The sequence below is a fragment of the Leopardus geoffroyi genome, chromosome B4, assembly GCF_018350155.1.
Source record: "Leopardus geoffroyi isolate Oge1 chromosome B4, O.geoffroyi_Oge1_pat1.0, whole genome shotgun sequence".
Lineage (NCBI taxonomy): Eukaryota > Metazoa > Chordata > Mammalia > Carnivora > Felidae > Leopardus > Leopardus geoffroyi.
The window spans coordinates 124,268,139-124,511,492 of record NC_059341.1 but is presented as its reverse complement, the minus strand read 5'-3'; the positions used below and the strand labels follow the sequence as shown (position 1 = coordinate 124,511,492).

The window sequence follows — 243,354 nt, the reverse complement described above, 5'->3', positions numbered from 1 at the left end:
AATTTATAATTGCTATCACCAAAACTTTTTTTAATGAAACATGAATAAGAAAAGATAAATTGGAAAAAATCAAAACCATAAAGTAAGTTTAATGTACCAGAGTCCATGGATTTATTTTATTTTTTTAAGTTTATTAATTTTTGAAGGAGAGAGAGATACAGCGTGAGCAGGGGAGGGGCAGAGAGAGAGAGGGAGACACAGAATCGGAAGCAGGCTCCAGGCTCTGGGCTGTCAGCACAGAGCCTAATGCGGGGCTTGAACTCACAAACTGTGAGATCATGACCTGAGCCGAAGTCGGATGCCCAACTGACTGAGCCACCCAGTTCCCCCAGAGTCCATGGATTTAATATCATATCTATATTATTCTTTTTTTTTAAATGTTTATTTATTTATTTTGAGATAGAGCTTGAGCAGGGGAAGGGCAGAGAGAGAGAGAGAGAGAGAGAGAGAGAGAGAGAATCCCACACAGGCTCTGTGCTGTCAGCACAGAGCCCAACACAAGGCTGGATCTCTTGAACTGTGAGATCATAACCTGAGCCAAAACCAAGAGTCGGAGGCTTAACTGACTGAGCCACCCAGGTGCCCATATCCTATCTACTTGAAACATTTTAATTGCCTCTCATCAGTGATTTGTTACCCATTAACTGTTAAGGATTACTTATTGGCTATTTTATCACCTAACTAAATTCTACAGAGTATACTAGGAAGCCAGATGGAAGAATGGGCTCAGCAGTGGGACTTCAGGAAAATTATTCCACTTCTCTTGACCTCAGTTTCATTATTTATAAAATGGGAGAAATCACAGCTCCTGTTTTTCAGGGTTACTGAGGGGATTGCATGAGAATGCACATAGCAAGCCTTTAATAAATAGTAGTTGTTATCTGTAAAGGTCTAACTCAGAGGCCATCTTTTTCCAAGAAGCATTTTCCGACCCCTTCAGCCAACGAGGTAAGCATAGGTGAATGCTTGGTTATTTGTCTTAAATCGTGACTTATTTCACACATGGCAGTGTGGTCTTCCAGGCAGTGTGCCAGCCTTGAGTTATTCCCTGTACTCCAACTAACACCCTGCTCAACAGTAACCACAGTAATCGAGAGCTTGGGTAGTCCTCTGAGTTCAGCGATCCTCAGCGGGGTTCTGGGTGGGCCTTTCCTGCAGCAGCCAAGTCTGATTCAGTCACACAGAAATGTCGCATCGTGGGGGTTACTGTTTGTCTTTGGTGGACCACAATGCATAGAACAGGTGCAGTCTAGCAGATGTGAGGGAAGACAGGTGCACCTGTGAACGTAAGCAGGCGCAGGAGCAGTGTGGCGGTATTCTGAGGGCCTCCCTCTCGAGGCAGGAATTTCTGGAGGGGCACTGGCCTTCTAGGCGGGGGCGGGGGAAGAGGATGACTTTCAAACAGATCAGCCCACATGTGGGGCCTTGGCCCAGTCGCCCCTCTTGGGCGGCGCTGGAAAGATCCAATCTTGGGGACCGAGGGACCGTCCAGACCCGCCCCCGCAGTCCAGCAGAGAGCCAGAATTCAGACGCTGTTAATGCCGAGAGAGGTCACGTCCTGAATCCTGGGCTAGAGGCACTTCGTCCATGCAGTCAGAGTTGGGGGGACGGCCTCAGTCGGCGAGCGGGAGGAGGAAACAGGTAGGATCTTGGAGCGACCACAGCAGGCTGGGCGCCAGGGCCAGGCCGCCCACGCCCCGCCCACGCCCCACCTCGCCCCGCCCCTTGCCCGGCAGGACGAGGCCCCGCCCAAGGCCCCACCCCTTCCCCGTCCCTTCCCCGCCTCCTGTCAGACAGGCCCAGACCCCGCCCCCGCCCCGCCCCGCCTCCTGCCCGACAGGGCCAGACCACGCCTCAGACACGCCCCTTCCCCGCCCCCTGCCGGAGAGGACCAGCCCCCCCGCCCCCGCCCAGGCCCCGCCCCGGCGGCGGCCACAGGGGCGGGCCGCGCCGCCGCCACGTGCTCCGACGCAGGGAGCCGCCCGCCGGCAGGCTGAGCGCGGGTAGAGCTCCGGTATCTGGGCGCCGCTAGCAGCAGGGCAGCGGGAAGCATGGCCACGGCGGCGGCGGCTGTGGCCCGTCGGGCCGGGGCGAGGGCGGCGGCGGCTCTGCTGAGCGCCTGCGGGACCGCGGCCCGGGGGTGGCGGCGCGCGGGCCCCGCACGGCCCTTGTGCACAGCACCTGGAACGGCCCCGGACATGAAAGGCTACCTGTGGGAGCGCTACCGGGAGGCAAAGAGGAGCACGGAAGGTGAGTGCGGCGGTTCCCGCAGAACCTCCAGTGCCTAGGGGCCCGTCTCAGGCGGTCAGCGGGTGAGCGGGCACCCTCGCACCCGCGCGGGTCCCGCTGCTGACCTCCAGGGCCCTCCAGTCGTGACCCTCGGTCTCCCCCAGTCCCAACTGCGGTGACATCTCCCCCGCAGTGCGATTCCGGGAAACGCGGAAAAATGCACCTCCAGAAACTTTACAATTTTCCTTTCTCCTGTCGGGAAAGCAGTTTTATAAATTCTGGCGATTCGTAGCCAGAAATCTACATCGGAAGCGCTTTGGGCTCCACGGACATCGCTTAGGAGGCAGTCATCCCCAGGCACTGTTAGGTATTGTTAATAACGGAGAGTAATAATAGTAGCAGCCGGAGTCCGGCAGGCGGCGAGTGCCTCTGGAGCTGAGCTGCTGGGCTGCTGTCGGTGGCCAGAAGCGATTTTCCTTTTTTTTTTTTTTTGCCGTGTTTGAAATAGGAGGGGTCCAAGTTGAGAGTGTTCTGGGTTATCTACCAACCTTAGTGAGGAGGGGATTCCAGGGAGTGACTCCTTTGTTGGCAGGTGAACATAAAATCAGCTTGGTGAGGGAAATGGGCAGAGGCGGTGGGAGGCCCAAGGAAATCCTAGTGCCAGGCACATAGATAGTCCTCCTGAATCCTTCCCATACCTCGGAGGGACGATGCCACATCCCCATCCTGTAGATGGGAAAAGTCAGACTCAAGTTTAAGGAACCTGGCCAAGGTCACACCTTGACTTGGGGTCTGTCTCAGCCCCTGACCCTCTGTCCCGTTTCCTGTGCTCGGCTACTTTTCTGTAGCAGCTGACCATTTGGGGCCTGGTATTAAAGGCCAGTGTTAAGCCATTGGTGCTGCTACTTTCAAGGAAGATTTAGAATTGAAATGTTTGTACTGACTGATGGTGGCAGTGCGGTGGGGTGGGGTAGCGTGGATAAGGAAAGTATTTGGTGGGAGAGAACTTTTGGTAGGATCCCATTTTCAATCTTTTGGCCAGAAGTCAGTTTAATGAGAGAAAGCAAGGGGCTGATTTTCACCAACTGGGATAATTTTCTGAGAGAGCTCAAAGTGGCTGGCAACGCAGAATTCTGTAAAAAAGGGCTTCTTAGTTTTCCTTTGCTCAGAGTTAAATTTTGCACTGCATTTGGAAGTGGCTGTGTGGTATGGTGAAAAGGGTGCCTTTCCAGATCCTGGACGTTGCAGATCTTAGATGAAACAATTGTAGATCATCTAGCTCTGCTTTGGGACTTGCAAGACTGTTTAAAATTGAAATTATTATATATTTACACGCTGTTGTAAAAATTGATGCCGGAGGTCTGGCATACCCTTTACTTTACCCAAGTTTCTCCCAGTGGTAACATTTTGCAAAAGAATAGTATAGTATCTCAAGCAGTGTGTCGATGCTGATACATTGTACAGATCTTAATCAGAGCCCTCTACTTTGACTTCACTTGTGTTTGTGTATTTAGTTCTATACGGTTTTATCATATGCAGGTTCAAGAATCCAGTGCTGCGGTTAATACTCTTAAGATACGGAATATCATTAGCGACATCTCTCACATTGTCTTTATAGCCATGTCCACTTCCCGCCAATGCTTTCTCCAGTCCCTGGGGCATTATCTGTTCTCCATTTCAAAAATTTTGCCATTTCAAAGATGTTATATAGAAGGAATCAAACAGTATGTGACTTTCTGGAATTGGCTTTTTTAACTGAGCGTAACTTCCTGGAGATGCGTGCAAGTGGTTGTGTGTGTTGTATCCATGTGTGTTCTCTTTTTATTGCTGAGTAGCGTCCCATGGAGTGGATGAACCACAGCTGAACCATTTTTTAACCGTGGTGAACCGCTGAACTGTACTGCACTCACTGAAAGATATCTGGGTTGCTCCCAGTTTTTGACAATTAAGAATCTGCGGTAAACATTTGCGTATATAGGTTTTTGTGTGAACATGTTTTCATTTGTCTAAATGCCATTGCTTGGTTGAATGGTAATTGCATGTTTAGTTTTATAAGAAACTACAGGCCGAATTGTTGCCATTCTTCATGAAGCCTCAGTTTCATCATCTGTAAAATGGGGATGTCAGCAGTACCGCATCCTAGGGTTTGGTGAGGAATGATTGTGTCCATCCATGGAAGGTGTTTAGAACAGTGCCTGCCGAGTGAGACAGCTAGAGTGTTGGGTGATAAAGGTCAGCATGAGGCCAGAGTTTGGGTTTTGGGGTGTGATAATCAGAGTGAAATTGTGGAGTATGAGAGCTCAGAGGAGATTTTTGAGACTTAAATACCTCTGTGGTCTTAGGTGCAAGTTACTTGTTATCTTTCCTCTCTGATCTTAGTCTCCTCACCAGTGATCTGGGGATAATGTGGGGATTTTTAGCGTGGGCTTGGCACGCAGCAGCTGTATAGTAGTTAGTAGCTAGTATTATTCATTAGTAAGTAACTTCCAGTTTTAGACACACACTTAGCGAGGGGTGGAGATGAGTTCGTTAGCTCTAGAGTCTAGGTACCCTTCAGCTTAGGGCAGTGCCAAACTAGCTGCGTGGCCTTGAACAAGCCCCTGATCGCTCTAGCTTGGATGTCTCTCTGTAGAAGGAGGCTGCTGGACTAAACAACGTGTAAGCCTTTTCAAGTGTTACAGGTCTGGAAATCATGTATTGGTGTGCCCCATCCCGCCTTCATGCCCTTGGCACATACCTAGGAGGTCCCTGTCTCACCCCTGAGAACACAGGGACTAACGTTTGACATTTCCTTTCTCCCCCTGTCTGGGGCTGCACCGTTCCTACCTGCCATTAGCCGAGGTCTGTAAGAATGTACATGTCCAGCTTGATTCACTCACCAAGAATTTATTAGGTACCCAGCAGTGGGCTTAACGGCTGTTGATTCACAGATGGGCAAGTCTGAGGGGGAGGGGCCCACTGTGGGTGAGTCCCTGCCAATGCCCAGTGTGGGACTGCTGTCACGTGGGGGGGAGACTGGTAAACAGATAAGCGACAGTCAGCTTGGGGGACATAAACAAGGGACCCCAGGGGCTTTGACACCAGAGCAGATGAACTGCTCAGGGATCCAGGGGCTGCAGAAACCCTTGCTGGGGGTGACACTTGAACTGTGTCTGTAGGAATGAGAGGTCAGAAAAAATACGGCTATTCAGACAAAAACATGTGGTTTTATTTTTATTTTTTTCAATTTATGAAAGGACAAAATAAATTTTTTTTTTTTCTCCCTTTCTGATGATTGCTTTCTGGTCATGGGATCTCTTGGCTGATGCAAACAAGCCCTTTGCAGGCTCTCCCAGAATGAAGTCTGCTTAGGGAAGAGCTGATTTTCATTACATGTTTTATTTACCCTTCCTCTCCTGCCCTTCTTTTTCCCCCCTCCATTTTTGTTTTTAAGAAGTTTTTTAGTAAACTTTAGTTTTTAGATCAGTTTTCGACTTACAGAAAAATCATGTGGTTTCTATAAACCCAACCTCACGTGACTGTGGCACATTCGTCACAATTGGTGAACCAACGTCGATGCATTGTCAGTATGTATCAGTATTAACTCAAGTCCATATTTAATTCATATTTCCCTAGTTTTTAACCCAATGTCCTTTTCTGCCCCAGGATCCCACCCGTAACAGCACACTGCATTTAGTTTCATGTCTCCCTGGGCTCCTCTTGGTGGTGACAGTTTCTCTGAGTTTTCCTCAAGGTTTTGATTACCTTGACAGCTTTGAGGAGAAGTGGTCACGTACTTTGTAGAATGTCCCTCATTTGGGCTGTCTTTTTTTTTTTTTTTTTTTTTTTTTTAAACTTGAGATTTTGGAAGTAGAATATTTATGCATCCTGTCAAACTCAGCTCAAAGGAAAGGTTCTTCATATTTTTAGGAAAAGAAATACCGGTTTATAACCTCCAGCAAAAATTCCCTGCAGAGCCGTGGGTCTCCGCCGGCGTCGGGGCCGGGTGGGGGGCACTTGGCAACGTCTGGAGAGCTGTTGGCTCGTCGCACCTGGGGGTGAGGCGCTGCCCCTGGCCTCCAGCGTGAGGAGGTCAGGGATGCCCCTAGACAATCTGTAATGCACAGGACAGCGTCCTCACAGTGAGGAATAATCCAGCCCCAGGGTGGGTAAGACCAGGCTCAAGAAACCATGTCCTAGAATGGTGAATTCTAAGAAATCATCGTGCGATTGTAATTAAAGGGATGGATGTGTTTGTGTTGTGGTCTGTGATTTCCTGTTATGCTCCCCACCCTCCCCACCGTGCGCAACTTCCTGGAACTCATCCCTGACCTGTGTCAGGTGAGGCTGCAGGTTGGGACAGAAGAGAAGCAAGGGATTCGCATGCCCAGCGGCCCCCCCCCCCCCCCCCCCCCCCCCGCCCCTTCAGGCATCTTCTCAGAGCCGGTCTCTGTAGAGTGTTTGGCTGCTTAGCTGGGGCTGTGAAGTGTATTAACTTGTGGAAAGAAGTGTGGGGATTAGTGCGAAGTGTTAGAAGCTTTTACAGGGTGTTGAAGGATTTTATTCAGAGTTCTCGGTTGAGAGCATTTCGTTCTCATTCAAAAATTAGGCATTTCGTAAGCACTGTGTGTGTAGGACAGTCGTATAAGCTTAGTGTATATAGAATAAACATAAAGTGCGAACGCTTCCCTCAAGGAACTGCAGTGGGTTAAGGAAACAGCTTCATAATAATGAGGTAATTTCGAGACGGGACTAGTGTTTCTCAGACTGTGTTCCACCATCTTCCGAGAGATGTGGTTACGGAAATGTTGAAAATACACGTCAAAAAAGCTTTGTTGCAGGTAGGCTTATCAGAGTCTTTAAAATGCATGAGTCTTCAAGGAGGAGGGTGTTGGTGTAGCACTCCCCAGATACTTTTGACTGTGGAACCCTGCTTTTGAGGTAATAGTTCAAAATAGAGGCTCTAGAGACTATACTTGGGAGGTTCAAACAATATGTTTAACAAGAATGTATAATAATGATACCCAAAGGTGCTTAATTGTACAACCTGATGCCTTTTCTATGTAACAGGCATAGACTAACAGAGTCAGGGTCCCCCTGAGGATCTGGAGAAAGCTGTGTATTCTGTCTGTAGAAAAACAGGCAGATTTGCACAGTTATTCACAGTGCAAGCACACACACAGTTTCGTCTATAGTTTCAGGAGGTTTCTGGAGCATCTCAGCCCTCTCAGGTGAACCCAGCACTTCTTGAACCCTCTGTTAGCCTGTAAGAGTGTGAAGGATTGTCATGAGCAGGTGCTTATGGAGTAGGACTCAGCAGGGGACTGAGATCCAGGAGTCTGACTGGGCTCTTGAAGACATGTGGAGGCAGACAAGTCTTCTGTATTTTAGAGTTGTTCTTTTTGGGTTTTGGCTTCCAGCGATCTGGTAGACTAGATGGGTAGTTTAAAAATCTTTTTGTATAGAATACTCACATGCTGGAAAAATTACAAAGAACATTCTTTTGCACGTATAGCTGAGCTCTGGGGAACTAAAGTGTAGTGGCAGGGCCTAAAAAAAGGAGGCTGGTGAGCAGCCCTGAAGGCGTTACTGTCTTGGGAGCACCTGTTGGGTTTTATTGGCTATGCTTGGTGGGAGGGAACACACACACACACACACACACACACACACACACTCTCTCTCTCTCTCTCTCTCTCTCTCTGTCTCTGTCTCTCTCTCTCTCTGTCTCTCTCTCTGTCTCTCTCTGTCTCTCTCTCTCTGTCTCTCTGTGTCTTTTTCTGTTTCTCTGCCTATCTCTCTGTGTCTGTCTCTGTCTGTCTCTCTGTCTCTCCCTCTCTGAATCTCATAAATCCAGGACCCACAGAGACCTGCCTTCCATGCAGGAAGACAACAGGGAAACTTGGATATCTTGGTCTCTGCTCTATGTTTTTCCCTGTGTGTGTCGGGAGGTTGTGGAAATCTCCCTGTAACCCTGGAATCAGGCTGGTCCTCACGTGGGTTTGGGTTTGAATCTAGTCTGCTTGCGTGGTCTGTTAATCAAACTGAGAAGTTAACTAAAAGTGATCCCAAGGTGATAATGTCCTGGGATTCCTGATAGATGCAAATGGAAACTCTCCCTGGATGGCTAGACCTTCAACTCAGTCCCAAATGGAAAGCAAAGGTATTGGTAGACATGTGAGTAAATCTAAATAAGTATTGACAATATAAAAATAAGTTGAAAAGAGAGTAGGAGAGAAGAGGTAAAAGAAACAGAGAAAAAGCAAGAAATATCATAAAATGTGGTAGTGGGAATAATTCCAGATATATCAGTAATCATGATCAACTCAGACTAAAGGATTGTCAGATCAGATAAAAGAAACAAATTCTAGCTGGATGCTGTTATAAGAGATTCACCAACAAAGAAAGGTTGAAATTAACAGAATGAGAAAAGAGATTTGGGGCAAATGCTATAACCAAAGAAACCCAAAAGGTGTTCATATCAGACAAATGCTACAGTGACACCGAAAGAAAATAATGTTTACTATGGGAAGAGTTGCAAACTATAGTTCATGGGCCAGATCTTGCTTGCTATTTTCATGTATTAAATTGTATTGGAACACAGTTATACCCATTCATTTCCATACTTTTGGGGGCTCGTTTTGTGCTAGGGCATTAGAGTTGAGTAGTTGCAACAGAATGTATGGTCCATGGTTGCAGCCCAAAACACTTACAGAAAATGTATGTTGTCTCCTGAATAAGACTTTTGTCTATATGCCAACATGGATGACTCTTGTAAAAACAACACCGAGTGTGTGTGTGTGTGTGTGTGTGTGTGTGTGTGTGTATGTGTATATATACATGAAAAAAACCAAACAAGTTGCAGATGTATACTAATTTTTCAAAAAAATTTTAATGTTTATTTATTTTTGAGAGAGACAGAGTGCGAACAAGGGAGGGGCAGAGAGAGGGAGGGAGACACAGAATCTGAAGCAGGCTCAGGCTCTGAGCTGTCAGCACAGAGCCCAACACGGGGCTCGAACTCACGGACCTTGAGATCATGACCTGAGCCAAAGTTGGATGCTTAACCAACTGAGCCACCCAGGCGCCCCTACATGTATACTAATTTTTAAAGGCTTGAAAACACATAAAAGATACTATAGATCACCTATAGTGATATGCATGCATGTGCTAAAAGTCAAAAATGCAGGAGAATGATGGACACCAAAGTCAGGGTAGTGGTTACCCTCTTTGGTGGGAGGAGAATGCAGGTGAAGAGTTAAGCGGTTTATTTCCTAAACTGGATGATGGGGATGTAGTATCTTTTTACCTTTCCGTGTATCTTAAAAATGGTCAGATGTACTTTTTAAATGTCTCATTCTATTTTGGTGTAAGATATTGATGATCCTGTGGCCATGGGAAGTAGTAGCACAAAGATTTCAGGGGGAAACATGCCATGTAATAATTTCCACATTTTTCAGGTAGGAATGAAATTCCTAAATTAGAAGAGAAGCAGAGACCCTTCGAGGTCATAGAATCTATCCAGCCCTTTGCTGGAAGAAGGATTCCGTTTTTCCATAGCACTTATTAGTGGCCATCTGGCATCTGCTTGAGTTTGCCATATGAGCACAAGCCTGCCAATTTTATTTTGGAGGGTTTGAGTCACACAGAGTCATTCTAATTCCTCTCCCATATGATAGCTGTTTAAATATGAAGATGGTGATCATGCATCATCGCTGCCCCTCCCCTTGACTTCATTACTTTGGAAGCTCTTTGCATTCAGTCTGGCTTGTCGATTCCTGATACCCCGTTGGAAGTGAACCATTTGGTACTGACCACAGGGAGCCGCATGTTGTCCGACTGGCTCAGAGCAAGGGCGCAGCCAGCCCTGCCCCAGGGGCATGCTGCTTCTGTTGGGACACCTAGAATCCAAGGCAGGCTTAATTCCTGTGAGGTTTCCAGTCAACGAGGTCCTGACTTTGACAAGCTCTATTTTAGATGAAGGAAAAAAAGAGAATAAAAAGCCTTTTCCCCTACAATTATTGAAAAAGCGTTTAGCAGGCTCCCCGCGTTGGGCTTTGTGCTGACAGCTCAGAGCCTGGAGCCTGCTTCGGATTCTGTGTCTCCCTCTTTCTGCCCCTCCCTCTCTCTCTCTCTGTCTCTCTCTCTGTCAATGTCTCAAAGATAAATACACATTAAAAAAAGAATGAAAAAAAAAAGCATTTAGCAGATTGAAGATCACTACCTCCCCCTAGAAGTTTTTATGTGCCTGTCGTGCATTATTAGCGGGTGCCTAGGAGAAAAAAAGGTGGTATTTTCTTTTTTCTTTTCTTTTTGAAGTTACATACTTCATGTTTTAATCAAGATGGTGCAGTGAGAAAGGTTAGCCGATTGATCAGGCTTGGTAAGACACTTTTGTACTTTAGTGGGTTGGTCCTTGACTGTGAGAAATTCCTCTTTTTCAGTTTACTAGGGTTTGGGGGAACTGTCTTGTATTAAGTGAATTTATGAGGTAATGATATATAAACCAGAATAAAATTTTAGTTTGTATTTAGAGACTTAACTCTCCAAGATGTAACTCTTGTGATTACTTTGGGCCCACCTGGAATGTTTTTGTTCTCTTTTGAGCAGGAAAACCTGCTTGAGAAACATGATTACTCTCAGTGTCAGAATGTTGTTTGAGTATCCATTTTATTTAACAAGTATTTTTTGAGTATCGTCTATGTGTGGCTTACTTTACGGTAGCGAACAAGGCAGGCATAGCTAGGGTAGCAGTTTTCAAATGTTTTGCTCACAGGACTTACACACTTAAAATTATTGAAGGTCCCCAAATTTTTCTGTTTATATAGATTACACTGATAGTGGCTATATTAGAAATTAAAAATGAGAGATTAAAAAAATAGGTATTTATCACTTCATTTGAAATAACAACAAATCTGTTACCTGCTAACATAAATGACACACTTTTTCGATGAAAAATGACTACTTTCCAAAATAAAAGAACTTTAGAAGAATGTCATAGTTTCACCTTCTTGCAGATTTCTGCAGTGTCTGGATTAGTAGGCGATGGCTGGGGTCTCTGATCGGATTCTGCATTCTGTCCCTTGAGTTGTCAGACATTGTGTGGCCTCTGGAAAGCTCCACTGTAAGTTGGTGAGAAAATAAGAGTGAAAAAGGCAAAAATTCTTACTGCTCCTTTGACAAATCACTGCAAATTTAGTGACTTAAAACTACACAAATCAGTTACAGTTCTGGAGATCACAAGTCTGAAATGGGTCTCGCCGGGCTAAATTCAGGGTGTTGGCACATGCATGTGCTAAAAGTAAAAAATGCAGGAGAATTATAAACACCAACGTCGGAGTGGTGGTTACCTCTTTGGCGGGAGGAGAATGCAGGTGAAGATTTAAGGGGTTTATTTCCTAAACTGGATGGTGGGGATGTAGAATCTCTTTACCTTTCCAGTGTCTTAAAAATCAGTGTTGGCAGTTCTCTGTTCCTTTTAGAGGCTCTAGAGAATGTTTTCTTGCCTTTCCCAGTTTCTAGAAGCTTCCTGCATTCTTTGGTTTAGGGCCCCTTTCATTTGCAAAGCCTGCAATGGTCAGTGGAGCCTTTTTCACATTCCATCACTGTGACGCTGAATCTTCTGTCCTTTCTACACTTAACCCTTGTGATTAGGGCCCACCTAGATAAACTAGCCTAGTCTCTCTCTCAAAGTCAGCTGATCAGCAGCCCGATGTAATCTACAACCTTAATTCCCCTCTGCCATGTAAAGATAGCATAGCCACAAATTCTAGGGATTAGGATGTGGATGTCCTAATCGACAGTATTCTGTCTGGCACGTTTAAGCATTATTATAAAAATAGTTTTGATCTCAGAGATCCCATGAAAGAGTCAGGGGACCTGGCTTCTGGGATTATGCTGTTTAGGAAAAATATGAGTTGAATGCATGTGTAAAGGAGATGGGAACTGACATTTATGAAGTGCCTGCTATGTGCCAAATAGTCTGCCAGGCAATTGACCGACATTTTATTGTTTGCTAAGTGTATGACCTTGGACCTTCCCAATTTAGCCTTTCTCATCTGCAAACTGGGTGTTGCAGTGTTTACCCTAGGGAGTTCTTGTGAGCATTAATCAAATAATCAATGGGAAGTGCCCAGTGGATGGTATAGAAGGCATTGATAATTATTGCCTTTCTACTGCCTCCATACTTTAATGAAAAATTCTTGATACCTTGCCTAGTATTTGATCTTTTGATATGGCTACATTTTCTTTTTCTAAGAAGTTTCCCTCAGGAAACAAATACTTTTCTTTTGAGCAGTTAAGTTTTTTTTAATTTTTTTTAATTTTTTTATTTGAGAGAAAGCACGTGTGCGCGTGCACAAGTTGGGTAGGGGAAGAGGAAGAGAGAGAGAGAGAGAGAAAGAGAGAGAGGATGAATCCCAAGCAGGTTCCATGCTCAGTGCAGATGCAGGGTTTGATCCCATGACGCTGGGATCATGACCTGAGCCAAAATCAAGAGCTAGATGTTCAACCAACTGAGCCACCCAGGCACCCCTGTTCTTTTTTTTTTTTTTTTTTTTTTTAAAGTTGGCTCCACACTGGGGGTGAGGCTTGAACTCACAACCCTGAGACAGAGTTACACACTCTACCAACTGTGCGTTTTATCAAATGACTTAAGATTAGGTTGTCATTAAACCATTATCACATGTAATTTTGTTTCAAATGTAGTCCCGTGTGGTTTTATTTTTAGAACGTTGGGAAGCATGATAGATTGTCACAGAACAGTCAAAATGGCAGATATTATTTACTGAGTAATAAAGATGTTATTTTAACTTCTGGTAGGAGTTGTGCAAATGTCATGTGCATTATTAATTATTCAGATGAGTAGTTGTAATTGTCATGGATTGCTCTTCCCTGGACGAAATATCTAAACTAATGGAAAAATGAGAGGTGCTTTTTAGAGTTGTAGATGCAGCACAAATGACTTTTGAATTGCCATCTCGTCTGAGAGGGGAACCGGGCTAAGTTCCCCTTCGCCTCGCGTGTCGGCTCGCGGGTTCTCGGCCTCCCCCACTGCCTGTGATGCTGTCGCTACAGAGCTCATGCGTCATCACTTACTCACTTAGGGTCCCCGCACTGTTCCCTGTGTGGTGGCTGGCACATAGTAGGTGTGCAGTAGTGCTTACTGAAAACGTGTCTAAGGGTTGAGTAAGTGGGAAAACCAGTGTACCAAGACACTACATACTGTGCGGCCTTCTTTGTATAAAGCTCTAGAAGATGCAAATGAATCTGATCAAAAATAGAACAGGGATGCCCCAGTGGCTCAGTGGTCAGCTCAGGTCCTGATGTCGCTGTTCGTGAGATTGAATCCCGCATCAGGCTCCGTGCTGTCAGCGCAGAGCCTGCTTGGGATTCTCTCTCTTTCTCTCTCTGTCTGTCTGTCTCTCTTTCTCTCTCTCTCTCTCTCTCTCTCTGTCTCTCTCTCTGCCCTTCCCCTGTGTGTTTCTCTCTCTTTCTCTCTCAAAAATAAAACAAATAAACCTTAAAAAGACAATAGAACAGTAGTTGTGTGGGGATGGTCTCAAGGATAAAGGGAGAATTCAAGGGGTGAGGGGAAATGTTTGGGGATGCTAGATATGCTTCTTATCTTTATTGGGATGATGGCTTCATACGTGTATACATAGGCCAGACCTTGTCAAGTTGTGATTTCTTATACATCATTTGTACCTCAATAGAACTATAAAGTAAAGACAAAGAAATAAGAGAAGGACTCTGGGCTCGCCTGGCTTGAAGCAGGTTCCTACCGCAGGAGTGGGAAGTGTGGCTCGGTGTGAGTCCGGTGCTCTAGCCTGGACTGCCAAACATGGCTGGAGGGGTGGCGCAGGATCCCAGAAGAACACAGAATTCGTGTGTTTGGAGGTGGGGAACGGTCATTTCTTATCTAAGGGTTGGGGTGCGCTGGACAGGTAACCCCATAATGTTCACCTTCGTGGTGAAAAGGATACATTGGTCACTTGGTTTTGTCTCTGCATCTATAGGACTATTGAAGAAGGAAAGGCGATTTACAATTGAATGGCCATTGGAGAAACTGGGGATACTGGAGAAAGTAGTTTCTGGCTAAAAATAGTTGTATTTGAATCTCTGAGGTCTAATAGCGCTCCTGTGAATCGTCTGTATTTCAAGTCACACTGTTTGCTCTACTCTTAGCTCCCTTACTGTAACTGCTTATTAGCAGAAAGGATAAAAGTCGTCAGAACCACATCAGATCACGTTTGTTGGCATTAAACATAACATTGTAAACATAAGCGTGACATTTGCATTACGGTCAAATTGTTCTCTAACACATCGGTTGCATTAGGACCCACTCAACAGTTTTCAGACAGGTGTCAGTAGAACCGACTGCCTTTGCCCAAGCCTTACTTGACAGGAGGAAGTTGTAACTGGTGAAGTTTGCCAAGAGAAAATCATCTCAGGTGATTGTCTTTTCCTTATCATTTCACTTGCCAGTTGCAGATGAAACATTAAAAGCTTTACAGTTTGGGTTCAGAACCTTGAGCTCACTTGGGGTAGAGACAGTGGAAGGGGGATGTGACTCCTGCTTCAACATAGACACAAAAAGTCCCTATACCTTTTTTTCATATATTTTCAATCTATATGTATCCTTAAAAAATTTTTAAAAATATTTATTTAATTTTGAGAGACAGAGTGCGAGTCAGGGAGGGGCAGAGAGAGAGGGAGACACAGAATCTGAAGCAGGCTCCAGGCTTTGGGCTGTCAGCACAGAGCCTGACACGGGGCTGGAACCCACAAACCATGACATCATGATCTGAGCTGAAGTCTGACACTCAACCAACTGAGCCACCCAGGCACCTCTCTATATGTATCCTTTAATTTTTAATTTTTTTTTTTTTTTTTACAGTTTATTTATTTTTGAGAGAGAAAGAGAGAAAGACTGTGTGAATGGGGTAGGGCAGAGAGAGAGGGGAGAGAGAATCCCCAGCAGGCTCTGCACTGTCAGGACAGAGCCGATGTGGGGCTCGAACCCACAAACCGTGAGATCACGACTTGAGCCGAAACCAAGAGTCAGACACTTAACCAACTGAGCCACCCAGGCACCCCCTATATGTATCCTTTTAAAAGAAATTTGGAATCTTGTCGTTTATAACATGCAAGGTTATTTATTTATTCATTTATTTAATTTAAAGAGTGAGTGGAGGAGAGGGGCAGAGGAAGAGAGAGAGAGAATCCCAAGCAGGCTCCATGCTCAGCACAGAATCCCACACAGGGCTTGATCCCATGACCCTGGGATCGTGACCTGAGCCAAAATCAAGAGTCAGATGCTCAATCGACTGAGCCACGCAGGTGCCCCAACATGTGAACTTTTTTTTAAAGTTTATTTATTTTTTGGGGGGGGGCAGAGAAAGAGAGAGAGAGAGAGAGAGAGAGAGAGAGAACTGCAAGCAGGCTGTGCACTGTCAGCACAGAGCCTGACATGGGGCTCGAACCCATGAACCGTGAGGTGGTGACCTGAGCTGAAACAAAGAGCTTACCTGATTTAGTCACCCAGGCTCTCCACGAACTTTTAAAAGAGAATTTGAAGCCATGTTAAAGAAGTATGAAATAATTAATAAAATATTTTGAATATTTGTGAATATTCATTAAGTGTACGAATATGATGAAATCTAACCTCAAGTAGAGATTTGGTCAATTTAGAGAAAAACAAATACTTTAAATCTGCTCTTTTGTTGATTTAGAAGCATAGATGTATATTACAAAGAAATAGGACCTTGAGCTGTTACTTTAGTTCCATCTTATTTTCCTTCTTTGTAAGGCAGGGATTATAACTATGTTAAGTGAGGTCTGTGCACCTTCATCTGGGGCCTGGAGAGAAGCAAATGCACGTGATTATTAGCCACGAGGATTCCTTGTTGGCCCATTGAGCCCTGGGAAGATTCACAGAGAGCTGAGTGGTGGTATATGGGGGAATGTAGACTTTCCCTCTGTTTTTTGTCACCTCTAAGAAAAAAAGTTGCTTCCTTCTCCTTTTGTCCCCCTTACCTTCTTTTTCTTCTTTGGGACTTCAGATCTGAATGTTCTTTTTTTTTTTTCTTCTTCTGGGAGAATAGTTTGAAGTGTAGGGCTTATACCAAAACGAAAAATCCTAATTAGTTAAAGAAAAATGGCATCTTTATGTCTTTGGATTGTGGTTTGCATTGTCCAAAAATTGAACTTCAAGAATTTTCAAGTGCATTTCAGCTTTTCTCTTTGATCCTATTCTCATTAACGTGTTTTGGTTCAAGTATTTGAGATGTATGTTTGAGCTTCCAAATGGAGCGTATTTTTCCCCGGGGTATGCTTTATTAATAGCACTGTAATGAAATCTTTGTATGTAAGTCTTTATCCACATTTCTGAACATTTCCTTAACATAGATTCCCAGAAGGAGAAATAGTAGGTCAAAGGGTATGAATGTTTTCTAGAAAGCATTTCTAGAAAGCTTTCTAGAAAGTTTGAATTGACTTACACTCCTAAATAGCCAGGAGTGAGGCTGCCCAGTGTCAGCACCAGCACCAGCTCTGCTCTGTCATTAAAGACAAAACAAGAGGGGCACCTGGGTGGTCCAGTCGGTTAAGCGTCCAACTTTGGCTCAGGTCATGATCTCGAGGTTCGTGGGTTCGAGCCTCACATTGGGCTCTGTGCTGACAGCTCAGAGCCTGGAGCCTGCTTTGGATTCTCTGTCTCCTTCTCTCTCTGCCCCTCCCCTGTTCACACTCTGTCTCTCAAAAATAAATAAACATTCAAAACAAATCCCTCAAAAAACAAGAATGGACCCCCCCCCCCCCGCCACAAACAGTTCACATACAAAATAACAAAAGCAACAAAAACATTGGTGCAATCTGATGGGAGGAAAATGGTATCTTTTATTCCTGAGCCAAGTAACACATGCTTCTTATAGAAAAAAAGTAAATGAAGTACAGTAAAACTTTCCGAGAGAGTTAACTTTTAATTTTGTTTATGATTAGAATGGTTGAACATTTACATTTATTAGCCATTTAATTTCCTCTCTTATGGAGGAAATCTCTGATGCTTTATCTTTTTTTTCTTTATTTGGAGACAGACAGTGTGAGAGAGAGAGAGAGAGAGAGAGAGAGAGAGAGAGAGAGAGAGAGAGAGAGAGAGAGAGAATGAATGAATGAATCCCAAGGAGGCTATGTGCTGTCAGCGTGGAGCTGATGGAGGGCTCCATCCCATGGAACCCTGAGATCATGACCTGAGCTGAAACCAAGAGTTGGATGCTTAACCGACTGAGCTACCCAGGTGCATCCCCTTTATCTTTTTTATTGGATTTTTTTTTTTTTCTTTTTACGTAGGCTTCATGTGGAGCCCAGTGTGGGGCTTGAACTCATGACCCTGACATCAAGACCTGAACTGATACCAAGAGTTGGAGGCTTAACCAGCTGAGCCACCCAGGCATCATGGATTTGTTTTTCAATATTTAGCATATTCATATTTTTGCTTTTTACCTTTAAATTTCTGTTTAATATAACCTTTTCCCTCAAATTATTGTTTGTGCTATTTTTGGATACACATGTTTAGATTGTAAATCTGTGGATGTTTTCCATTTGTGATTTATTGTTATTGCTTTTATATTTGGAAATATGAGGTAAATAGTAATCTAGCTTTCACACCTTTTAAACATTTAAGAGCTTTAATTCTTTGACTCACCTGGTGTTTGTTTTGCAGCACAGTATAAAGGAAAATCTTATCTGACATTCTTTTATTATAGTTAGCCAGTGTTTATGTAGTTAGAAAAAGAGAGAATATTCTAGGTGAATTTAATTCAAGTTGGTACTCAACTACAGCATATTCTGGAGAACAGAGTAATGGTAGATTACCCGTCTTGCTGAAAGTTGGGCATATGAACGAGAATTTAAGATTGCAATGATTCTTTAGAGTCTAAACGGGGAATGCATTTAATACTGAATTAAAATGTTAACATTTGTAGGCAGTAAGAATTTTGAGTGGCTGAATATGCTTGAAATGAACTTTTAGTTAGGATCTTTTTTTTTTTTAATGTTTTATTTATTTTTTAGAGAGACAGAGACAGAGCGTGAGCAGGGGAGGGGCAGAGAGTGAGGGAGACATAGAAACTGAAGCAGGTTCCAGGCTCTGAGTGGTCAGCACGGAGCCTGATGTGGGGCTTGAACCCATGAATCGTGAGATCGTGACCTGAGCTGAAGTCGGATGCTTAACCGACTGAGCTACTCAGGCGCCCCTAGTTAGGATCTTTTTGACTGCAAGCAATAAAACATCCAGCTCAAACTGATTTAGCTTAAGCTAAATCCAAACAAACCAAACAAATCCTAAAAAACCAAACAAACCATTTTTAAAGGAAATTTTATGGGTTTGTGCAATTGGAAAATCCAGAGGTAGTATTAGCTTTGTCTCTTGACCTTGCTTTCTTCCCTACTGGCTTTTTTTTTTTTCCTTTTTTTTTAAAGTAGGCCTCATGCCCAGCTCTGAGCCCAATGCAGGGCTTGAGCTCCTGACCCTGAGATCAAGATCTGAGCTGAGATCAAGAGTTGGTTGCTTAACTGACTGGGCCACCCAGGGCTCCCCTCTCCCCCACTGGCCTTTTTAAAGGTTCTTAGGGATGGCCCCACCCATCTCATTTTATATCCTTTTAGATCCAAGTTTGGAAGAAAAGAATGCCTTTTCTGTGAAATTCTCTTCTAAATCCAGAAATTTTCCTGACTGGAACTTACTGGTACACTTTGGCTATAGGGAAAGTATGATGATGATTGGCCAGAGGGGGTCCTAAGCCTTCTCCAAACGAATTCATGTTGGTGGGGAATTCAGGTGCTGTTTGGCCAGGTCTGGGTCATGTGCTCTCCTCCTGGAGTCAGGAGTGGAATCTCACTGAGGCCACACAGGCCATAACAGTTGGGGAGGGCTGATTTCCCAAAGAAATGCAGCTGAGGAGTAGTAGCTGTGTTAGGCAGCTTAGGCTGGGTTATGCTGCATGAGCCCCAGTCTGTGGCTTCCTATAGACAGCTGTAACCAAATTCCTTCTCAGTCATGCAAAGTCTAGTGGGGCCTCAGTTGCCCTCCGTGTTCTAGCCCAGGTGTCTGCCTTGGAACCAGGCTGTCATCAGAGCTTTGGACAGTGTAATAGAGCGGTCTCTCTATTTCTTTGTACTAACTGTATAGTCTTTCTGTCATCATCCATTAGGTACAAAAGGAATTCACTTTCTAAATTGGTACCCAGTCTTGTTTCTGTTTTGGGAAAGTACAGAGGTGACTAGTCAAGGGCCCTCCTTCCATTTATACTCTAGAGTCTACAGTTTAGACAGATTGTTTGTCTTTTTGTGAGTGTTTGGCATTCTTTCCTTTTGCCTTGTAATTACTTGTGTTTCTTCTCAGCACGTTTTTGAAGTGGTTTTATGGGGCGTTGAAATCCCTTTTAAGCTTCCCATGTTCCTCGTGTTTATTTTGAGTGATGACAAATTAGACATCTGAGCTTTTTGGTGATGATGTTCATGTGATTAATACACCTTGGGCTTTCCCTCCAGCGGGACACGACTGGGCAGCCTTTGGAGATGTGCTGGTAGTGACTTTCCATCCCGGCAGGGTTCCTTGATGGCTTCACGTTTTCTTCTCAGGTTGTAGAAAGGGAGAGAGACTTTATTGCCAACCCTTTCTAAACATGAACTTCTAATTGAAACAGGCTGTTAGAACTTCCCATGGAAGGATCATGTGTGATCCTTGGTCACTCTGACCGTTGGTCACTCTGTAAGTGATCCTGTGTTACTTACTGTGGATAGTGCCATGTGGTCATGGTCAGAAAATAGCATCGTCCGCAGTGGCCCATTGACGATGTAAGGCCAGAAGATCTGTGGTGTTACATGCCGAAGAGCTTGGGACTACTGGCTTCTCCCTGTCCCGGGACTAGCTCTTGTGAACGGTCTACCTTTGCGTTTGTTTTATTTTATTTTATTTTATTTTATTTTTTATTAAATTTTTTTTTTCAACGTTTTTATTTATTTTTGGGACAGAGAGAGACAGAGCATGAACGGGGGAGGGGCAGAGAGAGAGGGAGACACAGAATCGGAAACAGGCTCCAGGCTCTGAGCCATCAGCCCAGAGCCTGACGCGGGGCTCGAACTCACGGATCGCGAGGTCGTGACCTGGCTGAAGTCGGACGCTTAACCGACTGCGCCACCCAGGCGCCCCAATATGTTCTTTTTTAAATGAAACAAATCTTCTTGTGATACTGAAACAAAGGTTCCTTTTTTTTTTTTTTTAAATTTTTTTTTTTTCAACGTTTATTTATTTTTGGGACAGAGAGAGACAGTGCATGAACGGGGGAGGGGCAGAGAGAGAGGGAGACACAGAATCGGAAACAGGCTCCAGGCTCCGAGCCATCAGCCCAGAGCCTGACGCGGGGCTCGAACTCACAGACCGCGAGATCGTGACCTGGCTGAAGTCGGACGCTTAACCGACTGCGCCACCCAGGCGCCCCACAAAGGTTCCTTTTTGTATTATTTTATTTTTGAGAGAGTGTGCACCTATGCGAAAGCAGAGAGTGGGGCAGAGAGAGAGGGAAAGAATCCTAAACAGGCTCTATGCTCCTAGTGCAGAGCCTGGTGTGGGGCTTGATCTCATGACTGTGAGATCATGACCTGAGCCGAGATCAAGGGTTGGATACTCAACCGACTGAGCCACCCAGGTGCCCCCAAAGATTCTCTTTAAATAAAGTTTTATTGAGATACTATTTTTAAAGTTTATTTATTTATCTTGAGAGAGTCAGAGTCAGTGCGAGTTGGGGAGGGGCAGAGAGCGAGGGAGACAGAGGATCCCAGGCAGGCTCCCTGCTGTCAGTACAGAGTCTGATGTGGGCTTGAACTCACAAAACTGTGAGATCATGACCTGAGCCCAAACCAAGAGTCAGACGCTTAAGCGACTGGGCCACCCAGGCGCCCGAGATATTATTGACATACTGTACCATTCACCCACTTGAAGGTCTCCCATTTGGTGGCTTTCAGTTCACAACAGCCATCTGGCCATCACTCATCACCAATTGGAGAACATTTTCATCACCCCAAAAGGAGATTCTACACGCGTTAGCAGTCTCTCCGTTTGACTCGCCTATTCTAGACATTTCAGATAAATGGAATCATCCCACATGCAGTCCTTTGCGACTGGCTTCTCATGCTTGCACTTTGGTTGACTCACTGAGGAATCCTACTAACCTTTATTTATCACATGATATAATATACATTTTTTCTTTACTTCTAGACTTGGTGCCTTCAATTATGAACAACTTGTTGAATCCAGATGCCATTTTCTCAAACAATGAGATGAGCCTGTCAGACATTGAAATCTATGGCTTTGATTACGATTATACCTTGGTGTTTTACTCAAAGCACCTCCACACGCTGATATTTAATGCTGCGCGGGACCTTCTCATCAATGAACACCGGGTAAGAGCACAGGGACGTTGTGGTCTCCCTCCTCCTTCTCTTAGACGTTGGAGAGCAGCCGTGAGCGGATCTGGCCCTGTGCCTGGCACACAGACATCACTTAGTAAATTGTTGTTGAATGCATGAGTAGATTTTGTTCCCTTCCAAATGACTCTATCCAGAAGCCTGTTGGTTTTTTTTTCAAACCACTTTTTTTGAGGTATGATTGACATACAAAAAGCTGTACACACTTAATGTATATAACTTGATGAGTTTGGGCATAGTGTATGCTTGTGAAGCCATCACCACCACCAAGGTCATAAACCATCTGTCACCTCCCAAAGTTTCCTCCTGCCCCCTTCATTATTATTATTGTTATTTGCGTGCGTGTGTGCACTTAAAATAAGATCTACCCTCTCAGCAGATGTTTTAGCAATATAGTGTTGTTTGCTGTAGGTGCTGTGCTGTGTAATAGATCTCCAGAACTTGTTTATCTCCCATCACTGGAACTTTTACCGGAAAATAGTTGCTTTTTTTTTTTTTTTTTAATCTCTAGATGTCTCTTTAATGAAAGATTTTCAAGTTATGCGTTAGCAGAGATTGGACTACAGACTCCGTGCTCTCATTTCTCACCAAGTGGTGATGGAGTTTCTCCCAGAGCTGATGAACCGGCAGCCTGCTGAGCTCTGGTTAGAAGAAATCCTTCAAATAATAGGCAATATTTTAACCTCATCACTGACTGGAGTTGTTCTGTTCTGTTTTGTTTTATTTTATTTTATCTTATTTTATTTTATTTTATTTTATTTTATTTATTTTAGTTAATCAATTTATTTATTTTTGAGAGAGAGAGAACAAGCATGGGAGGGAGAGGGAGGGAGGGAGGGAGAGAGAAGAGAGAGAGAGAGAGAGAGAGAGAGAGAGAGAGAGAGAGAGAGAGAATTCCAAGCAGTCTCCACAGTCAGCTTGGAGCCCAATGTGGAGGCTCAATCCCATGAACCCTGAGATCATGACCTGAGCTGAAATCAAGAGCCGGAAGCTCAACCAGCTGAGCCACCCAGGCACTCCTGACTTGAGTTGTTCTGTTTTGTTTTATTTTGTTTTCTTTATTTTCATCAATTAATTAATTAATTTATTTTTGAGAGAGGGAGAGAGAGAACAAGCATGGGAGGGGCAGAGAGGGAGGGAGGGAGGGAGGGGGAGAGAGAGAGAGAGAGAGAGAGAGAGAGAGAGAGAGAGAGAGAATTCCAAGCAGTCTCCACAGTCAGCACGGAGCCCAATGTGGAGGTTCAATCCCATGAACCCTGAGATCATGACCTGAGCTGAAATCAAGAGCCGGAAGCTCAACCAGCTGAGCCACCCAGGCACTCCTGACTGGAGTTGTTCTTATGTAAAGAACATTTGACTGTCTTCTGGTGCATAGTGTTGTTGAGACCTTATAGTAAGGAAGGCAAAAAGAAACACTCAGAACCCAACATGCTTTTCTGTAGTCCACTTTGAGTATCTATTTCAGGAGCCTGAGTGAGAAGCATCCTCAGACGTCAGCAGGTCCTAGTGCCCTTTGAGAACCCCCAGAACGCCCCCGACAAGTGCAGCTCCGGGGTCTGTCTCAGACCAGGGTGCATTTCTGCAGGGGGCACTTCTGATTTGGCGGGTCGAACAATTCTGCCTTCAGACAGCTTTCACCATCGATCTCTTCTCTTTTATTCCTTCACACATTCCTTCAGCCCTTACTAAGAACCCCCTCTGTGCCAGGCCCTGTGGTAGAAGCAGGGGGAGTGAGGATGAGTAGCATATGGGGACCAGCACTGTAGTGGGGAGGCAGTCGTGTAAGCAGAGGAATTACGCGTCCACCTCCTGGAGGCGTCTCCATGCGTCTGAACAAAGAGCTAGGGATGTGTAGAGGATGTCGGGACAACTTTCTCTGCTTGAGGGAATTAGGAGAACAACAAAGAAGGTGATACTTCCGGGACCCCGGAAGGAGTTTGTCAGCAAAGGTGGGCTGGGGTGGGCAGACTGGTAGGTGTGCGAAATCTAGAAACCTAGATCAGGAGAACTAATGTTCTATACCTGATTGATCTGCTAGGATAGTGTTTAATCTACTGGGCTATGTGTTCTGTAGTCCTGCCATTATGCTGGCCAAGACGTCTCTTTTTCCAGGCTGGTCATTCTGAGTTTTTTCAGCCATTCCCATTTGGCTGCCTTTCTGGTCTTTTATCATCTCAGTTACCCTTCTTTGTGTGTGCTCTGGTTTATCCCCCTCACATGTGAGTCCCCAAACTGAAGATGTTCATGCAGGTGGGGTCTGACTAGTATGGAATAGAGGGAGACCATCACCTCCATGGTTCTGGATACCATACCTTTATTAATGCTGCCAAAGTTTCCATTGGTTTTGGATCCTCACCATTTGAGGCAACATATTTCCTGATCCCCTGAGCTTTTGGTTATCAGTGGACTTAATAAGCGAGTCATTTTCTCCTTATTCAAAATTCAGTAATGGCATGTGTCAAAAATAACCTTCCCTTCTGCCATTAAGCCAACAGGCAGCTTTCTTTAGTTATGGCCACTTTCCCATATGTAAACCCATCTAGCCACTTGCCATCCAGCTGCATTTGCCCATCTGTTCAGGAGACTCTCTTTTCTTCCATCTAACCTGCAGACGTTTCCCCTGACTGTGAGGATGAAAGCAGAGTGTGAACTAGCTGGTCCCGCCCTCACTGCCCTGTCTGCCAACCTGCACCACCTCTCCACGACCCCATGGGGAGGTTGAACTGAAGGGGTGTTGCATTGCTGATGGCCTTCTAGACCTAGGTCATCTGTGGCATTTGCTGTGACTTTGATTATCACTCGCAAAATAGCAGTCATTTTATTAACAGTCCCGTCTGTTGATTTTCTGCTTGGTGCTAGAAGTGCAGGTTCTGGAGCCTGACTGCTGGTGTTCAAATCCTGACCTTCACTACTTACTTCTCAGGTAGTCTCGAGAAACTCACCTAGTTTCTCTGAGCCTCAGTCTCTTCCTCTGTGAAATGGGTACAGTAACAGTACTGTCCTCACAAAGTCATTGTAATTAAATGAGTTAATATATATAAAGTGCCTGGCCCATAGAAAACACTCAATAAATGTTAGCCATTACTGCCTTTCCCTCCCTTCCTTCCTTCCTTCCTTCCTTCCTTCCTTCCTTCCTTCCTTCCTTCCTTCCCTCCCTCCCTCCCTCCCTCCGTTCTTTCTTTCTTTCTTTCTTTCTTTCTTTCTTTCTTTCTTTCTTTCTTTCTTTCTTTCTTTCAAGTTTATTTATTTTGAGAGAGAGTGCGCACACAAGAGAGAGACCCTGAATAGGCCCCTTGTTGTGTAGAGCCCAATGTGGGGCTTGAACTCAGGAACCATGAGATCATGACCTGATCTGAAATCAAGGTCAGATGCTTAACCAACTGAGCTACACAGGTGGCCCACTACTGGTATTTCTTTTTTTTTTTTTAATTAATTAATTTATTTATTTAAAAAAAATTTTTTTTTCAACGTTTATTTATTTTTGGGAAAGAGAGAGACAGAGCATGAACGGGGGAGGGGCAGAGAGAGAGGGAGACACAGAATCGGAAACAGGCTCCAGGCTCTGAGCCATCAGCCCAGAGCCCGACGCGGGGCTCGAACTCACGGACTGCGAGATCGTGACCTGGCTGAAGTCGGACGCTTAACCGACTGCGCCACCCAGGCGCCCCGCACTACTGGTATTTCTAATATGCGTGACAACCATACAAATAGATGTTGTCTCTGTTTTACAGGTGAGGAAACTGAGGCTAATGGAGATGAGCACGTAGTTCAAAGCCGTGAGATCAGTAGGAGACAGAACCAGAATTTGAACTCAGATCTGTTTCCAAGGCATAAATATTCTTTATTCCATGTTGTTCCTTGTGGGATTAATAACACCTTTCATTTCCACCCTGTTGTTCATATGGAAATAAAATATTCGTGATGATAAAAAAAATTATGAAGATAAAAAATGTGTGAAATGTGGGGGGAAAAGGGAGATGAAACAGGTGGGGAAAAAGAGGTACAATCATGATTATAAAAGCTTCTGGACTTAAGATCACTGAAGTTTCATTCCCATTATGTCTGTTTGTTGCTTGGATAAAAGAAATAAGTCATAACACTAATTATGTCAGGCATATTAATAGAGTCAATTATGCTTATGCAGATTTTTCTCTTGCTCTGATTAAACAAAATAATTCTTCCAAGAGGCATTTAATTTGGTGCCATTTTTCCTGCCAAAGACTAAATGTACTTGTAGAGATGGAAAGACATCTGCTTTTGAGATGCACAGTAATAGAACAGTAAGTTTGCAATTTAGCATCTTCCCAGAAAGCAAATGTAAAAGTTCTAGCCCCTTAATTATGCTTTTTTTTTTCAGAAAAAGAAGTTTTCATAAAAATAGAACAAAATATAGGGTAATGACTGTATTTTCTTTTCATGGGTCCACCAAGGAATAGAAGGAGAGTGATAAGAGTTCTTGACTTCATGTTCCACATCCATACCCTCATCAGTGTTCCCTGTCATTAACAGGCACTGACATTCACCCGTTTTTTTCAAATCTGGAGCCTAACATCAGCCATGACGCCTCACATTCTCCTGTGCTCCACGTCTGATCTCTCAGCAAATGCTATGGGTTCTTGCTTTCTCCTTTTTTATTAAAAAAATTTTTTTTAATGTTTATTTTTGAGAGAGAGAGAGAGAGAGAGAGATCATAAAGGGGAGGAGCACTGAGAGAAGGAGATGCAGAATCCCAAGCAGGCTCCAGACTCTGAGCTGTCAGCACACAGCCCGATGCGGGGCTTGAACTCCCGAGCCGTGAAATCGTGACCTGGGCTGAAGTTGGATGCTTAACTGACCTAGCCACCCAGGTGCCCCTTCTTCTTTTTCTCTTTTTAAAATAAACCGTTAATTTTAGGAGAGTTTTAGGTTTTTAGATAAGTTGCAGAGGTAATACCAAGAATTCCTGTGTCTACACATGCCTGGTTTCCTCTTGATCACAGTTTACTGTGGTACATTTATCGCAGCTGAAGAACCACGTTCATAATGTTATTATTAACTTAATGAAGTCCATAGTGGGTTCAGATCCTCTTAGTTTTTACCTGATGTTCTTTCCCTGTTCCAGGTCCCATCCAGGATGCCACATTACATTTAGTTGTCATGGTTCCTTAGGCTCTGCTTTGATAGTTTCTCACAGTTCCCTGGTTTGTGATGACCTTGCAGTTTTAAAGAGTACTAGTCAGGTATTTTTTAGGATGCCTTCTCTTGGGATTTGCCTGCCATTTTTTTTTTGTAATTAGACTGAGGTTGTGGGTTCTGGGGGAGGAAGACCACAGAGGTAAAGTGCCATTCTCACCATATTGTATCAAGGGTGCGTGCTGTCTGCATGACTCACCGCCATTGATGTTGGCCTTGATCACGTGGCCGAGGTGTGTTTATAGCGTCTCTGCACCGTGAAGTTACTCTTTCCCTTTCTATGCTCTGCTCTTTGGGAGGGGGTCGCTCTGTGCAGCTGTGAGCTCTCTTCTCACTCTTTCAAAAGATACTCGTTCAAAACATGTTCTAACTCCATCCCCTTCTCCCCCCTCCCCACCACCACCTTGGGCCAGGCCACCATCACCCTCTGACCATATCACTCCTGGACCCAAGGCCCCCTGAAGCCCTCCCAGCACACTTGGAATGACAGAGAAGGCCTTCCGTTGCTCCCACGCCCCCACTTCCCCCCACCTGTCCTCACACCAGAGTTCTCGTTGCTCCTTGAACTGCCAGGGCCTTTGCATCTGCTCTTCCTCTGCTTTGGACGATCCCCCCTGGCCCCAGGCAGTCTGAGGCCTTGCTCCTCAACTTCTTATTCTTTTCTTCGGCTCTCCAAGCCCTTGTAGAGCATTTGCTCTGTATTACTTCTCACCATGGGGCATTCTGCTGGGTGTTTGTGTACGTCTGCCTCCCCATGGTGGGATGTAAACTTCGGTCAGCGACTGTGCAATCTGTTCCATCCGTTCGCTCCTGCCATGTTCCCAGGCCCTGGCGTAAAGGACCCGCTCAGTAAGCACGTGACCTATTTATGGAATTACACGGTTAGGTGAGAGTGTTTTGCCTGGTGTGGAGTCACCATTCGGATGCAGGTTGTTTTGTCCTCGCTTCCCATTTTGTGAAGATTTTGGAGAGCTTTGTTTTCATGCCCTTTTGCCCTGCCACTGACTAGACGCATAATTTAGACTCCTGAAACGTTCAAAGACCTCTGAAAAACCTATATTTATAGGCATCTGGACCTCAGGAACTCAGCAGCGGTGCTGTGATGTATAGGTTGCTAGCCCTGTGGAGAGCTCTGTAATCAGCTGGAGACGTGGCCAAGCCGCAGACCTGGAGGGACAATGTACACATTTCTGGGTATGCAGAGTGGGCACTCCTGGGCATTAACTGTGCTTGAAGCTGTAAGGGACATTTCTGGAGCATCTTGCTCCACCTTTGTCCCCACGTGATAGCCTGCTCAGATTACCCTTGGAATTAGAACCAATCCAGGTGCTGAAGGAAACCAGACAGGGTTAATAAAAATCCCCAGTGCCGTTAGGTCTTTTATCTTTTTATACCCTTTGTTCTGCTTTTAGAGACACCAGTAATCTTCACGACACATTGAGTGAGTCATGTTTTCAGGCTGGTGGAAAGTTTCTCAACTCTGAAGAGTCCAGAAAATCTGGTCCTAGGCCAGTGGAGAAAAGCGTAACCCCCTGGCTGATGGGAGCAGCTCTGGCTTCCTCGATGGGACAAGCCTGTTGATGGTTATTCTCAGAGATGCCGTGAGCTCGTGTATGTGTGTGCACACAGGCCCATGCACATGCGCACGTGTGTGGGTTGGAAAGGGGCCCGCCGTGAGGACATTTCTGACTTGATTGGTTGCAGGGGAAATCACAATTCAGGGGGCACGAGTGGAGCAGAGAAATCACCCCAAGTCTGTTTCATTTTCCATATGAAGGAAGGGGTGGGGGGGTTAAATGACTTGCCTGAAGTCCTCTGGGAAGTAGCAGAGGCTAGAAGAGGGGGTCTCAAAGCCCAGGCCTCCCGATTCCTAGTCCAGCAAAGCAACTCCGTTTCACTGCAACTTGCTACGGCTACGTGCCAGAGACTGCCCCGCCGCCCCTCAGGCTTCCTTTTTTTTTTGTTTTTTGTTTTCCTAATTAAAAATAAAATTTTTAAAAGATTTTATTATTACTATACCTGATGTGGGGCTTGAACTTACAACCCCAAGATCAAGAGTTGCATGCTCTGCCGACCTAGCCAGCCAGGGGCTCCCCCCGCACGCATCCTTTGCTTTCTTCCCTCTACTTCACCTGCGGTAGGTCTCCTGGTATCCTTACTTTGGAGATGAGAAAACCGACACTTAGAGACCTTGCCAGGGTCACCCAGCTACACAGAGTAGGACTGGGATCTGACGCCTGGTCCCTCAGCACTGGGGCCTGTGTTCTTTGTGACAACAGTGTCCCGTGAGGCCCTTTCAGCCGCCTGTGACATAAAAACATGGTGTGTCTATCGGGAGTGGCTCCCCAAGAATACACCGCTCTGGGGCCCACGGGTGGGTGCGTGGCCGTGTCTCCCTGTGATGTCTGTGTCCTGCTGGGGAGTCTGGATAGACCTCGTTCAGAGAAGAGCCGCCACAGCCTCCAGGAGTCTGTGCGCAGAGAGCGTACCCTCTGTCTCTGGTTCTCGCGCCGGTGGCCAGCCCTGTGTCCCACCGTGAACCTCCTGAGCGAACCCACCGGGCGGTCGGACGCGGCAGGCTCTGCCATCACAGGATGGGCATCTCCTGCGGTGGCTCAGCGTTCATCAGAGTTGATTACAGGTGGTTGACGTGGACTCGGGTGTGACATGGGCCGGGGCTCAAGTCCGGCCCAGCCTCTGTCTATCTCTGTGAGCCTGAGCCGTTCGCTTGACTCCGCTTCTCAGATTATTCAACGAACGGACATGAGATGCTCAACCTCCTCCGTGCTCGTGCCGTGAGGAGTACGTAGAATAAAGTCACAGACGTGTCCAGAACAGCGGGTAGCACGTGGCTGGCTCAGTGAAGAAGCACCTGTCTCAGGAACGTTGAAGTATCTTCCCCGGGTCCTCCCCCTTCCTCCTCACTCCCAAGTTCAGGAGGAGACTCCAGGGATGGGCAGGATCGCGGTGCCGTGTGGTGGGTTCCGGGCATGTGTGTGTGAAGTGTGTTAGTAAAGACACGGAACCGCACACAGTGTTCAGAGGTCTTGGAAACGCCCCTGAGTGGAAATAGCGTTTGGTGATTTCTTGGCATGAGTGGCGGGCATCAGATAAATGAGCTCAGATGTGACATTTGAGTCAGCACTTTGTGCAGCTCGGACACTTGCCGCGTGTAGTTCAGCTGGTGGGAGCAGGAAGCGTCCTCACCCAAACGTGGCCCTGGTCACGACAGGTTAGTCCAGTTGTGCAAAGAGGCTCCTGTGCGTCTTGATAGCTGTCTAGGTTTTTACGTAAGCAGTTGACATCGTGATTGGGAGATCCTGGTGACACAGCCTCTCTGGGCTCAGGAGTACTCTTTTGTCCCGCAAGACTATACTCCAAGGGCAGAGGGGAGTCGGGAGAGCAGGCAAAAAGGCCCAGGCCTGACTCCCCACCCCACCGCATCCCAGCTGTTGGGCCACATTGTTTCATTCAGTGCCCTGGTGCCCCATCTGTAAAATGGGAATGGAAGGGCCCGTGTGCAGTAGCAGCAGATACCGCGCTCGGTACCTTGGTGCTCCCCTTGGGGTAGCTGGTGTTCTAATTCTGGGATTTGGGGAGGGAGAGAAGGACTTGGATGCCTAGTCCAGTAGATAAGAACGGAGCTGGGATTTTTGCAGAATCCGAAGAATGATTTAAGAATAGGAAATGCCAGGGGAACCTAGCTGCCTCTAGAAGTCAACGCGTGTTCTGAGTCACAGTGTTCGAGCAGGAACTGCGTACCACACGCTGAGGGAGGGGCCCTCTTGGCCCGAGTGGGTGGGAGACTGCACCTGATAACGGTGAGGTCTTTCCAGCCCCTGAAGGGTGAGCAGCGGCTGACAGTCCAGATGAGGAAAGCAATGAACGCTATATGGAGGGCCCCTGCCCCCCTTTGAAAAGTTTTCTGCTTGGGTTGCTTCATGAAAGCTGGTAGTGGGGCCACGCAGGGGGCTCATACACTGAGGTGCTCACATGTGAGCTGAATGGATGGTTGATAACGTGTTGGGAGAAGTTGTGCTTCCAACAGAGGGGACTATTCATCAGCAGCCTTAAATACAGTAGGAGGAAGTGAAGTCTTGGAGGTAGAAGCAGATGTGTCTCCGGGGTCTTAGGGAAATAGGAGTCCCAAGGCAGAGGGATGGGGTGGGCAGAGGGAGTTAAGACGAGAGAAGCTGGGGCAGGGGTGAGGCCTTACCTGTGTCTGGGCAGGTAGACGGGAGTGGGTGGAGGGAGGGCACTGTGGCCAAGAGGAACTTGGTCTGAGAACAGAGGGCCAAGCTGTGCTCCGTCCTGACCCCGTCTTCCCACCAAAGTACATCAGCCACCTCAGCTTTTGTACAGGGACCGGATGTGATCCGTGTCTTGAACTCAGTACGTTGTGAGCTGAAAAATGGTTCCTTTCTTTTTTTCTTAGTATCCGGCGGAAATCAGGAAGTATGAGTATGACCCAAATTTTGCCATCCGTGGACTTCACTACGATGTGCAGCGGGTAGGTTTCACCCTCACGTTCTTTTACAGTTTGATGGTGTTTGGGAAGAACGTGTACTCTTGGTGCTTTTCTTTGCTGAACACAGAACATGATTTTCAGTTATATCCTTTGGGGCTGCAGAACTGAATGATTTAAAAAATATCTTTAGATAAAGTCTTTTTCAGGAGACTGTGTGTTGGAAAAAATGAGTGAATGCATTAGCCATTTGGAAGATACTGTTTATTTCTAGAAGGAAGAGCCAGTTGTCATATTGTTTTGCAGATTTTGCAGTCATTTCCTTGGCAGGTTGCACGGTGCTTTAATCAGCATGCAAGGTCTGTGTGACATACAGGGTACTTCCTTGTCATGTCAGCCTGGTGTTGACACGATTTATAACCCACAGTCCTCATAAACATGCTGTCTGTTCTGTGCTACTCACCTGTGCATGTGTTTATGTTTTTGAAGGCGGTTTTGATGAAGATAGATGCTTTTCATTACATCCAGTTGGGAACCGTCTACAGGTAAGAGTAAGAGGAGGTAAATTTAATTCACCCAAAGTAACCAAGTGGTTTTGGGTTTCAAGACCCACTGACCGCTTAGTGATGCAGAGGGTTTCTGTGTGCGTATTTGTGATTTATTCACTCATTCCTTCAGGAACATTGATTGGCACCTACTGTCATGCCAGGTCTGGAGGGTTTGGCTTACAAGGATGCTCCAAGGAGCTGGGAGTGTAGGTTGGAAGCCACATAAATAAACCAGTGACTGCAGTCTGTAGTGACGAAGGTGATGATGGACATATGCTGAGACTATGAAGGGGCACTCTGGGGGACTCTGCGGGAGGAGGGCTCTCCAGAGGTGTCTGTCTGCCAGCTGAGTGAGGGTTCTGGGGTACGGGTTTGGGTGGGGAGGGGTGCTGGAGTTAGGCAGCGGATTCTGGTTCCCACCATGGCAGTTGAGTAGTTTGGATATTAAGACATTCCCCCCCTTCTTGCCCCCCATTTATTAGAATTATTAGAAGTACTTAGTTCAGGCTGAAATCTTTGAAACTGAACATGAAGGATTTTGCCTTTTCCAATTCTTGAATTTGGGGAGGATTTAGGAGTGTCGTTGTTGTACCTTAAACCAGAGGTGTGCATATCTTAGATTCTTCTTTCACAAACTTTTTTTTATAATTTTTCTTAATGTTCATTTATTTTTGAGACAGAGATCGAGTGAGTGAGAGCGGGGGAGGGGTAGAGAGAGAAGGAGACACAGAATCGGAAGCAGGCTCCAGGCTCCGAGCTGTCAGCACAGAGCCCGACACGGGGTTTGAACTCATGAACTGTGAGATCATGACCTGAGCCAAAGTCGGATGCTTAACCAACTGAGCCACCCAGGCGCCCCACAAACTTTATTAAAGTTAACATTTTTTTTTATCCAAGTTAAATATGTTCACAGAATCAGTGCTGGAAAGTGTTGTGGTGGGCAGCAGTCCTGTGTACCTCCTTTGCCCTCCAACCCCTTTACACTCTTGATTTTTTTTTTGTTTGCATTTTTCTTCCAGTAATGTGCTTATTTTTCATATTTCTGTTTCCTAATTTATTAATTCTGGACATCCTCTCTGCCACGGGACAGGACTTGGCGTGCACAAACACACACGGCTTCCGCAGTCTCGTTTCTAGAGCCTCGTGACGGTCCATGTCTGCCTGTTCCTCCAGTGTTGGTCATTGTTTGCGTCGTGACTCTTCAGTCTTATTCCTTCTTAACACCACGTCGTGCACCGTGACTGCTTTCTTCCTTGTACAGCGTGTGCCTTTTCTTAGATTTCATAACAACATCATTTTTTATTTGCTTCGTTTTCCGTAGAGGTGTCCCTGGTTTTTTCTTTTTTTTTTTTTTTTTTTTTTTTAAATTTTTTTTTCAACATTTATTTATTTTTTTGGGGACAGAGAGAGACAGAGCATGAACGGGGGAGGGGCAGAGAGAGAGGGAGACACAGAATCGGAAACAGGCTCCAGGCTCTGAGCCATCAGCCCAGAGCCTGACGCGGGGCTCGAACTCACAGACCGCGAGATCGTGACCTGGCTGAAGTCGGACGCTCAACCGACTGCGCCACCCAGGCGCCCCTAGGTGTCCCTGATTTTTTCTAAATGCCCCATCACAGATATCATCCGTGTGTTTATTTCCCAACAGTTCAAATGTTTTAGATAATATATCACTTACTTTTTTTTTTTTTTTTTTTTTAATTGACTACCCTTCTCTGATTGCTCACCCTGGAGCTTGCGTTGGCCTCTGTCCCCATTCCCTGGTTCCCGTCCTTTCCTCTCTCTGGTTTATTCCCTCGTTTTGCTGGAGTACATCCTCCAGGAGCTCCCCGGTGCCTCACAGGGCTGAGCCTCTCTGGGGGGGCTGTGGCGGTTATTCGGTTCCTCTCGTTGGTGTCCCTTGTGGGCCTCTGTTCTTCACTTGCTGTGTCAGGCGCTTGCTTTGTGTCTTCCGGTGAACATACTGAAATGTCTTGTCTGCTGATGTTTTTGCTCTCACTTCCCTTGACTTTTGGAGTAGTTTATTCTTTTATTCTCGTTTTAATGGTGTTTCAGAGGGGAGAAGAGATGGCGATGTTGATGAGAATAATAGTGCTGGTGATAATACACAGCCACTAGCAAACGTGGCGTCTTGCTACGGCACAGACACCGTCACAAGGGCTTTATTTCAGTTAACTCGTTTGATCCTCAGAATAACCTTGTGAGGCTTGTACTAGTATTACCACAGAGGTCTTAAGTAATTTGCCCAAGGCCGCACAGAAGTAGGATTCAGACCCAGGGCCTGTGGTCTGGGCTTGTTGTAGGCGTGGCTGGCTCCAGGGGCCAAACTGACCTCTCACAACTCTTTCCATCTTTTGGCTCTCTCCCTCTGGCTTTGCTCCAGGCAGACCCCTCTGTGTGACACACCCAGCCCCCCCCCCCCCCCCCCCCCGCCCCACCCCAGGTCAACAGGAGAAGGGGACTCTCTCTTGCCAACAGATATAGCCGGTCTTGGAGTGCGTGAGGCAGGGCACAGGGTGCATGTGTTCCTTTCCTCTGAGTTCTTTCTTGCTGCTCGCCACCTGTTCATGCTGGCCTTCTCCCACGGTACGGTTTTCCTCCCTCACTGCTTCTTGAAATCTCACCCATCCTTCCTTCAGGGCGGACTTGCGGGGAGGTCTCACCCTGCCCTCTCAGCCTGACCTGGTCTTTCCTTCCTCTTCTTGGACGATGCCGTCCTGTGGCTCCTGATTGTCTTGTTTCTTCTTCTGTAGGCAAGTCGTCCACCGTGTCAGGAAGTGTGGGGCAGAGCGAGACCCCCGCCGAGGCGTTTGGAGGAGAAGGAGTGTCCAGGTTTAGGTCCTGGGACGGTCGCTGTGGCCGCAGTGCCTAGGGGATGTGGTGGGCCGAGGGGGCTCTGGGGTCACACTTCCTGAGCGTGGACCCCAGCCCCGCTGCTCACATGTGTGTGGCCTTGAGCAAGTTCTTGGCCATCCCAAAGCCTTGGTATCCTCCTCTGTAAGATTGGCATAACTCCACTGCCTGCCTCAGGGTGACTCGTTGTGTAGACCAGAGCATGCTCAGGGCGGCAGAAGCACGCGGAATGCCCTTCCTTTTCCCTTAAAAGGGGTGAGAATGAGCCCATGGCTGGGCAGAGTGCCCCCTCCTCAGCCTCATCCGTTTCTGAGACCTGCTGCGGGTCCCCGGCTCCCACATGAGTTCGACTTTTGTGTTGTGGGCTGTGGGAGTGGATGCCACGGGGTAGAGGAGGAGGCAGACTGGCTGTCCCCACAGTCCCATTTTGTACCCATGATTTAAGTTCTTCATGGGGACCTTGTGAAAGCTGCATTTGCTCTCATCACAGGCACATTTGCCAGCACCTCTGTATACTCTTCTGTCTTCTCAGTTATGCCAGGAGGGAGGCGCTATCATTGTTCCCCATTTTGAAAATGGCAGTAAGACCCAAAGAGGTTAAATTCCTTGTCCAGGTGATAGCCCTACTAATTAAAGAAGCTGGGATTTGAACCCCGGACAGACTCGGTCAGATTTGCACTCCTAACCTTTCTATTTCTCGTAGTCATACAGGGCTGTGTAAGTAGTTTCAAATTTTTTTTTTTTTTAAAGTTCGTTTATTTTGAGAGAGGGAGTCAGAGTGAGTGGAAAAGGGGAAGAGAGAGAGGGAGACAGAATCCTAAGCAGGCTCTGCGCGGTCAGCTCAGAGCCCGATGCTGGGCTCGAACCCACAAACCGTGAGATCATGAGCTGAAATCAAGAGTCAGACTCTTTACTGACTGAGCCACCCAGGCGCCCCCCCCCCCCCCAAGTAGTTTCTATTTTGATCCTAGCGCTGGTTGAGGTTACATCTGGGTGCAGGCGGTCCCCCCAAACCCCCTCCCTCCCCACCAGCCTGTCGCGGAATTCAGCTGGCTGCAGCTGGCTTTCTCCCCGCTTTTGAGCTGACCTTTGGTTACTTGGGCCTTAAAGATGCAGCTTGTGAGGTTCTGTGCCTGTGAGTGTGTCTTAGGGTAGTGCCTAGTTTGGGGGCAGAAGGATGACTCCCCCAGCAGAGTTCTTCCACTTTTTATAGTTTCTTTCTAAGTGTTAGAGCCTTAGGCGTGTGCACGCCTGAGCGCTGATACTTTAGCAGGAGCTCTGCCCCAAGGTCATTGTCCAGACTGATCTGGTGAATGATAAAGTGCAATGTATCAAGTTAACCAAGATCGGGGGCAAAATATTAATGCATCTCCTTGGGTATTTTTGAAAGTTTTATGAGGGTGGAGAACAAAGGGAAAAGGCTGAAATTAGATTCCCATCACAGCTGCATGTCAGCCATCAATTACAGCTTGTATGTGTTGTTGGCCAGGTGATTTTATATGATAAGCAGCCTGTTCATATTAGTAACTAAGACTCTTGTTACATCGTGGATACTCCCACATGGCACCGTGGAGACTTCCCACCATTCATTCTGTGGTCTCCTCACCACTGGTGCCTGTTTCTCAAGCACCTTCCCGAGAGACGCGGCTGGGGAACAGACATTTTTCTTCACGACACGCTGGAGCAGGCAGTGCCAGGTGGGGAAATAGGAGAACGTGAAATCCCCAGTGACAGCACCTGCTCCCAGCGCCGGTGGCCGAGGCAGGGTGAAACCCAGGTCACTTGGACTCCAAAAGTCACCCTTCCCTTTGTGGAGGGCCTGGATTGGTTCACAGATTCTGCTGCGGCCCCTGGAGGCAGGCAGCTGGCAGATGTCACCCTGGCTTTTTGTAGATGAGGAAACTGGCCTTTGCTGTCACATAGCATCTGGGGTCATCCCTCTTGGAGGTGGCATCCTCCGAGATGACACAGGGCTTCCTGCCTTGTGTCATGGGGTTTTTAGTCCGCCCGAGCCTCATGCATGGCTTTTCCCTCCTCAGCACTGACCTTAGGTTAGAGCATCAGAGGTCAGGAGGATGATACAGACAAAGCTAGCCTGTCTCTCCCTAATGTAGTAAAAACATAAAAGGCAAAGGAAGGCCTTGTGCTTTGTTGAGAGAGGCAGCACGACGTAGAGGTTGAGGAGCTTGGGCCTGAGAGCCAGGAAGCCTGGGGTCTGGTCCTGACCCACCACTTCTTACTTCGGTGACCTTGGCTAAGATATGTGACCTATCGGGGCCTCAGTTGCCTCTGCTGGGAAATGGGAGGATGATAGTGCTCCCCTCCTAGGATTGCTGAGAAGTAAGTGAATGAGGGTGTGGAATTCACATCTGGCATCTAGGACGTATTATTTTTCTGTCCTTATTCCAACGGCCTGCTGTTAGTAATGGTAGCAGCTTCTCGCCTGTGATTTGTAGCGCTTACCAGCGGCACATCTCACCTCCTCGTGACCGCGGTGTCTGGCACCTCAGCTGAAAATCCCAGCAGTTGCCAGAGGTCTGAAAATCGCTGTTCTTGCTACGTGAGTCTAACTGCACTGCCCGTGATTTTTCCAGAGGCCTCAGCGTTGTCCCCGATGAAGAAGTCATTGAAATGTATGAGGGGTCCCACGTGCCTTTGGAACAGATGAGTGACTTTTATGGAAAGGTAATGGGAGATTATTCATTTAAGGCAGCCTATCTGTTTCCTTCTCGAAACACGGCCTGGTAGATTTGGGGTCTCTGTGTGCTCCTGCGGAACTGACAAGGGCATTTGGGACGTTTTGAGAGACCCTGGATTTGAGAGAGGCTCGTATGTTGGTGTTTCTCCTAGGTCCTTCAAGATTGCCCTTTCTTAGCCCTTTCCTCCCTACCTGCTAGAGGCTCTGTACACTTTCCGTGCACCCGCCCCTGTCTGTCACCCTCCCTCTTGGTGTGTCCCCACTTTCTGATGAAGTCCGTGTAGTAGAGGTCACCTGCCCTGAGATCCAAGATAACAGGTCACCCTGTGCCGCAGGGAAGCCTCTGCTTCTCTGACTTCTGTCTCTGAGCTTTTGCTCCAGTCTTGTTAGGTGGGCTTTTGTTTACATTGTCAAAATGCACTGGAAGATGCCTGGTCAGCTGGTAAACTTAGGGCTACAAATTGCAGGCACTCAGAGAAAGGCTCTTTTTCAGGCTCACATATGGCTGCACGGAGGTGCTCACATTCAGGAGAGTTATGTGGCTTTTAACGCCATTCCCCGGGCCATAATCGACTTGCTGACTTTCCTCTGGGTTTGGTGGGGTAGAGTGAGCTGGAAGTTAGACAGAGTTGTCACAGGAGCGTGGCATTGGTTAGACTTTTGGGGGGGAAATCGGCATTTCCTTGGATTTCCCAGTTACGCTTAGAGTAGGATGTCGGCTGTGGTGGGAATGAGAAGAAAAGGTGAAGACTTCTGCTTTGTTATTGTTAGAATTATCCTTTTCTTGGGGAGAGGGATCCAGATGTTGATGACCTCCCCCAGGTAAGTCTCCACTTCTGAAGTTCTCCTCCCTGCTTGCAGAGTTCTCACGGAAACACCATGAAGCAGTTCATGGACATCTTCTCCCTGCCAGAGATGTCGCTCCTGTCCTGTGTCAACGAGTACTTTCTCAAGAACAACATTGACTATGAGCCTGTCCATCTGTACAAAGACGTCAAGGTGAGAGGCGGTGATGCCACGACTCTCCAAGCATTTTAGCAAAGGGACAGAATCATTAGCCTCCTTTGGCTAGGTGTTTGAAACAGTCCTTCGTCTGGGATCTCTTTTATTTACAGTTTTACCTGGAAAATTGTTAAGAAAGATGTTACACCAGAACACTTGGAAATCAGTCTAATTTCGTGTTAAAAGAAGAGGGTACTCATACTGTTATCTGGATTTCTAATTCTTTCCGACCAAAAGCCAGGGCCCATGCATCTGGTCAGAGGGGCTGGTGGTGGCTGAGGTCCAGCCGGCCCACCTCACCCCTGCGACCCAGCTCACCCCTGCGCCTGCCTGTGGAGAGGGTGACGTCACACCAAGGCTGCAGCCCTCTTGTCCCCAGAGGTTCCATGGAGGCCTTCCCAGGCCCTGCAGAAGCTGTGCAGAAACCCAGTGGGGGAGGTTTATAGACAGCTATGAAACTTACACACATACAAATGCACATCATTTATGTAACTTCACATTTATATATTTTCATTTATATTCAGAAACGTGTGTTTATATGTATTCTTTAAGCTGTCTGAACTTTGTTCAGTACTTAAAAACATGTTCATGTATTACTTAATAATACTTATTTCAAATATATATAGTAAATATATGCATATATATTCATATATGTAATATATATTGTGTATTAAATTTTTTTTCATGTTTATCTGAGAGAGGGAGATCGAGCAGGGGAGGGGCAGAGAGAGAGGGAGAGAGAAAATCCCAAGCAGCACAGAGCCCGATGCAGGGCTGGATCTCATGAACAATGAGATCATGACCTGAGCGAAAGTCTGGAGTTGGATTCTTAATTGACTGAGCTACCCAGGTGCCCCTAAGTACTTATAGTTAAAAGATCTGTACTTATGTACTATAATGCTTTTATGCCTACATGCTTAGGACTGATTTTAAATTTTGGCTAAAATTATGGGTTTTAGGAAGATGAAGGATGAAGTCTAGCTTCTCAATGTTAGTCTGGTATTATTTGAACTAATATTAAGTATTTAGTTTCTGTTCTCCTTTTGGTGCCCTGAAATACTTTAAGAATCACTTGTGAAAAAAAAGAAGAAGAATCACTTTCAGTTATATAACCCTTTGCAGGCATGAAGAGAGATGTTTATGCACCAACAGCGAACACTTACATATATTCCAGGCACTGTTTTTCTGAGTGCTTTATGCATATTAAGTAATTAAATCCTCACAATAATGCCTGGAGGTAGGTACTATTTTTACCCTCATTCTACAGTTAAATTGAGGCACAGAGAGGTTGAGTAACTTGCCCAAAGTCACACAGCTCGTAAGTGGTAGAGCCTAGATTTCAGGCCAGGTAAGTTTGGCTCCGGCTTGCTCTTAACCCCTGCCTTCTGTTGATGTGAAGTTGAACAAGCCTGTGCTAAAAGGTGATCGGGGTTGAGTTTATAGTCCAGAGGTGCTCACTCTTGACAGAAGTCTACCGGTTTTCTAAGGCAGCCCAGTCCCCGGCCACACCCTGTAGTAAGTGTCCTTGTGCCTCCAGGCGTGCCGCCTAGGTAGCAGACCTGCTTAGTGCCCCCTGAGAGGAGGGCTGTGCTCTGATAGCTGCAGGCCATCAGGCTGCCACACCCAGGGGCACGTGGGGGCGGTGAGCAGCCTCCTCTTGATGGTGTTTACTGGCTGGCTTGCCATCTCCCTGACGATCCCCTGCCTCACTGAACTGAAGGTCCTGCCATTGGCCTCGCCCTCTTTCTCTAGATGATGGAACCTGCCCTTGGGGTCCAGGGAGGGGTGCAGAGAGGAAACAGCAAGGATTCCCTTTCTGCAGATGCCCTGGGACCGTTTCTGCGTGATCCTGCATAGACGTTGCCATGTGTCACGTGGGCTTTGTTCAGAGTTGTTCGCACAAGTTACCTCCTCCCAGGGGCCCTTTTGACAACTGCATTGGAACCTGCCACTGTCGCCATGGAAACCTAAGTTTCCCCCCGCGAGGGGCCGCCTGTGCCAGATGGACCAGAATTTCGATTTCATTTGGTGCTTGCATCACCAGGCTTCTAAAGGCGGACATCGTCCCAAATGCCGTCTCGCTTGTCCTGTTACTCAGGCGACCTCACTTATGGTTTCACTCACTAAAAACCTCTCTTTGGACAGGATTCAATTCGAGACGTGCACATCAAAGGAATCATGTACCGAGCAATCGAAGCAGATATCGGTATGTAGCCTCATTGTGAAGACAGCCTTCCCCCTGCCAGGCCACGGCGCAGGCATGTTGCCTTCATTCCCGGGGCCGAACAGGGGCTGTAGGGCCCTTCCGAGTGCAGCGTGCGGACCTGGCTTCCTCGTGGTTCAGATGTCTCCCTCCCCTTTGTCTCAGAACTTGGCATAACAGTGACTCAAAAACACGGGAGCGGGCGGCTGCAGGCACTTCGTGTTTTCACTCAGACCCAGGCAGGAGGCAGGGGCTTGGTCCCCGATGGACCCGGTACTGGTGGGGCCACCCTGCCTTAAGACTTTTCTGCCCCCGATGCCCTGGGCAGTGCCGGGCCCCTGGGCCCCTTTTGGTAACCACCTGAGTCCGCGTGTACTTTTCTCTTGCTCGCAGAAAAGTACATCTGCTACGCCGAGCAGACCCGCGCAGTGCTGGCCAAACTGGCTGATCATGGCAAGAAGATGTTTCTCATCACCAACAGCCCCAGTAGTTTTGTGTAAGTTGTTGTGGGTGACCTTGCTGGCTCCAGCTCACGCCTTGTATTCCCACTTATCTGAACAGTTGGAAATTGGAAAGAAAAAGTTGCAAAAGTGGTTAATCCCTCTCTTGTGAGACTCACCTGGCTGATGTGTCGTTCCAGGGACAAAGGGATGAGGTATATTGTCGGGAAAGACTGGAGGGACCTGTTTGATGTGGTCATCGTTCAGGCTGAGAAGCCAAACTTCTTTAACGATAAACGGAGGTGAGTGTCTTTCCGGGAGAGCTAGATTTTAGTCCTTTGCTGCCGTGAATACTTACGTAGTGCGACTTGGTAAAATCTAGTTGGAAAATCAGAAGCATCTGACATTATAGCTTTTGATTTTTAACCCTTCTAGCAAGTAATTGCATGGAGGGTGAGATTAGTGCATAGCCGACAGCTTGAGACTGTTCTCACTTCAACCTGAGTCCTACGAGCCAGGCTTTAAGAAAACTACTGAGGGGCACCTGGGTGGCTCAGTTGGTTAAGTGTCCGACTTCAGCTCAGGTCATGATCTCCCAGTTTGTGAGTTCAAGCCCTGCATCGGGATCTGTGCTGACAGCTCAGAGCCTGGAGCCTGCCTCAGATTCTGTGTCTCCCTCTCACTCTATGCCCCTCTCCTGCCTGCGCTCTGTCTCTCTGTCTCTCTCAAAAATAAAAGCATAAAAGAGAAAATTGAGAAAAAACAACAACTACTGACAGCAGTGAAAAGCCATACGTAGTGTTAACATCGTAAGTTAGACTTCTTGATGCAGGTACATTGTGAAGCGTAACAAGACCGCAGCAACAGCAAAACTGCCTGGTGGGTATTTTTCTCCGTACAGCTCTAAGTGGTGCATTTAAATTTCCAGTTGGATTCTGCAGAACTCTGCAGAAGTTCTGTGTCAAGTGGAGTACCTCTCTACCAAGGCTTACGTGGTGTGTTCCTGTCATGGGAAACAGAGGGGCGGGAAGTCGTGGGTTCTGACAGTGACTCCGGTGTGCTCTTGGCATTAATAGGTGCGGATCAGGGATCCTGAAATGCCTTTAATGTGCGGAACCGACCTCTTCACCAAGAGTCGTCCCCCCAGATATCAATAGTGTTGACAGTTACTGCACTGGGGTTATAAGAATAATCTGCACTTGGTATAAAGAAGCACTTTAACCCACATTTTTTCTGTTCCGCGATTGGTAACCAGGCAGTCTTTCCCTCTCTGCCAGGTGATTTAACGTATCATAATGCAGTGCTCCATAGTTCATGTTGAATGGATTAAATTCCTCTTGGGACACTAAATTCCCATTTTCCAAGTGTCCTAGTGATTCCTGAAGGAAGAGGCAGATCCAAGAGCCATGTGCAGAGACTGAGAATTCAAGGGAATGAAGGAAAAACTTAAGAGTGTTGATCAAAAACAGCTATACGTTGGCTGGCTGCTTTCTCACTGAGAAAACACTCTCCCGAACTTTCTTATTAGATCCCAGGGTGTGATCAGGACAAGGGCCTCATCTCCCCCTTCACCAAGGACACCCTCTCCTTGTTACACTTATACACAGTGGCAGAGTGCTGTCTTAGACTATTTCCTGGGGGGGGTGGGGGTGGGCAGCACAGCTCTCCCTGCACACCCCCCCCCCCCCGCACCCATTTATTTTGCCTTTGTTCTGCACGCCTGCAACACCTCTGTTCCTCCCATTTTATTTATAATGATGGTCAGAGACAACCTGAAGGAACATCCATAGGAGGAGATATTATACAGCCATGAGAAATGATGTGTTTGGGAAAAAAAGCAGCATGCATGTTTTATGATCATAAAATACAATGTACGAAAAATATGTAATCACATGGGAAATTGCTCACAGTATTAGAGGAGAAAAAGATACCAATCAGGATATATGGTGATCCTCATTTATATTCATAAAAAAGAGAAGGGTAACAAATGTTATCTTTATAGATTGAAAGACACCTACTGAAATGTTAGGTGTTTATAGCCGGGCACTGGGATTATAAGCCATTTTCCTCTTCCTCATCGTATTCTGCATTTTCCAGATTTTTTGCACTCAGTTTAAATGTTTTTCTAATCAGAAAAACAAGCCAAATAAATGTTACCTTAAAAAAAGGCAAACAGGGGTGCCTGGGTGGCTCAGTTGGTTGGGCGTCCGACTTCGGCTCAGATCATGTTCTCACGGTTCGTGGTTCAAGCCCTGTGTTGGGCTCTGTGCTGTCAGCTCAGAGCCTGGAGCCTGCTTCCGATTCTGCGTCTCCCTCTCTCTGGCCCTCCCCCCCCCACCTCCCCACAGTCTGTCTCACTCTCTCTCTCTCAAAAATAAACATTAAAAACAAAACAAAACAAAAAAAAGGCAAATAGACCCTGCATACATTCTTTTTTCTTTTTAACTTTAAAGATATAATTGGCTTTATTGATCGATTCATGAATCAGGCTTCATCCCATCTAAGTAGAGGGGAGCTCCCTGAAGGCTTTATTCTTATTCCCATTTTGCATCATAAAATGATATGCCTCATCCTCAGATTTGTTTTTTATGTAGAGTGGCTGAATTTCAAGTGCCAAGCTTGACACACGTACTGAGGCAGCATTTCCAGAAGCGTGTTTTTGCGAAGCAGATTTTCTGTGTGATCAAATGCATTCAGGAAATCTGGGTTAAAGAAAGTTTCTGTACTGGGTGGGCTTTTCAGAGTCATGGATGACTTGTTAAGACGGCCATAAGTAGTGCCTCGTGTTTTGCAAATTTATTTGACCCTGGAGTTCTTTCCTCTGTAAATATGTTTGGATACCGGGGTCTGCCCTGGATGAGGGCACTGAACCAGGGAGTGTGGAGGTGGAGTTTGGGTGCCCAGGCTTTTCGAGGTCTGTGCAGCCCCTTTCTGTTCCCAGTGAGTAACTGTGTCGTGTTTCATAAGCGGATTCCCACAGATCATGTTTCCTGTTTCTGTTGTTAGACCTTTCCGAAAGGTGAACGAGAAAGGTGTCTTACTCTGGGATAAGATCCACAAGTTGCAGAAAGGCCAGATTTACAAGCAGGTACCTCATGACCGATTTTTCCTTTTTGTTCCTTTGCTTTGTGGTCAGTTATAAAATGCTAACAGCCAACATTTGTTGAGTCTTACCGTGTGCCGGGTGTAGTTCTGAGAGTTCTGCTTGAATTGATGCTTTAAACTTAAAGCAAAATTTAAACTTAAGTCAATGTATTTTCAGTGTGCTGTATCCAGATTAACTCAGAATTGAGCAGTCTTTAAAAACAAAATTTAAAGCATTACTTTCATAGTCTGTACAATTTAAGATGCTAATAGTAAACCTTGGGTTTTTCACTTCAAGAAGCATTGAGTCACATGGGGTAGGACTCACCTAAATTAGTAATGGTTTCCTGATGAGCTGTGTTTTATGTAGTTTTCATATATTTTGGTATCAGTAAAGCTCTCAAATGTTTGAATAAATGATTAAATTGCTGACCCTGATTGTGTTACTGAGTTTGCTTCATCTCATCGTTTAAAACTTTTTATTTCTGTAATATTTATAAAACACATGAAATTATAGAATAGTACTACACAGTTAAAAAACCACAAACAAACCCTGATATGTTCCTGGTGGGTCTATAACACAAGGCCGGGTTTGCCGGTAAGTGTATTTTCTTGCCGTGGAAGATTTGCTTGGATACAGCCATTCCAATTCTAGGAAGTTAGACCAAGAAATTACTAACATGTAGCTAAAAATTTGCTACAAGAGTGTTTATCATGACTTACAAAATAGGTAACAAGTGTCCAACATGAGGGAATTGGTAAAAGGAATCACAGTACTTCTCAGCTACTGAAATGGTAGATTAATATTTACTGACATGGTCACGGAGTGTTCAGTGTAAAAAGATCGTTACAAAGAGGTATATACAATACGGATCATTTTTGGAACATACATTTGACTTAGAACAAAGGTCTGAGAGATTTCACACAAAGGTGTTTTTATCTTTATATTTTGATACTTTAAATAAATTATAAAAGCAAATAAAAAAAGATATTTTGGGTCACAGGTTATACAGGTGACACAGGTTTCTGTCTCACATGATATCTATGTTTTTCTTTTCTTTTTTAAAATATCTCTGTTTTTCTATTCTTGCAGGGCAATTTATATGAATTTTTGAAGCTTACTGGGTGGAGAGGATCCAAAGTGTTGTATTTTGGCGACCACATATACAGTGACCTGGCGGTGAGTCCTTTTTTTCCATTTCTTTGTTGGGGGACAGATGTGTTAGTCCCACTTACTAAGGAATTTCTCTTTTGTTTAAACCACTTTTATGCTTTCAGGTCACGTATTTTTTTTATGTCTCAGTTTTTGTAGAATAGAATGGATCATAGTTATAAAAAAGATCATTTTTTTTAAATGGTAGAGAAATTAGCAATTCACTCAGAATTTATCAGAAAAATCCACTTAAATAATGGTAAGAAATAAATGTAAGCGTTCTTTTTTTTTTTTTTTTTTATGAAATATCAGAAGCATCCATGTGCAACAGAAGAGTCTGTAAACTCAGTTGGAGCTCCTGCAATTCCAAAAACTGGCATTTCCAGGAAACAGCTATTATAAGAAAGTGAGGCTTTTCATGCCCATTGGAATGACTAGAGTGGTGTCTCAGGACTTGAATTACGATTTAATCTATAATTAGAACGAGGCTGAATCAGTCACATTTCCTTCCGTGCCCCGCTCCTGGTGCAGGGGATTTCTGTTTGTTAAGTGGGCCCGGGCTAGTTGCACCATGCATGTTTTGCAAAGTCTGAGTGATGCTCAGTGTCCACCGAGTCACCAGAGCAGGGTCGTGGCTGGCGATCAAACTCTGATTAGTATTTCTGAGCATTTTGACCCACATGACTGTGGTCTCGTGTTTGTGTCCCTCTTGCGTCTGACGCCTGTCTTCGGAGCGGTGAGCTGTAACGGGCTGCACGGTAGGCCCCCCTGGGAGGCATTTTCAGAGCACACGTGCTATCGTCCGAGGTCTATGGACTCAGACTTCAGACTGCCTGGTGGTGGAGGAGGTGCGGGGGTGGGGGTTGTGCAGAACGCCTGTGTGCAGAGACCCTCGTCCCAGGCCATTTCAGCACGCACCCTGCATAATCGAGTCTGTCCACCCAGCTGAGGTCTGGCGGAAGGAATCATGGGCTCAGAACTGCAAGACAGGTTTTCACCCCCCGCTCTGCTGTTTTTAGCTGGATGAGCTTGCACACGTCCTCCAAGCCCCCGAGTCCTTATTTGTGAGCAGAGTTAAATCAGGGACTGCATACAGAAGTGCTTATTAGCGACACAGAAATATAGAGTGCTGCTGTCAGGGTGTCCGTACTACCAGAAGGTTTGGCCGAGTGACATGGCCTCTTGAGAACCAGTGTCTTTGGGCCTTGATGAGATAACTGTGTGCTGCCGTTGAGGAGTGTGGGTGCGTGGCCCTGTGAAGGGACACACACGTACAGGTCTTAGCCTTCTGAGAGGCACTCACAAGGCAATGGTTTCCTCAGGCGTGGTCCCTGTGACATCAGCATCACATGGGAACTTGTTGGAAATGCGATTTCTCAGGCCTCACATCAGACCTACTGAGTCAGAAACTCTGGTGGGGCTCAGCTGTCTGTGTCTAGCTTTTCATGCTAAAATTTGATATCAGGGTAATGTTGACCTCAGAATAAGTTAGGATGTGTTCCTTCCTCTTCAGTTTTTAGAAGCGTTTTAGAAGGACTGGTGTTAATCCCTTTTTAAATGTTTGGTAGAATTCACCAGTGAAACTGTCTGTCTGGTCTTGGGCTTTTCATTGTTGGAAGGGTTTTGATTACGGATCAGTCTCCTTACTAGTCAAGAGGTCTTTTCAGATTTCCTATTTCTTCATGATTCAGTCTTGGTAGCTTGTTTGCTTCTGGAAATTTGTCCATTTCCACTAGGTTATTCAAGTCGTTCTATACTAAGTTTACAGCTTTTACAATTGTTCTTATTTCTCTAGAGTTGGTAGTAACTGCTTAAATTGTTGATTTTAGTAATTTGAGTCTTCTGGTTTTTGTTTGTTTTTAGTCAAGATAAGTTTGTCAATTTTGTTGATCTTTTTGAAGAACCAACTCTTGGTTTCGTTTATTTTATTTTATTTTTTTATATTGTCTTTCTATTCTTTTTCCTTTTTTTTTCCTGTTTAAAAAAAATTTTTTTTAAATGTTTATTTATTCTTGAGAGAGAGAAAGAGAGAGAGAGCGCATGCAGAGTGGGGGCAGAGAGAAAAGGAGACACAGAATCTGAAGTAGGCTCCAGGCTCTGAGCTGTCAGCACAGAGGCCGATGTGGGGCTCGAACTCATGAGTAGTGAGATCATGACCTGAGCTGAATTCAGACACTTAACCAACTGAGCCAGTCAGGCGCCCCCTTTTTCCCCCGTTTTAGTCTTTGCTATCATCTTTTTATTTCCTTGGTTCTGCTAGCTTTCAGTTCAGTTTGTTCTTTTTCTAGTTCTTATGGTGTCAAGTTTGCTTGTTAATTTGAGACCTTTCTTTTTTTCCAATGTAAATTTGTATGGCTATGAATTTCCCTCTTAGCACTGCACTTGCTGCATCACATAAGTTTTGATGTGTCGTGTGTGCATTTGCATTTACATCTGTCATAAGATATTTTCTCATTTCCCTTGTAATTTCTTCTTTGACTCATTGGTTGTTTCAGAGGGTGAACTTCTATGTTTTTCCTTCTGTTGTTGGTTTCTAGCTTCATTCTGTGTGATCAGAAAAGATGCTTTGTGTGATTTCAAAATGTATTACGACTTGTTCTAGGGTCTAACATAAGGTCTGTCCTGGAGGATGTTTCATGTGCACTATGAGAAAAATGTGCATTCTGCTTTTGTTGGGTGGCATGTTCTGCGTCTGCCTGGTAGGTCTTTTTAATCTTTTCACTTCCAACCTATGTGTGTCCTTAGGTCTAAAATGAGTCTCTCGGAGGGACGCCTGGCTGGCTTAGTGGGCTCTGCGACTCTTGATCTCAGGGTTGTAGATTTGAACCCCATGTTGCGTATGGAGATTACTTAAAAATACGATCTTTAAAAAAAAATATGGAGTGCCTGGGTGACTCAGCCAGTTAAGCATCTGACTCTTGATTTCAGTTCAGGTCTTGATCTCATGGTTTGTGGGTTCAAGCCCTGCATTGGGCTCTGTGCTGACAGAACAGAGCCTGCTTGGGATTCTGTGTCTCCCTCTCTCTCTGCCCCTTTCCCATTCGTGCTTGATCGCATGCATGCGGGCTCTCTTTCAAAATAAGTAAAGTTAAAAAATTTTTTTAAAAAATGAGTCTCTGGAGACAGCATATAGTTGGATCTCATGCCAGAGTTTGAAAACCGCTGTTATAAAGTGATGAGATCAATTCATTACCTAAAATGTCAGAAATTATGTGGGCAATGAACATTACCCTTCAAGGGAGTCACCTTGTAGAATGTAGGTACTTCTAACGTTGCTGCTGGTTTTCAAAACACATTTGGGTGCCCCTTTTGGGATAGATTTGAGAACCAGGTTGAGGCACAGAAGAAAATTAGTTTTATTATTATTAATGTATTATCATGTGCTTTAGTCTTAGGAATGTTCCAGATGACTTTTTACCTATTTTCAGAAGTAAAAGCTACCTTCAAAAGTTTGCCACCGTTGGCAATATTTAAAAGGTTGTGCCAGGGGCACCTGGGTGGCTCAGTCAGTTCAGCGCCTGACTTCGGCTCGGGTCATGATCTTGAGGTTCGTGGGTTCGAGTCCCACGTCGGGCTTTGTGCTGACAGCTCAGAGCCTGGAGGCTGCTTCAGATTCTGTGTCTCCCTCTCTCTCTCTGCCCCTCCCCCACTCATGCTCTATCTCTTTCTCTCAAAAAAAACATTAAAAAAAATTAAAAAACAAAAAACAAAGGTGCCGTAGGTTTCCATGTATTCGAGGAGAAGGAGAAACATTGAAAGGTTTAAGGAAATTCAGTAGGTGAAGAGGCTGGTCATCCTTAGGACTTACAGAGTGGGGATTCTAGCTGTAGGTGAATAGCCAGCGAACTTTTAAAATTGTAAACCTGATACCACTTTACTCCCTAAAACCTCAAAGCTTTCCTTTCTTCTTCAGAGTAAAAGCCTGATTTCCTCCTGTTTCCTACAAGGCCCTGCTTGATCTGTCCTCCAGCCTACTTCTCTGAAGGCATGACCTACCTCAGCCCTCTCTCCTACTCTGCCTTAGGCTCCCTGCCTTGCCATTCCTTAACAGTTCTACCTCTACCCCCACCCCCAGCATGTTCCTGCCCCAGGGCCTTTGCACTTGCTGTCCCCCCCCCCCCAGCTTGAATTTTTCTCCTCCCACATATTTGCATACTTTTTCTCCTTTCCTTGAGATCTCTGCTCAAAGGTCCCTTTATTGGCTTGGTATTCCTAACCACTTTGTATATATACCATGGTAACTTTCTTCCTTCTTATTCTGCTTAATTTTTGATCGTTGTCTTTATCACCACCTGCTTTTATGTATTACTTGCTAATTTTTTGTCTGTATTTCCCATGAGGGCAGGGTTTTGTCTGTTTTTGTCATTGTTTTATCCTCAGTATCTAGAATAGGGCCTAGCAGTTGTAAGGATTGGATACATATTTGCCAAATGAGGGAATGAATGACCATTTAGTATGGTTGATTGTAGATCTAAGATCTTCCAGGATATGGCTGACGTCAGATATTCTGGCTTAGTGTCAAATCATGAGATTACTGTATTTGGAATGAAAAATTTGACCACGTATGTGTGTGTTGTAGGATCATTCCGAGTCTGAGATTCTAGGATTCCTCCGAACCCACGAGGCCTGACACACAGTGGGTGATCCCCAGTGGTCTGTGGATGAATTCAACAGTCAGCATTTCGGTTGAGCCTCATTCTGCCCCTGACCTAATTGTTGTTTTACAGATCACAGTTAATGATCGGAGACCCTGTGTCTCTGCAGGGGCTGTGATTCACAGCAATTATTCCCAAAACAGAAACTTTCTTTGGGTGTAATGGTCAGAGCCTGGGGCTGACTTGGTTTTAATTAAATGTAATTCATTGAATTTGGCTTGGTTAATAACTAACCATTACAATTGAAGAGTAGTTCAGTGAACACCTGTTGCATCTGGGAAAGGTAATGAAATGGTTTAAATTCTGTTGAGATGAGTTGACTTTTTTGTGATCTTTGCGATTAGGATTTGACCCTGAAGCATGGCTGGCGAACAGGTGCGATTATCCCGGAGTTAAGATCTGAGCTCAAAATCATGAACACGGAGCAGTACATTCAAACCATGACTTGGCTGCAGACCCTGACTGGGTTATTGGAGCAGATGCAGGTTTGGGATTTTTCTTTTTTTTTTTTGTTCTCTCCTACTTTTTCCGTAAGTCTGAAGTTAGTCCATAAATCAGTTATTTCAGATATTTATTCATGGTTACATGAGGTGTAAGTCACCCTGAAGAATAACTCCTGGGTTGTTTTGCCCCTAAGAGTGTTTTGCCAGTTTCCCTAAAGAGAACTTTAAAAATGCCTTACACATTCATTTGGAGAAAGAGCTTTATGGGCCATGTAAACACAGGTGTCTCTGTAGAGTCCTCCTTCAGTGGCAATCCAAGTGTCCTCACTTCCCCACTAAAGTTCTGTTGGGAGAGGTCCCATGGGATTGTGGGATTCGAGAATTTCTGCTAGTGTTTGGGTCTAGTCCTGTTTCTGCCTTTAGCCTGCTGTGGACTTCTCAGTTCTGGGCCTCAGTTTCCCCATCTGTAACATGAAGGGTCCTGTGGAATGAATACATCAGGCTAGGCACCACAGCTGACTGGAGAGAGTCTCAAGGCAAAAGTTAAGGTCCCCGCATGCCGCCTCCATTTGGTTTTGAAGAGAATACCTACAGTTGGCTGGCTGGCTGGAGTTCAGTGGCCATTTTTTGCTTGTATTTTGCAAGCATTTGTATTTTGCGTTTTTTGCTTTTGCATGTAAGCTATATAGCCAGGTTTGGACAGTTAGTGAGGAATGTTGTTTTCGGCGGTTTTCTGACCTGCTGCTGGGGACCCACTCCCAGTCTCCTGAAACGCCTCGCTTCCCGCTTGGTTCAGCCAGCTTATCCCGCAGCCGTCTCGGCACGCGTGCTGACTCTCTTAGGACAAGGAGCGTGGGTGCCCGCTCTCCTGGCTGACGCACCTGCAGCCTCTGGCCACGGCCTGTTGCCCGCAGCCTGCCAGCCCACTGTGGAAACGGGCAGGGAACCGCCTCGCCGGCCAGCTGGCAGCCGGTGTGGCGGCAGCTGGCGGTGAGCTCAGGAGGAGCCACGAGGGCCGGTGGCTCCAGGGCGCACATAGTCCAGAGCGTGTGTCCTCGCACGTCCCGGGCCTTGTTTCCGTTGTGCTCTGGCTCCACCTGTTCTTGGCTCGTCTGTGGTGAGGACTCGTTCTGTTTCCCGTGCTATGCTTGTCCCTGAGATGCTTTTCCAAAAATAAAAGCCATCGATTCTGGGTTAATGTGGCTTCAAGTCTGTGCATAGGTCACACAGTAATAATAGTTTACGTTTCGTATGTCAGACGTCGTGCTGAGTGCTGGCTCTACACACGTTATTCATTAACACCCCCAGCTGCCCTGTGCGGGTGGGTCTGGTTTTTCCACTTTAGAGTAAGGACACTGGGTGTTTGACGGGTTAGGGCAACACATCTGAGGTCGTAAGATGGCAGAGCAAGAACTTGAACTCAGGCTTGTGTGATGCTCAAGTCCATGCCTTTGAGCACGACGTGAACGTGCTTCCCTGCTCTTTGGTTTAGAGGTCTCAGGTGTGGCAAAGACTCTTTACCGCAGGAGCAGTCCCTCTGTGATGGTGGCAGCTGGGCGGACACACAGACACAATCTGCACATGGGTAGTGTCACTACATTTTAGCTTTGAGGGCAATTGTTTTGTTTTCTGCTCTCTGACCTATATAAAAAGTTTGATGATTAAGGAATGTGTATGTAAATTTTTTAAAAATGTTTATTTATTTTTGAGAGAGAGAGAAAGAGAGAGAGAATGTGAGTAGGGGAGGGGCAGAGAGAATGGGAGACACTGAGCTGTCAGCACAGAGCCCGACATGGGGCTTGAACTCACAAACCGCAAGATCATGACCTGAGCTGAAGTCGGATGCTTAACCAACTGAGCCACGCAGGCACCCCTAAGGAATGTGTGTTTTAGAGAATGGAAGTGCTGAAAATATTCTGTGACCTTAGAAACATATAAGGTATAAGGTTGAGGGAGGAAGAAAAGGGAATTACCATTCACATTGCCGACCCCATTTTATAGGAGGGGAATTTGAGGCTGAAAGATAAGTAACTTATCCTGAATTCCAAAGTTAGTGAACAGCAGAACCAAGCTATATAGGAATGCTCTAGAAACCACGTTCTAGAACTGTGTTCTAGATACTATGCTCTAGATACCATGTTCTAGATACCACATTCTAGACAGTGTTCTAGATGCTAAGGGCTTTATGTTCGTTTCTTTCTCAAAAGCACTCTTTGAAGTAGGCACTAACACCCCCATTTTATAGATGAAGAAGCCAAGGCACAGAGGAGAAAATAACTTGCTGAAGGGTTGGGGGTGGGGGGTTGCTGGGACATAGCCTCAGGCAGTCTGGCTCTAGAGTCTTAACCTCGAACTGTCGCCTCAGGCTCTGGCACTTTTGACAGCTTTCTGTCTGGTTACACTCACTGGGATATAGAGAAATACGGCAGGTAATTAAAAAAAAAAAAATCCAAATGAATATCATTTCTCACTGTTCTTCCTGTTCCCTTTCCACCCTGCCTGCTGCCCCCATGTTCACCTGAAAAGCTAAATTATTCCAGTGATCCTGTGTCACATGTTTCTGGAAACTCCCCCGTGGGGGTTATTTTCAGAGACGTAGCACATTATTTGGACTATTTCCTGAAGAGAAAAATTTGTCGTCTGAGGCCGGGTTTGCTTTTTTTATTCGTGGAGCCAGCAGAGTGTGTCATTCGGAGCCAAGTCTGATGAATTAAATACAAGAGTATGATTTTGGTTTTAAGACAGTGGGCGTAAGGAATAAAGAGGGTTTTGTTAACTAGCCTTGGAGCGCAGCCCGGGATGGTGGGTTCGTGGCGGCGGTGCCGGCCGATGGTGGTACAGAGTCTTCCCAGGTTATCACGGCACGACCACGTTTAGCTGAGGGGGCGGCAGACTTCCGCCAAGGGCCAGGCCAGTCGGTATGGTGGGCTGTGTGGGCCAAGCATTCTGTCACAGCTACTCAGTTGTGCTTACGGCACAGAAGCAGCCACGGGCGATGCCTGTGGCGGTGTCCCTGTGACGTTGGTGGACGCTGAGATTTGAATTTCATGTCATTTTCATGCACGATAACGTTGTTCTTCTTTTGATTCCTCACATCCCCAACCATTTAGAAAGGAACTTTTTCTTAAGCTCAGAAGCCGATAGAAAAAAGTGGTGGTGGGCTGGATTTGTCCTCCTCTGGTAGAGGCCATTGGGCTGGCGAGGTCACAGTACCCTGCTCACACTGGGTGGGAGGACTGGTGCAGCAGACGTAGTCTCTAGATTGATTTCAAGTCTGCAGGGCCTGCCCTGGGATGGGGGCCCACCTGCAGGGCAACAGTGGAGAGAATTCACATGCCCTGTGGCAGCTAGTGTGGAAAAAGAGAGTGTGGGTAGGTTAAGTTCGGTAATCCCCTCACCAGACAGTTCTCCCCTCCGGCCTGAATGGGCGGAGGAAGGGACCCTCCTGCGTAGGCAAGGACGTAGGTGCTAGTTTAGGGGCTGAGATGGGTGTGTGGGCAAAGGTGGGGGTGGGGGTTCCCTCTCAGATTGACTCCTCCCTCTCTGTGCTGTCACTTTGTTTTGTCACTTTACCGAGGCGTGACCCCCACCGGGGCCTCTGTCTTGTCCTCTGTCGTATCTTCAGCACGTATGTAGCACAGTGCTGGGCACATAGTAGGTGCTGAATACATACGTGTACGTACGCGTTTGTGTGTACGTGTGTATAAAACTGTGTTGCGGTTCCCCACACATTTCACCCTTTCTGATCTCGTCACGTACCGTGTAGAGCCTGGGATTCTATAGTGAGTAATGTTTTTTTATTATTAAAAAAAATTTCTTTTCACGTTTATGTATTTATTTTGAGAGAGAGAGAGAGAGAGCACGAGCAGGGGAAGGGCAGACAGAGAGGGAGAGAGAGAATCCCAAGCAGGCTCTGCGCGGTTAGTACAGAGCCCGACGTGGGTCTCTAACCCACGAACTGTGAGATCGTGACCTGAGCCAAAACCAAGAGACGCTTAACCGACTGAGCCACCCAGGTGCCCCTATAGTAATTTCTTGATTAAAATGTGAAAACTATGTTCACAGAACCCGTATTGCCACCCCCAGAAGCGCTGGACCCGTCTTCCGGTGCCCCAGTAACGCACAGCCGGCCAGTGGCCATCCAGTGGTAGCTGCTTCCTGGTGGTATAGGCACTGGTGTCGGGGAAAATATCCACATTACAGGCTCAGTGAACATGGGTTTTGTGTGAATGGCGGAGTCGCCTTAGCTGGTGACTGTTAGGCTGTTGAGCTGGGCAGATGCGATCAACAGAGTCTTGGCTCCCTCGTGAGCAGCAGATGGTTTGCTTGTTTGGTATTTTCCTCCGGGTTCCAGGGCTGCCCCTGGGACCATGGATCGCAGGGAGCCCCACCTGTCCCCTGCCATCACGCGCACTTCTGACCCTGGCACGCGTGTTTGTGTTTAGCCCCAAGAGCCTTGGAGAGAGACTTGTGAGATTCCGTTTGCGAGGTTGTGGGCAGTTGTCGCTTTTCTTTTTTGCCTTTTGCTCACATTTCAGCCCAACCAGAAATTTCCGTGTTTTCCGTCTGCTTGAGGTACTCTACCTTCTTGTCTTTTACAAAACGAGTATTTATTTTCTCTTGAACCCTTTGTTTTTTTTAAGTTTATCTTTTTGTTTTGAGAGAGAGAGTGAGTGAGAGTGCTAGTGGAGGAGGGGGAGTGAGAGAGGGAGACGGAATCCCAAGCAGGCTCCGTACTGTCAGCACAGAGCCTGATGCAGGGCTTGAACTCACGAATTTTGAGAACATGACCTGAGCTGAAATCAAGAGTCGGATGCTTAACCAACTGAGCCACCCAGGCATCCCTCTCTTGAACGCGTTAAAAGATCATATAACATTCAGGAAAAACATTAAAACCATTTATAACCCTATTTTCCTTGCACAGATTGAAGAAAAACTTCCATGTTAGTTTCCAAATATATGCACATACTTTGACACGCTTGCAATTAGCGATGTGCCGTTAGACCTGCTGAAATGATTTCCACTTAACTGCCATTTATATGTTTATACCTACATGTAATGTGTGTAATAGGTGGTGTGTATTAAGTATGTTTATATATGCGATACATATGTGTAGCAGATACATGGCACACACATAACATGCACACATATTTTATGGCCTTCACAATACTTCAGTAGCTCCAGTTTAATAGGGGCCTTATTTAATAGGCTCATAATGTTCCATCTTGATTTGTCAAGCCACGTTTCTAATGTTGCTTAGAAACTTTTGTTCTGGTGAAGAAGGCAGGACTGCACCTGCGAAGCTGAAAATGTGTTACTTCACGCAAGCGCCTGTGTGTTTGCCCTCAGGGAGTGAAATTCTTCCAAGGGAAGCTGCCCATTAAAAACCTCTCATAACCTACTGAGCCTCTTTGCAGCCACAGCATCCTCGGTAATTAGCTTGTGTCCCGTCCTGCAGGTTCACAGAGATGCTGAGTCACAGCTGGTTTTGCAGGAGTGGAAAAAGGAAAGAAAGGAGATGAGGTAAGAGGGGCCTGCTTCGAATGCGAGTCTGCCACCCGCCTGCACCCTGCGCGGGCCACACACCTTTCCCAGGGCCGACCCGAGGCAGCCGTCCTTTCCTAGCTGCCGGGTAGGAATGTGCCCCCTTCGTCCTGGAACTAGCGGTGTCCGCCCTTCGTGAGGGACATGTGACATCTGCTTGAGGCAGCAGCGACCTTCCTCCCACCTCCTGCCCTTGCCTCCGAAGGCCGGGCTTGAAGGAGCTCTTCCTTCCCATCCCTCTTCCCGGCCGGCTTGACTCGTCCATTTGGGCAGCTGGTGGCCCCACAGTCGGGCACGCCGGCAGCACGGCGTGGCTCCTGGGACAGCATAGAGGCCGGGCTCTGAACCACGGCGAGGGCTCCTACAGCCCGGCGCTCACTGGTAACCGGGAATGTGCCAGCACTCAGTGTCAGAATGTTTATTGGTGAGGCGGGCCCGCCTGCCGTCTGCGAAGTTTGGCCGGTGGGCATCTCCGGGAACAGTCGTCGGACAGAGACCCGTGGACGGTCGTGCCTGCCTTAGAAGGATGCCGTGTGTGCGGACACTGTTTACTGGGAGGCACGGTCACTGCCCGGGCTCTGGCCTCTGAGCAAGTGCCAGCCTGACTGGGGGGCAGCGTGCAGAGGGGACAGGATCCTCCCTTGGGGCTGCAGAGGCCACAGCCATATTGAATTCAGTCCTTCCTCCGCCCTCTTGGCGGAGGTGTTGGCTGCCCGGGGCTCATTCTGCCTTGATTCTTTATCTAATGTTGGTCTAAAAGTGCTGCCTGAGAGGGTGAGGGGAGGCGGGGAGGCCTATCTTGTGATTGAACCTCGGGCCCCGCGACCCAAAGGCCAGACCAGGACTCTCAGGTTGTCAGATGAAGAAGCTGCTTCCCCATCACATTCGGTTTTGGATTTGAGTCTCCAGCAACCTCACACCTTAATGAGATGTTTTCACCAAAAGTGTAAAAACCATTTATGTTGTTCTGTTTGCAGACCTAAAGGAGTTTGTGAAATTTTCTACTCTGGTTGTCACAGCATCTGCGGTCACCATGTACTGTACAGGTGGCTGCTACCAGCTAGTGGCTTTTGTCACACAGCGTGTACGCGGTTATGTCTTCTCCTGTGTTTGTAACTGATTTATTAACAGTCAAGTGGTATTTATCTACTTTGGGGGACTGTTCTGTGTGTAGGGGTCCCAGCCAGCAGACGGTGCGCCTATCCCGTGTGTGTGTGTGTGTGTGTGTGTGTGTGTGGGTGTGTGTGTGGGTGTGCGCGCGTGCGCGTGCGATGGGGTGTTGATTTCCACACAGATGCATGGCTGCAGGGCCTTAGAGCCTGGGGCGGGCGAGCGGCCTTGCAAAATGCTGTCACCTGGGCTGCAAGGAGTCGGTGAGGCGCTTGGAGCCGTGTAACGGATGATGGAGATTTATTTACGTCACTACAACATAAGCCTTAACTTCTCAGACATCGAAGTACTTTGGAGTTTCTCGTCTGGCTTTAGTTGTCTTACCTTACTCAGTTTTCACTGTAACCGTTTAGAAAGGGGGTCTGGATCCCATTCCATAGAGGAGGGAAGTTTGGACATGAGAGCATTCTGCATCTGTCCTCATGCCCCTCTCCTGCCTCCTCTGTTTTGGCTTGGAAAACATAATGGGTATGTTTAGAGGGTCATCCACGTGTTCTCTGGCTGGCCTGACTGGGAAATGTGATCACAGTCATTTTGATGAGTGGATGGACACAGTTTTCCTGATGAGGGGCGGGGGCTGCCCTAGGCCAGTTTTCCCCTCAAGTGAGTCCTATGAAAATAAAAGGGGGATTTTTGTTTTTGTTTTTTTTGTTGTTGTTTTTTTCAATATATGAAATTTATTGTCAAATTGGTTTCCATACAACACCCAGTGCTCATCCCAAAAGGTGCCCTCCTCAATACCCATCACCCCCCCCCTCCCTCCCACCCCCCATCAACCCTCAGTTTGTTCTGTTTTTAAGAGTCTCTTATGCTTTGGCTCTCTCCCACTCTAACCTTTTTTTTTTCCTTCCCCTCCCCCATGGGTTTCTGTTAAGTTTCTCAGGATCCACATAAGAGTGAAAACATATGGTATCTGTCTTTCTCTGTATGGCTTATTTCATTTAGCATCACACTCTCCAGTTCCGTCCACGTAGCTACAAAGGGCCATATTTCATTCTTTCTCATTGCCACGTAGTACTCCATTGTGTATATAAACCACAATTTCTTTATCCATTCATCAGTTGATGCACATTTAGGCTCTTTCCATAATTTGGTTATTGTTGAGAGTGCTGTTATAAACATTGGGGTACAAGTGCCCCTATGCTTCAGCACTCCTGTATCCCTTGGGTAAATTCCTAGCAGTGCTATTGCTGGGTCATAGGGTAGGTCTATTTTTAATTTTCTGAGGAACCTCCACACTGTTTTCCAGAGTGGCTGCACCAATTTGCATTCCCACCAACAGTGCAAGAGAGTTCCCGTTTCTCCACATCCTCTCCAGCACCTAGTCTCCTGATTTGTTCATTTTGGCCACTCTGACTGGCATGAGGTGATATCTGAGTATGGTTTTGATTCGTATTTCCCTGATGAGGAGTGACGTTGAGCATCTTTTCATGTGCCTGTTGGCCATCCGGATATCTTCTTTAGAGAAGTGTCTATTCATGTTTTCTGCCCATTTCTTCACTGGGTTATTTGTTTTTCGGGTGTGGAGTTTGGTGAGCTCTTTATAGATTTTGGATACTAGCCCTTTGTCCGATATGTCATTTGCAAATATCTTTTCCCATTCCGTCGGTTGCCTTTTAGTTTTGTTGGTTGTTTCCTTTGCTGTGCAGAAGCTTTTTATCTTCATAAGGTCCCAGTAGTTCATTGTTGCTTTTAATTCCCTTGCCTTTGGGGATGTGTCAAGTAAGACATTGCTACGGCTGAGGTCAGAGAGGTCTTTTCCTGCTTTCTCCTCTAGGGTTTTGATGGTTTCCTGTCTCACATTCAGGTCCTTTATCCATTTTATTTTTGTAAATGGTGTGAGAAAGTGGTCTAGTTTCAATCTTCTGCATGTTGCTGTCCAGTTCTCCCAGCACCATTTGTTAAAGAGACTGTCTTTTTTCCATTGGATGTTCTTTCCTGCTTTGTCAAAGATGAGTTGGCCATATGTTTGTGGGTCTAGTTCTGGGGTTTCTATTCTATTCCATTGGTCTATGTGTCTGTTTTTGTGCCAATACCGTGCTGTCTTGATGATTACAGCTTTGTAGTAGAGGCTAAAGTCTGGGATTGTGATGCCTCCTGCTTTGGTCTTCTTCAAAATTACTTTGGCTGTTTGGGGCCTTTTGTGGTTCCATATGAATTTTAGGATTGTTTGTTAGATCTAGTTTCGAGAAGAATGCTGGTGCAATTTTGATTGGGATTGCATTGAATGTGTAGATAGCTTTGGGTAGTATTGACATTTTGACAATATTTATTCTTCCAATCCATGAGCATGAAATGTTTTTCCATTTCTTTATATCGTCTTCAATTTCCTTCATAAGCTTTCTATAATTTTCAGCATACAGATCTTGTACATCTTTGGTTAGACTTATCCCTAGGTATTTTATGCTTCTTGGTGCAGTTGTGAATGGGATCAGCTTATTTGTCTTTCTGTTGCTTCATTATTAGCGTATAAGAATGCAACTGATTTCTGGACATTGATTTTGTATCCTGCAACTTTGCTAAATTCATGTATCAGTTCTAGCAGACTTTTGGTGGAGTCTATCGGATTTTCCATGTATAATATCATGTCATCTGCAAAAAGTGAAAGCTTAACTTCATCTTTGCCAATTTTGATGCCTTTGATTTCCTTTTGTTGTTGATTGCTGATGCTAGAACTTCCAACACTACGTTAAGCAACAGTGGTGAGAGTGGACATCCCTGTCGTGTTCCTGATCTCAGGGAGAAAGCTCTCAATTTTTCCCCATTGAGGATGATGTTAGCTGTGGGCTTTTCATAAATGGCTTTTATGATCTTTAAGTATGTTCCTTCTTTTCCGACTTTCTCGAGGGTTTTTATTAAGATAGGTTGCTGAGTTTTGTCAAAGGCCTTTTCTGCATCGATTGACAGGATCATATGGTTCTTATCTTTTCTTTTATTAATGTGATGTATCACGTTGATTGATTTGCGAATGTTGAACCAGCCATGAATCCCACTTGACCATGGTGAATAATTCTTTTTATATGCTGTTGCATTCGATTTGCTAGTATCTTGTTGAGAATATTTGCATCCATATTCATCAAGGATATTGACCTATAGTTCTGTTTTTTTGCTGGGTCTCTGTCTGGTTTGGGAATCAAAGTAATGCTGGCTTCATAGAATGAGTCTGGAAGTTTTCCTTCCCTTTCTATTTTTTAGAAAAGCTTGAGAAGGATAGGTATTATCTCTGCTTGAAATGTCTGGTAGAACTCGAAAGGGGGATTTTGATTTCAGTAACTTAAAAAGAGACTCTTCTGAATTGTTCTGTCTGGCTTTGCTCTTTTCTTGCTTCTTCAGAGAAATGACCAAAAATTTCTTCAACACCCAGTTCGGAAGCTTGTTCCGCACAGACCAGAATCCCACCTACTTCCTGAGGCGCCTGTCCCGCTTTGCTGACATCTACATGGCGTCTCTGAGCTGCCTCCTGAACTACGACGTCAGCCACACGTTCTACCCCCGGCGGACTCCGCTGCAGCACGAGCTGCCCGCCTGGTCGGACCGGGCCCCCGCCCTCAGACCCCCGCTCCTGCAGGAGGCCCAGGCCGAGTAAGTGGGGCCCGTCCGCGGAAGAGGCTGGAAGCCGACCCCCGGCCAGCTGGACGTGTGCGGTCGACTCGTGTGCAAATGAGTGTCGCTTTCGGCCAAGACACAGATACACCTTTTGATATTTATTTGGTACCTTTGGGAGACTCCTCCCCGAGTTGTCGGGACAGACGCCGGCAGCCCGGCCTCTGCGTTTCCCGTACCTGTTGGGCTTCAGGGCAGGCCGGGTGTTGAAACTGTGATTGGCCTCGTGTTTACCAAGGTCCCGGCCCGGGCGTCCTTTTTCCGGGCCCGGTGAGACCTCTCGATGCCGGTCTCCGTTCCAGCGGCGGAAGTGCCGAAACCCTTCTTGCCTCTTCGTGGGCGAGGGGCCGAACGTTCACAGGCAGCGCTCCGGGAGCCGGAGGGGACTGCAAGCCGCTCGCCGCAGGCTCCACGGTAGCCTCGCACGGCGGCACGGGGCGTAGACGGTCCCCAAGCCGCGGCCGACTCCCCGGGCCCGCGGCGCTGGGGCTTCGGCCTCCTGGCCCCTCGCTCGAAGGGAGACTCGGCCTCCCTGGGACGTCTTCTGTGAAAGAGCAAGAGGAGGCGCGGGTCCCCCGACCCTCTCTTGGCCTCCCCTCGCTTGGCCTCCGTGTCCGCTCGCTGTGCCCGCCCCCTGCCGGGGAAGCCGCGCAGTGCCACGTGGCGTGGGCGGTTCACTGCTTCCCCGGGGCAGGGGAAGAGGGGGAGAGGAGCTTCCTGTTTACTCCCCGGCCTGCAGAGCAGACGGCGTGCGGTGCGGCCGCGAGCGCGCGGGGGATTTGTGATGGGCCTCGCGGGAGTTCGTCACCCCTGAAAACGCCACCCCAGCGTTGGTTTGCTGCGCCCGTCGGAGGGCACAAAGTGACACAGGCGCAGAAATGTCCTTGTGATGAAATGCCCCGCCGGGACCCCTGCTGGGTTGTCAGAATCTTGTCAAAACACACGCGTTAACCAGCAGGTGGGGAGGAGGCGGCCCTGTCACCGCGGAGCCCTCGCGGTCCCTCCCTGCCGTGTTTGTGTGGCTATTTTGGGAGCGTGGGTGGCTTTCTTTAGGTGGCTGTGCTGAGGGTGGGAGAGGGTAAGGGCCTGGCAGCCCGGAGGCGGCCGAGGCGCAGCCCGGCTCGCCGAATGCCTCGTTGCTTCCTAAGGCAATGCGCGCGACTCTCTTGCTTTACCCTGCAGCATGGCAGGTCCACGGAAGGGGGGCTTGCGGAGAGCGCTCGCCGTGTCCGCGGTTTTAGTGTGGCAAATGTATCAGAACCAGCGGTTGATGAAATGCTAGCTTCATCAGAAATTAAATGAGTTCCCTGACATCCTTTGCGATGCCCTTTGCAATGCCCTTTAGACCCAGTCGACCCGATTTGGCCCCCTTTGTTACTTGTAAATTTTTGTTATAAACACAGTATTCCATTCTTTTGTTGGGAATGGGGTAGGCATTTTGTCTGCTGTGTGTTAGCTCCTATGTGTTTTGAGCATCAGAGAGTATTGGAGACGGGCATTTAATGGGCACAGGTGGATGCCCAGAACTGCTTGGTGTTAGGGTCTTCAGTGGACAAGCTGGTGCTGTTGGCCTTAGAGTTTCTGCTTGGAGAAGCTGAGCAAGGAAGCAAAAAAGTCTTTTCTTACTTTTGATCTAATCAGGTAGTCAGGGGATGTTAGGTGCCCATTGCATTGTGTTTTGTTCCCTCGAGAATGAAGTAGAGATATTTTTAAAACTGTCTTTTACGATAGCTAGGTTAGGTGACGCACACCTTAGGGGAGAACATTTTCTCGGGGTGAATAGTGAATTTTACAATATATTACCAATTAAGATTTCAGTCTCTGGGCCCTCGGACATGGCGGGATTGAGATCTGGCGTGTGTAGTAGAAGCCTGGCATCTGTCTCAGCAGGTCCCACGGAGCACACACTTGGTGGACGGCGCCCATGCCAGGGCCAGCAGCCTGGGTCAGGACAGCCGTTTCCACGGCAAGGACAGACATGGGCCTTCTCCTGTGTGCTCAGTCAGGGTAGAGCGTAACCTGTCCCTCTTGGGACTCTGCTGGGACTTGGCCCGCTGCGCTGGGCGTCACATTCTCCCCAGTTCTCTGTTGTGTACACTGATGAAAGCATATCGGTACAAGTGAAGCGAGTCTCCTTTCTACCATGGAAAGTGAACACAATTAAATTGGTCTGCACATTGAAAAATAGCTTTGGTTAGGCTGGTGGAAGGGGGGCGGCGCGTGCCCGCTGCAGAGCCCGGGTCGGCTCGTGGTACCCACAGCAGACCGCCCTGGCGGGGGCCTGCACGGCTGGCGTTGCAGCCGTTTATGGATGAAACTCGGCTTTTCAGGTATCTTAGGAGTTTGGCTCAGGGCTCCCCCTTTCCTCCTCGTATAGCCTCTTTTTTCTTCTTTCTCTCTCTTTTCTCTTCAGCTCCACTTCCTGCCATCACCGTTAATGCGATGTAACATAAACCACCTGTTACTGATTCAGTCCCATCTTAGACCAATTGTGTGAATGTATTGGCCCTCTTAATTATCGCAGAAGAGAAATGAGAAGTAATCTTCCCTCCTAGCTAATTGAGCTTTGGGTGAACTAAACGGCTTTTCCTCTCTCTTCCTCCCAAAGGCCTTTTAAGCAGTAGAGTGTGCTAAATATTGGACTTGATTCCCTCTGCTGAAGGCTCATTTGCTGCCAACGACCCACTCGGGGGCTCTTTTCCAGAATGCTCTAAGACTAAACTTGGCCAGAGGCAGGTTTCCTTGATTGCTCTATTCAACTACTGGGGAGTCTGTGTTTTGCCCTCTTAATACTAATTCCCTTTCGTACCAATTTTTTTTTCTCTTTCGGTCTCTCTCTTTTTCTTTTTTTTTTTGCATTAGCATTTGGGAGCCTGGCTCCAAGTTTAGCTAACCTTTAACACCCTGGCGGATTAAAGGGAGCGAAGTTTCTCTGATGCAGGATTCAGCAAGCCTTGCCCGTAAAGAGCCAGATAGGAAGCACTGGCGGCTTTGCTGGTGATTTTCTGTGGCCACTGCTCTAGGGACGGGCACGCCGTGTGCCATCACCACCTGATGTACAAAAACTGCTGCAGGGTAGACTTGGCCCCCCCCCCCCCCCCCCCCCCCCCCCGCGCGCGCGCGCGCGCGCGAGTGGCTTGTGGCGGTGGCTCCGGCAAGCTCACCTCGCTAAGAGCACGTAGGGGAACGAGGTCAGAGCTGCGTGCGGCCGCTGGAGAGACGCTCTGAAGGCGAGCGCGCCGCGGTCCCCTAAGCGGCTCCCCGGGCACGTGCACGCCCGTGGCCTGCGTTTGCGGCACGCAGCGTGACCGTTGCGGGGTGGAACTGGACGGGCCCGGCGCTCGCCGACTGTCCTTCGTTGCGCTGACCTGTGGTGACGCTCGCGGACGCGATGGGCGTGGCTGCCCAGAACACCCTTCCCAACCGCAGGACTCCCCCCCTCCGGCCGCCGGGTGAGCCGCTTACCATCCTCAGCTGGTGGCCCACGTCGAGGGCTGCCCTCCAGAAAAAGCCCTGCCTCGGACCAAGTCCTGCCCCCTTCCTGGAGCAGCCGGCTCCTGCCCTGCCCGCCCCGCTTCCTTCCCTTCTCGTTCCTTCTCCTCCGTTTCCGGGTGTCGATCCCAAGAACACTCCCCCCACACTCTTCCTGCACGTGAACTCCATCTGGGCGTCTGCTTCCCCGGGGACCCACCCCGCTACAGCACTTCTGTACTTTGTACTGCACGCTTGGACCCGGGCTGGGGAAACCGTGTTCTAGGTATTTAGCAGAATGACAGGTTGTGCCTGTAGGGTATCGGGCACAACAGATACGAGCTAGGTAGACTTACTATTTATTCTGAATGTGAATTTGCTATTTATTCTAAATGTTGATTTTCTGTTACAGGATATTGAACTTAGTGCCAAATAAAAATTTGAATTATGTCGTCCAGTTCACTAAGTCGTATGCTTTTGTGTGCTTTAGTGGCAAAGCCATATCAAATTCAACGTGCCCTAAAAAGAACACCCTGTTGAGGAGAGGAAGACGTGTGGGTCATTTCTCGCTCCTTTTGTCCCAGCACCCCAGCAAAGCACACTCGCTCGTTTTCAGAGCTTGAAGAATGTAGTTAAGGCACAGACAGAAAATTGGCATGAGCTTCAGACTTAGGCAGCAGAGAACCCCCCTGGAGTCTCTGTTCCCTCTTGAGAGCAGGGAGAAAGTCATCCACGTGGTTGTCTGCAAATTACCAGGAAGGCTCAGACTTGGAAGCAATGTTTTGCGGGCAGAAATTACCGAATAATACAAAATTAGGAGTGACTGCTATGAAGTCACATCACTACTGGGTTTTGGATAAATTTATAAATACTTTGAAGAGGTTATTTTTAAAAATTATTTCTCTGTGTGTGTCCATGTGCTCATGTATTTAACCACCTTATTTTCCTTGACCTCTAGATGTGCCGGGAACTGCACTTCAGTCACTCCTCCCATGGGTAGCCTGCCGGTCTTCCTTTTTTAAAAAAATTTATTTTAATGTTTATTTTTGAGATACAGAGCGGGAGTCGGGGAGGGGCAGAGAGAGAGGGAGGCACAGAATCCAAAGCAGGCTCCAGGCCCCGAGCTGTCAGCACAGAGCCCGACGCAGGGCTCGAACTCACAGACCATGAGATCATGACCTGAGCCGAAGTTGGACGCTTAACCGACTGAGCCACACAGGTGCCTGTGCTGGTTTTCCTTTTAATCGCTTGCCTTTTTGCACCTGTGATAGTGGTACTGGCAGACTCACCGGACAATGTGTGCCTCATTCGTTTTGGGGAGCGATCTAGAAACGTGGCATTGCTTTCATCATGGCGTGTTGTCCTAGAAGAGACGGTGAGCTGCCCTTTCCTGGAGTTGTGAAAAAATTTAAGACACGGGGCCACCAGAATTTCTCACCTAACTCTACAACACCTCTGATGACGCGGAACAGTTATTTGGGCCCTGAGGGCATCCGGAGAGCCTGAGGTCTGCTCAACCCAGGCTTTCACTTCTCTGTCCACAGCAGTGATTCCCAAACCTGGCCAGTCCTGCCCCCTAGCGAACATCTGGAAGTATGTGCTTCCTTGTCACAGTGATGGGAGGGCCACTTCTGGTCTTTAAGGGCAGGGACCTGGCGTAGCAGACATCCTGCATTGCTTGGGAGAGCTGTGCACAGTGAACAACCGTCCCAAGTCTATGCATCACCACTGGGAAGTTCCAGAACATTTCCATTACCCCAAAACTACTAATCCCATTCCTTCCTTCCCCCGTCCCTGGCAATCAGTAATCTATGAATTTGCTTATTCTGGAAATTTCATATAGTGGAATCATACGGCGTGTGGTCTTTTGTGTCTGCCTTCTTGGCATGGCATTTTCAGGTTTTATCCATGGTTTCGCATGCATCGGCAGTACTAATTTTCCTTTTAGGGTGGAATGATACATCACTGGATATACCACTGTTTGGTTATCCATAAGATGATGGACGTTTGGGTTGTTTCTCCTTTTTGGCTATTATGAATAATGCTACTATGAACATGACTATATAAGTTATTATATGGATATATATATATATATACTTGGGTATATACTTAGGAATTTCTGGGATTTCTGGATCACTATGTTTAAGTTTTTAAGGAGCTGCCAAACTTTTTCCAAGTGACTCCGCCATTTTACATCTCCACCAGCAACGTACGGACCTTCTGATTTTTCCGCGTCCGTGCCAACACTTGCTATTAGCTGTCTTTTTGATTATAGCCCTCCTGGTGGGTGTGAAGCGGTATCTCGTTGTGGTTATCACGTCTTCTTCAGCAAACAAGACAGAATTAAGAAAGAAGAACTTATAAGGCAGGTCTTGGCTAAATCGAAAGGCCCCGGTTAGGCCTAAAAGGTGGATTTTACCTTCAAAGTTTGACCCTTCCCGTGGCAAACTCTTTTTGTTTCCCAAAACACTGGTTTTGTTCCGTTGACTTCGTTTCTGTTCCATAAACATTTATTGAGCACATGGCACGTACCAGACACTGGGCTAGGTGCCGACAACAAAGACGGAAGAGGCGGGTCCCTGCCTTTGGGAGCTTACACTCTAACAGGGAAAGGAGACAAAGGTCATAGTTAGTGTCGGGGAGGAGGCAGTGAAGTGCCACAGAGAGGTACAAAAGAAGGACAGCGGAGGGGCAAGTCCCCCGGGTTGGTGGGTGGACTTAACGTGGCCCCTCACCCACAGAAACAAAGCGATCCTTCAGATTAACCAAAGAGATGAGGTATTGCTTGAGTGCTTCATACTTTAAAACATCAAGGGACCTTCCTTTCCGAAAGGCGACGTCCTGAGGATTCGCAGCTGACAGCCTCGAGGCGGCTCTGGCTGATGGGCCGCGGGGATGGCGGGCCGCTGCAGGTCTGGGCCCTCACAGCGCCCCCAGGGGGTCACTGCCGTCCGGCTGCTGGTCTTCAGCATCCTGGAAAAGAGAGGGGTCTGAAACACGCCGGGCGCGGGACCTTCCGCTTGTCAAGGTTGTCTTTCCAGGTTGAGCCTTCCCTCCGGCCACCGGTCTGAAGCCTTGAAGGGGTTCAGGACATACTACCCCAAGATATGGCACCTTGGCATTTTTAATATCTTAAGCTGAAGGAATTTTTGAAAAAAACAGAAGCAGCAGGATGGTCACTCCGACCTTCCCCTCCTTGTTCCTCCCTCTTCCTCCTGTTCCAGGACAAAAGAAGACACTTATCACCAGAGACGAGGAATTTGGGGCCAGGAAATCTGCACAAACAACCTGGTTAAACTAACGCTTTATTTTCTAGTTTGCTTCACCATTTACTACCCCAAGCCCAAACCCCTGTCTCGTCCATTCTTGTTTCTTTGTGTAAAAGATAGAAAAGTTTCCTGCTCTCGGCTGTCCGGCAGGCCCCCGCGTACATGTGAACTTTCAATAAAATGTATATGCTTTTCTCCTGTGAATCTGTCCAGATTACTTTTCCCACCCAGCCAGGGACCCTAAGAGGTGGAGGAAAACTTCTGCCTTCCCTACAGCCTAAACAGTCCCTCTCCAAGTGCTCTGCCCACACGTCTGTGGTAGGAGGGTCTGTTCCCGTGGCCGTCTGTCTTGTGTCGGGAGGCGGGATGGTTGTTCTGGGGGCAGTCGCTGCTGCTTGAAGCTTGTGTGCCCTAGACAGGTCATTTCAATTCTGCTGTTTCCCCCTCATCTGTAAAGGGTCATAATATTTACCTCACAGGGAGGTATGAAGATTAACTTAGGTACTACCTTAAGGAAGGTATCCGCACTCTACAAAAGGTGGCTATTAAGAGGATTACAAAACACTGCTTTCAGGGGCGCCTGCGTGGCTCAGTTGGTTAAACATCTGACTTCGGCTCAGGTTATGATCTCACAGTTTATGACTTCAAGCATTGGGCTCTGCGCTCATGGTGTGGAGTCTGCTTGGGATTCTCTCTGTCTCTGTCTCTGTCTCTGTCTCTCTCCAACTTGCACTTTCTCCTCTCTCAAAATAAACCTAAAAAAAAGTTAAAACCTTTCAGATGAAAAATTCTTGAGCATTTGATAGAGTCCATTCAGAAGCCCTATTCCAGAGGCAGCACCCAAGCCTTGTGCCGTCTGAGGCTCTGATTGGCACCGAAGTTTCGTTAATTAGCATAAGAGACGTGTTCCAGATGACTGGATTGGCTACAGATATTGTTTAGGCACCCCACCTTGAATAGAAAAGGTAGGAGAATGTAGAAGGTCACTTGTGGGAACGGCACCCTCAGCTTAGGACTTCTATTCCTGGAACTTGTTTTTGCCACCCGGTCTGATGAGAAAGGTTCATCTGACTCCTGCATTTGGGATACCCTCTCTTCTGCCTCGGGAGAATCCTTCATGCCCGGGGCTGGCAGGACCCTCAGAAGGGGACAAGCAGCTGAGAAGACGTGAAGAGCTTTGAATAAGATGGATAACATTCCCCCCACCTCCCCTGCAGCTGTTTAAATGAGGCCAATTTCCACATAACAATGCTTACAGAAATAAACTACTAGTTGAGATATGCATAGCTGAACTTACCCTTTCAATTTGGATGGGGAAACTTTTACACGGGTTTGATTAGAAACACAAAATAGGATAAGATCTGGTTATTTTTCAATCTGTCGCAATAAGAACACAAGATCTTTACGTTTGGTTCACTGCAGAAAAACAAAAATGTCGATGGCACTATACAAGCTTAAAAATGGGGCGATACAGTATTTCTGTAATGTTTCAGCGCCACCTTACAAGAATTCAACACCCATACGTCTTGAGAGGAAGGGCGGCATATGTTCACGCGCAAAACAATCACAGCAGCTCTCTGGCTGTGCTTCCTTTCTCATGAGGGTTCTAGACCAACAGCCCAGATTCAAGTTATTTCCTTCGGCCCGAGTGATGCCGTCAGCTCCGTCTGCTCAGGTACATACTAGCTGCCAATTCTTATCTTTATATAAAAAGAAGCGTTAAATGTTATTACTAGCTTCTCCCTCCAGACCCGGTAATAGATGACAGGTAGGATGTGCCTTCCATATTCAGTGTGAATCAGGTACCTTGCCATGGGCTCCCTCTGGGTGGAAGTCAGTGGGGCCCCAGCTAAGCTCAGAGACCACTAACTAGAAAGAAACGAATGGTTATTTCCTGGAATACCAGAGCAGATCACGCCCCTCTAGATATAAAAGAGCTGATCAAAGTGAGATAGGGCAAGTGAAGGACTCCATAAAAATCTGCTTTTGCTCCTTTCCCGTGTCTCTTCTTGCTAGGACCTGCACCCCCATCCCGCTCCACACGTGCCTCGGAAGGCAAATCCCTTATGACCTCCCTGTCAGGCGCACGAGTTCATGATTTCTCTAGAACAGATAACATCTAAGGTGAGAATGACTGGAGTAAGCCATCATAGGCTTTTTCGAGACCACCTGATCTAGACGCCTCAACGCCAAGGCCCTCTGGCTCCAAGGACTAACACCTGGACCCTCATCTCTGTTCTGGCTGTTTCCCGGAAGCCTGAGAGGACGTGGACGCCAGACCACCATCCTCCGTAAAAAACCCCAGACCCAGAACAAAGACCAGACTGACGTTCCTTTCCTGTAGTGGCCTCCCGGGCACTCCGTCTGCATCTGCTCTCTCTGTACCTTCAATAAACTCTGCTCTCACTTCCTGCTGGCTCGCATTTGATTTCCAGAACCAAGGAGCCTCTGGGCTGGTCCCGTGGGACCCGGCCCGCTGGCATCCAAAGGAACAAAGCTCCGAAGGCAAGAAGCAGCCCTGACAATGGGCAGAAACCTTTTGTTGACCATGTAAATAGGTTTATTTAAAAACATTTTTTTTAATGTTTGTTTATTTTTGAGACGCAGAGAGAGACATGGCATGAGTGGGGGAGGGGCAGAGAGAGAGGGCGACACAGAATCCGAAGCAGGCTCCAGGCTCCGAGCTGTTAACACAGAGCCGGACGTGGGGCTCGAACTCATGCACTGTGAGATCATGACCTGAGCTGAAGTCAGACGCTCAGCCAACTGAGCCACCCAGGTGCCCCTAAAAACATTTTTTAAAGTAGGTTCCATGCCTAGCATGGGGCTTGAACTCACGACCCTGAGATCAAGAGTCACATGCTTGGGGCAGCTGGGTAGCTCGGTTGGTTGAGTGTCCAACTTCAGCTCAGGTCTTGATCTCAGGGTTCATGAGTTTGATTCCTGCATTGGGCTCGCTGATGTCAGCACATAGCCCGCTTCAGATCTTCTGTCCCCCCCCCCCCCCACTTGCGTTCCCTCTGTCAAAAATAAATAAAACATTAAAAAAAAAAAAGAGTTGCATGCTCTATCAACTGAGGCAGCCAGGCACCCCAACAATTTATTTTTTTTTTTAATTTTTAAAAAAAATTTTTTTTTTTCAACGTTTATTTATTTTTTTTGGGACAGAGAGAGACAGAGCATGAACAGGGGAGGGGCAGAGAGAGAGGGAGACACAGAATCGGAAACAGGCTCCAGGCTCTGAGCCATCAGCCCAGAGCCCGACGCGGGGCTCAAACTCACGGACCGCGAGATCGTGACCTGGCTGAAGTCGGACGATTAACCGACTGCGCCACCCAGGCGCCCCGGCACCCCAACAATTTAAATATAAGTTTAAAGCATAACATGAGAAAGAAAAAAACCCTTTTTCGGGCCTGAGTCTTATTTTGCACAGGCTCCCTCACAAATGTGTGTGGCAGAATGAAGCTCAGGATTTGTGCATGTAACGTGTCACTTCTCACCTGGTCACAAGGTTGGGGGTGGGCAACCTCTGGTTCTCCCTGATTACCTCTAATTGTTGAAGACTTCAGTCCCCCTGAGAGAACTCGGGGACACTGAACAGCCAGCATGGCTTCAGTCAACTTGCAATACTGGCTTTTTTAGGCTTGTTGTCCCAAGAATGTTCTAGAAATGTGCTTTTCTTGGTGCAAAGCTTTCCACTTGGATTTGGTGAAAGACATCATTTACCTACAACTGACTCTGGTTCTAGGTACAGAAGCAAACTCACCATGAAGGGGTCACAGGAAGGTTCTGGGGGAGCAGAGGGAGTGCTCTCATACAAGGGGTTCGGTATATTCTCAGGCTGCTGCTTCCCAAGAGCTGCAACGTTGATATCCTCTTCGGACTGCTCAGAAAGACAGCAGAGGCTAGAGCCAAGATGTCCCCAGGGCAGCAACGGCTCATTCAAGCCAGCAGGAAAAGCCAGCCATGCCCCACCTCCCCCTCCGGGAGCTTTGTCTTTGTAACAGTCCTTGGCTGGGCCCAACGTGCACCGCTCTGAAGTGTTCAGCCGGCGGTGACTCAATCTGTCCGTCCAGGTGTCACCACCACCCAAATCAGTGTGTAGGGTGTTTCCCATCCCCTCCCCCTTCCCCAGGAAGTGTCCTCACGCCTGTGCCCGCCAGTACCCAATCCCAGCCAGGGTAACTGCTATTCCGACTTTCATCACCTTGGAGTGGTTTTCCCTGTCCTTGAACTTGACATAAAAGGGCTCATACAGCATGGACACTGTCGGTAAAAAGTGCTGGAGCTTATTAATAGGCAGGTGACCTGCTATGAGGAACCGGCCTGCCACCGTCTTCACCAGGCAGGTGTGGGGGCAGCCAGGGCACAGGGTGGGCCGGGCGGGGGCAGAAGGCACATGAGGGAAGGTGCTCAGCCGTGGGGTCACTGCCAAGCCCAGTCCCCAGAGTTATCCCCTGCTCAGCCAAGACCCGCTGACCCACCTGTCGGCCCAACAGTTCAAACGGGGTGACATCTGAGGCTGGCTGCACCGTGGGGCCTGACTGTGCAGGTCCCGACCCTGTCCGCCACCCCCGGTGTCAGCCGGCCTTGAAGCCCCCACCGATCACAGTGGGTGCTTGTCTCCCGACTCCTCCAAGGTGAGCGACCTTCCGGGTGCCTGGTGAATGTGCCTCCAAGCCAGACCCCTGCACGGAGGCTCCGAGAGCCAGTGCTGCTGGCAGCCCATCGCCCTCCTCCCCGAAGCCCCCTTCGGCCGGGAAGAAGGGCTTACGGCTGCACCGTGGCTCCTGTCCCAGCCGGAGACCCCCCAGGACACGGGGGGTGCGCGCCGAGCCCCCAGCTACTGGGTGAGCTCAGTGAAGCCACCGGTCAGCTGAAGGAGCCCAGAGCCAGGGGCTGGAGTGCAGAGAGCGCCCCACCACCATGCTCCCATGTTTCTCTCTCTCACCTCAAAATGCTGGAAGCCAATTGTTCTCCGGTTTAGTCGAAAGTAAGAATAGGCAGCCAAAGCGGCGGCTCCGATGATCAGGATGGTGGCAAAGAATATCCCTGTTCCCAAGCCAGCGTGGACTGAGGCCTGCACACAGAAAGGGGAGGCGGTGATGCTTAGCACCGGTGCCTTCCGAGGAGAGGGGTGCCTTCTGGAGCCCACCCCATTCTTGCTGGCCTGAGGCATCTTGGGGGCCAGTTGGGATGAAAATGAAGATAAGACAGGTAACCTGTATTTAGCCCTTGCCACTGCCAAGGTCTGTTCTAAGGCCTTTCCGTGAAACACTCCAGCTAAACCTAGAATAGTTCTAAGAGGTAGGGAGTTATTACTGTTTCTGTGTTTACATGGTTGGCAGGGGGGCGGTGGTGAGGCACAGAGAGGGTAAGTGCTTGCCCAATATCACACAGCCAAAGAGGAGTAGAGGTGGGCTTTGAACCCAGCCTAGCTTTGGAGCTTGTGCAATTACCCAGTATGCTATGGCGCTTCTCAGGAGCCAGCTGGGCTCACCTCTCCCCCACACTTTTATTTTTTATTGTTTTAATATTTTTAATGTTTATTTTTGAGACAGAGAGAGACAGAGCATAAGCAAGGGAGGGGAGAGAGAGAGATAGACACAGAATTAGAAGCAGGCTCCAGGCCGTCAGCACAGAGTCCGACGTGGGGCTCGAACTCGTCAACTGCGAGATCATGACCTGAGCTGAAGTCAGACGCTCAATCGACTGAGCCACCCAGGGGCCCCTCCCTCACACTTTCAGAAAGCAGAATACTGACACCATCAACCAGCCAACCAACCCTTATAGAGCCCGTGCTGTGCGCCAGGGACTATCCTAATTATTTTGTATTTTTGACTCCTAGTTCTCCCAAGAACCTGGAGGTAGGCATTATGACTCCCATTTTGCAGATGAGAAAAACGGGGTTCAGGATGTTCTGGGATTTGTCGAGGGTTGCATAGCTGAAGAAGTGGAGGGGCCAAACCAGAGCTCAGGATTTCTTACTCCCCTTCCAGTGGCTTCTCTGTTGGCCCATTCATTCAACAAATATTAACGGTGGCAGGGGTTATGTTGCTGACGTGTGGGAGCAGGAGTGAGATGAACCAGGGCCTTGCATCCCTGAGGCCAGCCGCCATGGACGTGGGAGCCTCCTCCGGTCTCCAGAGAAAAGGAAACAGGGCTTCTAGGGACAGTCTGCTTCTTAGGGAATGGACGCCGGACCCCTTGCCAGGAACCCTGGATACTCACCAACGGGGCGGGGGGTGCCTTTAAAGGCCTGGAAATGACATGAATGATCCCATTGGAGGCAAAGATGTCCCACTGAAGAATGGCTCTTCCGTCGACAAACCTGGTCTCCTGGGGAAATGAGAGGAGGAGAGAGGGAAATGAGAGGAAATGAGAGGAGGGCTGGCGGAGATCTGTGGCCATCTGCCTCTTTTCCCCACGTGGGCAGCCCCTCCATGGAAGGAAGTTGCTCAGTTTCTCCGAGGTCCTGCAGTCTGCGTGTCAGACCTGTTGCTACCGACAGGCAGCGCAGGACTTCTGCTCACCATCTGGACAGCCCAGAACACACTAGTTGCCCTTGGGCCGAAAGGCAGATCTAATGGCTGCAGGGAACCCTAGGGGCCATTCTGTCCCGCCTGCTTGTCTAAGAGGTAAGAGCTCAGAAGGAAAATGGTTTGTCTAAGACCATCCGGGTGGCAAATGGCAAACCCTGAGCCTCCAAACTTCGGGTCCACTGCTCTACGCACCACCCCGGGCTGTTAGAAAATGGATTTTTAAGTGATCTAGTCCCCTGCTAGTCAGAGCGTGATCTACCGTCTTGTGGTGGTGCGTATCACTGAGAGTTCATTAGAAATGCGGAAACTGAGGTCCCCATGTCCCACCTACTGAATTCGGATCTGCATCTTCCCAAGTCTCTAGGTGATTAAATGCATCTTAAAATTTGAGTAACCCTGGTCTAAACCACTAATCTTCAAGAAAAGAAGCCATTTGTCAGGTAAAGATGACAAAGCAACACTCTTTGGGCACTTGCCACACGTCGTGAACGACTGTCACACGCTGCAAGCGTTAAACCACGGACTCCTCACAAGTGCCCGTGATTCCGGCACCACGGCGGTCACGGTCACCACTACCGCCATCACTTGTCACCATCACCATCATCACCGTCAGTATCACCACCACGTTAGTCATCAAAACTGACGCCATCACCACCATCGTCCAAATACCATCATAACCACCATCATCGTCACCGCCATCATCACCCTCACGATCGTCGTCAATATCCCCATCGCTGTCATCACCAATATCATCAGCGCCACCATCAGGAGACAGAGGCGGAGAGTCAGAGAGCTTTAAGAACAGCTTCATGTCAAGTTCCTCACTCATTACCAGCTTCTGGGGCTGGTGGTCAGCAGCGATTTGCCTGTCAAGGGGCAGGGGCTGCCTAAGGGCGTGGTGTGCTACCGTGTGCAGCTAATACCTTCCCTAGATTGCACGTTTAGAGTTTATGTCCGGTCCGTGTACTAGTCGCCAGCTATTAAGCACCTACTGTATGCTAAGAGCTTTGCATGTATTATCTCCAGTTCTGCCAGGAAATCCAGAAGATGTCTCATACCAGTTGTTGCTGGTCCTGGCTAGAGGAGATGAGCAGCTGGCTTCCCAGCTTAGTTTGCAGGACGGTGCCGTTGACAAGATCTTCGTAAAAAAAGACGCTGACATTGGTGAGGTGGTGCTCAATGTCCCGCCCAGACAGCGTCTGAGAGGAAAGGAGAAACACGAGAATGGTCTGTAGAAGTCAAGCAATTTTGTCTTTAATAATAAGGACGACCCAGGAAAAAGAAATCGCTTCTCATGGCCTTGGTTTTCCGCCTCCGTGTGGAGGTAAGGAACGTCAGGTTTTTCTCAGGCTTCTGCTCGTCTGGGCCCTCGGCCAGAGGCTCACACCTGGCTAGGCTGTGGCACCGAATGTCATGTTCCCGAAGACTGGGTCTTGAGTGGGTAACAGGGGGCTGAGCTACACTCCTCTCAGCCCTTGGGTGGGCCGGGGCTGGGGGCCGGGGGGGGGGGAGCTGTCAGAGCCTGCCGCCGGCCACCTGTGTGGAGCTGTCAATCCCTCGGTGACGTGTTGGACGTTAGTGTGGCAGACTGGTGACATCAGCGACTCTGGTTTTTCCCCCTCCTGCATTCTTGCCCTTCGCCTTGGAACTCTGAGTGCTCCCCGCCCTGACTTTGGGCTCAGCCACATGATCCGTCCGGGCCAGGGGCACGTCAGCCAACGTGACCGAGGAGGGGCTTGGAAAGCGCTGGCAGGACTGGGCTCACTCCTGATTACTGCTTCCTGCCAGCACCACCAGGACATGCCCGGGCTGGTCTGCTGGAGGACAGGTGGCCCGTGGGGCAGAGGCCCAGGCAGGTCGGCCTCGGTCAGCCGACAGCCAGGCCATCACAGACACGCGAACGTGCCTGGCCGAGACCAGACCCGCCAGTTGACCCGCGGACGTGTGAGCTATGTAAATGTGCGGCCACTGAGTTTTGGGGTGACTTGTGGTGATAGATACTGATACTGTCTAGAAGTACTTGTCTAGGCACAGACACCAGGCACCGCCTCACCTCGTTTTCCCCCAGCCCGCCGTTCTGTGGCACAAAGAGGGTGCTGCGGATCGATAGGTCAGTCAGGTGTTTCAGAAATGCCCGGCCTCTGGCCGAGCTGTTGGAATAGGCCAGCACTTCCTGGGGAGAGGAAAGAGCAATCAGTCCTGGTGTGCAGGGTTGTGGGGCACCACCCATCCCGGACCCTTCCTGACGTTGGCCCCCGCTCAGGCTGCGTTTCTTCTGACTGCCTCTCCGGAGAGCCTTAGGGGCACTTTTTCTTTCCTCAGTGAATCCTATGGGCCTAAGTCACAGCCACATCAGAAATAAATAAGTTTATTCATTTATTTTGAGTGGGGTTGAAGCAGAGAGAGAGGGAGACAGAATCCCAAGCAGGCTTCATACTGTCAGTGCAGAGCCCGATGTGGGGCTCAAACCCACAAACCGCGAGATCATGACCTGAGCCGAAATCAAGAGATGGAAGTTCAACCTGCTGTGGCAGCCAGGCGCCCCCACAGACCATTCTTAACATGGCCACCTGTGCAGTCCTTTGACACATGAGGTCGAATCTTATTGAAACCTTGCAATGGTCTGCATTTCACTCAGAGGAAAAGCCAAAGGCCTTACAATGGCCCAGGAGGCCCAACCCATCTGGACCCTGTTGCGGGGCCCCGCTGGCCTCTCTTTCCCTCTGCTCCAGCCACACTGGCTTCCTTGCTTTTCTTCAGACTTGTGCAGCACACTCTTGCCTTTCATCCTTTGCCCGGTTGTTCCTTCTGCCTGGAATGTTCTTGCCTCAGATCTGCGTGGCTAACTCCCTTTCTTCCATTCACTCTTTCCTCAAATGCCATCTTCCAACCGAGGCCTTCCCTTATCACTCAGCAAAATGGGCACCCACAATATTTATAATCACCTTCTAGTATTCAATACTATTTACTTATTCTGTTTACTGTTTACTTTGTGTGTCTGTTTTGTTCACTGATATATCGCAAGCACGTGGTAAGCAGTCGCAAATACTTGCTGAAACATTATAAGAACTACCTAGTACAACTTTGCCATTGTGTTGACAGGGCTACTGAAGCCCAGAGAAGTTACGGACACACAGCCAGTGGGTTTTGTTCTGACACTGTTTTCTCTGAAATGTTGGCACAAGCCAAGCCCCTGCACCGCAGAAACATGAGTTTGAGTGTTTGTCTTTGGTGTGTTTATGGTAATCCTGAATGTCAGAACCGTTAGATAGATACTGTTTGGTCTATGGATAATGACTCACCGTTTTGGAGCTCTTGGTTTAACTTCTGTCCTGATCCTATAAGCCCTATACTTATGCCCAGTCCCCTCTCCTTGGCTGTGCCCTTGACCTTGGGAAGCCTCAGTTTCTTCATCTACAAAATGGGGATAATAGCAGAAGTGACCTCACGAGGTCGCGTGAGAATTTATTCGTACTAACAAGTGTTTAGCGAGCACCTGCTATATGCCAGCCACAAGGCAGAGAAACTCCTTTCCCATAGGGGGCTCACATTCTGTGTGGACTGAGTTATAAGTGCTCTGAAAGGGTTCATACATGCACAATGCAAAGTAAATTCTCAAGAATGTTAGCTATTCTTGTTCTTTTTCTTAGCTTTGTTCTTTGATCAGTCAGCACCAAATCCTTCTCCAACTGGAGCTTTCTCTTCATTAGCCTAACTTGTAGAATACTGAAGTGACTGTAAGTGCAACGCTAAGTGCGAGTTGAGAGTTGACTCCGCGTTGGTAATTTGGCTCACTGTCTGATCACCAGGTAGGCCCCACCAACTGTGCCCTGCCCTGTCTGCGAAGACAACAGAGTGTCTCACTCCTGCAGATCAGACTCTTAAGCTGCTCTGGATGCAAAAAGAGACCATGCCAGCTAGCCCAGTGTGGCAGTTTCCACGTGCTGGCCACAGTCTAAGTGCGTTACAAATACTAACTCATTGATGAGGCTGGTGCTATCATCCTCTCCATTTCCTCCATCCTGAGGAAACTGAGGCCCAGAGAGGAAAGTAACTTGTTGAAGGTGGTGCAAGTAAGTGGCAAACCCAAGCTTCAAATTCTGGCAATGTGGTCCACTGCCCGTGGTCTTAACCATGACCGAGAGCCTTTGGCTTCTTTCAAGGACTTGCCTCTGTACTAACTGCCTTCCTCCCCTGAGGCAACCCAAGCAGACACGGTACGTACCCTCAGGAAGTTTGTCAGCGAGGGGAAGGACATCAGGACCTGCAACAGATTCCCACTGCACGAGAAGCCATCTCCCACGTAGCCAACCTTACAGGTGCAATTCACATCTGGAGGGCAGGGGTACACAGGGTCCCATTCCGGTGAGGCAGGGGCCGCGGCGGCTCCAGCTCACCCTTGGGGATTGGCTGGCCAGGCTGAGGGTTGCTCAGTGGCTACGTGGCCAGAATCGGAAGTGTAGCTGGGGTGGTTACCTTTCATCCGATAGCAGAAGACGTCCCACGTTTCACTCTTGTTGTTTCTTTGTCCATAGTCTATAATTCCAACGACACCGGAGCCACAGTTCTGGGAGGAATAGGCTGTGGGGTAAGCAACCCGCCCGCTCTCCAGCCAGCCTGCAGAACACAGGTGGTACTTGGCCTGTGGGGGACACACGCGGCGGTGATCAGTGGGTCAGCTACAGTTGAGTGTTTGGTGTGAGGTCCTCTGCCGCATGTCTGATTCTCCCATCGGACTGTAAACTCCATGGAGCCAGGGTGATGGCTCATTTTGTCTATTGTACCCCTGTGCCTGGAACACAGTAGGTTCTCATTAAATTGTTCTTGATCAATTCATTGAATGGATGAAAGCAGTACTCTTTTTTTCTTAGAGGGACCCACATCCTTCACACTCATTTCTCTTCTGTCCGTTCTTGAATTAAGATTTCCTATCAGTCATCTCCTACCTGGTTGTATCCGAGAGCTGGGGCAACCCCCTCTTATGACCTTCACAGCCCCTCCAGACATTTCGGAGAAACTCGGCTGTTTTGTGGGTTCGGGGAGATCGTCGGCCTGTGGTTATTGATCTCTTTCTGGTTTTTAGCTGTGACACATGCGCTCCCAGTCTGTGCTTCTGCCTTGGTGGATGAATGTCATGGCAGAGAACAGACGTCTGGAGTAAGGGCTGCATCTGAGTACCGGGTCTGCCACCTCTTGGCTGGCTGACTCCAGGCACATTACTTAACCTTTCAGAGTCTCGGTTGCCCTGTCTGTAAAATGGGAGGAGTGACACCTACCTCCAGGGATGCTGTATAGATGGATGGTATTGCCAACAAAGCACCTGCACAGCTCCTGCCACGTAGTACGTGCCCAGTGGACATGACACGTTGATAGTATTGCTCTAAGAGGACCCTGCATTCCCCTCCAAGAAGGCAACGGCCCAAGTCTCCCTCACGCTAAGAAGAGGCTGCACCCTGTCCCCTGTAGCCCCTGCCTGCATGGTGCCCACGAACTGGGGACCACCTTCTGAGCGTAGGAGAGCTGGTTGTAGGTTGCCATGGTCGCGGCTTCGTTGGCACAGGCCTCTTTGGCTTTGTCAAAGGTCAACTTATACTGGCCCAGTGGGGAGCGTAGATGGAACACTCCAACGGTGGCGTCTAGAGAGGAAAAGAGAGGAATTGTCCAGGTCAGCCGCCTGGTGGACAGGACTTCCAGCAAAGAGCTCTCAAAGCCGAAGGCCAGCCATATCCCACAGCCACTCCCCTTCCAGGGATGTCGAAACACAGCATTTAAAGTATCTATCTCTTTTCTGCAAACTGGTGCAGCCACTCTGGAAAACAGTATGGAAGTTCCTCCAAAAATTAAAATATGAACTACCCTATGACCCAGCAATTGCACTACTAAGTATTTATCCAAAGGATACAAAATGCTGACTCGAAGGGGCATGTGCACCCCGATGTTTATAGCAGCTCTATCAACGATAGCCTAATTATAAAAATAGCACATGTTATTGTAGAAATTTGGGCAATACAGAAAAGTAAGAAAAGAAATAAACAAAAATCACCTATAATCTTACCCCCTAAAAATAATTTACTCCATGGCTAAATTTTGGTGTACTTCCCCTAAAGAATTTTTACTTTCTTTTGGTGACTTTTTATTTCGATATAATTTCATACTCTTCTAGTCTTTTTACCTCTGTGTTTACATGTCATATACATTACAAATGTGGTTGCATACTGCATATAGAGTTTTTAGAAGTCTTTTTTTATTTTTATTTTTTTTATTATTATTTTTTAAGTTTTTATTTATTTATTTTGAGAGAAAGAATGAGGAGAGGAGGGGTGGGGGGGGGCGGGCAGAGGATCCAAAGTGGGCTTTGTACTGACAGTAGAGAGCCCAAAGCAGGGCTTGAACTCACAGACTGTGAGATCATGACCTAAGGCAAAGTTGGAAGCTTAACCAACTGAGCCACCCAGGTGCTCCCAGAAATCTTTTTTTTAAAAACTTAACATTAAATCATGATGATTTCCCCATATTATAAATTTTCTTGGGCAACATGATTTCCCCCTCAATACTTAAAATTTAATAATTTCTGTGAACTTTACAGACATGAAAGTTTTTGCCAAGGACTCTATGTTTTTGATTGCCACTATGCCCTTAAAAAGGTTTTCTAGCCATTTCTCCCCTAAGATACCAAAAGATTTATCATGTTTACTGGCTGATATTTTAGCCAGACAAGGAATGCAGAGACCACAAATAGTTCAAGAACCAAGTCACATTTTTACACTGTCAAGTTCATTATCAAATGCCACAAAAAGGGCACTTTCTTCCCCCCAAAAAGAGCTGAGTTCAAGGTCTTCTTTGACTATAGCCTAGTAGCACGATCCACAAGGCTATATGATCCTGTCAGCCTTGGGTCTGAAATGCAAGCACTTAACAGCATAACAGCTTGGGTAAGGATGGATAACCTTGTCTTCTAACTAACAGTTATTCTTAATTCTTAACAGTGCATTTGAGTGGACGTGTAACAGTATATTTGATCATCCTTTAGTGTTAGATATATGTTATTTATAATCTTTTATGATGTGAAATAATGCTGAGATGGTACGTTTATCTTTATTCCCTCCTTAGTTTGTTTCTGGAGGATGAGTTCCCTGAAATGGAGCTACCGAGTCTCAGCATGAATTTAAAACAGTTTTTTTTAGCTTTTTTGTTAAGTTTATATTTATTTATTTTGAGGCAGGGGGAGGGGCAGAGAGAGAGGGAGAGAGAGAGAGAATCCCAAGCAGGCTCCGTGCTGTCAGCTCAGAGCCCAGCGTGGGGCTCAAACTCATGAACCGTGAGAGCACGACCTGAGATGAAATCAAGAGCAGGACGCTTAACCGACAGAGCCACCCAGGCGCCGTAGAGCATGAATTATTTTAAGGCTCTCAGCACACACTGTCACATTGGTTGCCGCAAAGGCTGCACTGGTCTGCCCTCCTCTGACCCGGGAGAATGGGCATGTCCTCCTGAGTGTGGGATGGCTCTGTAACTGTGCCACAGGGAAAGCTGGGGCCTTAGCCCAGTGCCATCCTGTCTTGCTAAGGGTAACTGCTCAGCTACAACAGAAGGTGGGTCCAATATGATACCTGGTCACTTAGTAACACTGCCAACATTTTCTTGGCATTCATGAGCCAGCAGAAGAGAAGAGCCCCCCTGGAGAAGATGGATGAACTGAATAAGTTTCCACCTGTGACTGAGCCGTGGAACAGGCAGGGCTGGCCGAATGGATCGTGTCCTCCAGAAACAAGCCAAGCACCTTCTAGACTTCCTACTTCTTGAGGCAAATGACCCACAGATCAACGTCCCGGTTCCAGCTGCTCGTTTTGGCCCCCATCCTAAACAGCAATTGCCTGTAGAATCTCTCTGCTTGGCAGTTTTACCTTGAACACAGAATGTCCCCAACGGAGCTTCCAAACTTTGTGCCATGTTCCCTCCCATCTGCTTTAACCCAACCACCATTGGGTTTGCTCTCTCGAGATCGAAGCCTTACGTGACTGACTTGTCTGCACTCTCTATGCCCACTGCGTGCCTGAGCTCACCCCTCTTCCCAGGCAAGACCCTGTTACCTTGAGGTCATTGCCTTGACAACTTTCAAGTCTCTGCCACAGTCCCAGGCCTCTATTAAGCTTCTCTGAAGACTCCCTCTCTCATCTTACCTAGAGATCTCTCCCATCCCTGACTATTCTTTGAAATATTGTGGTAAATATACATAACAACGTACTTTTTTGACCATTTTAAGTGTGTAATTCAGTGGTATTAAGTAGATCTACAATGTCATGCAATCATCGCCACTATCCATTTCTAGAATGTCTCCATCATTCCAACCAGAAACTCGGTCTGCATTAAATAATGACTCTCCACCCTCCTCCCTGCAGCCCCTCGTAACCTCTATTCTACTTTGTCTCTATGAATTTGCCCATTATAAATACCTTATATATGTCCACAATATTTATCCTGTTGTGTCTCGTTTATTTCACATGGCATAATGTTTTCAACTTTCATTCATATCACAGCACATGCCGAAATTTCCTTCTGGATAATATCCCACTGTATGAATAGGCTACAGTGTGTTTATCCGTTCATTTGCCGATGGTCACTAAGGTTATGTCCATTTTTCGGGGAACATGGGAGTACAAACACCTGTTCGAGTCCCTGCTCTCAATTTTCCTCTATTCTTGCTCTCTCACTGCGGTATCCGTATGAGATAAACTGCTGTCTGCTGTTTTATTACTTGTCTTTCCTTGTCTTATTAATTTAAAAAATGTCCTCAGCTACATGGGCAATCTCCTTGCAAGGAGACAATATCATATATCCTATGTATTTCGGTTGCTTACACTTCTTCTATCTCATCCTCAAAAGGGATTTGAGGTGTCTTAGGATTTGATACATGTTTATGGACCACAGGCTTGTGTCCCACCCCTCGCCGTAAATTCATAGGTTGAAATCCTAACTCCCAATATGTTGATGTTAGGAGGTGGGGCCATTGGGAGGCAATTAAGTCGTGAGGGTAAAGCTCTTTTGTGTGGGATTAGTATATATATGTGTGTGTGTGTGTGTGTGTGTGTGTGTGTGTGTGTGTGTGTGTGTGTTTAAAGTAATCTCTATGCCCAACATGGGGCTTAAACTCATGACCCTCAGATCAAGAGTCACATGCCCTCCTGACTGAGCCAGCCAGGCATCCTGGACTAGTGCCCTTATAAAAGGGACCCCAGAGAGCTTCCTTAGCCTTTATGCTGCATAAGGACACAAGAAGATAGCAGTCTGCAACCCAGAAGAGAGCCCTCCCTAGAACCTGACCATGCCGGCACCCTATTCTTGGACTTCCAGCCTCCAGAACTGTAAGAAATACATCTCTGTTGTTTATAAGCCATCCAGTCCATGGAACTTTGATGTAGCAGCCCGAATGCACTAAGACAGTACATAACGGGTGTTAAATCAGTAATTATTATTGAGCTATGGAAAAACTGCTTCACTAAAATGACCGTGTCTGTGAAACAAACCCAACCCAGTCAGAGACCTCCCATAAATCCTGATCGGCCAGAGCACATAACACCCGAGTTGCTTTCTGAACCACTGAAACCCTCCCTGCGCTGGCTCAGAATTACGTGTGTGGCTGGGTCCTTTGTGGATTTCCTCTGCTAGGTTTAAAGATGCCCTGTTGTCTGAACCTCTACACTTCCTACTTGGCTTTTTTACTTGACTGCGTGTGGTGATTCTTACATTACACCTGTGGGCTTATTACAAGCCATTCAAATCATCCTTGGAAGAGAATGCCGTAAATGCCAATCGATGTGTATTATCAAAACAACTGCTAAGAAATTGTATCTTCGTGTGGCAGGGGCTTCCTCTCTGTTGTTAAACCCTAAACTATGCTCCTTAGATTCAATTCCAATCGATGGTTGCTAAGCAACTTGGGGAAAGGGCGCATCAGGAAAAGTCAGGACGGATGACCTTTGCGCTCCATCCAGGTTCTAAGGCTCAGGGTCCAGATATGAGTTTATTCTACTCTTCTGCTACGGAAGCTGGCTACCTCCTTGGGCACTGGGTCCTGGGCAATGCCTGGGCTGTTTGGCCGTGGTTTTTCATTGTGTTCCCCTTTGCTTTTGCACAAGTCCCTTCCCCAAGCCTGACAGAGACTACGGTGCTTTGAGGGGTGCCTGGGAGGCTCAGTCAGTTAAGCGTATGACTCTTGATCTCACGGTTTGTGAGTTCGAGCCCCACGTCGGGCTCTGCACTGAGGGCACGGAGCCCGCTTGGGATTCTGTCTCTCCTTCTGGCTGCCCCTCCCCCACCAGTGCGCTCGCTCTCCAACAAATAAACATTGAAAACCTTCCCCGAGCCTGACAGAGACCAGGGCGCTTTGGGCCAGCAACCCCGGCCGCACTGACCTTGGAAGTGGAGGTCGGTGCAGCTGGCAGCGGCATGGCACAGCCCGTTGTCCTGCAAACAGCGGTCCACCGGCAGCCGCTCCGGCTCGCAGTCCAGCCCGTCTCCCACGTAATGACTCTTGCACTCACACCTGTGCTTGCCCTGTGGGGACAGCGGAAAAGATGAGAAGCCCCTCCTCTAGGACCCCGGGACCCCTCCACGCTCTGCGGGCCACCATCCGGCACAGGAGACGCTCAGCAGCACCAGGAAAATGCCTCTCCTGTCCAGCGGGAACAAAGTAACGGCCACATCTCATGTCCGCACAGGCTCATGAGGAAATGTCATAGCTGAAATGTCACCTCCTCCGAGAGAGCGTCCCTGGCGCATTAAATAAAGCAGCTGTCCCAGCCCTCTCTAGCACACCGGCCCAGTTTATGTGCTTCCCCACTCTTGGTGCTTTCTGAAAGTATCTCGTGCATTTGTCTCTGCACTGGGCATGACCCCCTCCCTCCACCCCTGCATAAGCTTTTTCTTGCTATGTCCCGGCACCTGCGACGGCAGACAGTAAGTGCCTGGTGACCACTTGCTGAATCAATGAATGATCTCATTTAATCCCCACGACAATTCTGTGAGGGCTGTATTATTATTAGGCTCACTTAGCAAATGAGGAAACTGACACTCGGGGAAAGTAAGTAGCCAGCCCCGGGCCACAGAGTGTTAAGTCTGGGAGCTAAGGCTCAGGGAGGGACTCCAAGTTCAATAATGGACTTTATTGTCCACCATCTTCTCTTGCCAATGGATAAACAGGGCACCAGGGCACGGATTCCACTCTCCATATACATTTAAATTTATTTATTTATTTTGTGTGCAGGGGGAAGGACAAAGAGAGAGAGAGAGAGAGAATTCTAAGCAGGCTCTGCTCTGACACAGTGCAGAATCCAATGTGGGCCTCGAACTCACAAACTGTGGGATCATGACCTGAGCTGAAATCAAGAGTCAGACGCCCAACCGGCTGAGCCACCCAGGCGCCCCCGATTCCACTCTAAAAAGCCTTGGGTGAGGGCGTAAACCTACACTTTTCCTGCCACTTCTCACCAACATTTTTTGTTTTAATAAACTTTTAATTTTGGATAGTTTTAAATTTATAGAAAAGTTGCAAAGATAGCAGAAAGAGTTGCCATACACTCTTCACTAGGTTCCCCTACCTTGCCTTCTTAGATAACCATAGCACATTGGTCAAAACTAAGAAGTTAACAGTGGCACATTACTATTAACTAAACAATAGGCTTTATGTGGATTTCACCAGTTTCCCCCTAATGTCCTCTTTCTGCTTAGAATGCCACTTTGCATTTAGCCTGCAGACCTAGCAACACACGCACTGAGGTGGGAAGGAAGTTGAGGAAGAGGCCGAATATTAAGTGAGGTGAAGCCAGGCTGAACAAGGTGCAGAAGGGCTCCCATCCTGGGGGCGGGGGGTGGGGAGGGACGAGAGACTCACCGGGCCGGTCATCTTGCAGGTGGCATGCTCATGACACCCTCCGTTGAGGCCGTCGGCGCAGGGGTCTATCTCTATGCAGCTGCGGCCGTCCCCCTTGTAGCCCTTCTGACAGCTGCAGGAGACCCTCGTGCCCTTCTGGGAACACTTGGCGACCTTGGCACAGCCCCCGTTGTTCTGTTTGCAAAAATCCACAACTGCAGGAGCAGAGGGGAGACAGCTCATTTAAGCACTGTCTGTGCAAGGTGGGCTTCAGATGGGGGCATGGGCAGCCCTGGGATCAGTGGCGTTGGGACGTAAATGGTCCCCGACATATTGGGGCCTTCTTTCCCCATGCCCAGTGGCCTCTGTGCTAGCCTTTGCAAACACTGGTATCCCATGGCTGATACTCTCATAGACCAGGCCTGATGATATCCGTCTACCTCTGGCCCCTTTGTCATATACCTCTAGGCTCCATTTTGGTAGTAGTTTTAACGTTAGGACAGTTGTGTGTGTGTGTGTGTGTGTGTGTGTGTGTGTGTGTGTATGCGTGTGCAGAGTTAGTGTACTCTTGAGTACTTTGTGAGATGGGCATCATTACCCCCGTTCTACAGATGAACAAACTGAAACACAGAGAATTTAACTGATCTGACAAAGGCAAAACAGTGGTAACATGGTAGGGCTGGGATTTAAACCCAGGTTGGTCTGGCCCCAAAGTCCATGCATTCCCCACTGTGTTGTGCTACCCGTTAGGGCCTTTGTTTTCACCATCTCCCAAATTTCAACCCAATACTAGATTTAAGGGGTAGCTGGAAAGCCATCTGATTTCTCTTGCCTGGCTTTTTGCCTGGAGTCGTGGCAGCCACTTGAGACTTTGAAAGAATAAACATGAGGACAAAAGGCCTTCTCCGAGGATAGCAGAGTAGAAAGACTGAACCTGGGTCTTTGGTGCCATTGTTGAGGGACCCGCTTCCTGGCTGCCTTGTAGCAGACTACAAAATAGCAGGTATAGCAAGAGCTCATTTCTGTAAAGCAAGTATATCTATTTGAATATTTACTCATGAAAGAAGTTAGAAAGTACATGGGGCTGACACTAATAGGTTTCTCCCCATGTCTATTGTCTCCTTTTTCTACAGCAATGGAGTTTTAGCTGGGCTCATGGCTGCCCAACTGAAGACTACATTTCCCAGGCTCCTTTGCAGCTAGGTCTGACGGATGATGAGGTTCCAGCCAATGCTATGGGAATAGACAAAATTTTTAGCAACTTCTAGGTGCATCCTTAAAGGGAAAGAAGTTTGCCTCCTTCCTCTCCTTCTCCATCCTGCTGCCTGGGATGTGCTGATGGTACTGACCCTCTCAGGCCAGGCAAGTGAACGATGGCAGAGCAATAAGATAGAAGGAGTCGGGCTCCCAGATGTCCTTTCAGACCTACGTTAGCTCTGGATGCCTCCACTCAAACTATTATATGAGATAAAAATAAACATCTAAACATCTGCCTCGTGTATACCACTGTTCCTTTGGGTCTCCGTGTGGATGGAGCTGTATCTTAACTACTAAATACAGACATTGCCAAGTTCAGAGTGGTTCTCTCCAAGTAATGAGTGTAATTACTAAAAAAAAAATTTTTTTTGAAATTTGAGGGGTGGGGTAGGGGCAGAGAGAGAAGGAGACACAGAATCCAAAGCAGGCTCCAGGCTCTGAGCTGTCAGCATGGAACCCGACACAGGGCACACATCCACAAATCATGAGATCATGACCTGAGCCAAAGTCAGAAGCTTAACCACCTGAGCCACACACGCAGGCGCCCCAGTAAATGTTTTTTGGTTTTTTTTTAGTATTGTAATGTAATTTCTGAATTTTTTTAAAAGTCCAGATATGTGGAGTTACAAAAACACTGTAAAGTAAAGTACCTCACTTTGAGTCTGTGCAGCAATTTCAAAACAGTGACCTGGGAGGTCGGCAGGTCAGGCATGAGTAAACTCACTAAGGAAACTGAGTCGTAGAGAGGGTAGGTATGGGCGAAATGGCCCAGGCAGGAGTGGAAGGGTCAGGAGGAAGTCTGGGCACTCAGACCACGTCCCGCTCCGCTCCCGCACTGCCCTGCTGTTTCGCACGTGCGGACAGGACTCACCTGTGCATGTTATTCCGTCCCCTTCGTAGCTCAGGTTACACTCACACGTGTTGTTCTCCTTGCAGGTGGCATCAGCTGAACAAGGAGGCGTGCACACTGGGGGCAAAACTGTAAACAAAGGGGTCCCTGTTCATCACGTGCCTGTGGCGGGAAGACGTGGGACCCTCTAAGACTCGCTCTCCAGCCTGTCACTGAGTTTCAAAAGTGCCCCCTCACAGTGGGAGCACAGGGTGATTTGCAAAGGTTCCTCCCAGCCTGCGGATTCTGAGACTCCAGAATTGCTCCTTAATATTAAGACATTAACCCTGAAATGTTACTCAGACTAAAATGTAATATGTCACCTTTATGGGCAACCAGTTAAAGCTTTATACCTCAACAAGGATGAATTTGGCAGAGTAGCTCTTTGGCCCTAAGGGCACAGGGTTCCAGAAGGAGATGGTTAAATCAGAGGAGAAATTCCATGGCTTTCTGAGGGCACCACTAGGCTTGGGAGAAGTCCAGAGCTTTGGTGCGTGAATAGGACTGCAGTGTCAACAGGTAGCAGGAAGCCATGGGGTGGTCAGGGGAGGGGGGAAGGTGGAGGAAGCTGAGCTAGGGGATTCTGGAACCTCAGGTTGCTTAAACCCATAGGAAGAACTTAGTTGTGCCCTTCTGCCCCCTGCGATTCACAGTGGAGGATTCACCCTTCACATCTCGGGCCTTCAACCAGAACACAGGGCTCTGGGTGGACGGGAGGACCTTCCACCAGAACACAGGGCTCAGAATGGACTGGAGGCTGCAGAACACTGGGCTGCTCATGATCCCAAGGGAGCATGATTACAAGGGGCCACAATCCTAAGGACCATGATCCTGAGAGGCCATGATCCCAAGGAGCCATGATCCTAAGGACCATGATCCTGAGGGACCACAGTCCTAAGGACCATGATCCCGAGAGGCCATGATCCTGAGGGGCCATGATCCCGAGGGACCACGATCCTAAGGACCATGATCCTGAGGGACCACAATCCTAAGGACCATGATCCTGAGGGACCACAGTCCTAAGGACCATGATCCTGAGAGGCCATGATCCCAAGGAGCCATGATCCTAAGGACCATGATCCTGAGGGACCACGGTCCTAAGGACCATGATCCTGAGAGGCCATGATCCCAAGGGGCCACGATCCTAAGGACCACGATCCTGAGGGACCACAATCCTAAGGACCATGATCCTGAGGGACCACGGTCCTAAGAATCATGATCCCGAGAGGCCATGATCCCAAGGAGCCATGATCCTAAGGACCATGATCCTGAGGGACCACAGTCCTAAGGACCATGATCCTGAGGGACCACAGTCCTAAGGACCATGATCCCAAGGGGCCACGATCCTAAGGACCACGATCCTGAGGGACACAGTCCTAGGGACCATGATCCTGAGGGACCACAGTCCTAAGGACCATGATCCCAAGAGGCCATGATCCCAAGGGGCCATGATCCTGAGGGACCACTCCTGCCCAGTCCTATATCATTTGCTCGAGGTGGGCCCTTCCATGGTTGCAAAGGACTGCATGCTGGTTTCGTGGGTTTGAGTTAAATCTATTCACCCAGTTTTCCTGCAAGTCCCCAAACCTCCTGAGGCCCAGGGCCACATATCCAAATTATCTTCTCCTTGTGGAAAGGGAAACACCTGCTCTGTTGTTTTTTTCAGATGTCACTCAGACCCCCAACGTCAGTTGGATGCTCTCAGAGGGGCCGCTGCAGCACATACTCCCATGACAGACCTGTCTGAGTGTCGCAGAAGCGCCCCGTCCACCCCGTTTCGCACAGGCACTGCCCGGAGCCCGCGGTGCCATCGTCACACTGTCCGTGGTCTGAGCAGCCACAGGCTGTAAAGCAAATTGGAACGTGGTCAGTAATCAGTGATCAGGCATTGAAATCCAATCGGCCAGCTCTCTGACCACCCGTTGGCTGTGCTGTTCATGTGGGGGGCACCATTCCTTCAAACGCTGCACAAATAATATATTCGGTGGCTATCATGGGACAGACATGACTCGGCAATGAGGTTACAGTGAGAAACAGAAGACATAAGGTTCCTGTTCTCAGGGGCTTACAGTCCAGGAGTAACTGGCTTTGAACATGTAATTACAAACACGGTGAGTGTTATAAGCACAGAAGTAGAGGGTGTCATGGGGTTTGTAACTGAAGACAAGGGGGAGAGAACCTCATCGGGGGCCTCCTAACAGAGAAACCCCATTTGACAGTGAGGTCCTCAAGGTATGGATCCGTTCTTCCACTTTTTGCCACCTTGATGGAGGACGATCACCCCAGCCCAAGGCACCACCGGCTGCCACCTAGACCGTTGCATTCAGTTCCCTGGTGTCGGCCCTGCTTCTGCTCTTGCTCTCCTACAGCATATTCTCAGGGCAGCGGAAGCAACACTTCCAATGTGCTCATGAATCCCTTCCCCTCACCGCTCCCTCCACCACTCACAGTCCTTCACTTAGAAGAGATGTTGTCTATTCTAAGGGCTGTCTCTGGCCGAGAAGCTCTTATGTTACCTGGCCGCTGGTGACCTTCAGATTTCATTTTTTCCTTCCTCTCTTTCTCTTCTTTGCCCACTTTGCTCAGCCACCCTGGCTTCTTTGCTGTTCCTTTCATGCCAAGCCCACTTCTGCCTCAGGACCTTTGCGTTTGTTCATTTCTCTTCTAGGAAATCCATTCCTCTAGTCTGCACCATACCATACAGCAGCCCTTGCCACAAGCGGCTATTTAAATTTAAACTAATTAGGGGCGCCTGGGTGGCGCAGTCGGTTAAGCGTCCGACTTCAGCCAGGTCACGATCTCGCGGTCCGTGAGTTCGAGCCCCGCGTCAGGCTCTGGGCTGATGGCTCGGAGCCTGGAGCCTGTTTCCGATTCTGTGTCTCCCTCTCTCTCTGCCCCTCCCCCGTTCATGCTCTGTCTCTCTCTGTCCCCCAAAAAATAAATAAATAAACGTTGAAAAAAAAATTAAAAAAAAAATAAATTTAAACTAATTAAAATAAAAAAAAAAAATCAGTTCCTTAGTCACACATTTTGAGCGCTCAGTGGCCACACGTAGCTACTAGCTTCCATTCCTGATAATAGAGCTATAGAACATTTCCAGCATGACGGAAAATTCCTTTGGACTGGGCTGTTGTTGGATGTCCCTACACCGGCCCCTCACCTCTTTGAGGTTTCTTCTCAAATATCCCTGGTGTGAGATGTCTTTTAAAACAGTGCCTCCTTTCCTTCTCCATCCCCATCACCTGCTTCTTTTTCTATCTTTATAACTATCTTTGTTTCTGCAGTTTTAATCTGTTTCCTCCCTTTGTACGTTCCTTGAGAGCCGGAATTTGGCCCCCTTCCAACACCACTGCATCCCTACAACTTAGGACAATTCCAGGCTTCTGAGAAAGTCACTTGGCCTCTTTGTGCCTCAGTTTCCTCATCTGGGAAGTAGGGATCATAACAGTACTACCACAAAGGGTAGTTGTGAGGATTAAGCAGTAAAACACACCTGCCTTTGTGCGTAGGAGGTGCTCTAGAAACATTAGCTACCAATATTAATAAGGACTCTAAATTCATGTTAGTTGAATGAATGAATGAATGTTGTTCAGCCACAGCTTGTCCTGATGGCTGCAGGGATGTGGATTTCACTTCTAGAGGTGAGGCTCTTTCCATGGATGGAAACCGGGAGACATCCAGGGAGGGAAAAGCACGTGAAGGCAGGCAGATGGGGGGTGGGTGGACGGGGAGAGAGGGGAAGAGGGATGTTTCTGGGCCAGGCAGGTGGCGTGGACGGACAGGGAACACAGCGGCCGAACAACAGGCAGGGGGAGTGGGAGCCACGAACGTACGCTGACAGTCAGGCCCGAATCTCCCGGGCAGGCACAGCTCACACGCCGTCCCGTTGAAGCCGGTGTGGCATTTACACTCTCCTAGGCCCGAGTACTGATCGAGGCAGACCCCCCGGTTATTACAAGGGGCATCCGCTCCTCCAGGGCAGGCTGGAAGAAATGAAACGGCAGTGACTCGACAGCCTCCCCAGGCCCAGAACTGCTCGGCACCTTAGTAAATGTGCTGCTGACCTGCCCTCAGCTGCGGGGCTGATATCCACTGGCCCAGGAAGACCGTGGCCCCGGGGACTCACCCACATAGTGTCACGGGTATTTAGGGCAAGCCAGTGGCCTCTGGAACATGAATTTAAGTGTATCTGATAGAATTCTACCGAGGCAGAGCGATATGCTGAACCAGGCACTGTATTTAGGGGTTAGGAGCCCTGGATTTGAGTAGATCTGGGCTGAATTTGTCTGAGCTTCAGTTCTCTTAGCTCCAGATGGTGATGATGGTGACGACACGGTGCCCACTTGATCTGTATCACATTGTGACTGAAGATCAAATAAGTTACTGTAACCGAGAGTGCTTTAAAAAACATAAGGCACCGAACAAGTGGAAGGCGTGACACTGGTTTTTGTGAAAAGCGCACACTTAAGTGATGGAGTGTGGACAGACACTGGGTGATTGCGTGTACACCCTGCCCAGGATTTTCTCAACCGGACCACAGTGAATGGAGTATCCAAGGTGGTTGAAACCATGGCTTCGGGAGACACTCTGTGGGACCTTGGGCTTGCTGCTTATCCTCTCTCTGCCTCTATTTTCTCATCTGTAAAATGGAGATAATGATGGTATCTACTCTTAGAGGTCATTGCCAGGTTTAAATCTTTTTTTTTTAATGTTTATTTATTTATTTTGGGAGAGAGAGTGTGAGCAGTGGACAGGCAGAGAGAGGAGAGAGAGAGAGAGAGAGAGAGAGAGAGAATCCTAAGCAGGCTCTGACAGCACAGAGCCTCATGGGGGGCTTGATCTCACGGTTCAAGAGATCCTGAACCGAAATCAAGTGTTGGACGCTGAACTGACTAAGCCACCCCAGGCGCCCCTTGTCACCAGGTTTAAGTGTATTGCCATATATGGGAAGTAGCACTCAATAAATGTGCTTAATTAAAACAATGTGTGGCAGATGGGAAGGGCTTTTTGTTATTCAGCTATTGTTGATGTATAACTGGCTAGAAGTTCTGTCTATGTAGAGATTTCAGGATGGGCCAAAGTGTTCTTTGACAAGGAGCCCTTTCCTGGCAAGGTAAGAGAGGGAGGTTCACCCCATAACAGGGAATAATGGCATCCGAAACATCATGGTCACACAGCACAGCACTGTGCCAAGGTAGAATTCTCCTCGATGCATTTAAACTCATGTGCTAATCAGTATCATGGACTAGCTTCAGAAATGAAATGTGCTGTTTCCAGCAGCCTGGAAAATGTCTTCTGCTAGAATGTGGAGCAAAAAAGTGCAACACAATGACAATCTACACACAGTAGAGTCTCAACTCTGTAAGAAACAGAATATGGCAAAAGGAAAAAGGAGAAGGAAAGCTACCCAGCTTTTTAGAATGACTGCTTTTGGATCTTTTCTTAGAGGAGGTATGAAGAGCCATGCATTCGACCCCGCCCCCGCAATGTCCATGCTTTCACAATGCCGCGCAGTGATGGGACAATCAGGATCCCGAGGTGGTAAGAGGCGCCCTCACCCTGACAGTCTCGCCCGAAGTAGCCCTTGCAGCACCTGGGGAGCCGAACCACCATGACGCACTGCTCCCGGCAGCCTTCCACGTACCCTCTCAAGGACAGGTAGTATCGACACTTCTGCTTCACTCCCTAGAGGAAGAAAGTGATCCAACCCTCAGCCTTCCACCGCCCAGACTTGGGCGCTTTGGCTCTAGTCCGCCCCCAGTGGAGGAACCTGGGTACTGCCCAAATTGAAAATGGGACTCAATGGCCCGAGCCCTTTACAAAGGAATTCTTTGCTTAGGGGGATAGATAGGCAGATGGGTGGGGGAGGGGACAGAGCTAGAGTCCACAGAAAGATTTCTCCCCAGGTTTAAGAGGAAGGACTTGTTGACCCTTAGAGCTGCAGAAGTTTGCGGTTTCTTGGAAAGAGAGTGGGGTAGAGGTAGCTTTCCATCATGCGTGGGGTCTGTGGCAAGGCTCCCAAATCATCAGCAGGGAAGGGATGAGTTACATTTTGTTTTGCGGGGGTGTTTTTGTTAGGGGTTTTACCAGTAGAGGAGAGAGAAATTGGCTTTGGAATAAGTGGGGAAAAAAAAAAAAAAAAGCAATATTTAGTGAGTGGTTACTATGTGCCAGGCTCTGTACCCACACTTAAAATTTTACTTTTCCTAATAACCACACACAGAATTGTTATTTGCTAAATTTATGGAGGCATAACCATATAGATTATGTAACTTGCCAAAGATTGCCCACTGAAATTGTATCCCATAGCCATGGACTCCAAATTTTCTTGGCTTAACCATTACTCTTGCATTGCTTTCTGGACTCTTATCCTAGCTTTGCTCCTTACTAGGTGTGTGGCCTTGGCCTAATTGCTTACCCTCTCTGAGATTCTTTTTTTTTCTTTTTTTCCCATATGTGGAGGTAGTAATAGCTTCCTATGAATGTTACAAGGAGGAATAGGGGTAATGGATAAATGAAGGGAACAACACAGAGCCAGGGACAGGAATAGCACTCAAAATGCAACTATTATTTTTATAACTATCATTATCTTGGAAAGTCCCTTCTAAGTCTACAATCCCATGATTTTTCTAGACAGTTCCTAGAAGGTAGGTACTGGGTTGAAAAGTTGCCTAGGCTAAGAATGTTCATCTCAGCTAGGCTAAGAATGCCTAGTTGCGAAAAGAATGTTGTAAATTACAGTTATACAACATACCCAGAGATGCACACACACGCACACTTACTCACGCCTCCCAGAAGATTGGGGTCTAATCATGGAACAAACATACTGCTCTCCAAACGTTGTCACTGCATTCGTAATTACCTTTGATTTACTCCACCTCGGGCAGCTGGGGGTATTGTCACAACTCCAACAATCTCCCTAGTATGTAAGAAAAGAAACGCTTAAACACCAAGAATATTGGTAAACACAAGGATATGCCCCTGGTTAATATTTTGACGGGTCGATGAAGAACTTAATCTTGATTAAGATTCTGGCTGTGGTCAAGAATGCAAAAGCAAACACACTGCCAGTTTGCCGTGGAGAATTCTGAAGGTCTGTCTTGGCCCTCGGCTCCTTGGCTTATTTCTTTGAGGTGAAAAGTTCCCTGCTAGACAGAGCTGGCCCAGGGCACTGCCATACAGGCATCTGGTAGACTGGCCCCAGGAGCATGCACACAAATACCACTTTCATTATAAACTAGATGTGATACTTTCGGCCAGTCACGCATTTCGATCCTTAGGTTTCTGATCTACAAAATAGAATGATTCTTGCTGTTTGATCTTCAGGGGATCGGGGACGGAAAATATTAACTGCAAAAATGTGTGCGAATATACTTTGGGAAGTTAGGAAGGCCACAACGCCTACAGCAGAAAGGGCAGCTGGGTTTTCATCGCCTACTTTGGTATCGGACTGGTGTCTGAATAATTTGGGATATTTATTGAATCCCTACAAGTTGCCAGGTACCAAAGCCAACCAGTCACAGACTTTGCCACATAGGACGCTTCACCTCTTTGAGACTCAGTTCCCAAATCTACATCATAGAGTTGTTACTAGCAACTCCTGTTATTGGATTATTTTAGGAGTAACATCAACCTTGAGCCAAATGGCTGGCTCAGATGTAGTACTCCATAAATGATACATGATGGATGAATGAGTGTAAAATCTTAAAATGCCTCCTACAACCAGGGCCCAGGATAGAGATTGAATCACCACTGTTAAAAGAATGAATAAAATAAATGGAGGTTGGCACAAAAATGGCAACTTCATATGGTTCAACCTAGGTTGAATAATAGAATATAGGTTGAACCATATGAAGTTGCCATTTTTTGTAGTCAGACCCTATAAATAGGGCAATTTTATATGGTCTCATCTGGCAGAATCGCAAAAAAAAAAAAAAAAAAAAAAAAAATGTTTGTTGAATGAATACGTGAATGACTGGATAGGCGGGTTTGACAATGAATAGCTTGTTGCAGAATAACTGGCACCCAGATGGTACCCCACAACTATTTCCTTAATGACAAGGGAATGGATGGATGGGTAGGGTGGTGGATAAATGGGAATGTGCAAGGCCTGGATAGAGCCACGTAGATGCCTATTGATTCTGACTCTCAAGAGCACCATCATTTGGCCCTCAGATCTCATGGGTCCTGGGCTCCCTTGAGGACCAACCCTCCGTGGTTTCATGGCAGAGTCCATGATAGATTATGAGGGCCGAACCCCAAGTGTCTCCTACTATAGCACTGATTTTAGGACTGACCGAAAAATTGTATGCGGCAAAAGTGTCACAGTGGCCCCCCAGGGTGGGATCAATCAGTAGACAGTCAATGCCGTAGGCCACACCCAGGTCAAACAAGAGTTCCCGTTGTACAATTCTGCATGTTTGGTCATTCAGGAAGAGCTCGCCCTGCGAGGGAGGGAGAAAGGGAGAAAGAGAGAACAGTCAACAATCTTTCTCAGACTTCTCTTCTACCTAGGTTATATCAAGTGGTCAGCACTTGCAAGGCTCAGAAAGAACTAAATATGTATGTGTGTGTGTGTGTGTGTGTGTGTGTGTGTGTGTGTGTGTGTGTATGCTATATATAAATATATATATATGGTATATATGCATATATGTGTCAAACACTCAGCATGTATTATATGCCGAGTAATATTCTGTGTGCTTTACCTGTGCAAATTCTTCTAATCCTCACAGCAACCCTAGAGTATCCCTGTTTACAGATGAGAAAAGCGAGGCAGCCAGAGGTTCAATAACTTGCCCAAGGTCAGACAGCCAGCAAGTGGTGGTGTGGGCGTTCCTACCTAAGCAGTCAGCCTCCGAGCCTACACTCTTGGCTACTCTGTAACACTGCCTCCACCAAAGTAGAAACAGGGGCAGCCAGGGTGTTGGGGTGGAGCAGGCATGACCTGCCTGTGGTTCAGGATAAACTTAGGTAACGTGGCCACTTTATGGGCAATAGTGCAGTTTGTTTTTACTTAGTGCCAGCTGCCAGCAAAGTGCGGGCACAACCTTTTTTTCAGAAGATACAAGCAATGGCTTTAGCTCTATAATGATGCCAATAACTTCTTTTTCCATGTACTGGGCATTGTCTAAATAGTGCTTTAGATACATTATTGGGCTTTGCTTGCAACAATTCCAGGGCTTTCTTCCTCAAGTTCACCCAGCTAGGAAATTGTTGAATATAGCTTCCCCATCCCCCTAAGGAAGAAAAATGCTTTTAGGTAGTTCTTTGGCAAGAAAAAAAAAAAAAAAAAAAGAGAGATAAATCTCAGCATCTACTGATGGGATGGACACAGCGTGATTCAGTGGAAAGAAGAGTGGAAAACTGTGATTAAATCTCCCCACTTCCACTTACGTACTGCGTGACTGTGAACAAGTTACCGAACTACTCTGAGGTTTGTTTTCACCAGGTCAATAGGATTAATGATTTCATCGCACAGGGTTGTTACAAAGATCACACTAAATGATACATTGCAAAATGCACTGAAAGCTATATTAGCACCCAGAATGAGCACTAGATATTCTTATTATACTTCTTTGATAGGTTGGTCATCAGATATAAACAGAATGTCGTATAGCCCTTCTAACAAGGCTCCTTGAAGGGAATCAACTCAGTTGGGGGCTGCATCCCTTTTGTCCTTCCTCCTTTGTGCTGCCTGGAGAGTGGACATGATGGTTAGAGCTCCAGCAGCCATGATGAACCTTGAGGTGACACTGAGGTTGGAAATGTGCTGCAGAGCAGAAAAACAGAAGGAGCTCCACCAATGAGCCATCATATTAGCTCTGGATTGGCTGCCTCCAGATTTCTCTTAAAAAAGACACAAGTCCTTAGGTATTTAAGTCACTGTCATGTTAGATTTCCCATTATATGCAGGATATAGGATGTAGCTAATATTATCCTATCACACCCATTCATTATGTGGAATTACAGGGAGGCAATATTGCTCAGAAACTAGCCAGGGAAGGGGAAAACTGCAAACTTTCTCTCTGTTGGCCGATCTAGGTAGATGGAACCCAGAGCTGGCTCCCCCTGCCAACAAGGGGCTAGAGGTGAGGCCACAGTGGGGCTGGGAAGGAAGGGAAAGGAATAACAGTATACTATCCTTGTCAAAACAAAACAAAAACAAACCAACCCAAAGCCACTCTCTGCCAGTGTAAGGGGGGGCCCCTAATACCTGCTACCAGGGCTTATGCTGGCCAGGATTTATCAGGTTTTTCACAGCTAAATACTTACTCTCAGGGTAAGACCCCCGAAGGCAGCCAGAGAAAAGGGCTTGCTGTCAATGGAGGAAAAAAACGAGTATTTTCTTGAAGAGGTAGTGGTTGGGGAAAGCTGTTAATACTCACAATGTCACGGCCAGTGCCGCATTTCACGCCCAGCTCAGAGCCTTGCAGGGTCGTCCAGGCAGCAGATCTGGGGAGATCCACCGCTAAAATCTGTAAGAGCGACAGTACCACATTAATACCCCAAATCTGGGCTGAAGGAGCACCCAGAGGAGCTTTGCCAACCAACCAAATCCGGCCACAGGTTTTTCCAGCTTTAAAATGACTGCCGATAGAATCAAAAGGAAGCATAATCATGGGCTGTCTAGAAGTTGGAAATTCTGTCTGTAGGGAAAGTGTCCCCCCGCTGGGCTAGCTTCAATCCCCCTTCCACGCCCCTTCCATGCTTGGGAGTCCAGGGCAGATGCTGTGTTGGTGCATGAAGCCAGTGACAGGTCAGGGAAATGGCATAGGGTGCTGTTAGGGGTTGAGCTGTGACCCCTCAAAAGTTTAGTTGAAGATACACTGACCCCCATTACCTCAGAATGTGACTTTACTTAGAAATAAGGTCATTGCACATATAATTAGTTAAGATGAGGCCACACTGGAGTAGAGTGGGCCCTTAATCCAGTATGACTGGTGTCCTCATAAGAAGAAAAGAGAAAAGGAGAGTTGTATGTGGACACAAAGACACAGGGAGAGGACAGCCATGTGACCAGAGGGGCAGAGCTTAGAGAAGTGCATCATCTACAAGCCAAGGAATGGCAAGGATTTCCGGCAACCACCGGAAACTAGGAGAGAAACATGGAACAGATTCTCCCTCAGAACCTCCAGAAGGAACAACCTTGTCAGCACCTTGATTTCAGACTTCCAGCCTCCAGAAGTCTGAGGGATACATTTCTGTTGTTCCAAGCCACCCAGTTTGTGGTTATTTGCTATGCAGCCCTAAGACGCTGATACAGGCCCCATGAATGAACCAAAGTTAGGGTGCTTGGCATTCTTGGATTAGGCAGACTCAGTCCTGGAGAGAGACATGGGTCCTGGTTGAGGACTCAGAGTGACAGGGTTTCAGCAGGAGCTACCATGTGGCTACAAGATCTTGCTTCCCCGGTCACGGTAGATCCGTTCAGGAGTGATCGCGTCTGGGGGAATCTGCCCTTTGCCTAGACACTGTGGAACTGGGGGAGAATGAGTTGGGAACTTGGGAACTGTTACCAACAGCCATTTTGCACGTGAACTGGGGCTGAGGAGAGTTGACCTGCAGCACGAGAGAGGAAACGATGCTCCTGGGTATTGATTCAAGTTGGAAAGGAAATCATGGGAGGTCGGAGAAACAGAACAGGCCTGGCGCACTGCGGGGGTCCATCAACCACGGGGCCAGTCGGAGGAGGACACCAGGGGCTGGGGGGGATGCCCAGGTGTCCTTCGCACCTCGGAGGTGGAGACACATTGACCATTCCTGGCTTTGATCCCCCTTGGGCACCCCTGCGCTCACGTCTGTGTGTTAACAGAGTACCTTGGCATCTCGGATCACGTGGAACTTCAGATACTCCTTCAGCTTGTCCTTGTTGTCTTGGTTGAACAGGAAATCCTGCTGCTCAGGGGGTAGGGCTTGCAGGGCTTGGTCGCTGGGCCAGAAGAGAGTGACTGGAGTGTGGATGGGGTCAGTGATGACGCTCAGCAAGCCCACGTCCTGAAACACAGGGAGTCGGGCGCATGCACGGCAAAGCCCAGCCACAAGGCACAGGATCCTTCTGAGGACCAAAGCCAGCCGGGGGCGGGGGGGGGGGCGGGCCCGTCGTGCCCGCCCCGGGGCTCCCCGGGACTCCAGCTGGTTCAAGGGTGACAGCCTGGCGCCCCAACCGTTCTGACCCTCATTTTCTCAGGGAGCAAAACAGAAAGTCAATTCTGGGCTTTTGTGAATAGAAAAATAACGTGTAACAAATATCTTTTTTTGATTTTTGCTACTGCTGCCCAAATATTTTAATTTCTGGAAGGTCCACTCAGCATTTCCCCATATTTCATTTAAAAAAGTGAAACTGGGGCGCCTGGGTGGCGCAGTCGGTTAAGCGTCCAACTTCAGCCAGGTCACGATCTCGCGGTCCGTGAGTTCGAGCCCCGCGTCAGGCTCTGGGCTGATGGCTCGGAGCCTGGAGCCTGTTTCCGATTCTGTGTCTCCCTGTCTCTCTGCCCCTCCCCCGTTCATGCTCTGTCTCTCTCTGTCCCAAAAAAAAAAAAAAAAAAAAAAAAGTGAAACTGACACAATATTGAGATATTCCTGTATGAGATTTCTAGATCACATGGACTCAGAAGAGAAATTGCTAGACACAGGGAGGGGAATCTTTTTGAGAACCTTCTGTAACCCGGCTGCATTATATATATTCTTCCTTGTAATTTTTCCAATAACCCTATGAAGTAGGTTTTATTATTCCTTCCTCCTGAGCCCCCCAGAGAGGTTTGCTAACTTTCTCCAAAAGCCTATGTTCAACCAGACGTGATACCCAGGTGTGAGGGTGACTATGAGGTTTTGGGGCTGGGTGAGCAGGCAGAGACACTTGCCTTTGACATCCCTGGAGAGTCTCATTTTGAACACCTTGACATCTCCATTTCTGAAAAACTCCGAGGGTGAGCCCCAGGCTATTTTGGAAATCGCTGGTCAATGCAGAAGTTTGTAGGCAATGCTAAAAGGGGTAGGGGTGGGGGCGGGGGTGGGGGTCTGGGTTCTAAGAGTCCTCCTGGGGCTTCTCAAGGTATGAGGAGGAGAGGGAACCTTGGAAGACCCCTGTCCCTCCCTGATTCTCCTCTGAAATCTTTGGACAAGAAGTTTCTCTACTCAATTTGTGGGAAAAGTGAAGTCAGAAAGATAAACAGTAAAACCTTGTTTTGCAAATAACCTGTTCTACGAGTGTTCCACAGAAAACACTTAAAATTTCTAACAAATTTTTACTTGATAAATGAGTGATGTCTTGCATCACTCATACATGACTCCAAACATCACATGATCACAGCTGAGCCAATGGTTCTCTCTCTCTCTCTCTCTCTCTCTCCCTCTCGCTGTGGGATTGTGAGTGATCGTCTCCCGTGGTCAGATGCTTGGTCTCAGGCCACGGTGTTTGGCAGAAATCAGTGATTTTCCGGAACACTGGAAGGTGCCCACAACTGGCACTAGTATATTTTTTGTCACTTCAAAGCACCAAAGACAGGCCTTTGCTTTTCCATCCAAGAGTAAGCTTAGGAATGCTTTGCTTCCTCCTAGCTCAGGCTGCCTGCAGACAGAGAGAGACCCTTTCCCCTGCTGCCTTATTGCCAGTTCCATTAAATACAGTGCACGGCAAGAGTTTGTTAACACTGGACTGTAGTCAACATCCATACGAGCATATACAATGGCCCCCATGCAGAAAAAGATTCCATCGAGCCAATAGTAGTGACATCGACAGTGATAGTGAAAGTCGTCCTGCCCAATAACCCTCCTCTCCCAGGTCTCCCTCACCAGCCACGGAGGTTTTCAAAGGTCAGTGCAGGTTAATTTGTTTCTTTGTCTTTATATTTTGTATTTTCTTTATTTTTTGTATCATGTTATAGTATTGTAGTCATTTCTATATGAATGTTTTTGGGTTGTGGAACGAATCATCTGCATTTCCATGATTTCTTATGGGGAAATTCGCTTTGACATACAAGTGCTTTGGATTACAAGCATGTTTCTGGAACGAATTGTGCTCGCAAACCAAGGTTTCACTGTAGTGTTAAATGAAATGTCTACCTATGCCTTGGGGCATAGATTTCCCAGATTTGCATGTCGGCTCACCTGCCCCTATTACGGAGGTGAGAATTCCAGATGTGAAGCCCCTAGTGCAAGATGTGATGCTTGAGCCCTTTCCCTTGCTTCAGCCACAGGTACATCAATTTCTAATTTGGCCGGTGTACATTATATAGCTGAATACACCGAATGCTGTTTTGGGAATGGAGTGACAGAGAATGACTTTGTTCTATTGGAAGTCGGGACTTTCGTACACAGATTCCCACAATGGCTGGCTTGCTCCCCGAACTAATGACAAAACAAAACAACCCCCTCCCCCAAAAATCCAAACAAACAAAACCCTTCAAAAAAGAAACCTCCTTAGGCAGGTAATCCCCTGGGTTTTTACCTGTAGTAGGTTGTGAAATTTGGTGTAGCCGTGGTTTATTGCCACTGTTGTAAGATTTTGCTGCAAAGGCAATAAGAATAGGAATAATACCTTTCTCCATACAGTTCACCAAGCACGTTAACAAAAGTTCAGCTGAATGAAATCAGGGTAAGATAACGTGAGAGGTACTGCAGATTGGCTCGTCAGCACCCACTCCGGCTCTGACGTACCCACGCCTTTCCGCAGTCCAGCGGATGGGGGACCATGCGTGACATTTTCCCAGACTGCCTTGCAGCTCCAGCCCCATGTGTGACATAGGATCCACCAAACAGAAGAGTTTTTACAAGGATTATCGGTGGAAGGAAACAACAAGAGGCGGAGATGACCGCTAGCAGGAGATTCTGACCAGCACAATGGTGGAGGCATCTGGTGTTCGGACTTGGAGGTTGTAGGGGGTGAGGCTGGAGACAGGTCAGAGCAGTCCTGCAGGAAAGTCACGTGCCTTCCCCTGGCAGGTATCCCTGGGCCCCTTTGTTCCCAGCTATGTAGCTTCTGAATTAGACTCTCTGGCTTTCCAAGAGATTTGCTGTTAAACTTAGTATCTTAAGAATCTCCTTTTTGTTTAAGTTAGGTAGAGTGGGTTCTGTGGTCTGCAATGAAAAACCCCGGCCGATGCTAATAAATAACAATCAAATTCAAATTTGTCTTTTCTTTCAATTGACAATGAGTTTTACTCCAGGTTTGCTTTGAGTGATATCTATCATCTATCTACTTATCTATCATCTATCTATCTATCTATCTATCTATCTACCTATCATCCATCTATCTCATCCATCTATGTAATTTCTCCATCTTCCAAATCTATGCAAGACCATCTGTCCATGTGGAAACCAAAGAAAAACTTATAAAATCCATTTATCTCTTCAAATTAGGCTTTTACCTATTTACTTCTTACTAGAATAATATTCACCAGGCTTTTAATAGTAGCTTGAGACTGAAGCAGCAAAATTAAGATGCCTCAAAATCAGAATTGTGAAAATACATTTTGAGTATTATGAGTCACTCTGGGCTGAGAGTATGATAATGAACCCACCAGGATCCTTCCAGAGGCATCTTTGGGGGTGACAAGCAAGTTTTGGGGAGACAGCAATTTGTCTATGATGTGGATGATGCCATTGGTATTGATGAGATCACTGGATATGATCTTAGCCTTATTATTTATATACACCGTGTCCTGAAATTAACCAAGAAGAGAGAGAGAGAGAAAAAAAAAAGAAATGAGCACAAAGAGAAATGGACAAAGTCATTTCTTCCAGAATGCTTTACCAACATGCTAATAAGTCATCACGAAAGTGAACATTTAAGTAGGGCTGTGGGCAAAATCTGAAGATCTAAGTTCCTTGAGCATGTTTCTTTGTTATGCCTACAAAAGGAAAACTGAGACAAGACTGTAATTTTCACCTGGAGGAGTTAGTAGCAAAGAACCAACCACAGTGGTCAGTTCGCTGTGATTCTCAAATATGAAATAACAAGTACATCACTTGCGTTGTCTGCACCACCTTCCGCCTCCACCACAACTTACTTCCCTTTGCAATGGATTCTACAGTCACCACTAGTTCCTCTGTTGCGGGGGGTGAGGGGGCCAGCATGGTCAGGTGGCTTCGGTCAAAAGTGTTCACCCCCTCCAGCTTCTAACCCAAAGCCGTTCTGATGACCGCTTGAGCTGCTTTGCTTACGAGTTTCAATTCCAGCTCTAATGTTTACAAGCTGTGTGACCTTGGACAAGTCATTTAACTTCTCTGAGCTCCGCTTCCTACTTCATAAATTGGGGAAAGAATAGTATCTACATCATGGGATTCTTTGGAGGATTAAAAAAGTTAGCACACATCAAACACTTAGAATACTACGTGGCATATAGCAATCACTCAACATGTCTTAGTTGTTGTTGTTATTACTGTTATTACTGGTATTAGTCTAAAGAGGAGAAGAGAGAGGGCCTAAGAAAGATGGTCCTCTTCCCGAGGTGGCCTCTCTTACCTGAGAGACGGAGATGACGATTGACTCCCCTTGGAGAGAGGTAGCATTTGGGGTCAATTTCAGGTTTTCTAGAAGCAGTTGGTGGCAGGCGATCACATGATAACGAAGAACCTGGGGCATGAGGCCCTGTTTGTCCCAGTCTTTAATCTGTAACAGAAGATGGGAGGGTTCCAGCCTTTGCTGGCCCCCTCCATGCCGTCCCCTCCTCCATGCTCTCCCCAGGGACTCTCCCCCAACTTGCACTGGGAAGGAGGCAGTCAGGGGTGGCTCGTGGTCAGGTTTACAGGGTACAGGCTGTTCAGACAAGAGGGAGAAAGTGGCCCTCCCTTCTTCCCTGCTTCCGATATGGACTCTTAGAATGAGTGGAAGGGAGCTTGGAGTTCCTCTGGTCCAGCATCTCTCAATGCATGCGGCAAGGACCCCAAATCCTGTGAGATGCTACTTGCAAAAAGACTTTTCTTGTGAAAAATGCTGGGCAAAGCTGCACCGCACCTGTGCCTCTTGGAGAGGTACCTGGGCCAGATTTCCTTTAGTGTGGAAAAGACCACAATGCTTTTCCATTGTAAATCAAAGCACAAACAATATTAGCCATTAAGTCAGTGTAATAAGAAGCCCACAAGGTTCTCATTGCTTCAATTGCTTCATGGTATCTCTTTTGATGCTTTTTTAGAGAAAAACAATCAAATGTCAAAAACTTTCCAGAAGTATTTTTGTGCCTCTGTTTTTGTGTGGAGAGAAGAATGCACGGTTTGGAGTCATGTTTCCATCCTTACTCTGCCACTTGCTAGTCGTGTGGCCTTGGGAAATTTACTTCTGTCAATGTCCTTGACTGCAAAAATGGGGATGATAGTACTCCATGACAGGGTTGTCATGAACACTAAATGAATGAATCTAGGTCAGATACTAGAAACAGTGTCTGGCACACTCCATAAATGTTTGCTACAGTATTATATGTTAATGGGTAATCCTGCATGAGGAGTCCCAGTGAATGTTAGAATAGTAAAGGCTCTGATAAAGTCTGCAAGAAAAAAAAGACTTATTTAAAAGCTTTTACCCAGCATTCTTGTTCTTCTCGTTTTCTCTTTTTCTTTTTTTAATGTTTGTTTGTTTGTTTATTTGTTTATTTATTTATGTCTATGGAAGGTTTGGATCATTTAAGAATTGTTGATCTTTTCTAGCTTCCTACCTGATTCAGGAATGTTTTTCAGAGGGCCTCTGGCCATTGGTTACCCTAAATCCACTTAAATGCTTTCTTTTGATAGGAGGTCCCTAAGCTGACAGGCAGCCCCTTTCATTGCTGATCTGCTCTAGCTAATCCTAAATCTCCTCCCCAGAAATGTCTCCAGCATTGGTTCCAGGGTGACACCCAAAGACTGGGTTCCCGTTCCACACCTCTTCGGCTTGCTTAGAGCTTCATGCTTACCCGAGGTTCCTCATCAAAAGCTGCAGATAAAGGTGCAAAGACAGTGAAAGGGCCTGGACCGCTCAGATCTCGCACAGAATGTTCCTGTGGGAAGGAAGGTGGGGCCACATGGCAGGTACCTAATTAACATACGTACAGTTTCAAACAAATACAGAAAGTCAGTGGGGACAGAGGGGAGTGAAAACTGAATCTGGAGATCTGTGTTTTATTTAGTCTCAGATTCAAATTCATTCTTAGTCTTTGTCATTGAAATAATGTTTATTTTTATCTGGTTATAAAAATAACATGTTGGGGTTTCTGGGTGGCTCAGTCAGTGGAGCCTCCAATTCTTGATTTTGGCTCAGGTCATGGTCCCGGGGTTGTGGGATCGAACCCCAGGTTGGGCTCTGCACAGAGTGTGGAGCCTGCTTGAGATTTTCTCTCTCTCTCCTCCGCTGCCCCTCTCCCCAACTTGTGCTCACTCTCTCTCTCTCGGAAAAAAAAAATATGCTTATTGTATTAAAGATTTGAAAATATAGCATGAAGAAGGAAATAACTACCCATAGCCCCACTGCCTAGATGCAACCTATTATTTTTAGGTATTTTTTCCCAATGTCTCTTCTACATGCAAATATTTTACATAATTGGGATAATTGATTATAAGATGATTGGTTTAGCTATGCTAATTGCCTTCTTGCCAATGTTAAGAGCCTCTGGTTACTTATATTTTCTTCTAGGTTTTATGATTGTATTCATTTAGATATATATTTTTAAAGTTTATTTATTTATTTATTTATTTTTAATTTTTTTTAACATTTATTTATTTTTGAGACAGAGAGAGACAGAGCATGAACGGGGGGAGGGCCAGAGAGAGAGGGAGACACAGAATCTGAAGCAGGCTCCAGGCTCTGAGCTGTCAGCACAGAGCCTGATGCGGGGCTCGAACTCACGGACTGTGAGATCGTGACCTGAGCGAGGTCGGACGCTCAACCGACTGAACCACCCAGGCGCCCCATAAAGTTTATTTATTTTTGAGAGAGTGGGGGAGGGGCAGAGAGAGTGGGAGAGAGAATCCCAAGCAGGCTCTGCACTGTCAGTGCGGAATCCCACGCGGGGCTTGAACCCATGGATCGCGAGATCATGACCTGAGCTGAAATCAAGAGTCGGACACCTAACTGACTGAGCTACCCGGGTGCCCCTTATTCGTTTATATTTTTATCTTTTATTTTTCAATATATCTGGAACTTATCCCAATGTATGATGTGCATAAAGACCTAACTTAATATTTTCTCCCGGAGTTAACCAATTGCCCCAGGAATGCTTCTTTCCTCTGGTGTGATGGCAGTTTTTGCACGCAGTGCATTCTTCTATGTAGAATGGGCCAGAAACCCACGTTCCCAGACTTTCTTCTCCCTTCACTGACTCCAGAGGCTACAGTTTCTCTGTATCTGGCTGGAGACCCAACTCCTACAGCTACAGACAGACACACATGTTCTTACCAGCAGCTGGAAGAAGTATTGGGATGTTTTTGGGTTCTTGGGAAGCTCCTGGAAACAAAGATAGAGGAGGGTCACTTCATGTCTTGGGTTACACGCAAGATCAATTCAAGGTTGTCGCAGGACAATTTCTGTAAGTTTGAGAGTCTTTACCACACTTTCAGCTGAAAATCTGCCCTCATGGGTCTTCTTTTTCAAGCCCCACCTACAGGCTTCCCACCGATGTTCAGAACGACTATGGGAACATGCTGTGAGTTCCAAAACCTTGCTGGAGTCACCATCTGATTTATCAGAGAAAGGTCTAGCCATTTCCAAAAGCAGTTAAGGTTTAGAAGCACTTTTTCAAGTTCAAATATTAAAAAAAAACAACAACCAGTTATAGGTTTATGGAAGATTTAATTCCTCCATTAACAAGCATATTTGATTAGCCAGAATGCTCTAGTCCCTCTTTAAGCCAAATAACAGAACGTTCACTTTATAAAGGGGTAGAAATCTACAAGTATCATTGCTCCTCATCCGCTATAGCCAGTACAGATGCCTGTGGGTGTGCAAACACACACATATGTCCCAACGGCACCCACATCAAGGTAATGCCTTTGAGCCACTGTGTGCTCTATGCGTGTTACGTACATTACATCGGCTAACAACCCAATGGGGTTGGTACCATTAGAATTTTTTTTCTTACAAACTAGAAAGCTGATGCATAGGGAGGTAATGTAATTGCCTAATGTCTCATTACTGATTGACAGAGTTGAATTCATACCCAGGTGCTTCTGACTCCAGAACTCATCGATGTGAGGATTCTCATGGGTAGATACAATCTCTTTCCACTGCCAATTTATATAAAAGCAGGCTTTCCCATCTTTGTAGAGCTTTACAAGTTACAAAACTCCTGCACAGTCCTTAGGGACCTGGATTCCTAGCACAGCGAGGCAAGTAGGGTTCGCTCTATGGAAACAGGCCTTTCGTTACCTGATAGATGTTGCCGCGGCAGGTGAGCCCATCCCCGATGTAGTTTGGCTTGCAATTACATGTCCTTTCTCCTTGTCCAGTGTGATTGCAGATGGCAAATTCACTACATCCGCCATTTTTCTGGTAAAATTTCCAAGGGGTGGGGGGTAAGAGTCAGCCCGGTTCGCTTGCCAGGTCTGCCAATATTCACAAACCAATTCTGTACTGAAATGTATTTTTGTACCCACCTTCTAACTGACTGGTTTGCATTATTGCCCTTCTCCTGAACTTGCCTATTAACTCCCTATAGTAAGAGCCATGTATTCACCCAGCCACGTATCCCAAGAGGGCAAGTCCAACCGAGCAGATCTCCAGCTGTAAACGGACAAGCCCAGAGGTGCCAAATGGAAACTTTCTCAGCACATGGGGGTGGGGGGGTGACTAGAAAGGGACCAATCTTGCCCGACAGTTCCCAGCTTTAGGCTTAAATCCTGATCTCATAATGGCCAGGTAATAGTCATCAGCTAGAAGGCAGTTAGTATAAAAGAGATAGAACACACTGTCCTTGTCCACAAGGAGCTTAAAAACTGTGGAAGATGGGACAGAGACCTAAAAATAGAAACAAAGCAAAGTTCAATTCAAAGCCAACATCCATAGGAACACCAAGAAGGAGTCTGCAGCCTAAGCAGTTTCTAAGTGGGGAAAGAATGTGAGCTTAGGAAAAAGAACCCTGATGGGGTTGAGCAAAGAAGGAGGTCAACAGACTTAACGCTCGGCTATAAAATCTTCCTTCCCTCTAATGCTTGTTCCCAGAGCCTTAGTGGAGCATGATATTTGGGCCCAGGAAGGACTTCCTGTCTGTCCCAGATCCCTGCCTCAAGCTGACACAGCTCAGTGAGCTCTTCAAGACCAGTTGCCGTCTCTTAAGGGCCCTGGATCTACCCTGGATTTTACCGTCCCGATACTCGGCCTGCTGTAAGAGCACCAAGACCACCCCCTCTTGTGCCACTTTCCTGCTTCTCTCTGTCAACAAGTCTACACGCTCTAGGTTCCCTCCTACCTCATGGACATTCCCTTCCTTGCTGATCTGACCCCACACCCACCCCTTCCTGCCCTCACAAACCCTTCCTGGTGCCTTCTGAAACTCACCACCATTAACAAACTCCCAGCAGTCTCCAGAAAACTCTCTCCACCTCTTACCGAAGACGTGTCTGTCTCCCGCAAACGCTGCTCCCCCGCACCCCTCAAGCAAAGCTGTTTTTGTGGCCTGGGGCTGGGGTGGTGTCTTTCCTACTGAGCTTCCAAACTACTCCTACTGCCTCATCCTTCACAGACCCCAGCTCCCTGAGAACACACGGAATCCACGATGGCCCGTTTCTTTGGTCCTGGTGGTGGCGCCTGGATCACCAGCTTTCCCTCCACACCCGTGGCCATGCTTGGTGGCGTGAACGTCTCTGTCAGTGGCCTCCGCTGTACCTGTCTGCACCCTGCGTCTGCCACCACCCCTTGGCCACCCTCGGCTTCGTCTCCACATTAAAGTGGGCCCCTCCCGAGGCTCTCCCTCAAGCATCCTGCTCCCTCTGACCACCAGCTTTCATCATCTCAACTCCCCTCTTCTAATGCTGCAGCTCCAGCCTCCTTTGACCCACAGGGACCTCCCCTCCTTCCAGCTGCTTCTCTCTCACCCACCTGCCTGGTGCAGTTGGCCCCTGCTCCTAGCTTTGTCCCGGCACAGCAGCTGACACAACGGCTTGGTAAACCACTGCCTCTGGGCCGGCCCTGACTCGCGGGGCACTGCGGGACAAAGTCACACGTGTGTGATGTCTGCACCTGCTTTCAGAGCTATCACATCGGTGCTCATCCAGAGAGCAACTTTTCTCTCTCTGGGGAAGACAGTTCACACCTTCACTCCTCCCTCCAACTCTCAACCACTGCCCCTCACTCTCAGTTGACGGGCTCACCTCATACCTCATGGAGACGTAGACACCCCACCTTCCCGCCCTGATGTTCACCACCTGCCTGCGCCTGGTCACCAACCCTACTTTCCTTACTTAACAAATGAACTAACAACTGATGGTCTGACTAGTCATTTACACACGAGGTGTCTGTCTCTTCCCCCTCAGGGTAAAGTCTTTACGGGACGAGACTTCGCTGCTTGGTCACTGATGAATTCCCAGTGCTTAAAATGGTGCCTGGGAGCCGGGGAGCTGTGTGAGAGGTTTCCTACTGGATGTGTAGAAATGTGAGCCGTCTCTGTCCTCACGGGACTAAGAATGTATTTAGAGCGATCAGACGCATTTTTAAGCTAGTTCACAGTAAGGGCTCCACACAGCATGTGCCCACGAATGACTCACTAACTGACTGGCTCACCAACGAACGAACTGATTGGCTAATGATCTACCTAACAGCCTGACTGACCAACTACCTGCCTACCTACCACTGGCCCTGCTCCTGCCTGGGGCTCACCTGTGGGCTCTGGGGCCCTTTCTCCTCATCCACTCCTGTACCCTCCTCCTGGAACATTCCACCTTCTCTCCTTCAGTATCAGTTTCCTTCTCTCTGTTGGACTGTACTCATCAGCGTAAAAGCATGCCTTAACACTCATCTTGCAAGAAAACAAACTTTTGTTCTTCTTGAAAGGATCCAGTGGGTGGTGGCAGTCACGGGTGCGGTGGCCAAGAGTTAATGACTCTTGTACCTGACTGTCAGGCGCAAGTAGGTTCATTGCATTAGTTGCCAAGACAAGGTGGCCGTTGAAAAAACCAGGTGGAAATGGTCCTTGAAGAGTTGCTGTGCAAACAAAGCTGCATGGGTCTGCTTGTGACAGCCCCATGCCCCAGCACCCTGTTTTCTGCAATCATTTCATGTGAGGACATGTTCTCCTGAGGCATTTGCCAGATCGACACAAGGGGACGATCGGGATGAAGCTCAGAGAGGAAGGGCTTTAACTATGTGGCATCTGGTTTGTTCTTACACCCACAGCTGGAGGCTCCGGGTGGGCAGTGATATGAATAAGGGAAGTACGATGCATAGACAGCACTTCCTCTGGGGCTGACCGCTTCGTGGGAGGAACAAGAACCCCTGAAGTGGTCAAGGGTGCAGCCTTTGAGTAAGACAGACACGGATTCAAGTTCTGGCTGTGCCGTTCGCTCGCTCTGTACCTAAAAGGTATGCTCATGTCCTAAGCCCTTGTATCTGTGCATGTGACCTCGTTTAGAGAAAGAGTCTTTGCGGATGTAATTAAGGACCTTGAGAGGAGAGCATCCTAGATGAGGCAGGTGGGCCTTAAGTCCGCGGTAGTTTTTAGTAGAAGAGGAGAAGACACCAGCACAGAGGTGAGGACAGAGGCAGAAAATGGAGTTTCTCCAGCTACAACTGGAACCTGAGGGGAAAATACGCCCCAGGGCCCACAAGCGGCCTCTGCATGTGGCCTCCTTGATGCGCCGTCCCCCGCAAGGCAGGTAGGAGGCACCCCAGGCCGGACGTCTCCGGGCCTCAGCACCGGAGCCCTACTCACGGTTAAGCAGGTGTTGATGAACGTGCAGACCTTCCCGTCGCCAGTGTACTTGGGCAAACAGTTACACACTGCCTGTCCGGGGAGGGGAGGGAAACGGGTTATTTCACAGAGAGATTCTGCTGGCTCTCACGCTCCGGGTCTATAGTGGTCACGGTGGCGTCACAAGGGTCTATATGTGATATTGGCAAGATCTATCCTACGAGGGTAATCGTCATCCTACGTTTAGCGCACTCGGCACGTTTCACTCTAGCACTGGGATCTCCTACGGAGCCTGACTTTGCTGCCAAGAGACTTCATTTATTTTTTAACACATTCTTACCTTATTTGGTCCCTTGCCTTCTTGGCAGTCACCCCTTCTGTCACTTGGGTTGGTAAAAGCTCGGGTGCAAGGAGGCTAAGCCATGACCCACTCCCATTCACACGGAGACCTTGTGCCTCCCCACCCAGGCTCAGCCCCAAGGCACCGGCGTTGGGAGATGCTGGAGGGGGGCTTTGGCCTCACATGGGTGGCCCATGTGAAAACAATCAGTCAGACCCACTGTTTGGCCAACGATGTCAGTGGGGGCTTCAACTTGAGGGAGGGGACACTGTCCATGGGAAGCTGGGGACTGTTTAGTTCACCCCCATTTCCCCGGTGCTCTGCTCAGGAACAAGGGCACAGGAGCAGGCAGGGTTGAAACCCAGCTACGCTCCAGTTACCTAGTTCTGCGCCCAGAAGGAAGGGCACTGGCTCCTAATGTGTCCACCACGGGGGCAGCTTTTCTTTTCCAATCCACCCAAGCCACACAGCAGAGGTGGCTCTGGTCTGATGTCTGCTTGTTAGAGCCTGGACTCACTGACAGGGTCAGCCAGGGCCAAATGGCAGATTTTCACTCCTCTGCCTCTTCCTTTCTTCTGGGTCCTGACCTTGACCCAAACTGTTACCAAGACACCCACCAGCTGCCCCTCCTGGGCTTAGGTCCTGTCCCAGAGATCAACCCTGGGTCCCTCTCACTGCCTTCTAAGTCTGGAGAAGGACTTGTAGACACCCTGAGCACCAAAATGCTTCTAGGTTTTCCTTTCTCCATATGTGGTTTGAAATAAGAGCTCTGCTGAACCCCAAAACGTGTCTAAGGTAGCCAAATACTGCCTGTTCTGGTTTTCACCAAGACTATATGTGTAAACACACACACACACACACACACACACACACAATTCTTTCAAAATAAGGGTATTTTTTCCCCCTTATTTTTGGGCTCTTTAGGCACCTGCTTGTTCTAATCATTGGGAGAACTGGCACTGAGGTTGCAGCCTAAACAAGGCTGATAGAACATTTCGTGGGACTTCACTTCATCATCCAGTATCTGATGTATATAATTTCGTGACTATTGTGCTTGTTTGGGCTGCAAAACTCACTGTGTTAGGGAGTATGGGATTAGCAGAGGGCCTAAAAACATTATCTTTTTAAAAAATTAATTATTTTAAGCATATTTATTTGTTTCAAGAGAGACAGAGGCAGCGCAAGATGGGGAGGAGCAGAGAGAGAGGGAGAGAGAGAGAATCCCAGGCAGGCTCCGTGCTGCCGGTGCAGGGCCCGACGTGGGGCTTGAACTCATGAAACCACAAGATTGTGACCTGAGCTGAAACCAAGAGTCAGACACTTCACGAGCTGAGCCACCCAGGCGCCCCTAAAAGCGTTATCTTATGCTGTGGCACATGCATTTCAAGGCCTCAAGCCAAAGAAGATGATGCCTCAGCTTTCTAGGCATCAGAAAGCTGAAAGGAGAGCATCGTTGGAAACTTTCTAGGTGAGTCTGGAACCATGTGGTGTTTGCAGATGTCTACCCCTCCCCACTCAGGAAGCCCCTTCTCCCAAGAACCCCCTGGTCCCCTCACAGCCACCATTTCTTATTCCCAAAGAATGGCCTCTTTAGGGATTCTTTCAGAATTCCCCCCTAAAATATTGGTTTTATGCTGCTGGTGCCCATAGGTCTGTTCTCAACCCCTTTCCCTCGGGTGTGGGTCTGAAGATCCAGGAATTTGCTCCTAGGAAAACTTAGGACCCTGTGTGGGGGCGGGGCTGAGCTCACCTGGTTGGGTCCTGTCTGTGTGCACTCTGCGTTCTTGTGACAGCCACCGTTGTTCTCCAAACATGGGTTGATCTCTTTAAAACAAAAAGCCAGAACCTGGCATGAAAATCCAGCCTCCTTTTCCAATCAAGACACCTTGAGGAACCAGGCAGGATGGCTAGAACTGGACAAGGTGTCAGTGTGTCAAAGTGTGTCAGCAGGTGTCAAAGTGTGATTCAGTTTTCTGACAGCTCTGTGGCAGAAGTAAGCCAGCAGGGAAGGTACCAGATACGGTTTCTCAGAATCAGCTCCTGTGGGCTGGGGCTGTGCCAGCAGGGGCCTCATCTGTGGGCTTGCTTCTGTCCCGCTATTGAGTGAATATGAGCATTTGCAGCCAGGGACTTGAAACAACAGAATCTTGGATCCAATCCAACATGCTAGGAAGGAAGAGAGTTAGGAATGAAACAGTCGCTTGTAACTCTCATCATAAAATTGGTTCAGGGACAGATTCTAAATTTAGAAGGACATTTTGATGAGGACCAGGATATTTGCTTGGTGTTAAAGCATCTCCCTATTGGTGGCTTATTAGTAGCAATGGGGGAGAAAGGAACTGTACAGTGGAGAAATCAGACAACACCTTGACTGCGTGGTCAAAATTAACGTCACAAAAGAGAGGCAGCTGGAAATCATGAGCCTCCTGTGTGATAGCCTGAGAAGGATGCGATATCACTCCTGTGATATCGAGTCTAGAATGCACAGTCTCAATATAATCATGGAAAAACATCAGACAAACCCCAAAGGAAGGACATGCTATGAAAAAAAGTTGGGGTGGTGGCCTATATTCTTCCAAAATGTCAATGTCATAAATGACAAAGCAAGGCTGGGGAGCCATCCCTGATTTGAGGAGACTAACATAACAGCTCAATACGATGCCCACCCCTAAACTACTTCCTGCACTTGAGGAAAAAAGCCAGAACAGCATGTAATTGGGTCAGGGGACAAAATTAGAATACAAATGGTAATTAGACAAAAGTAGTATGTTAATGGTAAATTTGGGGCACCTGGGTGGCTCGGTCAGTTAAACGTCTGGCTCTTGATTTCAGCTCAGGTCATGAGTTCACGGCTGTGAGATCAAGCCCTGCCTCAGGCTCTGCACTGAGCACGGAGCCTTCTTAGAATTCTCTATCCCTTCCCCCGCTTTCTCTCTCTCTCTCTCTCAAAATAAATAAACATTTAAAACAATAGTAAATTGACTGAAGTTGGTAACTGCAGTGGCTATGTAAGAACTTATCCTCATTCTCAGATATGCCCAAGTATTTAAGGATAACGGGAATATGAAAAAAGTCTACTCTCGAATGGTTTAGGAAAAAGAGGTACATATATAAAGAGAACAAATGATAACGCAAGTGAAGCAAGATGTTTGCAATAGTGAATCCAGGTAAAGAGCGAGTGGGTCTTCTTTTATTCTATTCTTGCAATACTTTGGTGTGAATGTATTTTTTTACAACTAAAGTGTTAAAAGTCAGACAGCATACGATGGCATACCTTTAATAGTAGAACAGTGTATAGCCATTAAGATAATGATTTGGAGAAACACTTATTTTCTGGGAGTGTTGATCTTTTGTATTGCTAAGCATAGTAAGTATTATGTATCATAAGACAGAACTGTTGTTTAAACAGGTAGGTGCATCCATAGCAAATGAAGTGATACGACCATAGGAAGAGTGGTTATTTCTAGAATCTACCCCCCCCCCAACATATATGCATTCTCTAATTTTTCTACAGTGAGAATGTGTTATTGTATAAGAAAGGAACTAATAAATGTTACAAAATTCAGTCAGCACCGTCATGCTTAATTGGGAAAAGTGTCTCCCTTTTTTTCCTTCCCAAGCGATTTTTGGACATCACACACCTTCATACCCCTGTGGTCACCTTTACACACCTCATACGTGCCTGCACAGACTGTTCCAACAGTGGCACGTCCTAATAACAGAATCACTTACCGGGGCTCTGACCGTAAAGCCACTGCCACCGGACAGGTGAAGGATGGTACCCACCTAGGCACACGATGCCGTCGCCTGTATAGCCTGCCTTGCACACACACAGCCGGCTTCCTGGAGTGGTTCTTTTACAGTCAGCCTTGGCAGAGCAACCTCCATTGCTGGCCTCACAGGCATTGATGGCTACAGAAGGGAGACGCGACACGGAGCCCAGCCGGGGAGAGAGGGGGGAAAAGAAACAGTGATGCATTCTTTACTTGCGTGAGAAATGGAAGCTACTTCAAAATGCCGGGCACTGGATTAAGTACGGATAGTTCAAAAGAACGCAGAGCATCGGATGTCTTCACTGGTGGATTCTACCAAACATTTAAAGAAGAATAAATACCAATTTCCCCAAGCTCTTCCAAAAACTAGAAGAGGAGAGAAGACTTCCCAGTTCATTTTATGAGGCCTGATACCAAAACCAGACAGCACCATCTCAAGGAAACTCTATACATCAATATCCCTCACAGGTATAAACACAAAGATCCTCAAGAAAATACTTGTCAATCAAATTCGGCAAGAAGAATAATACACCATAACTAAGTGGGATTATGCAGGAGTGCAAGGTGGTTTAACATTTAAAAATCAGTTAGTGTACTACAGTCTATCAATCGGATTAAAGACCAATCCACTTGGGGCGCCTGGGTGGCGCAGTCGGTTAAGCGTCCGACTTCAGCCAGGTCACGATCTCGCGGTCCGGGAGTTCGAGCCCCGCGTCGGGCTCTGGGCTGATGGCTCAGAGCCTGGAGCCTGTTTCCGATTCTGTGTCTCCCTCTCTCTCTGCCCCTCCCCCGTTCATGCTCTGTCTCTCTCTGTCCCAAAAATAAATAAACGTTGAAAAAAAAAATTTTTAAAGACCAATCCACTTGTTCCTTCCTCAATAGAAGGAACAAAAGCATTTGATAACATTCGATACCTTTAATAATAAAAGCTCAACAGGCAAAGAATATAAGGAAACTTCCTCAACCTGATAAGGGGCGTCTATGTATGGAATAGAACTGGGGGTCCAGAAATAAACCCATACATCCAAAGTCAATTGATTTTCCACAAAGGTGCCAAGACATTTCAATGGGGGAGAGAAGAGTCTTTTCAATGAATGATATGGAGACAGATGGATATTCACCCGCAGAAGAAGAATTTGGACTTCAACCTTAAAACATGTACACAAAGTGGATCAAGACCTAGATCCACCTGGAGTCCCACGGTGTGATTTTGGACAAGCTACTCAGTGAATCTGAACCTTGGGGTCCACCTGTTGAGGTTTGTTTGCAGATTTGGAGACTCCCATCTGATAACGTACATGAAAGTGTTACAGAAATGTGGGTTGCTCTCCTATAACCCTGCTTTTGCTATTTCCTAAAAACAGAGGGCAAGAAAAATATTCCAGTTATTTGCTCCTCCCAGCTGTTTTCACTGGCATACTGTGCACATCTTACCGCAGGAAACATCTGGGACCAGGGCCTGGGTGCTTGCACGCTGGGAGAACCCCCTGGGGTAAGATGGTCTAGAAGACAGGTTGGTATGTTCATTGTTCACCACAATCTGGACTGAAGGCTGCCTGGACAAGGTGCTCGAGAGAAATATGACGCTAAGCGTTTCCAGTTTTCTAGCACCAAGTATGTGGTGGGCACCTTATGAGTATTAGATCCCATTTACCGAGTGCTCTGTGCAAAGGCTGTTCTAAGCACCTCACCGTTATTAATCTCGTTCTCACCAAAAGGTCCAGGGAGGGAGATTCTCTTACTGACCACAACTTACAGATGGGAAAATGATGCAAAGAGCAGTCAAGCAACTTTCCCAAGGTAATACAAGCTATAAGAACTTAGACCCAAACCCGGGAGAGTCTGGTGTGGGGCCGTTTTAAATTCTGCCTCATTCTGCCATTGCACAGAGAGGTCGTTTTGTCCTCAAACCACTCTGCAAGGGACACAGTTTTATGTTCACTTTAAAAGTGAGCTAAGGGGGCTCACAGCAAATAAGAGACCCATCCAAAGCTGTGTGGGTAGTAGGAGGAAGAACCAGGACTCGGGTCCCTGTCTGTCCCACTCCAGAGTCCCCACGCCTGGGTCACATGCTAGGTCAATCAAGCTGGTGTTTTCAAAGTTCCCCAGGTGACTTCAGTTGCGGTCAAGGCTGTGAACGGCTGTTTGGAGAAGAGAACAGGTACGATTGTCCCATGCATTCCTAACCCAACACACGCCCCAACCGCTAACAGCAGTTTTCTCGCCCAGGGGGCCTGGTCGGCTGCCCTGTTACATCCAGGGCAGCAGCAGTGGTTGGTGGTGGCAGAATGGTGCAGTCTGCAGGACTTGTGCCACCCTTGTAACCCCAGCGGTCCCTTTCTCGCTTGCCTGTGCAGACTGTTCCATTCCCTTGGAATCCTGCTGCACATCTGCATGAGGCTGTCCCGTCCGGATTGAGAAGGCAGCTGCAACAAGAAATGGCAAGCGCCATTTGTGGGGAAAGAATACAGAACCTCCACCCATTGTGTCCCCAGCGTCCTGGCTCCTGCCCCCTGCTTCACTCAGAGGTCTTGCCTAAGGCTCGGAAGGAGAGTCCCTGCCCAGCACGGCCCTGGACGGGTGGCCGAAACTGCAGAGAGTACACGGGTGGGCATCGGCCCGGGATAAGGAGGACAGCCAGCAATCTTTAGAGGGCCACTCATGTCCTCGGAGCCGTGCTTCCCACATTACTTCTCATAACCTACACGCCATCCAGTAGCCCTAACCCGTAGATGTTACTATTCCCATTTACGGATGGAGAAGCTGGGGCTTAGAAGCGTAATTGACTCCAGGTCATGCACACAATGAAAATGACAGAGGCTGATCTGAATTCAGGTCTAAGTCCAGTTACTGGGCCAATTAGTTAAGCCATCACGCCCCTCTGGGAGTTCGGAGTATGGCGTTGAAGTATGAACACATAAGGCTTCGCTGTGAATGGGGAGTAAGGTTTGACGGCAGTCAGGGGCACTGGGCTCCCTCGGCCTCTATGAAAGGGCCCCTGTGGCTTGAACTGGGGGCAGCAGCTGGCTTTTTTGCCGATATGCCAGGTAACTCAGGTGGCAGCTTGTTTCGAAGGCTGGATGTGGCAAGTTGATGGTGGCCTTTTGAGAGAGATTTTTCCTTTCATACTTAAATTCATCATAAGTCTTCAGAAAGGGTCTCAGGAAGCTATTACCCCGAAGACAGGGCCTGACGTGGACACTCCTAGAAAAGAACCCCCTTTGCATCACTTCCAGAGAAAAGCTCAGCGGTACGTACTTGGCGCTGGTGTGGCATATCCCATTGCAGTCGTCTTTGGTGATCTCTGCAAAAGAGAACCAATTGCTGGCTCAGTCCTTTCTTACTAAACCTAACTCGGGAGCTTTCTTTGAGTACTTGCTGCCCAGAAAAGATTTAATTCCTCAGAAGTAATGATATGCATCACGTGAGCTACATAAAACTGTATGAGCTTATAAATCCTTGTTTTGCCTTGGCTGCCAGGAAGCTCAGCACCAAATCTGAAGGCTGAATATACTGATGGAGTGTCTACTGTATGCCAGGCTGCGAGGAGAGTAAAACACAGTATCCTCCATCAGGGTCTGGAGGTTGATGCATGTTCCTCCCTGGGGCCTGATTTTTCTACTCTTATTTTTATTTCCTGTGTTCTTTATTCTTTCTAGTTTTTCGTCATTTTATTATGGAGTGAAATAAACAAGCAAAGCTTAATTATAACTAATATTAAAAGGCTTTTTTGCCTTTTTTCAAAACAGATTATATTTTGGGGGTGCCAGGGTGGCTCAGTCGGTTAAGTGTCCAACTTCAGTTCAGATCATGATCTCACGGTTTGTGAGTTCGAGCCCCGCATCGGGCTCTGTGCTGACAGCTCAGGGACTGGACCCTGCTTCAGATTCTGTGTCTCCCTCTCTCTCTGGCCCTCCCCCACTCACGCTCTGTCTCTCTCTCTCTCTCTCTCTCAAAAATAAACATTAAAAATTTTCTTTTTAAATTTTATTCTTAAGTAATCTCTGCACCCAACATGGGGCTTGAAGTCACAACCCTGAGATCAAGAGTTGCTTGCTCTATGAATGAGCTAGCCCGGCACTCCATCCCCCCTTCTTTTGTATTTGCAAAAATAGCCCAGGGACAGGCATATAGCAAGGTACCTATTATCTATTAGCTGAATTAATTCCTAAATTTCCTGGAATAGCATGGGCTTTCACTCTTGGATGCTCAGTTACCAGATATTTCTCAGCAGGGGAGGATCCAGAAAGAAATCATTAGCGATGAAGAAAGAGTACCCTTTGGGGAGGATGCCCACGTTAACAGCCGTTGGGATAGAATCTCATTAGAGCTGGCCGAGTCACACAGAAGGTCCTGCAGCAGAGACCTGACTGCAAAAGAGGTCTGTTTTGTGTCAGAGGGAACCTTGACAGGCTCCAAGGTGCTAAATGGGTACAATGCAATTTTGTGCTGTTATGGATGCTCTTCCTTGAGCCTGGAAGTCTGTGATCTCTCCATTCTCTGTCTACTGAAATCCCAGTCATCTTTTAGGTCCTCCTCTCTGAAACATGCTCTAAACCTTTGAGCCAACTTCAGTTAATAGGGGTGGCTACACGACGTGCTCTTTTGAGACAGAGGTGGCGCCCCTCTCTGGCCTCAGTGATGCCTGCCAGGCGCTTGGGAGTGGGGAGTTTGCACGTGAACAGAGGAGTTTTCTTCCTGGCTCCAGTCTAGAGGCTCTTTCCTCTGTGCTCTCATACTACTATTTTTTGAACACTCTTGACCACTTATTTCCATTTCTAGGCCGGAAGCTGCGTGCGCACGATGTGCACTGAGACCCGGCTGGAAAACTGGGTGAGTGCCAATCGGTGAATAGCCTTGTACTCTACCCTGCTAAGGTGTGTCCCTTGGAGGCAATGAACTTTCTCCTGGAGGCGATGAAGAGTCATAGCAGGTTGTCAAGTCCTGGGGAGGGGGTGGGAATAATGGTCTTACCTATTGCTATGGCGGGGGGGGGCGGGGAGATGTTTGTGTCACCCCACCCCTCAAATCCATATGTGGAAACCTAATCTCCAGGGTGAAGGTGTTGGGGCTTGGGCCTTTGGAGATGGTTAGGTCATAAGCGTGCTCATGAATGGGATTAGTGCCCTTATAAAAGAGACCCCAGAAAGCACCCTTGCCTCTTCTGCTGGGTGAGGACGTGAGAAACCAGCAGTTGGCAACCCAGGAGAGGGTTCTCACCAGAGCCTGATGGCACCTGGTCTCAGACTTCCAGCCGTCAGAACTGAGAGAGACATTTCTGTGGCTTATAAGACATCTCGTCTATAGCACTTGTTATAGCAGCCTGAACTAAGACACCTGTGTTCTGGAAAGTTCTCTCTGGCAGCCATGTGGAGGATGGAGTGGAGGAAGCTAGGAAAGGAGGCACAGGACAGACCCCAAGCCTCTCACTGAGAGGATGAGCCACAGGATGGGATGTGGATGTTAGAATAATGCAGACATGCTGGCCAGGGAGGCATGAAGGCCACGTGGGTGGTTTCTAGATTGGGGGGCGGGGGGCAGGTAGGGTGGGCTGGTCTTTTCTCCCAGGAGGGAGAGCAGGAAGAGGAGTGAGTCCGGAGGGCTGTCCTTGGGGCACATTAAGAAACATCAGTGCAGTGTGGTGTGGCTAGGGGAGATGGGCCTGTTCAGATCCTGTTGTGGGAAAATAAACGCATATAACCTCTGCAGGACAACGCGGCAAGAAGTAGCAAACCCTCCCTCCAAAAGTGCAACTTCTTTTTTTTTTAATGTTTATTTTTAAGAGGGGGGGGGGATGGGCAGAGAGAGGGGCGGGGACTGAAAATCCGAAGTGGGCCCCACACTGGCAATAGTGAGCTCAGTGCGGGGCTCGAACTCACCTACTGTGAGATGATGACCTGAGCTGAAGTCAGATGCTTAACCAACCTAGCCACCCGGGCGCCCCCAAAGTGCCAACTTCTGACGCAGATATCCCATCTTTAGAAATATCAGAGGATGAATTAGACAAATGCAAAATGATGTATGTTCATGGCAGTGCTACGATGACAATCGAAAATTGGTTTGAGAAAGCATGGTATAGTCATATACTGAGATATTGCATGAAAACTAAAAAATGGTATTTATCTATATTTATCCATGTGGAAAGCTATCCGTTACATACTGTAAAATGGAAAAGTAGGCTGTAGGGGCACCTGGGTGGCTTAGTTGGTTAAGTGTCTGACTCTTCATTTTGGCTCAGGTCACGATCTCATGGTTTGTGGGATCGAGTTCTGTGTTGGGCTCTGTGCTGACAGTGTGGAGCCTGCTTGGGATTCTCTCTCTCTGCCCCTCCCCAACTTGTGCACACACAATCTTTCCTTTCTCTCTCTCTCTTTCTCAAAATTAAATAAAAACTTAAAAAAAAAAAAAGAAAAAGTAGGCTGTAAAACTGTATGTAGAGTGCGATCTCACACACAGATGTTTATACACCCAGAAAAAGAGTGGAAGGCCAGTAGGTCAATGTAAGACATTAGCGAGAGTTCTTTCCTGCGGTGGGAACGTGAGCAGTTCTGATCTACTTCCTTCTGCTTGTCTTTATTTTACAAACTTTTTGCAGAAAGTAGGAATTACTTGGATTGCCAAAGGAAGTAACAGAGGCGTCATTTCTATTTTAGGAAGAAAGAAATGTAGCTGCTAAGACGCGAGGCTAAGAGCAGATCATAAGGACCGAGGGGCTCGCCCTTACCACTGTCACATGTCACTCCTCGCCAGCCAACCTCACAGTCGCAGGAGCCGTCACCCGAGGGTCCTTGGCTGCATCTCCCGTGGACACAAGAACACGCTAAGTGGAAAAGTGCCCACAAATTGTTAGACCTCTGACCTGTGCTCAGGAGCTCATTTATCATTTACTATAAAGTGTCACTTCCCGTGAGAGGCATTTCATTCGCCAACCTGGTTCCAGGGACTCATTGTCGTTCATGGAGGGCTGGATTCACAGGGAGGGCAGGGGCACAGGAGACAGAATCGCATCAGGCCATGATGTGACACAGACCATGGTCGTGGGACTGTGAAAGCACTGTAGGTTGCTGACCCGAGCAGGTTGAGAGTGTCCTCAGCTAAAGTCATCTGAGGATTCAGGGTTGTGTGGGACAGCCTGGGCTGGGAGCACGTGTGTTCCCTAAGGTTTGTCCACTAGGTTTATATAACCCTGGTGTGGCATTGCCTTCTTTAGTAACATAGAAATGCCAATTCCTTTATTACGCAGCAGTGTCATGAGCCTCTGAGAACTGGCTGGAAACTTTGGACACCTTCCCCCGAGAAAAGGTTTCAGCTTTGGGGCGTTGCTAGACTCCATGACCCCATGAATCACAGGTTAGGAAGTCCTGCACAGACGGAAACAGAAAACGCTTCCAAATGACAGAAAGAGTCAGCTCTAGAGTTCCAACTATATGGTATATGGTCCAATTATAATGATTCACTTATATATTGATTTTGGCTTGGACAGGCTACTGATAAAGCAGTGATAGCCAGGTCCAATTTACGGTTTTTAGTGCAAGGTAGAAAAATTCCTTGCTTTCCCATCGTGGATTAAGAAACTCCTCCCAAGTGCGTGTGTGCGTGTGTCCCTGGGCACAAGGAAGTCAGGGTCAGAGAATGCAAACAGATGATGGTTTTGTGAAAACAAAACAGCTTAAAGCAGGTGGCTTGCTAAAGGTGAATTAATAGAGTAATCTTTACACAGAGGACAGCAGCATTCAAGAGCAAGGCTTTGGAGCCGAGTAAGGTATGATTCAAATCTCAGTTCTGCCTCTCATCAGTGTGACCCTGGGGGAAGCCATTCAACTCTGCCTTAATATACTCGTCTGTAAAATGGGTACCAGAACACCCAAGTGTGTAAGATTCCTGTGCAGACCAAACGAGAGACTGTGCAGGAACGGGCATTTCAGACTATCAAGCGATGTCCAAACCCGAGAGCGTAACCAACATGAGGATCCAGGCGCACAGACAAATACAGAAGCGTGAGGTTGGTGGGAGAACGTCCGCGAACAGATTGGGGGTCGTTTGGTAGGTGCAGTTAGTGACTGGAAATGTTTGGAAACACTGTTCTGTGCATATCGCAGGACACGGACGTCCTTACAATTCCCTGATAGTAGGGGTGGGATTCTGGCCCGCCTGCCCAGACAGGCTGGTGACGGAGCGGCGAGGATCGGGCCCTGGCAGGTTTGGCGCGGGGCCTGCCGGGGTGGGGAGGAGGGTGCGCACCTTGGTCGCATTGGGGGCCGTACTTGCCCTCGGTGCAGGTCTCACAGGCCGTGCCCCCGAAGCCCTCTCCACACTCGCACACGCCCGTGCCGTTCAGCCCGTCCAAGCAGATCCCGTTTCCAAAGCAGACGTTCTCGGCTTTCCCTGGGCAGGGCTGGCACTGGGGGCCAAAGAAGCCGGCACAGCATTCTCTCGTCTGCAACCGGGGTGGGGGGGACAAGGCTGGGCTTGGAGGGAGGCGGCCACACCTCCATCCCCGGGTTTTGTCCGGAGCTCTGACAGTGCATGAGAGGTACCCTGAGCGGGAAGGAACGGAAGGCAGGAAGGAGGGAAAGCAGAAAGGCCAGCGAGAGGCGGGGATGAAGATCAGCGGGAAAAGAGGGCATCAGGAACAGAGAAAAGAATAATGCAGGTGATGCAGGGGTGGAGGGGGATGTGTCAGCTGTGGTCACCATCCAGGACCCCGGGCCCCTCCCTGGTGTGCCTTATGTCGTCCCCACTGGTTCTGAGGGTGAGACGCCTTTGCAGGGGAAGCCTTCTGCATTTTATAAATGAATCTCTTGGAGTTAAGGGAAGCCCTCCTGGCTGTGTGCGTTTTTTACTTTTCTAAAATTTTTATTAATGTTTTCATTTTAATTCCACTATAGCTAGCATATAATGTTATCGTAATTTCAGGCGTGCACTATAGTGATTGGACAGTTCCATATATTACTCAGTGCTCCTCATGATGAGCGTCATCTTTAATCCCCATCGCCTCTGCCTCTTATTCTTGAGTTCGCCAAAACACAAATGTCTAGGTCACTCAGTGGTGGCCTCAATAAGCGCAGTCACCATCTGTCACCATACGATGCTACTGCATATTCCTAACTATAGTCCCTATGCTGTTACTTTGCATCCCCGTGTCTTACTTTGTAACTGGGAGTTTGTACCTCATAGTCCCCTTCACCTATTTCATTCCCCACCCTCCGTGGCAACGGTGCTCTCTGTGTTTTAAGAGTCTATGTTTTTGGTTTGTTTCTTGGTTCCTTTGTTTTGTTTTTAGATTCCACCTGTAGAATTGTTGATTTACCTGTTGTACTGGTGAAAGGAAATATAACATTGTATGTTAATTCTACTTCAGTAAGAAAGTAAATGCATGAGCATGGCTGTGTTCCAATAAAACATTTTTGGATCCTGGAAAACAAAAACCAAAAAAGCCCACAAAAGCTCTGCAGCTTGAGGGCCAGACCACCTTGCTTTCTGTAGGATAGGCAGGGGCTATGCCTAGTCTTCTGGGAGAGAAGCAGGGCAGGAAGTTATAAAGACTTTTCCTGCAGATCCCAAAGCAACAGCACAGACGTACTTAGCTCTGGGGTTCGTTTTCTAAACAAGCAGGTGCACCTTCTCTTTCCCTTATTAGGGAGCTGGCTGTCTTCTCCATCCCTTTGCATGCAAGCACACTCACAGGGCATTTCACCCTGTTGCAACAATGAGATGGTCCTTCTAGCGTCTCAGTCCTTCTGTTTCTTCACCACACAATTGAATATTGCAGCTTTTACCTGTTTCCCGACTTACAGGGCTGGCCTGAGTTTTGCTGTTAACCACCGCTACCTTGAATGACGATGACAACGGGAGTGGGGATGATGAGGAGGAAGAGGAGAGGCGGAAGGAATACATGTATGACATATGATTACATTTCCCCATCTGCTTGCAGGAATTGGAAGGGCGATTCAATCCTTATACTCACAATGACGGTTTTCATACAGTTTGGCTGGCACCCAATGAACACGGATCGCTTGCCCATGAAATAAAAGGTGTAGATACATCTCCTTGTCTCTTCGCCCTATGCAATAGAAACGATGTCAACGTTTTGGGGAAGAAGAAGTTCCAGTCCCTAGGAGAAAGTACGTGGGTGACATATCGCTGTTTCTCTGACTGAAACGTTCTGGAAAGGGAGGGGGTTGGTTTCTTGGAGCTGCTTTGTAAGAAAGGAGACACAAAATCACAATGTTGACTGCCAGAAGTGAAAGCAGGCAAAATCCAAATTAGGATACCTTAAGGTGGTACTCTGTAAAAAGAACTTTTGTCTAGAAAACTAACTCAGAAGTTGTAGGAAAAGTTGTAAACTAGATAAAAATATCCTGTAATGTACCAGATTAAAACTCCAGTGAGAGAATCAGCATTGTTTTCATTATAAGTTTTCCTTCCTTCTTTCTTTCTTTTTTTCTTTCTCTCTTTCTTTCTTTCTTTCTTTCTCTTTCTTTCTTTCTTCCTTTCTTTCTTTTTCTTTCTCTTTCTTTCTTTCTTTCTTTCTTTCTTTCTTTCTTTCTTTCTTTCTTTCTTTCAGAGAGACAACGTGAGGGAGAGGGGCTTGATCTCATGACCCTGAGATCATGACCTGAACCAAAACCAAGAGTTGGATGCTTAACTAAGCCACCAAGGTGCCCCATCATTAAAAATTTTTATTCTCATGCTATGGAAGGTGCATAAGCATCTATTTTAAAAAAATGCTTTTATGTTTAGTTTTGATAGAGAGACACACACACACACACAAAGGGTGGGTGGGGGAGAGCCAGAGAGAGGGAGACACAGAATCTGAAGCAGGCTCCAGGCTCTGAGCTGTCAGCACAGAGCCCGATGTAGGGCTCAAACCCATGAACTGTGAGATCATGACTTGAGCAGAAGTCAGACGCTTAACTGACTGAGCCACCCAGGCGCTCCCCATCTATTTTTTTGGTAACGATTGGAACATTATCAGGAGTAGCTCTTATAATAAATAGCTACAAGAAACATAGATTAGTAATCAATTCAAAGACATGTTTACTTCTCCCAAGTTTGCCATCTGTTTCTTAGAGGAAGTTGTAACTTCAACTAAAAGGAAACTCATCCAGATTGGATGTTGTTTGGATACAGAGTCTACCTTCTCTGATAAGATTTCTTGCTCTTATCCTCAACTGGCTTCTGGGATGTGAAAGATGTAGAAAGTGAAAAATCTCTTCCTGCATTGTGCATCGAATGATGTGAACCCCGGCTTCTGTTTATGTACTAATTAAATTTTACTTTGGTCCAAAAAAAAAAAAAAAATGGATTCAAGACTTTAGAAAGATGCATGTAATATAAGAAGGTAAAATTAAATTAAAACACAGGGATTAAAATACAGGGATGAGGGCAGAGAAAATGAGATATGCTTGAGGTTCATTTTCTAATTCGGACCGCCTAGTATCTGGAAACTATTTTATAAAAGAAGACAAAATACTTACTAGTGGTTTAGTTCCAGGTGGGCAGATCGGCTGCTGGGAACACTTCCCACATTTTCCCTTGGTAAAACACAGAGGCAAAGTGAACATTTCATGGTTATTGCTTTTACTGCAAAGTATTTTCCAGACCTTGAAGCTGAGGTATTAGCATATAGAATTGAAACTCAGAAAGATATTAGGGGAACTCATCCGATCAGCTTCTTTCCTGTTCATTTAGATAAGCCCTTCAACTACTTGAGGTCTGGGATGTCTTAGCATTGCTTTCCTCTACTCTCTGATACTAATTATCCTCTTACCTCATTTACATCCCAATTCCTTTAACAACAGCCCCCCTTCACAGAAAACCCGTTATTTAGTGAATTTGTCGAGATTCCCAGACTGAGAGGATGTGTCACACACCGTGCCGGCCTTGGGAGCACGAGGAGCTGAGGGGTCAGTACGGAGCTAATAGATACTATTGTAAAACAATGAGCACTAGTTAGGAATGACAGAAAATTTTAAATGTGACCCATTCCTAGAACAGGAGGAGGTCAGTGTGACTGGTTCTTAACTTGGCTAGCACCAGACAGGATGGTGTGGTTGTTCAGGGTTCTGGCTCTGCGGCCAGACTGCCTGGATTTTAACTCCTTATCTGCCACTTGCTAGCTCTGTGAACTTGGTGCATTACTTAGCTTCTCTGTGGCTCGTTTTCCCCATCTGCAAAATGGGGATAGTAATAGTACCTATTTTGTAGGGTATTGTGAGCATGGTACATGTAACATGTGTATTAACCTGTATAAAACCATTAAAACCACATAGAATATGGGCAGTGCCTGGCACATAAGAAGCGCCCCCAAAATGTCAGCAGCTATTACTATCAAGAAAGATCCTACACTATCTCATGGACTGAAAAGTCTCCATTACTGCATCTTATGTTACACTGAAATAACCCACCTCTTTATTTTCTCTCCTCATAGACCAGGTTTGGCCAATATCTGCCATAGGTGGACCATAGCCCCCCTCTGAGCCTGCGCTAGGCATGGCTTGTTTTCCCTTTCACGAAGACCATGGCTTGAGAATTCTGCTCAATACAACCCCCCAGGCATGTTCCCAGGTACTCAAGGTATAATTTATTGCACCAGATTTTGAGTCCATTGGGGTAGGGATCATGTCTTATATACCTTTATAGAGCCAAGCTGATTCTGCTTTTTTGTACGTCAGAGATGCTCACTCAGTGTTTTTCAACTGAATTGAGATATCCTGATAGATGAAACTTATGCTTAACAAATTTATAAAAAACTAAGCCAACAGTTGCATCATTGGCCTTGGATATAACTTACTTGTACAATCGTAGTGTCGTTGTTGTCACATCTATTCTTCTGAATTTCCAGAACTTTCCCCAAACCATGGATCACTCCCTTGTCAGTGGCTGCATTGGTGTAGTTTATTGGAGCCTCATTTACGTAGAGCTATAACCAAGAGGGTTAAGAGTGAGTTTTAGTGTAGTGATTTCAAGGGAAGTAGGGAAGATCGGGATTGGAGGCAACAATATCACAACAACCTAGGAGATATTCCAGTATTCACCTGGAAGGTAACACACTGTAGTGGAAAAGGCTCTCCTAAGGGAGGAGAGTCTAATTAACAGTCTCGCATCTGGCACCAACTCGTTGTGTGACAATGGGCCAATGGGTTTTCCTCTCTAAATCTCAACTTCCTCTTTTGTAAAAGGAAGAGGCTGTTCTAGAGAATCTCTAAGGTTTCACTCCACCTCTCACATTAGTTGGTTTATGACCATTTGAGGAATTCTGAATCATGATTGTTATGTTAGTTCCACTGGCAAAATGGCACCACGGGCGTGCTCAGCTGTGCTGTGGACTGGTGGTCCTGGAGGTGTGAATGCCTTCCAAAACGAAGATGTGGAGAATGAGACTCATTGGCCTTTCAGCACATCTCTATGGTTAATTGGCAAGCAACCCTCACAAAGGCCAAGTGACAGGCACTTAAGAAAAAAAAATAACTAGCATTTTTTTAGTGTTTTTGTTTGTGAAAAAAGTTCCACTAGATAGTATCATTTCCCAGTGTGTGGTGAATGTTCAGAGGTTCTTCATGAAAGGCTGCTAACTCCAATTCAACTTTGAGCTATAACTTGTTTTATTTTGATTTTTTTTAAGGAGAGGATACCTTAATGATTGAGTAATAGAAAACAAGGGAATCTACTAGTTCGTTCATTAATGTAACTAATAAAACTGGAAACAAATGGTTCTTTAAAAAATTGGTCTGTGTGTGTGTGTGTGTGTGTGTGTGTGTGTGTGTGAGTTGGGAGAAGGGGAAATCTTCAGTGCACTAAGAAAAAGTTAAGTTTGTAACCAATAAGGGCTTCAAAATGATTAATAACATCCCCAGACTCCCCACAGCAGCAATATTAAAATGATTCTTCCAAGTGCTGAAACTTGAACTCCCATGGAATGTTGAAGTCCCTTATGTTTATTTGAAGTCAGGTGACTTTCCACTGGGTGTTGAGGTAAATCACGGCCGAGCTCCACAGGTGTTCTAGCGTCTGTGTAGATCTGTAAGACTAGCCGGGAACTTCACTGGTCATGTCGAATGGTGGTTGCACCACAAACTTCCAGAATTCTGAGACACTGAACACTTTAAAAAAATATCAAAATGGTAGAACTTCTGATGCTGTAATACTGTTGATTTGCATGAAAAAAGTCTGAATCATCTTCATCGTGAGATGTACTCAGGGAATTACAGGCTGAATTAAAATTTTTATTTGAGGGGCGCCTGGGTGGCTCAGTCGGCTAAGCGGCCAACTTCGGCTCAGGTCATGATCTCGTGGTCCGTGAGTTCTAGCCCCGCATCGGGCTCTGTACTGACAGCTCAGAGCCTGGAGCCTGCTTCAGATTCTGTGTCTCCCTCTCTCTGACTCTCCCCTGTTCATGCTCTGTCTCTCCCTGTCTCAAAAATAAATAAACGTTAAAAAAAAAATTAAATAAAAAATAAAATTTTTATTTGAACACAACTTTACTCGATTAGAGAGATTTTCCCTACAACTCTGTTGTCCTAAGAGAAAGCAAATGAGTTATCAATAAAAGCAAAACCTTGACTGTAAGAGAACTATTTGTTTATTTTAGGATAAAGCCTCTATTGTAAGATTTCTCTAGATCAAAGAATTTCCGAGCAAATGGAAAATAACTGTGACAGAGTTAAAATTGCTCCAACTAAATGCATTAGAAAATTCGTCTTTCTGTGATGAAATAAGAAATGATATGGGGTGCCTGGGTGGCTCAGTCGGTTTAGTGTCCGACTTCGGCTCAGGTCATGATCTCGCGGTCGGTGAGTTCGAGCCCCGCGTTGGGCTCTGTGCTGACAGCTCAGAGCCTGGAGCCTGTTTCAGATTCTGTGTCTCCCTCTCTCTCTGACCCTCCCCTGTTCATTCTCTGTCTCTCTCTGTCTCAAAAATAAACGTTACAAAAAAAAAAAAAAAAAGAAATGATACAGTTCGGTGTGCCGGGGTGGCTCAGTCGGTTAAGTGGCCGACTTCGGCTCAGGTCATGATCTCACCATTCATGGGTTCGAATCCCATGTTGGGCTTTCTGCTGTCAGCACAGAGCCCGCTTCGGATCCTCTGTCCTTCTTTCTCTTTGCCCCTCCTCCACTTGCATACTCTCACAAACTCTCTCTCTCAAAAACAAATAAACATTTAAAAAAATGATATGGATAAAAACAAAAAAATAAGTTATTTACCAATCAAAACTTGCTTAATGGGAAAAATAAGAAAATGTATCTAAAAGGATCTCTTCAAAGTTATTGTACAATAGGTGGGATTATTTACAGGAGTCAGAGGAGAATATTTGGAGTTAGATTATTCTGTAAGACTCAAGCTCTTTTTTTTTTTTTTTTTTAACCCAAGCAGGTTAAAACAAAACGCACACTAAAATTAACTTGTGGTTCAATGACAATACCATTGAGAGCATTGCTTTTAAGATTGCACTTTTTTATTTTTATTTTTTAAAGTTTATTTATTTTTGAGAGGGAGAGAGAGAGAGAGAGAGGGAGAGTACAAGTAGCGGAGTGGCAGAGAGAGAGAGGGAGACACAGAATGCCAAGCAGGCTCCAGGCTCTGAGCTGTCAGCACAGAGCCTGATGCAGGGCTTGAACCCATGAACTGTTAGACCTGAACTCAAGTCAGATGTTTAACTGAAAAAATTTTTTAATGTTTATTTTTGAGAGAAAGAGACAGAGAGAGAGAGAGAGAGAGAGAGAGAGAGAGAGCAGGGGAGGGGCAGAGAGAGACAGGGAGACAAAGAATCGGAAGCAGGTTCCAGGCTCCGAGCTGTCAGCACAGAGCCCAATGGGGGCTCGAACTCACAAACTGTGAGATCTTGACCTGAGCCACAGTTGGACATTTAACCAACTGAGCCACTCAGGAGCCCCTACACTTGAAATACCTCAAATGTTTAGTCTCATCAATTCTTTTTCATGAATCCTGAAGACTTTGAAATAATTAGGGGTTGTGTGAGGTAAATACTGAGCATCCGTGTGGGGGCAGTCGGTCCCAGGACCGCGGTCTGTGCGATCAGGCAATCATGACGTTACTCATTTGGCTGCTGGACCCCACGTGTCACTTGGCCCCCTCAGCCAGTGCCATGTCCTGGGAGTTGGGGTTTGCTGCCATGTCCACTGTTATCTTAGAGAGTGCTCAGGGACTGTCTGTTGGGTTTGTTAGGAATCACTGTCAAAGGGCACCTGTGACTGCTGGAATTCAAATACCGTGATTAGTGAAGCCGCACTGATTGTCCCGAGGCTGGTAACAGGGAGTGTGTTGAAGCTTGACAGTCTGTTTTCTCTTTACGGTGGAACATAGGCAACTGTCCTTTGTGGATAAGGCGGAGGAAGCACTGGTGAGATTTGTTTCAACATGGAAGTGATGATGGTGGATAGGTGCTAAGACCCTCATTCCTGTCATTCCTGTTGTTTTGGTTTTGTTTTTTGGTTTATATATTTATTTTGAGAGAGATAGAGACAGCGGGAGCAGGGGAGGGGCAGAGAGAGGGGGGGAGAGAGAGAATTCCAAGCAGGCTCCATGCTGCCAGGGCAGAGCCCAAGGCGGGGCTCGAACCCACGAAACCCATGAGATCATGACCTGAGCCGAAACCAAGAGTCGGAAGCTTAACCGACTGGGCTGCCCAGGCACCCCTCCTTCCTGGGTGATAAGTAAAAGGATCGCACCTGGTTGTCACGGAGGAAGAAGCCGATGAAGTAGGAAAAGCCCAGCATGGTCTCCCGGTGCATGCCGTTGTGCAGGTTGTTCTTCAGGAGTTTCTCCTCCAAGACCACGTGATACCTGAGCACGTCCTCCTCCTGGGCAACACACAGAACTGAGAGTCAACCCATAGGTCAGCCTGTCCCAGTCACTTGCCAGGAACCGTGGGGATCACAAGAGCAACAGCTTGTTGAACTGCAAGTTTTTGCCAAGACATCATGAGGCGATAGATGTTAAATACTAAATCTGAGACGCAATACCTCGGACTTGGCCGGTCTTCCATGTGGGATGGTCAGGAACTCCTGATGTGTGACCCTAAAACCCAGACTGAGATGATTTCTTTGAAGAGATGTGCTGTGAAGAGAGGGTCCCCATACCCCAGCCTGCCTTTCGCCTCAGGGGTTACAAGAGGAGATTCGATGGGATGTTTTGAAGAACATGATCTGTGTGCCCTGCAGATAGGGTGACCTGTGGGACCAGGTTATACTCAGAGCTGAGCAATCTCATGTCATAGCTGGCTGGCAGGGTGGAGGGGGGAGGAGGGTGGACAGGCCAGCACTCCCAGCGCTGGCTTGGGACGAGAGAGGACATGTGTCCTGTGGACCAGATGTGTGGTTCTCTGAGAGAACTGGGGCCTTAGGTCCTATCTTAGATGGGTGCTCACTGGGGCAGACAGGCTCCCCCTGGGGAAAAGCCGGAGGCGGGTTCTGGATGCTTAGGGTCCAAGGAGGAGATAAATGACTACAGCAGGATGCGTGCACACAGGTCAGGGGACAGCAGTCAGAGACCACTGGTGATGGGTGGGGTCTCTGAAGGACCCACCAAAGTGGGGAGAGGGTAGGAAGAGGGAGGGGGAGAGAGCTTTGAAACCCTGACCTGGCCCAGAAACAGCAATGGCATCTCAAGATGGTACCAGTTAGGTAAGACCCTTCCTACCCTTTTCAGTTCTCTTCCTGAGAACCCCGAACCCACCCTCCACACTCTGCTTTTGTGATGCCACAGCTGCGACTGCAGTCCACAGTTTTCCTTTGCCTGGGCTCCTGGTAGGTTCTGCCAGTAGAAAGTGATAGAAGGAGACTGTGAGGCCTATTAGAACTGAAGGAGGGATAAGGGATTTCCTCCTTCTGTTTGCTTCCTGTTTCTATGGGCATCACCAAAGCCCCGCTCTGCACCCCGGAGGGGCAGCTGGATCTGGAGGGAAGGGCTTCTCAGCCCCTGCCAGGCAACACCCTCTGCTGGAGTCTGGGTCCTGGACCCCCAGGGACCCCCCTCCAGGGTCAGAGACGCCAGGTGAACATTGCCCCCTCCTCAGAGGTTGGAGTTACAGCTCCGAGAGGCTCTTCCTCTGCATTTCTCTAAATTTTAGTAATTCTAACCTCTTCCCTTTGCTCTTCCAGCCTTTTGGGTCTAGATGCTTCCTGCTACTGCTACCTCTGTGACTTCTCTCTCCCTCCTTTTAACCTTTCAGTTATGTTTACACAGCTTTGTACCCGATCAACAATTCATGATATTAAACTCTCTCCGGTATGGCTTCTGTCTCCTGATGGACCCTGGTTGATTCAAGAACAAGCCCCCTCCTCCAGTTTCTCACCTAGACAAAGCCCCAGCAGGGAACAGTGAGAGATGTGATTTGAAATCTATTTCGACATGTTGATTATTACTGGAATTTTTTTTAACTTAATTGAGACTGTGTTTGTGACTTCACATGGTCATAGGACTTTTGGGAAAAACGGAAAAGTTGTGGGATTGCCTGAAGTTTCATCCCAGGGGAGGAAAAGAATATTTTCCACTGGACACATTCAAAGGGATTGGGGCAGGGCAGAGGAGATCCCAGGATACTGATCCCATCCCAGGTGTCTTGCTTTTTCAATATGCGAGTCACAAAAATCTAGGACAGTGTCCCTGACTTCATGGAGTTTATAATCTACTTGGAGAGCTAAGGTTCTCTCACTTGAAAGGACAATTCACCCAGATAGTACTGCAGGGGTGTGCAAATGGTCTGAATTCAGAGGCAGGGGAGATTTTCTGAAGGCTCTGGTGGCCAGGGCCAGCTTCCCTGAGGCAGTCAGAGTGGACTTGAAGAATAGGTAGGGAGATTCAGGAGGTAGTGAAGGCAAAAGGGCAGTGTGTGTGTGTGTGTGTGTGTGTGTGTGTGTATGCACGCACATGTGTGTGTGCACATGTGTGGGTAGATATGAACAAAGGCACCAAACACATCTTGGCTTGTTTAGGGTCTCTGAGACCGTCCCTCCGGTTAGACCACGTGGTTTCTGCAGAGAATGGGTGGGCCCAAGGATGACACTAAGGGGCTTCACAGGTAAGTCCGCATTTCGTTAGTATCTGGGGCTCAGTCACCCTATTTGAAGATGTAAGGGAAAGAAAGCTGTGTGCTTGCTGTGCAAATACACCTTCAAACATGTCCTCTCATCATGGGGCAGGGGGCTGGGGGCAGGGGGCTGGGGGCAGGGCAACCCCCGGCCCCTATGTGAAAATTCCGGAGCCACCACCGAATAGAGGATGAATGGTGGCCAGTTAACGGAGGCCTTAGATATCTGGGGAGGTAGTCTGAACTGAGATGGGGACGCATTCAAGGGTTTTGAGGCAGACAGTGTCATATTGGAGCTCTGCATTCTTTGGCAAAATCCTTTGACAAATTTGGGCTGTGTAGCCCCAGATGTTAGAAACCAGGAAGGACAGAGGTGGGAGAAGAGGATGAAGACAGAGACCACCCGCTTTCTCTCCGTCCTTGCCGCAGACACCTCAGTGGCCCGGGGCCAGAGAGGCAGGGCCGGGAAGGAGGGTGACTATGAGGATCCTTCCAGGTTCCTGGGACACCTGCATCCTCGTGTCCAAGGGCCCCAGTGTGTGCTTCCATGGGTATGAATGAAACAAGAAAGCAGAGAAAGTCTCAGTGCGGGTTTACGTTAAGTGTCTGCACATGGACAAGGAAGTTTTGATCGAAAGAGTGAGATTGTACATGACTGATGGATGGAAAAAGGTTGAGTTTGAACCTTCAGAAAATAATTTGCCTGGTTATCCTTCCCAATACCTACTAGAGTTGCAATCTTCTTCTCCCGGATGTAATTCTCAATGGCGTCGTTGTTTGGAGCAAACACTGTATAAGCATCAGCTGCCTCGATCGCACTCGCCAGATTATATTGCTGCAATGGAGGGAGACAAGAACGCGTGAGGGATTCCCGTTGCCAGGTAACCTGAGCGAGTGGGTCACGCAGAGAATTTGGTACCTACAATGATGTAGCCCCGGAAGATGGAATAGTTGGGCATCTGGTCCAGCCGCGTGAGCAGGTTTGGTAGGGAGCCAGTTAGACTTCTTCGAGGCACCAGAACCTGGGGAAGGAAGCCCCCAAACTCTGTTAGCATGTGTCAGCAGGGCTTGTTGCCCTCTGGTACGTAGGTTCATGTCACGTGACAATATGCAATGAAGAGTGCCTCTGCGCATTAAAAAAAATTTTTTTTAACGTTTATTTATTTTTGAGACAGAAAGAGACAGAGCATGAACAGGGGAGGGGCAGAGAGAGAGGGAGACACAGAATCTGAAACAGGCTCCAGGCTCTGAGCTGTCAGCACAGAGCCCGACGCCGGGCTCGAACTCACGGACCGTGAGATCATAACCTGAGCCGAAGTCGGACGCTTAACCGACCAAGACACCCAGGCGCCCCTCTCTGCGCATTTTAAAAAGGGCACCATTTCCTCTGACACTTGGTGATACCAAATGGGTGCACAGCCTGGGGAGTGAAGGGGGCTGGGTTTTAGCCAGGCGCCTTTATACACGGCACAACTTGTACAAGTGTTCCTGGTGGCCATGACGAAGGTCCAAGGGCGGGTATAGGAGGTCCTTAGGGGGCCAGCGCAACCCAGAGGCTAGGCAGAGACCTTGAGCCAGTTGACAGGTGTCCAGGAATCTTTTGTGGTCACATAACTTCTTCCTCAATCCAGTTATTTAACCATGAGGGGCCTTAGTTGTCTCAGTTTTTAAAAAGAGTGTTTATTTATTTATTTATTTTGAGAGAGAGCAAGCACGAGCGAGGGAGGGACAGGGAGAGAGAGAGGGAGACAGAGAGAATCCCAAGCAGGCTCCGCACTGTCAGTGCCGAGCCCGACGTGGGGCTCGAACTCACGAACCATGAGATCATGGCCTGAGCTGAAATCAAGAATTGACGCTTAACTGACTGAGCCACCTGGGTGCCCCTTATCTGTCCTATTTGTGACGTGAGGACAGTCACGTCTATTTTCTTAGGGCCGGTGTAAAAATTAAATGAGAGAACGTGACGGGATATTTTGTACGGTGCCTTGTACCTGCTGGGCTGTCAACCATCCTAACTGTCACCGTGGATGAGGCTGGGTGCCACTGCAGCCGAGGGACACAGCGGTGCGGCCCACCCCCCTGGGACCTGCCGTCAGGTGGGAGGGCATCGTGTGCTGGATGAACCATACACCTAGTTCATCCCATGGGAGGACAGAGGAAGGAGAAAGGCATAAAACCAGCATTTGTGGAGGGAAGGCCTGCTGGGCAGCAGGCATTGAGAGAGAAGGTGTTATTTAATTCTTACCAGAGGAGAAAAATGAGGCTCAGATTGGTTTTGTGGCTTGCCCAAGGTCACATAGCTAGCTACGGGCTGGTACCCAGATAGTACATGCCATCCTTGATGATATGGGCCGCAGGGATGAAGGAAGGCTTGAAAGAGGAGGTGAGACCTGAACTGGCCCCATGATAATACTCAGTTCAGGAGACAGACTGAGGTATCGCTGTACTAACAAGGTGTGTAAATGAGACGGGGTAATTTTATGTTTTCCAAAAAGGTTTTTAGTCCTTTGGAAAGCCAGGATTGGAGAAGAAAAATACCCTTGCTAAGTAATGTTCTTCATAAGCCCAGGGAGCCTGTGTGGCTCAGTCGGTTAAGCGTCTGATTCCTGATTTCGGCTCCGGTCGTGATCTCACAGTTCATGTGTTCAAGCCCCGCGTCAGGCTCTGCGCTGACAGTGAGGAGCCTGCTTGGGATTCTCTCTCTCTCTCTCTCTCTCTCTCTCTCTCTCTCTCCCTCCCTCCCTCCTTCCTCCCCCACTCTAAGTAAATAGACATTAAAAAAAAAGTCATAAACCCAACATGTTTCTGTGCAAGTGATGAATCACTTGCTCAAAAATGTTTTTCTTAATGCCTCTCAGTAATACAAAGAAATTGCAAGGTTTTTACAAAATCACGCATCGAGGAGTCTTAAAATTGCCTCTCTTTTCTGAATAGAAATAGTTGAACTTTTCTGTAAATTAAAATCAAAAGTGAGTATATAAGTGCCAAGTGAGGATAATTTTAGTTAAAATGCTATTAGTTAATTGTCTTTTCCAATCTCCCACCTTTCAAAAGTTCCCAATGTACCCTCACTTCTCACCTTAATTTTCAATGAAAATCCTAATATAGTAACTGAAAATTACAGGATAGCTTAAACTCCCATTTCCCACTATGTTTTTTTTTTTTTTTAATCACATACCTTTGAGTACCGTTGAATTGTGTCTTAGAAGAAAATGAAAATCTCAAAATACCTTCTCTACCCTTTTCCATTTTTTTCTAGGGCCTTCCTTCCCCCCATCTTTTTAGGGTGCAACAATGCAGAAAGGGGAGAGGAAAACTATACATAACCCCTTGCTTCTCCTCCAGTTCTTGATTAAGATATCCTAATAAGTAAGAAATATAATCTAGATGACCATCCTTGATGTAGGGCCCGTGGCAGAATATAGCCTGAATAAATAGGCTGAGTCTGACCGAATGAACAGAGCTTCTAAACAGTTTTAACACTAAAGTCATGGAGCACAACACAGGTTACTTTTACATTAAGGGTCGGCTGTCCCCGCAAAAGACACAGAACAGGATGTGTGAAACATTACAAGTCTGTACCTTGTTGATGATGTGTATCACGCCATTTGTGGCTGCATTGTCGCTGTCAATGACAGATGCTCCTTCGATTGTGATATTCTGTAAATGCAAGCCACCATCAGAAGGTGAGTGTCCTTAGAGTCGTACATCCACGGATTGAAAGTGTTTCTGGGTTTTACACTTCTTGAGCAGTAGCAACTCTCACGCTTTGGATTATGACCCAAAGCTAGAAATGTCCTTAATTGTGACACACTAGACATCATACACACACACACACACACACACACACGCATGCACACAATCAAAATGAAGTGATACTTTCCTCTACTATTTGGGAGGTCCCAGAATACCAATTCTTGTCTTTTCTATTTCATTCGGAGAGTGCTGGTTGAGGCTCACCAAAGTGATCCTGCAGTTTGAAAAGCAGTGTAGACAGTGTTGTGTGGGTTGAATTGTGTCCTCAATATTCATACGTTGGAGTCCTAACCCCTAGTACCTCAGAATGGGGCCTATTTGGAAATAGGGTCTTTATAGAGGTAATCACATTAAAATGAGATCATTATGGTAGGTCTTAGTTCAATATGGCTGGTGTTCTTATAAGAAGAGGAAATTTGGACATAGCTGTACAGGGAGAACACTGTGTGAGCGTGAAGAAGGCCATGTCCAAGCCAAGAAGAGAGGCTGGAACAGCTCCTTCCACAGCCCTTGGGAACAAATCTTGCTCACACCTCGATCTTGGACTTCTGGCCTCCAGAACCTTGAGACAAAATTCTCTGTTGTTTGAGCCACTCGCTTTGTGGCGCGTGGTGAAAGCAGCCTTAGCCAACTAATGGGGACAGTAACCGACTTTCCTGATCAGCATCCAGCTACTTTTCAAGAGCATTAATTACCCCACCTACCCACCAACCCGGTCACCAACTAACCATGACACAACTGGGACTCCATTCTCTCTACTTTCCTTTCTTCTTCTCCTCACCATTACCCTTTATTTAAAATCCCTTCTGGGACCCTAGGTGCAGAAGGGGACTCGTCTCACCCTGAGCAGCTCCCAAGTTACATCAGCAGAATCCCTGAAATAAGCATTCCTGGCCACCTTGCACACCTCTTTTGGTTAAAGGGAGACATTTATATCAGACATAGGAACCCATTAAAAATGTGTCTCTGGTGATTAGTTCCTCCAGGTCAATGGTCCCAACTGATTTGTCTCAGAATGTATAGAACCTGCGATTAGCCTGCCTAGGATGGGTGTTCAATAAATGCTTGCTAAGAGAATCAGCTAAAACACTGAAGGAAGGGGTGCCTGGGTAGCTCAGGTGGTTAAATGTCTGACTTGGGCTCGGGTCATGATCTCGTGGTTCATGGGGTCGAGCCCCACATCAGGCTCTGTGCTGACAGCTCGGAACCTGGAACCTGCTTCAGATTCTGTGTCTCCCTCTCTCTCTACCCCTCCCCGCTCGTGCTCTGTCTCTCTCTCTCTCTCTCTCAAAAATAAATAAACATAAAAAAAATTAAACACTTATGGAAAACAACACATTGATATATGTATGTAATGCACTGGAATTATAATATGTAAAGAATCCATGGGCTGTATGCAACTCTTTTTGGCTTTCTAAAAAGACTGATCTGATGAAGTACATACATTCTGGTAATTCTAGGCATAGACCCTTTTCACAGTGCTCACGCCGATGAGTAGGAAGGTAAAAATGTTTTAGAGCAGTAATTCTAAGACATTTTGGACTGTGGCCCAGGGTCCACTGATGTGGCAGTTCCCACTTTCTAGCAGAATCATCATTTTCATCTTGTGCAGTTCACATAAAGAGCTATACAACACTGCCCTATGCAGCAGGGCAGCCAGACTTCCTGATGAAGACTGAATCTAAGTCCTGACACACGGCAGTAAGGGCCAGAGGGCAAGCTCTATGGGGCTCTGGCACTGCCCTAACTCCACGTAGAAGGTGCTCAACAGATATTTGTTGATCCACACCGACCTAATATACAATTTTAGCAATCTATAACGTCTCTAGTAGGTTACCAGTAATCAGCTTTTAGTTAACCATATACAAATAACCAAAGTTGTGAAATTGCATAACATTTACCCAGGACAATGGAAAGATTTGCCTTTGTGGATCAGTTTGTGGTCTGTTGGAAGGAGCCACATGGCCAACCAGTGGGGGGGGGGGGAGTGCACATTTTATAGGATCACTACTACAGAGTAATTGTGTGTGTGCACGCCTGTGTGTGTGTGTGTGTGTGTGTGTGTGTGTGTATGGATATATGTTGGCAGTTGTTGAAGCTGGGTGATGCCTACATGGAAGTTCTATTCTTGATCCATGTTTGCTCATGTTTGGACATTTCCACAACACAGAAATTGTTAAGAGGGCAGCATGAACACAGATGACACATCTCCACTAAACAGACAAATTACAACACTCTCTTACCCCATCTGCCTTTGCCAGGTGAAGGAAGTTGCCCTGCAAAGATGTTGCCAGCATGTCAGAAGGTGACAGAGCCCACAGATCTGCCACTCTGTACGTGCCTAGTAGCACATGGTATCTGAAACGACAGTCCGTAATGGCTACAGTGAAGGATCCATGCATGAGGCAGTATCATTGAGTAGTTAAGAAAATAGGTTCTGGAGCCAGAACCTCTTCCCCTGCAATTATCAGCCATGAAACCTTGGGTTAGTTACTTAATCACCCTTGCCTCAGTTTGCACATCTCTAAAATAGGTCTAATTTTAATGCCCATCTCATAGGGTTGCTGGGAGGATGAACTGAGTTACACCTAAGGCAGTTAGCACAGAGTTGGCTGTCAATAACGTTAACTGTTATCATTCTGGGGTAGGAGAGTTCTGGAACATTTGAGTTTCACGGATCTCAAGGACCACGTGACCTCCCTCCACTGAACTTCCTTCACACTGATGCTAATAAGATATCGTGAAGAATTAAATACATAATACCTACTTTATTAGGGCTGGAATATTGCTCCTGGACAACCAAAAGGCTTTTTCATCTTGGTCCATGTTCGCAATAGCTTGCGGGGAGGGCACGAGGACAGTGAGGTTTGAGGCGGCTGACAGCATGGCTTGTAGAGAAGCATTCTGAATCATAGGAGGGAAGGAAAGTAGGCCTGATTCACATTAGAGGACAGACAGCGCTGGCTGAATGCTTGGCAGAGATGAACACTTCCCATGTGAAGTAATTTCAGGGATACTGGAAAGGTCTTAGGGACCCCTTTCCCAAATCCATCCCACCCACTGGCTGGTGCCTCCTATGCTCTTATGAGATGCATTATTCTGATTTAAATTGTGAGTTTTGTCAAAAGGCACATTTTCCTGATCCTCCAGTCAGACTTTGAGTCATTTTCAGTCATTTACCCTTTAGTCTAAACAAAGAATCAGAGCACCGTCTTGATGATCATGTGTGTGTGGGTGTGTGTGCACATGTATGTGCGGAGAACCTTGGGAACCCTTGGATGCCCTTGGAATAAGGATGGTGGGAAGGTTATGGGAAGCATTTCAGCATGGGGGACACACTGGAGGCCTGAAATCAAACTTAACCTACTTTTCGTTCTTCCCTAGAGCCAGTTCTGGGTAGAAGTGGTACACTTAGGTTTAACAGCCACTCCCAGAAAAAACAAACAAAAAGCCTTCATTTGTAGTGTTCCCTGATTTCTGTGGTGTGTACCCTCCCACCACGGCTGATTTCAAGTATTGAAAGTAGGGTTGGGGAGGATGTGTTCTTGTGTATTGTGATGAGCTGGGTCCACTTCACCACCGGGCAAGCTTACGCATGTGGGGTTAGTCTACATGGAAATCATCATTGTACAATAGGATTCTCAGTCCCTGCCCTTCCATGTGGTGGGGGCAGAGAGGCCCTACACAGTAAGGAGCCGTCCCGGAGTGGACTACCTATCTTGGCACGTGTCTTCTCAAAGGGAATAAACCACTGGTCGTGAAGGGACCTTGGTCCACTCATGCAAAGATGAGAGAGATTCAGACAACTGGTACAGCGGGGATTGGATTCCGCATTAGAGAACTTTCCAGGGGAGAAGAAAAAGCTCCTCTAGGCATGTTGGGCTGACAGCTAAGTGCACGTGGATTACCCCAGATTGCAACTATGAATACCAAATCCAACTCGGTGAATTGCAATAATGATATGCTGAATTTTCACAAAGACCTCTTGATGCATGAAGCCATATGTATACATTTGAATTGGTTGAAAAGTTGACCCCTCCGGCTTAACCTAGACCAGAAGTTTTTAGCCCTGGTTGCGTGCTAGAATCACCCGGGAAGCTCTTACAATGCATGATGCCCAGGGTAAACCTCTGGCCAATGGAATCAGAGGGTGTGCAGGTGGGAGCCTCGGCATGGCTATTCAAAGCGATCCTAAAGTGCAGTCAGCGTGGAGAGCCACCGCTCTGGACGACTGCCTTCCTTCCTTCCTACCAGCTCCCCTCCTTTCGGTTTTCTGTTCTATGCCTTCCAAATTTCTAAAATTATGTACATTTCCTAAATTCCAACAAAGGTACTCACATTTATCCACTGGTTAAATATAGCTGCCGCAGAGAGAAATGACAACTCCTTATTCATGTCGTGCAAGGGAGGGAGGGAGAGATGAGAGAGAACACCAGAAAAGGAACAATGAATGAGAAGCATAACCACAGTGCGTGTCTGAGTAGCACGCACTTAGCCTTCCTATGGCTGGGCTCATTTGTGTTTCCAGCATGAATGGGAGCCCCAACTGGTTGAATTTCCACGTTGCCAGAGCTGCGCATTTCTTTCACGCTTAGTGGCTCCATTATCCTCTATATTTGAGGCAAAGAAGGAATTCCAGAAACTCCAGACAGAACAACCACCTGAAGTTCTTCCAAATTGGAATTGAGTTGTTAAGAACATGGCACCCAACCTCATGGAGGGCCACAGGGCTCAATGGCAGCCCTCTTTCAGAGCCAACCTTGAGTAGTGGCTTGGGAAGCAGGGCCCAACCACCCCGGTTTTCACTCTGGTTTGGTCATTTCCTAATTGCTTAGGCAAGTTACTTAGTCTCTCTGGGCCTCAATTTTCTTGTCTATAAGATGGGGATAATAAAACCTCCAACTGACAGGTTGATGTGAAATTTGGAGGACTTAAGGTTTTAAAGTGCTTAGAATAGAAGCTGTGATGCGGGCCATGCTCCGTCTTAGCCACTCCTACTTTGTATTTCTCTACCGTGGAATGTGTTAATGAACATGTATACTGAACCGCTGCGGTGGGCACCAGGTTGGAGTGAAGGGAGGGTAGAAGACACAAAAAGGAAAAGATGACTTCTGCCCTCACACAACTTTTACTTGTTTGGGGGAAGTTAAGACTTTGAAGGCAGTGCCATTAGATCAGTGACATGTGCAGGTGTGGTAGGGGAAACTCTGGCCCTTGAGTTGAAAACGACCAGGTTCATTTCCTGAGTCTGCCCTTTACTACCAGTGCGATCTTGGGCAAGTCACTTAACCTCTCTGAGAACTCAGGTGTCTCGTCTGAAAAATGAATATGATGATGCCTTGCTGCTGGGGTTATGAATGCCACAGGCATCCGTGTAGGGGACAGCATTTTAAAACTATTAAACACCATGAAAATGGCCACAATGGTTATCATATGCAAATATGCACAGAGGCAATAAATCTTAGAGTTGTCTCCACTCCTTTTTGAAAGTAGCTGAGGTTATTAAATGAGTTAGTAAATACCTATCAGATAGCGAATTAGTAAACTGACAAGGGCAAGAGTTGAGATGCATGAGTGATCTCCTAAGGGGGCTGCTCCAAGGGAGAAGGGGTGCAGGTGGGACATGAGTTGATGGCAGGAAGACGGGGAGAGGAGGCCAGGGTCTGTGGGAGAGGCGAGTGGAGCAGGTAACCGGATGGCTGGGCTAAGTGAGTGGAGCCCGCGTAGAGATGCCCAGAGCGCCGGGCTAAGGGTTTGGACCTCATCTTGCTTTCTGTTGAGGAGAGGGCATTGTGAAAGCAGAGTGTTGGGGCTTAGGTTTTAGGACGTGAGGCTCATGGGCAGTGAAAAACTGTTGGGTCACCCCTCCACGATCTGGGTGTCAGGAGCTCCTGTCCCAACAAGGTGAGTAGAAGGAAGAGCGTAAAGTGAAGGGTGGGCAGGACCCTGAAGAGGCAGGAAGGCCGAGGGCCAGATGGGCCATCAGCCCAGGGGAACGCGGGCTGGGGCGAGGCTTGGGTGGGAAGGGGGCGCAGCCCTGAGGACTGTGGGCCCGGTGGTTTCAGCAGAGAGGAGGGGCAGGAAGCAAAGTGCAGCAAGTTGAACAAAATGAAGTGAGAACATTTATCGATTTATTTCTCATTCAACAACTCTTTGTAAACACTGGGAGCGAAGTAGGAGACAAGACAAAGATCTGCCCTCAAGCGTTCACAGTCCTGAGGTTGGGGAGACAGACCATGTCTGAGCGAGGACAATTCGGTATGATGTGCATGGCCCTCTCCCTGAGTACTCGGCCCTGGTGGCTAAGTGCCCAAGCCCTGCACTTACACAGCCTCGGGCTGGATCCCCCACTCTGCCGCTGAGGCCCGCGGGCAGGTTACCTTAGATTGTCTTCTAGAGAGCTAGCAGGGTCAGTTAGCTGCTCATTAGGGAAGTTTGCGAACGGGAAGAGGTAGGACACCAAGAAAGGAAGTCCCCCTGCTTGGTGCATAGAAGGTACCAAACAAAAGCGAGCCCTCAGCAGCCTTTAGGCTTGTGACCCACAGAACACATATGCCATCTGCACGAAGCAGCTTGCTTCGTAGGGAATTTCCTGGAGCAAATGATTGGCACAGCACTGTAAAGGCATCCTAGCGAAGAGTTTTGTTTAGTTTCTAAAAGACTTTTGTCTTTATTATTCTGCACAAGAGCTTGTCTTGCTCACTTACCACGGCTGCATTTCCATAGCACAGAAGGCCATCTCCGTCATAGCCCTCTTGGCAAACACAGCTCCAGACACCAGAAGAAGTAAACTGACAGGTTGCCTGACAAAAGGAAGAGAAAAGAAAGAATTGGCATTCCTCACAAAAGATTTGCCTCGAGTTACATCCGTGAGCCCTCTGGCTCCATCTAAGGTGGGAACGTGCAGCTCTGGGGTTGGAAGATGTTGGGAGTGACCCACAGACCCTGCCCTGTAGCAATGAAAGGTTCCTGTCTACACGATTGGTGCCTCGCTGCTGGGCTATGAATGTCACATGCATCCATATAGGGGACAGGATTTTAAAACTGTCAAACACCATGAAAATGGCAACAACAGTTATCACATGCAAATGTGCCCAGAGGCAATAAACGTTAATCACAATTACATTCTGTCCTTTCATCCCTCTCAGATTGAGCCTATGAAAGCACAGGACACCACGTGAATTTGAATTTCAGATCAACAAATACGTTTCAGTGTAAGTATGTCCCGTGTAATGTTTGGGGCACACTGGTGCTGAAGAAGGATTCACTGAAATTCAAACTTCGCCGGGGGCGAAGGGGCTCTGAAATTCAAACTTTGCTGGCTGTCCTGTACTGATTTTATCTGGAATCTCTATGTTTCTTCCTCCAGGCTTTGGAAGGAAGTGAAAGAAGCAATAACTTCCCATGTTTGGATTGTCAGGACTTGGTTGGGCTTAAACGTAGCAAGAGTGTTGGATCTCCTTCAGATTTATGAAGGGCTCACATGATTCTTGAGAAATAGATACTGTGGGGGCATCTCTCCTATCTTTCTTCTTTAACAACTACTCTGCCCCTACCCTGGCAACCATGTTCCCAATATGTCGTCACCCTCCCTGGCCATCATTGACTGGCTCATATGTGGACACGTGGACTCCTCTGGGTTGGTCAGATCCTTTCTTCTTTGGGGGTGGAGGGTGACGTTGATCTAAGAAAAGGGAGCTGTGTACCCCCAAGATGCAAAGAGAAACATTAAAAGTTGGGAGAGAGGGAGAGAGAGAGAGAGAGAGAGAGAGAGAGAGAAAGAGACAAAGAGAAAACAGATGCACAGAGAAAAGCAACATGAGAGATCACATAGTCTCAGAGGATTAGAGGAAGAGGCTGCTTTGACCTTGCTGTCTTCAGGTTTTGATTCTGGGTCCTTGGGAAGTCTGCTTGTATTTCCTGCCATGGTGCTACCCTAGGGTACTCCCTGAAAATTCCTTTTTTGCGTAAGTTGATTTGTGTGGATTCTGCTCCTGGCCTTCAAAAGCACTGTGACTAAGGTGCAATCTTCATTGGTTCTGATGTCAGGTGCATAATGATGCTCTTCTGCAAGCCTGTTCTTCCATAATTTAGACACAAGACACACTCTACCCTTGAATGGGCATTGTCACCAATAATTTGTGGTAAACTCTGTTATGACATTCAAAATGGGAGTCCAGTTATCTTGTTGGTTCAGAATCGCTGGATTTAGCAGATAAAAAATTACCAAGTTGAAGGTGAACTTTGGAGAGGGTATGAATAATTTTTGGTATAAATTTGTCCTACACAATCTTTGGAACATACTTGTGCTGCAGAATTTTTATTTATTTGAAATTCTGATTTCACTGGGGACCCTGTGTTACATGTTGGTTCTTCCAACACTTGGTTTGGGGCGAAATTTGTAACAACTACTCTCATTTTGCTTGGGGACTCTCTTCAAGGGGAGAAAAGATTTTGTTCATTAGTAGGTCCAAATAAGAAGTAATCTAGCTTTCTTTCTTTCTCAGGTAACTTAATTTCTTTTTAAATTAAAAAAAAAATTATTTATTTTTGAGAGAAAGAGAGAGAGAGAGGAACAGAGTGTAAGCAGGGGAAGGGCAGAGAGAGAGGGAGACACAGAATCCGAAGCAGGCTCCAGGCACCGAGCGATTAGCACAGAGCCCGACATGGGGCTCAAGCCCACGAACTGCGAGATCATGACCTGAGCAGAAGTCAGATGCTTAACCGACTGAACCATCCAGGAGCCCCAGCTTTTTTTTCTTTTTAAGGTAAGGCTCAAGAAAATGAAGTAACTCACCAGTGGATGACATTTCCCAGTTTGTTCCAAGCACGAAGTGATTTCTTCGCAATCAATCCCATTGCCTCGAAATCCTTCCTTGCATTCACACTCATTCTGTAATTCCAAGAACAAAGGGGAGATGTGAAAACAACTGCCTTTCATGCCTTGCCATCACGTGGCCTGAAAACCAAACCACAGAAATCGTAGCTGCTTGGCCCTCTGAGAAAACAGAACGAATGTCTTTCATTTGTTACACTTCCAATTCCAGAGCGGCTGGTCTGCACATTCTCCATTACATTTCCCAGTCTGATTGTTTCTTGCTACTTCCTTTTTAAATTCATCGTCCCAGAAGGGCCATACGTGATATAAGACAGCCCATTAAGTTGTGGGAAGAAATGAATAGAATTTCTACTTATGAATTTTTATCTTTAACAATATAACTATTATTTGCTATGTGTGCACTACAAGGTAAATATGTGTAACTTAGATGCAAGTATATGTGGACAGTAGCACCTAAATACGTCTTTACGTGATAGGGCAAGACTTGGTAAACGTGGGTGTTTAATCTCCTCCACTTAGTATTGGGGTAGCACCTTCTCGCACCCCTACCCTGACATATTAAGCCAAATATGGTTTATCTTTTTATTTGTTTATTTACTTTAAAGTTTTTTAAATTTATTTTGAGAGAGAGAGAAAGAGAGAGAACCAATGGGGAAGGGGCAGAAAAGGGAGGGGTACAGAGGATCCGAGGCAGGCTCTGTGCTGACAGCAGAGAGCTGGACGCGGAGCTCAAACTCACAAACTGTGAGATCATGACCTGAGCTGAGATCAAGAGTTGGACGCTTAACCGACTGAGTTACCCAGATGCCCCATGGTTTGTCTTTTAAAATAAATATTCATGGTAATTAGGATTTGTGCCTACTTGGAATATCCGTTTTCAAGCCAACTAGTAACTACTGTGGGCATCCTAAATATGGTCTATTTTATTTCTTACATGGCAGTATAAAAAGACCTTTCTCTTCCTCCATTTCCCACATCAGGATGCCTTTAAAATTTGTCCACAGAAAGGAAGAGTAGAGAGGGGATAGATACTAATATGGGTGGAGCTGGGTATTCCTCACCACCCCCAATTCATACGTTAAAATCTTGACCCCATACCCCAGAATGTAACCTTACTTGGAAATAGGATTGTTATTATATAGTTAGTTAAGATGAGGTCACACTGGATGTGGGTAGGTCCTAATCCAATTAGACTGGTGTCCTCATAAAAAGGTGGGATTTGGACACAGAAAGGCACACAGGGAGAACGCATGTGAAGACGAAGGCAGAGGTCAGGATGATGCACATATAAGCCAAGGAATGCAAAGATGGCCAGCAAACTAGCCAGAGCTAGGAGAGACGCGCAGAACAGATTCTTCTTCACAGACCTTTGAAGGAACCAAACCTGCCTGCCCACAGCTTGACCTTGGACCTCTAGTCTCCAGAACTGTGAGACAGTACCTTTTTGTTGTTCTATGCCACTCACCTAGAGATACTTTGTCACGGCATCCTTAGCAAACTGATAAAGATACCAAGACATTTTTTTTTTCTTTCTCAGATGCAATCTGGCAATTCAGGTGAGTCAAAATGAATGCAATTGCTTGCCAAATGCTTGGTGAGATGTAAGACAGCGGCGAGCTCTTCCAAGGAATAGGACTTTCCATGGCTATAATCACAGTACAGTCGTCATCGCCTCTCCAGAGCTGACTGGTCCTAAGCAGTAGCTTTCTCTGCTTCAGTCTCCCTTACATGAGGTTAAGTGAGAGTGATTGACGGATTGTAGAGTTCTACTGAAACTTGTACGGTCAGGTGGTGACTAGGAGTGGGGCTCTGGAGTCTGACTGGGTGTGAATCTCGCACCATGATTTATTTTCTATGTCATGTGAGCAAATTATTTAGCATCTCTGTGCCTCAATTTCCTCTTTTGTAAGATGGAATAACACCGGTACCTATGTTACAACAAAAGCAAAAACATGCAAGTGGGACTACATCAAACTAAAAAGCTTCTGCATAGCAAAGGAGCCCATCAATAAGATGAAATCACAATCTATTAAATGGGAAAAGGTATTTGCAAATTATGTATCTAATAAGTGGTTAATATCCAAAATATACCAAGAACTCATACAATGCAGTAACAAAACAGTAAACAATTCTATTTAAAAATGGGCAGAAGATCTGGATAGACATTTTTCCAAAGAAGATACTCAGATGGCCAACAGGCACACGAAAAGATGCCCAACATCACTAGTCATCAGGGAAATGCAAATCAAAACCACAATGAGATGTCACCTCACACCCATTAGAAGGCCTATCACCAAAGAGACAAGAGATAACAAGTGTTGGCGAGGATGTGGAGAAAGGGGAACCCATGCACTCTTGGTGGGAATGTAAACTGGTGCAGCCACTATGGAAAAGAGTATGGTGGTTCCTCAAAATATGAACACTAGAGCTACTATACCTTCAAGCAATTTCATTTCTGAATATTTATCCAAATTTGAAAAGATATCTGCAGTCTCATGTTCATGGCAGCATTATTTATAAAAGCCAAAATATGGAAGCAAGTCAAGTGTCCATTGATAAATGGAAAAAGAAGATGTGAGATATCTATCTATATCTATATCTGTATCTATATCTATATCTATATCTCTATATAAATATTACTCAGCCATAAAAAAGAATGAGATCTTGCCATTTACAGCAACATAGATGGACCTCAAGGGCATTGTGCTAAGTGAAGTAAATCAGACAGAGAAAGACAAATACCATATGATCTCACTTATATACAGAATCTTAAAAAAAAAAAAAAAGTACCCACGTCATAGGTTTGTTGTGACCATTAACCCATTCTCCCCTACTACAAAGGATTAGAAAGCTGCAGTAAGTTCCAGCCAAAGTGCTTCTGTGTCTAGCGGGGAGAAGTCACTGCAGGAGTCCTGCTCCTCTAGGCTCTCTAGTATGTGGCACCTACCTGCCCGGGGCCCACATACAAACAGGTTGCATTGACGTGGCAGCCACCGGTGCCAGGCAACAGGCAGTTGTTGATCTCCGAGCAGTCTCTGCCGTCCCCGGTCCATCCCTGCTGGCACACGCACGTGTGGGTCCCCGGGCCGGTTTTGATGCATTCTGCCTACAGGAGGAAAGGAAGCAAAATCTCTGAAACCTCAGAGCCACATGATCCCAAAAGCCAAAAAAGGAGGTACATTCTAGAAACGCATGTTTGCATGGAGTGCAATAGAAACAATTATTTCTGTATGCACTGTATCCTATATGCACATTTGCACTGAGATCCACAGAAAAGGTGAGATGATTTAAGGAACAGAATTGCTTGTTGTTGGCCAGCCAATGACCATCGCCATGAACATCGCTGTCATTTATTGAGCCAGGGACTGTTGTTAGTGTTTGGCTGGTATAAGCCATCATCTTGAGGAAGGTACTGTTATTGTCTCTGTGTTACAGGTAAGGAAAAGTAGGCTTAGAGGAGGTAAGTAACTTGCCTCTGGTCACACAGCTACAAAACTTCGCAAACCCAGGTCTCTATAATGCTGAAGACCAAGCTCCTAACCATGGTACCAAGTCCACACCTGTTGGGATGACCACTTAGGAGGCTGAAAGGCAGCACGAGAGGAGAAAGGTGCTAGGTATGTTGTTGAGTGGGCGGGACTAGCCCAAGGGGCATCTGGTGGGGGTGGGGCAAGGCATTAACATTGAATTTCACCCTCAGAGCCAAGAGAAGTTACTGAAGGGGTTTCTGCATGGGAGAAACACGATCTGATCCACCTCAAGTCACTGTGGCTGTGGGTGGGCCATGAATACTTGGTGGGTGGGCCAGAGAGGTTCTAAACTGTGGGTAAGGAATGGAGGTGACTCCAGCCTGCTGGTGGTAATCAAAAGGTGTTCTGAAGGCAGCGGTAGGCTTGGGCTATACCTCTGGGCTATATCCAATAATAGAATCTAGTTTCTATTATTGTCCCCAAACCTCAGTTTCTTCATCAGTATAATGGGGATAAGAACATCTGCCCCGTTGGGCTGGCGGGGAGGGAAGAGCAAATGAGATCAGGTGCACTCAAGTCTCTTGTAAGCTGTAATATTTGAATCAGTAGTTTAGTACTAATAATCTCCAATATCTGATCCTCAGGCTGTGCTTTTAAGAGCCCAAAGACCCGCGCTCCTGTGGTCCTGGGACGTCCCTTGCACATGTGGATTTAGGAATGGAAGCTCACAGAAATCACCAGCACCGTCTTCAAAGCTTCAGGAATCCAGCAAATCCGCTAACACGAAAAGCCATCAGACACCGCTCTTTTTGGTAAGGCCTTCCGTCAGGATTTCCTAAAACACCAGGCCGCTTGGAAATGAAGCCCAATACTCACATTGTGGCTGCAGCCCCCCGGGGTGAATCCTGAGCAAGGGTCCGTCTCTGAACAGAGGCTTCCGTCCCCTTCGTATCCTGCTTTGCAAACACAGCTGCGAAAGAAGAGTGAGGGCACAAATTCAGCCCCAGACGTGGAATCAGTCACTGCCCAGGAGAAAGTTGGCCAGCCAGGGCTGAACCGGTTCCTGGCCAGGCACTTGACAGTTTGCCCTTGTGGAGGGAGCCAGTGTAGTCAGGTGGTCACGGGCACTTCCGGGGGGGGGGGGGTGGTGGTCTGCAGTCAGACCTGGGAAGCCAGGCCCCATCTCATAGCAGTCGTGTGACCCTGGACGAGTCCCTTAACCTCTGGGAGACTTTGTTTCCTCCTCGGGAACGAGAGTCTAAAATCTCGCTCCCAGAGCTGTGGAGATGAGATCAGCACGTGGAGCCTTTAGCAGGGCACCTGTACACACTTGCTTCTCGTGAGGCCCCGCGTCTGGCAGCTTTCCTGCTTCCACAGGGCTGGAATCTGCCTCTAGCTTAGCATCTGCGGTTCTGAAGAGAACAACTCCCGTCCCTTCTATGCAATAGTTTTTAGCGTACTTGAAAATGACGGTCAGATGAGACCTCTCCTCTCTCCCCTCTCTGGTCCCTCAGATTTTCTTTTTTTGGAGCAAGATGCTCTCAGGCGTCTGATTCCGTGAGAGGACATAGTTTACTGACCTGTCACCCTTTCTTTCAGACACGCATTTCAAAATGTCCCATCATGATACTTTAACTATCAAACACGCCGTTCATTCATTCTTTCATTCCACTAATAATTTATTGAGACCCTTCTGAGAGGTGCTGGGTCACCTGTGGCTTCATCCTATCCCATGTCACTGTGGCAAATTCAATCATATGTGCTTCACAAAAATTTAAATAGAATTGTTTTTCATGTATCAAGGCTCCTGGAGGAAAAAAAATACTTAGTCTGGTACCCGCATGAAAAAACCAGACTGATGGGTTCCAACACTGTTTGATTTACCTAAGTTTATATAGTATTGCTGCAGACCCATGTTGATAGCCCTTTGTGGGTGATTTCAGGGGTTTTAAGGACAGTTTTGATAACTTGTGATTTTTGACTTATGCATGGATGTAGATCCTAACTCTCAAGGCAGATGCATTTCTATCGGACCACCGTGGAGGAGAAGACACAGTCTCTGGGCCCACGCTGCCCACAGTCTAGTGGGGGAGACAGATCATAAGCAGGTAAGTAAGTAACTACGCAATTGCAAATTAAGAAAAATGCTTTAGAAATAAGACCAAGAATACTAGACATTCTCTGCATCTCCCAGGATATTTCTTGGGTGGTCACTGACTTTGAAGCAGATTTTCCTGGAGAGGGAAATCTCCTCTGACATTGCCCCTCCCACATCTCTAAGCCCACTGCATGATCTAATGACCAAGAGCCAATTTCCTATAAGATGCCTTTAACAGGGGAGTCATTATTAATGGCTTTAGGAAGTAAAAGCATTTTTATTTATTTTTTTTATTTTTAAAGTTTACTTATGTATTTTGAGAGAGAGAGAGAGAGAGCGAGAGAGCGAGAGCACACAAGCTGGGGGGGGGGGGGCAGAGAGAGGGAGAGACAGAATCCCAAGCAGTTTCTGTGCAATTAGCGCAGAGCCTGATGTGGGGCTCCATCTCACCAACTGTGAGATCATGACCTGAGCTGAGCTGGAGAGTTGGACACTTACCTGACTGCGCCACCCACGTGCCCCAGTAAAGGCATTTTTAAAGGGTTGGAAAGTGGTGGACAAATGCTCATTTCTTTGCATAAGTGGTGATAATAATCATAGTTTCCATGACTGAACACCTGTGATGTGCTAGCCCTGGTGCTGGGTGCTTTTACATTCAGTTTTTATAATCTCCAGTGCCCTGCTACGTAGGCAACATCATCCTTACTGTACTGATGAAGAAAGTGAGACTCAGAGAGGTTAAGCGACTTACCCACGGTCACACAGCTGGTAAGTCTCAAAGCAGGGAGTGCTGCAATTTGAACCCAGCTCAGTCTGAGGTTTTCTCCACAAAAGCCACACTGGCAGCCAGAGAAAGCAGGGCTTTGTTTGCAAAGAGTGTAGTTATGGGTGGGATCTATCTACAGGGAGCACAGTGGCTGTGGGCTGTTAAGGGTGGCGCCTACCTTGCCGTCCCATTGCTGTATTCACAGGTGGCATGGATATGACAGGACTGTACGTAGGGCCCGCAGGTGGAGGTCTGCTTGTGGCAGAATGTCCCTGTGGAGCCTTCTCTGCACGTGCCGGCCAGGCAGGCCCCGTCACTGTCGATCCTGTTATTGCACGTTCCGTAAATGCACAGACATTCTGGAAGGGAAGGAAGAGGGACATTGAGGGGTTGGGGGAACGAGTGTAGTAATGGGACACATGAGGTATGGAGGAGAGAGACCACCTCCCCTCACCGCCCCTCATGCCTACAGAGAAGAGAAGAACGTGGGCCTGAGCCTGGGGAAGGCTCTGGGGCTATTTCTTAGCTTGTCAAGTGTCTCTCAGTGTGCCTGAGAATGGGAGCTTGGCTGTCCCATCAAGGAGGGGAATAACACAGTCTCAGAAATGCTTTGCGTGTGTGTGTGTGTGTGTGTGTGTGAAAGAGGCCAAGGAACTCGGTCTTCATTTATTTCGTGGTTAGAAAGCTTAGTTTGGAAATTTCTGACCTTTCTGGAATCCGTAGAAGGGGTTTCTCATGCCAGCATGGCCTCTGATGTGCAGCTGACACGTGCTCCTCACTCTCTATCTAGCACAGCAAACCAGGATAACTGATAGTATCTGTGCACTGACCTGGTCCTAGGCACTGGGCCAGACTTGAACTGCACCATCTCATGAACAGTCACCAGCCTCTGAAGGTGAGTGCTTTCATCATCCTCATTTCCAGGTGAGGAAACGGAGGCCCAGGGAGGCGAAGCAAATTGCTTAACTTGCTACTAAGTTTTCAAACAGGGACTCGAACTTAGGCCTTCAAATTTCATTTCTGTTCGTGCCCAAGTGCCGACACAGTAGGTCAGCGTAGTAGCTGGTGTTCCACATGCCTGTTACCAGTTTCCACTTGAGCTGTTTACTTTGCTTTTGATTACAGGTGCTTAAAAATTGCAATGTGGGCTTCAGACTCAGGCTCCAATGCATGCGGGAGAGAGAGGAAGGAGGGGAAGTTTCTCAAACTTCAGTGGCAAGGATTTGGGGATTTGGATATGATCAGAAAGGAAGGCATCTGTGGTTCTGCCCCAGGAGGGCGATGGGAGAGGGATTCCTGTGGGTGCTTGGAGCCAATATCCAGGACAGGGAAGAGAGCCAGAGTGAGAGGGCTGGAAAAGCATGGCTGGATTTAAAACAAAAGACTTTTCATAAACTTTTAAACCAGCCAGGGCTTAATTGGCAAGGGACAGGGGGCCAGAAGGAAGGGGAGGCTCTCCCACCGGGGATGGCAGGCAGCCACAGAGCGGGACGAGAGGCGTTGGTATAGGCAGCCCCCACCAAGCCTTCCCTGACCTCGGCATCCTGCCCCACTGGCCTCATAAAAATGCCAGCGTTAGTAGGCTTTGGAATAAAACTTTATTTTTTTCCCCGGGAAACCTTATTTGGCACAAAGAACAGTGGATTAAGATCGGCAGCCGTGCCCCTGCTGTGCTCTAATGTCCTGGCCATCTTCAAAGGTGGCTATGAAGATCAGACAAGGTAAGAGAGGGGAAGGGCTGTGTGCTTTGTAACAAATGGATGAGTTAGTAGTGAGAGTAGTAACAGCTCCATCTACGGATTTCTTGCTGGTGCAAGCCCTGTGCTAAAGCCTTAAATTATGATCTGACTTCATCAAAAACCCATGACGTGGGTACCAAACTTCATTTTATAAATGGGGAAATTGAGGCTCGATAAGAGACTTTTTCTAAGGTCACACAACCTGTCAGTTGCAGCGTGGGGATTTAACTTTGGTCGGCTTGATTCCACAGCAACTCTGATCTAATCATTTTGTTCTTTCAAGTTCTAATCTTAGTGAAGAAATGTACATCGATATTTATTTTGGTAGATCTATGTATCTCTCCTCTTAAATATACACATGATGCAATTTTAAAAAGCATGATGCACGTTTTCAAGATTATGCAACTGCATTTTTGTTTAATGCCTAGCCAAGGGGGCATGTTTGCACTATTGCTTTGCTGCAGTGCAGCAGGGATCCCGGCCGAGAAGCAGGAGGAAGCCTGGGAAGTACCACTTACTTTTGTCACACCGGGGTCCATATTTATTGGGGTCGGAGCAGAACTGGCACTGGGAGCCTTGGAAGCCATCCTGGCAAATGCACGTCCCGTTGCCGTCGAGGCCATCTGCGCACTGCGAGCAAAGGAGGCCCCAAGGGCGTTAGGACAACGCTCACCCGTGAAGGAGTCCCAGATGCCATTGTGCCATGGCCTGACTCTTTTGAGTGCAGATTCCATCTCTTTGGGACTCCTTGTAGAAAGCAGAGTTGTACTGGTATCAGGTAGGATGCTAAAACAGTGACAGGCTTGGGCTCCTGAGTTGGGATCTCGAACGTTAAGGGAAGCCATTCAGGGAGGAAGGGGGTCACGGTGGCGCACTGGGAACCTGCAAACAATGCTTGAGGGATGGTGTGACAAGCCACCGACCTTCAGCAAGAAGGCTGGCCGTTGTCTCCATTGCTCTGCTTTATGACTTCAGACAGCAGTGTCTCCCCCTGCAGCGTAAGACTTTTTGCCTTTTCAGCCTTTTCCAGGTTGGCTTTGCAGCGCTCGCCACGCATCCCGGTTGGGCCCCCGTGCCTCCCGCCGTCAGCTGCAGTAGCTGATTAGTACCCGCTCTGCCCTGTTCTCCTCACCTCGCCTCAACACGCTCATGAGTGCGGTTTTTCCTTCCCCTCAAAAGGGGCATATTTCAGATCTGGGTTTCTTAAATGCGTAGATCTGTAATTTCCCATGTGAACTGTAGCTCGTTTTACCTTTGTTTGTTTAGCCTCCAAACTAGGTGAGTTAAATTTGGGCCTTTACATTTTACTAGGTTTTGGAGGTGGGTTGAAAAAGGCAATCACCCAGGGGCACCTGGGTGGCGCAGTCAATTAAGCGTCTGACTCTTGATCTTGCCTCTCAGGTCATGATCTCATGGTTCGTGAGTTTGAGCCCCACATCGGGCTCTGCACTGATGATGTGGAGACTGCTTAAGATTCTCTCTCCTCTCTCTGCCCCTCCCCCACTAGCACTCTCTCTCTTTCTCTCAAAATAAATAAATAAACTTAAAAAAAAAACAATCACTGGGCAGTGCTTTTTTTTTGTTTAAATTATCACAGAATCTTAGTTTTGGAAGGAATCTTGGAGGTCAATGCAGGGTACCCTGCTACCTCCCATAAGAGGAAAGTGGGGTCAGAGGGAGCCTCGTTGAGCTATCCAAGGTCAAGTGGTCAGCAGCAGGAAAGCAGACCCTGGAACACCACCGGACTCCCCACTCCCCACCCCTGTTGCCCTCTGTCCCCAGATTCCTTCCGCTGCAGAACCTTCTGTTCTTTTAGCAACTGATCTATTTCTTGTACTTCCTGGGAGTAGTGGTTGACACTGTAACACTTCTTGGTTTAGTGATTTTAAAACTTATTTTTCCACTTGACTTAGGACAGGTCAACCTCAGCGTTCATGACAAAGTTTTCATCACCTGGCCGTTCCCAGAGCATGGATTCGAGAAGCCTCCTGGACACTGGTTGCAGTCCGGCCCGTAGAAGCCTTTGCAGCACTTTGGTATCTGAGAAACAAAACGCATGTTGCTTTTTGAAACCGCAAGCAGAGTGCCAGTTCCTCAAAGGAAGTATATTTTAATTTCCATTATTATAATCAACCCTGTGTGAGCCCGACTTTCTCTCTTGCAGATGACAGCACGGCTGGTGCACAGCCATCTGCTTGCCACACACGTACTAAGGCCGACCACGTGCCAACCCGGCTCTGGCACCGTGAGAACGAGACGTGAAGGCTTGTGCTCATGCAGCCCATGGTCTATCAAGTCCAGGAAGAGACCACAAATTAAAAAAAAAAGAAAGAAAGAAAGAAAGAAAGAAAGAAAGGAAGGACAGAAGGAAGAAAGGAAGGAAGAAAGAAAGAAAGGAAGGAAGGAAGGAAGGAAGGAAGGAAGGAAGGAAGAAAGAAAGGAAGAAAGAAAGAAAGGAAGAAGGAAAGAAAGAAAGGAAGGAAGGAAGGAAGGAAGGAAGGAAGGAAGAAAAGGAAGAAAGGAAAGAAAGAAAGAAAGAAAGAAAGAAAGAAAGAAAGGAAAGAAAGAAAGAAAGAAAGAAAGGGAGGAAGAAAGAAAGAAAGAAAGGAAGGAAGGAAGGAAGGAAGAAAGGAAGGAAGGAGGGAAGAAAGGAAGGAAGGAAGGAAGGAAGGAAGAAAGGAAGGAAGGAGGGAAGAAAGGAAGGAAGGAAGGAAGGAAGAAAGAAAGGAAGGAAGGAAGGAAGGAAGGAAGGAAGGAAGAAAGGAAGGAAGGAAGGAAGAAAGGAAGGAAGGAAGGAAGGAAGGAAGGAAGAAAGAAAGGAAGAAAGAAAGGAAGAAAGAAAGAAAGGAAGGAAGGAAGGAAGGAAGGAAGGAAGAAAGAAAGGAAGGAAGAAAGAAAGAAAGGAAGAAAGAAAGGAAGAAAGAAAGAAAGGAAGGAAGGAAGAAAGAAAGGAAGAAAGAAAGAAAGGAAGGAAGGAAGAAAGGAAGAAAGACAGGAAGGAAGGAAGGAAGGAAGGAAGAAAGAAAGAAAGGAAGAAGGAAAGGAAGGAAGGAAGGAAGGAAGGAAGAAAGAGAGAAAGAAAGAAAGAAAGAAAGAAAGAAAGAAAGAAAGAAAGAAAGAAAGAAAGAAAGAAAGAAAGAAAGTTTCCGAGATCTGTAATCGCTGGGAAGACAAAATACTGTAGTGAAACAGTGGCAGGTGGGGACAAAGGTCAGGGGAGACTGGGGGGCCACTGTGCATTGGGTGGTGACAGGGGGTGAGTTAAACACTTGAAAGATGAACCAGTTCCAAGACAATCCTGGAAGAGCTCTCCGAGGGAGGGAGGGGAAAGCGTGCACGTTCTGATGTGGGAGTGAGGGTAAGAGACAGGTCGGAGCCCTGGCAGAGGCTGGGCCGTGTAGGAGCATCGGGAGTGTAGGCTCTGTGTTAAGAGCGATAGGGAGCCACAGGAGAGATGGATGCAGGGAGGGGGGTGACCCAGACGCCATGTAGAGTCCGCCCTTCCATTCCCCTGTAGGAAGACATTGCCAAGGCCTCACCAGCAACCTGTGAGCCCGCAGACCCTGAGGCCCAAGAGCGCCGCCCTGGAACTGCCCTTTGCTGCTGGCCTCACCTTCACAGTGGCGTTACAGTATCTGGCACAGCCGCTCTTCAGGCTCCTTATTCTGCCAGTGTAGACACATTTGTGTGTGAAGAGCGTCTGGAAGAAAGCCAATGGGAAAAATGCACTGAGTCTGTGTTTTGAGGTCCTCTGGGGGTTGGTCAGCTTCTGCATATACTGGACATCCTACTTCCATTTACTGTCGATGTCAGGGAAGCGCCCCAGAGCACACCAGCCCACGTGGCTCCCAGCCAGAGCTCAGTCACCTTCTTTAGGCCTCGGTTACCTTCTTGGTAGAATACAGGCGGGATATGCACAAATAAGGGCACATTTATCTTTACATCTCCTCTCGTGCCATAGCAGACATTGCCAATCAATCAGGGAACACTTTCCTGTTCATCCAGGATGTGGCTTAGCCTCCCCTTCCAATCAATAGCCATCCCTAAGCTCCTGCTATATAGAAATTTTGGAGGCAGTAGAGAGTCTCTCTCTAATTTGTAGAAAGATCTACAATCAGGAGTGGTGTGTATGAGTAGGGGGGCAGGTTTAAATGCAACTTTTCACTCTGTAACCCCTGGTGCCTAATCATAATTCTCTAGAGCTCCCATTTCAGCGAGAACTTACTAAAGGCAGACACATTGCATATATGAGGTCATTTATCTTTAACTCCATGTGGATATTTTTCATCCCTCTTTGTAGATGAGGGAACTGAGGCCCAGACAGGTAAATCTTTTTTTTCTAAAATGTCCCGAGAATGGGTCTTACCATGTACTAGCTTTAGGATAGCAGAGGCAAGTCACGTAGTCTCTGTGGGCCTCAGCTGCCTCATCTGTGAAATGGGACGATAATGCTGACCCCAGGTTTTATCGTAAGCATTTTGTCCCTGGCTCAAAGTTTATGTTAGAGAAACGTTGATGCTGAAGCTTAAGAAGGTAGCACTGAGAATTTCACGGACTATAAAATCCTAAAATCTGAGATATATAAAGGAATTTTGAGGACACTGAGGAAGGAATATTCAGTCCTCTTGTCGGATCTCAGGATAATTAAGCAAGTCTAGATCATAGGAGCCTGCAAAGGGCAGTTTTGAGGCTTTTCTGGTTCTAACCCATGGTCTAATTATCCCTTCTTCCTCTCCTTTTCCTTACTTGGGCTGAGGCAATGTAGAGTCATGGTTTTGCCACATATTAGCTGTGTGACCTTGTGCAAGATATTCTGTGTTTCCTTACCTCATTCCCAGATTACACGATGGATATAATGATAATATACCTACCTCATAGGTTTGCTATATAAAGCATTTAGAACAATGTCTGGCACACAACAATTACTGATGCTAGTCAACATGATTTCCTCTTTTCTCCTCCCTCTCCATATTCCCTGGTTGACAGCATCCTGCGGGACTCAGCAGTGATGGCTGTACTGAGCAAAATAAATACCTGAACAGCTGTGCCTATTTAATTTTAACGTTTTGCCTTATTAAGTGCTTCTCAGTAGGATTGTGTTAAAGATCTCATGTCCTTCCCTAGTGATCTATGCTAGTGTTGAATGAAACTTCTGGTTGATATGCTCTCTTTTAGGACAAAATTATAGGCAGAAATTTCTCTCATCAATTTTACCTTGGAGCATTTTGCTTTTGCCACCAGTAGAGTCCCTGACATATGAATTCTGGATTGTTATATACCATCTGTTTCCTTGTTAGATTAGAGCTTCTCAACACAAGAACAAAACCAGAACAAATCAGTAACTCATTTGTCTTTATGCTCTAGGAACCAGCTCTCAATAGATGTGTCCAGAATTCAGTGAAATTTGAAAAGGGTTTGATGGTCCTAATATCATTTTCTTGATAGTCTTTGTATTTCTATCTAGAAAAATGCTTAGGAAGGGCAAACAGGAGTATGCTGTGGCAGAATGTGCCAAATAAGGCCATTTCAGCATAGGGATTATTTTGACTCAAGGCACTTGAAAAACAGCAGATAGAAAAGGGACACTCTGGCTTCTGACCTCCCCATTTCTTTCTGAAAACAGGAGATCAAACTGTCCTGTGAAAGATGCCCTCCCTACATCAGGACCCAAGAGACATCTTGTCACCAGAGACAGGAAGCTGAGGTCAAGAAAAACCTGCACCAATGGACCTTGTTAAAATAGCTGTGAACTTCCTCGAGCCTTCCTGTACGTTTTCGCGACTTTTCCACGATTGCCTCTCTTTAGTCAACCTACTATATAAAAGTTTGGGTTTTGCCATTTCTTCGCGTCTTCATTTTCCTCAGGGGGCTCCCAAGGAGCATGTTAAAGCTGTGAACTTTCCTCTTGTTAATCCGTCTAATGTTAATTTAATTCTCAGGCCCACCTGGAGACCTTAAGATGGTGAAGGTAAAGGTTTGCCCCTGCTGCACAAACTTAGGAGGGCTAAGTAGGGAAGGAATGAACTTTTACTGAGTAGCCACTTGATTTAGGTATTGTACTTGGGTTTTTATCTATGCTAATCCCATTATTGATATCATTATTATTATTATTATTATTATTATTATTATTATTACTTACAGACAAAGGAAGTTAGTGTAAAGGTTAAGCAATGCACCTAGGGTTAATGAGCAAGGATTCAAACACAGCTCTGTCTACCCTCCCCCATATAGTAGGCTAAGAGCTAGTGTGAAGTTACCCCAGTTGGAATAGATATCTTTTTTCTTTTTCAGTTTATTTATTTGAGAGAGAAAAAGAGTGAGCAGGGAAGAGGCAGAGAGAGAGGGAAAAAGAGACAATCCCAAGCAGGCCCACACAGCTAGTGCACAGCCTGACGTGGGGCTCGAACTCACAAACTGTGAGATCATGACCTGAGCAGAGACCAAGAGTCAGATGCTTAACTGACTGAGCCACCCAGGCGCCCCTGAATTAATATCTTTTAAGAAGAAAGGTAGAAAGGATGAGAAACACCACCAGTGGGGGTTGCTTGGGTGTTGTGTGGTTTCATGAAGCTGTCACACTCACTGTGCGCTCAGAATTAGCAGGACATTTGCTCCAATACACCAGGGAACAGCTCACACAGGTGCCCTGGAAGGGAAGACAATGGATCAGTACAGGCGCCCCTGGAAGAGCGAGCAGGGACCACCCGATCCAGTCTCATGTGTCCCTCCTACGGAGGGGGTTCCACTAGTTCAACACTCGAGGCCTCTGTCTCCACTCCCCACTGATGCCTCCCCAGCGAGGAGTGAAGTCAGTGCCAGAGGGATTAGGACCTGGAGCTCAGCCTGTTCAGAGCGGCCCACTCCACCCCCACTTTCAGGGTCAGATTGTAGGTCCACCGGCCTCAGGCTTCTGATTGACTCTGTGCCATGTAAGGCGCCCGTCCCCAGGGAGGCACTGCAGTTGTCCACCTGCTAGGGGTGACGCATTAGTGCTGGCCGCACACTTAGGGCCTTGTTCTCCAATTAGCTTCCCACCAGTGGAGCTGAGTGTTGAATCTTTGCCTTTCACTCCCTTGGGCTTCTTGCTTTATTGGTTCTGAATTCAGGAGGAAGGAGAGGGGTGTGTGCCTCCAAATCTTTCCAGATCAATTCTCTGACCTTCTCTATTGGGCTCTGTGCTCCAGCAGGTAGACGTCAAAGAACGGTCTCTCAGCCTCTCCTGCCAGCTTCTGATTGGTCTTGGCCAATGTGAGGTGCCAGCAGGAGACTGGTGGGTAGGAAGAGGGCAAGATCAAGGTACTTCTTCCCTACATCTCTGCTTGGATATCGTTCCTATAGCTCCTGATAGATGTCACTTCTTCCATCCTTCCAGCCCTCATTGGGTTCAGGTACCTCCAGTCCCTTCCCTCCTCACTTCTTTAGTCTTCGGTGGTAATGATTTCCTGCCATTACTTCTCCTTGGATGCCCCAGCATCACTGGTTTGTCTCCTTAGCCCTGCCCACCTCTCTGTAGTAGCGTCTTCATTAAAGTCTCTTCATTTGAACTGTTGGGATAAGTTCTGTTTCCTGCGGGGGCTCTAACTAAAACAGAGAATTACTAATTAAACCTCTAAACATACATACCTAAAGGCAGCTATGGGTTCAAGCTGGTGAAAATTGAGACTTCTAGACACTGCCTGCCTCTCCTAGTCTGTGTTACCCTAAATATTTCACAGAGAATGCATTTTTACTTTTAATAGACCTCATCGAAACCATCCTAAATCATGTAGAGCATATAGATTTGGCCTTAAACCCAGAGAAAATAGTAAAAGAAGACTATCCTAAGGCAGGTGTTGGCAAGCTCTTTCCCCTTTTAAACCAAAATCCTTTGGGTTGCCTCTCAAAGTCACATATTGAGTTGCAGCTGCTTGGGGTGGGGAAGCTCTGAAGTCAATAATTAGACTCCTGTTGAGTATTTCTGGCAGAGGCCCTATTTTCCTAAATCTTTCACCTTTGCAATAGAAGATGAGACTATTCTCAGCTGGCCTATTCTGATCTTCACCCCGGCCCAAGCCAGGTGATGCACCTGCCAAAGCTTTTTTCAGAGAATGAACCAAGCATAAATCACTGCCAGAAACTGGCCGTGAAAGTGACTCTCTGCCTCTCTTAAAAGGCGGTGCTCAGAGTTGAATCAAATCCTCCTTAGGGTATATGAAGGGCACAGAGGACTAGTCCCATCACAATATCCTAAAACATATCAGAAGAGCCAGCCACAATCCTGTGCCAGGTGTCCAACTGGCTATTTCCAGCCTTCACGATAAGAAGAGGGAATAAATAAAACCTATAAAATGAGGCCATTATTCCTTGTTCAATGCCCATATTCCAAGGATATTTTGAGAACAATCATTGAAGCATTATTGAAGTGTCCTGAAGAGTATTATTGAGTGTCCCAGACCTATTATTGCTGCAACTTTGGGGGTATGGTTTCCATGGGAACTGAAAGATTACATGTGCAGTAGTGTTGAAATTTGGGGTGCTTTGAAGAGAAGCAGCTGAACCAAGTAAGTTGCTATGGAAACAGGAAAGGCCATTAGAGGGTACCCAAGCTCTTAGGCAAACAGAAAGTTTGGTATTTGAAAAGAAAAACAGAAAGATGGTTGATTGGTGAGGCCAGAGCATCTCCTTGAGAAGAAATTCTATTTTAAGTTTCTTAGAGTAAACCTATGGGCCTGGAGCAAGGTAGTCCCAGGTGACAGAGACAGGGATTGATCCTGCTTCTTCAAGGGTAGTGGGTTGAATAGTGTTCCCCACCAAATTCATGTTCTCCTGATTGAGTCTTTGCAAATGTAGTTAGTTAAGATGGGGTCATACTAGATTAGGGTCGGCTCTGAATCTAATGACTCGTGTCCTTAAAAGAAGCGAAGGGGACACACAGTGACCTACACAGGGAAGAAAGCCAATGCCAAGGATCACTGGGAGGCAGCAGTAGCCGGAAGAGGCAAGGAAGGATCTCCCTTCCAGAGCCTTCAGAGGGAGCACGGCCCTGCTAATCCCTTGATTTCAGGCCACTGGCCGCCAGAATTGTGAGAGAATAAATTTCTGTTGCTCTAAGCCTCTGAGTTTGTGGTAGTTTGTTATGGCAGCTCTAAAAAGCCAATATAGCTGGGAGGCATCGATCATTGTGGAAAATTCCCCAGTGGAGCTTTCATTCACACTTTATGAAATAGGACCTTGGGTCTGCCTGCCTCTTCATGGAGGCGGAAACCCCTCTGGAATGAGTCTCCTGTGGTGAAATTCTCCTTGTCAGCTTCCTGAGAATTGTGAGAGGAAAGAATGTTGCCTACTCTGTGGGGCTGTTTAGGGGCCCCTCTTTATTTTTCTAGTTTCCTTACCAATTTCATCTCTCTCTTGGTTTCGTCACATCGGTGAGGCAGAATGGGCACAATGGAGGGAGGAACAAGAACTCCAGTCAGGGTGTAGATTCGACCATTTTTGGCAGTGACTTCAGTGTCTTCCATTGCTACACCATTGGCCAGAATCTGTCCCTGGAAAGAAGCAATGACACCTTTTGTTCTGTCCTGTAGGGCACCAGCAATCCTCAGGCAGAGCTGAGTAGTGGCAACCTCTCTAAAGAGCCTTCAAGATCACTTAACTTTTTTTTGAGTGGAAGGTTGCTATGAGAAGGGCTCACAGTTACTGGCGTAACTGTTTTACCTCTCTGTTGGCAAATTGGGGATCCATTCATTCAGATACATTTATTGACCTTGTATTAAGCTCTGCTTTAGGTGCTGGGGATACATCAGTAAAAAAAAAAAAAACCCAAAAAACAACAAAAAAACCACCCAAAAAACCACCCAAAACCAAAACCAAACCAGATAAGTCCTTGCTAATGTTGTAGGCAGGGAGCAGAAAATGAATAGATTAGCAAAGAATTCTGACCTCTGCACCACTCCCCCCAAATCTGCTCCACCTGCAGTATTAATGGCAACTCCATCCTTCTGGGGGGTCGAGTCAGAAGCTCAGGAGTCTTCTTCCTCTAATCCATCAGCAAATTCTCTTGAGGCTTCCTTCAAAATAGCTTCAGAATGCATCCACGTCTTCCCACACCCCTGCTCCTTGGTCTGAGTCACCATCGTTCTTCTCTGGGTTATTGCAATCAGCTCCAGACTAGCCTTTCCTGAACATGCATCCGATCATGTCATCTGCCCTGCTTGAGATCCCCCGGGCCTCTCATCTCATTTAAAGTAAAGAGTTCTTCGGCCATGTGTGACCTGACCCCACTTCTCCTTCTCCCTCCTACTGCCTTGACTTCTCCTACCGCTCCTCCTTCAACCCCTCAGTTCCAGCCATGATGAGCTTGCTGTTTCTCATCCAGGAATATCCTTTCTTTGTTTCCTGTCTCTAGAATGTTCCTTCCTCCAGATATTCATGCTGCTTGTTCCTTCATTTCCTTCAGGACTTTGCCCTGATATTTTCTTCTCCATGAGGATTTCTTGGTCACTTTATGTAAAATGTCAGCCCCACCCTTGCTTCAGCCCCTTGTTTGTTTGTTTGCCTTAGCACTTACTACTTTCTAATAGATGCTGTGTTTTACTTACTTAATTTGTTTATTGTCTGTCATCCTATTCACTAGAATGAAAGTTCCATGCAGCTAGAGACTTTTCCCTATTTGCTCAGTGGGCTACATATAGGACCCAGAATGATGTCTAGCACATAGTTGCAACTCGGTAGATACAGAAAAGATGAATCGTCATGATCATCATCACCAACAGTGAATCAACAAGAACCATAATCTGCATGCTGTCAGACTTTGGCTGTATTAGCTCAGAGAAGTACTGGAATAACACTGCCTCATGGAGTTTCTTGAATAAGTCATGTTCCCTCCCACCTCAGGACCTTTGCACATGTTCTCCCTTCTGCCTGGAACTCTCTTCTACTCATCTCTGACCAAGTTTACTGTACTCATCCATTGAAGCTTGGCTAATACATTGCTCCCTCACTAAGGACCTCTAGACCCCCAGACTGGTACAGCCTCCTCCTATTGTAAGCTCTCATTATAATTACAATGGCACTTCTTACAATTATAATTAAATAATTAACTGGCTGCTAATTCCTTGTTTAAAGTCTGTTTTCCTTGCTGAAATGTAAGCTTGTCTTCTTCATTGCTTTATCCTTGGCATCTAGTTCAGAGTCTCACATATGTAGCTGCTCAGCAAATTAATAATGAATTGAAATAATGAAATGAAGGAAATGGCAAGTGAATGAAATAATCATAAAGATTGTAAGCCTGTGAGTTAGCATAGAGGTAGGATAACATGGTGAACAAGCATAAGCAGAGCATAAATGCATATGAGTCATGACATCTGCGGTAAAATTTTCACCTACGTTGTTGGTTGTGTTGAACTGTATGAGCTGGTTGGCCATGCTCCTAACGTGTGGGGTCGAAATGAGAGTGGCCACTTCAAGCTGCAAAAGAGAACAATAGAGACTTTTTGAGCAATGCATAGAGCCCTGATTTTGTAAAGTTCTCACTGGGAAAAAATAGCCTGGAAGTCTATGAAATAAATAATGGGAGCTTTGATGTCATGAGTTTTGTGGCTTTGAGGATTTCTCTGATAACAGGCTCACTATTCATTGCTAAGGGTATGCTCAGGGCTACAGATAAAGAACAACTGTCACACATTTTCTAGCACTGTAATAATGGAATTTAAGAGGGGTCAGATATGTGGAAAGCAGGGAAAAATAGAGCAGGAAAGTTGGGCCAACCTGAGTAAATGGGACAATGTGGTATCTGACAAGTTCCAGAAGCTTCCGAGATCCCTGCAAAGGAATCAAAATACTTCTTTAGTCATTGCAGAAAACACAACTTTCCCCCTCTTGTGGGTACCTCCTCCAGTGACTTTGGACACATAAATAAAAAATAAGAAAAATAAATGACCCATTAACTCTTCACTGGGAAGTGGAAGGTGAGAAAAACCCCATCTGCAAATAGCTAACATTCACCAAATCCCTGCTTTGTGTCAGGGACTGTTCTGAAAACATTATGCACACATTTTATTTAATTTTCTTAAAAACCTATGGGGGAGGGACTGCTATTGACTCATTTTATGCGTGACAACACCGAGTTTTAAAGACGCGACAGAGGTCACAAAGTTAACCTAGGGTATAAGACTAAGAAGTTCTCAGTCACTCTGCTCCATTACCTCTCTGAGTGTCTAAACCTACATTCTGGATTTTCTAAGAGAGCCTCAGTTTAGGATTCTGTTTTCTTTCTCTATAAATAAACGCCTGCTTGTCAGACCACATACTGGTTATTTAGGAATATACAATCCTTAGGAATATGTGGTCAGGACATTTTCCCCTTCTGTGCTACCATGGTACATGGTCATCTCTCCTTCAAAGCCCTTTCCAAGATTTCTCATACTTCGGAAAAATTGTAGCAGCAGAGGGAAAAAGAGAGCCTTGGGACCATCAGCAGGTCCCCACAGGGGTGCCGTGGGGAGAGCGTACAGAGGTGAGGAGCATGGGGAACCATTCTCTCTGGAGACCAGTGGCCATGGCGGTCTGCTGCAGGACGTCTGCAATCTCCCAGTAGAGTCAGAGCTGAGAGTTAGAAGCTTCATAGCCCTTAAGTTCTGCTTCTTTATTTTTGAAAATGTTTGTTTATTTATTAGAGACAGAGACAGAGACAGAGAATGCCAAGCAGGCTCCATCCTGTCAGCTTGGAGCCCAACGTAGGACTCGATCCCATGAACTGTGAGATCATGACCTGAGGTGAAGCCAAGAGTTGGATGTTGAACCAACTGAGACACCCAGACCCCGCCATCCTTGAGTTCTGCTTCTCACGTGGCACAGCCATAGTTACTCTGGCTTGGACAGGAGGAGGATCACGAATCAAGATCATAGTAACCTTCCAGAGGCTGACCATTCTAGGGACACATTACAATAGCGAAAAGTCCCAGGCCAAAAGAAATCCCTGCTGAATCTGAGTTCCATTCACTCAGACTCCCTTCTGCATTTGTTCTTGGTCCCTGTGCCAGGGGAGTTACCCGCAGGCAGCATCCTGGCTTGTCTGGGACGGCCCTGGTTCACACCTATTATTTTGGCAGCCCCATTCGCTCTCAGGTCTCCCGGTGTGGATGATAGATTGCATGGCCACCACATCTATAAGCCAAAGGCAGTATGCGCAGAGCAGGGTTACCGTAAGAATGTTCAAGTTGAACACCAGGTAGCCAGCCCTGAAAGTGATGTTTTCTGGAGCCCTGGCTCTGTTTCTGCATGGCTTTGAGCAAGTCACTTTGACTCTGGGTCTTCACTTCCCCTTGCAGCTGCTTTATGGTACTCAGAAGTGAGGGCTTGGGGGCAGACGCGATGCTATTACAAGTTTGGACGTTCAGTGGCAGAAAATGTGAGAAAAAGTGGGGACCGCTGGGGAACGTCAGCCCAAACTGGGCTGCAAACTCTTGCAAGGCAGGGACGGGGCCTGTCTGGCTTATTAATCAGCGTCGCCAGGTGGCACAGTGCAGGACCCTGCGTAAACATCTGCGCCAATAAGTTAAATGGGGGAAGAGGTCCTGGGAAGAGCACTGAGCTGGACGTTGGCGTCTTGAGTTCTAATCCCGAGTCTGCTTCTGTGACCTTGAGCTAGCCACTTAGCTCCTCTAGTCTCAGTTTCACCTGCAAGAGAACGGGCCTGGTGTGGACCCCTTCCAGCCCTCTGATTCTGTAGGAAAGCCTTTATCAGCTGGGTAATTCACTTCTAAAGCCCTACAAATTCATTGGTGTTGGATCCTTTTTACAAGAAAGAGGAGAATAAAAGGGACAAAGGGATGGATGAGCGTCATTCCTGCCATTGTGGAGAGCCTGTCTCCTGTCCCATGGCTGGGAGCCATGAAGGTCATCATTCAGTCCAGCGCGGCTCAAATTGACAGGATGTGTGTCCAGGTGCTGCTGGTGTTGGGGAGCCTGTCGGTGTAGTGCATCCTTTCCCTCATGAAGACATTCGCTTCCTCCCTGCTGTTTTAGGTAAAAATAACAAAAAACCAAGCCTTTTGATGCTAGGGCAGAAAGAGAGCGGGTTTTCTACCACATTGTTAATATGACCTTCGACTCTTTAATTTCACCTCCCTTTGTCCCATTTTACTTGCAGGGTATCTGTGAGCTGGCAAGGGCCAGTCTCTGGTATCCTCTGCTTTCATTTTGCCTAGTTCAGTGATGAAGTCATAAACTGGGGCTGGTAATCAGTAGCTGTGGTCTCTGTGGGGATAGGGTGGTTTCAGGACAGAAATTTTGCCTCAGGGAGAAGCAGAAAGATAACACTGGAAAGGAAACATGGCATTCCAAAATCAGAATTAGAAACCATTCCTCTAATGAAATCAGTTTATTTTCCATTTCACTGGCTTAGCTGATGGGGGCTTTACTGTCTCCAGCTGAGGTTGTTCCCCGAAATAAAGCTAAAAGATGCTGTTAAAATGCATGGAGAGAGAAGGACCTTCCTACAGATTGAGAAGTTTTAACTGAACAGGTTCTGGACCTGAGAAAAGAGCAGAAATGATCATTTTATTCCTCACCTAGGAATTAAAGTAGAAGAACAGTTTGGGCTAAGAAAAAAGAGATTTGAAATTTGTATATTCTTTGTGGGCAGAAAAGTACTGCCTTTGAGAACAAGGAGATTGACAGCCAGAAGCAGTAGTGTCCTGGTAAATCAGTTCTACGGGGGAAAAAAGTAGCCCAGATTTATAGAGTTGGCCAATTTTGTCATGGTAATATTCTCACCATAGGTGAGAATTTCAAGCTACAAGGTTATCTCACTGAACTAAGCTGGGAAGGGGCTCACAATCTACTCTCCAGAGCCAGAGCAAGCCAGCTCCAGCCACAGCTGGAAGGAGTTATGAGGAGAGAGGAAGATAAGAGGTTTCTGAGCAAAATTGTTTGACAGAAAAGCAGGGAGGTTGATTTTTTTTCAATTCTAGTTAAAACATTTTGTTTTAATTTTAAGTGTGGCTGGTTAGGTGTCTGAGAACTCCTTTAATATTATTTTTTTTAAATGGTATCATATAAGAAGCCATGTACTCAGCGAGGCCATATAATCTCAAGATTTTAATAATTTTCTAGGGGAGCCACATTACTTTTTAGCTTTAAAAGTAAGTATGAGTGTGAGCTCCAAAGAGAGCTATAACCATCTTTCTGCAATAGCTACATTTCGGAAAACTTGCATGTGAATAGTATTTTAAAAATAGCATCCTATCTTGAAGACACTGGGAAATCTGACATTTTAAGTGGAAACCTGTAGCGATGTTTTAATATGTTGAACATCTATTTGCAGTGTAAGAGATTACCTTCTGATTTACCTCCTCAATCCACATATTTTTAATCCAAAGTTTTCTGAAAGCAAAATATCCTTGTAGATACCTGAAAGTATTCTAGAAAGGTATGTATCCATGTACATCTCTAAACTATACATGCAATGAGTTTGAGGTTTCAAAAACCAATGTAGCCCAGGTCACCTGGGTTAGAAAGTTGGTTCTTCCCCAGATGTCTATTTTTAGGTCTCATACAGGTGTCATTAAATTGAAATTCTTGGGGTATGATTTGTGAAACTTCCTACTTTAACAAGCCCCATGGGTGATTCCTAAGTCTACTGAAGTTTGGGAATCACTACCCTAAAAGATCCAGACCCCCCATTCTGTATAATGAACTGATCTACATGAGGTCATGGATAGTCTGGCCTCATTTCCAAGATGGTGGCATAATTTCAGGGCACTGGAGGAAAGCTTGTGGCCCTTCCTATAATTCCATCATTTGACATTCTAATGAACAAAATTCCATAATTTGTTACCCCTCCGTTTGGTTTAAGGCTGTTGTTTCTGGGAGAGGAAACACCTGAAATGGTTTTAGTCATTTACATTCTTGTGTGAAGGAGTAAAAAAAAAAAAAAAATCTGCTTTCTGGAGGAAAATGTGAAAGAGTTGAAGGATTATGGTATATAAGGAGAGGGTTATTGTGAAGAGAGATGGAAGCAATGGAAGGGAATGAATGGAGCATCTAAAAATAACATTTATTCCTTTCAAATTTAGCCTACACCTGGTCCAGAATGGCCTGGTTTAGAATTCATTTTCTAGGTGGTTTTAGAGTTGGAGGGAACTTAAAATCTTGATTTTGCTAGTGAGAAATATTTGAAGACCCAGGAAAAATCAAAGCAATCATTTAGATCTGGGGTTGCAGATAGATTTTATTTCCTGTGCTCAGTCTAACTGACTGGTAATAGCTACTTGGAACTCTGACCAGGAGATTGGAGCCACAACCATAGTTCCAGAGAACTGTGATTGATTAATGATTTCTGCCTTGGTTGAGGGAGGGTAGGTGGTGATACATATGTTATTTATTGGACATCCCTAGTTTAGGAAAAAATCTGTATGGGTGCAGACTGAGGCAGTAATGCTGACATGATGCCGTCAGAGTAAGTAGGATACCATACCTCTGGAGAAAGGAGGTAATCAAGAGTGCCATCCTTCATATTAACTAATGCTTCATTACTTGGAACAAAAATGGTGTATGGTCCACCAGCCCCGTCTTCATCTAAAGCATGTCCCACGTTGGTTTCCTGCATTTGAAAAATGAAATTTTATATCTACAACCTATCTCTGACAAATACTTGAAGTAATTCCTCAGCACATATTTATAATTGACACCCTTGCTCATTATACAAAAGACAAGACATAAAACCATTTTCCAGAAATTCATGAAAAGTACATACCTCTAGCAAAGATCTGAACTTGCTGTATCTTGGTTGTAACATTGTCATTATGGTTTTCTAAAAATCACGAGAAGAAATAAGGTGGTTTAAGAAATAGATGTCCCAACATTAAAAGGTTCATGACAGAATTTATGTGTGAATGTGGATGGAAAAGAACCCGGTCAACTGCAACACATATAGAATGTTTCCTGTTGTTATTGAATTAGTGGTTCAAATGTGCATGTTCGGAAATAGACTTTGGCCATCATCAAATGAGTCAAAAGGAATAAATTTTTATTGCGGTGAGGACTGCCCTCCTCCACAAAGCATGAGGGATAACTTTTCATGACAACTGGTCACTGGACAGAATCATCATATGTGGCCATAAAAGAGGTCACAAAATTGAGATCTTGCCTGTCTTTATTGTAGGCTTTTCTTTCTGTTGGCAGAGGTACCCAGAATTCTACTGAAAACAGAAACGATCCCATTTTCCCCATGGCTGGGGTCCTAGCACACACAAAGGACAAGCACATAGTGTGCATTTTCTTCTTCAGTATGACTCTCCAGGGAACAAAGAAAGATGGCTTTGGACTGACCTAACTTTTACCTGAAATGCCTCACCTCAGTGTTGCTCTCAAATGTGGGTGCCATCTTGTCCATGGCTCTGTCGAGGATGTGCAGGAGCCCATTGGAAGCAACTATGTTCCCTTGTATAATTTTTGCCTTCTTTTTGCCTCCATAGAGTTTAAGCTTTATTTGATTGTCCTAAAACACCAAGAAAAATAAAATTAAGCTGGTATCCTTGAAGGAGTACTGGATTAGAAGTCTTAAGTCCTTGGGTCTGGCCATTTGTGGGTTATATGAGCGTGGGTAAGTCACTTAACCCAAAATGGGAAAGATGGCATTTGCTTGCTTGATTTGACTAGTCTTTTGTTAAGATCAGATGAGATGTGTGAAATCATTGATGACTACCAGTGATTTCTAAATGTGAAGAAGCAATTATAAGTCTCCCCCAATAGACCACAAGGTCAAAAAGGGCAAAACAATTCAATTTATTGTAAATTTATCACCTACTTTAGAGTGTTGTACACACAAGGCACACAATAAAATTTTTTTTGCTGCATAAATGACTAAAGCTAATTCCTTCTTCCTTTATGTGGCTTACAAGCTATAGGAAAGAAATATGAGTGAATAAATGAAGGAATGAGTGAGTGAATGAATGAATGAATGAGTGAAAGAATGTCCTTGTGAGAAAAGAAGTAAAATTTTCATCCATCTATCTAGGTTTCTATCTATCCATCCATCCATCCATCCATCCACCCATCCATCTATCCTCACACACACAGTACAACACACTGCTTAATGATTTAGGTCTTGGAGTCAAGGAGACCTGCATTTGAATCCTGGCTCTGGCCCTTACTTGCGACCTCTCAGTTTTCCCACTTGAAAAATCTCCTTTACGGGGTTGTTGCAAGTCTTATAGAACATAAATAAAGGTTCACCTCAGTACTTTGTATAGAGTAACTGCTCAATAATCTATCAGCTATTGGTAGTTGGTGAAATGCAACGATATAGGCCATAACCCACACACGTACATTCTAGTAATCAAGTGCCTTCCTGCTCAGTAAAGTCACAGAAAGAGTTATTTGTGAGGGGGGGGGGGAAGGGTAGTTTTACTCAAACAATGGAACAGACCTAATGGCCTTAGGAGAGATGCAATGTTAGGTTTGCAGAGGAAAGATAAACTCCAGCAACCTAAAGCAAATATAGTCTATTTCCTTCTGTAAGAGGGAAACTGATCTGGCTTTGGGCCGGTGCTTCCAGGAAACAGGTTTATTATAAAGCTTCTCTTTCCCCCTGGCATCTGAACGATGTTCTCTTGACAATGAATTCAGACCAGAGCAAAATCCCACACTTTATAACCCTCTTTTCACAACAGTCCCCTCCTGCCTGGTCCTTCCTGGGGTTGTTCTTCACTTCTTTCCTCATAGGGAAGTGCTTTGACAAACAAGGGAGAAGGAAAGAAGTTCTTCATAAACTTTGCAAGCCCAACCACAGACAGAGATGGCTGTGGGCACTGGTTCAGCAGATGCTTTTGTTCTGGGAGTGAAAATCAGAGAGCCCCTTACCTTATCATCATTGAAGATTTCTCCTGACTTTCCAGTCAAGGTATAGAAGGTGTCTGTGTTATTCATACTCTCAGTGTTCATCTGCCCAGCAATTACATGGAGTTTCACAAAGTACTGAGCAGACTCTTTATCCATCAAGAGCTCTTTTACCTGAGGAGAGAGAGCCACTTCTTTCAGTCTCCACTGTTGTTTGGAGGAGAAAATGAGGTTGTGAGGCAGGCATTGGCCAATCAAAGACATCAATGCCAGGGCTCCCTAACTTGGGCTTGGGCTCTTTCAGATACAGGTGACTTTGGGGGGAGCACAATCTGGAGAGTGGGAGGCTATGCTCAATGTCCTCTTAAACCACCAGGAGCGAGGAAGGTGCAGGCACCCAGGGAATCATCTTGAGCCCGGGGAGCATATGGAAATGAAACAAGAAATCGCATGAAAAGAAAGTGCAGACTAGACCCATGGAGTTTTTGAACAGTAAGTTTAGGGTTTTTGCAATCCACCGGACCGAGTCGACATTTTGTCAATATTATATATCATCAGCAATCAATCAACAGATGCTTTTTGTTAACTGTGTAAATACAACCTATATGTTAAACAAGAGACCACATGCAAAGTGCATAGTGCAGAGACATTCAATATTTGTGAGTTCTCCTCCCCAGTAGGAGAGATGTGAGGGTACTTCTGAAGTTAAATTGTTGATTCATCTCAGATTGTCCAACGGTGGTGACAGATTAGGGTGAGACGTTCTGGAACTTCCTGTGTTTTTATTCCATGCAGCAACAATTATTGTGACAAAATATCGTGGATGAAGATAAACCACTTGTATGCAAATCAATATGTCCATTATCTCCATCAATCTGAATGTAACAATTTCATTGACACCCTCATGATAGGACACCTCCACCAGGCGCTATGAGCTTCATTCCCACTGCATGACATCACCTCAAACAACAGCTGTTCACATGGAACACCACAGTTTTCTCTTAGTTTCCTCTACCACTGTTATCATTTATGATGATTATAAGAAACAAATATGTAGCTAATATATTAGGTTAATTCTTGCAGGAAGTAAGCAGTTTTGCATTATGTAAATCCTATTTTTCACATGACTATAGTTAAGATCCCTCAGTCATTAATTACCCTTGAAGGGGTCATGTTTGGAAGGGGGCATCCTTGGGTCCTCTAGGGAGCCAGTAATGGTCTCGCTGGATGTACAAGTACATTCACTTTGTGACAACTCAATGAGCTGTGTGTTTACAATCTGTATACTTTCTGTAAATAGTTCCCCATTTTAGTCTCTCAAAATCATCATCTTTATCATCAGTAGGTTTCATTTAATAGAGGTTTCCCACTTTATTGTAAATACTTACACTGAATCCTCTTAGTCCCTTGTCTGTGGGCAACAGCACAGTGAATGGTCCCAGGTTACTTAGTGGCCAGGCATAGGCTTTGTCTTAGGAATAGAAGTTCATAAAGAAAGAAAACACCAAATGAATCAGTGGCACATGAAGAGTAAAATCAAGCAATGGCCCTTGGGATCCATTTAGGCCCTTTGAATCAAGATCTTCTCTGTTCTCATTGGCGTGAGTAGGCCTTGGTAAACTAGGAAGCTCTCTAAGAAAGAATGGCATCATAATGCCATGGCCCCCAAAGCTTCTGCATAATTGTGTGGCATGTCCTGCAGCCACAGCCTTGGCTTCAAGGAGACCCTGGAATGAGACCTTCTACGAGGGTCATGTGACAAAATCCTCAGCCAATCCCAGCAGGTCACTGTCCCTGCACCGGACTCTCTGAGCAGTTGTCATCCCAGTGAGCAAAGACACAGCCCTGTTCCATACAAGGCCAGCTCAGAAGAGCCTCATGCTTGGCTTAATATTCTACTGTTACCATCTTGAAATGTTTAATAATTTTTGAAGAAGAAGTTCTTGTCATTACGCATGGTGTCCTACAAGTTATGTAGCTGGTCCTGTTTCTATCCCCCTGGAGAAGCTGGGACATCAGGGTGGGCTCTGGGCTTTCACACAGCAGGCAAGGTTGACCAGCACTACATAAATGGGTAGAAGGTCAACAGGACTTTGTCCAGGGAAATGTTCGAGAGCACAGCCTGCAGAGAACACTGTCACCCTGTCTGCTGTCACTGGATAGTCTGAGTTCTTAGAGGAAGGCTGTAAGAAGCCTGAGGCATGCCACAAATGTTTGTCCCCTGTAGGATGCCCTGGAAAGAGAAGGGCATTTGTGCAGGATATATGTTAAGATTTATGCCAACAATGTGGCCTTGACCCATTCTCCGTTTGTGCTCTTTCTGGGAAATCATTTTTTGGTGACTGGTAAATTTTAGATTTTGCTATTTTGGAACTTCTGTCGATTGGTCAAGTCTGTGTTTTATTTTCTGTTGATTGGCCAAACTTGTGTTTTATTGAAAGACTTGTCCAAGGCTGCAATCAGCTGTATTATTTCATTCTCAAGGGGGTGTGGGGTAATGACCCCTGAAGTGCATTTGGAAATGATGAGGGCGTTTTAGATTGTCACCCTGCCTGGGGGACTGGGAAAGGACATGTCACTACAGACAACTAGTCCTTGGGGGAGGGGGGAGGGCAAAAATCCTAAACATCCAGCCAGGTGTGAGATGATCACACCAACCAAAACTATTCTCAAAAGTCAAATGGCACCCATTGCAGAACATGGATACAGCCTCAGGTTTTAGTCACTCTCTTTTCCCAGTATCACCTGCCAACCTTGCTTCACACCTGGAGGACCCATAAGGTCAAGGGAAAGAGGACAGTCTCCATCCTCACATCAGTAGCTGCCCTGTCTCGTTGTTGCAGATCAGTTAATCTGTGGTGACTCCAGGACCCCGTCCTCAGGACTCTGCCTACGAACTGCTGCTTGACAGGACCTCTTGGCACTAACTCCTTGTCTCCTGGAAAAGGCTGCCTGCCCTTTCCCTTTCCCCTGCAAGATGCCTCCCTAGGAGGGCCAATTCCAATAGATAAACCTTGCCTCTCCTGCCCACCCCTTTCTGAATGATTGTGTCTTGGAGGTGTCTTGCCTGAAAGAAGGTTGCCCTTTACGTGGAAACCTGTACCCATAGCTGCATACCCAGGAGCGAGATGAAAGAGGTCAGCCTTCCTTGCCATTTTCCTCTGGGTTCAGTGTTTAATTCTCTGAGTCGCTCCATGATGTTTCCATAACACGTCGAGCCGTCACCCACGTAACCTTTCCGGCAAGTGCATCTACAGGGAGGGTGAAAACACATTCTCAGGGTCTTAGCGTGTTGAGATCCTACAGTCCAACTCCCTCATTTTGCAGATGGGGAAAACGGTGCCCAGAAGAAGAGGGTCAAGACCAGGAGAGGAGAGGCACAGATAGAGGTGAGCATTCCTGTGGCAATACCTGACATATAGTAGGTCCACAAGAAATGGATATTTAATAAATTTTGCATACCTATAAACACTGGATATCTTTGTACGCTCTTCGTCTCAGTATTTTTCAAAGTGTGGTCAAGAGACCATGTACATCGGCATCACTTGGAGTGCTTATTATAAATGCAGATTCTAGATTCTACAGAACCACTGAGGCAGAATAGACTACTGAAGTCAGCCCCACGTCAAGATGTAGAGCTACTGATCTGCTTAGTAGATCTTCCCCTTACCCTGTCTTCCTAGTTGAGATGTCTGCTCAAATGACCCTTCCTCATAGGAAACTTCTGCTATTGGCCACCTCTCCCCACACCCTCAACAGTAGATCAGGACCCTACCCGCCTTAGTGTGTGCTCTCATGGGACCATGTAGCCCTTCTCTGTAGCAGCGATCCCAGCTGTAATTTCATCCTAACCTGTGCAGTTATTTGATTTGTATCTGCTTTTGCATCTACACTGAGAACAGGGAAAAGGCAAGGGTCGTGTGCATATTTATGTCCTATTTTAACGTCAGGATCTAGGTCAGGGTTTGGTTCAGAACAGGTACATAATTAACAGCTGAACGATAAGTAGCAATTGAATTGCAATGAATATATAAACAATGAAGTTTGCAGAAATTTTATACAATAGTTTAGTTTCATAAAAGACAAATACAGTTAAGGATGAAGTTTAAAGGCGCACTGGCAGTATTGTGCTGGTAAGTGTTTAATAGCCAGCTGTCAGAGGGAGCTGGGGCAGGGCCCCTGCTTTTCAGGATTTGCCAATTTCCACAGGTCCTACTCCCACCGTGGCCAATCTCAAACTGCCAGCATGAGGAAAACCAGCTTGCAAAATCCTGAAACTTCAACCATCAGCTTTTGTGCCTCAGTAAACCCTGGCTCTGGCACACCACTGCTACCTAGCAAAGATTAGTTGACAGCTGGCTAAATCTGGCAAGGTGCTTAGGAAGGCAACATTCAACAGGATCTTGGGATAAGTGAAGAACCAAACACGAGGTCAGGGAGCGGCACTGCAGAGATGAGAGCTGCAGGGAGGCTGCGGTCATCCATACCGCAGACATGACTCATAAAGAGGAGAGGCTTCCAAAGGACAGTTAAACACTCGAGTTCAGTTGTGTTTCCAAATATGGTCCCATGGCAAATAGGCATATTTTCAACAGGTTGGCGGAACTAACATTTCAGAGTTTTATGTTCCCTGCTTGGATTGCTGCGGTGACTTCCTAACTGGTCTTCCTGCTCTTAATTTCCCTCCCCTCAAAGCTACCCTCTGGTCTCTCCAAAAGGGAAATCTGGAAAACCTTCATTCTTAAAACTCTCATGGACTCCATCTATCTACAGAAGAAGGTCTAAGTACTTAGCACGGCATGCAAAGACCCCCAAAGGGGGATCTTGCTTATGTCTCCCTCTTGCTGTGCATTGCAAATTCTGGCAATACTAAATTGCTTTCTTTTTTAATGCTCTCCTCATGGCTCAAGTGTGACCTGCTCTAAGGGGTCTTACCTGGCCTCCTTACTCTCCCCGACAGGAGCAGTCTGTTGGTCCCTCCTCTAGCACAACCCTCCCCACCAAAATGAGCTCCTGAGATATTGTCTCCTCTGCTGGATGAGAAGCTCTCTTAGAATCTGCATCCCACTCATGCCTCATGATATTCCAGCACTTGGGACAATGTCTAATTGTTGAACTGATTATTTACCAAGTACCTACTTAACTCTAGGAACCTGGCTGGGGAGGAGGGCTACAAAGATGATGATAACAGATATCTTGTCCTTTTAGTGTCTCATTGCTGAAGACGGGCCTGGAAACAATTTTTAGCAACAATGTTAAAGCCACTTAGCCACCTACAGTGTCAGCTTCCTCCTCCATGAGATGAGTTTACTAATACCTTTAGGATTGTTGATGGAAGAGATAATGCATGGAGAGTAGCTAGCACAGTGACAGACACACAGGAAAAGCTCACTACTTGATAGATGATGATCCATGATGATGATGATGATGATGATGATGATGATGATAGTGATAAAGATAGTGTCAATAACACCACCAGTCCTGTTGGGGAGCCAGGATATAGCAGGACAAATCCACAAACACACAGCTGACGTTCCAGAGAAATGCCACAACGAAAGATTGAATAGGATGCTATGGGACACGGAGGAGGAAGTGACTAATTGTGCCTGGAGAAATATGGGACAGGTTCTAGGAGAAAGTACCATTTAAGATATTTCTAGAATACATCTGAGTTTCCCGGCTGCATGGAAGATTGGCAGATATTTACTGACTGAGCCTTTGGGATTTTTACAGAGCAGTATTCTCCCGCTTCCCCTACTCCTTGCCCCAGCCCTGGGGACATTTGGGAATGTCTGGGGATATATTCACAACCAGGTGAAGGTGTTGCTGGCATCTAGTGGGTAGAGGCCAGGGGTGCCGCTAAACACCTTACAACACACAGGACAGCCCCCACAACAAAGTGTTCTCCAGCCCCCAAATATCAAGTGCTGAGCCTGAGAAACCTTGTTATAAGGAGTCACTAAGGTAGATCTAACCATGAAACAATAGTCTACTAAGAGTTTCCTGCTCAAGCATCCACTTCCTCTTAAGCACTGTGCAACAAGACAGTGAATTTGAGAAGCACACGGGGAGATTGGTAATTCTTAGGAGTGATACAATAGTCCTTGTTCGAAATCACATAAATTTCATTTGAAGGCAGCCAATAATAGCAAGACAATGAACTTACAAACTGCTAAGTATGTTTCTCTCTGAAAGTTCTCTAAGTTGTTTATGAGGCCAATGGTCTGTTTTGTGTAAAGTGACTTGACTTGTCTTGCCTAAGGATGGCAGGAGAATCGTAATTTAATGGTCACAGTGCTGAACGGAATGCATGAGATATAAATACTTTTTATTGTTGTTTAAAATCTTGGTCCAGAGTCTGAGATTTTAGGAGACAGTTTTCTGACTTAGATGTTCTCAGTTGGCTGTGGCACATTCACATCAGGGGCCTCTTTTGTAAATTGCTTCTTTGTTAGGAGTAAAGGTCTCTTGCTGTCTTATGGCTCTAAAAACACCCAGAAGAGAGGCGCCTGGGTGACTCAGTCGGTTGAGTGTCCGACTTCGGCTCAGGTCACGATCTCACGGTTCGTGCGTTCGAGCCTCGCGTATGGCTCTGTGCTGACAGCTCAGAGCCTAGAACCTGCTTCTGATTCTGTCTCCATCTCTCTGCCCCATTCCTGTTCATGCTCTGTCTGAGTATAAATAAACATTAAAAAAAGTTAAAAAAAAAAAAAACACCCATAAGATATTGGCATTTTATATGTGATGGGATGGAATTAACTGCATAGAGTGCTGGATGAGACTCAGTGAAATTATAGGGTGTCCCAAAAGGCTTCCTTCCTTCCTTCACTTCTTCACTTCATTCCTTCATTTATTCCTCCAAACTGTCCCTCATGTCATTGTTTTAATCAGTGACCGAAGTTGTTGCAATAAAGATGAGTAAGACATGGATTCCCAGGGACTTACATTCTAATTGGAAGAGAGATCAGTAATCCTAACAGCTAACCTCTATTGATAGCTGCTTTCCCAGTTCCCTTTGTAGGGGCTTTACTACGGTGTCTTATTTATTTATTTATTTATTTATTATTTAAAAAAAATTTTTTTTAACATTTATTTATTTTTGAGACAGAGAGAGACAGAGCATGAACGGGGGAGGGTCAGAGAGAGAGGGAGACACAGAATCTGAAGCAGGCTCCAGGCTCTGAGCCGTCAGCACAGAGCCCGACGTGGGGCTCAAACTCTCGGACCGTGAGATCATGACCTGAGCTGAAGTCGGACGCTCAACCGACTGAGCCACCCAGGCACCCCTATGGTGTCTTATTTAATACAACCATCCTACGAGGTGGGTTCTGTTAATAGCGCCGTTATAGATGGATGAGGGAGCATAGGGACAGAGGTTAAGAATCTCACTCAAGATCACACAGCCTGTAGGTGGCAGTATTTGTGCACATCACTTCTGTGCTATGCACTCCTCACAGTTCAGGGTGATCAGTGTTATAACAGAAGCATTCCGAGCCGCTCTGGGAGGCCGCTCTGGGAGCCCAGGGTGAGCTGAATGGACTGGGAGTCCAGGAGAGACATCCTAGAGGTGAAGACACTTGAGCTGAACAGTGAAGGATCAGTGCATTAGCTTGACTCAGAGGAGGTGCGGAGGGAACTATGTCTAAGCGGGGTGGGGGGGAAGCATCTGCAAGTGTGTGGAGCTGGGAATATCTTGGCTTGTTTAAAGAACAGTAGTTGGGGGGCCCCCGGGTGGTAGTTGGGGGGGGCCCGGGTGGTTCAGTCGGTTAAGTGTCCGACTTCGGCTCAGGTCATGATCTCACATTTCTTGAGTTCGAGCCCTGCATTGGGCTCCCTGCTGCCAGCACAGAGCCTGCTTTGGATCCTCTGTCATCCCCCCCGCCCTTCTCCCACTTACACTCTCTCTCTCAAAAGTAAACAAACCTTAGAAGAAAAGAACAGTAGTTGGGTGGGACGGGAGCCAAGGGGGTGTTCATGAGAGCGGTGGAAACAAAGTTGCTCATCCACACCTTCCATAAACAATCAGCCTCCGCCATACCCAGGGGAGAAGGATACCCGGAAGAGCTTGTGCAGGTCCTGGAGGCTGGTTTGGAGACATTCAGGCAGAGAATTATGGGGTTCTGGATATCTGAGCATGGTCTATAACGGGGGCTCAGGCTCTGGGGGAGCAGGTCCCCTTAGTCCTTTAGTCCCTTGCCCTGGTGCTAGTGGAGGACCTGAATGGAGCCCTCTAAAATGTAGTGCCCAGGGCAGGGCAGGAAGATGCTTGTTCTTAGTAATAATCCACATGGAGCTTCAACTTTAAAAGGATGCTTATATGCATCAACTCCACTCTTTCCAGGGAGATATTCTTGTTCTTTAGCGGACCTGTCAGGGAAGAAACTGCAGTTCAGAAAAGTTACGTGACCTGTCCAAGGTCACTCCAGTGGTGAGTGGGACAGCCCACGTTTGAGCCCATTTTTCTTTACTGGGTGGACTTCTGTGACTAACACAGTGTGATTTTGAATATTCTGCATAAACTCCTTGCCATGTTGGGGAGGCATAAACAAACAAATCTTTGTCCATGGTAAACTAAATTGCCTGAACTAAATGAGTGATGGCCCCTTATCTTATCACTGTAACATCTCCAGTCTTTAACTTAGTCCTCTTTCCAGCCTTTCCAGACAGTCCGTTTTCTGGTCGGGGCGATGATCAACGAGGTTTGTGAGGGACACACTTACTCTTAAAATCCACTGACAGCCCCAACTGACATTCTAAACACAAGCTTTAATGCCACTTATAAAGGAGAGAAAGCATTTAAAGTATTCTTCTCAGACTTTCTGAGAGGATGGTAAGAGGCACGTAAGTGATACACACACGAGTGTTGGGTGCACACGTGTCTACACGCATGACTGTGGCATGTTGGTGTTGCACTCACATGTGTGATTTCTACATGCCATGTTCTGCTCAGAGATTGATGAAAGTATTCTCATTTAATCCTGCTCACAGGCCTGGTAGGAGGTACAATTCTCCTCCTCTTATGACAGAGGAAACATCATTCAGAGAGGGTAAGGCAAATGGCAGAGCTGAGACTTGAACCCAGGTGTTCTGATATCAAGCTCTCTTGACTTTACCCATAGTGATTACAGACTTACTTATCTGCCCAGATAAAACATGAAAATCATAAAACCTATCTGGGCAGACCCACACATTTGAGACCCGACTATAAAAAGAATAAGCTTCAAAGAAGACAGAAAGGGGCTCTGGGAGCACAGAAACTGCTTGATAATTTTATGGTTCAGTGTCGACTATGGTTTTTTTTTAAACTTTTTTTCAGTGTTTATTTTTGAGAGACAGAGAGAGACAGAGTGTGAGCGGGGGAGGGGCAGAGAAAGAGGGAGACACAGAATCCGAAGCAGGCTCCAGGCTCCGAGCTGTCAGCACAGAGCCCGACGTGAGGCTCGAGCTCACAAACCATGAGATCATGACCTGAGCTGAAGTCAGATGCTTAACCGACTGGGCCACCCAGGTGCTCCAAGGTTTTGAGCTTACAGTGACAGTGAGTCCTTCTCCAACGCCGATGACAGTGAGAACAGAAGGTAGAAGCCTCAGTCTGGGAGCAAAACACTGGGATTCTAGCCTCAGTTCACCTACTCATAAAAACATAATAGCTCTATGGTAATTTCTAGAACATTCTGTTATGTAATGTTCGCAACACTGTGAAGTAGACATCACTGTGCTCATTTTGTACATGGAGAAACAAAGACCAGAGAGATGATGCCACTTTCCCAAGGTCATTCCCTGGCGGATACCAGAGCCGAGACTCAAACCCAGCTCCTTCCCTTCCGAATACCGTCTTCTTAACACCATGCAGAGCACCTTTGCCTCAGGAATTTTCACACAAATATTTTTACTCTCGTTAACCCCCTTCTTGTAAAACCTGGAGTCCAGGAAGCACCACTCATGTTATTCACCTTCCCCTGTCTTGTTAGCTACTACCAGCAAGCAATATTTCACGACTGAGGAAACAGGTATATACATTAGAGGTCAAATGCCTGTCATCACAGCAGATGTTTGTTTTCCTAGCAACGGTGGTTTCCTTCTCCCACGCTCTGACCACTTACTACCGAGCTGCCGGGCCAGGTCAGTATTTCAGCGTGCTCTGATGGTCATTATAAAGGAAACGACTGTTGGATGATTCAGTGATTAAAGAAAGATTTATTGAGCCCCGACTAGCTTCTTGCATCGTGCTCTGTGGGGGGTGAGGGTGAATACGAGACCAAGACACATTTCCTGCCCTTCAAGGAAGGCACAGCACTGACTGACCAGCACTTGGAATGATGGTGATGGAACTGAACAGACTTACTTGGTTTGGCCTGGTGCGACGGTAGTGCAGTTAGCATTCCTGTGACAGGGGTTATTGAGTTTACAGACATCGATCACGCTGCACCCCACTCCGGGCACATAATCGCGGTAATGTTTCTTACACTCACAGTGAGACTTCAGAAGACACGGAGAGAAAAACAAAGGGTTCTCGTTAGTCATGGAAGCTGACATCCTTCTTCAATCCATCTGTGTTCTGCCATAAAAGCTAACTTGGGGCAGGTCCAAAGCACAGGCTTAAAAATGTGTCAGAGTATTCAGAATTGGGGATCAGGTTTATGTACCTCACCGGTTGCGAAACGTGTAATTACACCTTGTTTGTAAAGTTTACCTTTTTGGTTTTCTTGTTTCCTAACCCTGGGCCTTTCTGGCTCCATAATTCCCGGTTTTAGATTGTCTACAGGTGAGTAGAGACTGAAGTTCAGATGGGAGATATCATTGCTTTAGAAGAGTGATTTTCAGCCGGGAGTCTCAACCTAAGATACATTGGGCAGTGTCTAGAGATATTTTGATTGTCACAAGAGGAGAGGGGGGCAGTGTCACCAGAGCCCAGGGATGCTGCTAAACATCTTACTATGTACAGGACAGCCCCACAACAAGGAATCCAAAGTGCTAATAATGCCAAAATTGAGGAAACCTTCTCTGGAATAATGGAAATAATGAACGCCCTGTTTCTGTGTGAACACGGGGGGTTTCTAAGACCTGAAAATCTGCCTTGGGGTCCAGTTTTTGGAGACAAAGTTTATTTTTAATCTCACTCCCAAGGTCCTGGGACTTTGGCTCAGAGTGTAATGTGACTTTTCCCCTAAGGGACCGCACTGTGAGGATGGAGGCCCAGCTCCTTGAATTTCTTTCCAAATCTGTCTCAGGAATTGACAGCAGAAATGGCATGTGATGTGCATTTTCCCTGGAAGATGAGATTGGGTGGGTACTCTGCAGGAAACTCCAGGAGCCATGGGGTGACTGGATTGCTAGGGACACATGACTCTTTGGGTCAGATACTGAAGCCTTTCCTCCTACCAGGGCAGCAATATCCTTTTGTGTGGATAGATTTTCTCCCCTGAACTTGATGTGCAGTCATGGACTCAGTGGACACCCACTAAATAGTTGATAGATGGATGAGGTATTAGTGAAAGGGATTTTTCAGCCGAACTCCTCAGCAAAGGTCTCTGGACCTGGCTGGTTTTTAGCGGTCAAGATCATGATGTGAGTTACAGGGGCAGGGTCTCCCCCCAGAACATCCTCAGTGCTGCCTACTGTCTTTCAGTGCTGCCTGACATTTTGTCAGTGCTCATTTCTTTGGGGCACAGTCTTTTGGTTCTAAGAGTCCTCTCTTGCCTCGAAAGATATGAGAGAGAAACGGAGGATTGTAGGTGAAAGTCAATGACATATTCACTCAAGACTTGGTTAACAGTTAATTTGTCAACCGCATTTGAGTATAGATTTTGTCTGTCACCGTCTAGGACCAGGACACAAGAGAATGTAGGGCAGGTAAATTCTCCCTGGGGAGCTGGGAAAGTGTGAGTTCAGAAGACAGACCGGAGAAGGGACACACGGAAGTTCGTCCTGAGCACATGGAGGTGTGCCTGGAGGGGAGGCCCAAACTGAGCATCAAAATGGCAAGCTGGGCCAACCTAGCAGACAAATGACGCCTACGGCACAGTTTTACCTTTGGTGGCTGTCCTACTGTGAGACACCACAGTTCCAAGCATCATGTGCTCACCTGTCCAGGACCGTCATATATGCACACTGTAGACTCTGCAGAGCAGTTTCCATAGTTCGTCTGGCAGGGGTCCACCGGTAAGCACACTCGGCCATCCCCGTGGTAGCCTTCTTGGCACGTGCAACTGTGCCGATTCGGTCCCTCGTACTTGCAAAGAGCGTGAGGATGGCATATTTCTTTTAAACATGGATTGATGGCTTGAGAGGCAATGACAGGACAAGAGCTCATCAAAGTTGCACAGGCAATTCATTGTTTTAAGACAGAGAGAAACAGTTCATCTTACCCCACCTGATGCCCCCTACCTGTTGAACAGATTCATGTATGGGTGTCAGAGATTATAACTAAAAATATTGTATTGATATATTACTATGCCATGTTATGTGTGGATTTAAATATAAAATAGCATGAAAGAAAGCACTAATTCTTGTAGTATTTATATGCACTGGCCCTGTCTAAGCATTTGCCATACATTAACTCAGTTGATTCTTACAACAACTCTCTAAGAGAGGAGCCATTATTATTCTTATTTGATAGATAGGAAAATGGAGGCACAGGCAGGTTAAAGAATTTGTCCAAGGTCATGTAGTTCATAATAAGCAGATCTGGGATTTGAATGCTGGCAGCCTGACTTGAGAGTTCATGTTCAATACATAACACAACCTCTCACAAAGTGAATGAGCATGAAAAGAAAAAGAAAGGAAGAGAGGAAGGAAAGAAGGAAGGAAGGAAAGAAAAAAAGGGAAGGAAGGGAGGGAAGGAAGGAAGGAGGGAAGGAAGGAAGGAAGGATAAAGAAAGAAGAAAGACAGACTGTATTTTATCCTAACATTGATATGGTTGATATAAAACTATGTGTAAGAATCTATTTATGTGCTTCGATAATAGAAGCAGAAATTGCCACTTACTGAAAAGCTACCACAGATGAACATTTTCTCGGTACTTGTTATATATTTCATTTAACTTAACACAGAGAGAAATAGAAGTGTCATTGTGTTAACATTAGAGAGGTTATGAAGTTTTGTTTTTTTCTGTTTAGTAACCTAAACATCTCAATGAATGACTAGCAGGATCTAAATCCTACTCACGTTCACAGTACTGGCCATCGCCTTGGTAATTGGGAAGGCATTTGCATACTAGTTTTGTTTCATCTTGGCTGGAAGGTGAGCATCTGGAATTTTCTGGGCAGAGCAAGTCTGCACATTCAGGGATGGCTGCAAAGGAATATTGTTGAGGTACCTGAATTAGTAGAATAACTGATTCTGAAAAATTCAACCAATGTAATGTTCTTTGTGATTAAAAAGAGTAATTAAAAAAGACTCACTGCGACCATTCAAAAAACCCCAGAATGTAGAAAGTAAAAATGAACTCTTTCTTATTCTCATTCTTCCATTTCATTCCCAAAGTAAACAATATCAACAACCCATATATTATATTCACCTATAAATTTACTTAGATGTTTTTTTAAACAAAATGGAATCCTGTGAAAATATTTAGCAAATTGATTTTTAATTTAACTAAATATTATGGAGCTATTTAAGGATCCACTGTAATCTCTAACAACTGTGTGGTGCTTCATCACATTGGGGGCACAGATGGTTGTCAGAAACTATAAGGAATCTGGTATATTATCCAATATGCAAAGCTATGAAATTGAGCTAATGTAGTTCCATGGATGCTAGTAGAAGCTATGAGATTCCTGGGTCAGAGATGAAGGACAGTTTATTGCTCACATCAAGAGTAATAGCCAGAGTGTTGGCAGTTTTGCATTAGTTCTTCCAAGCCCCAAGTCCCCTGGGACAATGTAGAAAGGGTCATGAAGTGGATTTCATTTCATTACAGGGGAGGAGCCCCAATCTTAGGGAATCTAAGTTTTGTTTTATTTTTCAAGTACTAGGCAATGTATTAGTTAGGGCCCAGGTAGGAGACAGAAACCACACAATAAGGGAATGTTTTAGTGTAAAGAATTATCAATGGAAAATTACAATAATGGGGAATTGGTTCATGAGTGTTAAAAGGAATTCTAAAGAATGAAGAAATAGCAGGTATATAAAGAGCAACCTCTTTCCTAGGGTTGAGATAAATAAACACCCAAGGTAGAGCCTTCCTCTGTCCAGGACTGAGATCCAGATGTCACTGGAAAAGGCATGCCTTGGTCACTGAATGGTAGAGAAGGTGCTGAGGTGCCTTAATGGTGAGACTTGCTGGAAATCTTCCTCTTAGGGCTCTAGGGAAGGTCATCCACAAAGAGGTGCCAAGCTTCCCGGGTTCACGTAATGCCTGGGGAAGCTGCTGGCCACTGGGTGCTACCGGAACCAGAAACTAAGAAGCCACCCCCACAGAAGTGTAGTATAGTTCTGTGGCTGGGGCCGGAGCATCTTCAGGGGTCAGCTGTGTGGGAGAGGTGGGATGGCTGGCTCTCCAGATGGCCAACCCTGCAGAGACCTTGGTGTGCATGGCATCGAGGAGAAGCCATACCAAACAGCGAGCACATCTCTGCATGGTGGGGCACAGGCCTGTGCTGTCTGAGGTTCCTGGCTCTACTGCTGCCACCTCAGTCAAGCACTTGACAAAGTATGCAGTGGTCAAACCCTGGAGGAAGCTGAGCCCTGCAGGAATCTATCACTGGATAAACTGTGTAGGACTGAGCAGTGGAGAAAAACCATGTTCTCTGGGGCTCTGGTGAGTGAGCTAAACCAGAAACAGGAAGAGAAAACCCTTCCTTCTTCAGTGTCCCTCCAAAACTCTCTATTGATAAGACTTTATGTCTTGCTAGCTGGCAACTGAGAGATATTTACAAGTTCCCCTCCATTATCACAGAACAGGCAAAGAGGACAACTTTTGAGCTGAAAGGCAAGCCATTGATAACTAGAACAGGCAGTAAGCCTGTCTATACTTTGTTCCCAAGAGACACCCTACATCTTCCAAGGCTGTTTGTGATACAAACATCCTTGAAAAGATATTGGAGTGAAGAGCAGTCAGTGTGCCACACTCAAGAGGCATATAAATATGAGACACTCAACTGGGGATTGTCCCCAACAGTGGCTAGTTGAACCAAACATTCATAGAGAATATTCCCCCAATTCTTTCCATAGAGTAGAATTGTTGCCAGGAAGTGGCTGCCTTTTCAAGGATTACATTTTCAACCCCTTTGCATCCAGGTGGGGTCATGTGACTACTTTCCATTGATGGAATATTGAGAGGAATTTGTATGTGTCATTTTGGATTTCATAAGCAGGGACTTTTCCGTCCTGTCTTCTTCTTTCCATGGCTCAAAGCAGAGCACTCTGAGGTGCTATAGAATGGCAGAGGCACAAAATAGAAAAATCTGGAACTGTAATCACCATGTAGCGGGAAGCTGGTGTCAGATTCCCACACTGGACTGTACATGAGTAAGCCAGAGGTTCCCTAAATTCTCAGGTCATAGTGTTTAGTATCTTAACTTTCTTCATGTCCCAAAAGAAATACCTACCAGGTCCATTCATTAAGTTGTTAGAACCAAGGAATTCAGTAAGTGTGTCATGAGACCTTAGTAGCCGTTTGAAAAAGTAATGTGGTTAATATAAAGAGAAAGATTTTTACTTCATTTTTAAATAACCACATTTACTTGTAAATGGAATATGTGAGCTTTTTTTAAAAAAACATGCTTATTTATTTATTTTGAGAGACAGAGAGCACATGCATGCGTGGTTCGCATCCCATGAACTGTGAGATTATGACCTGAGCCAAAATCAAGAGTTAGAGGCTCAACCGACTGAGCCACCCAGGTGCCCCTGGAATGTGTGAGCTTTTGGACACTGCCCAACTTCTTAAACCTTGGAATCAGATTGGAAACCATCACGCTTATTCCATTAGAAAGGATTTTTGCATGATACCTGCTTTTTATCTTAGCAAGCACTGAAAACACAGCTTTATAAAGATATGATATTGTTGAAAGGGATGTAGTGCTACCTAATGTTGAAATTGTGAACTAACTCAAGCTAGCATTTGTACAGTATTCTGCAGATGCATCACTGTCTCCCTCAAAAGTTTAAAATATCCCAGGGGCACCTGGGTGGCTTGTTGCTTAAGCATTCAACTTCAGTTCAGGTCATGATCTCACAGTTTGTGAGTTCGAGCCCCGCACTGGGCTCTGTGCTGACAACTCAGAGCCTGGAGCCTGCTTTGCATTCTGTGTCTCCCTCTCTCTCTCTCTCTCTGCCCCTTTCCTGCTTGTGCTCTTGCTCTCTCTCAAAAGTAAGTAAGCAAACTTTAAAAAAAAATTACAATATCCCCGTAACACCCTTGTGAGTTTGATGTGGTACCTTGGGGTGCCTTGGTACAGTTTTGAAACCTTTGTGTTAGGCCAGTGAATTTTTGTGTTTGTTTCTTACAGCAGCTGGCATTATCCTGACTGGTATAGGATATACCACAGTTCACTCAACCATTTTCTACTGATGAATCTTCCAGTCGTTTCCAGACAACACTGTTATGGATTTCTTTGTACATATATTTTTACCTACTGGTGCTTGTGTCTCTCTTTTTCCAGGTAAATCCCTAGAATTGGGGCCAGAGCAGCAAACTATAAGCATATTTTAAAATTTAATGGATAAATTTCCCTCAGATTGCAGCAATTCATCTCTCTGTTGACAGTACTGTGATTTTCCTCATACCCACAGGTGGGTATTATCTATCTTTGCAATCTATGTAACATAGTGAGCAAAAAACTAAAACCAAACCCAAACCTCCAAATCTCTGAAATGCCACTTCATTATGGTTTTAAATGAACCTGTGATTCATTTGCATTTCTGCTTGGGGGTAAGCACTTTTTCTATACCTGTTGGCTAGTTTTTATTTCTTCTCCTGTGAAGTTGCTGCTCTTTGGCAAATGGCCTATGGACTTTATGTTATTAGAAAAACTTTTCTGCTCTGTGGGTTGCAAATATTTTGTGCCAGTCTATTGTTTACCTTTTGATTTGGCAGAATTATTTTGTCATTTGGAGGCAAATATGTCTATGTTCTTCATGAAGCTGGCTTCTGGACTATGTCTGCTATCTTATTAAAAAAAATCTTTGCTCATGAGTCCACTGGGCAATGACAGGAGTGGCCTTAGAAGTAGGCTGACTGAGGTCTACAAAAGGGGTTATCCTATTCATTCGAGTTTCATTCTGCTGTTGATTTGAACGGGTCATTTGAGCGTCTGCCCCCTCCACAGGCTGTGTTTTATTCATCGTCCTTACTGTTAATAGTGCCTCAGTGATTTTCAATAAAACAAGTTGGAATTCGTTGAATTGGAATCTTGTCCAATCCTTTCATTTTATAGATCAGAAGAGTAAAATCCAGAGGATAAGTGAGGCTAGTGTCACAGGAAGAATGTCCAATTTCATAATGGATAAGCTCCAAATTCACCCTTCATTACCTGCTCTTTGATAAGATTCCGAACATTTCTCCTTTACAGTGATATGTTAAGTTTGGCCAGTAGGGGGTGCTTGAGGGCCATTGTAGGAGAAGGCTCCTCTTGTTGCTTTCTTTGTGCAGTGTTGTGTTTCTGCTGTGTTTGCTTGCTGCTGTTGCATAGTCTGTCAGTGGTGCAAATGTGTGAGGACATTCAGTGATGCTCTGCCCCAGCCATGCACTCAGAGTATACACTCTATTGGTGGCCCTGCATCCTCCACCTGGACCCAGTGACCACCTTCTTGCAGCTTTTCCACACACGGACATTGCACACTCCAAGTCTGGCACCCACCACACCCCAACTCCCTCTGTGTGCTTGCCCACCAGGCTTGGCTCATCGGTGTCCCGGAGGGTTGTTTTTCGTGTGCCTAATGACTGTGGATCCATGCCGGCTTGGGCAAACCAGAAAACTTCTTCTCTACCCAGTGGGCTGCCACCATACCTTCTCCAAAAAGATTTGAACTCAGCCTTGGGGATGGCCACCCTTTCCAAGTTCGTCCTTCTCTGTTATGCTCGGCCGCCCTAGAGTTCACTTTGCGTTTTTGTGGCCACTCTCCTGTCATAGCTTGCTAATTCTTTATATTATACTTCCCTTGTTTCGATCACCCTGTGGTTTCTACCTCTTGCTTGGGCCCAGTGTGATAGAGCATTTAAAGAATTTCAAATGATCTGAGTTCCAGCTCTTCGATTTAGTAGTTTTATGACCTCTAGTGAATCACTTAACCTTAGTGGGTCTCCGTTTCCTATGAATATGTTCTGTCCTTGAGACCTGCAACTGAGAACACACCTTACCTCCCTTACTGGGCGGCCGACTTATTACAATGACCTTGGCTGGTTTTCCAACCCTCTCTATTCTATCCTTTGCACTGTCACCAGCTTGACCTTCCTAAAGCATAGCTATGTCAGTACATTGCTCCCAAATCTTCCATGAGTTCCACTCTTCTAGAATATCTCTTCCCTCCCCTCCCCTTCCCACTCCTCCCTTCCCCCTCCCATCCTCTCTTTTTCTTTTTTTCCCTGTCTTTTTAATTTTTGGTGTTCTCCCAGGAAAACATTTGATGGCACCTTGCCCATGTAGAGCCCCAGGATGCGACTATGTGAATACAAAGTTGAAGCACATATGTCTGTGCCTATCTGACCCAGTATAGCGTCAAGGAAAGCAGCAGTACTTACGCTTGTCACAGTTGGGGCCAGTGTACCCGGAGTAGCACTCACAGCTTCCGTCACCGTCCACCCCACCATTGCATACGCCGTGCACACAGCTGCACACTGCAGACAGAACACGGGGGTTGTTCATTACTCAATGTAGACCTCTTCCAAAGATTCTGGAGGAGTAATGCTTTGAGATAGTTTTTATTGAGAATCTGCATGATGAGAGGGGAAGAACCATAAATTTGGGGTCCTGGAGACCCTAGTTTAGATCTTGGCTTCATTTCCCTTTTATTACCTTCAATTTATTTACATATAACATGAGGGCAGTAATCCCTTCCTCATGCAATCTCTCCAGCTGGATGAGATAATGTGTTGGTGCACTGGAATGCACTGGAGTGCTTTTCTCTACTTTTAAACTAGTTACTTCATCTTTGTACACCTCAAGAAGAGAATTAACTTGTTTGGTATGCATCTGTCATATTTAACACAGAGAAGCTACCACTGGCTCAATCATTGCTGGTGGTGGGGATCTGCTGCTCTCTACTAGAGTAAATCCTACTTCCTGAATGATGGGGGAAATTCAAGCATAAAAAAGAAATTTGAAAGGGCAGAGAATAACTATGCCACGATTTCTAGCTTGAAATAGCAGGCTTTTTGGCTCACTGACAGACCGTTTCAGAAATGACAAATGAGGGGCATTTGAAATAAATAGTCAATTCCTTAGCACTCAGTTTGCAGCTCATTTGTAGCAAGATTTATTACCTGGCTGGGTTGCCAGCATCCTAGGCCCAGACCTCTGTGCAACATACTGTATTGGTTTCCTTTTGCTGCTGGAACAAATTACCTCACAACTTGATTAGGACTTAAAACCACACAAATTTATTATCTTAATTAAATTAATTAATTAATTCTTAATTCTCTTTTGCCATGTAACCTAACACATTTACAAGTTCCAGGGATCCGGATACAGACTTCTTTGGGGGGACCATACTTCTGCCTACTACACATGCATTCAGTGTCAGCCAATTTCATATTAATTCAAATGAAACATAATTAAGAAGACCCACTTGCTTAAAAACCTAACCAAATACTGGAAAAGCAAGGATTAATAAAGTATTCCAAACATCTAATAAAAAAATCCTTTGAATTCTTGTGTCCACCTCAATCTCCTGCTTTTTGTATCCATCAGAACTGTTCTTCAGGTGTTTATCATGTTTTGCCTGGACTGCTGCAGTAGCATTTTACCTGGCCTTGCTGTCCAAGCTCTCACCTCTCCATTCCACCCATTTCATATGATCAGTAATGGCATCAGGTGATCTTCCCCTCAAATATCTCAGTGACTCCCAACTGATAACCAAATGAAATCTAAATCCCTCTCTTTGGTGAACAAGGCTCTGTCCAATCTAATTCCAACAACTTTCCTTTTCACTTTCCATTGCTTCCTTTTATACATCTTAGGTTCTAAGCACATGGGGACGACTCATTAGTTTATCTTCTTCCCTTTATAACCCATATTGAACACCTCTCTTGTCCAGGGTGCTGTGCTTGGGATTAATGACCCAGAGATAAAAGGGTAAAGTCCGTGCCCTCCAAGTCTAACGGCAGAGGAAGGCAGCCCATCCCAACACAGCGTGACACACACTAGGACAGGATAGATCAATGACAATGGGAGGAAGAGATGGGTGGGCTGGCCTAGGAGAGACACGCCTCCTGCATCTCACACCTCCATGACTTGGCCTCCAACGTGCTCTCTTTTGCATGCCAACGGAAATCCCCGAGTGGCTCTGCTGCTTCTGTCACGACTGCTGACCCTTGCTGCTGACTTTGTTTGACCAATGGTGGTAGTAGGCTCTCAGGCATAGACAGTCTGGTGTGATAGTGGGCCAGGTTTAAAGTTGGTAGTTACAGTAGGGTGTGGTAGGGGACAAGGTACAAAGAAGGTGCTGTTGGAGCCCAGAGAAGCAGATTCTGCATTGGGACCACTGAGTGGCACCACGGAGGTGGGGGCTTTGGTTGGCCTTGAAGGGTGAACAGCTCCCCGACTCATGGTAACCAGGAGAGGCAGCTACTGGGTTATTTTTATTGTTGCCCATTGTCATTGTTTATTTCTCTGTCCAGATGTGATTTCGCAGTGGCTTAGTTTCTGTGTCTTGTTCCAGCATGGATATAGCAAGTCATCGATGGTGATATTCCGTGAAATTGTCTGTGCTCAGTGGGGCAGCACCACAGCCTAGCTGGGAGCAAAAAGGCTGACTGCAGACAGCTGTCAGGGCCGCTTTTTCTTTCTCAGTGTGTGCATTTTTTTTCTTCTATTAGACGGGAATCCCTTGGAAGCCCTCACCCCCTCTCTGTATTTACCTACAACATTTTTTGTGGGTGCTTTATAACCATACCAATAACTGTACAACTAGATTATCAACAAAGACAACATCCTGCAGGACCAGGATTCAGCTGAGGAGGGGAGAAAGGATATAGGGAGAGAAGGGGGAGGCAGGGCAGAAGGTAGGGAGAATGAGACAGGGTAGCTCAAGTGCAGAGCTGGATCCTGCCTTTCTTTGGTATTTTTTTAATAACTTTATTTTACTATTTTAATAACTATTTATTTTAATAAATATTTTAAAATTTTAATAACTTTATTTTTAAAGTTTATTTATTTATGTCGACAGAGATAGAGCATGAGCAGGAGAGGGGCAGAGAGAGGGACAGAGAATCCCAAGCAGGCTCCACACTGGCAGTGCAGAGCCCGACATGGGCCTCAAACCCACGAACTGTGAGATCATGATCTGAGCCAAAACCAAGAGTTGGACATTTAACCAACTGAGCCACCCTGGCGCCCCTTGATTACTGAGTTTTTGATGCCCATTTAAATTTGGCACCTGAGGCATGTCCCTCCCTCAGCTCACTGTAGAACGGGCCCTGCACTTCCCTCTGTTGAGCACTTACTACCATCAGGCATTTTGCCACTTGCTTTACAAGCATTATCTCATCTGATGCTAGCCGCACCCTGTGAGGTGGGGCTCATTAACTTTGAATTACGTATGAAAAATGGGAGACACCTAGCTCAACTATTCATTCAGATAATGTGAACTTTTGAATCAGATTTGGAATCGTCATCCTCACTTCAAAAACTGATTTGCCATCCTTTCTATTTTAACAGAGCACTTTGATGTTCACCTACGGCTGTAGCTGTTGGAAGAGGAGTTCCAGAGAGAAGTCAAATTGGTCACGGAGGTAACTGGGGTGTGGAGGGAGGTGTACTATGTCTCAGTAGAGAAGGCTCAATTCAATTCAATTACAAAATATCTACCCAGGGGCACCTGGGTGGCTCAGTCGGTTAAGCGTCCAACTCTTGATGTTGGCTCAGGTCATGATCTCACGGTTTGTGAATTCGAGCCCACGTTGGGTTCTGTGCTGACAGCGTGGAGCTTGCCTGGGAGTCTCTCTCTCCCTCTCTCTCTGCCCCTCTCGACCTCTCTCTCAAAATAAATAAACATTTAAAAAAAAAAAAGTCATCTCTTTCATTAAAAAAAAAACAAAACAAAGTTATCTACCCAGCTCCTACCTAGAGGCAGTCACCGTAGGAGTTACTGGATATATGAATATGAGTAGCTCACAATACCTAAACTCAAGGACTCACAGTGCAGTGGGGAAGCCAGACTAAGAGGTTCAAGGTCTTGAGTGTCATGTAGCCAGTGGAAGAGGGCGAGGAGGCAGAAGGCGGAGTTGAATGTAACTCAGCCCAGGCTCCCAACTTAGATGCTAACTGCTAAAGCTGTCCTTGTCACTAAGCTTCCCTCTGGGCTACATGCTGTGAGCTTCTCCCTGTGTCCTGTCTTCTGGTATAGACTCTGTACTGGATTAACTGACCAGGCAAGGACAGCCTTGGGGAATGTCTGACACACATTGCAGGGTCACCAGCCATTGCCAAGAAAGTGTCCCTGGGAAGGAGAAGTGAGTGGTGGAGGCATTCTGATATGTCTTTTAAAGAGTCCTTGGAATTTTTGGAACTGGTGTGAGCAAATCTTTAGAGACATGAAAAAACTTGGGGTGTGTGACTTTAAATTTTTTTTTTCAACATTTATTTATTCTGGGGACAGAGAGAGACAGAGCATGAACGGGGGAGGGGCAGAGAGAGAGGGAGACACAGAATCGGAAACAGGCTCCAGGCTCTGAGCCATCAGCCCAGAGCCCGACGCGGGGCTCGAACTCACGGACCGCGAGATCGTGACCTGGCTGAAGTCGGACGCTCAACCGACTGCGCCACCCAGGCGCCCCAGGGGTGTGTGACTTTAAAGGTGTCGAAATTCTGGCCATTTGGGTCAGAGGGACTGTGCCTGAAGCCCTCAGTGCTATGCCACTTGGCAGAGTGAGCTTCTAGCTCTCCCATGTTCCTGTAGCATCCTGTTACAGATCACAATTGTCACCTGCATTTCCAGCTCCTTGGCGAATCTGTCTCCTCTTTAGAATATCATTGTCAGGGGTCTAATGCATGGTAGATCTCACCAGGGGCAGAACAGTGCCGTGTTTGGGCACCCAGGCTCTGGAGTCAGATATTTGGAGCCAAATTCTGCTTCTGTCCCTGAAATAGCTGCTTGACCTTGAGAAACCTGCTTCTTTCTCCATAAAATGAGGAACCCAGCTCGCACAGTTGTGGGAATCCAGAGAGACCATTGCATGTCAAACTTTGCACACTGCCTGGTGCATAGCAGGTGCTCCACAAATGCTAGCTGCTGCTATGAACGTGACACAGCTGTGGGAACGATCTGAGGGTTATGTTGGAGAAAGTGGACTTTGCAATCTGCACTAACCAGGAGAGAGGCACAGAGCAGGCTAGGCCATTGGCAGCGGGGATAAAAATCCTCGGCTGATGTGACTCTAAATCATTTCTAAACTAATCAACAGCAGGATAGGAGAGGGTTCTGGCAGCAGGTTAAAGTCAGTGTTAAAAATAAACTGTGGCTAATAGAGCTGTCCTACTTACAGACAGAGCTGCCACCGCTATGGGACCAGTGCCTCACTGGATGAAACAACACTGGCACCCAGCGGAGGCCCAGCTGAGAAAGTTTGTAAGTTGCTCTTGTCCTGGTTAATGGAAAAGGACCAGCCATCACTGAGCCATCCATCCATCCATCCATCCATCCACCCATCTGTCCATCCATGGCTTGCTTACCGTTGGACTGATTTTGTCCTCACTGCCTATGTGCTTCCATTGAGTGAGTGTTTGTGACCTGCTGCTTAGGGCTTTGCTACACTGTCAGTCCCACAGGCAGGTGTTATTATTCCTGTTTTATAGATGAAGAAGGCTTTGGGAGGTTAAATAGCTTGCCCTGAGTCACACAGCAGCTTGGGGTGGTTTCAAACTGATGACAGTCAGATTTCAAAGCCTGATCTCTTAACCATTATGTTCTGGAGCTGCACCATACAATATGGTGGAGACTAGCCACGTGTGGCATATGCAGCTATCTAAATTTATTTATTTTTCTTTATATAATATGTATGTGTGTTATATATATAATGCACATATGTATACATATTTAAATATTTATTTATTTTGAGAAGGAGGGGGAGAGGGGCAGAGAGACAGGGGGACAGAGGATGTGAAGTGGACTCTGGGCTGGCAGCCGCAAGCCTGATTCAGGCTTGCTCACAAATTAGGAGATCATGACCTGAGCTAACGTCTGATGCTCAACCGAGTCCCCCAGGCAGCCCATGGCTATTCCAATCTCAATTAAATGACATGAACTAAGATTTAAAACTCAGTTCTTTGTTGCACTAGCTGTATTTGAGGTGCTCAGTGGCCACATATGTCCAATGCCTGCTTGGATGGTGCAGATTCAGGACATTCCATCATCTCCAAAGTTCTATTGATTGGAACCTAGAGCTTGGACTTTTTTTCCCTGAGCGTCAGGTTAGGTTCCTGATCCACCTCCCTTTGTTTCTCCTGCTCATTTGCCCTCCCTTCCTCCACGGCACAAACAGGTGTGAAGGCAGGACACTTTCTTTAGAAGTGTTTAGAATTTCCTTGTATCAGCAACCAGCACCAACTCTTGGAGGCACCATGGACTCATCTTCTTTCCAAATTTTCACCCCCAAACTGTACTTGGCTTTCTTGGTTAAGTAAACAGTGTTGGATGCTATTTTTTTTCCTTTCCGTTTCAATATTTATTTAAAATATGTGATTCAGATCCTAGTATTATGGTAAGGAAGGGCCAATTTGGGAGACATGTCCCTTAATATAATATATAATGTTAAAAACACACTGAATACCAACGTCTGTTTTAAATTCATTTTTGCCAACACTTTATGAAATAATCTATGGAGAGTGGTCGGTGAACAAAAACATAAGACTGGGGGCCACTAGGAACTAATAGGTATTAATAATTGCTAACATATATTGTGCACTGATTATCTCACTAAATCCTCATAATAACACTGAAGGAGACAGTATTGTTTCTATTTTTACAGATGAAGACAAAGACAGAGAATGTGCTTAGGAAACTTAAAGTTCTCACAATTAGAAGCCCTAGGCTGAAGCCAGTCTGAGTGTAAAGCCAAGGCTCTAATTATCTCTACATGCTGCCTCTCAAAATCAAGTTTGTGGGTCAGGACAACGTGATTGGAGTGAATTAGATCATTCATTCATTCATTCATTCATTCACTCATTTATACACTCCTTCAATTACTCATCAGGCAGCACTGTGGGAGGTACTGGAGATAAAGACAAGTCCTGCCTTCAAGGAACCATGGATTAGAAGGAGACAATACCTCTGGTGCTTCAGGTCAAAGTTATTATGCAGTGCAAATGTATGGGGATGAGATGTCTATGTATGTGCATAGGTTTTCTTGCAAAAAATATTTGAATCAAAGCCGTGTCTACTAAATTTGACTTTTCCATAAAGGCCAGAACCAAGGTGGTGTTGGAGAAAGGCTACATGACATATCCTTTTTGGGAGGCTCTGAATCCGGCAGACACGGTCCCTTCCATGCCCACATTCTCTAAGCCTTACTAATTCTGTGCATTTCGGCCAACTTCCAGTAAGGCCTGTGAGCCCTTCTGAGGAAGGCTGCTCTGCCCAAATGCCCATTGGGGGCTGTTTTTTTTTTTTTTTGTTTTGTTTTTTTGTTTGTTTTGTTTTTTTTTTTTAGAGAGAGCAAGTAGAGGAGGACAGAGAGAGAGGGGGAGAGAGAGAATCCCAAGCAGGCTCTGTGCTGAGCTTGGAACCTGACTCGAGGCTCGATCTCACAACCCTGAGATCACAACCTGAGCTGAAATCAAGAGTCAGACGTGTAACCCACTGAGCCACCCAGGTGCCCCATGCTGGAATCAGTTTGTTATCTTGTCTTTTCTGGCTTCTAGAGGCTGCCCACGTTGCTTGGCTTATGGCCCCCTTTCATGTTCAAAGCCAGCAAAGGCTGGTGGAGTTTTTCTCACTTCTCATCATGCTGACACTATACCTTCTGTGTTCTTCCTCCACATTTAAGGACCTTTGTGTACAGTGGGCCCGCCCGGAAAATCCAGAAAAATCTCTCTATTTCTGCAAACATAAGTCCCCTTGTCATGTAAGGTAACACATTCCTTGGTCCAAGGGATTAGATATGGACACTTTGCGGAAGCCATCAGTCTGCCTACCATGCTGCGGTTCCCGCTCCCCTCTGGTGGGATGACTCTCAGATGACTATTCTACACTGACGCCCCTGTTCCCCAGGGCATTAATCTCCAAGCATCCACACTTGTCTGGCTTGATGGGACACACCCTTTGTTTCCCCCGTGCCATTTTCTTAGTGTTTCTGGGGTCACCTGACAAATCTGCTACCTTGTCTCAGAGTCCACTTCCAGGGGGCGGGGACCAAGAGAGTGGACAAGCCAGCGTCAGTTATGTTTTTTTGTTTGTTTAATCTGCAAGATGGAGCCCACAATCCTCGATCCCCTCAGGTATTTGAGAACTCTCCAAAAGGAAGGGACAGAGTGTGGTGAGGCCCATTGTGGAAGAAGAGGCTCCTGGGGAGAAGGTCTGTGCTGAGACCAGGACCCAGAAAGACCTCCAGGGCAAGGAACAGGTGGATGTTGGATCCTGGAACCTGGAGAGAGGAAACCATATGTTGCCAAGTTTGCCAGAAGGCATCTCGGGCGAGGGGTCCCCGAAAACCACAGAAAACACTGTCTCTCTTTTCAAAGACTGCATTTTTGTCCACTCTTGGTGTTGCCTGTGTAGACTTAGTTCTGCATAACTGTTTGATGCTTCCCCCCAGTCCTCCCTAAGAATAGCCTCTCTGAGGCCACCTGACATATCCTTCAGCTGCATAAGCCATGTTTGACCTTCAGCCTTTACAAATGCATTTGATTACACAAAAATCAGACATACCTGCTGAGCAGCTGGGTCCAAATACATTGTCATCCGTGCAGGTTTCACAGGCCGCTCCCCCAAACCCGTCCTGCGGAACACCCAGGCAGATGGCGTGAGACCCAAGTGATCTATGTCCCGGGAAGCCCTGGATCTCTCACTGATGCTCTGGTCAACATTTGTTTCTCGACTGTATCTTCCATCTGTGCTTTCCTGAAGCTCCTTCTTTCTATTTCTGCCTTTATTCTTTGCTGGTTTTATGTTAGAACGTGAAGACTAATCCCTGCATCACTTTTCACTAAGAGTCTGGAGAGCTTCCGAAGGGAACTGCTTTGTTAGCCCAGAGATACAACCAGAGGGTAAGTGCTAACAGCCTCATCGTTAATTTCACTCAAGAGTGAAATGAAAACTCTCTCAGTTTTGCATTTCTTTTCTTGTCTTTTTTTGGCTTATTTATTTATTTTTGACAGAGACAAAGAGAAAGAGAGAGAGAGCATGTGCATGAGTGGGGAAAAGGCAGAGAGAGAGGAAGAGAATCTCAAGCAGGCTTTGTGCTGAGAGGGCAGAGCCTGATACGGGGCTCGAACTCACGAACTGTGAGATCATAACCTGAGATGAAATCAAGAGTCAGGCACTTTACCGCTTTACCGACTGAGCCACTTAGGCGCCCCAAGTTTTGCATTTCTGAAGACAGTTGAGGTCCATCCCTTTCGGAGGAATTTCTTTGTATTTAAATTATCTAAGGCTTGCAGTTCATAGCATGTCACTTTCATGGGACAACAAAAGACTTTCTTCTCTTAGACCCAGTGACCACAGAGTAGTTTGCCAATAGTGGTGATTACTGTTTTTTTAAAATTTTTTTAATGTTTATTTTATTTTTTAGAGAGAGAGACATAACATGAGCAGGGGAGGGGCAGAGAGACAGACACACACACACACACACACACACACACACACACACACACACAGAATCTGAAGCAGGCTCCAGGCTCTGAGCTGTCAGCACAGAGCTGGATGCAGATCTCAAACCCATGAACCGCGAGATCATGACCTGAGCCAAAGTCAGAAAGTTAACCGACTGAGCCACCCACCCAGGCGCCCCAATAATGGTGATTATTAACAGGAACAAAGACAGTAATTTATACAGCTCTGTAGAGGCCCACAAAATATTTTCACATAGATGATCTCACTTCACTTTTTCAACAGATGTAATTACATAGGTGTGTTTTTCAAACCCATTTTATAGATGGATGCACTTAAGGCCGAGCAGTGAACTGACTCTCTCAAAGGTCTCCAGCCCCTAAGAGGTCATTTTATTGCTGATCGTATACTCTTTTCACGAACCGTGCTATTTCTTAGAGACCCCACTTGTGGTACAGGTGTTCAAGGAGGGACCACGGGAAAGGAGAAGGGGGAGGAGACCACGTCTCTGACCTTACCTGGCAGGAGCAGCTTCCGTTTCCTTCCATGCCTTCCGCACAACTGCCCCTGCCGTTGCAGGGGGACCGGGCGCCTCCTGGGCACTCTAGGGAATGAAAGATCTCAGATTCACTTGTTTGTGACCGCACGAAGCATTCTGCATGGAAGCAGTAAGCACTTACTGTGTGCCAGGTCCTGTGCTAGTGGCCAGGGATAAGGAATAATTAAAACTCCTGTTGGTATCATCCAGTCTCACACAAAGGAGTATGAATTACAATATAGTCAGGTGCTGTGATAGAAGGCATTGGACTGTATACTATTTCTTGAGCATTTGCTATCCTTTAGGCTTTTTAATTTTTATACTTTATAATTTTCTTTTTTAAATGCTTATTTATTTTTGAGAGAGAGAGAGAGAGAGACAGTGCAAGCAGGGAAGGGGCAGGGAGGGAGACACAGAATCTGAAGCAGGCTCAGGGCTCTGAGCTGTCAGCAACAGAGCTCGATGTGGGGCTCGAAACCATGAACCGTGAGATCATGACCTGAGCTGAAGTCAGATGCTTAACCGACTGAGTCACCCAGGTGCCCCAATACTTTATAATTTTTTAATTAAATTATTCCCACTGAAACCTTCAGGTGGTGCTCTTGGTGCTGACTAGCAGATGAACAGACTGAAGTTCAGAGAGGCCATGAACCTTGCCCCAGGTTTCACACTTTATAAGTTGCAAAGCTGGGACTTTAGCTCAGCCCTCAGCAGGACTCTAAAGCCAGGCCTCTTACTCAGTGCTCTACACAGGGCACTGAGGGAGCCCAGAGATGAGAGCTATCGATCCTGCCTTGAGAAGTCTGGGAGACATCCTTGAGGAGGAATCATTCAAGCTGGGGTTTTGAAGGTTTAGTAGGAGTTGGCCGTGCTTAAATGACCTTCTGAAGGGCATTTCAGAAACAGAGAACAGGAAGTACCAAGCTTCAGGGTTGTAAAAGGGCACAACCTATTCTGGGAATAATATAAAGTTTATTGGGGCTGGAACTTGGTAGTTGGGGTTTGGGAGAAGTGGTGGTTGATGAGGGTTAATAGGAGGTTGGTGCCAATTAAGGAAATGCTTAGTATGGCAAAAGAATTTTGATTTCACTCACAAGCTAATTCCAAACAAGCATGGATTTTGCACTTTTGGGCTATACTAGACCTGAATTGGAGCTTTTCTAGACATTAGAGGATTTCAGTCATTGACTAATCATTCAGGGAATACCTACTATGTGCCAAGCATTATATTACATGTTGGTGGGGAGGGACATTTAGCTAGAAAGTCAGACACTGCAATGCCCAAAATCAAATAGAGGATTTAAAGTAATGGGAAGTGACAGAAGGTACTGCTGTAATGAGGTAGAAAAGCTTTTTCTTTCTTTCTTTCATTCTTTCTTTCATATTTTTAAGTTTGAGAGAGAGAGAGAGAGAGAGAGAGAGAGAGAGCGCTCAAGTGGGATAGGGGCAGAGAGAAAGGGGAGAGAGAATCCCAAGCAGGCTCCACTCTGTCAGCGTGGATCCTGATGTGGGGCTCAAACTCACGGACCGTGAGATCATGACCTAAGCCGAAACCAAGAGACGAACATTTACCTGACTGAGCCACCAGGCGCCCCTCTTTTTCTTTTTCTACTTGCCATTGTTCTGCACCTTGAGTGCTGAGTCAGCATGGATTTCACGTCAGTTTGGGTGAGTCTGACCATTAAAATACGTGGTCTGGACCAGCCAACACCAAGCAGAAATCATGCAATGGTCATGAAATGTGTTTGTGTGAATGAGGCAGAATCAAATATTATCCCAAATTAAAGTTGGCAGGACAAATGCTTTCCACAAAATAGCAAATGACATGGGGTTCTAGATAATAATAAAGGATGCACGTATTTACTGGTCAAAGTAATCCTCTGAGGTTAAGTCCTATCTTTTGCCCTGTTTTCTAGATGAAGAAACTGAGGCACAGGGTAGTAGAGTGGCTTGCCTAGAGTTACCCAGCTGGTAAGGAAGGGATAATGAGGGACTCACCCCTCCTGCACCTGATGTGTCCACTTTCCAGCCCTCCCTCCTCTCCAACCCCGACTGACAAAGCCCACAACCTCACTCTGCCATGTATCTTCCAAGAAATCAGCATCCATAGAAAATGAAAAACGGTTCTTGGAAAGAGACTTTTATCTACTGAGAGAAACAGTTCTCCCGAAGAGACCCCGATGGCTCATTTGAGTCACTAGGTTAGTTCTTTAAAGGAACATTTATAGGGGTGCCTGGGTGGCTCAGTCGGTGAAGCATCGGACTCTTGATTTCAGCTCCAGTCATGATCTCACAGTTAATGGGTTTGAACCCCGCATCGGGCTCCATGCTGACAGTGCGGAGCCTGCTTGGGATTCTATCTCCCTCTCTCTGCCCCTCCCCCACCCTCTATCTCTCTAGTTTATTTATTTATTTAAAAAAAAATTTTTAACGTTTATTTATTTTTGAGACAGAGAGAGACAGAGCATGAACAGGGGAGGGTCAGAGAGAGGGAGACACAGAATCTGAAACAGGCTCCAGGCTCTGAGCTGTCAGCACAGAGCCCGACGCGGGGCTCGAACTCACGGACCGCGAGATCATGACCTGAGCCGAAGTCGGCCGCTTAACCGACTGAGCCACCCAGGCGCCCCCCTCTCTCTCTCTCTAAATAAATAAACTTAAAACATAAAAGAGCAGTGGTACTTGTAGGTATGGGGAGATGAGAGAGTGTAGTTTCACACCTGTGGCTGGTGTTCTCCCTGGCTCCCCTGTCTCTTTCCTGCATGCAGAATACTGGTAACCTACAGAGTCTAGCTTATACATTTCGCGTCTGTGGTCTTCCTTCCCACTACAGGGTCAGAGCCAGGCTTCAAACCCTGGCAGGTGCCCCAGAGTCTACTGCACTTGTACCATCTGTCGCTATCCCGTGTACTCATCAAGCACTGCTGTGTACCAGCGTCACAGCACAGAGAACAGAAATGTTCATGGAGTGAGCAAAAGAGAAGACACACAGACATGTAGCGAATGTTTATAAATCACCTTGAAAACGAATATGTTGGTTCGGGCTGCTCTCACCAGCTGGGGCACCGGCTACACGAGATTCAATAGTGTCATGAAAAAGCCTGGACACTGTGGTCAAAACCTCCTGGGTGTGAGCCCCAGTACGACCATTTGCTAGCTGTACCCTTTTGGGAAAGTCAATGCATGGCTCTGAGATTCCATTCAAGTGTCTTCCTGGCAAGTTGCAGTAGGGATGGAAATATTAGGTGCTCAATAAATGGTGGTTATTATTTAGGATGCTCCCCATCCTCTCCAGTTTCTGTTCGTTCAGATTAGCACTATGATAGGTAACAATACTCAGGGACTAAATCACTGGGTACCCATTTGAATCAGGACTCGGTCCCTTATTTCCATGGTCCTACCAGTCTGGTAGGGAGAGAGTCAGGGATTAACAGACCATCAGGTAAACACTGGTTTACAAACTAGGATAAGGCTAATGCAGGGCGGGGGAGGGGGGAACTTTCCTCAATCCACCTACTGTCAGTCACCAAAAACCTAACCCTCAAAGGCCCAGCTGACTTAGATTTGGTCTCAATGGGGGGGGGGGGGCAACATTATTAAAGAAGAGCCTTGTTAAAGATTGTGTCTTTATCCTAAAAAGAGCAGTGGGGGTTGAGGATGAAGAGGAAGGCTGAGGGCCTAACCAAGCAGGTGCCAGGCATACACTTTGAAGTTCATCTGAAACCCACTTGCGTTCATGATGCCGAGCAAGGGGTGCTGGGAGGGCATCTCCATAGATTGTTGACCATCAAATAGCTCTTCTAATGTTTCCTTTTGATATTAGGCCCTTCTGGGGCTGAGATGGTGTTTTGGGAACCGGGCGCATCTCTGGGCAGGACCAGGAAGATTCTGGACCAGTTCTGCCAGTCTCCCTCTTGTGGCCCCTGTGCCTCTCCCTATGGCTAGGCGTGCAAGGTGCTGAGTGACCCGTAGCTTGCCCCTCTGGGCCGGCTCAGAAGCACACAGGGTATCCTCAGCCCTGGGACTCAGTACTCGGTGCTGCCTTGCAAAAATGCTCTCTCTCCAAGGCATTTTTAATCTGCGGGCAATGACAACAGAATCCCAGTCTCCTGCGCTCGCATTCTGCTAGTTAGCTTCCTCCCTGCAATGAGCCACCTCCTCTCCCATCTCCCATTCCTTCTGTCCCTCCCACGGCCCAGGCATGCCCTTCCCTCCTCACCTTGCCTGTACCTTTCCCCCCATTCAAACACACTCTCTGGGACCCTCCTCTGAGGCAGATACGACTCTTCCAACCTCTGGGTGTCCCTTCTGCTTGGCCCTTGCCTTGTGATAATATATAGAGCAGTGGGGCGCCTGCATGGCTCAGTTGGTTAAGGTCTGACTCTTGATTTTGGCTCAGGTCATGATCCCACAGTTCGTGAGATCAAGCCTGTGCTGACAGTGGGGAGCCTGCTTGGGATACTCTTTCTCCCTTTCTCTCTGTCCCTTTCCCATTCTCTCTCGCTGTCTCTCTCAAGATAAATAAGTAAACATTAAAAAAACATAGAGCAGAAAACAGGGCAGAGCCATTTTTTGAGAATATAACTACAGGCCAAAGGCTGATGCCAGAGTAATTAGGTTGCTTCTCTCATCCCAGTTCCCAAGACTGTGATGCTGTGTCCAAGAAGTCTGGGCTTCCTTTTTCTTTAGGAGACAGTTAGCAAGCCCTTCTTTTCACTTATTAAATTTTTTAAAAAATTTATTTTGAGAAAGAATGTGAGCAGGAGAGGGCAGAGAGAGAGGGGGATAGAGAATCCCAAGCAGGCTTTGCAAGGTGAGCCCACAGAACCTCACAGGGCACTTGAACCCACGAAACTGTGAGCTTGTGACCTGAGCAGAAGAGTCAAGACACTTAACCGACTGAGCCACCCAGACGCCCCAGCCTTTCTTTTTAAAAATTTAAGCAGGTGTTCCTCTGAGAGTGATTCACTGGACCCGCTGTTTCTAATCACCTGGGGGATGGGGGGGGGGGTGGTTGTTATAAAGGCAGCTTCCCGAGGCCCTCCTCTCTGGCTAGAGTCGCTATGAATGTATACCTCTCAGATGTACCCTGTGGGAGCGTAATTTCCCAGCGAGCAACCATCCTGTTCATGAGGCCACACCTCCTGCCACTGCTTCTGGTCCATGCCTGTGCATGGCAGTGATACCAGGCCAGGTCCATTCCTGCAAAACGGAGGACTCCTCTGTTGGGTGACTTTGGCTGGAGTGCTCCCCATCAGCTTTACCAAATGTTCTTGGAACTACACATGGTCTAAGACTTTTCCAATCTAACCTCTCTTGGTTCCCTCTCTTATTCAAAAGGGTCAGATCTGCATCTTTTTATCTATTTGAGAAGGTGAATTTGAAGTTAAAATCCTTCCTACAAAGAAAACTCCATGCCAGCTGGCTTCACTGGTGGATGCTACTTCGCATTTAAGGAAGAAATCATACAAATTATACAAAAATTCTTCTAAGAAAAAGAAGAAGGGAGAACATTTCCCAGCTCCATATATACACAGAACATTCTTAGTTTGATTCCCAAGCCTGACAAATACATCATAAGTACAGACCGACATCTCTAATGAACATAGACACACAAGTTATTTAAAAAATCTAAGGCAAAAATTAAAAAATTCTAAAAGTTGTAGCCAACTGAATCCAATGATGTACAAAACAGATAATTCATCACGACAAGTGCAATAAAATAAGAAAAAGATATAAAGTGCATAAATATTGGAAAGGAAGAAATACAATTGTCTCCATTCTTAGACAACGTGTCTACAGAGGAAATTCAAAAGAATCCCCCCAAAGTTATTAGGCCTAATACATGAATTTAATAAGTTCTCAGGATACAGGATCAATACACAAAAATCAATTGTATTTCTATAAACTAGTCAGAAACAGGTGGAAGTTGAAATAAGAATATACCGTTAAAAATAGTACCAAAAACCAAGAAGAACTTAGGTATGAACAAAATAAAAATTGTGCAAAATCTGCAAGCTAATATCAATAAGAAACTAACAAATAACAAAATAAATTGATAAAATTGATGAATTGATAAAACACTAACACAATAAAAGAAGTCTTAAGTAAATGGAGAAACACAGTGTGGTTATAGTTTAAAAGATTCAATACTTTAAAAAGTCCCTTCTCTGTAAACTGACCTATAGGTTCAATGTAATTCCAGTTAAAATTCTAGCAGGGCTTTTTGGTAGATAGTCACAAAATGATTCTAAATTTTACCTGGAAAAACAAAGAAGCTAGAATGACCAAGACGATTTTGAAAATGACCAAGTTGGAAGACTTATCCTACCTGATTTCATGACTTAGTGTGATGATATGGTAATCTTGGTGGCGTGGTATGACAAAGGGATATACACGCAGATCACTGGAACAGAATAGAGAGTCCAGAAATAGACCCATACAGAGATGGTCAGCTTTTTCTACAACAGTCCAAAGGCAATCCGATGAGGAGAGGATAGTTTTTTCAAGAAACAATGCTGGAATTATTAGGTATTTATATGTAAGAAACCGGACCTTGATCCATACCTCAAATCATATACAAAGATGAACTTGCATGGATGATACACCTAAACATAATTCCTAAAATTATAAAACTTCCAGAAGAAAAGATGAAAGAAAATCTTTGTGATATTAGGTTAGGCAAGGATTTCTTTTTAAATTTTTTTTTTTCCAACGTTTATTTATTTTTGGGACAGAGAGAGACAGAGCATGAGCAGGGGAGGGGCAGAGAGAGAGGGAGACACAGAATCGGAAACAGGCTCCAGGCTCTGAGCCATCAGCCCAGAGCCCGACGCGGGGCTCGAACTCACAGACCGCGAGATCGTGACCTGGCTGAAGTCGGACGCTTAACCGACTGCGCCACCCAGGCGCCCCAGGCAAGGATTTCTAAATATGATACAAAAGACACTATCTATAAAAGAAAAATTGATATATTTGACCTCACCAAAATTAAGAACATTTGCTCATCAAAAGTTAGTGTTAGGAGAGAAAAAAGACAAGCTACAGACTGCGAAGAAATATTTACAAATCACGTATTACATGAAGGATTTGTATCTCAGACATTTAAGGAACTCTCAATAATCAAGAAAGCAAACGACTTGAAAGATAGATGAGTAGCAAATACGCATATAAAAAGATGCAGATTAAAATATGAAATGCCGCTTCACACAATGGCAAAAGCTTTTCAAAAATCTGATTCTATCCACTGCTAGCAAGGACGCTAAAAAATGGAAGTCTCACACACACATTGGAAAACAGCCGGGTGGTTTCTTACCAAGTGAAACATGCATTGATCATACAACCAGGACTCTCACTTCTGGGTATTTTGCCAGGTGAAATGGAAACTTAGGTTATTATAAAAACCTGTGCAAGCATGCGCACAATGGCGGCTTTATTCTTAGTTGCACCAGACTGGAAACAAACCCAAATGTCTCCCAGCTGGTGAATGGATTGACTGGCTGCAGCCAGGTCCCGACAGCCTATGAAGCATTAGAAAAGAATGAACTACGGACACGGACAGCAACACAGACAAACCTTGATGCGTTATGCTAAGTGAAAGAAGCCAGACTCAAAAGGCACACACTGTATCATTCATTGTATGACATGAAGGTAAAATTACAGGCACAGTAAACAAATCAGTATTTGCCAGGGCTTGGGGGATGAGGGGTGGGGGGACTTGATAGCAAAGGGAATTTGGGGGGAATTGAATAGCTCTTCTCTAGGTTAATTGTGGTGGTTTTATACAAACTAGGTCTGTCAGAATTCCTATAACTGCAGACTGAAAAGGGTGGGTTTTACTGTATGAAAATTATAAATTAAGAATAAAAGAGGGGAGGAGCCAAGGTGGTGGAACAGCATGGAAGATTTTGTGTATCTCGCGTCCATGAAATACAGCCAGACCAACACTAGACCATCCTGCACACCTAGAAAACTGATTGGAGGATTAACACAACAATCTGCACAACCTGAACCACAGAATTCAGCAAGTACGCGGCGCGGAGAGGTGAACTTGGGGAGCAAGAAGCTGTGGGAAGAGAGGTGCTTTTGCAGGTGGAGACGGGAGGGAGAATACGGGAAAAGCACCCCTCCCCAAAAGCATCTGGAGAGAAAGTGGAAAATTGGAAACAGCCGCAGGGACTAAACTAAAAAGGGAGAAAGGAGAGGGTTCAAATTCCATTAAGACTGTGAACAAGGGGAGCGCGAAGGCTGCAACTCCACAGCTCCATACCTGGCGGTGCTCTGGTGGGAAGGGCGAATCCCCAGGAGCAGAGTGGGGTCCGGGAGGTTCTCAGGCCACATGGGGAAAAGCGGTTCCACTGCTGGAAGGACATTTGGTAGAGATTGTTGATGCCACCTGGTGCCAGCAGACCCCAGAGAATGGCCACATTCGTTGGTGCCAGAACAAGGTCATTAAGGGTGAAGCCTGGTGTTGTGATTTAACATATTCCCTGAAAAGCTGCTGCGACATTATCTCGCGAAATTTTTCTGGGGCGGGCTGGTACCTGGCCGCAGTCTCGGGGCACCGGCAACAGCAGGGTCCGGCAAACGTTCCTGGGTGCAGCCGACATTCGGCCATTGCTCATTCAGCCATTACTCAGTGAGACCCTCTCGCAGAGGGGCGGGAGCGGTCAAAGCCGCAGTCCTTCGGAAGTAAGGGGCCGGGGAAAACAGCCGCATCTGAGACAAAACTCAGGAGAGAGGTACTGCCTGGGGCTTGGTCATGGACAGTGAAGGAGTGGGAAGTGGATGAAAGCTGAAGACAGAGGACCGGAGCATGATTGCTGATCGGGGAGAACAGACTGGGTGGCTGGGTGGCGCCATTTTTCACTACTCTGCGCATGCTCCTACGCACCTCCGAGCGCTGCAATAATCCACCCCAGTGTGCTAGCAGCGCCATCTAGTGGAGAACAGAGCTGTTACACTTAGTCCCGCTCAACAGGGCCAACCAACCTCCCTCTTCAAGAATACAAGTCTCACCACCTACTTAGTTTATGAACTATAAAGAGCTACATAGTCTGACTTCAAGGGGAAAACGAAGTAATTTCAGTCCTATCTCAATGTGTTAGCAAGTCCATCTATTCAATTTTCTTTCTTTCTTTTTCTCTTTTACACTATTCTTTCTTTTTTTTTTTTAAATTTTTTTTAAAGTTTATTTTTGAGACAGAGAGAGACAGAGCATGAATAGGGGAGGGTCAGAGAGAGAGGGAGAAATAGAATCTGAAGTAGGCTCCAGGCTCTGAGCTGTCAGCACAGAGCCCGGCGCGGGGCTCGAACTCAAGGACCGTGAGATCACGACCTGAGCCAAAGTCGGACGCTTAACCGACTGAGCCACCCAGGTGCCCCTACACTACTTTTCTTGAGTACAGAAAGAAAAAAATTCATTTTTATTTTCAATTTTTGTTAAAATTATTTGTCTTTACTTTCTTTCCTATATTTTTGTTTGTGTAAATTTTTTCAAATTCTATTTTACTTCCATCATTTTATTTTAGTCTACTTCAGCGTATTCACTTTTCAAATTTTCAAATGATTTCCTTTTTTCTCTTTTTTGTTTCTTTTCTTTTTCTTGAATACAGAAAGAGAAAAAATTAATTTTTAATTTTTTTTAATTTAATTTTTTAATTTAATTTTTAATTTTTTTCTTTAATTTTTTCTACTATATTCTTTACCTTTGTATAATTTTTTTTCAAATTCTATTTTACTCCCATCATCTCATTTTAGTCTACTTCAGTGTATTCACTTTTTCAAATTCTCAAATGATTTCCTTTTTTTTTTCTTTCCCCCCTTTTTTTCTCTAATCTGTCAAACCACTTTCAACACCCAGACCAAAACACACCTAGGATCTAGCATCATTTATTTGATTTTTGTGTGTGTGTGTGTGTGTTTAATTTGTTAATTTTAATTTTCCTACCTAATTCCTTTTCTCCATTCAAAATGACAAAACAATGTAATTCATCCCCCCAAAAAAGAGCATGAAGAAATGACAGCCAGGGATTTAACCAACACAGATAGAAGCGAGATGTCTGAACCAGAATTTAGAATCACGATAATAAGAATACTAGCTGGAGTCGAAAATAGATTAGAATCCCTTCCTGCAGAAAAAATGAAGTAAAAAATAACCAGAATGAAATTAAAAATGCTATAACTGAGATGCAATCATGGATGGATGCAGCGGCAGCAAGGATGAAGGAGGCAGAACGGAGAATCATTGATATAGGGGACAAACTTATAATAATGAAGCAGAAAAAAAGAGGGGGATTAAGGCAAAAGAGCACGATTTAAGATACTAGAGAAATCAGTAACTCATTAAAAAGGAACAATATCAGAATCATAGGGGTACCAGAGGACGAAGAGAGAGAAATAGGGGTAGAAGGGTTATGTGAGCAAATCATAGCAGAAAACTTTCCTAACCTGGGGAAAGACACAGACATCAAAATCCAGGAAGCACAGAGGACCCCCATTAGATTCAACAAAAACAGACCATCAACAAGGCATATCATAGTCAAATTCACAAAATACTCAGGCAAGGAGAGAATCATGAAAGCAACAAGGGAAAAAAAGTCCCTAACCTACAAGGGAAGACAGATCAGGTTTGAAGCAGACCTATCCACAGAAACTTGGCAGGCCAGAAAGGAGTGGTGGGATATATTCAGGGTGCTGAATCAGAAAAATATGCAGCCAAGAATTCTTTATCCAGCAAGGCTGTCATTCAAAATAGAAGGAGAGATAAAAAGTTTCCCAGACAAACACAAAGGAGTTTGTGACCACTAAACCAGCCCTGCAAGAAATTTTAAGGGGGACTCTCTGATGGGAGAAAAGATGAATATATACATACATCATACACACACGCACACACACACACACACACACACACACACATATGTATAAATACCAAAAGTAACAAAGATTAGAAAGAACCAGAGAACACCACCAGTAACTCCAACTTTACAAGCATCATAATGGCAATAAATTCATATCTTTCAGTACTCACTCTAAACGTCAATGGAGTCAATGCTCCAATCAAAAGACATAGGGTAACAGAATGGATAAGAAAATAAGATCCATCTATCAGCTGTTTACAAGAGACCCACTTTAGACCTAAAGACACCTTCAGATTGAAAATAAGGGGATGGAGAACCATCTATCATGCTAAGGGTCAACAAAAGAAAGCTGGAATAGCCATACTTATATCAGACAATCTAGACTTCAAAATAGACTGTATCAAGAGATGCAAAAGGGCATTATATCATAATCAAGGGGTCTATCCACCAAGAAGATAATTGTAAACATTTATGCACAAAATATGGAAGCACCCAAATATATAAATCAATTAATCACAAACATAAATAAACTCATTGATAGTAATACCATAATAGTAGGAGACTTCAACACCCCACTCACAGCAAAGGACAGATCATCTAATCAAAAATGAATAAGGAAACAATGGCTTTTAATGACACACTGGACCAGGTGGACTTAACAGATATATTCAGAACTTTTCATCCTAAAGCATCAGAATATACATTCTTCTCCAGTGCACATGGAACGTTCTCCAGAATAGACCATCTACTGGGACACAAATCAGCCCTAAGTAAGTACAAAAAGATTGCGATCATACCGTGCATATTTTCAGACCACAATGCTATGAAACTCTAAATCAACCACAAGAAAAAAATTGGAAAGGTAACAAATACTTGGAGACTGAAGAACATCCTACTAAAGAATGGATGGGCCAATCAAGAAGTTAAAGAGGAAATTAAAAAGTATATGGAAGCCAATGAAAATGATAACACCACAACCCAAAACCTCTGGGACACAGCAAAGGCGGTCATAAGAGGAAAGTATATAGCAATCCAGGCCTTCCTAAAGAAGGAAGAAAGGTCTCAGATACACAACCTAACCTTATGCCTTAAGGAGCTGGAAAAAGAACAGCAAATAAAACCCAAAACCAGCAGAAGAGAGGAAATAATAAAGATTAGAGCAGAAATTAATGATATAGAAACCAAAAAACAAAACAAAACAAAAAACCAAAAACCAGTAGAACAGATCAATGAAATCAGAAGCTGGTTCTTTGAAAGAATTAACAAAATTGATAAACCACTAGCCAGTTTGATCAAAAAAAAAAAAAAAGGAAAAGACCCAAATAAATAAAATCAAGAATGAAAGAGGAGAAATCACAACCAACACGGCAGAAATAAAAACAATAATAAGAGAATATTATGAGCAATTATATGCCAATAAAATGAGCAATCGGGAAGAAATGGACAAATTCCTAGAAACATATACACTAACAAAACTGAAACAGGAAGAAACAGAAAATTTGAACAGATCCATAACCAGTAAGGAAATCAAATTAGTAATCAAAAATCTCCCAAAAAACAAGAGTCCAGGGCCAGATGGCTTTCCAGGGGTATTCTACCAAACATTTAAGGAAGAGTTAATACCTATTTCTTGAAGCTGTTCCAAAAAATAGAAATGGAAGAAAAACTTCCAAACTCTTTCTATGAAGCCAGCATTACCCTGATTCCAAAACCAGACAGAGACCCCACTAAAGAGGAGAACTATAGACCAATTTCCCTGATGAACACGGATGCAAAAATCCTCAACAAGATATTAGCCAACCAGATCCAACAATACATTAAAAAAATTATTCACCACGACCAAGTGGGATTTATACCTGGGATGCAGGGCTGGTTCAATATCCACAAAACAATTCACATGATTCATCACATCAATAAAAGAAAGGACAAGAACCATATGATCCTCTCAATAGATGCAGAAAAAGCATTTGACAAAATACAGCATCCTTTCTTGATAAAAACCCTCAAGAAAGTAGGGATAGAAGGAGCATACCTCGAGATCATAAAAGCCATATATGAATGACCCAACGCTAATATCATCCTCAATGGGGAAAAACTGAGAGCTTTCCCCCTAAGGTCAGGAACAAGACAGGGATGTCCACTCTCACCACTTTTATTCAACATAGTATTGGAAATCTTAGCCTCTGCAATCAGACAACACAAAGAAATAAAAGGCATCCAAATCGGCCAGCAGGAGGTCAAACTTTCACTCTTTGGTGATGACATGATACTCTATATGGAAACCCAAGAGATTCCACCAAAAAACTGCTAGAATTGATTCAGGAATTGAGCAAAGCTGCAGGATATAAAATCAATGCACAGAAATCAGTTGCATTGAGAAATCCTATACACCAACAATGAAGCAACAGAAAGAGAAATCAAGGAATCGATCCCATTTACAGTTGCACCCAAACCCATAAAATACCTAGGAATAAATCTAACCAAAGAGGTGAAAAATCTATACACTGAAAACTATAGAAAGCTGATGAAAGAAATTGAAGAAGACACACACACACACACACAAAAAAAAAAAAAAAAAAAAATGGAAAAAGATTCCATGCTCCTGGATAGGAAGAACAAATATTGTTAAAAATGTCAATCCTACCCAAAGCAATCTACATATTCAATTCAATCCCTATCAAAATAACACCAGCATTCTTCACAGAGCTAGAACAAATAATCCTAAAATTTGTAAGGAACCAGAAAAGACCCCAAATAGCCAAAGCAATCTTGATAAAGAAAACCGAAGCAGGAGGCATCACAATCACAGACTCAAACCATACTACAAAGCTGTAATCATCAAGACAGTATGGTACTGGCACAAGAATAGACACTCAGATCAATGGAACAGAATAGAGAACCCAGAAATGGACCCACAAATGTATGGGCAACTAATCTTTGACAAAGCAGGAAAGAATATCCAACAGAATAAAGACAGTCTCTTCAACAAGTGGTGCTGGGAAAACTGGACAGCGACATGCAAAAGAATGAACCTGGACCACTTTCTTACTCTATCCACAAAAAGAAACTCAAAATGGATGGAAGGCCTAAACATAAGACAGGAAGCCATCAAAATCCTCGAATAGAAAGCAGGCAAAAACCTCTTTGATCTTGGCTGCTGCAACTTCTTACCCAACACATGTCCAGAGGCAAAGGAAACAAAAGCAAAACTGAACTACTGGGACCTCATCAAAATAAAAAAGCTTCTGCACAGCGAAGGAAACAATCAGCAAAACTAAAAGGCAACCGACAGAATGGGAGAAGATATTTGCAAATGACATATCAGAGAAAGGGTTAGTATCCAAAATCTATAAAGAACTTATCAAAATCAACACCCAGAAAACAAATAATCCAGTGAAGAAGTGGGCAAAAGACATGAATAGACACTTCTCCAAAGAAGACATCCAGATGGCCAACCGACACGTGAAAAAAATGCTCAACATCACCCATCATCAGGGAAATACAGGTCAAAAGCACAGTGAGATACCACCTCACATCTGTCAGAGTGGCTAACATTACCAACTCAGGAAACAATAGATGTTCACGAGGATGTGGACAAAGAGGATCTCTTTTGCATTGTTGGTGGGAATGCAAGCTGGTGCAGCCACTCTGGAAAACAGTATGGAGGTTCCTCAAAAAACTAAAAATAGAACTACCCTACAACCCAGCAATTGCACTACTAGGCATTTATCCAAGGGATACAGGTGTGCTGTTTTGAAGGGACACATGCACCCCCACGTTTATAGCAGCACTATCAAAAATAGCCAAAGTATGGAAAGAGCCCAAATGTCCATCAATGAATGAATGGATAAAAAACATATGGTATATATATACAATGGAATTACAATGGAGTATTACTCGGCAATCAAAAAGAATGAAATCTTGCCATTTGCAACTACGTGGATGGAACTGGAGGGTATTATGCTAAGTGAAATTAGTCAGTCAGAGAAAGACAAAAATCATATGACTTCACTCATATAAGGACTTTAAGAGACAAAACAGATGAACATAAGGGAAGGGAAACAAAAATAATATAAAAACAGGGAGGGGAACAAAACATAAGAGACTCATAAATATGGAGAACAAACTGAGGGTTACTGGAGGGGTTTTTGGGAGGGGGGAGGGGCTAAATGGGTAAGGGGCACTAAGGAATCTACTCCTGAAATCATTGTTTCACTATATGCTAACTACTTTGGATGTAAATTTAAAAAAATTTTTTTAAATAAAAAATAAATAAAAGAGAACACAGGGCGCCTGCGTGGCTCAGTCAGTTAAGTGTTGGACTCTTGCTTTCAGCTCAGGTCATGATCTCCAGGATTTGAGTTCAAGCCTTGCGTTGGGCTCTATGCTGGCAGCGTGGAGCCTGCTTGGGATTCTCTGTCTCCTTCCCTCTCTGCCCCTCCCCACTTGCGCTGTCTCTGTCTCTCTCAAAATAAATAAATAAACTTCAAAGAAAAAAAAAAAAAGAAAAAAAGAACAATCCATTAGCTCATCATGTGCCCTAATGCTAGGTTTAGAAAATGTAGTCAATGTCCCCATAAATAAACAATGAAACCTGACTTCTGTTTAGTCCTTAGAGATGTCCTTTTCTATGATTAGACTCACCAGAAAGGAAAACAGGGGAAGACAGTAGAATTGGAAAGGGCTACTCTTGAACACATGGTTAAAGTCCTTCAGTTTTCTACCTTTGATCTCTGAACCTTTTCATCTGAATACTTCAGTATAGTTCTGGAACAAGGATGTTCAGGAAGCGTTTCTTCAGGGCCACATCACCGTTTGGCAGACTGTTACTGAACACCTTCATGGGCCAGATGTCGGTCTTAAAAAGACCAACTTGACTTGGTTTTGTCTCATTTCCGTGCTGTTCTTTTCATTATTATTGTTAGCAGTCTAAGCCTTGGATGACATGCCAAGGTTTACAATTACATCACATGTAGTGCCCTGGGCATTTCACCCCACGAAGTGTTAATGATAGCCGTTTTACCTAAGAGGATGTGGAAGCGAGGTAGGGCCTCAGTTAGGACCGTTAATGAGGTCACACGGCTGTCAGACTTGGAGATGGCAATTCCCACTGAGCTCTGACTTTAAAGGCTCAGAATTGTGCTTCTCTATGTGGACGGCTTAAAATTATTTTCCGTGGTTTAAATGTGTTTACAAATCATTCATTTAATTAAGTAATCAAGATTCAGTGAATGCCTACAATTATTTTCAAAGCTGTTAATGTTTTCTCTTTGTGTTTTCACAAGAAAGTGAAATGAGATTTAGCCTGAACAGAAAAGGGGCCTTCATTCCTGTTGCTATGGGCAGGAAGGGGCTGGTGAGGCCAGCTTCAGTGCTCTAGACTTATTTCTAAAGAGGTGTCTCAACACATACTTCTCATTGAGATGAGCAGCTCACTTTATTCGGGTCCCATTGGGTGTCTGCCTGTGGGTGAAGGCATCTACTGGTTGAGTATTAATTTGCTGTCTCCTTGGAATCTTCCTGATCTTCAACATCACATATTCTGTAGAGGAGGGAAGGCTTTCTCTTAGCAGGTATATCATCCTGGCCCAGCCCTGTCTCCAGTGGCTTGTGATCCATGGGCTAAAGGCCAAGGTGAATCCTTACAGTTATGGACTGAATGTCTGTGCCAGCCCAAATTCATATGCTAAAGTCCTAAACCCCAACAGGATGGCACTTGGAGGTGGGGCTTTGGGGAGGTCATTAGGTTTAGATGAGATCAGGAGGGTGGGGACTCCATGAAGGGATTAGTGTCCTTATAAGAAGGGAAAGAGGGACCAGAGCACTTTCTCTTTCTCTGCCTCGTGGGGACAGAAGAGCTTCACCCGGAGCCAAATCTGTAGCATCTTGTTTTTTTAATTTTCTTTTTAATTTTAATATTTTTATTTGAGAGAGAGAGAGAGAGAGAGAGAGAGAGAGAGAAAGTGCAAGAGGGGGAGAGGGACAGAGGAAGAGGGAGAGAGACAGAAAAAGAGAGAGAGAGAATCTTAAGCAGGCTCCATGATCAGCACAGAGCCCAATGCAGGGCTTGATCTCATGACCCTGGGATCATGACCTGAGCTGAAATCAAGAGTTGGACGCTCAACCAACTGAGACACCTAGGCACCCTGTAACCTCTTGATCTTGGACTTCCCAGCCCCCAGAACAGTGGGAAATAAATGTCTGTTGTAATGGTATTCTTTTATAGCAGCCCACGCAGGCTGATGTGTACCTTCCCCACATTTCTTTTTGTTTTTGAAAATTTTTAAGTTTATTTATTTATTTTGAGACAGAGAGAGACAGAGAGAACACACACAGTGGAGGGGCAGAGAGGGAGGGAGAGAGAGAATCCCAAGCGGGCTCTGGGATGTGGGGCTTAAACTCACAAATCTCGAGATCATGACCTGAGCTGAAACCGAGAGTCCGACGCTTAACGATGGAGCCACCCAGGCTCCTCTCCCCACATTTCCGAAGAGCAGGCCTTTGGTTTGGCCTGAGGTATCAGAGTGGCCCATAGAGTCCACAGAAGGGCAGACAATGGTGGGAAGAAAAATAATAGACCTAAGGGCCACAAGCTACATAAAAACTGGGATACACAGGAACATCTTCAACTAGGCTGCCAGCACTGTGAGTTATCAGCCTGACAACAGACGGACAGAATTCGTTGAGCATTTACTGTCGCTAAGTACCTTACATGCACAGTCTCATTCTCACAACAACTGAGGAAGGCATGGATGCTGTTGACATCATTATCATCATCATTATCTTCAGGTGATAGATAAGAAAACTGAGGCCCAGAGAGGTAGGTAACTTGCCCCAAATCACATGATGGGTAAGTGCTGGAATGGGCATTGCAGTCAGGCCTGACTCAAAATTTCGAGTCCTGAACCACGAAGCCAGAGCGTACAAGATCAGTACCTTAGAATAAAAAAATCTAACCAAGACACATCCGCTGGAATAAAGAGGCCAGCCAGTGATCTGAGAGCCACAAAAGACAGACACGGTAACTAGCATATTCTGAATACCTGCCATCTTTCAGGCTCATCCTAAGTCCTATGTATGTATGAGCTCACCTAATCCTCAGCACGACTTTGGAGGTAGCCGTATTAGCATCATTATTTCCATTTTGTAGATGAGAAAACTAAGGCTGAAGGAAGGGTTTACCAGATAAAATGTAGGATGCCAGTTAAATTTGAATTGCAGATAAAACAATGAATAATTTTTTAGAATAAGTATGTCCCAGACACTATGCATGTATGTTATTTCTCTGTGATTATTTTAACTGGGTGTCCTCCATTGTTGTTTACTGAATCTGATAGCCCTACAGAGAGAGTAAGGAACTTGCAAGGTCCCAGAACAAGAGTATGGGGCATGCTGCGACCAGAGGCCGATCCGACTTTGGGGTCTGTGAGCCATCTTACTGTAAAACCACATGTCCTCTCAGTTAAAGGTTAGAACGAGAGGGAGCCCAGGGGTCATGGCATCGACTCCAGGCAGTGACAGGCATCTGGCTAATGGTGGAAGCAAGTTTTCTAGGAGAAGGCTAGAGAGAGGCAGGCAGCTTTCCCAGCAGTTGACTTGGCAAAACCAGCAGTCATTTGGGGAAACAGGGGAGAGTAGCAGGTTAGAGCTGGGTCTCTCCCATGAGACATGCCCTTTGCACTTACCAGCTGGCTGCCTTCGGGCAAATTGCAAAGCTCCTCCCAATCCCCAGGTCCTCTGTGGGGCTCTCAGGTATGACTGATTCTCCTCGTCTGCTTTTGTGTCTCTTTCTTATATTAACCTGTGAGCTCCTTGGGGGTAGGGACTAGACCTATCTATTATATATGCGATTATGTGCAGCATATAGTCGGTGCTCAATAAATGTTTGATTTTTATGAGTTGGCCAACCCTGGAGGGAACTTTGGGAAAAAGATAGCCGGAGGGTGGGAGTACAAAGGGTCTGCACTTTATATCTTAAACTGAACGGTTTAAGTTCAAAATTTATGAAATGACTTGTTCAGTTTTTAAATAAAAATGTTAAGGCCAAAGTGTCAACTTTATTCCTGTTTCTCAAATCATGTTCAACCACCTCAGGTCCCCATTATGAAGAAAGATGATAACATTGATGTTCTCAGCAACCATACTTGAAAAGATATTACAGAATGTGCTATAAGAGCACATTGCTGATGCACTGTGAGGCTCAAATAGCTGATAAAACTCTTTTAGGTCATTATCACATTTCCTGTTGGTTACTAGATACTCTGGTGGTCTCTTGTGTTGGGACTTTCCTCACGCAGGAGGCTCACCTGTTATAAGCTGTCAGCAAATCATCAGCAGTTCTGTTTCTTTAAAGGAAGATAATAAACTTCCTGGGCAGCAAGATCTTGGCCAAAGTCCTCCCTGTAATTTTCTCTCCCAATGAACACCAGAAATGCCTACTTCGTCACGTGACCACCTTTGTTTAAAAGCTTGGCTCACAGTGTTCAGGCAGAGAATATGCACCACTTATAGCTCCCGCTGAAATTGTCTCCCTGGGAAACTGACGTGAAATAGGTTCCTCGTGTGAACGCAGCTTTATTTCTCACTCAAAGCCGAAAGGAATGTGCCTAGAAGACTGGTTTCAAATCTGTAGAAGTCCGTTATTTACAACCTGTGCAGTGAATGGCAAGAAACATAGAACAGGAAAGAAAGAGATCTGGAAACACAAATAATACAGCAGAAGAAAAACTGCGTGTGCAGAATTTGATGACGCTGACCTCAAAAAGAAGAATCAAGACCATTTCCCTTTGAAGTAATCAGGTTGTTTTGGCCACAGTCCAATTTCTGTGTAACCCTTTTGCCTGCATTCTTTTTCCATTACTTTGAGTTGTTGCCCAAATCAGTTAATGTTCACGGTGGAATAAAAAGAACTGGGATGTTCCAATAAAAAAAAAAAATCTATTTCCTCTCAAGTAGGATATTGGTTGTTGAAATGTGATTGTTTCAACGTTAAAAATATGTTTTTGTGCTATAGAATAAAGACTTCTATGTGCTGATCTGATAGAGCAGTACAAGTTTTAATGAGGGAGAAGCAAGTTAAATCTGGGTAGAAACAACTTCCTTATGTCAGGATGACATATCTTTTTTTTCCCCCCGAAGTGAGAATTCATGCCTTGTTCTTAATTTCAGCAGACGATGAGTAATTTTTTCTCATTGTGCTTTTTTGTGTTTTCTGATTTTTCAGAATTGAAACAAGCGTTATTTTCTAGTTGGAATAAGGCACTCTTAAAACAGTTTTAGAAGTAACCCAGAGGTATCCAGAGTGAATGTATTTGTTGATGCTTTGAAAAGGAACTGGGTGCCATGATTGCCTTGGAAAGAAGGCCATTCCAGGGCTTGGGCTTCCTCAAAAAGATGTATGGGCACACGTCAGCAGCTCTGAAATGGCCTTATCCTTGCGGAAATGTCGAGCGATAGGCAAGATCTCACTTGTCATCACCACAGAATGTGAGAGGTGAAATATACAGCCAAGTAGAACATTTATCTCTTTCCTGAACTAAAGGAAGGAAGCCTTTGGAGACATTTGGTATGTTTGGAAGATGCAGATAAAGGGAAGTGTCCTTTTGCTCCAACAAGAGGATAGAAGAATGACCATCTGTCCGGTCCCTGCTTTTCACATACTTTGCTTCTCGGGCCTCAAGACGCAGCAGAAGGAAACGTGTGACCCCTCGAGGAACCGCGCACACTCAGTGGCAGGCAGGAGCCTTGCCCCATTCGCGCCTGGCACATTGTGACGGCATGAAGCCCACTGAAGATTTTGGATCCCGTTTGCCTGCTCATGTTTAGGAGTTACCTGCTGTTTAAGAAGGGCTCAGAGAAAGAATGCCACTTTATTTGGCTTTCATTTCATTAACAGTCTGTTTTGACTGTTATTCATTAATTTATAAAACATTATTAAAGTGCCTTCTTTGTGTCCCTCTGTCAAGCACTCTCATCTACGTTAACATTTTAATATTACTACAGGTTTGTAGAGTAGGACTTTGTACCCCCATTTGGCATGGCAGCAATTAACTCGCCTGGTGACAGAACTGGATTCAAGCCAAAACGTGGGAGCAGGACTAGTGTCTTTTTGTCCCCCTGGCTGTGGGGGACATTCTTTCTGTTCTGTTCTGTTGCACATTGCCATTCCTTCTGTTGCACATGCTGACTTTGGTTGCTGTATCCTGGGCAAAGCCTTGTCTACAGGGGGTCTGTTCAATAACATCATCAGATTAGTTTTTGTGGGTTAGAAAGAGAAAAACCAACCTAAAAGCTTTTGTATCATATCAGGATGTCTCTAATAACTGGATGTGAGCGTGATCACATCTGGAGCTAAAAAAGGTCTTGAAATCTGGAAGGGTGGGTTAATCACTTGATTCTGTTGTAACACACGATCACGCAGTGCCCCCATGCTGGTGTGAACCCGACAGAACAGTCAATAGAGAGAAGGCCAGGATTTCCTGAACCCTAACCTTGACCTTTCCAGGATAAGGAGCATAACCCAGTCATTGACTGGGAAGGCTAAAGGGACCTACCAATCAAGAGGGAAGTTAGAAACACATTTGGAGGATCTCCCTTTCCTTTCTTTTTGAATAAGCTCTGTTCCAGCAATGGGGCAGAGTAGAAAGACAGCAGGCTTTGGTGACAGGCAGCCCTGAACTTGAACTTGCTTTATCATTGATCAGGCCAAAAGAAATTGGTAAGATATCATCTTTAAATCTCTGATTCCTCACAAGCGAAACGGAGATAAAAATGTCTAACTCAAAGATGTGTTTTAAGAATTAATGGAGGTAATACAGGATGAGTACCTCTCTGGTGCTTAATGTCAGAAATGTTGAATAAATGGAAGTTATTATTCATTTTATCATTAGTTTAAACAACAACAACAACAACAACAACAACAACAACAACAACAACAGTGTAAGGGGAACCTGGGTGGCTCAATCGGTTAAGTATCTGACTCTTGATTTCAGCTCAGGTCATGATCTTATGGTTCGTGAGTTCCAGTCCCACATCAGGTTCCTCACACTGACAGTGCAGAGCCTGCTTAGGATTCTCTCTCTCTCCCTCTTTCTCTGCTCCACCGCTCCCGCCCTGCTCGCTTGCTCTCTCTCAAGATAACTAAATGAACTTAAAAAAAAAAAAAAAGCAGTGTCAACATCAGGCAAGAAGGGTTCGACTGTTCAGAAGCCACATGGGAAAAAAAAAAAGACCAGGGAAATGAGCTAAACCGTTTAGGGTTTCCTATATGTGACAGAAAGAAGTTTCTATTTTGCTATTTTGTTCTTTCTCTATACCTTTCTAAACTTTGCAAGCTGTGTGCAATTTGCTTGTATTATTTTAGTCAGAAAAAAAGAAAAGCAAAAGAGAACTAATCTCTCTCCTTAAATGGATTCTTTTTTTTTTTAAAGTTTATTTATTTTGAGAGAGAGAGAGAGAGAGACAGAGAGAGAGAGAGAGAGAGAGAGAGAATGTGAGCAGGGAAAAGACAGAGAGAGAAAGAGAGAGAGAATCCCAAGCAGGCTCCATGCTGTCAGCAGAGAGCCCGATGCAGGGCTCAAACTCACAAACGATGAGATCATGTCCTGAGCTGAAACCAAGAGTCAGACGCTTAACCAACTGAGCCTTCTTGGTGCCCCTCTCCTTAAGTGGATCCTTAAGGAGATGTTTCATTATGCTGAAAAATGGGGAAAAATGGTAAATGCATAAATTAAAATGCCTGATTTTTTACTATCCAAGGGAAAAAAAGAGATTTTTCATAATCTGCCTATCCTAGCAAGGACCTAGTTACTACTTGAGTGTTAACATCCTTAATCATGATAGAAGTTCAATTTTAGCTCACAAATGTTATGCTTGACCACAGGAGTCTAACTATACCATTGGCTCAGGTTTGGCTAGTAGTTTTTCTTACAGTGGAACTGGTCCTTATAGAGTTTGATTCCATCCTAAGATTAAAGTTTTAGTAGATTTAACTATTATTTCTGTTGTCAAACAATAACTAAGTTCTTTGAGATGCTATAATAAAATCTCACCTTAAAGAAAATTGTACTTGGGGTTATAGTAGCCCAGAATTCTTACATCCTCTCTATGATCAGTTATCTTTTTTTATAAAAATGGATATCCTTTCAATTGTCCCTTTTTCTGATTTGTAAGGGAATTCTCTTAAAGAGAGATCTCTAACTGGAGGGAAGCAGATTTCTTTGTAAAAGCTGACAGGGCAAGAAAGATTTTCTACATATAGACTGAGATGGAATTTTCTAAAAAAGGTGCTGACACTCTCCTTTTATCAGACTTCCTTCCTTTCAATTTTCTGTGAAATGGGACATTGAAAATCAAGTATCAAAGTCCAAGAAAAGTGTTGTGCTACTTACCCATGCAGTCTGGGCCCCAGTGGCCTGGACAGCACTGAGGTTGGACATAGTCCTTCCTACAGATATGGCGGCATCCAGGGAGAGACAGTGAGTACTTCCTGATTTCAAAGGTGTACCTTAGAGAGGAAGGAGAAGACATAAACCCACGATCAGAGCAATTCAGTTAACTCTGGGCAGTGGGATTTTCCTAGAGTTTTATTTAGGTCTTTCTTTACACTTGCCTATATTTTAAAAAACATAGATTGAACAGAATTTTGCTGTCTAGGGAGAATAAAACTGAATCATGATTTACCTTTAATTGTATAAAATGGATGACAATGAAAATAAAGGTGAAATATCAGAGCACAATGAAAATAAAGGTGAAATGATGTCAGAAGTGGGGCTGGTAGATAAAGGAAATAGTGTTAGGCCCTGGGTACATGCTACCGGTGGACGTCACGCTTGTCGCAGCTAATACAAGAAGGAAAAGATCGTAGGTTCTGGGATGCACAGGATCTCTGGATCAAACTGCCTAGGATGAGAATGTCTTTTGCAGGGACTCTATATGTAAACATTTCTGTGAGAGGTGGTGTAATGTAGTGGGCAATATATGTCACAATATCCTCAAGGGAGATGTAATGATGAATTTCTTAGAACAGTTTTATACCATCTGAGGTACAGATCTGGAATAGCAATTCTATGGAGGCTAAACACCATTGTCTATTTTGATGGAATCTCTGTATGGATGGCTTATTCCAGGATTTGACTTTAGTGTATCTAGAGACGATTCTCCAGGAATATCATTTCTTTCAACTGGGCTATTAAGAATAGTGTGCAGGTGAGTTTAAGGTTGTACTTCTAATCCAGTCCCTGAGCTACTGGCTTTATGGGCCGTCAAGATGGAGACAGAGTTGACAATTCCTCTGGAAGCCTGAGAATACTGGCAGGGGCATCTCTTCGCAAAGATGGGAAGAGGAAGAGCCAAGGGCAGAATGAAACATCCCCTCAGGGGCCAATCTTGGGTTTATTTCAGCATAAATGAATGACGGATCAAAGTCTTCAATTCTGCAACAGAGAGCACGAGTATAATAATCTTATCCTGTGTGTGTGTGTGTGTGTGTGTGTGTGTGTGTGTTGGAGGGGGGATGGTAGGGTGGGGAGGACATAACCAAGTGCCCACCTGGGCCATGAAAAAAAGTTGCCAGTACAAAGAGGTCTTCAATAAAGCCATCGTATAATTTTAACCTCGAATCCTAAATCTTTATATACTTCCTAAGAGAATCTGGTCAAAATGGGTGACCATTTTGGTACCCGAATGGTCACCTGTTGCATATGCTTGCTAATTCTAGGTCAGTTAGTCTTGGGAAGCTTTTTTTTTTTTAATTTTTACTTTGAGAGAAAGAGAGTGAGAGGGAGAGCAGGGGAGAGAGGTAGAGAGAGACAGAGAGAGAGAATCTAAGCAGGTGCCATGCTCAGTGTGGAGCCCAACCCAGGGCTTGATCTCATGACTCTGTAATCATGACCTGAGCTGAATCAGGAGTTGGATGCTCAATCAACTGAGCCACCCAGGTGCCCCAGAAAGCTTTTATTAAAATTGATGATTTTGGTCATAGAATATATCGTGGTCATATTAAGCAAACATGAAATTAAAATAGTGTAATATAACAGTGTTAAGTTTCCATTTTATACAAAATAAGAAATAGTACTGATCCTTCACCCCTGAATTAGGAATGAGCTCATTGAGAGATGTCTAATGTTTAAATCAGTAGACTTAGTACACTGAACATTGTGTTGACACTTGAGCTGTGTGGCTGCTTGCATTAGCCGGTAAGTGAAACTGCTCGTCTTCCTTTGCAAGGATTAGCCTTGAATTATGAGAGTTTTGAATCATTAGAGGATTTCAGCAATGCAATGCTCACAGAAAATGTATGAAGCTGTAACTCCTTTGTCTTCTCTCGTTAGGTTCTAATTAGTATCAGGATCCATAGCTGGCTAATAAGATGACTGCCGGATCCATGGCTTTTCAGTCCATGTTCTGACTAGAAACTTTCCAAATGAAACAAAACCCAGATTTTTAAAATAAAGAAGGGCACGATGAGGGGAAAATGTTTGTGTGCAATGCAATATAGTCAATTTTGTATGGAAATGTGAATCAAAAATATATTTTTTAGATGCAAGGTTGTAAGTTGTGAGATTGGATTGAATGTAATCCTAAAGTAAGGGAAAATCACGGAAATGCTTTGTAGTTTTTGAGATGGGAAGTTTCCATTTAGATTCACAATCCCTTAAATTTCAAGACTTGAGTACATTTATTTTCTCATGAGTACCTGCAATCTCGAACCCCTACGGAGCCATTGGTAACCTTTGTGTAACCATCTGGGCACTTAATTTCTAAGTTGAGCAAGCAGGATCGGCACTCAGTCCTAATTGTAAGCAGAGATGTCTTATCACACCTTTTTGCCTGTGAAGACATAAAAAAAAATCAAGTCCTATTAGCAGAACCTTGGTTGGCCAATCTTCCCCATTGGCTTCATGTCCGTGGAATGACAGGGATGGCAACAGGTTGATTGGTAATGGCTGGCTGGTTGCCTTCAACCTTATGTAGAAAGAGTGTTGGGATCAACAAGCAATGTCTGCCATGGCTGTAGGTGATGAAGGAGGCTGCTTGTACCACCTGTTTGCTGTCCTTGATCTAAAGTGTGGAATCCAATAAAGCAAGGTAACTTCATTACATACACTTACCCAATTGGGAATCCTGAAATATAGAGTACACTTTCCAAATGGGAAAAATTTTAAAGTGGTTATTTAGGGTCAATTGGTCATAGATCAACAGGTCTCAAGAATATTCTTTCAGCATTGATTCTACAGCAATAGTCTAGTCTGGGTGCTAAATGCTACGAAGCATATAGTTCCTGCTCCAAAGATGTTTGCGACATTTTGATTAGAATTCAGCTAGAATATGGGCTCCAACAGGCAGTGATCTTTTTCTGTTTGGTCCTTGAATATTTCCCAAGCACATAGAACAGTGCCTGGTACATAGTAGTGCTTAGTAAAATATTTGTTGATTGAATGAGTTGTAGGAAATACAACAGACCCACTAGAAACAGTCACTTAGCAATATTAAGCAGTAGAAAATCAACTGCTAGTATGAATGATGCAGACCCACGTTGGCCCTGTCTTCAGGATCTCTCATTGTCCAAGATGTTGGTGGTGGTTCTCCCAAATAGATTTGGTCCCCTCTCTCCGATCTCCTTCATTTCCCATCAAGTTTAAGAAGAAGCAGTTTCATACAATGAAGAGAGACAAAATGTGGGAGTCAAAAAACCTAAGATTGGAATCAAGCTCTGTATCTTGCTAAGTGTGCAGTCTTGAATGAGTTCCTCACCCTTTGCCATCCTCTGTGATGGGGAGGTGCAAATAATCACTCTCCAGGTTACGGAGACCTTTAAATGATATGTGCAAATTGCCTGGCCCAGTATCTGGAATATTTTAGGCAGTAAATGCTAGTTCCCATAATGCTTCTCTGTCCCCCCCCTCTGTGTTTTGCTAACTGTCTCTTTGGATAGAAACGTGCTTCTTCCTCCTCTTGGCTCCCCAAACTTCATCTTTCAAGCCCCTGCTTAAGACACTATTTCCACAAAACCACCCCCATCTCTCTTCCTTTTCTCAACTTCTTCTCTTCATGTGGTTGGCCAGTGGAACACATTTTGTTGTCTTTGTTTTCCATTTAAAAACCCCTGTGGGAGGGGACCCTGTCTCTTACTTCTTACTTACTCCCATCCACAAATAGCACACAGGCCAGCACTAGGTAGGGGTGGTGAGAATGTCATAACTACTTCTAAGTTTACTGAAATATATAAAGGCTGCATAAGAATAAGTCTTATTTTTACAGAGAAATTTATGGTTATGCATACTTCCAAGAGCATCATCTAATTTGATCTTGACTATGCTGAAGATAAACAGGGAGGTATCATCATCCCCATTCTAGGGGGGAGAAAACTGAGGTGAGGGGAGGTTCTGTGACTTGCCAAGGCCACACTGTAAGCTTTTGGTCTTTTGATTCCTTTTTTTTTTAATTTAATTTTTTATTTTTTAAAACTTAGTTAGCATATAGTTAGCATATAGTGAAACAATGATTTCAGGAGTAGATTCCTTAGTGCCCCTTACCCATTTAGCCCATCCCCCCTCCCACACCCCCTCCAGTAACCCTCTGTTTGTTCTCCACATTTATGAGTCTCTTCTGTTTTGTCCCCCTCCCTGTTTTTATATTATTTTTGCTTCCCTTCCCTTATGTTCATCTGTTTTGTCTCTTAAAGTCCTCATATAAGTGAAGTCATATGATTTTTGTCTTTCTCTGACCGACTAATTTCACTTAGCATAATACCCTCCAGTTCTATCCACGTAGTTGCAAATGGCAAGATTTCATTCTTTTTGATTGATGAGTATTACTCCATTGTATATATGTACCACATGTTCTTTATCCATTCATCCATCTATGGACATTTGGGCTCTTTCCATACTTTGGCTATTTTTTGATAGTGCTGCTATGAACATGGGGATGCATGTGTCCCTTCGAAACAGCACACCCGTATCCCGTGGATAAATGCCTAGTAGTGCAATTGCTGGGTCGTAGAGTGGTTCTATTTTTAGTTTTTTGAGGAACCTCCATACTGTTTTCCAGAGTGGCTGCACCAGCTTGCATTCCTAGGTCTTTTGATTCCTTGATTAGCTTATTCCTCTTCCCTGCATGCTGTACAACGGCACATAGAAAAATAAAATCTGTTTTTATGGGCAGCTTTCATTTGATGATCATTATGAACCAAAATAGCCCTGGAATATTCTTTATGGAATAATAGTAAAAGCCACCCTTAGCTAGAGTTTGAATCAACTCCCTTTAATGGTCATGAAGCCTCTACATCTGTTAAAACCGGCTTTTCTTTATATTAGGTTTTCCCACTTAGATAAGCAGATGGAAGGACATTACTTTTTCTTTTCTTTCTCAAAAGGTCAGGTTTAATACTTGCTTTTCAAGAAATCTCTTGACTTTCAAGTTGTCCTTTTCAAATGGAATGGCTTATTTGGTCTCTTATACAGTCTCCTCTGAAAAGCAAACTCAGCTTTAAACCCTGGTCAAGGCCTGATTTCTGCACTTAAGCAAGCACTCGATGATGCTGATGGTGATGATGACAATGAAGATGATGATTCTGGCTGTTTGTGGAGCACTGTCAGGGGAGGAACTGCAGTTCAGAGAGATGAATTAACCTGCTCAGGCTTGGACCACTAATAGGCTGTGGAGCACAGTGACCGGTCCTCAGACATAGTTGATAAACAAACATATGAGGTTCAAACTCACCACTCTCAAACCTCTAAGCTGGAGCACGAAACCGTTATGCTAGCTTCCAGCATTTTCGTGAAAAGCATTATCAGAGGACATCCAACTGGCGTCGAGTCGGTAGGGATAAATATTTGCCTGGCTCAGATGCAGAATCATGTTTAAGTTTTATGATGAATAGAAATCATGCCTGGGGAAATGCATTTTAAATAAATCACTCAGATTGCCTTGTTCCTACCCCTCGTTTCGGCTGACCTAGCTGCACATCTGATACCCAACTTGCTCTATTAAGACAGCTCATGTGAGGGGCGCCTGGGTGGCTCAGTCGGTTAAGCATCCGACTTCGGCCCAGGTCATGATCTCGCGGTCTGTGGGTTTGAGCCCCGCGTCGGGCTCTGTGCTGACAGCTCAGAGCCTGGAGCCTGTTTCAGATTCTGTGTCTCCCTCTTTCTCTGACCCTCCCCTGTTCATGCTCTCTCTCTCTCTGTCTCAAAAATAAATAAATGTTGTTAAAAAAAAAAAAAAAGACAGCTCACGTGAGCCTGCTTGAGATGTTGGTGTTCCGGTGGGTTTCACGAGAGATGCTGACCCTACCACCCTGGGTACTTCTTTTTCGTTTTCTTTCTTTCTTTCTTTCTCTCTTTCTTTCTTCCTTTCTTTCTTTCTTTTTTTTTTTTTATTTTTTTAATGTTTATTTTTGAGAGAGAGAGAGAGCAAGAGCGTGAGCAGGGGCAGGGCAGAGAGACAGGGAATCACAGAATCCAAAGCAGGTTCCAGGCTCTTGAGCTGTCAGTACAGAGCCTGACACGGGGCTCGAATCCACAAACTGTGAGATCATGACCCGAGCCAAAGTTGGGAGCTTAACCGACTGAGCCACCCAGGCGCCCCTCTTTTTCTTTTTTCATGTTTTATTTGTTTTTGAGAGAGAGACACAAAGTGTGAGCAGGGGAGAGGGAGACACAGAATCCGAAGCAGGCTCCAGGCTCTGAGCTGTCAGCATAGAGCTCGGTATGGAGCTCCAACCCACAAACTGTGACATCATGACCTGAGCCGAAGTTGGACACTTAACCAACTGAGCCACCCAGGCACCCCTTTGGGTACTTCTACTACAACTCTGTGGAAGCTAGAAGGGATGAGTTCCCGATGCATTCTGTAACACTGTTTCTCAACCAGACATCACCTACAATTCCCTAGAACATCTGTCTGCTCATCTGTCTTCAGCCATGGTTATTTTCTATATTCAAAATGATGCAATGGGAGGTATTCACAGTGAATTATTAACACAAAAGAAACCCCCCTGCCCCAGGGGGATACCAACATCTGCAATGGAAAGAGGAACATTAGCACGAGCGTCAGAGATCCTAACAACGGGGTTTGGCATAGGAATAGAACCAACTGGGTGAGCACACCTTTGGAAAGATGGTTCACGACCATTAGGATCCTATTTTCTGCAGCCTTTCTCTTTATTTTATGAAGTCCAGAGAGTACCCTTTACCCATCACAACAGAGGAAAGCAAAAAGGTTTTTAACATACCATGAACATAACAACAACAACAACAAAAATGCGAGTCTCATCTTACCTGCTCTGTAGTTTCAGGCGGGGAGCAGAAATTTTGTACCACCAATCCAAGAAGAAAAAGCATGAACTTTTGTAGCATAGTGAGAAAATATTTGCTCCTTCTGGCTCCAGGCACCTGTCGGAACTATTCAGCTATTCTAACCTAGTCTGATGAACTCCTAGCGAATTCTCTTTCATTTCAGTGTTTGCTTTCAAATCCTTCCCCCTCTTTTTCCTGGATTGAAGCAGATGATATGTGAGAACTGCCTCGAGACAGGAAAAATGGCCAATTCAGGGGTCGTGGTGAAATTGGCCACTCTCGACTGACTCTATATATGTCTTGGTTGAATGACAGGATATCCTGAAGGGGCTGAGGCGGAGACATGCTCTGGAATTTTTGTGCCTCGTGCAACTCCCAAGAACGAGCTCCCACCTCCCAGTGCTCTGCCCATCCCGCTTCTGGTCCTGCCTGCTCCTGGACCCACAGCCCCATGGACACGTATCCAGCCACACCATGGAAAACTGCAGGCCCCTCTCTCCGAATGCAAAGTCCCAATCTTGGTGCCAGGCAGTGGGAGTCCCCATAAACAGGAACGATCCCACAGAGGGAATGCTGCAGGAGTTCGGGGCTTGGACTTGGGAGAGGGTGGTGGCCGTCACTTTGGCACGGCTGCCAGACTCTGTTGCAAAAACATGTCTCTTTGTAGTTGCCAACAGGGGGCATTTCGATCTTCCCTTCCTCTCTTCCATGTCACGTCCTAACAGATGACTGAGTGTATAGGTCTCATCTTACCGTTCAAGGTCTAGGTCAAATGCCACCTCTTTGGGGAAGCCTTCCTGTCCTGCCCCTCCAATACCACCTGGGAAACCCTCCCAGCATTTTGCATGTAATACTAGGAAAGCCCAGTCACATCTGTCACAATCCATCTGTCTGTATATCTATCTCCCAGGCCCAATTGTGAATTCCTTGTGGACAGAGAGAGGCCTTCATCTTCTCTGTATCTCTAAGAGCCTGGAGCAGAGACCTGCATTTGAAAATAATAAAAACAAATAGTAACAGTCAACATTTGTTGAAAACGTTCTGTATGCTAGTCACTATTCTAGACTTCTCCATGGATTACCTTGTTTCATCCTCACAACTCTTAGTGAAATAGTTATTTTCCCCATTTTACAGAGAAGGAAACTGAGGCAAAGAGGTTAGGCAACTTTTCTAAGGTCACACAACTAGTAGGTGGGCATCCAGTTTTCAAACTGTGTGGCCCCAGGGTCAGTACTATGTACCACTCCCCTCTACTGCCTGAAACAATGATTATTTAATGTATAAATAGCTAAGAGGTAGTGTTCCAGTCTCATTGACATGATGGAAAAATGTCAGGCCCAGAACCAGAAAGGATAAAGTCTGGACTTATCCACAAGTCAGGCATATGAGGCTGTGTTTCATGACACTGAGTTAACTGAGAGACTCATGCAGTTATAGACACTAGTTTTGGTTAAATAATTCTTCTCTCTCTGTAGTCCTTCTCTCTTTGAGTTTTGGAAATAACATTATATTATATGGCTCAATAATCTAAGAAACTTCCAATACAGACAGGCCCTTCAGAGGCTAACCCAGTGGTCTGACTGGAAGATGCCAGATGAGGAAGTTCTTACCATCCCTTGGTTCAGTGCGTCTCAATCCTGGTTTAGGGTCCTGGAGGAGTTTAGAAGGAATCCCCCAATGTCCGGCCCTCATCCAGAACAATCAAATCAGCACTTCTGGGTGCAGGGCACAGAACGAGTGGTTTTCAAGGCTTCCTGGGTGATTCTGCCTGCATGGGACTGTTGCTTGAGGAAAAATGAGCAACTATTGTGTGAAGCCAATGAGATCTGGAGGCTTATCTGTCACACGGGTGTGTTGCCTTAACCTTTCCTTCTACCAGGGAAAGACATTGGAGACTTCTTTCTGATTCTTTTCTCTCTGAAGGACATGACTAAATATCTAGGGCTTGGAATGGGCTAGATACCTGGGGAAATGATAAAATGAACTCACACTTGCATTTCCTAAAATAGTTCTGGGAGATGCTGCAGGAGAGCCAGGGGAGGATTCACTCATCAAATAATTTGGAAAACCCTGCCCTTTATGTCCCTTTCTTATGGATTAACCATGCTCATTAGCCCATTAGAGGTTCTGAGAAGTCCTGCGGTAAAGCATAATGTAACAAAACCAACCGAAAATAGTTCAACTTTGCTTAAAGCAGTATTTTCCAATTTTTTAAGACCCTCCCTTGCAAACGAAACTTCCAGATCCAGTGTTTTATGGATCACTCTTAGAGAGATACTGTCCTAGATTTTAGGAGGTGAAATATTCTATTTTAGTAGTTGCTGGGAAGTAGAGGTCAGCCTGCCAGTGGCCATGGAGACTCCATAGTCTAGGACCTGTTCATATACATCACTAATCAGTTTGCCTTAAAAAATACATATATCTTTCATGATTTTGTTTAGAAATTGTTCAAATCGTTTTGTTAATTAATTTTATTTCTGTTGGGCTCATTTGATGGCTATGAAGAGACGTTCTTCAAGTTGTTTCAAACCCCTACTGCCACCTGTCCCTGCAATCAACAAGCAACGTGCTCTGAATGGTGCCTAGCACTTAGCGGGTGCTCAATCACTCTTCATCATCATTATTATCATCATATTATTAAAATGGGCCAATGTCATAGACAGCAGCTACACAAACCTCTACCCTTATCTCAGTGTAGCTGCAAGTTGGGTCTGGATTTCCTGTCCTGAGTTGCCCCATTTCTGCTGAGCTGTGTGTCCTCCCTTAGTGGAATGTCACTTTCATTTTTTTAAAGGTGTATTTATTTTTGGGGGTGAAGAGGGGCATAGAGAGAGACACACACACAGAATCTGAAGCAGGCTCCAGGCTCTGAGCTGTCAGCACAGAGCCCGACGTAAGGCTCAAACCCATGAACTGTGAGATCATGACCTGAGCTGAAGTCGGTTGCTTGACCAACTGAGCCACCCAGGGACGCCAGTGGAATGTCACTTTCTTGATGGCCACCCACATTCATTTTTTTTGCAGACTGTTGTAATCTCTGTCTCTAACCATTCAAAATTGTTTTGAGGTGAGGGCTTTTTTTTTTTTTTTTGAAGGAGGGAGAGAGAGAGGGAGAGGAACAGAGAGAGAGAATCTCAAGCAGAGATTGAGATGTCAGCCCAGAGCCTGATGCGGGGCTTGAACTCATAGACCACAAGACCGTGACCTAAGCCCAAATCAAAAGTTGGATGCTCAACTGACTGAGCCACCCAGGCACCCCTGAGACAAGGGTTTTTAATCAGTAACATTTCTCAGGCAGTTTGCTCCCTCCAATATCCCCTATTGTGTTGCCGTCACTTACTTAAGATGTGGGACTGGCTTTCCTCTACCCAGGGCTGCCCTTCTGCCTTCTCCCGGCTTCCAGCTTGGTCCTCCTGGGTTAGCACACCTCTCCTCTGGTGTCTGTTCTTAGTGTGGTAACTCGGGAGGGGATGGTCTCCTCTTTGGGAATGGCAGAAGAGGTGCTGAGACACTTGCTGGGTGACACTGTTGTGTCTCCTCTGTGGCTCCAGGACGCTGGGTTGTTAGTGTTTAACTGCTCCTTTCTCTACAGCATGCCAGCTATGAAGATTTCAGTCCTTGGTAATAAAGTATTTCATGTCTGCTTTGAGTAGCATGCCAAGAAGGGACACCTTCACCATCACTGTCATTGTCACCTGCATTGTCCTCCTCCTCATCACAGACCCAAACACAGCTTTTACACGTGCCAGGCATTTAAAAAATATTAGCTCACTTGATTTATTTAATCTTCCCCACAAGCCTATGACACAGGTATTATTATTACCTTATCTCCATCCCCATTCTGCAGATGAGAAGACTGAGGCAGACAGAAGTTGAGTAACTTGTCTGAGGTCACAAGGTTAGCAAGTGGTGGAACAGGGCCTTGAACACAGGTAGTGTGGAGCCAGAGGTTGATGCTGAGGTATTCACATGACACGCTTTGGTTCTTGAATCTTGAACAACGTTCTTATGGACCTCATGAGGTGGCCAACAGGGCAAGAGTTTTATGTTTCTTCTGTTTATAATGTTTGTTTGTTTGTTTATTTATTTATTTACTGGGGTGGGGGAGAGAGAGAATCCTAAGCAGGCACCACTCTCAGCGCAGAGCCCAATATAGGGCTCGATCCCACAAACCGAGAGATCATGACCTGAGCCAAAATCAAGTCGGACGCTTAACCGATTGAGCCACCCAGGTGCCCCAAGTTTATGCTTCCAAAGTAGGACAAACCTAGCCGTTTACATGGCGGTCAATTGTCTCTTTTGGTTTGCTGGATAAAAAGGGCAGAAATTGGGATCTAAGGTTGATTTTCTGGTTAGAATTTATGTTTCATTCTCTCAGCCATTTTTGCCAGATGGAAGAAGAAAAATCTCGCAGAATAGTGGCTAGGTTTTTATCTTTCTTGAGCATCAATCTAGAAAATTATAACCATTGCTTTCACATAGTTTAACAAATCCACAAGCTCTTACAATTTTCCCCTTTCTAAGTTTTCACTCTGGGAAGTAAACATTTAGGAAAGGGAAAATAATCCTATGTCCCTGAAAACCTCCAGGAGCAGAAATCAGTGGAGATTCTTTGGAGATGCCTCCCACTCCTACCTGAACTCCTCTCTGCCTAATGTGGTCCTTGATAAAACTTAGATGCTGGGCAACATGGAGCAAGCAGGACTAATAAAACGGGCTTTCAGAATCTCAGTTCACAGTATTAAATTCCCGTTTTACCATTAAAAGTAGTGTCCCAGTAGGAGAACTGGATGTTTCTGCCTGAGCATGTGGTTTTCATGCAGAGTAAGCATTTTCAATGGAATTCAATTTTATTAAACAAATAGTTTGGGGTTACATTCACCTGGACGTGTGTGTGTGTGTGTGTGTGTGTGTGTGTGTGTGTGTACTCACTGGGAAGAATTTTTCACACTTAAAACATCTTGGCCAGAGTACAAAATACTTCCTTCTCTCCTTTATATCTTATTGTAACACTGAAACAATTCAACAGCTATCTTTATCCCAATATAGAAATTATTAAAAAGGAATTCACATTTGTCTTCATTAAAAAAAATCTCTTTCTTGTACTGATCTGCTGAGCAATAATTAATTCTTTTTTGGTTTGTCTTCTTCCTTCCCTGCCTTGGGTAAGAATATCTTGTGTTTTTATAGATCAAAGGAGTTAATAAGTTAAGCTGAGAGTAATCTATAATTTTTTATCATGTTTTGAAGTAACTTCTGTTTAAAAAGTCTTCAAGTGAAAGTCTGAATAATATATTTTTTGGCCTGATTTATATAGATAGCTATCCCAAAGACCCATCTTTACTTTGATTGTGTAGACATGAGTCATATCTAACAGAATGATTTTTTTCTTGATTGCTGTCACACTGTAAATTTCACTTACCTATTCATTTATTCAATAAACACTTGTGGAATGTCAGACACTATTGCTGGGCTGAGGACACAGAGGTGAGTAAGCCACATTTCACTCTGCATTATAGCTTCCACCATACTTTTGCCCGTATTATGTCACTTAAACCTTATCACAAGTTTGTGGGGCGCCTGGGTGGCTCAGTTGGTCAAGCGTCTGACTCTTGGTTTCAGCTCAGGCCATGATCTCACAGTTCATGAGTTCGAGCCCTGCATCAGGCTCTGTGCTGACAGCAAGAAACCTGCTTGGGATTTTCTCTCTCCCCTTCTCTCTCTGCCCCTCCTCTGCTCTCTCTCTCTCTCTCTGTCTCTCAAAATAAATAAATAAAACTGAAAAAAAACCCTTATTACAAGCTTGAAAATAGACTTGGCAAAGAGTAGTATTTCGATTTGATAGATGTGAAAATGGAGGCATAAAGGGATCAAGTGATGTAGTCAGGGTCAATCAATTAGTATGAACTAGTATTAGATGCCAGGTTATCTCACTCTACTCTGCCTGTTAGAGTAGGCCACTGTTCTGATACTTGATGCCTAAGCTCATGAATGGATTATCTGCGGTTCATCTAATTCAGTCACTAACATTCTAAACTGAATTGAGTGCTATTTGTTGTCACACTGAAAGAAAGCCACGGTCACTGAAGTCCTGAAGAGCAAATATAAAGAAGATGGTTGAGATCAACCACAGGCATACTTGGACCAGAATGGAGGGTCAGGTCGCTGATTCCCAATGGTCCACTACATGGTCTACTGGTCTTGTCCTGCATGGCATAGCACAACATGGGTAAATTGGATGGATCAAGGCTCCATGTTCCATATAAAAGATCTCAGCCATGTTCTAGAAACAGGTGCCACACCGGCTCTAGGGACCACATGGTGAGGCTCACACCTGCCAGTCATGCCTCTGTCTTAGCGGCTTATCTGGGCCTGGAATGACCTTCCCCCAGGAGACACTTAGCTAACTCCTTCCTTTCCTTCAAGCCCTTGTTCAAAGCCACTCTCTCCACAAGACCTGTGCAGATCACTCAACTGAAAACTGCCATCCTGATGTCCCACCTCCTCTTGTCCTGATCCTTTTCTTTATCCTGGGGCACATATCCCTTTCTTAGTCACCCTACAGTTTGCTTTTTACTATGCCTATTGTTAGTTCACTGTCTCTCCAGTTAGAATATATGCTCATTAAGGGCAGGGATGTTTTCTGTTTAGTTAACTGATAATATCCCAAATACTTGGAACAGTGCTTGGTCTGTAGTAAGCACTCAATACAAATGATTGACAGAATAATCCATGGAAGTGATTTCCTCAGCTATGTTGGTAAGCAGTTTAGATAGTTCAACTAAAATACCATCACCCTCCACAGGGTACCTGAGTGGCTCGGTTGGTTAAGCGTCAGACTCTTGGTTTTGGCTCAGGACATGATCTCACAATTTGTGAGTTCAAGTGCTGCCTTGGGGTCTGTGCTGACATTGTGGAGCCTGCTTGGGATTCTCTCTCTCCCTCTCCCTCTCCCTCTCCCTCTCTCTCTGCCTCTCCCCCACTTGCTCTTTCCATCTCTCTCTCTCTCTCTCTCTCTCTCTCTCTCTCTCACACACACACACACACACACACGCAAAACCCAACTTGAAACACCACCATCCTCCAAAAAAAATTTATTAAAACAGACTCTTCTGTTTTTTTTAAATTCCCTGAGCCAATTATAAAATTACTTCTTTCCGCACTTTGCACCACTCCGCTCTGCCACAGCGCCTTCCTCTCAATGAAGCATTCTGAAATCCCCTTGTTATTTGGCTTTTCCACATGTTATTCTGTTGCATTCTTATCATTATTGTTCCCAGATTTTTATTTTGATATCTGTGAGTGTCTGCAGGGACGTTAAATATTTTTCTCTTTTCTGCAAATGAAAGTGATTTCCATCCACAGATTCTCAGACTCTTTCCCTATGTGATGAGTATTGATTAAGAAGAGAGAGTTGGTTCAACACACATCAGGGTCTGGCTCTAGTCCTGCCCCAAACCACTGACCCTGTCCTTGAGCAAGGACACAGCCTCCATGAGAACATAACGGGATGAGATGACGAAATGCTCACTCTCTTCCTGTGCATCTACAGGACTGTAAATATTTCTTTTCACACTTCTCAGCCCGAGGGGATTTCTACCCTCCCCCAGCACCAAACTTCTTTGGGCCTTGAACATTTTGGTGGTTGGCTCAAATGCTGGGTACATCCTGGAGGAATATAAGTGAATTGTTTCCTCCTGCAAGTAATCTGAAATGCTCCAATCCCTCAAAATTACTTTCTCCAAGGAAACAGAAACACTCTAGGATTTTGAAAAAAAAGTAGTGCGATATACTTAAGCTAAGGTTTATTGCCACGGGGGTGTTTTGCCCAAACTATTTCATCAGCCTGCAGAGGCAGATATCAGGTTGAACCATATGAAATAGCCACTATTTTAGGGGGAAAAAAGGATTAATACCAGCAACTTCATATGGTGTACCCTACCATGTATACATATTTAGCCTTCTACATGGTTAGGAAATATTCTAAACTTTTAATCTTCATAGAGAGGCACCCTTCGTCCATCGCCCTTCTTCAAGGACTGAATTTTCCAGGAAGGATATCATTGTGGGCATAAGACACCAGGGCTCAAGGGGCTATCCGTTTTGGTTGAAATGCTGTGTCTGTCTTCAGGTAGCATGAACACTGGGGCCCAGGAATCCCCTCCCTGTAATGCTTCCCATCCGACAGAAAGGGCTGAACAAACAGATGGACAAGTGTCCATGCCTTTACCTGGCCCCGAACACCCCTCCTGGTCCCTCTGCATCGTGCTCTGACAGAGTAAATAAAACACACCAGTTGTTATTAGGAGCTGACGGGGCAAAAGGGTTTCCTGCACACTCATCAGATACTGGCCTTTTCAGGAGTCAGCTTTCCCATGTGGGGATGTGTCCAAACACGTGTATCCCTGTCCTCCTGGCCCTTTCCTCTTCCTTTGTTAGCTGAAATCTTTCCACGCAGCAGACTTTTTTTTTTTTTAATTTTGTTTTTCCTTTTTGTGGAGGCCAGTCAGCAGGTCCTGCTTTCGGCAAAACTGTAAAGTAGGCAAAGTTCCCCTGGAGCTGCCCCTCTACTTCCCATTCCGTGTTCTCCCTTCCCCCAGTCAGGCAACCAGCATTCCCGGGGAACCACTGGCCTTCACCCTGGCACCTTTCTGCTTAGCTGTTTGTTCCTGGTAACATCCTGATTGTTAGTGAGGGTTCGTGGTTAGTTAATTAGTCGGTATGAATTATTTGGCATTTACATCGTCATATTTGGGAGTCACGAGGTCACGGTGAACGCTGATCTGCTCAGCTGCTTGGAATCATGTTTGTTTCTTCTCTTGTCCCCACTGCTGATAGCAGCAATTCTTTCTCCTTCCACCTGCAGCTGGAAGGATCTGATCGCGAATCTGACCACTTCTCTTCTCCCCCAGCACTGTCGCCCTGCTTCGAGCCATCGTCACGTCCTGCCTACAGGATTGTAGTGGTGTGGCCACCTCCTGCCTGTCACTCCTCCTCCCACCCTGGCCCTCCCCAACCCGTTTTCCCCATACTGGTCAGAGTTCTCTTTTAAACCTGTAAGCAAGATCGGGTGTTTGCAGCTTACAACCCTTGAGTGATGACTTATCATCACAGCGCGCGGGCACCAAGCCGTTGCCGTGGCTTTGGATCCTACCGGATCTGGGCTCTGGTCTTCTCCCTGCTTCGTCCTGAAGATTACGTAGGGTACTCTGCTACGCCTGCCCTGCCTTTATCCTGTGCCTCCCACACCGCCTGCCAGTTCCCGTCCTTGGCACTCACGGTGGTGGTTCCCTTTGCCCGGAATGCCCTTCCCTCTGCTTTTTGCATCATTGATTTATTCTTATCTTCAGTTTCTATTTACATGTCACCTCACAGAGAAGCCACCTCTGATTCTCCAAGCTAATGTGGTCATCCAGTCACTCTGTCACATCATTCCATTTTAGTTCCTCACCTAGTACCTATTCCACGTGATAGTGTCTTGTTTGCCACTTGTCTTTCCCTCACTGGAAAGTAAGGTCCATGGCAGTGATTTCTCGTAGGCATTTCCCCAATGCTTAGAGCAGTCCCTGAGACATAGTGGACAGTCAGATTGTTGTGAATGAATGTGTAAGTATTACGTGCGGGTATTTAATACATACTATGTTATTGATTGATTGATTGATTGATTTACTGTTTACTTATTTATTTTCAGAGAGAGAGAGTAAGGGGGAGGGGGGGGCAGAGAGACGAGGAGAGGGAGAATCCCAAGCAGGCTCCATGCTGTCAGTGCAGAGGCTGACATGGGGCTCATTCCCACAAACTGGGAGATCATGACCTGAGCTGAAATCAAGAGCCAGACCCTCAACTGACTGAAGCCACCCAGGTGCCCCAACGCACACTATGTTATTTAATGCTCTCAAATTCCCTATGAGGAAGGTACTATTATTATTATTATCATTTTAAAGTAGGCTTCACGCCCAGCATGGAGCTTGAACTCATAACCCTGAGATCGAGACTTGACCTGAGATCAAGAGTGGATACCCAATCGACTGAGCCTCCCAGGCACCCAGAGGAAGGTAGTATTATTATCTTTACAAATTAGAAAACGGAGGCAAGGAGAGACCGTTCAGTAAGACTGTCTATGTAACCTGTGGGCCCCTGTGCAAAATGCAAATGCAGGGCCCCATGTTAAAAAACAATGAATAATTTAGGGCGCCTGGGTGGCTCAGTCGGTCAAGCCTCTGACTCTTGATTTCAGCTTAAGTCATGCTCCC

The 243,354-nt window shown here is 45.9% G+C and overlaps 2 protein-coding genes and 1 long non-coding RNA gene across 7 annotated transcripts; 1 reads left to right on the top strand and 2 right to left on the bottom strand.

Moving 5' to 3' along the window:
* Positions 1-1,947: 1,947 nt before the first annotated feature.
* Positions 1,948-88,378, top strand: NT5DC3 (5'-nucleotidase domain containing 3). 3 transcript variants are annotated; one of them, XM_045467013.1, is made up of 14 exons: positions 1,948-2,250; positions 21,482-21,666; positions 31,298-31,372; positions 31,817-31,872; positions 37,323-37,413; positions 38,288-38,425; positions 40,574-40,634; positions 41,025-41,127; positions 41,272-41,373; positions 44,078-44,159; positions 45,249-45,335; positions 50,308-50,448; positions 55,865-55,929; positions 67,419-67,726. In XM_045467013.1, the coding sequence occupies exons 1-14, from the start codon at positions 2,052-2,054 to the stop codon at positions 67,705-67,707; spliced, it is 1,674 nt and encodes a 557-aa protein (XP_045322969.1). In that variant the 5' UTR covers positions 1,948-2,051; the 3' UTR covers positions 67,708-67,726. The 3 variants fall into 3 exon arrangements, with proteins under 3 accessions (XP_045322969.1, XP_045322971.1, XP_045322970.1); XM_045467015.1 differs by lacking the exon at positions 67,419-67,726 and adding an exon at positions 88,068-88,378 and having other exon boundaries at positions 1,951-2,250; XM_045467014.1 differs by lacking the exon at positions 67,419-67,726 and adding an exon at positions 60,454-62,868 and having other exon boundaries at positions 1,952-2,250.
* Positions 62,500-63,996, bottom strand: LOC123592090. The gene is made up of 2 exons (XR_006709586.1): positions 63,888-63,996; positions 62,500-62,861 (listed from the first exon to the last, which is right to left on the bottom strand). It is a non-coding gene; the product is annotated as an uncharacterized LOC123592090 (long non-coding RNA).
* STAB2 (stabilin 2) lies at positions 66,683-233,375 on the bottom strand. Of its 3 annotated transcripts, XM_045467010.1 has the most exons (69): positions 233,084-233,375; positions 228,499-228,632; positions 226,193-226,308; positions 202,925-203,010; positions 201,507-201,576; positions 193,165-193,260; positions 187,647-187,772; positions 186,564-186,760; positions 184,824-184,957; positions 177,596-177,729; positions 175,867-175,949; positions 174,503-174,652; positions 172,995-173,138; positions 172,395-172,451; positions 172,116-172,241; positions 167,405-167,458; positions 167,024-167,104; positions 165,031-165,183; positions 162,243-162,305; positions 159,273-159,359; positions 157,613-157,699; positions 156,178-156,289; positions 154,099-154,279; positions 151,933-152,026; positions 150,534-150,692; positions 147,545-147,640; positions 145,455-145,550; positions 143,086-143,133; positions 141,515-141,651; positions 140,991-141,105; positions 138,574-138,651; positions 135,915-136,013; positions 135,719-135,826; positions 132,632-132,763; positions 128,737-128,865; positions 127,421-127,477; positions 125,908-126,003; positions 124,182-124,377; positions 122,665-122,760; positions 119,199-119,244; positions 118,290-118,366; positions 115,954-116,079; positions 113,918-113,991; positions 111,849-111,920; positions 108,353-108,472; positions 107,384-107,431; positions 105,906-105,989; positions 104,483-104,629; positions 103,539-103,679; positions 102,467-102,526; positions 99,838-100,014; positions 98,406-98,495; positions 96,318-96,464; positions 94,883-94,939; positions 93,579-93,705; positions 91,854-92,003; positions 89,760-89,864; positions 88,003-88,110; positions 85,896-86,089; positions 84,418-84,559; positions 79,508-79,641; positions 78,482-78,647; positions 78,231-78,337; positions 76,059-76,178; positions 75,064-75,204; positions 73,695-73,802; positions 72,415-72,543; positions 71,230-71,346; positions 66,683-67,167 (listed from the first exon to the last, which is right to left on the bottom strand). In XM_045467010.1, the coding sequence occupies exons 1-69, from the start codon at positions 233,159-233,161 to the stop codon at positions 67,117-67,119; spliced, it is 7,650 nt and encodes a 2,549-aa protein (XP_045322966.1). In that variant the 5' UTR covers positions 233,162-233,375; the 3' UTR covers positions 66,683-67,116. The 3 variants fall into 3 exon arrangements, with proteins under 3 accessions (XP_045322966.1, XP_045322967.1, XP_045322968.1); XM_045467011.1 differs by lacking the exon at positions 138,574-138,651; XM_045467012.1 differs by lacking the exon at positions 165,031-165,183.
* Between the last annotated feature and the right edge of the window lie 9,979 nt (positions 233,376-243,354).

What these genes read in the sequence shown, in the direction of transcription:
- NT5DC3 (XM_045467013.1), top strand. Translation starts at nt 2,052, where the DNA reads ATGGCCACGGCGGCGGCGGCTGTGGCCCGTCGGGCCGGGGCGAGGGCG. An exon ending in TTCTTTAACGATAAACGGAG is followed by an intron (nt 41,374 to 44,077) that starts GTGAGTGTCTTT and finishes TTCTGTTGTTAG; the next exon opens with ACCTTTCCGAAAGGTGAACG. An exon ending in AAGGCCAGATTTACAAGCAG is followed by an intron (nt 44,160 to 45,248) that starts GTACCTCATGAC and finishes CTATTCTTGCAG; the next exon opens with GGCAATTTATATGAATTTTT.
- STAB2 (XM_045467010.1), bottom strand. Translation starts at nt 233,161, where the DNA reads ATGCTACAAAAGTTCATGCTTTTTCTTCTTGGATTGGTGGTACAAAAT. An exon ending in CTGGGAAATGTCATCCACTG is followed by an intron (nt 145,551 to 147,544) that starts GTGAGTTACTTC and finishes TCCTTTTGTCAG; the next exon opens with GCAACCTGTCAGTTTACTTC. An exon ending in GCGGGCTGGGGGAAAACGAG is followed by an intron (nt 75,205 to 76,058) that starts GTGAGGCGGTGC and finishes CTTTCCTCTCAG; the next exon opens with ACGCTGTCTGGGCGGGACAT.